Genomic DNA, 224950 nt, shown 5'->3' with positions numbered 1-224950 from the left:
TTGTTTTGGAACCAAGATTTTGCTTGTTTACTAGTGTGCTTGGGGTCATTGTCTTGTTGAAACACCCATTTCAAGGGCATGTCCTCTTCAGCATAAGGCAACATGACCAAATATTTTGACATATCCAAACTCATCCATGATACCTGGTATGCGATATATAGGCCCAACACCATAGTAGGAGAAATGCCGATATCATGATGCTTGCACCAGAATAATGGTAGTGCTATGTGACTAAAAAGATTAATCCAGGTTTTGAGTATATTTCTTATTGTTACATGGGAAACAAGGTATCGGTAGATTCTCACAAATCTAACAAGACCAAGCATTCATGATATGCACACTCTTAAGACTATGAAATTGGGCTATTAGTAAAAAAAAAGAAAAGGGGATGTTTGCAATAATAGTGTGGCATTCAGTCAGTGAGTTCGTCAATTTTGTGGAACAAACATGCTTTTCTCTCTGAAAGCCTGAGGAAAATGGGATATTCAAGACAATGTTCAGAAGAACAGCGTAGTTTGATTAAAAAGTTGATTGGAGAGGGGAAAACTTATACGCAGGTGCAAAAAAATTATAGGCTGTTCATCTACAATGATCTCCAATGCTTTAAAGTGGACAAAACAACATGCATGGAAGAAAACGGAAAACAACCATCAAAATGGATAGAAGAATAACCACAATGGCAAAGGCTCACCCATTGATCAGCTCCAGGATGACAGTCTGGAGTTACCTGTAAGTGCTGTGACACTTAGAAGACGCCTGTGTGAAGCAAATTTATTTGCAAGAATCCCCCGCAACGTCCCTCTGTTAAATAAAAGACGTGCAGAAGAGGTTACAATTTGCCAAAGAACACATCAACTGGCCTAAAGAGAAATGGAGGAATATTTTGTGGACTGATGAGAGTAAAATTGTTCTTTTTGGGTCCAAGGGCCGCAGACAGTTTGTGAGACGACCCCCAAACTGAATTCAAGCCACAGTTTACAGTGAAAAGAGTGAAGCATGGTGGTGCAAGCATCAAGATATGGGCATGTTTCTCCTACTATGGTGTTGGGCCTATATATCGCATACCAGGTATCATGGATCAGTTTGGATATGTCAAAATAATTGAAGAGGTCATGTTGCCTTATGCTGAAGAGGACACGCCCTTGAAATGGGTGTTTCAACAAGACAATGACCCCAAGCACACTAGTAAAGGAGCAAAATCTTGGTTCCAAGCCAACAAAATTAATGCCGCACAGATGTGAAGAAATCATGAAAAACTGGTTATATAACTAAATATTAGTTTAGTGATTCACAGGATTGCTAAAAAAGCAGTTTGAACATAATAGTTTTGAGTTTGTAGCATCAACAGCAGATGCTTCTATTATTGTGAACACCTTTTCTACTTTTTTTTTTTTTACTAATAGCCCAATTTCATAGCCTTAAGAGTGTGCATATCATGAATGCTTGGTCTTGTTGGATTTGTGAGAATCTACTGAATCTACTGGTACCTTGTTTCCCATGTAACAATAAGAAATATAATCAAAACCTGGATTAATCTTTTTAGTCACATAGCACTACTATTATTCTGAACACTACTGTATAACGGCTAAAATAGATCCTTCTCATTTTATATTGTATTAATTTACAAACAGCAGAAAAGGTACTAAAGGCCCTGTCACACCTTGATGATTTAGCCTGCGTATGCTGACCATATTAAAAATGTTGGCACACACTGGCATACGTCTAATAAATTAATGCAGGTGTAAAACCTGGACAATGAGCCAGCATATGCCGACGGCCCCGTTTCCACCCAGTGGGTTCGGGTCGGTACTGCACGACGTGCATGTCAAAAACAGTAATTTAACATTATTTTATTATTTTATTTTCACTTTTTATCTTGGTGGACCATGTTCATTGTGTACAGAATGCTGATGAGTTGACTGGCTGAGGTAAATGCTGCCGGTTGAAAGCACAGTGAACGCCCCAATTGATTTTTGAAGGGTGAACGTAAATTTAAGAACTTTGTATTTACTTATGGAGGTATATTTTCTCATTCTAATTGATTAAATATAATGTACTGGTCATATTCTGTAATCTGTGAAAGTTTCAAAGGTCTACTACAAATAAGAAAATTACGGCTCTCTGAATGTAGCATATTTGCTCCATTTTAGCATGTAACCAGTGGCCCTTTTGCTCTTATGCCAAAATTGGTTGATTGCCATGATGGTAATAAGAAGTCAGACAGCTGCCAGATGGCAGCAGTTGTTTGCTGTGTCCACCAGTCTTCCTGAACTGACCACTGCAGACTTCCCAGCATGCCCTTGGAGCAGCCATTGTCACTTGAAACGTGCTGTTTTGTAACCACTTTTTGGATTTTGCAGTAGATGCTGCTTCAAAAGCCTGATAAATATGCAAATTTGTGTTTATTATATCAATTTTGCTGCAAAAAAAAATACGTTTAGTACTAGTTTTGTAATATACTACATAAAAAAAATGGAGAAAAATTGAAAGTTTTGCAAAGCCATGCATCCAAAGGTGGATGACTCAGTGTCTGCCCATTACCTCAACATCAATTTTTCAGAGCATTTGTATTGATATTTTTAAATAAAGCCTTAGTAGTATTAAATAAATCATCTTTTCTATTACCAAAGACCTAGAACAACAGCAAAAAGTTAAAGCTGTGTATTTTTTATTAATCCTGCTGAGTCAGGCTTGAATGTAAATGTCTGTCCATTACGTCAACATGATGGTGAAAATTAGCCTCTGGTCAATTTGTGACCTTTTATATTTTCCAAATTATTTAAACCATCACAAATTATGAGCCAAATTTGGAAAATATTTATTACTTTCATAAAATAACACTGGAAAAAAAATAACAGAAAGCTCCACTTTTTAATATCAAGTTAGTAAACATGGCTCACAAGCCAATATTTTATAAGAATAATGTATATTTTGATCGAACCTTAACTGTGTACCTTGAATTTCTATTTTGAATCCCCTTTAACTGTTTTTTCTTGATTAATGCAATGCATAGCTATGACAAAAGTAAGAAAAATGTCAAATCTTTATCATTATTCCTGATGAGTCAGGCTTGAATGTGAATGTCTGTCCATTACGTCAACATGATGGTGAAAATTAGACTCTGGTCAATTTTTGACCTTTTATATTTTCCAAATTATTTATACCATCACAAATTATCAGCCAAATTTTGAAAATATTTATTACTTTCATCAAATAACACTGGAAAAAATGATAACAGAATGCTCCACTTTTTAATATCAAGTTAGTAAACATGGCTCACAAGCCAATATTTTATAAAAAATAATGTATATTTTGATCGAACTTTGACTTAACTGTGTACCTTGAATTTCTATTTTGAATCCCCTTCAACTGTTTATTCTTGATTAATGCAATGCATAGCTATGACAAAAGTAAGAAAAATGTTAAATATTATATAAAAATTGATTTTAATTTTTATATAATATTTGACATTTATAAAATGTATTTATAAAATTTAGAAAATGCATTCTACAGAGTAAAAGCTTTCGTTTGATGTATTACACTTGTCTGTACTATAAATTTGATTGTTGGTGCCAAGGGGCCATTTTTAGGGTCGTTCACCATGCTTTCACTCTGCCGTGGATGAATGAAGTGCTGTCTCTTTAAATGTTTCAAGCGCTGTTGATTTCTGATCAGGTTAGCTGATCAGACCTGATCAGGTCATCACAGACCTGAATAATGTGATGATTTGTACTTTTGACCACGATCAGGTGTGATCTGAATGAAGTGCTGATCTGCGACGGCGCTTTAAATGTTTAAATGGCGCAATAATCAGGTGTAACCACACCTGATCGATCAGGTCGTCTGATTACACTATGTTACACAATTTTTGTTCCTGGCTTCTAAGTGTTATATTTCAACTGCTTATGTCTAAAGTGTATGGAAAAATGACTACATTCAGCACTTGATTTTATTTATTTTTATTTTTTTACGTTCTAGAAAGTTCTAAAAGTTTCTTGAAATTTCTAGATAATTCTGGAAACTTCTAGAAAATTCTGGACAGTTCTAGCAGTTAAAGAATATTCTAGAAGACTACTCAGTAGTAGTGAAGGCGAATCGAGAATATTCTTGAAAACAGACAAATTTCAAAATATCATTGTCCTGATCACAGAAGCAAAGTTTCTGTGGAATAACAGCTATTTTCTATTTATTTAAGGCATAACAGGTTAGGAAAACACACTGTGTACCCAGGAACAAAACAAAAATAAAAATTTGTTACATAGTGTTATCAATTTCAATTTATTTTCATTTATATAGCGCCAAATCACAACAAAGTTGCCTCAAGGTGCTTCACACAAGTAAGGTCTAACCTTGATGATTTGAGGAAGAAACCTCAAGCAGACCAGACTCAAAGGGGTGACCCTCTCCTTGGTTCATGCTACCGACACAGTAGACAATACAGGAAATTTATATAAATTTGTGCACAAGATGGGAGGCCTACAGAAGAAAAAAGAAAACACCCACTCCACACACACTCCTATCTCTGGATGGAGCCACACCTTAAACAGAGAGAAAATACAGAATTAGGTGGTAGAAAGACAACAAATTCAGTATCATTTAAAAGCATTTAACAACAAGAAAAACAGAACAAATAATAAGGTGATCGCCGGGCACTAGCCCTAAGCTTCACAAAAAGACCCAGACTTTAGATAAAGTTGAGGCCGCGGCCCGCTCTCTTTGCTAATAAAATGAATTTAAAAAGGTAGAAAGCATAGTAACATACTATGCCAGTATGCTAGCCATATGAAAAGGAAAATAAGTGCTGCTTAAGTCTGGGCTTGCTAGACATCCAGCTTTTTACTGGATCCTCTAAGGATTTTATGTGGATGAGACTACCAACAGTTATAACTGCATGCATAACTGGGGATCATCAGCAATGGCGCTTTAAATCATCACAGCGTGACCGACATGAGTAACCCACTTGGAGCAGGAAAAATCACAGAGGGACTTGCTTTAAAATGCTACATTTACAGCCACAAATTATAGTATTTTCAGTTGTCATTTTGAAAAATCAGGAGCTTTATGTGGATTCATGTCCGTCTCTGATGGTAAATTGGACTGAAACGAACAGGTAAGATTTACTCCGTGTGAGAATGAAACAGTCTGTCCGCATGAGGACCACAGCTTTCAGCCAATCAGTGGAAAGCATTAATGAAAAGCATTAATGGATGTATTTAGGCTTATGGGTAAATTACAAGAAATGTTTGCCAACAATCACATAACTTACCTACAACTTATGTCCAGCATGTGCGGGACGTATGAGTCATGCTGACACTCGTTGAAAATTTTCAGCATGGCCACATTTTTTTGAGGAGCTCACGTTATTAGGTACGTTATTACGTACATCAGCGAGCTTTCGTGTGATTCGCGTGCTTCAACGTGCTCTTAACTTATAAAAAACTTGCACTTATTGGATTTGTGCCAGCATTTTTTAATTTAATTCTAACTTCCTCCTAACATCCAGTGGTGGGCACAGTTCCGCTAATTATCAAAGCTAATGTTTTCATTATCGGATTAGCTTTTCAGATAACTCTGAAAACCATCATTGGACCAATTATCTTCCGATAAACCTTGGTCCAATAATTTTGAGATCGCTAAGATTTTTTTGTAGGTGAAGTGACTAAAGCTTTAACAGTTAAAAACCTTTGTTAAGTCTGATATAAAAAAGGTTTTAGAGCTTACCTGTTAAGTGTTTTGTAGCAGATAAACTGCTCTATTCTCTGTAAACAGAGAACAAATGGTTTCAAGCAAAACCGCTCTAGCCTCTACAGTCAGAGGAGAACTGGTCACAAGATAATTGCTCTTGACACCATACTAATTTACCAGCAATATCACCCAAGTCATCCAGAGGCATACAGTTTTAACTTATGGTTAAACTTTAACCATACTAATTTCGGACAGGTTATTTAAATTAATGTCACTTCTGAAGTTTTATAAAGTGAAAATATCAGCATGTTTTAGTTTAAAAGTATTGCGCTAATTTTGAAGGTTTTAGTGTGGACATACCTCTGCAGTGTTAGTGCATTATGGGTAAAAGTTCACAACAGAAGAAATGCATTTGAGATGCTCTGATCAGGCTCCACACGGACAACAGCATTAACCCTTTGTATATTGTGTCTAAAACTCTTGAGAATATATTCTCTGGGTTTATAGACATTATTATTGTGTTTGTTTTATGTAAAAATGCCAGAAGAAGCTCATGTTGCTTCTCTATTATTTTCATTTGGAATCACTGTGAATTGCAATCACTTCCTCTTTGCTCTATAATGTCCTGGTTATTATCCTTTACAACACTGTTTGCCGTCTTTGTTCCAGAGTAATATATATATGATGCCTGAAATTCGGTTTGCATTTATTAAATTCCACGCAGATGAAGCAGACACGGATTATTAGGAATATTTGTTTTGGCAAGTTTTCATGGTCTCTACTGCACCCTGCTGGCAAGTATTGTTCATGGCAGTATTTGCCCTAAGTATTGAGATATCCCGTAATACTTTGCGCGCCTGTGAGTTGCTGCAGCCTCTTGCTGCAGCTAAAGAAATAAAAATGTACATTTTGGTTGTAAAATATTCATTCACAATTGTCGTCGTGGATTCTGTTGTTTAAACCACAGCAACTCTCTGGCGTGCAAAAAAAAGTGGTACACAAATGATTATGTGTAAGGGTCTGAGCATCTGGGTGCCAGTAGATGTCAGTGTTGTATGCATTTTGACCCCAGTTATATCAGATGGTTGTCTAATCACAACTTGACCTTTGCAAATGGCTTTTTATTAACATATGAATAAAATGGCATATTTTACAAAAGCACATTTATATGTAAATACCAACCCACATGCCACGTCACATTAACGTGTTGGTTTTTACATAGAATGAATGAGTCAACCAATCAGTGTTAGCGGAGGCTCATTTACTCATAATCTCTTTGGCATCTATCTGCGTTTGTTGCAAAACTTCAGAATTAGTGCATTATTTAAAATTAAAAGATATGTGTTATATTTTAACTTTGTATAAATCAGGCCTGGACTTCTGTTCCTTACAGAAGTTGGTTCCAATAATTACATTGTTCAGGCAACTGCACAGTGACAATAAAGATATCTGGAATGTGACAACCTGCCCGCGGCCCCTAGACCCAACAAGAACTAGAGCACCGTGCTCATAGAGCGCAAACCTCCACCAACAGTAGTTTCCAATTCCACAAAATATACCTTGGAAAACATTTTCAAGGTCAAAGTCCTGTTAGAAGTGGCTTTTCATAAGCTAAATTAGATGTGATCAAATGCCAGGAGTATATGTATTTAGTTCATGCGCTTGAATCAAAGCTTATTTGTGGTGTCAGGTTTTGTTTTTTTGTTGTTGCAGTTTTTAACTTTTTTGGTTTCTGAATTCTTTTTCAAATAATTTTCACAGAACATTGGTTATCTCTGCTATGCACAATTTGTCACTGTTGTTTGGCACTTGGTTTCTGACTGATAACTGGAAGATAGACAAACAGGCATAAAATTGGAACTTCCATCCAATTTTGGTGGTACAGGTAAATCCATAACAAATAAATGAGAGATTGAAGCACTTTTGATTGAGATATAATGCAAAATGTCCACCAAATGGTTTTTTTTTATATTAAATTCGAATGTCCACAAAATCCACAATTCAGATCAGATCTGGATCATACTTTATCAGGTGATAGTGAGTACCGGTCTACACCTCACTTTCAAATATGAGAGTGATTGGGGCATGTTTGATTAAGAAATAATGTAAAATATACATTAAATGGGGTTTTCAATGTTAAATTTAAATGGCCACAAAATCTGTAATCTGGATCAGATCTGGATCAAACTTACCATGTAAAGGATAGCATCCTACATAACGCTGTCAAATATGAAAGAAATTTGATCTTTTTCGATATAGTTATGAATTTTTGAAAATTTATTCAGTGCTAAAGATTGGGATTTTTCCCATTTTCCAACATTCTTCCTGACTTTGACCTATGACTTTGAAAATTGAATCAGTTCTTGCCTATCAGGATATGAATCTTCAGTTTAAAAAAAATCATAATTATATATGAAAAATTGTTGGCTCCAGGCTGTTCACAAACAAACAAATGAATAGTCAGTAGTACACTGACAAGTCTTGTTGAAAGGTCTTCTGCCTCTTTTACTTTCAGTTTTCATGACTGATTGATTTGCACTTCCCAGCCACTGTACCACAGCGCAAACACAATTCAAATTCAGTCACTCAGAGAAAAGAAGGATAATATCATACTACACAAATGCTGTCTTTTACGTGCATTGTGATGTGCACAGATGCGCATATATTTACATGCATTTTGTGCATTTGACGCCACTTTTTAAGGGCTCCATTATAGCATGAAAAACTCTTTTTGACACGTTTACGGCACTTTTAATGGCACCGCCTTTAATTACAGTGGGAAAAAAACGCAATTCACTGTTAAATAAATAAAATATAATGGAGTGGGACAGTGCAAAAGCAGGTGATTGGAGGTACAGGTGCAGCTAAGAAGAGCACACACAGTGACACTGGCTAAGTCTGTTCTGTTTCTGTTACAATCGTGAACCACGGAGAAAGTTCTTTCGTTTGAAGCATTTGAATGAGGGATACACAGAAGCCCCTCGACCTGTAAAGCAGCTAAGGCAGCTGCTCAGAGCACGCGCTTAGCTGTCCGCTCAGTCCGCGGCAGGGCTGTGAGGGACCGAAGGGAGATAACAGTGATGTCCACCCGCCTGCTGACACTGTGTTTTACCACACTACATGCAATTTATTTATTTATTTATTGTTTAAGTTATTGTCACAATTGGTTGAGCAGATCATGTCTATATTGCGTCCATCGGTCCAAGACCAATTCTGGATTTCTACATGACGTACAAACTAGGTCCGCTATTTGGATGTCTGCTATGACCCCATTTAGACATCAATATGTGATTAAATTTGAACCTTGAGACTAGGTAACTTTTTTGGCATCATGGGGACGTCTAGCACAGGTGCAGGAAATTGGCATTTATAATTTATTACAAATATCAATATTTGAAGAATACACTGAACTTTATTACGGCTGTTATGCAGATACATCTGCACTCACTCTCTGCTCATCTCCACCAACTGCGCTGAAGTGCAGTAGATCAGCCTCTGCTATGCAAAAGGAGTGAGCTCTCCCTGCTGGTCTCCTTTGGACACCACGGTCCTCCCCTGAAACCTTTTACTGCACTTTTTTTTGTTTGTTTGTTTTACAAACACTGGTGCAATAACCTGGTTTTCCTCTCACAAGTTCAGTCTTTCAGGAGGTTTTATTGTCCTTTTTGGTCTTGCGCCAGTCTCTGTTGCTGGAACAGTTTCCACAACCTGCAAAGGTTGTGTTAGTGTCTCTGCAACCTCAGAATTTTCAGATTTTCTGTCAACCTGAGATTCATTTTTCTCTTGCAGTCCAACATTTAAGTCAAAAACAAAATCAGAAACAGAAGCATCATCATCATCATTTACATCACTTCTTGAGTTTTCATTCCATTTGTTTTTCAACAGTTGGTTAACATGTCTCTTCATACATGTTCCATCCACAGATACCAAGTAATTAACTGGACCTAGTAAACGGGTAATCTCTCCCCTTGCTCTTGGATTCTTTCTGTGCCAATCGATCTTGGACTGTTGCACAGAGCTTTGGTTTTACCAGTGACAGCCTTGTACGAATATGTCGTTTCAAAAACAACTCAGCTGGTGTTTTCCCAGTTGTCACATGTGGCATGTTTCTGAACCCAAGCAAGAAATTTGCAATGCGCTTACGTAAAATTTTGCACGAGCCGTTCAGCCACTCTGTTTAAGACTGGATGGTATGATGGCGTTTAACAGCATTCAACTTGAGGAGTGTCTCAAATTCAGTTGAGGTGACTTGTGGCCCATTATCCATTACTATCTTTTTTGGTAATCCATAAACTGCAAACAAATTTATCAGAACTTCAACAGTCTTGCTCGTGGTGGTAGTCTGCATATGAACAATTTCTGGCCATCTGGCGTAAGCATCAATCAATACCAGAAACATTAGTCCCTTTGACTCAGCAAAATCCAGATGAATCCTCTCCCATGTCAGGGTGTGAGGTTGCTCTGTTTTGCTTGGTTTTGTTTTTATCTGTTTGGTTGCTCTTTTGTTTGTCTTTTCCCTTTGTATGATCTTTTTCTGTCTCTCTCTTGATGGGTGTGTCTCTGCTTTCTGGACCACGCCCTGTTCTGGGCTCCTCCCCACGCACCTGCTGTCTATCTGCTGCTAATCACCTGGATGTATACGAGGGCTGTCAATAAAGTAACAGTCCTTTTTATTTTTTTCAAAAACTATATGGATTTCATTCATATGTTTTTACTTCAGACATGCTTGAACCCTCGTGCGCATGCGTGAGTTTTTCCACGCCTGTCGGTGACGTCATTCGCCTGTGAGCACTCCTTGTGGGAGGAGTCGTCCAGCCCCTCGTCGGAATTCCTTTGTCTGAGAAGTTGCTGAGAGACTGGCGCGTTGTTTGATCAAAATTTTTTCTAAACCTGTGAGACACATCGAAGTGGACACGGTTCGAAATATTAAGCTGGTTTTCAGTGAAAATTTTAACGGCTGATGAGAGATTTTGAGGTGATACTGTCGCTTTAAGGACTTTTCACGGTGGGAGACGTCGCGCAGCGCTCTCAGGCGGCGTCATCAGCCTGTTCAAGCTGAAAACCTCCACATTTCAGGCTCTATTGATCCAGGACGTCGTGAGAGAACAGAGAAGTTTCAGAAGAAGTCGGTTTCAGCATTTTATCCGGATATTCCACTGTTAAAGGAGATTTTTTTTAATGAAAGACGTGTGGACGGATCCGCGCGTCGGGACGCAGCCGACGCGGTGCGGCGGCACAGGAAAAACACCTCCGTGTTGATAACCATTTGTAAAATCCAGGCGGCTTTTGATGGCTTTCAATTGAGTGAGTATATGAGAAATTGTTTAACAGGCAGGACATGTTCCAACTTGTCCTTAAGGCTTTCAACTGAGGTGTTTTTCCTGTGCCGCCGCACCGCGTCGGCTGCGTCCCGACGCGCGGACCCGTCCGCACGTCTTTCATTAAAAAAAATCTCCTTTAACAGTGGAATATCCGGATAAAATGCTGAAACCGACTTCTTCTGAAACTTCTCTGTTCTCTCACGACGTCCTGGATCAATAGAGCCTGAAATGTGGAGGTTTTCAGCTTGAACAGGCTGATGACGCCGCCTGAGAGCACTGCGTGACGTCTCCCACCGTGAAAAGTCCTTAAAGCGACAGTATCACCTCAAAATCTCTCATCAGCCGTTAAAATTTTCACTGAAAACCAGCGTAATTTTTCGAACCGTGTCCACTTCGATGTGTCTCACAGGTTTAGAAAAAATTTTGATCAAACAACGCGCCAGTCTCTCAGCAACTTCTCAGACAAAGGAATTCCGACGAGGGGCTGGACGACTCCTCCCACAAGGAGTGCTCACAGGCGAATGACGTCACGGACAGGCGTGGAAAAACTCACGCATGCGCACGAGGGTTCAAGCATGTCTGACGTAGAAACATATGAATGAAATCCATATAGTTTTTGAAAAAAATAAAAAGGACCGTTACTTTATTGACAGCCCTCGTATATACTGCTCATTTTGCTCTGTTTCCTCGCCAGATTGATGCGTCCTGTGCCTTCTCTCCAGCCTTTGATTCTGTGTTCCATGTTCTGCCAGCCTCATAGTGTCCTCAACCTCTAGCCTGTATATTCTGACCTCGTCTTAGCCTGATGTTCTTGGTACTGTTGCTGTGTTGTTTGGACTGCCTTCTTGTGTACCGACCCTTGCTGTATTCTTCACTAAAGTCTACCAACCAGAGTAACCTGTGTGAGCCTTGCATTTGTGTCCTAACCTTACATCCTGTCAGATCAATCTGGCCAACAATGGACGCAGCAGGCTCAGATCCCTTTCAGTTAGCAGTGCGTCACCACAGTCAGCAGCTTGCACAGCAGGAAGACAGACTTGTTGCACTCAGCTCCGGGTTTAGCGAACTCGCTAAACGCCAGGACGCCTTTATGTCTTCCATCACCGAGCAGATGGGTCAGTTTCTGACATGACTCAGCCCTCAGGCTTCATCGGATGCAGCCACTACTGGTTCCGATCCACTTCCACCAGCACCCACAGCCGCCTCATCAGCATCAATATCAGCGCCAGTGGTGTACAACCAGCTGTCGCAACCTGAACGCTTTTCTGGCGAGACCGGAGATGTCCGACCATTCATTACGCAGTGTAAACTCCACTTTGAACTAATGTCAGCAATGTTCCCAACTGATAGAGCCAAGATCGCTTATATAATTACTCACCTGACCAGACGTGCGGCAGTCTGGGCCACTGCTGAGTGGGGTCACCAGTCACCAGCCTGTGCTTCTCTCTCAGCTTTCACCACCGCCCTTGAACGGGTATTCCAGCACACGGCTCCTGGGAGCGAGGCAGCGCGCTCGCTTATGAGGCTAAAGCAGGGCAGCCGCCGGTTCACAGATTATGCCATTGACTTCCGCATTCTCGCAGCCAAGAGTGAATGGAACCCGGCGGCTCTGCTAGACGTCTTCTTCCAGGGTCTGTCCGCCGACATTCAAGATCAGCTCGTAGTGGTAGATTTACCAGAAGACTTAGATAGTCTGATAGCGCTGGCTATCCGCACGGACCGTCGTCTACAGGACCACACATGACGAGGAAGCCGCTACCCGGAACAACATGCCGACACGCCTCCAAACCGGCCTTCCTCCTCCTCCCACGCTCGGCTCGACCCTCCTCCACACAGTGCTGAGGAACCCATGCAGCTGGGACGCACACATCTTTCCCCAGCGGAGCGACAGCACCACCGTGTGGGTGGACTCTGCTTTTACTGTGGACAGTCTGGACATATGATTTCTAATTGTCAAGCCAGGGGTGCCACCGTGCGGTCAAAAGCAGAAGTGCGGGTGAGTCTTAATTCCATTTCAACCATTTCAACTCAGAACATTATTCCAGCCAAATTAATATCTGACCACTCCACTATTACTGTATCAGCTTTTGTTGACTGTGGCTCTGATGCTAATCTAATCTTATCCTCTCTTGCCAGGTCCCTTCACCTTAAGATGTATAAGATCTCTCGTCCACTGGTGGTACGTGCCATGGACAGTCATGTTTTGGGCCAAATTACACACCGCACTCAGTCGATTACAATGATACTATCTCACATACACTCAGTTTTTATGTACTGGATAAAATGACTCACCCAATCATTCTGGGGCACCCCTGGTTACAACGTCATGGGCCCAACTTTGATTGGGTAAAGTGTGAAATCGTTTCATGGAGTCCGGCATGTAATAATTCATGTCTGAATAACACCATCTGCGCTTCTCAGGGGTCCAATCCTGATCTCACCGGGGTTCCAGAATGTTATCATGATCTGGCAGCTGTTTTCAGTAAAGCCAAGGCGAAATCACTACCTCCACATCGCGACTATGATTGTGCTATCGAGCTCCTTCCCGGGGTGTCTCCGCCACGCAGAAAACTCTTTTCTCTTTCAGCTCCTGAGTGTAATGCTATGAACGAGTATATTCAGGAATTCTTGGCCGCGGGTTTGATTCGTCCATCTTCATCCCCCGCAGGGGCGGGTTTTTTCTTCGTTGAAAAGAAGGATAAGACACTCCGCCCCTGTATTGATTACTGGGGCTTAAATGACATAACTATTAAGAACCATTACCCGCTCCCGCTAATCTCCTCCGCGTTTGAGGTATTAGAAGGAGCCACGATCTTTACCAAACTCGATCTGCGAAACACGTATCACATAGTCAGGATAGAAGACAAGGTGACGAATGGAAGATGGCCTTTAACACCCCCTCGGGACATTATGAATATCTTGTTATGCCCTTCGGACTCACGAATGCACCTGCCATGTTCCAGAATCTGGTCAATGATGTGCTACGGAATTTTCTTAACAAATTTGTCTTTGTTTATCTAGACGACATTCTAATATTTTCCCATGATCTGGCCACGCACACACACCATGTCCGTCTGGTCCTACAGACTTTATTACAAAATGAACTTTTTGTGAAGGCTGAAAAATGTGAATTTTCCAAATCCACGATTTCTTTTCTCGGTTTTGTGATCTCCGCAGGTGAAATCAAAATGGATCCTGCTAAAGTGACGGCCGTTCAGGAGTGGGCAGTTCCCACATCCCGCAAGGAGGTTCAAAAATTTTTAGGTTTTGCCAACTACTATCGCAAATTCATCCGGGGCTTTAGTTCCATCGCAGCTCCCCTGCATGCTGCGACCTCGACCCTCCGCTCATTCAGCTGGACGCCAGAGTGTGGCGAGGCATTTAGAGTCCTAAAGAATCGCTTTACCATGGCCCCCGTGCTGCTCCTCCCTGACCCCGCTCGGCAGTTTGTAGTTGAAGTCGATGCCTCCAATGTGGGCGTGGGGGCGGTCTTGTCACAGCGAAATCCCTCTGACAACCGGCTGCATCCACGTGCCTTTTTGTCTAAGAAACTGTCCCCAACGGAACGAAATTACGGCATCGGCGACCGCGAACTGTTAGCGGTAAAAGTGGCTTTGGAGGAATGGCGGCACTGGTTAGAGCGGGCACAATACCCATTCATAGTCTACACAGACCATAAAAATCTTGAATACCTCCGCACCGCAAAACGCCTTAACTCCCGTCAGGCCCGTTGGTCAATCTTTTTCAGTCGTTTCAATTTCACCTTGTCCTACCGCCCGGGCTCTAAAAATGGTAAACCGGACGGTCTATCTCGTCAGGGGGAGCCTGTTGACGCGTCCTTAGAGTCGGAGTCGATTCTGCCCTCCTCCTATTTCGTGGCCGCCCTTACTTGGGACATCGAGTCACGTATAAGATCAGCTATAGGGAATGCGTCTATTCCCGCTGGGTGTCCACGGGGAAAGCTTTTCATTCCTCCGGCCCTCAGGGGCGAAACCATTCACTGGTGCCACAAAACCTGTATGTTTTGTCACCCGGGTATTAGGAAGACCTTGTTCATTGTGCAGCGGAGATTCTGGTGGCCGGGCCTAGTCAAAGACGTCTCGGAATACATGTCTGCCTGTCAATTTTGTGCTATGCACAAATCGTCCAATCAACCGCCCGCTGGCGCCATACTGCCATTGCCTATTCCGGTTCGTCCATGGTCCCACATCGCGATGGATTTTGTGACCGGGTTTCCGCCTTCCAAGGGGCATACGGTGGTCCTGACCGTCGTTGACCGCTTATCTAAGATGGTCCATTTTATACCTCTGAGCAAACTTCCGTCGGCTAAAGAAACTGCAGTGGTAATGTTGAATCACATCTTCAAGCTACACGGGTTGCCTCAGGATATTGTGTCTGACCGAGGCCCGCAGTTCGTGTCCCATTTTTGGAGGGAGTTTTGCCGTCTCCTTGGGGTCACCTCCAGCTTGACCTCGGGCTACCATCCACAGGCCAATGGGCAGGCGGAGCGGTTGAATCAGGAGTTGGAGAAAGGGCTTCGGTTACTAGCGTCGCGTCATCCCGCTTCCTGGGCCGATCAACTCCCTTGGGTAGAACTCGCACATAACTGTTTGCCCTCCACTTCCACCGGTTACTCTCCATTCCATGTGGTCTTTGGTCATCAGCCCACACTCTTCTCTTCTGTTGACCTTAACTCCCCAGTTACTTCAGTGCTTAGTCTGATCCTCCGTTGCCAACGAACCTGGGAGCGGGCTCTGAAAATTCTGTTGCATTCTGCGGCATCGTATAAGGCCTCTGCTGATCGTAAACAGTCTGCGGCTCCTTCTTACGCTGTGGGCCAGAAGGTATGGCTATCGACTTGTCACCTTTCCCTTAGGGGCATGCCCCAGAAATTGGCTCCCAGGTTTGTTGGTCGATTCCCGATCTCCAGGGTCATCAATCCTGTTTCGGTTCGTCTTCGTCTCCCCCGGTCCATGCGTGTCCATCCCACGTTTCACATCAGTTGTGTCAAGCCCGTCCAGTCAAGCATTTTGTGCCCTCCGGCCATTCCCCCGCCGCCCACCCGCTGCGTGGATGGTGGCCCTGTTTTCTCTGTGCGCTGGCTCCTGGACTCTCACCGTCGCGGGCACGGTTTGCAGTATTTGGTTGACTGGGCGGGGTATGGTCCTGAGGAGCGGTCGTGGGTCCCCTCCTGCTTTATTTTGGATCCTGGTCTTGTTTGCGCTTTTCATGCTGCCCACCCTGCCGCGCCTGGGCCGCCCGGGGTCAGCCGTGGTGGTGGGGGTACTGTCAGGGTGTGAGGTTGCTCTGTTTTGCTTGGTTTTGTTTTTATCTGTTTGGTTGCTCTTTTGTTTGTCTTTTCCTTTGTATGATCTTTTTCTGTGTCTCTCTTGATGGGTGTGTCTCTGCTTTCTGGACCACGCCCTGTTCTGGGCTCCTCCCCACACACCTGCTGTCTATCTGCTGCTAATCACCTGGATGTATATATACTGCTCATTTTGCTCTGTTTCCTCGCCAGATGGATGTGCCCTGTGCCTTCTCTCCAGCCTTTGATTATGTGTTCCATGTTCTGCCAGCCTCATAGTGTCCTCGACCTCCAGCCTGTATATTCTGACCTCGTCTTAGCTTGATGTTCTTGGTACTGTTGCTGTTTTTTGGACTGCCTTCTCGTGTACCAACCCTTGCTGTATTCTTCACTAAAGTCTACCAACCAGAGTAACCTGTGTGAGCCTTGCATTTGTGTCATAACCTTACATCCCGTCATCCCAGGGTCCCGAAGCCCATTTCCAAGTATGTACTGGTGCTTTTTCAGGAACACGACGCTGGAATTTGCATATGTCACACTGATTATCTTCAAGTTCAATATCCACATCAAGTGAAGACCCCTATAATAAACTTCTAGCCAGAGACTTCATCTTTACTATGCCCCAGTGGCTGTCATGTAACTCTGCCAGCAACCTGTCCTTCAGAGAATCTGGAAGGATTACTCGGAAACCCCAGAGTAAACACTCATTTTCCACTGTTAGATCAAATTTACATCTTCAATACGGCTGAAGGTTTTCATCCGACACGTTTTAGCTATCCTGACTTTAACCAGTATAGGATCTTTTGCAGTTTCCTTGGCAATCTGCTGCGCTGTGATTGGTAAGCTGTCAATGTATGAAACCTGAAACACAGTATTTGACCTAGCAAAATCATCATCTTTGATCGGCAATCTTGACAATGCATCTGCATTTCCGTGTTGTTCAGATGGTTTGTACTTTATCTCATAAGAGTAAGCAGGTAAAATCAAGGATCATCTTTGCATTCTAGTGGCTGCCAATGGTGTTACCTCTGTTTTTGGACCTAATATCTTCAACAACGGCTTATGATCCGTGATCAGCATAAAAGGTAATCATTGAACTTCATCACTTCAAAGAGTAAGCCTAATGGCTCTTTTTCAATCTGTGAATACTTTCCTCTGCTTTAGTTAGCATTCGAAAAGCAAAAGCAATGGGTTTTGTCAGGATTTCCCTAAGAGCCTGGTTTTAGCTCTGTCTTACCAGTGTCATGTGCTAGTTTCTCCACTAGATGGCACTTTCAGTTTTGTTTCACACCTGGATCAGATGAGTGACTGATTATTGATAGACCAGCTAAACCCTGACTTTCTGTTATGTATTGCCAGATACTTGTATGCCGTGTTTGTCTGTTGCCTTGCTTGCCTTATTTTACCTCGCCAGCTTCCAGAGCCACCTTCGATGATCCAGGCAATCTCCAAGAGGATCAAACCTGAATGCTGCCCTGTAACCTTGACTGTGTCTTCCAGCTGTGCGCTTAAGACGCCGGATCCTGGCTCTGACTACCTGTACAGCAACGTCACTTTGGAACTCCTTGGCTCTTGGTGCAGAGTGCGTCTTGACTACACGCCAGTTAAGTTCCAGTTAAGATCCCATTCTCACTCATTTCTGTTTGTGACTGTGCTATGATAAAGAACTGTTCCAAGAACTCTTCCTAAGAACCACATGAATTCTGATATCAAACAATTCATAACCGAGCTGTATCAAGTCCTGCTTAACTGGAACTGCGTCACAACATGCAGGACTTGACCTCTGACCTTTGGATACAACTTATGACCTATAAACAATTATTGAACAGTGAACTTTATTTCTTAAGAAGAGAACTTTATTTCCTGACCTCTGAAACAACCTGTGTTAGACCTTTTATGAACTGTAACTGTATGGAGTCTCCAGCGTTACGAGTGCATTCACTCACCCTGTGTGTCTTTATTCCCATATTTCTTGGTCTCCGGGGCAAGCGTTCCACCTGGTCCTGAACCCTGAAACCTTAGTTGATATTATCCTTCAAGACTGGCTTGGGATCCTGCAGCTCCCTCATTTTATCACCAGGAGGCATGCCATCTCTCCACACTGCAGGCACCCCAGTGCAGCACCTTTACTTTATTTATTATAAATAAATATATTTTCCTTTGTACTCTTCTCCATGTCCAGCTCCCTGCATTTGGGTCCATTGCCTGCAACGGTTAGGTCCCACCTGAACCTCTAATCATAAAGGGTTTCTCACTTCCATCCGTCATTTTGTGAGAAATCACAGCACCCACCCCTCCAGGTAAGGCGTCACATGCTAGGATAAGTGGCAGCAAGGGATTGTAGTGCACTAAGACTTGATTTGAAATCAGCTGTCTTTTAGCTTCCTCAAAAGCCCTGTCACACGAGTCTGACCAATCCCATTTAGCATCTTTATGTAGCGACACTGTCATCGGTGCTATCACTGTTTACAAATTTGATATGAATTTCCCATAGTAACTTAATAAGGAAAGGAATGGCCTGAACTCTGTCACCTTACGAGGAGTCTTTGCTTTGGAAGTAGCCTCACATTTTTCTTCAAAGGGTGTATCCCTTTGCAGCAGTGGCTCTACTCTGAGTCCCTTCCAGATAGTTGAGCCTGTCAGCCTGTCCAGGACTATAAGCCCAGATACGAAGGAATCTCATTTCTGCTGCTTATATCCATGACTTTATTCTTTCTGTCATTACCCAAAGTTCATGACCATCGGTGAGGATAGGAGCTTAAATCAGATGGTCAATTGACAGCCTTGCCTCCTGGCTCAGCTCCTTCTTCAACACGATAGTCTGGTACAGCATCCATTAAACATCAGACGCCGCCCCAATCCGTGTATCAAACTCATGCTCCAACTTATCTCCATTCATGAACAAAACATAGAGAAAATGAAACATGTCAAATCAAAAACATTTCCCGTCAAATTCAATAAAAACGCCACACAATTGAGACTTAAAATGTAATTTTTCTTTCAGGGATTCAAACCTGACTTTTTAATGTTTCCAGTTTGTGGTACCACAATTATAGTTCCTAACTGGTTAGAACCAAATTAAATACCAATTAATAACTTTCCATGCAAGGATGTGTGACATAGTAATATGTATGTTTCAGTTGTTGTAAAAATGTTTATTGATGTAAAGTTATATTTCACTCTGTAGTCTGCTAACACCACAGATAAACTAAGGAATACTGGGACCATTGTTTAGTTTAACTGGAGCTCAGTAACTATTTCCAACATTATTTTTCTTTATATAGCCTGTCAATCAAATATTAATGAACTTGATGTCTAATGGGCCTGACATCGTCATGGTGTGATACACCATGACGATTTAGCCAGCGTATGCTGGCAGGCCTGTTTTTACCGAGTGGTCAGGGTTGATAAGGCATGGTATGGTACAGGTCTGAACAGTTAAGTCTGGCTTGGCTTGCATTTCTGCCACCAGCAGTAGCCTTTTGTCTGGTAGGCAGAGCATGTAGATGTTGACATGCACGTCATCAAGCGCACGTATGCTGTCACGCAGCCTTGCTCCCTCCACACGGAGGCCAAACAGAGTAATTTAACATTTCTTCAATATTTTATTTTTGTCTTGGTGGATCATGTGATTTATTTTCATTGATGCCCGTGTTAAACACTGACATGAATGAATGAGGCATTGTGACTCTTTCAACTTTTAAAATAAGTTAACTGCCTTGTTATGGAACAAAGCGTTGGCTTTCTCTGGTTCAGGCTGAGAAATGCACTGGGAGCAGACAAAACACAGAGGGACTGCTTTAAAAGCTCTATGTTTCTTCAGCCATGACAAAGAACTAGAGTATTTTCAGATGTCGTTTTCCAAAATAAAGACGCTTTATGTGGATATGTTTTCATCAGACTGCGATGATAAATCCGACTGAAATGATATAACAGGTAAGATTAAGACTTTATGTTTACTCAGTGGTTTTAATATTTGAAACAGTCTCAACAGTCTGAAATGGCATGAGGACTGCAGCTTTCAGTTGTTGAGCCAATCAATGCACAGCAACAGGCTAACGCATCCCTTTGGTAACCAGTCTATAATTTTGGGACCCCAGATGAAGGGTGCTGAAAAAATGGCATGGTATGGGTCAGTTATTTTGGTACCCATTGTGGAAACGCACAATGCACCGTTATACGGTAGCTGACACATTCAGTAAGTTCTGTGGTTGTCCAGAACATGTCAAATACATCTACATACATAAATATGCACTGGAAATAAGTTACGCATAGGTTCAAAGCCAGCTACTCATATGTTTTGGGTATGCTAGACATTATCTTGATGTATTTCGACTTATGAGTAACTTACAAGAAATGTGTGTTAAGGCCCTGTCACACCTTGACAATTTAGAAAGCATATACCAATCATATTAAAAAATGCTCGCATAAGTACAGTAAGTGAAGGGTACATTTTTTATAAGTTAAGAGCATGTTGAAGCATGTTGAAACACACTGAAGCTCGCTGATGCATGTCCTAATAACCTGAGCTCCTCAAAAAAATTTTGGGCATGCTGAAAATTTTCAACGCGTGCCAGCATGTGACTCATATGTCCGGCACATAAGTTGTAGGTAAGTTATGTGATTGTTGGCACATGTTTCTTGTAATTTACTCATAAGTCTAAATATGTCCATTAATGCTGTCCACTGATTGGCTGAAAGCTGCAGTCCTCATGCGGACAGACTGTTTCATTCACACACGGAGTAAATCTGACCTGTTCATTTCAGTCCAATTCACCATCACAGATGGACATGAATCCACATAAAGCTCCTGATTTTTGAAAATGACGTCTGAAAATACTTTAATTTGTGGCTGGAAACACAGCATTTTAAAGAAGTCCCTTTGTGGTTTTTCTGCTCTAGTTGCATTTCTCAGAGGATACCCGTGTCGCGCTCTGAACACACAGAAGCACTGTGATGATTTAAACTTTTAAAGCGCCATCGCTGTCGGTGTGATCATCAGACATCCTGATCAATTAATCAATCAGGTTGATCACACCTGATTAATGTGCTGTGATCACCACACTGACAGATCACACAACACTTCATTCAGAACACACCTGATCATGGTCGACTGGCGCTTTAAAAGTTTCAATCATCACAGAATTTCATTATTAAGGTCTGTGACGACTTGATCAGACCTGATCAGGTCCGCTGATCAGGAAGCAGCTGGTGCTTTAAACATTTAAAGAGACAGCACTCCATTCATTCACGGCAGCGTTTACCACAGTCAGTCCACTCAACAGCATTCTGTACACAATGAAAATGGTCCACCAAGATAAAAAGTGAAAATAAAAAATAAAATAATGTTAAATTCCTTTGTTTCTAATGCGCACCACACCATGCAGTACCGACCCAAACCACTGGGTGGAAACGGGTTCTCAGCATACGCTGGCTAATCTGCAAGGTGTGACAGCTGCATTTATTTTTCAGACGTATGGCAGCGGGCGCGAGCGGTTTTAAAACTGTCAGCATACGCAGGCTAAATTGTCAAGTTGTGACAGGGACTTTAACAATCACATCACTTACCTACAACGACATGTGAGCCATACACTGGCAGGCGTAGAAAATATTGTGCATGCACAAAATATTTTTCGATGAACTCACCGTACTAAGATGTATATCAGCATTCTTCAATGTGCTCTTAACTTATACAAAACTTATCTATAACTTACATGTTGTACACCAGTGTATTTGGCATATTTTTAATACATCAACATACGCAGGCTAAATCATCAAGGTGTGATAGGGCCTTCAGAACAACATTTATAAGATACATGGCATAACATGGCAGTAAGTTCTGTGGTTGTACGGAACATGCCAGCACATTGTCTTAATGGTTAGAATTGTTGCCGCACAGCAAGAAGGTCATGGGATCGATTTCCACCTGTGGCCTTTCTATGTGGAGTTTGCATGTTCTTCCCATGTTTGTGTGGGTTTCTTCCAGGTGCTCCAGTTTCCTCCTACATTTAAAGACATGCAAGTTAGGTGAATTGGAATCTTTATAATTGTCCAGGTCTCCCTTGCAAAAGAGATCTCGATCTCAATGGTACTAACCTGATTAAATTAATTTACCTCTTCTGGTTGGAAATAGGGAGACCACACCAAATTTTACTTTAATCGCCTTCTGCTGGTAAAGTTATCTCTGATGTTCAAAGATATGCATGGTTTTCAGAGGAAGATGGGACATGAATTCAGCTCCAAGTTAATGTCAGCAGATGATGTTTTAATTTGTTATAAAAGAACCAAAATGGTAACTGCTTTTACGTATTTCAAATACAATTGTATGCAAAAGTTTGGGCACCCCTGATAATGATTTTCCTTTATAAATCATTGGTTGTCTGGATCAGAAATTTCAGTTAAATATATAATATAGCAGACAAACACACTGATATTTGAGAAGTGAAATGAAGTTTCTGGTATTTACAGAAAGTGTGCAATAATTATTTAAACAAAATTGGGCAGGTGCATAAATTTGGACACCCTTGTCATTTTATTGATTTGAATACATGTAGCACTAATTATTGGAATACAAAATTTGTTTGGTAAGGTCATTGACCCTTGACCTCTGTACACAGGTGAATCCAATCATGAGAAAGAGTATTTAAGGTGGCCATTTGCCAATATTTTCCTCTCTTTGCATCTCTTCTAATGAAGGGAGCCTCTAAACAACTCTCAAATGACCTGAAAATGAAGATTGTTCAACATCATGGTTTAGCGGAAGGATACAAAAAGCTATCTCAGAGATTTCAGCTGTCAGTTTCCACTGTGAGGAACATAGTGAGGAAATGGAAGACCACAGGCACAGTATGAGTTCAGGCCTGAAGTGGCAGGCCAAGAAAAATCTCAGATACGCTGAAGCGAAGGATGGTGAGAACAGTCATAGTCAACCCACAGACCTGCTCCAAAGATCTACAATGTGATCTTGCTGCAGATAGTGTCTCTGTGCATTGTTAAACTATGCAGCGCACTTTGCACTAGGAGATACTGTAATGCAGAGGAAATCTTTTCTGCATACACGCCACAAACAGAGTCGCTTGAGGTATGATAAAGTACATTTGGACAAGCCAGCTTCAGTTTGGAATAAGGTACTGTGGACTGATGAAACTAAAATTTAGTTATTTGGACATAACAAGGGGCGATATGCATGGCTGACAAAGAACACAGCAAAGGAGGATCTACTAAATATTGATGGATTTTTTCTGTTGGGGTGCCCAAATTTATGCACCTGCCTAATTTTGTTTAAAGAATCATTTCACACTTAAATCCTATGAACTTCATTTCACTTCTCAAATATCACTGTGTTTGTCTGCTATATGATATATTTAACTGAAATTTCTGATCCAGACAACCAGTGATCTACAACCCCAATTCCATTGAAGTTGGGACATTGTGTAAAATGTAAATAAAACAGAATACAATGATTTGCAAATCCTCTTCAACCTATATTCAATTGAATACACCACAAAGACAAGATATTTAATGTTCAAACTGATAAACTGTATTGTTTTTGTGCAAATATTTGCTCATTTTGAAATGGATGCCTGCAACACGTTTCAAACAAGCTGGGACAGTGGTATGTTTACCACTCTGTTACATCACCTTTCCTTTCCTAGGAAGAATTAATCTACAATTGGCAAGCAGGTTGGTGTGAGTAAATCAACTGTGGGAGCAATTGTAAGAAAATGGAAGACATACAAGACCATTGATAATCTCCCTCGATCTGGGGCTCCACACAAGATGTCATCCCGTGGGGTCAAAATGATCATGAGAACGTTTGACCTCTGTCATTACCAACAAAGATTATGTTACAAAGTACTGAGTTGAACTTTTGTTTTGACCAAGTACTTACAGACCCCTCCAAATCATGGAGGGGTCTGAAATTTTCATCTTAGGTGCATGTCCACTGTGACAGACATAATCTAAAAAAAAAAAAAAAAAAAAATCTGGAAATCTCAATGTATGTTTTTAAATAATTTATCTGTACGTTACTGCTGCAAATAAGTATTTGATCCACTCTTTACCTGTATTAATTGCACCTGTTTGAACTTGTTACCTGTATAAAAGACACCTGTTCACACACTCAATCAATCACACTTCAACCTGTCCACCATAGCCAAGCTGTCTAAGGACACCAGGGACAAAACTGTAGACCTACAAAAGGCTGGGATGGACTACAGGACAACAGGAAAGCAGCTTGGTAGAAGAAAACAACTGTTATGATTATTTATTAGAAAGTGGAAGAAACACAAGATGACTGTCAATCTCCCTCGATCTGGGATTCCATGCAAGATCTTACTTTGTGGGGTAGGGATGATTCTGAGAAAGCTCAGAACTACACAGGAGGACCTGGTCAATGACTTGAAGAGAGCTGGGACCACAGTCACAAAGATTACATGAGTAACACATGATGCTGTCATAGTTTAAAATCCTGCAGGGCAGCAAGGTCCCCCTGCTCAAGCCAGCACATGTCCAGGCCCGTTTTAAGTTCACCAGTGACCACCTGGATGATCCAGAGGAGGCATGGGAGAAGGTCATGTGGTCAGATGAGACCAGAATAGAGCTTTTTGGAATCAACTTCACTTACCATGTTTAAAGGATGAGAAAAACCCCAAGAAAACCATCCCAACCGTGAAGCATGGGGTGGAAACATCATACTCTGGGGGTGCTCTTCTGCAAAGGGGACAGGACGACTGCACCGTATTGAAGGGAGGATGGATGGGGTCATGTATTGAGAGATTTTGGCAAACAACCTCCTTCCCTCAGTAAGAGCATTGAAGATGGGTCATGGCTGGGTCTTTCAGCGTGACAATGACCCCAAACACACAGCCAGGGCAACTAAGGAGGCACTCCGTAAGAAGCATTTCAAGGTCCTGGAGTAGCCTGGCCAGTCTCCAGACATCAACTCTAGAAAATCTTTGGAGGGAGCTAAAACTCCAAACCTGAAAGATTTGGAGAAGATCTTTATGTGGGAGTGGACCAAAATCCCTGCTGCAGTGTGTGCAAACCTGGTGAAAAACTACAGGAAATGTTTGACCTCTGTAATTACAAACAAAGGCTACTGTACCAAATATTAACATTGATTTTCACAGGTGTTGAAGTACTTATTTGCAGCAGTAACATACAAATAAATTATTAAAAAATCATACATTGTGATTTCCGGATTTTTTGTTTGTTTGTTTGTTTGTTTGTTTTAGATTATGTCTCTCACAGTGGACATGCACCTAAGATGAAAACTTCAGACCCCTCCATGATTTCTAAGTGGGAGGACTTGCAAAACTGCAGGGTGTTCAAATACTTATTTTCCTCACTGTACGAGGTCTATTAGATAATAAACCGACCCTTTTATTTATTTTTTTAACTATATGGATTTGAATGACGTGCGATTACACCAATCATGCTTGAACCCTCTTGCGCATGCGTGAGTTTTTTCACGCGTGTCGGTGACGTCATTTCCCTGTGCTCGAGATGGCACGCGTTGCTTTATCAACATTTTTCTGGACCTGTGAGGACTATCCGAGTGGACACTATTTGAGAAATTAAGCTGGTTTTCGGTGAAAAGTTTAACGGCTGATGAGAAATTATGGGGTGTTTCTGTCGCTGTAAGGACTTCCCACAGAGCAGGACGTCGTGCAGCGCTTCCAGGCGCCATTGTCGGCCTGTTTCGACCTGAAAACATCCTAATTTAAGGCTTAATTCACCCAGGACGTCGTGAGAGAACAGAGAAGATTCAGAAGAGGCCGGCATGAGGACTTTATGCGGACATTCCACTGTTTAAGGACATTTTTTAATGAAAGATGTGCGCGCAAATTCGCCGAGTCGTTTCTGTGACGACTTGGCAAATCTGTGTGCGCCGTGACAGGAAAAACACGTCCGTGTTGAAAACCATTTGTAAAATTCAGGCGGCTTTTGATGGCTTTCAACAAGTGAGTAACTGAGAAATTATTTAACAGCTTGGGCATATTCCAACTTGCCCGTTAAGGTTTCCAACGGAGGTGTTTTTCCTGTCGCGACCCCCCGCGGTCGGGTCCGGCCCAACATGCGACTCTGCCCGCACGTTCTTTCATTACAAAATGTCCATTAACAATGGAATGTCCGAATAAACTCCTCATGCCGACTTCTTCTGAAAGTTCTCTGTTCTCTGACGACTTCCTGGATCAACAGAGCCTGAAATGTGGAAGTTTTCAACTTGAAACGGTGAGACGCTGCTGCCTCGAAGCGCAGATCGCCGTCAGGCGCCGTGGGCCGTCCTTATGGCGACACTACCAGACCAAAATCTCTCATCAGCCGTTAAAATTTTTACCGAAAACCAGCTGAATTTATTGAATGGTGTCCACTCAGTTGTGCCTTACAGTTTTGAAAAAATTTTGATCAAACAAAGCAGCAGTCTCTGAGCCATTCATAAATAATGAAAAATCGACGAGAGAGTGGGCCACTCCTCATGTCTGATGTAATCACACGTGATTCAAGTCCATATGGTTTTTGAAAAAAATAATAAGGTCGGATACTTTTCTAATAGACCTCGTATTTTCCACCATAATCTACAAACAAATTCTTTAAAAATCCTACAATCTGATTTTCTGGATTTTTTTTTTCTCATTTTGTCTCTCATAGTTGAAGTGTACCTATGATGAAAATTACATACCTCTCTCATCTTTCTAAGTAGGAGAACTTGCACAATCAGGGGCTGACTAAATACTTTTTTGCCTCACTGTATAACACAGTGGTAAACATACCACTGTCCCAGCTTTTTTGAAACGTGCTGCAGGCATCCATTTCAAAATGAGCAAATATTTGCACAAAAACAATAAAGTTTATCATTTTGAACATTAAATATCTTGTCTTTTTGGTGTATTCACTTGAATATAGGTTGAAGAGCATTTGCAAATCATTGTATTCTGTTTTTATTTACATTTCACGCAATGTCTCAACGTCATCGGAATTATGGTTGTATAAAGGAAAATCATGGAAATTATCAGGGGTGCCCAAGCCTTTGCATTCAACTGTAAATAGTCCTGAACATTAAAAAAAATATAATAAACCAGTTGTTTCTGGTTTTCATTTTGTTCTTTGAATGGGTTCAGTGCCATTGTCTTCACAATGGCTTTAAGCTATTTGTTGGACTGATGTAATGGAGCGAACACATTCATTCAGTACACCAGTCATGAATGTAACCAATTAAAACCATGACATTCTCAAAAAAGCTGTCAGCACAGTTATCTTTTTTTTTCCTGAAAAAGCCTGAAAAGAAGGCTAGAGCCATAGCTCCAGCTAATGACTTAGGTTTGAATTCCGTTTTATTTATTTTTCTCATCTTTGGTCCTGAGTGAACATTGGTGTCATCATTCTTGGTCTGTTGGAATCCAGAAGTATTCCACCACCTTTCTGCTTCTGCGTGAATGTGCAGAGTCAGGACGTTCACCTCCAATGGCAGGAAGCTCGCTGAAGTGACTCGGACCCTGGTCCTTTCCCGTGTGTGGCGCACACACCCTGAACATGGTCCTGAGGAAACAGGATCATTCACAAGTGAGCAGGTACCCTATTCCAGAAAACTGGTCTAAACAGTTTGCACATTAAGAAGTACATCCTGACCATTCAAACAACGTGATTCACATTTTGACCACCACCAAGGAGGTAATGTTTTCACATATGTTTATTTGGTTCATTTGTCACCAAGGTTACAGTGTGGAAATTAAGGTCCAAGCTCCCAAGAAGCCACCAAAGTAGAACTACTAAATTTTTAGAAACTCAAAACCAGATCAAATCATTTCAAATTCAAACAGACAATAAAAACTATCAATTTTGTGTGTATGCACACAAAATTGATAGATATCCATTTAAACAACAAACTAATAATAGAAATGCACTGTTTTCATCTAACTCCTTAAATAAAGGTCAAATTTAAAGGCCCCTTCACACACAACATGAAGTTGGGTGAATGAGGCCGAAACCGGGCGAAAAGTCAACAAAAGGCCGAACTGGCAAACTCCGAACAATTCCAACTGCTGTTGACAGACAGTCAGACAGCCATGTACGGATGCCATATGATGGTTTTGTGCACTCTCGTGTACATGCGCACGAACACAGTGCGAGCACGTGAGAGGTGTGATACCACATTGTGCTCACACAGCAGCGGAAGCAATTCAATGTTGTACAAATGTACATAAATTGAAGAAAATGTGTAACGACCAAATAATGAGAGAGCATGGAACATTATAAGAACAATGGCTGTACTGTTTAAATATAAGACATCATGTTCCTGGTAATGATGTGTGATAGATAGATAGATAGATAGATAGATAGATAGATAGATAGATAGATAGATAGATAGATAGATAGATAGATAGATAGATAGATAGATAGATAGATAGATAGATAGATAGATAGATAGATAGATAGATAGATAGATAGATAGATAGATAGATAGATAGATAGATAGATAGATAGATAGATAGATAGATAGATAGATAGATAGATAGATAGATAGATAGATAGATAGATAGATAGATAGATAGATAGATAGATAGATAGATAGATAGATAGATAGATAGATAGATAGATAGATAGATAGATAGATAGATAGATAGATAGATAGATAGATAGATAGATAGATAGATAGATAGATAGATAGATAGATAGATAGATAGATAGATAGATAGATAGATAGATAGATAGATAGATAGATAGATAGATAGATAGATAGATAGATAGATAGATAGATAGATAGATAGATAGATAGATAGATAGATAGATAGATAGATAGATAGATAGATAGATAGATAGATAGATAGATAGATAGATAGATAGATAGATAGATAGATAGATAGATAGATAGATAGATAGATAGATAGATAGATAGATAGATAGATAGATAGATAGATAGATAGATAGATAGATAGATAGATAGATAGATAGATAGATAGATAGATAGATAGATAGATAGATAGATAGATAGATAGATAGATAGATAGATAGATAGATAGATAGATAGATAGATAGATAGATAGATAGATAGATAGATAGATAGATAGATAGATAGATAGATAGATAGATAGATAGATAGATAGATAGATAGATAGATAGATAGATAGATAGATAGATAGATAGATAGATAGATAGATAGATAGATAGATAGATAGATAGATAGATAGATAGATAGATAGATAGATAGATAGATAGATAGATAGATAGATAGATAGATAGATAGATAGATAGATAGATAGATAGATAGATAGATAGATAGATAGATAGATAGATAGATAGATAGATAGATAGATAGATAGATAGATAGATAGATAGATAGATAGATAGATAGATAGATAGATAGATAGATAGATAGATAGATAGATAGATAGATAGATAGATAGATAGATAGATAGATAGATAGATAGATAGATAGATAGATAGATAGATAGATAGATAGATAGATAGATAGATAGATAGATAGATAGATAGATAGATAGATAGATAGATAGATAGATAGATAGATAGATAGATAGATAGATAGATAGATAGATAGATAGATAGATAGATAGATAGATAGATAGATAGATAGATAGATAGATAGATAGATAGATAGATAGATAGATAGATAGATAGATAGATAGATAGATAGATAGATAGATAGATAGATAGATAGATAGATAGATAGATAGATAGATAGATAGATAGATAGATAGATAGATAGATAGATAGATAGATAGATAGATAGATAGATAGATAGATAGATAGATAGATAGATAGATAGATAGATAGATAGATAGATAGATAGATAGATAGATAGATAGATAGATAGATAGATAGATAGATAGATAGATAGATAGATAGATAGATAGATAGATAGATAGTAGATAGATAGATAGATAGATAGATAGATAGATAGATAGATAGATAGATAGATAGATAGATAGATAGATAGATAGATAGATAGATAGATAGATAGATAGATAGATAGATAGATAGATAGATAGATAGATAGATAGATAGATAGATAGATAGATAGATAGATAGATAGATAGATAGATAGATAGATAGATAGATAGATAGATAGATAGATAGATAGATAGATAGATACGTTTAATGTCCCCATGGGGAAATTTGTCTTGGACTTCTCAAAAATCATGACCCATACAAAGATACAGAACAAGACATAAACAGTTCATAACAATAAATAAATAAATACATAAATAAAGAATAAAAATAAATTAAAAAAAACATACAAATACTGAAACCTCCTAATGTGCCTGATTGTTAGCGGTGTTTATTATGATATTTGTTAAGGGCTATGATTGATATAGGAACAAAAGAGTTCCTATATCTATTCAGTCTGCAATGGGGGACTCTGAAACGCCGGCCCGATGGTAGCAACTCGTATTGCGTGTGCAGAACATGGGAGGAGTCAGAAAGAATTCTGTCCGCTTGCTTCATCACGCATTTTTGCAATTGATGCTTGATGACCTGATGGTCTGTGTTGGAATTGAGGAAACAAATGTTATTTTGTTTTGTCTGTTAATTCCTCCTACAAAGAGCATCCTTCCGTTCCTTTTTGTTCATGAACCATGCCCATGAACGTAAACAAGGAATTAATAAACTGACACAAATGAATTGATACACACACATCAGCTCACATATTGGATGTGATTGGTCCCTCCTTTGCACATGTCCAAACCATCTCAATCTCACCTCTCTGACTTTGTCTCCAAACTGTCCCACCTGAGCTTTCCCTCTGATATGTTCATTCCTAATCCTGTCCGTCCTCATCACTCCCACAAAGAATCACAACATCCTCAGCTCAACATAGCTGGTAATGTGTTTTGTGAAATTGTTTTTTGTTGTTGCCATTATCAGCACAAGCAACAGTGACCTTGGTGGCAGCCAAGACCCCATGATTAGAAACAGTTTCTTGTTACCTGGATGAAGTTCTGCTGTCGTCCTCTTCTGGAGTGGGCTCTGGAGTTGAGATGTATACAGGATCTCCTTCCTGGACAAAATCCAATGAAAAGTACAAGCTTAAAAGGACATCACTTTAAAACCTTCTGTCTTCAGCAATATTTAATTTTAAGAAAGCTCACTCAAAAAGGACAAACAATGCATTTGCAGTTGTGTTTTCCCTGTAATGCAAACAGAAATGAAATTTATATTTTTCCAATGGCTCATCTTGCAATCATACTTGAAATGTTATTCTGATTAGAACTATATTCATTCATTCAATCCTTGATTCATTCAATTTCAGTTATTTATCAGGGACAGTGGCAGCAGATTAAGCAGCTCATCCAACACTTCCCTATCCTCTGCCATGTCATCACACTCTCACTGCTGAATCCAGAGGTATTCCTAAATCTTTTATCAAGCACTTTTTTCATGTATCATTGAAAATTACTTTCTACTTTCTTGATTAAAATGTTGATGATGTACTACTGGTCATGGATCGAGATTGTTATAAGAAGATGCTGGAGGTTCTTGCAGAAAAGTGGGATCTGTAGAAGTGTCCAGGTTGTGAATTTTGACCCCAGTGTTATAGGTTTCCTAAGGATTCAGTTGATGTCCTGCAGACTGCTGTTTGCTCTTTGTGACAGAGGTGTACTGTAATTTGAAATAAGATCATAAAGGTTGTCAGGTAATGCACTGGAGTTGCTAATGTCCATGGGGGGGTGTTCATATCTGAAGGTACTCAAAATATCATCTAGAGCTGTTGTACAGTGCATCCGCAAAGTATTCACAGTGCTTCACTTTTTCCATATTTTGTTATGTTACAGCCTTATTCCAAAATGGATGAAATTTATTTTTCCCCTCAAAGTTCTACACACAATACCCCATAATGACAATGTTTGAGATATTAGCAAATTTATTAAAAATAAAAAACTATGAAATCACATGCACGTAAGTACAGTATTCACAGCCTTTGCCATGAAACTCAGAATTGAGCCCAGATGCATCCTGTTTGCACTGATCATCCTTGAGATGTTTCTACACCTTAATCGGAGTCCACCTGGTGTATTCAATTGATTTGACATGATTTGGAAAGGCACACACCTGTCTGCATATATAGTGCATCTGGAAAGTATTTACAGCACTTCACTTTTCCCACAATTTGTTATGTTACAGTCTTATTCCACAGTGGAGTAAATTTAAGCAGATGTCAGAACACAAACCAAGTATAAAGTCAAAGGAATTGTCTGTAAACCTCTGAGACAGGATTGTCTCAAGGCACAAATCTGGACAAGGGTACAGAAAAGGTTCTGCTGCATTGAAGGTCCCAATGAGCACGGTGGCCTCCATCATCCATAAATGGAATAAGTTCAGATCCACCAGGACTCTTCCTAGAGCTGGCCACCCGTCTAAATTGAGCAATTTGGGGAGAAGGGCCTTAGTCAGGGAGGTGACCAAGAACCCAATGGTCAGTCTGTCAGAGCTCCAGTATTCTTCTGTGGAGAGAGGAGAACCTTCCAGAAGGACAGCCATCTTTGCAGCAATCCACCAATCAGGTCTGTATGGTAGAGTGGCCAGATGGAAGCCATTCCTTAATAAAAGGCACATGGCAGCCCAGCTGGAGTTTGCCAAAAGGCACCTGAAGGACTCTCAGACCATGAGAAACAAAATTCTCTGGTCTGATGAGACAATGGTTGAACTCTTTGCCGTGAATGCCAGGCGTCATGTTTGGAGTAAACCAGGCACCATCCCTACAGTGAAGCATGGTGGTGGAAACATCATGCTATGGGGATGTTTCTCAGTGGCAGGAACTGGGAGACTAGTCAGGTTTGAGGGAAAGATGAATGCAACAATGTACAGAGACATCCTGGATGAAAACTTGACCTCAGACTGAGGCAACAGTTCATTTTCGGCAGGACAATGACCCTAAGCACACAGCCAAGACATCAAAGGAGTGGCTTCAGGACTATATTTTGAATGTCCTTGAGTGGCCCAGCCAGAGCCCAGGCCTGAATCCGATTGAACATCTCTGAAAGATCTAAAAATGGCTGTGCACCAATGCTCCCTATCCAACCTGATGGAGCTTGAGAGGTGCTGAAAAGAGGATTGGGCAAAACTGCCCAAAGATAGATGCACCAAGCTTGTGGTATCATATTCAAGACGACTCGAGGCTGTAATTGCTGTCAAAGGGACATCAACAAAGTATTGAGCAAGAAGTGTGGACATTTATGTATACGTGATTTCTTAGTTTTTTTTATTTTTAATAAATTTTCAAAAATGTAAAAAAAAACTTTTCATGTTGTCATTATGGGGTGTTGTGAGTAGAATTTTGAGGGGGAAAATGAATTTCATCCACTTTGGAAAGAAGCTCTAACATAAAATGTGAAAAAGGGAAGTGCTGACAGTACTTTCTACATGCACTGTAATGCAACATTTGTGGTAATTCCAGGCCGAAGAAGAAGCTAAGAAGAAGCTGAGAAAGTGGGCTGTGATGGCACTGAGGACAGATGAGGCATTTGTGAGAGGAACTTGAATGAAGGTGAAATCTGTGGTCTACTGACCCCTGTCTGCTTATAGAGAAATTGAAGCACTGCATTCCACCAAATCAACAATGTGTCCCACCACAGTCATGGCAAGATGGCATGACCCTGATAAATGACTCTACTCTACTACCCAGTTGGGCCCAGAACTGAGAGCAGTTGTATAACACTGAGCTTCCTGTCAGGATGTTGGACATTTCCACTGCCAGGGTTACGGTCACTGATCCAACTGATCATCACCAATTTTCAATGAGATTGAAACAGCTGAGGGTAGGAACACGTGCAGCTATATATACACTCAACAAAAATATAAACGCAACACTTTTGGTTTTGCTCCCATTTTGTATGAGATGAACTCAAAGATCTAAAACTTTTTCCACATACACAATATCACCATTTCTCTCAAATATTGTTCACAAACCAGTCTAAATCTGTGATAGTGAGCACTTCTCCTTTGCTGAGATAATCCATCCCACCTCACAGGTGTGCCATACCAAGATGCTGATTAGACACCATGATTAGTGCACAGGTGTGCCTTAGACTGCCCACAATAAAAGGCCACTCTGAAAGGTGCAGTTTTATCACACAGCACAATGCCACAGATGTCGCAAGATTTGAGGGAGCGTGCAATTGGCATGCTGACAGCAGGAATGTCAACCAGAGCTGTTGCTCGTGTATTGAATGTTCATGTCTCTACCACAAGCCGTCTCCAAAGTCGTTTCAGAGAATTTGGCAGTACATCCAACCAGCCTCACAACCGCAGACCACGTGTAACCACACCAGCCCAGGACCTCCACATCCAGCATGTTCACCTCCAAGATCGTCTGAGACCAGCTACTCGGACAGCTGCTGAAACAATCGGTTTGCATAACCAAAGAATTTTTGCACAAACTGTCAGAAACCATCTCAGGGAAGCTCATCTGCATGCTCGTCGTCCTCATCGGGGTCTCGACCTGACTCCAGTTCGTCGTCGTAACCGACTTGAGTGGGCAAATGCTCACATTCGCTGGCATTTGGCACATTGGAGAGGTGTTCTCTTCACGGATTATGCGAAGGAGATATGTTGCACTGCATGAGGCAAATGGTGGTCACACCAGATACTGACTGGTATCCCCCCCCAATAAAACAAAACTGCACCTTTCAGAGTGGCCTTTTATTGTGGACAGTCTAAGGCACACCTGTGCACTAATCATGGTGTCTAATCAGCATCCTGATATGGCACACCTGTGAGGTGGGATGGATTATCTCAGCAAAGGAGAAGTGCTCACTATCACAGATTTAGACTGGTTTGTGAACAATATTTGAGGGAAATGGTGATATTGTGTATGTGGAAAAAGTTTTAGATCTTTGAGTTCATCTCATACAAAATGGGAGCAAAACCAAAAGTGTTGCATTTATTTTTTTGTTGAGTATATGTGGTCTCAATCTGAACTTCTCCAGGCAGCTCGAGGTGCTGTTCTTTTGGCATTACAAGCAATCTTTACTTCTGTGTGTGAAACATTCAAGAGCACATTCTAAGGCATGCTTGTGTACATTCATGGTTACTTGCATTCAGAAATGACCTCAACTGGCAATATATGGTAACAAAACACCTGCTTGTGTTCCTCACTGGAATCATGGAACAAGAGAGCAGAGAAAGTCAACTTTTGTGAAATGAAGATTGAAATGCTTGTGTGAGGATGTATCAGTAAGACTAAAAATAGAAAAAAAAAACTAGAAGCACTCGGAGAGCGCAAATGTCCACCAAGGCCATAGGGTCACTGACATCACATGGAATACCCTTTGCAAAGAGACTTATTCCACGTCGTTTCACGCATCTACTGTCATGTTTCAGATTCAGTGGTTAAGCCTCTGGGGTCCTAGGGCATTTTTTGGACAGTTCACTTGCCTGGCATAAATGTTTTATTATTGCTGTTAACAGCTCTCCCCTGCATCCCACAATCAAGATTTATGTCTCTTTTTTTCAGGACAACCTGTACTTTCAAAATATATATGCTATAGTTGTGTTTTATATTGTAATCCAGGTTTACAATCAGAAATAAGAAAGGAAAAAGTAAAGCAGAAAATAATTTTCAACACACATTTATTCAAAACACACAGCAAACTATAATAAACAACTGTTTTGACACTTTATAAAGGTCATTTGGGCTCTTGTGTGAAAGACTGTACAACAAAAAGGTTCAAACAATAAACAAAAATGCACATTTTGAACAATATGTACAAAATGGTCTATGTGTTGTGTTTGTCTTCATCTCAAAGCAATTTCTGTCTGCTATTACACAAAGGTCACATCACAAACTTCTACTATGAAGTTGGCTGTGTGTTTATTCTCTCCTGCTCTGAAAGCAACATTCACACTTCAAGGCTCATTCAGTTTGAGGAGCGGCCCCTCCCACATTGATAAGGTAAACAGTGCTTTATGCCGAAGCGAGAGAGCTTGCCACAGGCTTATCCAGTAGCATTCACATGAAAACTAGTTGAGCAATCCTGATACTCACACACTGTTTGAGCAAGTGAGATTGTATGAGAGGCTCGCCGTCTGCTCCGTCTGCTCACTTTCACTTTCGCTGTGCGTAATGGCGCAGGGCGCATTGGAGCAGGAGGGGGCTATTCAAACGAGCCAACTAGTAACACATCACTCCTAAAAACAATCTTTGATGTGTCACGTGAGGTGAATCTGCCCTACCATTGGATTTTGGAAAACCATGTGATGGTGAGCCAATTCCGATTGGGCACTCACATTGCTCACGTCATCACAGAGCTTCTATGAGGAGTACAAATATGGTGGACGGTGGCTCAAAAGTCCACGGAGTTAACTTTTCAGTAAAAAAAAGTACGTTTCTATCTCATATCATTAAAAAGTTATTTATAATTTAGTAAAGCTTGGTCTCAGCCGTCGTCGGCCCCAGAGGGTTAAACCCTTAGATCTTCAGCAAATGTATTTATAAAGAGAAACTGCATGAACTACACACATTTTTTTTATTTTCTAATAAGTTTATTCATTGAGGAGAAACAAATGCTAAATTATTGTTGTGTCGTAACTTAATTTTTGTTCAGCCTTTGTGACCCGTCTTCATGAAGTTAGATGCAAAAATGTTGAAATTGGCCCTATCCTGCAATGATAAAGAATCCTTTAAAAAATTACTGGATCCAGATTGTGTTCCGGATCATTACCAAAATTTAATGACTTCTGCCATAAGTTAGGCCAAGATATACCTCTGGTAAAAATTTCATTGAAATCCTGTGAGGATTTCTTGAGTAATCCTGCTAACAAACCAACCAACAAATGAACGGACGTGACCGAAAACATAACCTCTTTGGCGGAGGTAAAAAAGCCCAAAACAAATAGTGTCATTCACCACTAAGTGGCAACGACCATCCTAGTATTCTGAAAGCCCACCATTTGTAATCAAATCAAATCAATTTCATTTATATAGCGCCAAATCACAACAAACAGTTGCCCCAAGGCGCTTCATATTGCAAGGCAAAGCCATACAATAATTACAGAAAAACCCCAACTGTCAAAACGACCCCCTGTGAGCAAGCACTTGGCGACAGTGGGAAGGAAAAACTCCCTTTTAACAGGAAGAAACCTCCAGCAGAACCAGGCTCAGGGAGGGGCAGTCTTCTGCTGGGACTGGTTGGGGCTGAGGGAGAGAACCAGGAAAAAGACATGCTGTGGAGGGGAGCAGAGATCAATCACTAATGATTAAATGCAGAGTGGTGCATACAGAGCAAAAAGAGAAAGAAACACTCAGTGCATCATGGGAGTCTAAGTCTATAGCAGCATAACTAAGGGATGGTTCAGGGTCACCTGATCCAGCCCTAACTATAAGCTTTAGCAAAAAGGAAAGTTTTAAGCCTAATCTTAAAAGTAGAGAGGGTGTCTGTCTCCCTGATCCGAATTGGGAGCTGGTTCCAGAGGAGAGGAGCCTGAAAGCTGAAGGCTCTGCCTCCCATTCTACTCTTACAAACCCTAGGAACTACAAGTAAGCCTGCAGTCTGAGAGCGAAGCGCTCTATTGGGGTGATATGGTACTATGAGGTCCCTAAGATAAGATGGGACCTGATTATTCAAAACCTTATAAGTAAGAAGAAGAATTTTAAATTCTATTCTAGAATTGACAGGAAGCCAATGAAGAGAGGCCAATATGGGTGAGATATGCTCTCTCCTTCTAGTCCATGTCAGTACTCTAGCTGCAGCAGTTTGAATTAACTGAAGGCTTTTCAGGGAACTTTTAGGACAACCTGATAATAATGAATTACAATAGTCCAGCCTAGAGGAAATAAATGCATGAATTAGTTTTTCAGCATCACTCTGAGACAAGACCTTTCTAATTTTAGAGATATTGCGCAAATGCAAAAAAAGCAGTCCTACATATTTGTTTAATATGCGCATTGAATGACATATCCTGATCAAAAATGACTCCAAGATTTCTCACAGTATTACTAGAGGTCAGGGTAATGCCATCCAGAGTAAGGATCTGGTTAGACACCATGTTTCTAAGATTTGTGGGGCCAAGTACAATAACTTCAGTTTTATCTGAGTTTAAGAGCAGGAAATTAGAGGTCATCCATGTCTTTATGTCTGTAAGACAATCCTGCAGTTTAGCTAATTGGTGTGTGTCCTCTGGCTTCATGGATAGATAAAGCTGAGTATCATCTGCGTAACAATGAAAATTTAAGCAATGCTGTCTAATAATACTGCCTAAGGGAAGCATGTACAAAGTGAATAAAATTGGTCCTAGCACAGAACCTTGTGGAACTCCATAATTAACCTTAGTCTGTGAAGAAGATTCCCCATTTACATGAACAAATTGTAATCTATTAGATAAATATGATTCAAACCACCACAGCGCAGTGCCTTTAATACCTATGGCATGCTCTAATCTCTGTAATAAAATTTTATGGTCAACAGTATCAAAAGCAGCACTGAGGTCTAACAGAACAAGCACAGAGATGAGTAATGACTATTTACTCATGGTATCATGTTACTGTTTAAGGGAGACAAAAAAATATTTTATGGACACAATTTTAAGAAGCTTGAAAAATGTCACAACAAAATAGAAATAAATAAAAATAAATTAATGCATAAAACATTTCACTTAACAAAGTAGGCCATTATTTATCAATATAGCTGTCACAAAATCCTGTTTGCTTCTGTGACACTGTGCTGCAGTCTTGATTATGATAAAATCTCTTCTAAAGAAATTTCAGAAGTGAAAATAATCTTCCCTGTTCTGATACTTAGTTTGAACTACAGCAAGTTGTCTTCACCACATCTCGACACCTAAATGCATTGAGTTGCTGCCATGTGATTGACTGATTAGCTATTTGTGTTAACAAGCAATTGAACAGGTGTGTTAGGTTCTTTTATTGCGTTGAGTGATCTCCAAAAGAATAGGAAATGGACTTCAAACTTTGGATGTTGTATTGAAAAAGTTCTTACACTGATACAGAGAGTCATCTCAGCGAGGGATCTTGACCAGATCACATGCAAACACCTGGAACAAAGAACCCAGATTTTCTTTGTCCTCTAATTTTTTATTCCTGAGTCAAGGCTGGCCCCATGTGGATGGGCGGTCCTTAGCCTGTCATGAATCAATGGCTATGTGATTGGCTGCAAAAGTGAAGTAGGCGGGTGTCTGCTCGTGTTGCGTTCAAGGTTGTAATGTAAAAAAATCGTATAGTGCCTGTGTATGTCAATGCAATAATCAGTGTTCCATCATGCTAATTCTTTTCCAAATAGATGTGAATACTTTGGTTTTATCAGTTAAAGATCTATAAAAACATCAGATGGTTTCATCAATTAGATAGCTGTAAAAGATCAGATAGTTTTACCAAACAAGGACATTTTGTGCGTCACACATTTTGAAAAGCAGCTTGGTTAAGATCAGATAGTTACAAGGACATTTTGTGTTATGCATCATGGAACACTTTTACAGGTCTTTCCAATAAAGTGGCCAGTGAGTGTATATGAAAATGGAAGGGCACTCAGCAGAGCCCATACCTCCACAAAAGCCAGCAGACTCTTCAACTGTATCTGAATAAATATCTTAGAAATGTAATAAATGACAGTCAGCCCCTTCTCCCTCAGTCTAATCCTGTCAAGTGCTTCCAAACAATGATACATATGTTTATGAACACATAACTACAACCCCTGGCAAAAATTATGGAATCACTGGCCTCGGAGGATGTTCATTCAGTTGTTTAATTTTGTAGAAAAAAAGCAGATCACAGACATGACACAAAACTAAAGTCATTTCAAATGGCAACTTTCTGGCTTTAAGAAACACTATAAGAAATCAAGAAAAAAAGATTGTGGCAGTCAGTAACGGTTACTTTTTTAGACCAAGCAGAGGAAAAAAATATGGAATCACTCAATTCTGAGGAAAAAATTATGGAATCACCCTGTAAATTTTCATCCCCAAAACTAACACCTGCATCATATCAGATCTGCTCGTTAGTCTGCATCTAAAAAGGAGTGAACACACCTTGGAGAGCTGTTGCACCAAGTGGACTGACAAGAATCATGGCTCCAACACGAGAGATGTCAATTGAAACAAAGGAGAGGATTATCAACTCTTAAAGAGAGTAAATCATCACGCAATGTTGCAAAAGATGTTGGTTGTTCACAGTCAGCTGTGTCTAAACTCTGGACCAAATACAAACAACATGGGAAGGTTGTTAAAGGCAAACATACTGGTAGACCAAGGAAGACATCAAAGCGTCAAGACAGAAAACTTAAAGCAATATGTCTCAAAAATCGAAAAATGTACAACAAAACAAATGAGGAACGAATGGGAGGAAACTGGAGTCAACGTCTGTGACCGAACTGTAAGAAACCGCCTAAAGGAAATGGGATTTACGTACAGAAAAGCTAAACGAAAGGCATCATTAACACCTAAACAGAAAAAAACAAGGTTACAATGGGCTAAGGAAAAGCAATTGTGGACTGTGGATGACTGGATGAAAGTCATATTCAGTGATGAATCTCGAATCTGCATTGGGCAAGGTGATGATGCTGGAACTTTTGTTTGGTGCCGTTCCAATGAGATTTATAAAGATGACTGCCTGAAGAGAACATGTAAATTTCCACAGTCATTGATGATATGGGGCTGCATGTCAGGTAAAGGCACTGGGGGGATGGCTGTCATTACATCATCAATAAATGCACAAGTTTATGTTGATATTTTGGACAATTGAAAGGATGTTTGGGGATGATGAAACCATTTTTCAAGATGATAATGCATCTTGCCATAGAGCAAAAACTGCAAAAACATTCCTTGCAAAAAGACACATAGGGTCAATGTCATGGCATAGGGTCAGTGTCAACGAGTAGATCTGATTTGTTACAGGTGTTAATTTGGGGGATGAAAATTTACAGGGTGATTCCATCATTTTTTCCTCAGAATTGAGTGATTCCATATTTTTTCCTCTGCTTGGTCTAAAAAAGTAACCGTTACTGACTGCCACAATCTTTTTTTCTTGATTTCTTATAGTGTTTCTTAAAACCAGAAAGTTGCCATTTGAAATGACTTTAGTTTTGTGTCATGTCTGTGATCTGCTTTTTTTCTACAAAATTAAACAACTGAATGAACATCCTCTGAGGCCGGTGATTCCATAATTTTTGCCAGGGGTTGTAAATGTAAACTCCTCTTACCATAAAATTTCTCATGGTGCCATCTTGATTTTTCAGAATTTTCACCCGCTGATCACTTTCTGTCATGCAGAGGAAGTAACTCTTGACATTGGCTTGACACTACAAAGAAACAATTAATAAATACAAATGGAAGCAGCAGGTCATATGAAGGCACAATAATGAAGATGTTAGTGGGTCCGTCTCACCGCTTTGTTCCGTCTGAGAGCCTTCAGGTCCTCCTGAGATCTGAGCACGTTGGCTAGCTGCTGATGTTTTTCCCTCCAGGTGAGGCACTCCGCAGTTCGTTCCTGCCTCTCCTTCTCAGCCAGACGCCTCTCGGCGTCAGCTTCCTGTTGGGCCTGGTTGGCCTTTTTACTCTCTTCCTCTGCTGCCATCGCTCTGCGCCTGGAATTTGCCTCACTGAGAAGGATGACAGATGACATTTCAAATGGATTTGACTCCAGCTGCATGCAGATTGCAAGTTTTATCTGCACAGTGTCTTCAACATCAATTCAAAAGATTTGTATCACCACTCGTGAGGTGGTGCTGAGATAGAGTTATGTGGTATATAAATATGGCTTGACCATTTGCACCCAACGCAGTTGACATCATTAGATCACACGGTCAAATCTGGGAAAGTAACAAAGGTTTGCTTCATTTAGCACAACCCATAAGACATTATACTTATCAGGTTGTGTGGACAGAGACGTCTGGACACAAATGCGGGGCTCAAACTCACAACTCTGAATTTTAAGATCATTTACTGTTTGGTAATGTAGGGTCCGGTACACAGAAAGGCAGTCCAATATCAGTAAACCATTCAGAAACATCAGGCGATAAGGCGTGGTCGAAAAAACAGGCAGGTGGTCAAAAAACACAATGTGGCTAGCAGGACTTGGAACAAACAGGTACATAGCTGGAAGCAAAGGCATGGAGCACAATGATCTGGCGGACAACTAGTGTAACCAGTGAAGCTTAAGGCCACACTGCACTTAACGAAGGCCAGCGAAGCCCCAAACAAAACAAGAATCTTGACTTTTGTTGACTTTCGTTGGCATTGTTTAACCTTCGGATTTTTAAATTGTCAAAAAATTTGAACAAATGCTTTTTGCTGTAGTTCTTGATGTTTTTTTTTTTTATCAATGACAATCCAACCCTTCTGTACAACCCCAATTCCAATGAAGCTTGGACATTGTGTGAAATGTAAATAAAAACAGAATATAATGATTTGCAATTTCACGTTTTCAATTTTCAATTTATTTTCATTTATATCGTGCCAAATCACAAAGTTGCCTCAAGGCGCTTCACACAAGTAAGGTCTAACGTTACTAACCCCCAGAGCAGCAGTGGTTAGGAAAAACTCCCTCTGAGGAAGAAACCTCAAGCAGACCAGACTCAAAGGGGTCACCCTCTGCTTGGGCCATGCTACAGAAATAAATTACAGAACAATTCACAAAACGAATATACAGGAAATGCTGTTCGTGCACAGGACAGGAGGGTCTCCAGCACAAATACTACACCCATCTCTGGATGGAGCCGCACCTTAAACAGAGAGAAAAAACAGAATCAGGCATCAGAAAGACAAGAAATACAGTATAATTTGTCAGCATTAAACAACAAGAAAACCAGGAAATACTAAGTTGATCGCCGGCCACTAGCCCTTAGCTTCACTAAAAAACCCAGAATTTAGCTAAAGTTCAAGCTGTGGCACGCTCCGTTTCCTAATAAAAAGACGGACCCCTGTGGAACCCCAAATTTCACGTCACTAAGGTTAGAGGTAGTGTTACTGTACAAAACACAGTGAGAACGACTGGTCAAGTATGACATCAATTCCAGCCTATCAAGTAGAATATGATGATCCACTGTATCAAATGCAGCACTGAGATCTAACAGCAGCAGAACCGTTGTGGTGTCCGAATCCATTGCAAGCAGAAGATCATTCACCACTTTAGTGAGAGCCATCTCTGTGGAATGATATTTTCTAAAAGCAGACTGCAGTGGCTCAAAGAGATTATTCTCAGTAAAATAGTCCACAAGCTGCCGTGACACCACTTTTTCCAGAATTTTACAGCAAAATGATAGATTTGATATCTGCTGATAGTTTTTCAATACACTAGGGTCAAGATTAGGTTTCTTAAGTAATGGTTTAATCACTGCAGATTTGAAACATTTAGGAACAGATCGAGCAGTTAAAGAAAGATTAATAATTTCCAGCACAATCGGACCAAGAGTGGGCCACAGGTCCTTAAACAGTTTTGTTGGTACAGGATCAAATAAACAGGTTGTGCTATTTGTTGAGTTTCATCAGCATGCCTAGAGAGATACTCTCAAATTATGTAAATTGAGGTAATACCTCAGTAATGGTGCCCAATAGCAGGGTGTAGTACAACCCCTGGCAAAAATTATGGAATCACCGGCCTCTGAGGATGTTCAATCAGTTGTTTAATTTTGTAGAAAAAAAGCAGATCACAGACATGACACAAAACTAAAGTCATTTCAAATGGCAACTTTCTGGCTTTAAGAAACACTATAAGAAATCAAGAAAAAAAGATTGTGGCAGTCAGTAACGGTTACTTTTTTAGACCAAGCAGAGGAAAAAAAATATGGAATCACTCAATTCTGAGGAAAAAATTATGGAATCACCCTGTAAATTTTCATCCCCAAAACTAACACCTGCATCATATCAGATCTGCTCGTTAGTCTGCATCTAAAAAGGAGTGAACAGCTCGTTAGTCTGCATCTAAAAAGGAGTGAACACACCTTGGAGAGCTGTTGCACCAAGTGGACTGACATGAATCATGGCTCCAACACGAGAGATGTCAATTGAAACAAAGGAGAGGATTATCAAACTCTTAAAGGAGAGTAAATCATCACGCAATGTTGCAAAAGATGTTGGTTGTTCACAGTCAGCTGTGTCTAAACTCTGGACCAAATACAAACAACATGGTTGTTAAAGGCAAACATACTGGTAGACCAAGGAAGACAAAGCGTCAAGACAGAAAACTTAAAGCAATATGTCTCAAAATCGAAAAATGTACAACAAAACAAATGAGGAACGAATGGGAGGAAACTGGAGTCAACGTCTGTGACCGAACTGTAAGAAACCGCCTAAAGGAAATGGGATTTACATACAGAAAAGCTAAACGAAAGGCATCATTAACAACTAAACAGAAAAAAACAAGGTTACAATGGGCTAAGGAAAAGCAATTGTGGACTGTGGATGACTGGATGAAAGTCATATTCAGTGATGAATCTCGAATCTGCATTGGGCAAGGTGATGATGCTGGAACTTTTGTTTGGTGCCTTTCCAATGAGATTTATAAAGATGACTGCCTGAAGAGAACATGTAAATTTCCACAGTCATTGATGATATGGGGCTGCATGTCAGGTAAAGGCACTGGGGAGATGGCTGTCATTACATCATCAATAAATGCACAAGTTTATGTTGATATTTTGGACAATTGAAAGGATGTTTGGGGATGATGAAATCATTTTTCAAGATGATAATGCATCTTGCCATAGAGCAAAAACTGCAAAAACATTCTTTGCAAAAGACACATAGGGTCAATGTCATGGCATAGGGTCAATGTCAATGAGCAGATCTGATTTGATGCAGGTGTTAATTTGGGGGATGAAAATTTACAGGGTGATTCCATAATTTTTTCCTCAGAATTGCTTGGTCTGCCACAATCTTTTTTTTCTTGATTTCTTCTTGATTAGTTTTGTGTCATGTCTGTGATCTGCTTTTTTTCTACAAAATTAAACAAGTGAATGAACATCCTCTGAGGCCGGTGATTCCATAATTTTTGCCAGGGGTTGTAGCTGGGTTAAGGCATGTTTAACCTAATGTCTTCTATCTTCTTTTCAAAGTGATCCAGTAAATCTTGTGCTGTAAAAGGAAAGCGAACTACAGGTGGTTGTCCATGAATAAGTGTTGCCACCGTTTCGCAAATCCTGTTCAACCTATATTCAATTGAATACAACACAAAGACAAGATATTTAATGTTCAAACTGATAAACTTTTTTGTTTATGTGCAAATATTTGCTCATTTTGAAATGGATGCCTGCAACACATTTCAAAAAAGCTGGGACATGGGCAACAAAAGACTGGGAATGTTGATGAATGCTCAAAGTACACCTGTTTGGAACATTCACACGTGAACAGGTTAATTAGAAACAGGTGAGTGTCATGGAATGGAATAATAATTATTGTCATTACAAATGCAACAACAACGAGATTACTTTTACACTCCAATTACCTCAGACAATTTTTGGGGATAAAAGGAGCATTCCCAAAAGGCTCAGCTGTTCAGCTCAACATCATTGTGTAAAGGATCTTACCGCATGGGCTCAGGAACACTTCAGAAAACCATTGACAGTTAACACAGTTCATTGCTACATCAGTTAAAAAAGCCATACATCAACAACATCATGCATCAACAACATACATCATCAACAACACCGCCGCCTTCTCTGGGCCCGAGCTCATTTGAAATGGACAGACGCAAAGTGGAAAAGTGTGCTGTGGTCTAATGATTCCACATTTCAGATTGTTTTGGGAAATCATGGACATTGTGTCCTCTGGACAAAAAAGGATACAGACCATCCAGATTGTTACCAGCGCAAAGTTCAAAAGCCAGCATCTGTGATGATATGGGGGTGTGTTAATGCCCATTGCATGGGCAACTTACACATCTGTGATGGCATCATCAATGCTGAAAGGTACATCCAGGTTTTGGAGCGACACATGCTGCCATCCAAGCAATGTCTTTTTCAGGGACGTCCCTGATTATTTCAGCAAGAATATGCCAAGCCACATTCTGTGCATGTTACAACAGCGTGGCTTCGTAGTTAAAGAGTATGGGTACTAGACTGGCCTGCCTGCAGTCCAGACCTGTCGCCCATTGAAAATGTGTGGCGCATTATGGAGCGCAAAATACGACAATGGAGACCCCAGACTGTTGAACAACTGAAGTTGTACATCTAGCAAGAATGGGAGAAAATTCCACCTACAAAGCTTCAACAATTAGTGTCCTCAGTTCCCAATGCTTATTGAGTGTTGTTAGAAGGAAACGTGATGTAACACAGTGGTAAACATCCCACTTTTGGGGCCTTTTGGGGACGCTTCTTTTATACCCAATCATGACACTCACCTGTTTCCAGTTAACCTGTTCACCTGTGGAATGTTCCATACAGGTGTTCTTTGAGCATTCCTCAACTGTCCCAGTCTTTTGTTGCCACTGTCCCAGCTTTTTTGAAACATGTTGCAGGCATCCATTTCAAAATGAGCAAATATTTGCACAAGAACAATAAAGTTTATCAGTTTGAACATTTTACACAACGTCCCAACTTCACTGGAATTGGAGTTGTACATGTGGCAACAGGTAGATGATTCAGATGATTATATAACAGCTGTTCTGGAAGGCAGAATTCACATTGTGGATCAGTTACAGCTGCTTGAAATAACCACACATGGGGAGTCAATGCACACTGTTCACATGGACTGATCAATTTACTGCTATGATATATTCAATCATCTTTACACTTATATTTATTCCCCCTTTTGACAGTTTTTTTGTTATAAATCAATATATATGGCTTAGTAACATAATACAGCAAAATAGCAGCCACCACAGCAAACCATAATTTTTTTTAATTGGAGCAGCGCGTCATCAGTCTGAACCAGACAGTGAGAATTCTGATGATGAAGGAGATGATCTGTCTGTTTTTCTGGATGATGAACCAGAACAGGTGGATCCACCAACGTGCGCATAGATCTCCAGAGAGAGTCGGATTGTGCGCTTCTGTTTGCAGTTTCTCCAGGACTCAGGCACCGTGAGCACTGTTCCCAGCGTCGAGTCTTGGAATGCAGAGATACAGACACACACTGTTCCAGCATTGGCTCAAGGCGCGTTTCATTTAAAGCGTGGAGATCAACGTTAGCTTTGGTTTCATTTTCTTCCTCTTTCATCTCTTTTGCGCTCTTGATTCACAGGCTATTTGGTGATAAAGCTTTTTCGTCCATCCACCTTTTCTCAACGATTTGTGACTTTTTTACTTTCATTCAGGAATCGTAGTATGCCATGTGACCGGGCCATTAAATACACCCTAGTGATGAGCTACAGATTAGAAACTCCACAACAGGGTGTGGCCATTTATTGGGTGTCAAAATCCATCCCCTCATCCTTATCATGACACCTGTGTAACAGATCAAGTAGGGGAATGCCTGTTGGGGTGAAATACAGTGGGGACATTGTGCACCCCGTGGCCGCTACGGTCGCTATGAAGCCCTGACAAGAACTCCGAACATGCAACAGCTAATTTGGCTCTGGTGAAACAAGAAGGTGGAGGAAGTGATGGCTTGTAACCCAATGGCTTTGAAGGTAGATGAAGGCTGAAGCAGGTCCTCAGATCTTGACCGTCTGGAATTTCTCAGCCATCAGATCAGGTTAAGGATCTGACAATGACCATGTGTTTGTGTTTGTTGGCGTACAACAACAATCCCACATTAAACAAACTAACAGGCATCTCTAGATCGAACCTGGATGTGGAAGACCTGGGATGCTTCATCCATGCTGCCGGTGTACAAGTTTTAATTTCAGTTATGGACACCTAAATGAAAATCAACAAACCATGATGCACAGGTGGCACTTGCAGCGTATTTCAGGCCTAGCCATTTTATTCCATCTGGCTCTAGCCCCCTTCACCAAGTCACTACAGTCATTAGAATTGGCTTGGGACTCCGGTGAGGGTGGCTGCATCTACTCCTCTCTCCTCTCCCTCTGTGCTTTTCTATCTCTGTTACAACTTTCAAAAGTTCCAACTCCACCAGACTGTGAATTCTTCAAACTACAACTGCAATTCCAATGAAGTTGGGACGCTGTATAAAATGTAGATAAAAACAGAATACAATGATTTGCAAATCCTCTTCAACCTATATTAAATTTAATACACCACAAAGACAAGATATTTAATGTTCAAACTGATAAACGTTATTGTTTTTGTGCAAATATTTGCTCATTTTGAAATGGATGCCTGCAACACTTTTCAAAAAAGCTGGGACAGTAGTATATTTACCACTGTGTTACATCACATTTCCTTCTAACAACACTCAATAAGCATTTGGGAACTGAGGACTCTAATTGTAAGTGTTATGATTGGGTATAAAAGGAGCATCCCCAAAAGTCTCAGCTGTTCACAAGCATAGATGGGGTGAGGATCACCACTTTGTGAACAACTGCATAAAAAAAAATAGTGCAACAGTTTAAGAACAATGTTTCTCAATGTTCAATTGCAAGGAATTTAGGGATTCCATCATCTACAGTTCATAATATAATCAGAAGATTCAGAGAATCTGGAGAACTTTCTACATGTTAGCAGCAAGGCTGGAAACCAACATTGAATGCCCGTGACCTTCGATCCCTCAGGCGGCACTGCATTGGGGCATTGGGGTTGTATATTTGGATTAACCATGGAATTGATCTTCTGGTTTCTGAATCCTATTGACACCATTTTTTCAACAAGGAAATCAGAGGTGGGGAACCTGCGTGCCCAAATGGAACCCTCCCTGCGGGCTATGTTCTCGACACCTGGGAGAAGTGGCATGTTGCGTGCTTGGTACCACACTCTGTGGAGGACGTCGAAGATTTATTTATATTTGGTTTTATTGTGGGAGGGCTGGTACTTATTTGTTTAAGTGCTGCAATGACCTACCGGAGAAGTGGCAAAATGGCTGCTGCCAGAACTGCAACCCCTCACCTGTCCATCATGGTTAATGAGTTGGGCAAGGCGATACATTCTCAGACTGTGTTAACCCTTGAACTCAGACGTAAGTTGGATAACATCTCAGAGCAAATGTATGCCTTGCAAAGGTAGATGTTGGAGACCAGGGAATACTCATAAACTGGATTGGTCAGTCAGAGGAGCTGCAAATGTGTTTCTCTGCTCAAACCTAAACATGGCAGGCTTATCAGCCTGCAAAGGTCAAAATGCCCTGCTGTTTTCCTCCAGAAGAATTTCTACAGCCTTGGTAAACCACTCGGCTGCCGTCTTATCTTCTGCCCTCCCCTACAGTCTGATGTTGTCAAGTCAACTCCAGACATTATGAAACTAATAGAAACTCATCTGACTGATACAAACTCATCTCATCTGCACACGTGATGTATGCCCCCCTCTCTTCCTCAGGAGGCTCAGATCTTTCAATGTCTAGATAAATATGTTGCAAATGTTTATCATTCGGTGGTCCCCAGCATCATCTTCTAACCTGTTGTGTCAGCTGCTTCTAACCTTTGCCTTCAGCAGCTGACACAAACAGACTGAACAAGCTCATCAGGAGAGCTGGCTCTGCCCTGGGGGTTGAGCTGGAGTCTGTGGTGGAGGTGTCAGAGAGAAGATGATGCTGAGGAATCTGCTCAGCATTCCTGGACAACACCTCCCACCTCCTGCATGCTGCAATGACATCCTGTCAGAGCACCCTCAGTCGTACACTGAGACAACCAAGGTGCACCACAGAATGCCACAGGAGGTATCTCCTACCTGTGGCAGTCAGACTGTATAATTTTTTCCTCCTTCAGTTTTGTTTGTTTGCATGGGCAGACAGCAAAGACATACACTCACCTCTCTTTAACTTGAACATTTTCTTCAGTGGTTTGTCTTAGCTTGTGCCTGAGGTCATCCCTCTCTCCCTCCAGGATCCTGTTCTCCTGCAGGATGGCCTGCTTTTCCCCGGACACTCGATCCAGCTTCAGCTTGGTTTCAAAGTAGCTCTTCTCAGTTTGTGCCAATAAAAGCTGCAGATCAGTGTGCTGCAAAAAGTTATGCAAATTAGTGTCCCACATCATAAAGTGAATTCACGCCAAGGATAAGGGTACGAGTATATCCTGATGGAGCATTGTTAATTCATGGAAAATTGATTGGATGACAAACTCTGCCACAGAAAAGTTGTCTACAGGAGTCTATTTCAGGAAGCAGATTTCTGAGCCTAACCCTGAACTCTTGAGCTGATGAACCCTGAGGTGTGAAACTCCAAGATTTCACTTCCAGAACAGCTGATACAAGTTAATTCAATCAGCTCTGAGTATGTTCACTCAGAGTTACATGCATGGAGATACTCTAAAAAGCCATTATGAAAGGAGTCCTGATACTACGATTCATCAAGGCAACCAGTTCAGAAAAAGGTTGTTTCATCCCTATTTCACACAATGGCGTTCTATTCGCCCATGATCCAATAAAGTGCAAAAATGGGATCAAACGGCTTAATCTGGTTCGCCTCCTAACAGGCTGGCTTATAAAGTGCAGATCTGGCAACCTACTTGAGAACAAAAGAAAGGACAGAACCACAACAAACGCTGCTTTGGCTTAAAAGTTTTACCCTGACGAAGCTTTACTTAATAGGTAGATGTTCAAAGACGTTAAACGTTTAAAGACATTCAAACATGATTGAAGCTGTTCGAACACCCAAAAATTACCATGCACTACCGACAATTGTGAATCTGGATGAAATTTTTGATTAGTTTGACCCCCATTTCAAAACTTGTGCCAGTGATGCCCGTAACTATTACGTATACCAAGTTTCTTCAAGACTGACAAAGATGGATCAAAATGTTACTATGATGCTTCAAAATGTGCCCTGATTTGCTATTTGGGATTAAATGGGAAGGAACCTCATTGGACTTTGGAGTTCTAATATGAGTTTAATCTTTTTTCAGCTACAGGGGCAAACAAGAGAAAGTTTGTGTGGGAGAGAATTGCTGCCAAAATCAATGGGTAAGCTTGAATTCAAAAGTCGGTTCATGCAACACTGAACCATAAACTAAGTATGTGCCAGGATTTGGGTCTCACTCCGGTCGTTCATTTGGAAGCCGGAGTGTGACAAAGCATTCCCAGTCCAAAACAATGCTTTACTGCAGCCCCCGTGTTACTCTTTCCTAACCCCACTTGACAGTTCATGGTGGAAGTGGACGCTTCGGACATTGATATTGGGGTGGAGCTATCACAGATTCACCCCACTGATAAAAGACTGCACCCTTGTGCCTTCCTATCTAAGACATTGTCCACGGCAGAACGTAATTATGATACTGGTGACCGGGAACTGTTGTTGTTTAAGGTGGCCTTGGATGAGAGGCACCACTGGTTGGAGGTAGCATGACTGCTGTTCCATGTGTGGGCGGATCACAAAAATCTAGAATACCTGCTCTCCGCGAAACGGTTAAATGGTAGACAGGCCCGGTGGGTGATTTTCTTCAGTCACTTTCATTTCGTCTTGTCGTATTGCCCGGGGTCTAAAAATGGCAAGCCTTATCTCAACAAGGGGATCCCGCAAGTGGTCCCTCCAGCCCCATGACTATTCTGCCAGCCTCTTGTTTTGTGTCAGCCATCACGTGGGACATAGAGTCCAGGTTAAAAGCAGCTAGCGAAAATACATGATAGCCATTTCTCCTGCCATCTGGGGATAAAGAAAACTGTGTTCATTGTTCAACAAGGGTTTTGGCGGCCATGTATGCTGAATGACATCACCAGTTATGTAAATGCCTGCCAGGTTGGCGTGATGCACAAGTGTTCCATAAAATGTCCTTCGGGTATGCTTCTTCTGCTTCCTATCCCCTAGGGTCTGTGGTCACATATTTCTGTGGCTTTTGTAACAGGTCTTCCTCCCTCTAGAGGAAATACTGTGGTACTGACTGTTGTTGATAGGTTGTCCAAGATGGCTCATTTTATTGCCCTGCCTAAGCACCCATCATCCAAGGAGATGGCCGAGGTTAACTCATTTGTTTAAATTACATGGTTTTCTCTAAGACATTGTCTCAGATCACAAACTACAATTCATCTCTCAGTTCTGGAAGGAGTTCTGCCGGTTACTCTGGGCCACCACAAGCCTCACTTCTGGGTACCATCCACAGGCCAATGGACAATCCGAGCAGGTCAACCAGGAGCTGGAGAAGGAACTGCGGATTCTGGCATCTCAGCACCCAGCATCCTGGACTTTGCAGTTAAGTTGGATCGAGTTAGATCATAACAGGGATGACCCAGAAGCTCGCTCCCAGGTTTCTTGGTCCATTCTCAGTGTCCAAGATCCTTAACCCAGTTTCTGTATCCATCTCCCAAGGGTCTTGCGGATTCACCCCTCTTTCCATGTCAGCCATATCAACCCTGCGCAGTCCAGCCATAGACAGGATGGGACAAATCTTTGCTATATTTTACAGGTTGAAGAAAGCAATCTTCGTAATATCTCTAATGTCGAGGTCAAAGGACGACGTAGGATCAAAAATTACCCCAAGGTTCCTCACTTTGTCACTGTGATGTATGACACATGAGCCTAGGATAAGCGTTAGCTGATCAAATTGATGCTGGGCCTAAGATGGACCCCTGTGGAACCCCAAATTTCATGTCACTAAGGTTAGAGGTAGTGTTATTGTACTAAACACAGTGAGAACGACTGGTCAGATATGACGTCAACCATGCAAGGGCACTCCCAGTAATCCCAAAATGATTCTCCAGCATATCGAGTAGAATATGATGATCCACAGTATCACATGCAGCACTAAGATCTAACAGCACCAGAACTGTAATGGTGTCTGAATCCACTGCAAGCAGAAGATCATTCACCACTTTTGGGGGAGTTATCTCTGTGGAATGATATTTTCTCAAAGCAAACTGCAGTGGCTCAAAAAGATTATTATCAGTAAGGTGATCCAAGAGCTGCCGTGAAACCACTTTTTCCAGAATTTTAGAGCAAAATGATAGATTTGATATTGGCCAATAGTTTTTCAATACACTAGGGTCAAGATTAGATTTCTTAAGCAATGGTTTAATCACTGCAGATTTGAAACATTTATGAACAGATCCAGAAGTTAATGAGAGATTAATAATTTCCAGCACAGTCAGCCCAAGAATAGGCCATTGAGCGAGCTTCTGGGTCATCCCTGCAGGGGTAGGTTCCGTATGGAGAGCCATACCTTCTTACCTGTAGACAGGTGCGGGGGTCCTCTTATGATTGGCTGCAGTCTTGTAAGCCACAGAAAAATAGAGCAAAGTTTGTCTCGCCCACTCCCAGGTATGTCTACCCCATAGTATAAGTGTCAGTGCTGAAGGACCTGGAGAATTTAAGTCTGAGGTAGAGAATAATGGTGGTTGACAGCCATACACAACATGGAAGGGGGAGTATCCGGATGAAGACGGCAGACTGTTATGATCTAACTCAATCCAACTTAAACTATAAACAGTTTTGTTGGTATAGGATCAAATAAGCAGGCTGTGCTTTTTTTTTTTTAGACGTTACGAGTTTCGTCAGCACACTTAGTGAAATACAGTACAATCAAATTCTGTAAATCGAGGTAATACCTCAGTAATGCACCGACCTCAATAGCAGAGTGTATTGGCTGGGTTAAGGCATGCTGGGATGTGTTTAACCTAATATCATCTATTTTCTTCTTGAAGTAATCCAAGAAATCTTGTACTGTAAAAGGAAAGCGACTTAAAGGTGATTGTCCATGAATAAGTGTTGCCACCGTGTAGAACAAGAACTTTAAGGTATGCTTGTTTATGTTGCTGAAATCAGAGTAATAGCTCCGCTGGCGCTTTGTAGCCAGTAGTGCATGCTTATAGTCTAAGATCGTATCACACCACGCAAGGTGGAATACTTCTAATTTTGAACTACACCATTTCCGTTCTAGACCTCTAGCCTTATGCTTGAGGTCACACAAGTAATCATTGAACCGAGGTGACTGTATTTTTTTGGGGGGGGAGGGGGGGCAGTCATGTCAAGTGTAGTTTTGAGCGCTGAGTTTAAACTATTTACAAGACTGTCTACTGATTGGGCATTTTCAAAATGTGAACCTAATGCCGCGTTCACACCGGTCGCGATCAGACACCACAAATTCATGGGGGGCACGTGGCGACGGACACGCCACCATCGCCCGGTGTGTCGCTCTGCTTTTGCTGCGAAAATTCGCCCCAGTGCGTCATCAAATAGGATGAGCTTCCATTCTTCTTGCCGGCTCCGGTTGTCAGTAAAGTCAACATGACGGACCTTGATCACATGGAGCGAGTTGTTGTGGAAAGCTGACAAACGTCATGAGATGTTCCCAATTTGGGGAGTATCATTATTTGCTGCAGGAGCTGTGTCTGGATGACGGCCGCTTTCAGCGGTCCTTCCGCCTCTGCTGGACCCAGTTTGAGGACCTCCTGTACCGTTCACGCGCGCACATGTAAACAATAAAAAAAAAAAAAAAAGGAGCTCTGCTCCCCCTGCTGTGGGGCTGCTCCTCGCTCTTCCCCAAAAAACTCTGTCATAATTGTGTTTAGAAACCAGTCACCATTTGCTTTATTATACATATGTGTAGTTCATTAATAAAATAATCTCCACAGACGATTCGCTCGCGCATGCACGTGAAAAAAAAAAAAAAGAAACTCTGCTCCTCCTCCTGCGGAGCTGCTGCTCACTCTTCCCCAAAAAACTCTGTCATAATTGTGTTTAGAAACCAGTCACCATTTGTTTTATTACACATCTGTGTAGTTAATAAGTAAAATAATCTCCACGGATGATTCGCGCGCGCGCACATAGACTAAAAAAAAGAGAAAGAAATTCCGCTCCCGCTGCTGCAGGGCTGCTGCTTGCTCCAAAAACTCTGTCATAATTGTGAAATAAGGGACAAAAGAGACATAAGTCCTGCTCACAGGCTGGCTACCAGAGACAGGACATGTTCACATCTTCAGTCAAACTCCAGACATCTCCACGTCACTACATATTCAGTCCCTGATTGGTCATTGCGGTGCAACAAGACAAAAAAGTTCAGATTTTTCAACTTGGGGAGGAGGGCAACGCGACGTGACATGACACAATATTGAGCCACAAACACGCCAATTGCTCAAAATCGGTTCACTCACGTTGCTTCATTCATGTCCATCGCGTCGCGCTGTGTGACTTGGTGCCAAAACGTGTTGTTCCATAGGGATTACATGGCAACCTGTCGCTGCTGTCGCTCGCGTCGCGCCCCTTGTGAACGCGGCATAAGATATCAGGCAGTCTAGCTTCAAGTTCAGTCGTAGTTGAGGAGTTGATGCATCGCCACAGTGATAAATAAGGTTGTTGTTCCACTAAACACGGCAGCGAAAATGTAAATCTAATAAGTGAGTGATCAGAGACCACTGATGCAAGAGGTGTGATGTCAATATTTGTGACAGCAATACCACGTGTGAGAACCAAAACTAAATGTGTACACGGATGACCAGGCCTCATTTAAGGGGAGGACAGCTGTAGGTTTAAGCCAGGTTTCACATATATCTAAGTGATGATCCATAATTAGATCATTAATCAGCAATGATTTTGAGGACAATGATCTTTAGTTAATGAGACCCAGGCTTTTCTCGTCCTGCTTGCCTCTCAGTGTTTTTATGACCACCTGCTTTTTTTTGGACAACACCTCTGCCTGGTGAACTTGTTACTGTTGATTATTCTGGACTCCCTTTTTGTTTACCAAACCCTGCTTGTTTTACCAGTAAACCTTTTTGAACAATTCCACTCTGTGTCTGAGCCTAGTACTTGTGTCCAGCCATTTCATGTAACAAAGCTTGATAGTATGTGCAAGTGCATGTAGAGACCCTGTGCTGACTGCAACCTATGAAATTCCTTGATATGGCAATACATTCTCATACCCAACTCATCTCATATTGATATTTGGTCATAACAAGGGATGCACAATCCTGAATCATCCAAAAGGTGTCAGTGTTCACCAGCTGGCAGCACAGCACCATGTCTTCCTTTTCCCCAACAATGTTCAAAACATGGGTGGGTCAAGGGTTTTGAAATATTTTTTTGAATTTGATATTGCTAATTTGCAATTTGATTTGAGAGCATGTTAATGGTGTGTAATATAGGAAGTGTAAGATGATATAGGACATGTAAGACTAGAGAATGTTGTTTATGTAAAAGATAGAATGTGATGTAAAATGCTTATACTTGATTACTGGGGTCTCAAAATCCAGATTATGGCTATGCAAATTAATCCTTCAACATCGCTTCGGTATACAAGGAAAAAAATACACCATGGCTGACAGCAGCTTCAGCCTTGGTAAGAGATGAGGATCATCTGAATCATCTGAATATTATCTGAATCATCAGAATATTAGAGGAAACACTGATGCAGGTGTTGCTTGACAGAAGCTTCAACAAAAGCTGGGAGCATTTGAAGGTTGTTTGTTTGTTTAATAAATCATATTGTATTTGGTGATGGAGTCTTGTTTTTCAACAGGCAAAAATAATTTTTCTCTTCCAACATCACGATGATGATGTAGTGTTACCTCCCAGTCTGCCAATGAGTTGTTGGTCAGACCAAGACGGTGCCCTATCTGCTACAAAGTCGACAAACGTGTTTGGATTCAGTCCCTCTTTGTGGTGGAGGGACTGGACACTTGAGACTATGCCTGAGTTGCCTTTCTTTCTGGAATGGAAAACCCAGAGTTCCCCTCATCTCAGGGTTAACAAACTCAGAAGAAGAGATAATGTAGGCCAGAGGCCCATTAGTTGGTGCTTATCTCTAAATTCTGTAGCACGAAGCAGATGAAAGTCTATAACTCCCCCTGGACAGGTTGACATTCTGACACATGTTACTTTTACAGTCAAGAGCGATACCCATTTATAACTGGGTGGACTGAGACAATATAGATGAAGTGTCTTATGCTGGTACACTCAAAAATATACATAGCCCCAACTCAAATAAAACATACCCATGCAAGATAATGTAATTTAATTTATTTGGGATTACATATATTTATTAGATGGAATCCAATCCAATGAGGCAGTTTTTTTGAGTGTCTCATACAACAAATGACTCATTGGATGAACTCAGTTCAATTATGGGCAGGATTTCCATGTAATAAATACAGTATATGTAGTCCCAACTAAATTAAATTAAATTATCTTGCATGGATGCACTTTATTTGAGGTGGGGCTACATATATTTATTAGATGGCAATCCTGCTCATAACTGAATTGAATTCATCCAATGCATCATTTTTTGGAGCGGTGGAATGCATCCAATTTCATTGTACTGTTTGTCAGCTATAACAATTACAACTTTTTTTTAAAATTACCTCGACCAATGAGGCCAGACATCACTGCACACTCAAAAAACTAATGCACTGGATGAACTCAATTCAATTATGAGCAACATTTCCATCTAATAAATATATGTAGCCCCAACTCAAATAAAGTGCACCCATGCAAGATCATTTAATTTAATTTAGTTGGGACTATATATACTTATTAGATGGAAAACCTGCCCATACTTGAATTGAGTTCAACCAATGAGTCATTTGTTTGAGTGATCTAATAAATATGTGTAGCCCCAACTCAAATAAAGCACATCCATGCAAGATCATTTAATTTAATTTAGGTGGGGCTATATATACTTATCAGATGGAAAACCTGCCCATAATTGAATTGAGTTCATCCAATGAGTCATTTGTTTGAGTGATCTAATAAATATATGTAGCCCCAACTCAAATAAAGCACATCCATGCAAGATAATTTAATTTAGTTGGGACTATATATACTTATTAGATGGAAAACCTGTCCATAATTTAATTGAGTTCATCCAATGAGTCATTTGTTTGAATGATCTAATAATATGTAGCCCCAACTTAAATAAAACACATCCATGCAAGATAATATAATGTAATTTAGTTGGGACTACATATATTTATTAGATGGAAATCCTACTCATAATTGAATTGAGTTCATCCAATGAGGCATTTTTGAGTGTATTTTTGGATAGATGTTAAAAAGATTATTTTGTATTAATTAGAGTTAAATAATGTTTATTGTATGAAAAACCTATCTACTGCTAATGGAAGATAAACTGGCAAGTCAGTGTGTATTCATTTGGCCTATGATTGACACTAAGTGGTAAATTCTGAGATAATTATAAATAGAATGTCACGTCTCTGACAAAGAAACAATGGAGGGTGTCCGTTACATGCTGTGCTGTGGTTACACTAACCACTGTGTCTGATTACCCAACAGCATGGTTTATGTGTTGGTGTGTATGTCAGCTGAGTGTACAGTATCTGAGTGCCTCTTTTTTCAGCTGCTGTAGTTCTTCATTGAGCCGACTCCTGTCAGCTTCAGCCACCTCCTTATCCCTCTGACACCTGAGGGCCCGGGCCTCTGCTAAGGCTGTGCTTTTCTCGGCCTCTCCCCGGGTCACCGCTGCCTCATCCGCTGCCCGTGAACACAGCGATGCCCTCTGCTGGCTTTGAAACAGCTTCTGCTTCAGCTGGTGGGGTCACAGAGAGAACGGACGTGGTGAGGGAATGGTTGTTTTGTTGTAACATGAAGAGTAACAATGAGCTGCTTTGTCATCTGGGCCAACTACCTTTCCACTCTTCATCCCCTTCATAGCTGTTCTCAGTTCATCCTCACTAATCCGTTACACTGCCTGATTCGCTGTCTGCACATCATCCAACCTTCTGTCACTGTCATTTTCTTCATTCATCAGGTTCTTATCGTACCCGCTCCACCTTCTCAACACACTCTCCTCGGTTGTCAGCAGGTTACTGACTGCATCCTTTATCACCCTAACCTGCTGCACATCCTTCTGCCCTTTGATCACCATGCGTTCATCTTTGGGTACACTCTCTACCACTGCATTTAAGTCACTCCGGAAATCTTTTCTCCATCTTGCAACTGACTTGTGTGGCATATGCACTGATAACAGTCCAGGCTTGTGAGAATTGTGCATTTTTGCATATTTATGCATCTTTAAATTTTTGCCAAAGTGTTTTGCGTGAGGTATGAATTAGACTGTTTTGAAGACTCACATTAAATGTCGTAAAAAAAAAAAAAATCATCTTACGACAATCATATGCTTATACAGCACTACCATGAATGGGCGGGAATTGCCATAAAGTGGTCAAACTTTAAAAAAAAAAAAAAACTTACTTTGTAATTTTGCCAAACTGCAGCCAAACAAAATTAGCCCAAATCTGCAGAAAGACAATAAAAAGGGATGAAAGTGGTGATTTGGATGCCAGAGACATTGACAGAGAAGCAGGCATCAGGTACCCATGGGGTTGGATGTTTGTAAGATCCAGGTAAGTTGCTCTCTGCTTCTTTCTTCAGTAATTTATTGTTTAAAGGACATGTCACACGTTATTTAATGTGCCGTTTAGCAATACATCAAAGTATTCATGTTTGTAAGTCTATCTGTACACATGCGGTAATAATTAGTGGTTGCTGATGTATTTTATTGATAATTATTAGTGATGGAGAAACCAAAGCATTTTGAACAACTGAATCAATATGAAGCAATTGTGTTGAAATGGTTCAGTCTTTCAAAGCATTTGATACAATTAAATATGGCGACATCTGCTGGCTAATCTTTAACATAGCACTTGCATGGATCAACAAAGGGCAAGATGTCAAGAAACAGTGAGGCACTCCTATGTATGTTTAATAATAAAGGTTCTATGTGCATCTTGAAATTTTTGGCTATATTTTCACTTTAAGACATTAATAATATACTTGTGTTATAATGTGATTGTGCCATCATAAAATACCGCATGTAATAGAGCTTTAAATTGTGAAATGTTTGTGCAACTAGAGACTGTTATGACCATAGTTGTACAAAATGGATTTGGGGGCTTCAAAGGTTTTTATTTAAAAACAAGATCATTTCAGCAGTGTTAAGCTATAGTCTGTCCCGCTTCTTCATTACTACCTCACCAGTTTTAGAGAAGACTCTCTCACACGGCCACAGCAGTTGCTGCCATATAAAGACAGATTTTGTCCAGCTTGTAAAGAGTTGGATAAACAGCTGTCTCCATCTTTCCTATCTCTAGAAGAAACAAAAGCATGAATCAGGGTCTCAGCATCAGCCATAGACAGGATGGGGCGGATCCTCGCTATATTTCGCAGATGGAAAAAAGCAGTCCTAGTAGCATCCCTGATGTGGAGGTCAAACGACAACGTGGGATCAAAAATTACCCCAAGGTTCCTCATTTTGTCCGTATGATGTATGACAATACGAACCCAGGGCGAGCGCCAGCTGGTCAAACTGATGTTGATGTCTTGCTGGACCAAGAACCATCATTTCAGTCTTATCAAAGTTTAAAAGTAGGAAGTTACTAGACATCCTTCTCACTGATAGAAGACAGTCCTCCAGGGATTTTATGGGAGTGAGATTTCCTGCAGTTTTCAGCATGTACAACTGAGTATCATCAGTGTAACAATGAAAGGCAATCCCAAAACACCGCAGTATATGCCCAAGGGGTGCTACATACAGGGAGAAAAGCAAGGTCCCTGTGGAACCTAAAATCTCATGTCACCAAGGTCAGAGGTAGTTCCATTATACAAGACACATTGAGAACGATTAATGCCCTTGGCTTTGGATAGCATAACCACAAAGACTGCTTGGAAGAAAATGTCCTAGAGATCAGAATGCTCTGAGACACACTGCATGAGAATTACGTCTTGGACAGTCACTGCAGAAAGAACAAAGGTAAGTAAGTACCAGCAAACCAAGCAACTAGTCCAGAAAAGGATATGCAAGATGAAAACACCTTGTGGGAGAAAAAAATAAAAATCAAAAGAGCTGCAAGCTGCAGCTGATGCCCACAACATGAAAACCTTCCACGAAGGCCTTAGAGCTGAATATAGACCCACAAACACAGGTGCCAGCTCTGTGCAAACGGCAGATGAAACAAACCTCCTGAAAGACAACAACGACATCCTGTCGCATTGGGCAGAAAATTTCAACGTGCTCCTCCACAGGGAATCTATCATTTCTGATGAGGCCATTGCAGCTCTCCTGCAGCTAACAGTAAAGCATACGTTAAGTACAGAAAGCCCTGAAGCAGACAAACCACCAGCAGCACATGGTATTCAGGCTAATATCTACAAATATGGAGGAGATGTGTTGGAAGGTAGACTTTACATCCTATTCCATTTAATCAAGAAGGAAGGCCAGGTCCCCCAAGACTTTGGAGACACATAAAGTGTCCACATATATATATATATATATATATATATATATATACATAAAAGAGGAAGGGAGACGAGTCATGCTGCGACAACGACCGAAGAATCACCCGTATCACATTGACTAGACTCACCAACCATGTATTGACACCATCATCCCAGAGGACCAGTGTGGCTTCTGGTCAGGCAGGGGAACATGTGACATGGTGCTTGCTATTCATCAGTTACAAGAGAATGTTGGGAGCAGAATAAAGTGCTCCACCTGGTCTTCACAGATGTGACAAAAACATTTGACTCCATAAACAGGAATGGTCTGTGGGAGGTTTTCCACAAATTTGGCCACCCATCATCATTTCATGGTGGCATGCAGTCCAAAGTATAGGAAAATCCTGACATCTCTGATCCATTTCCGGTGAAAAATAGGCTGCATCCTGCCACCCCCCTCCCCCCCCTTTCAAACTTCTTTCCTGCTAAGTTGCTTGATGCTTACAAGGACTGTGAGACAGGGGTGTCTACATCCAATTTCACACAGAGGGTAAGCTCGTCAATGTAAGGAGGTTCCAGGCCAGGTCCACGATGTTCGATGTTCTTTGATCATGCAAGTGTCTGGCTGAGAGTAGTGATCATGCTAGTTTGATAGTTTGTTCCAAGACACATTTAGTGCCTTGGAAGTGTTCATGTGTCAACCCCTAACTTGCACGCACAAAACCGTGTAGGACAGTAAACTTCTCAAACTTGTTGTAAATGGTGCGTGGTTTTGTGCAAGTGCACAAATAAAATTTAGAAATGTTCAAAAGCTCCATTATGCATTAATTCCACAAACTTCACATGAACATTGCACAAACAATTAAAAAAACTTCATGTGAGTACGAGTGATTACGTCAGAGTGCAGTTCATCTGATTGATTTTAATGAGATGTTAAATCTATCATAAACAGACTTTTACAGCTACTCATAAGAAGTAATGAACATGCAACTGTTTTGCCAAATCATTACAATATAAACATTACAAATAATTATCTTTTAGTCGGTTCCAAATACATTCTCCACTTCATGAAGCGCATGTGAGAGAGAGACAGAGAGATAAAGAGAGAGAGAGAGAGAGAGAAACCGCAGCTGGAACAAGCAATTAGAGGTGTTTTCGACAGCCAAACTCTCAGAGGAAATGATTAAACCACTACGATACAATTATTTTACATAGGCAGTGTCCAGTGCACAAAGCACGGGACACTGCGCTTTGTGAGCTGCACACAGCTGTGCGCGGGACACTGCCATCCAGCTGGGAACACAGCGGATGGGAATGTCACAACAAAGTGCATGCAAGTAAGCGGATCAACATCGTGTAAGTGTCAAGGCACCTTTACCATTCACCGATGACTGTCCACTTGCTACACACACACAAGGATATACAGTTCATAACGGACAAATTTGCTGCTTACTGCAAGCAGTTCAAACTGACCATCTCAGCAAAACTGAGTCTATGTACCAAGCAGCACCATTGCAGCCCCCAGGTATTACATCACCTCCCACCGTCAAGACTGACAACATAGACATTAAGTATGTTGACCAGTTCTGTTACTTGGACAGCACAAACTGCATACATAGATGCAGAAGTAGCGCAGTGCAAGGTTTAGGCAGACTCATAAACAGACTTTGTAATGACAAGGGCATTAAGCTTAGCACCAAAGAGGTCACCTACAGAGCCATCGTCCTGAGCACCTTACTCTACTGCTGCTAATCCTGGACAACTTACCATTGCCACATCCTGCTGAGCAGTTTCACCAAAGATCCCTGAGGAAAATCATGAATATAAAGTGACAAGGCAATGTTTCCAACCAAGAGGTCATGGAGAGATGTGGACTGCCCAACATTGGGTGGGTGATAGTGTAGTTTGCATGAAGGACTCTCGAATGCCCAAGATGTGCTATATGGTCAGCTGAAAGAGGGCCAGTGTACACCTGGAAGACCGTGCCAATGGTTCAAAGACAACTTCAAAGTGAATCTAAAAGCCTGTGATGTTGACATTGCTGTCGGGGAAGTACTACATGCCCTTGATCACCCACACTGGAGACATCTTTGCTCTACTGGCATCAAACATAAGGGAACACTGACTATCAGAGGTGGGAGTAAGTCACCATCAAGTCACTCTCAAGTCATGAATCGTCAAGTCTCAAGTCATAGTGAGAGCCAAGTGTTTGACAGCTGACTTAAGACTTGCCTTGGGACTTGCAGATTGATGACTTGAGAATGGCTTGACAGTGACTTTGTCCCACTTCTACTGACTATCAAGAACAAATGAGAGTGGTCCAAGCAGGATGCACCTTCAGGAGAAGTCTTCTTGTTCAACATCTGCAGGAAACCTTGTGCCTCAAGAGTCAGCCTCTGTTCTCATATCAGGACTCATAACCGTTAGCCTGTTCTCTACTCATCTGTCAGCTAGACAGGAGACACATTATCATGTCTACCTTTCTCATTTCCATCATATCAGCCAACTCTCTCTCCATTTAATAGTCATACTGCCAACATTCAAAGTCATCACTCAATTTTTTTGAGCCCTGCCTTCTGCAGACAGATTTATCATACATTACTACACTGTTTGTATTCATTAATGATTTGTGTGAATGTAGTCCAAGACACATTTAGTGACTTGGAAATGTTCATGTATCAACCCCTGACTTTGCCATTACCTATGCAACGTGTTTAATTTATATCATACTGTAGAGATTTCTTTTGGTTTGAGTTTAAAATTGTCATATGGCAAGGAGGCGTGAGAGAGGATGGATACAGTTGCAGACTCTCAGACGGTAGTGTAGGAATAATCGAAAGGCTTTATCAGGTAAACGGGCAGAGGTATGGTACCACCCCAATTCCAATGAAGTTCAGACATTGTGTAAGATGTAAATAAAAACAGAATACAATGATCTGTAAATCCTCTTCAACCTATATTCAATTGAATACACCATAAAGACAAGATATTTAATGTTCAAACTGATAAACTTTGTTGTTTTTGTGCCAATATTTGCTCATTTTGAAATGAATGCCTGCAACACGTTTCAAAAAAGTTGGGACGGGGCAACAAAAGACTGGGAAAATTGATGAATGCTCAAAGAACACCTAATTGGAAACAGATATGTCATGATTGGGTATAAAAAGAGCATCCCCAAAAAGCTCAGCCATTCACAAGCAAAGATGGGGCGAGGATCACCACTTTGTGAACAACTGCATGAAAAAATAGTCCATCAGTTTAAGAACAATGTTTCTCAATGTTCAATTGCAAGGAATTTAGGGATTCCATCATCTACAGTCCATAATGTAATCAGAAGATTCAGAGAATCTGGAGAACTTTCTACACGTAAGCGGTAAGGCCAAAAATTAACATTGACTGCCTGTGACCTTCAGTCCCTCAGGTGGCACTGCATTAAAAACAGACATCATTGTGCAAAGGATCTTACCGCGTGAGCTCAGGAACACTTCAGAAAACCATTGTCAGTTAACACAGTTTGTCACTACATCTACAAGTGCAAGTTAAAACTCTACCATGCTTCCGGGATGACGTCACCCTGAGAGGATCGAAACTTAAGAGCTCCCAGTGAAACTTTCCTAATATTGTACTTTTAATGACATTAATACTGCCACATTATCAAAACTAAGCCACTGGCAACTCGATAAGATGTCCTCCAAAAAGGTGACCGCGGAAAATGTTGATAAGAAGACCTCCAAGGGTGCTTTGCAACTTTGGAGTCAAGCTAACACCAAAGCTAAAGCTAACCCAACAGCTAATGCTAGCAGTGCACGTGGTACAGAGACTCCCCCGGCTGTCCCTACAGCTGAGCAGAGCTGCCCGTTTGACTTGTCCCAGCTAACAGCTAATATCAAAGAGACGGTTGTTGAAGAGATGATGAATGTTATCACGGGCAAACTGGACACAATCCAAGCTACTCTCGATAACAGTACTGTTGTGTGGGCTGCTGAAGAGGAGGTACTGCTGGCCCACCACCACAAGATGGTGCCCTGCTTGAAGTGCGGGCTTCCAGCTGTCACTCATCCACTACACATCACCACCACCATAAAGGCCGGACTGCAACTCCACCTCCCTGCCGAGAAATCAGCTACCAATCAGGTAATTTCTCTGCTAAGCTTAACTGTGACTAATAGTCTGATCTCATTTGCAGCCGTTTTCCTGTGACGTGTTCCGTATCTGTTGAATTGGCGTTTGGTGTGGACTGCGACGGCTTCGCCTCACACCCCAAACCAGATAAGTGGTTTCATAGGAGATGTACGAGTGTGTGATTGGAGGTGGAGGTTCTCCCTCCTAACTAAACACTGACTGTGGGATTACTGAGTGTGCGAACTCACACTCATCAGTACTGTCTCTGTTCTCTGCCAGCAGTACCGGGTCTGACTGCTGAAGACAGTGGCCACCTGGGGCGCAGGGCTTGGCGGCTCCGGTGTTCTTCAGATCCGTTGGTGGTGGAAGCTGTGTGGGATCCGGCTCTTCTCTCGCCAGACGTCTTCTATCGTCGAGCCTGCCCACACGTCACCTTGTGTATAATTGACATTCCACCATATTGTTATTGTCTGTACTTCGTTGTGCGATTCACAACATTAAATTGTTACTTTTTGGCTTATCCATTGTCCGTTCATTAACGCCCCCTGTTGTGGGTCCGTGTCACGACACTTTCACAACAAGTACAAGGCGCTTGGATGAGGCAGAATCACGCATATCTGTCGTGGAAGACACTATCGCTGACATGGAGGTCAGGCTGCTGCGTGTAGAGAGCAGGCTCGAGGAGCTCACAAATCGGATGGATAATCAGGAATTGAGAAGCCGTACAGACAATCTCCGAATCTTCGGAGTGAGTGAGGGGACTGAGGGGAAAGATGCGCTCTCCTTTTTTGAAACCTGGCTCCCTGCACTTTTAAAAATGGAAACTAAAAAGGGAAGAATCCGATTGGACCGCTGCCACAGAAGTACCGGGTCACCGAGACCAGGCGCACCGAGAGCAGTCATAATGAAGCTGCATTACTCCACAGATAAGATGAAGGTGCTCAGTCTCAGCAAGGGGAAGGAGCTAATCTATGAGGGAGCAAGGATAACCATTCTCCAAGACTTCCCACAACAAATCAGACAACAGAGGCAAAGTTTCAACGCAGCGTGCCAGATGTTGATTGACAAGAAAGTCAGATTCAGGATGCTCTACCCTGCGACTCTGCGCTTCTCTCATAACGGTAAAGTGCTCTCATTTGACTGTCCAGAAGAAGCCTCAAGGGAAATAGCAGCGATGGATGTCATGTGAGTAATACAACAGTAGAGCCAGTGGCCAATTTTGTTATTATTGATATTATATTGACATTATTGAAAAAATAAGTGGCTAATCTTATTTTATGGTTATCATTATTTTTTATTATTTTAAACTGAAAGTTTTATGGGGGTGTGTGAGTGCTAATGTTGATGGGATCGTGTTTCTTCAGCGTGCGCTCACAGCAAGTTTTGTATCCTCCCAGTCCTGCGGAGCCTGAACTGTTGTTGAGGACTGTTCTACCTCTGTGTGTGTTACTGGGCTTGTTTACAAAGATTAACAGAAGAAACGTGAATATACAGCCCAAAGTGTTTTTGTTGTTCTTGTTCGTCTTGTGTTTTGATTTTTTGAGCAGATCTGAGCACTTCATGTTTATCCAAACTTTTTTTTTTTTTATCTACTTTGCCTATCTAGCACAATATACTAAACTATGGTGATTTGGAATGAGTGTTACAAAGTATATTTCATTGAACATTAAAGGGATAAATAATGCCATTAAACGAAAGAAACTGCTAACCTGGTTTAAGAAGGAGAATGCAAATATAGCTCTACTTCAAGAAACGCACCTTACAGACATAGAGCACCAACAACTTAAAAGGGAATGGGTGGGACAGGTGTACTATTCATCATTTTCATCAAATAAAAGAGGGGTGGCAATATTGATTAATAAAAACACCCCATTCACCATGACAAAATGCCTCAAAGATGATCAGGGGAGACATGTATTCATCATTGGAACATTATATGGATAAACTATCCTTATTGGCTGTATTTATGCACTAAATGTTTATCTCAGAGAATCCATCCATCCATCCATTTTCTTCCGCTTTATCCAGAGTCGGGTCGCGGGGGCAGCAGCTCAAGCAAAGCCGCCCAGACCTCCCGATCCACACACACCTCCCCCAGCTCTTCCGGGCGGACCCCAAGGTGTTCCCAAGCCAGCCGAGAGATGTAGTCCCTCCAGCGTGTCCTGGGTCTTCCCCGGGGCCTCCTCCCAATGGGACGTGCCCGGAACACCTCTCCAGCGAAGCATCCAGGGGGCATCCGGAAAAGATGCCCGAGCCACCTCACCTGATTCCTTTCGATGTGGAGGAGCAGAGAATTTTACTCAAAACTCATAGCAGAATTGTCCACTAACCTTACCACATTCAGTATCATTGCAGGAGATCGAAATTGTCCCTTGGACCCAGAGACGGACCAGAAGCCACCTTCTAAAAATTTATTTTCCAAAATGAGAGAAGCTACCAAAGGGCTGTTATCAGATCTGCAGTTGATTGATGTATGGAGAGTCCTTCACCCAGGTGACAAAGATTACATGTTTTATTCAAACCCTCATCAAAGCTTCTCCCAAACTGACTATTTTTTAATATCGAGATTGGTACTGGACAGAGTATGCTCATGTGATATTGGCACATGACTATTGTCTGATCATGCAGATGTCCAAATGGTTGTATTACCCCCACAAACTCTTCCGACAGCACATAATTGCCGATTGAACCCTTCACTTTAAATAATCCAAAATTTGTGTCTTTCATCAAATAACAAACTGACCTCTTTCTCTCAAGTAATGATAATGAGGATACTAATCCATCAACACTCTGAGAAACTTTAAAAGCCTTTTTACGTGGAACTATCATTTCTTATAGTTCTGCAAGAAAAAAAGAAGCTTTGAAACAACAACTAAACTTATAAAAAGAATTGACAGCTCTTGAAAATCAACTCAAGCTAAATTTTTCATTGTCTCTGCTTAAATCAAATCAAATCAAATCAATTTTATTTAAATAGCGCCAAAATCACAACAAACAGTTGCCCCAAGGCGCTTTATATTGTAAGGCAAAAGCCATACAATAATTACAGAAAAACCCCAACGGTCAAAACGACCCCCTGTGAGCAAGCACTTGGCGACATTGGGAAGGAAAAACTCCCTTTTAACAGGAAGAAACCTCCAGCAGAACCAGGCTCAGGGAGGGGCAGTCTTCTGCTGGGACTGGTTGGGGCTGAGGGGAGAGAATCAGGAAAAAGACATGCTGTGGAAGAGAGCAGAGATCAATCACTAATGATTAAATGCAGAGTGGTGCATACAGAGCAAAAAGAGAAAGAAACACTCAGTGCATCATGGGAACCCCCCAGCAGTCTAAGTCTATAGCAGCATAACTAAGGGATGGTTCAGGGTCACCTGATCCAGCCCTAACTATAAGCTTTAGCAAAAAGGAAAGTTTTAAGCCTAATCTTAAAAGTAGAGAGGGTGTCTGTCTCCCTGATTTGAATTGGGAGCTGGTTCCACATGAGAGGAGCCTGAAAGCTGAAGGCTCTGCCTCCCATTCTACTCTTACAAACCCTAGGAACTACAAGTAAGCCTGCAGTCTGAGAGTGAAGCGTTCTATTGGGGTGATATGGTACTATGAGGTCCCTAAGATAAGATGGGACCTGATTATTCAAAACCTTATAAGTAAGAAGAAGAATTTTAAATTCTATTCTAGAATTAACAGGAAGCCAATGAAGAGAGGCCAATATGGGTGAGATATGCTCTCTCCTTCTAGTCCCCATCAGTACTCTAGCTGCAGCATTTTGAATTAACTGAAGGCTTTTCAGGGAACTTTTAGGACAACCTGATAATAATGAATTACAATAGTCCAGCCTAGAGGAAATAAATGCATGAATAGCATCACTCTGAGACAAAACCTTTCTAATTTTAGAGATATTGCGCAAATGCAAAAAAGCAGTCCTACATATTTGCTTAATATGCGCATTGAAGGACATATTCTGATCAAAAATGACTCCAAGATTTCTCACAGTATTACTAGAGGTCAGGGTAATGCCATCCAGAGTAAGGATCTGGTTAGACACCATGTTTCTAAGATTTGTGGGGCCAAGTACAATAACTTCAGTTTTATCTGAATTTAAAAGCAGGAAATTAGAGGTCATCCATGTCTTTATGTCTGTAAGACATTCCTGCAGTTTAACTAATTGGTGTGTGTCCTCTGGCTTCATGGATAGATAAAGCTGGGTATCATCTGCGTAACAATGAAAATGTAAGCAATGCTTTCTAATAATACTGCCTAAGGGAAGCATGTATAAAGTGAATAAAATTGGTCCTAGCACAGAACCATGTGGAACTCCATAATTAACCTGTCTGTGAAGAAGACTCCCCATTTACATGAACAAATTATAATCTATTAGATAAATATGATTCAAACCACCGCAGCGCAGTGCCTTAATGCCTAATACCTATGGCATGCTCTAATCTCTGTAATAAAATTTTATGGCCAACAGTATGAAAAGCAGCACTGAGGTCTAACAGGACAAGCACAGAGATGAGTCCACTGTCTGAGGCCATAAGAAGATCATTTGTAACCTTCACTAATGCTGTTTCTGTACTATGATGAATTCTAAAACCTGACTGAAACTCTTCAAATAGACCATTCCTCTGCAGATGATCAGTTAGCTGTTTTACAACTACCCTTTCAAGGATTTTTGATAGAAAAGGAAGGCTGGAGATTGGCCTATAATTAGCTAAGATAGCTGGGTCAAGTGATGGCTTTTTAAGTAATGGTTTAATTACTGCCACCTTAAAAGCCTGTGGTACATAGCCAACTAATAAAGATAGATTGATCATATTTAAGATCAAAGCATTAATTAATGGTAGGGCTTCCTTGAGCAGCCTGGTAGGAATGGGGTCTAATAGACATGTTGATGGTTTGGAGGAAGTAACTAATGAAAATAACTCAGACAGAACAATCGGAGAGAAAGAGTCTAACCAAATACCAGCATTACTGAAAGCAGCCAAAGATAATGATATGTCTTTGGGATGGTTATGAGTAATTTTTGTCTAATAGTTAAAATTTTATTAGCAAAGAAAGTCATGTTGTTCTTATTTTCTTCAATTAGTGATGAGTAGTAAGATGTCCTAGCTTTACGGAGGGCTTTTTTTTATAGAGCAACAGACTCTTTTTCCAGGCTAAGTGAAGATCTTCTAAATTAGTGAGACGCCATTTCCTCTCCAACTTACGGGTTATCTGCTTTAAGCTGTGAGTTTGTGAGTTATACCATGGAGTCAGGCACTTCTGATTTAAGGCTCTCTTTTTCAGAGGAGCTACAGCATCCAAAGTTGTGCTCAATGAGGAGATGACGAGATAATCTATCTCACTCACAGAGTTTAGGTAGCTACTCTGCACTGTGTTGGTATATGGCATTGGAGAACATAACAAAGAAGGAATCATATCCTTAAACCTAGTTACAGCGCTTTCTGAAAGACTTCTAGTGTAATGAAACTTATTCCCCACTGCTGGGTAGTCCATTAAAGTAAATGTAAATGTTATTAAGAAATGATCAGACAGAAGGGGGTTTTCAGGGAATACTGTTAAGTCTTCAATTTCCATACCATAAGTCAGAACAAGATCTAAAGTATGGTTAAAGTGGTGGGTGGACTCATTTACATTTTGAGCGAAGCCAATTGAGTCTAATAATAGATTAAATGCAGTGTTGAGGCTGTCATTCTCAGCATCTATGTGGATGTTAAAATCGCCCACTATAATTATCTTATCTGAGCTAAGCACTAAGTCAGACAAAAGGTCTGAAAATTCACAGAGAAACTCACAGTAACGACCAGGTGAACGAGAGATAACAACAAATAAAACTGGTTTTTGGGACTTCCAATTTGGATGGACAAGACTAAGAGTCAAGCTTTCAAATGAATTAAAGCTCTGTCTGGGTTTTTGATTAATTAATAAGCTGGAGTGGAAGATTGCTGCTAATCCACCCCCTCGGCCTGTGCTACGAGCACTCTGACAGTTAGTGTGACTCGGTGGTGTTGACTCATTTAAACTAACATATTCATCCTGCTGTAACCAGGTTTCTGTAAGGCAGAAGCTACTTGTTCATCCTTAAATCAGTTATTGACTCAGAAGACGGAGGCTACTGTTTTCTATGCTAGGCATAGATTGTTCGAGATGGGTGATAAGCCTGGAAAAGTGCTAGCACGATTGGCGGCTGGCAGACAGGACACCTATGCGATATCCTCTTTAAAAGATGACAAGGGTAAAAATTATTACGAAAGTGATAAGTTGGTTAATTTAATGGAGGACTATTATAGAAAGCTGTATACTTCCGAATCATCTGTTCCTCCTCACACTATAAATGAATTTCTTTGTAAACTTAATCTACCAACCTTATCACAGGATGACCAGGAAATTACTGGGGGAACCAATAACAAAGGAAGAGGTTACTTTTGCAATTAAAAGCTTGCAGAGTGGAAAAACTGGAGGACCAGATGGTTATGGACCAATTGTTTCAGGAGCAATTAACTGAGCCGCTCTTAAAAATGTATGTGCTTATTGGCTCTCTCCCACCCACCTTGTACTCCGCAAATATCTCCCTAATTCACAAAAAAGGTAAACCAACTGATCAATGCAACTCTTATCGCCCCATTAGTCTGATTAATGTTGACAGTAAAATATTTTCTAAAGTAATGTCAAAAAGATTAGAAAACTATCTTCCAATACTTATTAAGCCTGATCAAACGGGTTTCATTAAAAACTGATTATCTCAGACTAATATGCGTAAACTTCTCAGCGTTATTGAACATTCTATTACAAACCAAAAACAGGGTCTGGTAGTATCACTCAATGCGTAGAAAGCATTCGACCGCGTCAAGTGGACTTGTTTGCTGTATTGGAAAAGTTTGGGTTGGGAGAAGGTTTTACTAATATGATTAAGTTGCTGTATCATTCTCCTAGAGCTAGTGTTATAGTAAACGGTATTAGGTCACAAGAATTTCTATTGGGGAGATCTACAAGACAGGGAGACCCGATTTCTCCACAAATTTTCGCTTTGGCAATTGAACCATTGGCTGAGGCCATTCGAAATGAGAGAAGTATATTAGGTTACCAAATAAAAGGGATTGAATATAAAATCGTACTATATGCAGACGATGATTTGCTTTTTGTCACTGAACCTGAGATATCCATACCAACTGTGATGTCTGTTTTACAACATTTTGGCTCTTTGTCGGGCTATAAAGTAAATATGGCTAAATCTATTACCATGCCTTTAGGAAATCAAACTATGATGCAGAACTTCCTGTTTGCCTGGTCCATTTCTGGGTTCAAATATTTAGGGATGCAGGTCTCACTTAATATCAAACGTATTTTCAAAAGTAATGTTGATGGTGTTCATAACAACATAAAAAAGATCTCATTAGATGGATGGATCTTCCAATATCCTGGATGGGTAGAATTCATTTAATTAAGATGAATGTCTTACCACGCCTTCTTTTCCCACTACAAATGCTCCCAATACTCCTTACCAGGAAACTTAATAAAGAAATAAAGCGAGATCTGTCACATTTTATTTGGAAAGGGAAGAAGGCCAGATTGAGTTTTAAAACTTTACAACTTCCTAGAGAAGAAGAGGGACTTGCTCTTCCCAACATTTTACATTATCAAGGGCGTAGGTTTCTCAGCTTTGGTAGGGACAATACCACCCCCCCCGGCCCCCCTGCCCACCACCACCACCCCCTAACCCACTCATACCATTAGACGCACAAGTACAGCATAATACATAACATATGATGACATAATGCTGAATAATTTAACACTTTATTTACAATATTAAGCGTGTAGGCAAACAAACAAATAGCTTAAATAACAAAATTGCACCCAAAATCACGAATCTATTCGATAGGCCTACACCTGAGAGAACAAGACAACAAAAAAATACTTGTGGAGCTAACAAAAAAAAAAAAAAAGTTTTTGCAACCAAGATGTATAATCTATTCTCTTCATCAATAATGCAGTTGTAGTTATCTGGCAACCTAATAAAAAAAAAAAAGGGATTTCCAATGATATATATGGTGTATTACGGTAAACGAAGCCTGTGATGTCATAACGCAGAGGAAAAACACAAAAGTTTCACACTAATGCGCCGCTGATTCTCATTACCGTAAGTTCTCATGTAAGCCCTCACTCTGAAAAATTTAACAGTGACAGCAAGCCAAGAACCCGTGCTTTCCAACAGCATGCTATATGTTGCATATATATAATTGCTAATCAGTCCCACACTTCAGATCCTCTTGCTTGCCTCTACTGGTGGTTGGCTCTCACTGCGGTATTGTATCACTTCCTGTTCCGGAGCACAGCGGTGTTTTTCTGTATCTGTTAGCTGTTTAATCTGCGCAGTTAGATTGATCTAGTTATCTAGATTACGATTTGTTTCCCAGTGTAATCTTTACGTGCCTTAATTAAAGCACTCCTTCTGCTGAATCACCTCTAAACTATTTACACATTATTCACTTTGCGTGTTTTTAGGAATCCGCTAGGTTAGCGTAGCTACTAGCTCTTAGCCGATTTAGCATGGCGGCTTCTCCTGTCTCTCCCGCACTTTTCTGCTCTGGGTGTGAAATGTTTAGTTATTCCTCGGCCTCCTTTAGCAGTAACGGTACTTGTAATAAGTGTAACTTATTCGTAGCTTTGGAGGCCAGGCTGGGCGAATTGAAGACTCGGCTCCGCACCGTGGAAAATTCTACAGCTAGCCAGGCCCCTGTAGTCGGTGCGGACCAAGGTAGCTTAGCCGCCGTTAGTTCCCCCCTGGCAGATCCCGAGCAGCCGGGAAAGCAGGCCGACTGGGTGACTGTGAGGAGGAAGCGTAGCCCTAAACAGAAGCCCCGTGTACACCGCCAACCCGTTCACATCTCTAACCGTTTTTCCCCACTCGACGACACACACGCCGAGGATCAAACTCTGGTTATTGGCAACTCTGTTTTGAGAAATGTGAAGTTAGTGACACCAGCAACCATAGTCAATTGTCTTCCGGGGGCCAGAGCAGGCGACATTGAAGGAAATTTGAAACTGCTGGCTAAGGCTAAGCGTAAATTTGGTAAAATTGTAATTCACGTCGGCAGTAATGACACTCGGTTACGCCAATCGGAGGTCACTAAAATTAACATTAAATCGGTGTGTAACTTTGCAAAAACAATGTCGGACTCTGTAGTTTTCTCTGGGCCCCTCCCCAATCGGACCGGGAGTGACATGTTTAGCCGCATGTTCTCCTTGAATTGCTGGCTGTCTGAGTGGTGTCCAAAAATGAGGTGGGCTTCATAGATAATTGGCAAAGCTTCTGGGGAAAACCTGGTCTTGTTAGGAGAGACGGCATCCATCCCACTTTGGATGGAGCAGCTCTCATTTCTAGAAATCTGGCCAATTTTCTTAAATCCTCCAAACTGTGACTATCCAGGGTTGGGACCAGGAAGCAGAGTTGTAGTCTTACACACCTCTCTGCAGCTTCTCTCCCCCTGCCATCCCCTCATTACCCCATCCCCGTAGAGACGGTGCCTGCTCCCAGACTACCAATAACCAGCAAAAATCTATTTAAGCATAAAAATTCAAAAAGAAAAAATAATATAGCACCTTCAACTGCACCACAGACTAAAACAGTTAAATGTGGTCTATTAAACATTAGGTCTCTCTCTTCTAAGTCCCTGTTGGTAAATGATATAATAATTGATCAACATATTGATTTATTCTGCCTAACAGAAACCTGGTTACAGCAGGATGAATATGTTAGTTGAAATGAGTCAACACCCCCGAGTCATACTAACTGCCAGAATGCTCGTAGCACGGGCCGGGGCGGAGGATTAGCAGCAATCTTCCATTCCAGCTTATTAATTAATCAAAAACCCAGACAGAGCTTTAATTCATTTGAAAGCTTGTCTCTTAGTCTTGTCCATCCAAATTGGAAGTCCCAAAAACCAGTTTTATTTGTTATTATCTATCGTCCACCTGGTCGTTACTGTGAGTTTCTCTGTGAATTTTCAGACCTTTTGTCTGACTTAGTGCTTAGCTCAGATAAGATAATTATAGTGGGCGATTTTAACATCCACACAGATGCTGAGAATGACAGCCTCAACACTGCATTTAATCTATTATTAGACTCTATTGGCTTTGCTCAAAAAGTAAATGAGTCCACCCACCACTTTAATCATATCTTAGATCTTGTTCTGACTTATGGTATGGAAATAGAAGACTTAACAGTATTCCCTGAAAACTCCCTTCTGTCTGATCATTTCTTAATAACATTTACATTTACTCTGATGGACTACCCAGCAGTGGGGAATAAGTTTCATTACACTAGAAGTCTTTCAGAAAGTGCTGTAACTAGGTTTAAGGATATGATTCCTTCTTTATGTTCTCTAATGCCATATACCAACACAGTGCAGAGTAGCTACCTAAACTCTGTAAGGGAGATAGAGTATCTCGTCAATAGTTTTACATCCTCATTGAAGACAACTTTGGATGCTGTAGCTCCTCTGAAAAAGAGAGCTTTAAATCAGAAGTGTCTGACTCCGTGGTATAACTCACAAACTCGTAGCTTAAAGCAGATAACCCATAAGTTGGAGAGGAAATGGCGTCTCACTAATTTAGAAGATCTTCACTTAGCCTGGAAAAAGAGTCTGTTGCTCTATAAAAAAGCCCTCCGTAAAGCTAGGACATCTTTCTACTCATCACTAATTGAAGAAAATAAGAACAACCCCAGGTTTCTTTTCAGCACTGTAGCCAGGCTGACAAAGAGTCAGAGCTCTATTGAGCTGAATATTCCATTAACTTTAACTAGTAATGACTTCATGACTTTCTTTGCTATCAAAATTTTAACTATTAGAGAAAAAATTACTCATAACCATCCCAAAGACATATCGTTATCTTTGGCTGCTTTCAGTGATGCCGGTATTTGGTTAGACTCTTTCTCTCCGATTGTTCTGTCTGAGTTATTTTCATTAGTTACTTCATCCAAACCATCAACATGTTTATTAGACCCCATTCCTACCAGGCTGCTCAAGGAAGCCCTACCATTATTTAATGCTTCGATCTTAAATATGATCAATCTATCTTTGTTAGTTGGCTATGTACCACAGGCTTTTAAGGTGGCAGTAATTAAACCATTACTTAAAAAGCCATCACTTGACCCAGCTATCTTAGCTAATTATAGGCCAATCTCCAACCTTCCTTTTCTCTCAAAAATTCTTGAAAGGGTAGTTGTAAAACAGCTAACTGATCATCTGCAGAGGAATGGTCTATTTGAAGAGTTTCAGTCAGGTTTTAGAATTCATCATAGTACAGAAACAGCATTAGTGAAGGTTACAAATGATCTTCTTATGGCCTCGGACAGTGGACTCATCTCTGTGCTTGTTCTGTTAGACCTCAGTGCTGCTTTTGATACTGTTGACCATAAAATTTTATTACAGAGATTAGAGCATGCCATAGGTATTAAAGGCACTGCGCTGCGGTGGTTTGAATCATATTTGTCTAATAGATTACAATTTGTTCATGTAAATGGGGAATCTTCTTCACAGACTAAAGTTAATTATGGAGTTCCACAAGGTTCTGTGCTAAGACCAATTTTATTCACTTTATACATGCTTCCCTTAGGCAGTATTATTAGACGGTATTGCTTACATTTTCATTGTTACGCAGATGATACCCAGCTTTATCTATCCATGAAGCCAGAGGACACACACCAATTAGCTAAACTGCAGGATTGTCTTACAGACATAAAGACATGGATGACCTCTAATTTCCTGCTTTTAAACTCAGATAAATCTGAAGTTATTGTACTTGGCCCCACAAATCTTAGAAACATGGTGTCTAACCAGATCCTTACTCTGGATGGCATTACCCTGACCTCTAGTAATACTGTGAGAAATCTTGGAGTCATTTTTGATCAGGATATGTCATTCAAAGCGCATATTAAACAAATATGTAGGACTGCTTTTTTGCATTTACGCAATATCTCTAAAATCAGAAAGGTCTTGTCTCAGAGTGATGCTGAAAAACTAATTCATGCATTTATTTCCTCTAGGCTGGACTATTGGAATTCATTATTATCAGGTTGTCCTAAAAGTTCCCTAAAAAGCCTTCAGTTAATTCAAAATGCTGCAGCTAGAGTACTGACGGGGACTAGAAGGAGAGAGCATATCTCACCCATATTGGCCTCTCTTCATTGGCTTCCTGTTAATTCTAGAATAGAATTTAAAATTCTTCTTCTTACTTATAAGGTTTTGAATAATCAGGTCCCATCTTATCTTAGGGACCTCGTAGTACCATATCACCCCAATAGAGCGCTTCGCTCTCAGACTGCAGGCTTACTTGTAGTTCCTAGGGTTTGTAAGAGTAGAATGGGAGGCAGAGCCTTCAGCTTTCAGGCTCCTCTCCTGTGGAACCAGCTCCCAATTCAGATCAGGGAGACAGACACCCTCTCTACTTTTAAGATTAGGCTTAAAACTTTCCTTTTTGCTAAAGCTTATAGTTAGGGCTGGATCAGGTGACCCTAAACCATCCCTTAGTTATGCTGCTATAGACGTAGACTGCTGGGGGGTTCCCATGATGCACTGTTTCTTTCTCTTTTTGCTCTGTATGCACCACTCTGCATTTAATCATTAGTGATCGATGTCTGCTCCCCTCCACAGCATCATCGTCTTTTTCCTGGTTCTCTCCCTCAGCCCCAACCAGTCCCAGCAGAAGACTGCCCCTCCCTGAGCCTGGTTCTGCTGGAGGGTTCTTCCTGTTAAAAGGGAGTTTTTCCTTCCCACTGTAGCCAAGTGCTTGCTCACAGGGGGTCGTTTTGACCGTTGGGGTTTTACATAATTATTGTATGGCCTTGCCTTACAATATAAAGCGCCTTGGGGCAACTGTTTGTTGTGATTTGGCGCTATATAAAAAATGTGATTGATTGATTGATATATTACGGTAAAGTGCGTTCGGTGACTTTTGAAACGAGGCAAAAGTATGAAAAAGAGCGCAAAACTGACAAAAAAAAAGTACAGAGACAGACAGCAAACATAAATGTAGTAATTTCTGAGGAAAAGGCAGGATGTTAGTGTCATTTGTGAAGGTGTGTGTGTGGGTGTGCAGTTTATTTTAAGTGTGGCGCACAGCATTGTTCGCAAGCCCTCCCCCCCGCCCTTCTTGTTTTTCTGCACCGGAGCAGTGTTGCCAGATATGAAATATGAAAGTATCGTACCAAAACCTCAAAATTATCGTATTTTGGGAGAAATGATCGTACACAAACAAAACACATACAACGTAGCTATTTTAGTGTTTTGTTTTGTGTTTTTTTTAATTTCCAAAGAATTTTATGTCACATTTTTAAACAGTAATTATAGTAATGGGGAAACTAGAACGCACTACTAGAAAGATTTTTTTTTCTGTGAAGGGACACAAACGTGTTAATTACCAGACTAGAAAGAGTCGAATTCAACCTCGAGGTCGCTGTCGTCATCCGATGCCATGGCCACTTGTGCAGATTTTGTTGAACACAGAAAAATGTTGACAACTCCATAAGGAACTTGAACTTTTTTTTATTTTTCTTGTATATCTCTTTGCTCTTGTGTTTTGTTCGTTTGTTGTTGCATTTGTTCAAATAAAGTTTAAAAAAAAAAAAAGATGTTGGTTGGGAATCTTCCTGTCCTGTCCTGCAGAGATTGGATGGGAACTCATTACTTTGTATGGGGAGGGGGCGGGCTTTCAAATGACTTTGTCCCGGTCGCCCAAAGCCAGCAGCAGCCCTGTGTGTGGTGTGTCTTTGATGCCGCCTGAGTGCAACGCCTGCAAAATGATTCTTGGGTGTCAGAGAGAGATGCGTGTTTGGGCAACAACTGAAATTATCGTACATTTTGGATTTTTTCCCATTATTGATCGTACAGAGGGCAAAACTATCGTACAAATACGATAATTATCGTACATCTGGCAACACTGCACCGGAGCCACCCATCCTCTGCGCTCCGGGACCTCCCACTTTACAAATGAAGCACTGCCTGCCACGAGATGCACTTTGTTTACGTCCATGTGAGAAGAACGTGAGCCAATGAAATTGCAACATGGGTAACCCTGTCACTCTGGCACGTCGAAAACACAAAACATGACGACTAAAATTATAGTATCGAGTTCGCAAAAAAATAGTGAATGATTTTGTTATATAAACAAAAATGCTAAATATTGGTAGGGACTATTTTGCCATCCCAAAATAATGGTTGTGACTTGTCCCTATGGTCCATATGCAAACCTACATTATACAACCCCTGGCAAAAATTATGGAATCACCGGCCTCGGAGGATGTTCATCCAGTTGTTTAATTTTGTAGAAAAGCAGATCACACACATGACACAAAACTAAAGTAATTTCAAATGGCAACTTTCTGGCTTTAAGAAACACTATAAGAAATCAAGAAAAAAGATTGTGGCAGTCAGTAACGGTTACTTTTTTAGACCAAGCACAGGAAAAAAATATGGAATCACTCAATTCTGAGGAAAAAATTATGGAATCACCCTGTAAATTTTCATTCCCAAAACTAACACCTGCATCATATCAGATCTGCTCATTAGTCTGCATCTAAAAAGGAGTGATCACACCTTGGAGAGCTGTTGCACCAAGTGGACTGACATGAATCATGGCTCCAACATGAGAGATGTCAGTTGAAACAAAGGAGAGGATTATCAAACTCTTAAAAGAGAGTAAATCATCACGCAATGTTGCAAAAGATGTTGGTTGTTCACAGTCAGCTGTGTCTAAACTCAGGACCAAATACAAAAAACATGGGAAGGTTGTTAAAGGCAAACATACTGGTAGACCAAGGAAGACATCAAAGCATCAAGACAGAAAACTTAAAGCAATATGTCTCAAAAATCCAAAAATGCACAACAAAACAAATGAGGAACGAATGGGAGGAAACTGGAGTCAACGTCTATGACTGAACGGTAAGAAACCGCCTAAAGGAAATGGGATTTACATACAGAAAAGCTAAACAAAAGCCATCATTAACACCTAAACAGAATAAACAAGGTTACAATGGGCTAAGGAAAAGCAATCGTGGACTGTGGATGACTGGATGAAAGTGATATTCAGTGATGAATCTCATATCTGCATTGGGCAAGGTGATGATGCTGGAACTTTTGTTTGGTGCCGTTCCAATGAGATTTATAAAGATGATTGCCTGAAGAGAACATCTAAATTTCCACAGTCATTGATGATATGGGGCTGCATGTCAGGTAAAGGCACTGGGGAGATGGCTGTCATTACATCATCAATAAATGCACAAGTTTACGTTGATATTTTGGACAATTGAAAGGATGTTTGGGGATGATGAAATAATTTTTCAAGATGATAATGCATCTTGCCATAGAGCAAAAACTGAAAACGTTCCTTGCAAAAAGACACATAGGATCAATGTCATGGCATAGGGTCAGTGTCAACGAGCAGATCTGATTTGATGCAGGTTTTAGTTTGGGGGATGGAAATTTACAGGGTGATTCCATAATTTATTCCTCAGAATTGAGTGATTCCATATTTTTTTCCCTCTGCTTGGTCTAAAAAGTAACCGTTACTGACTTTCACAATCTTTTTTTCTTGATTTCTTATAGTGTTTCTTAAAGCCAGAAAGTTGCCATTTGAAATGACTTTAGTTTTGTGTGATGTCTGTGATCTGCTTTTTTCCACAAAATTAAACAACTGAATGAACATCCTCCGAGGCCGGTGATTCCATAATTTTTGCCAGGGGTTGTAATTGGTCCTGTCACAGTAAAATACTACATGGGTGGTTTAATGCACACCTTAAGGGGGGGAGAGAGTCCTCCTGTGTCTTGGGTGTGTGCACCATTTATATTGCTGAATGAACTTATGCATAAAAAGAGTAAAAACACTAATGCATTAGTGCACAATACCATAAAAGTCTGGAGGAATTTAAACAATTATGCTGCAGATAGTCTTAATCTGAGTTATCTAACACCATTTATTAACAATAGAAATTTTACCCCTGGCACCAACAGCCCAGTTTTTCAAAAGTGGTATAACAGGGGAATAAAAGTTGTTGGGGATCTATTTGAAGATAATTTAATTATGTCATTCACACAGATCCAGAACAAATATGGAATAACATAGGGAATTTTTTTGCCTATTTGCACATTTGATGTTACTCATGGGGTAATGCAGCTGGGTCCCATTGAGAGAATTATTATGGATTTGAACACAAAGAAAAGTTTCATTAAGCAAATGTATTCAAGATTACAGAAATATAATCAACATAATATTGACAAACTGACAAAGGTTTGGGAAGAAGAACTCCAATGTCACTATGATGAACATGCTTGGAAAGATTGTATCCGGTCTGTCCACTCTTTATTCCTTACGAACAAATTTAAAGAAATTCAATTCAAAATTTTGCATAGACAACACAGAACACCAATTTTTTTTAGTAGGATTGACTCTAAAAGATCACCTCTATGTATTAAATGTCAGAAAAATGACGGGACCTATCTGCATTGCCTCTGGACCTGCCCAAAGATTTCCAAATTCTGGTCTTGTATTGCTAAGGAAATAAATTGTATTTTGAAAAGTAAGGTGTGTAAGGATCCGGGTCAGTTCTTCTTGGGGCTTCCACCTTTAAAGGGAAAAAACAAATCTAAATTGTTGAGTAAATTACTATTTTTGGCACAAAAATGTATACTTTTTAATTGGATAAATGATAAACCACCAACTGTCACACAGTGGTATAAAGAAATCTTTACAATTCTACCCATGGAACTAAAAGGTAATGATGACCTCTTTCTTGATGTATGGGGGCCCCTGCTTGAATACTTACCTGCAGATCTGAATGGCATTATACAAAGAGGCTCAGGCTCACTGCAGTGGCGTGCCTTAAGCTTAACTCAACCGACTGATTAGTGAAGTGATGTACAGTACTGTATGCTTGTGCAATTTGGTAAAACAGTATTTTGTGCTCAGACTGCTGTGTTAATTTTTTGTATGTAAATCTTAAAATCTGAATAAAATATTAAAAAAAAAAACTCTACCATGCAAAGCGAAAGCCATACATCAACAACATCCAGAAATGCCGCCACCTTCCCTGGGCCCGAGCTCATTTGAAATGGACAGACGGAAAGTGGAAAAGTGTGCTGTGGTCTGATGAGTCCACATTAAAAAATTGTTTTTGGAAATTATGGACATTGTGTCCTCCAGACAAAAAAGGAAAAAGACCATCCAGCTTGTTACCAGCGCAAAGTTCAAAAGCCATCATATGTGATGGTATGGGGGTGTGTTAGTGCCCATGGCATGGGCAACTTATGCATCTGTGATGGCACCATCAATGCTGAAAGGTACATCCAGGTTTTGGAGCAACACATGCTGCCATCCAAGCAACATCTTTTTCAGGGGCGTCCCTGCTTATTTCAGCAAGACAATGCCAAGACACATTCTGCACGTGTTACAACAGCGTGGCTTCGTAGTAAAAGAGTGCGGGTACTAGACTGGCCTGCCTGCAGTCCAGACCTGTCACCTACTGAAAATGTGTGCCGCATTATGAGGTGCAAAATACGACAACGGAGACCACGAACTGTTGAACAACTGAAGTCGTACATCAAGCAAGAATGGGAAAGAATTCCACCTACAAAGCTTCAACAATTAGTGTCCTCAGTTCCCAAACGCTTATTGAGTGTTGTTAGAAGGAAAGGTGATGTAACACAGTGGTAAACATACCACTGTCCCAGCTTTTTTGAAATGTGCTGCAGGCATCCATTTCAAAATGAGTTTATCAGTTTGAACATTAAATATCTTGTCTTTGTGGTGTATTCAACTGAATATAGGTTGAAGAGGATTTGCAAATCATTGTATTCTGTTTTTATTTACATTTTTCACAACATCCCAACTTCATTGGAATTGGGGTTGTACACAGATAAAACAGTCAGTGAGGCAGAGGCAACAGGCATGTGTTAAGCAGAGGCATGGTCAAAAAACAAGCACAGTTCAAAGCACGGAGAAACTGAGTACAATGGGCTGAGACTAAAGCAGAATCCAAAAACAGAGCAAGGTGAAACATGGTTAGGCAAAAACAGGCCTATGACAAAAAGGCTGGAATGAAGATGCAAGGAAAAATGAACTGGCAGTGACAGACTAAACACACAAGGCTTAAATACATGAAGGGTAATTATGGCATGGTGAGGCACAGGTGCAGGGAATGTTCAGGAAAGGGGCATGAATGAATGAGACAAAAATGAGGAAAGAATGATGCAGAAGATGAGACTTCAGTGACAGACAGGAGCAGAGGAAAGAAAAATCCGTGACAGAGACAAAACCAAACAGTGATCAAAATAACATACCAAAATGCAGATAAGCAAGGTCAAAAGAACCACCCACACAAAAGGAACAAAGAATAAACAAGAAAGACAAAGGTAAGAATTGAAAAGAGATCAACAAGAAAATTAAAGCTGGACCAGAAACTAGAAAGGAACTCAACACGTGGCTAAAGCATAACAAACAGATAATACAACCAGTGACTAAACTACAATAAACAGGAAATCAAAGACCGGGGCCAAATCGTAGATCAGTGTATGGGAAAGCGGACACAGACAGGGAACAAACCCTGACCTAGGCCCTGACCAGGGGAACCAGGGGCAGAACATGACAAAAGTGGCTCATTTTTGAAATTTTAAGACAGGGAAGCCTGATTTTTTTTTTCTTTTTTTTCAAAATGAGAGAAAGAAATTAAAATGTGTAAAAGCACAAGGGAGTGTAGACCATGACCAGACCTATCCTCTCTATGGCGGATGCAGAAATTTTGATTTACGCCTTTGTGGCTTCCAGAATTAACTGTTGGAGTTTTTTATTTTCTCAATTGCCACATAAGAGTATAAGATCTCTACAAATGGTACAAAACACTGCTGCCAGAGTTTTGACGAAAAGTAGGAGGTTCTGACTTGTTGTCACTGGCTCCCTATAACTCTAAGAGCAGATTTCAAGGATGTGTTGCTGATGTGGTATAAGGCTCTAAATGCTCATGTACCCAATCTCTTGCTGAACTTGTTATGCTTTGTGGGCCTCCTCATACCCTGCTGTTGCTGGGTGCGGACTTGCTCTATGTCCCAAGGGTTAAAAAGAAGTCAGCAGGTTTTCAGCTTCCTTTAATAAGTTTGCTTTTCCAAATTGTTTTTATGGTTTTAATTGCTTTTATTCTGTGACATGTGGATCTTTGTTTAATATTGTTTAATATTGGAGCTTGTTCAGCACTTTGATTTTTTTTTTTTTTCACTTAAACTGCTTTATAAATAAATGTATTATTATTATTATGAAAACAATACCACCTTATTGTTTGGTCCTTTGGAGGTTACATATATTGCCTACAAAAGGTATTCATAATTAGTAATATAAACTTGTATTTCAGTGTACAGAACGTGCAGGGTGTGCGTCAGCTCTCTGATGCCTTTCATTGTGTTTTTCAAGTTATATGTAACTTAATATGGACTTGTTTCTTTTGATTCCAAAGCCTAGGTCTTTGGTGCCACCAAAACCACTGTTGCTTATTATAATGGGCTGAATATCTATCGAGATTAAGAAGTGTCTGTGTGAGTATGAGTACGTGGCTCGCATATCTCTCTGTCATATTGGCCTCAGCTTTCAGATATGGCTTGCGCATGGCACGATGATGTGCATCCTTTATTATGAAAATTTCAGGAATTTTCTTCAAAACCTTTATTTTCAAACCTTTATTTTGTTTAACATTGTAACATTAGTACTTCCAAGATGGCGTCGCTTGCTGATGTTACTGGTAGCAAAGTTAAACAACATCAGATAATTCATGTTGCTTGCACTATTTCACAATAAAATGTTTAATGTTTACTTTTACTGTGAAACGCATGCTGTCAGTGTTCCTTGCAACTGAGTTTAACTTGACAATACTGAGGAGACGTTAGCTAAAATCCATTTTTGCTAAGTCTGAGTCTCTTCCAATAGCCTGTTTAATGGGAATCCTTTTATTTTCATATAATTGATAATAAACTGTTTTTTTAAAGCAATATGAAGTACTATATTCACATAATAATATAATATAACATAAATACACCTCTTTGTACATCCCACCTTCAAACACAGCCTCATATGACTATTCATGAGAAATCTACTTAAACTCCCAATTTTCTACAGAAATACGTACAAACTTCCTCAGGCACTGCACAAGTATTTCATTAAAATGTGACATTTTCTAGTTCATTATAGCCAAATTCTAACAAATAAGATGATCATATGAACATATATCACTATCTAAAGAAATTAAATGATCACGTACTTTGAGTTTTTTGTTTGTGATGCAAATGTTATTAATTGCAACCATATTAAAGTCCAGCAATACTGCTTAAAAACCTGCATAAACTCTGCGCGTACCTCTTTGACTTGAGCCTGCAGATCCTGGTTGAGGTTCCTGAGGTTCCTCATGGTCAGCTCACTCTCTGTGCGCATCATGATCCTCTCCATGTGGATCTCATTGGATAAGTACTTGTTTTCTTTCTTCAGGTCCTCGCATTCCTGAGGCAGTGTTACATTATCAGTGGCGTGATATGGAACAAAATCCATGAATTTTTGTTCCAAAGGACACATACTCATTAATTAAAAGACACAAAAGCTGTGCTTGATAAATTTTCTGTTAAAGTAAAACATTACAACAGTATTTATTGTTTTATTCTTCTTCCATTTTAGTTTTGGCAGTTCTTATATCTGTACTCACCTTCCTCTTTCTGACCAGCTCTCCTTGCAGATGATTAATCTGGAGGAAGGTGCCGTTAGAGCCGAGAGCACTGACCGGTCTGACTGCTCGGACGGGCCGCCGTGAGATCCTGGAGTGACCCTTGACATCTTCCATTGGACCATTGCTGAACCTGGTCCCTCTGTTAACGTTACTGCTGCTCATAGACAAAGATTTATACAGGCTGCTGTCCAACGACGATTTTCCAGCTGTCTGCAGGTCTGTGTGGGATGTGGCTCGCAGCGCCATTTAAAAAGCACAAAATGGCTCCAGTTGCGTCAAAACGTCATGTCGTTGGAGTTATGATAATGCCGTGAGGTCAAACTGTGTTCAGAACGTCTGTCTGCGATGTGAATGAAGATCTCGGGTTCACCAGGTGGATCCTATCACCATCTGACCATCATTCATTTTTCATTGGGTAACACGATACAACACACCTGTGTGGACCAGAGGAAAGGAGTTTGTGTGTTTTAGTGTGAGGACACTTTCAGTACAGGTTAGAGTCTGGGAAAGAGTCAAAAGTGCAAATGAGATGATGAAAACTGGATGAGCACCTGATAAAGTTTATTCCTCCACCAGAGCCTTTTGATCCTTTTTAATTTAAATTAAGCCCCAGAACAAATTCCAATCTTTAGTCTGCTGTAGTGGACTACAGCTGTCCAAAAATATATTCCTGTCCATCACATCTGGATCATGATCAACATCTACATCAAAGTAGACTTGGGCTGCCATGTTTAGTTGATGTAATCCAGTGTTTTCCAATTGTGGTCCTCGAGACCCAACGTATACCGCACATTGCCCTGGACAGGTCTCCACTCTCATTCACACCAACAATTTAAAGTTTCCAATTCACCTAACCCGCATGTCTTTGGAAATGGGAGAAAGCAAGAGCACACGGATGAAAGTCAGGCAAACACAGGTACTGTGAGTGCTGTCAGGAGCAGGAGCAGAAGATCTGACCATTTCCCAGTGAATGTGGGTGTTCTGGCCGGTACACTGGTCAGTGCTTGCTTGGACTGGGTGCTGGGTAGGGTTGAGGAAACCAGCGACAATTGTTTTGTAAGCCTGGGTTTACTGACCTTTTTCATTATTCATTCATTTTCTGCTGCTTATCCGAGTCTGGGTCATGGTGGCAGTAGACCAAGCAGCTCCCACACTTATCCTATCCTTGGCCAAGTCCCAAGCCATCTGGGAGATATAATCACTCTGTGTCCTGGGTCTTTTCTGAGTCTTCCTCCTATTTGGATGTCCCTGGAAGTCCTCCGTAAGGAGGCAACCAGGGGCCATCCTCACCAGATGTTCAAACCACCTCAGCTGGCTCCTTTCGATATGAAGAAACAGTGGTTCTACTCCATGTCCTTCCCGTGTATTCAAGCATCTCACCCTGTCCCAGAGTAAAAGTTCAGGAACTCAATGGAAGAATCTCATTTTCTGCCGCTTAGTATATCTGCAACCTTTTGGTCATTACCTAAAGCTCATGGCCACAGGTGAGGACAGGAGTGTAAATCAACTGGTTAATTGAGAGTCTTGCCTTCTGGCTCAGCTCTTTCTTCACCACCATGGTTCCGTACACTGTCCGTAAAATATCAGATACAGCTCCAATCCATCCATTGGGGCTGCATCTTGTTCATGATGTTCACAGACAGGATTTCAAGATGCAGTCAGGGACTGGAGGGTACCCAGTTTGATGACATCTACATTGCTTCTCTGCTTTTTTGTGGATGATGTGGTTCTGTTGGCTGCATCAGACAATGACCTCCAATGTGCACTGAGTAGAGTTGAGGCTGAGTGTGAAGCAACCGGGATGAGTAGCAGCACCTCCATATCTGAGACAGCAACCATCAGGAAGAGCCTTCATCCCATTCCTAGCCAAAGACTGAGGGAGCTTTCGGTCTTTCTCCAGGGAATGACCCCACACATGAACTCCTTGGTAGGATACTCTGAGGATGTGCTACTTCAATGCAATGTCTGTTGTAGAATATCATCCAGAGATTTGGATTTTCTGATAAACATGCTTTTATAAAAGTGATAGGATGTCTGAGGAGTGGAGACGAAGTGTGCTGGTTCCTATTTTTAAGAACAAGGGTGATGTGCAGAGCTGCAGTAATTGCAGAGGCATAAAGTTGATCAGCCACAGTATGAAGTTATGGGAAAGAGTAGTAGAAGCTAGGCTTAGAAAACAGTTGAAGATCTGTGTCCATCAATATGTTGTCATGCTAAGAAAGAGCACTACAGATGCAATGTTTGGTCTGAGAACATTGATGTAGAAGTATAGAGAAGGTCAGAAGGAGTTACATTGTGTGTTTGTGGATTTAGAGAAAGCTTTTGACAGGGTGCCAAGAGAAGAGTTGTAGTATTGTATGAGGAATCATACCTCAATGACCATTACCCAAACATAAACCATGACCCTTTTGACTCCTGTCTATTGAGCTGATAGAGGAGGATTACTCCCGCAACAGGTGTGCCACATTGAGCAGATTGTCTGATGAAGGGCTGGTGCCTGAAACGTCACATTTGTTTTTTGTTAAATGCAGCCTCTTTTTGTGTTGGAGCGCTGTGGCTGTGCAGATCATTTTGGTTTTTCTTTTTGGTATTTTTTTTGGTCCTGCACGCCTTTTTATGTGTTTTGGATGTGCGTGTCTTTGTTGTAGTATTCATAACCCAACATCAACCATGACCGTAACACAAACATAATCCATGACCATAACCCAACATCAACCATGACCATAACCCAACATCAACCATGACCATAACTCAAACATAAACCATGACCATAACTCAAACATAAACCATGACCATACCCCATCATAAACCATGACCATAACCCAAACATAAACCATGACCATAACCCATCATAAACCATGACCATAACGCATCATAAACCATGACCATAACCCAAACATAAACCATGACCATAACCCATCATAAACCATGACCATAACACATCATAAACCATGACCATACCCCAAACATAAACCATGACCATAACCCATCATAAACCATGACCATAACCCTAACATAAATCATGACAATACCCCATCATAAACCATGACCATAACCCAAACATAAACCATGACCATAACCCATCATAAACCATGACCATACCCCATCATAAACCATGACCATAACACATCATAAACCATGACCATACCCCATCATAAACCATGACCATAACCCATCATAAACCATGACCATACCCCTAGATCAACCATGACCATAACACATCATAAACCATGACCATACCCCATCATAAACCATGACCATAACACATCATAAACCATGACCATACCCCATCATAAACCATGACCATACCCCTAGATCAACCATGACCATAACACATCATAAACCATGACCATAACCCAAACATAAACCATGACCATACCCCTAGATCAACCATGACCATAACCCATCATAAACCATGACCATAACCCATCATAAACCATGACCATACCCCATCATAAACCATGACCATAACCCATCATAAACCATGACCATAACCCAAACATAAACCATGACCATAACCCATCATAAACCATAACCATAACACATCATAAACCATGACCATACCCCAAACATAAACCATGACCATAACCCATCATAAACCATAACCATAACCCAAACATAAATCATGACCATACCCCATCATAAACCATGACCATAACCCAAACATAAACCATGACAATAACCCATCATAAACCATGACCATACCCCATCATAAACCATGACCATAACACATCATAAACCATGACCATAACACATCATAAACCATGACCATAACCCAAACATAAACCATGACCATAACCCATCATAAACCATGACCATAACCCATCATAAACCATGACCATAACCCAAACATAAACCATGACCATAACCCATCATAAACCATGACCATAACACATCATAAACCATGACCATACCCCAAACATAAACCATGACCATAACCCATCATAAACCATGACCATAACCCAAACATAAATCATGACCATACCCCATCATAAACCATGACCATAACCCAAACATAAACCATGACAATAACCCATCATAAACCATGACCATACCCCATCATAAACCATGACCATAACACATCATAAACCATGACCATACCCCATCATAAACCATGACCATAACACATCATAAACCATGACCATACCCCATCATAAACCATGACGATACCCCTAGATCAACCATGACCATAACACATCATAAACCATGACCATAACACATCATAAACCATGACCATACCCCATCATAAACCATGACCATACCCCTAGATCAACCATGACCATAACACATCATAAACCATGACCATAACACATCATAAACCATCACCATAACCCAAACATAAACCATGACCATACCCCTAGATCAACCATGACCATAACCCATCATAAACCATGACCATACCCCATCATAAACCATGACCATAACACATCATAAACCATGACCATACCCCATCATAAACCATGACCATAACCCATCATAAACCATGACCATAACCCAAACATAAACCATGACCATACCCCTAGATCAACCATGACCATAACACATCATAAACCATGACCATACCCCATCATAAACCATGACCATAACACATCATAAACCATGACGATACCCCTAGATCAACCATGACCATAACACATCATAAACCATGACCATAACACATCATAAACCATGACCATACCCCATCATAAACCATGACCATACCCCTAGATCAACCATGACCATAACACATCATAAACCATGACCATAACACATCATAAACCATCACCATAACCCAAACATAAACCATGACCATACCCCTAGATCAACCATGACCATAACCCATCATAAACCATGACCATAACACATCATAAACCATGACCATACCCCATCATAAACCATGACCATACCCCTAGATCAACCATGACCATAACACATCATAAACCATGACCATAACACATCATAAACCATCACCATAACCCAAACATAAACCATGACCATACCCCTAGATCAACCATGACCATAACCCATCATAAACCATGACCATAACCCAAACATAAACCATGACCATAACCCAAACATAAACCATGACCATAACCCATCATAAACCATGACCATAACCCAAACATAAACCATGACCATAACCCAAACATAAACCATGACCATAACCCATCATAAACCATGACCATAACCCAAACATAAACCATGACCATAACCCATCATAAACCATGACCATAACCCAAACATAAACCATGACCATAACCCAAACATAAACCATGACCATAACCCATCATAAACCATGACCATAACCCAAACATAAACCATGACCATAACCCATCATAAACCATGACCATAACCCATCATAAACCATGACCATAACCCAAACATAAACCATGACCATACCCCATCATAAACCATGACCATAACCCATCATAAACCATGACCATAACCCAAACATAAACCATGACCATACCCCTAGATCAACCATGACCATAACCCAAACATAAACCATGACCATAACCCAAACATAAACCATGACCATAACCCAAACATAGGTGAATGTTACATGATGATACAAAAGTCAAGTAGATAGTTCAAACCTTGCTGTGAAAAACTGACACCAACCGAAAGTCACCATGTGACAGGTTGGGAGTGAGGTGTCGACATTGCCAGTGTATGTAAACATCTGACCACAAATGACTGCCTGTGACTGTCCGTTAAGGCATCATGCCACTGAGTGAACATATGCATAGAGAAATTTACAATTTGTACTTTTCATCAATACATTTGATCATGAATGTCTTTCCAAATTTTTTTTTTTAAATTAAGAGTGCAATAGTACAAGTGAGCCAATATTATGGAGCTGGGAGGAAAAAGTCAAAGGGACAGAAAAGAAAGGAACCATGTTGAGGAAGCTGTTTTTCCTGCTGACCTGACAGAAAAAAAGACCAAAAAAAAAAAAAAAAACTTGCAGAAGACAGATGAGGGCAAAGCAGCAAAAAATAAATGAGTAAAAAAATAACCACATAAAATGAGAAATTAAAATCTTTTGAAAACACAAAAAAAAAAAAAAAACATTATGAACCAGATCATTAATAACTGACTATGATCATTGTTTTGTCTGTATTTTCTTGAAAAAGGGACATGAAGGAATTTGAATGAACTGCATTGTGTGACCTTTTCATGCCCCCTTTGGATGTTATCTGAAAATGGGGGAACCAGCAGATTTGACCTCAGTGCACTGTTTCCTTTCCTCGTCTACATACTCTTGTTATCACGCTGTCTTTCCTTCATTTGCTTTTCTCCTTCAGTCACTACAGTTACATTTCATACAAACCATGGCCAGATTTTGGTTTGTTACAGAAGTCTTTTTTCCTCTGTCTGCAACCGTCTTTTTACTGGCGTTTGATTCCAGCCAAACTAAAGGTCAGTCATGTTTTTCTCTTGTTCAATGGAGATCCATATTTAGATCAAATACTCAGAAGGTCATCAATTCTAATTTCCTCCACCAGGTTGTAGTAGGTCACATGGTAGAAATATTGGTGATTAGAGGTTTTCATTAAGTTTCAATGATTTGACTGTAAACAGTTTATTTTTAATGTCAACTTCTAATAGACTGTTGGTCTTTGGCTCTTTAGTTTTCACAACTTTGTTTTGATTTATAATTACATTACAGTTATTTGTAATAAATTAATTTGACTTGAACTTTCACAAAATATGTTTTTTTAAGTTCTCTATGGCTTTGATCTTTAAAAGCCATTATTTTAGGATTAAGACAATACTTTTAAAATTATCTACACATATTGTTCATTTCTGTTGCTCAAATAAAAATACATTTTGATTAGAGCACATGAAATTATTACCTCTACTTGTGCTTAGGAAATCACTAGTTTCTGTCTGTCTGACCACATAATAAGTGGAAAAAGTAGAGGATGGAGTTTGACTGAATTTTGTGGATATGGTTCTTGGGTGAGGCGAGACTTAATTCAATTTTTAAGCAGACCAAAATGGATTCAAAATTCTTTTAGCTATTTGTTTTCCTTGTATCTTTTTCCTGGTTCTTCAAGAAGCTCCAGTTCCTGTGATTCATTTATTACTAATATTTATTATCATTATAGGACCTGAAAGAGACGTATGCTAGGGTGGGACAACTAATGAAAATCTTTCATCGACTAGTCGGGTACCATTAGTCATCGAATAATTGGCGACTCCAGCCCACTGGAGTAAGCGGGTATAGAAAATGGATGAATAAATGAATGCATCTAATTTATCATACTATAATTGGGGGTTTTATCTATGATGGCTATATATATTCTGTAAAAACATTTTGATTGTAACATATACAAAGTGACTCAGTTCTTAAATCAAACTACACTTTGAAAATTTCTTCAGAACTGTCTCACCCTGTACTGCCTACTTTTTTTTTTGTCACCCCACTGGTGTAACCACCAGTCTCCTCCGCACCTGCAAACACCTCAATTTCTGTTTCAGAAAAGTTGCTTCCTCTCAGTTGTGATGATAAGTAAAGGCTTAATTTATATGCTTAAATATTCCTGATTTTATATATTCATTATATATTAAATATTCATGATTTTAAATATTCACCTAGTATAGACTAGTAGAGTTCTACCTTAGAATTTGAATGTATTATAGAAGACATACCTTATTGAATTTTCATGAAGTGTTTTGCATTGACTATTTATGGTTAAATGTAGGCATGTGGAGGGTGAAATATGAGGCTGAGCCACATGAGCAGCATTGCAGAGTGTGATTCATGAAGCGAACATTGCTTGCCAGTGTGTGTATGCATGGTTTTATATAACTGATATTTTTTTTTTTTTTTTTTTTTTTGTGCACACCATTTTCAGCTTTTTTACATATGTATGCTCTCAGTATGAGTCCTATGCAGTGTTTTATAAATCTGACCCCTAGTCAGAATTATTGGGGCCCTTTAAATTTAAATTCACAACTTAAACTATGTTCAGAAATAAATGCAAATTAACCAATTTTACATGTTAAGATTATTTAGTAAAATGTCCAATCTTATTAGACAACAGCAAAAAAATAAAATAAAATAAAATAAATGTAGTGAACAGTGGCAGCGCTAAGGGGGGGCTTGGGGGGCTTAAGCTCCCCCAATAATGAGCCAAGCTCCCCTCAGCCCCCCCAATAATTCTGCCAGTAATGTGAATAGCGACTGACATATTTGTGGATCTCAGCTGCAGTTTTGTGCTTGGGCTACATTGTATACAAACTTCATAAAGAATCACCTTTTTGTATATTGTTTACAACTAAGTTTCTCAGGCTATATCTTTTACTTACTTTTATCAAATGGTTATGACCTCGGTGTTAAATTGGCAATAAATCTTTGATATAGATGCTTTGTGTAAGGTTGATTCCTTGCATTGTCTTAAGCACCATTTCAATGAATTCAGTTTGTATACTTATGTGCAAGTTTACTGAACTTGCAATCATTCTGAGTGATGTGTGTGTGCATTGATACCACATTTTAGAGGAGAATGGGTGACTAAAACATATACCTTGGTATTTATAAAGCAATTTACTATATGTTGTTTATTTCAACATTTTGTGGAGCCCCTCCTACTTTTATCCCAGCACCCCCTCAGCTCCCCCAACAAAAATTTCCTGGCGCCGCCACTGGTAGTGAAATTAAAAATGCAAAATAAAACATACAAGTGAAACAATTATTAGCACCCTTGAGGCCTGCTGTAAAAAAAAAAAAAAAAAAAAAAAAAAAAATATATATATATATATATATATATATATATATATATATATATATATATATATATATATATATATATATATATATATACACTCAACAAAAATATAAACGCAACACTTTTGGTTTTGCTCCCATTTTGTATGAGATGAACTCAAAGATCTAAAACTTTTTCCACATACACAATATCACCATTTCCCTCAAATATTGTTCACAAACCAGTCGAAATCTGTGATAGTGAGCACTTCTCCTTTGCTGAGATAATCCATCCCACCTCACAGGTGTGCCATATCAAGATGCTGATTAGACACCATGATTAGTGCACAGGTGTGCCTTAGACTGTCCACAGATTTACCATATTTACAGATTTACCATATACTACTATACTACTATTTATAGGCACTTTTATTAACAGGATGCTAACACAGTTATACATCCTGATGGAAAACGTGCACCTTCTATTTGTGGTCTGGTTTTGTGTATGAGGTTATTTTTTAAATGTGCCAATAAAGAGTACCGGTATATGTTATACTGCATTTGAAAAAAGAAACTAATAACATGCATTGTATTGAATTCCACAAATCAATGTGATGTTGTCATGTAATACTCTTTCATTTTTTTTTTTTTTTTTTTGAATTTCTGCGGAATTACAGCAGTGCCTGGAACTGAAAGTGTTTCTGGAGTCTTCCTAATTACTGAAGGGGGAAACTACACCTTCAACTTCACCACTGCAAAAGCCGCCTGCCTGTTTCGGAATGTCACCATAGCAACCAGGGTCCAGATGCTGGAAGCCCTACAGCATGGACTGGAGACGTGCAAGTAAGCTGAATTAATTTAATAAAAATAAATAAATAAAGGTTGAAGGAGTTTTGCTGTGGAAAATACAAACCCAAGTCAGATAATGTTGGAAAATGTGGGAAGTTTGGGGGGGGGGATGACACTGTAATGATTCTGATATTTACATTGCTTTTTTTTAATTGCAGGCATTATGAACCCAACATATTTCATGTATTGTGTGGTTAATTTCATTTCATGTGTTCATATACGTATGTCCATTTCAGGACTTCAGGCTTGTAACACATTCTTAAAAAAAAAGCTGAGATGGCCAATTTAGAGTTAGTAATGAGTAATGAGTAATAAAAAACAAAATAAATAATTGTGTTGTTTCAAATAGGTGATTTCAACGGGTGGCTGCAATTATGATTTGGACGCAGAAAAGGCTGAGCTTTTGAAGGCAAAGATGGACAGAGGATCTCCAGTTTGCCAACAATTGTGCAACAAAATGTTTATCAGCAATGTTCCTCATACAAAGATGGGAAAGGATTTGCAACTTTCTGTCTCTAAAGTGCATAATATCATTATACAATCCAAAGAAAATGTAGCAATGTCATTGCATAAAGGGCAAGGGTTCAAACTGAAGCCGATCACACAGATGGCACTGCATCAATAACTGTCATTTATCAATAACTGATATATATGAGTGTTGTTAGAAGGAAAGTTGATGTAACAAAGTGGTAAACATACCACTGTCCCAGCTTTTTTGAAACAGGTTGCAGGCATCTATTTCAAAATGAGCAAATATTTGCATAAAACAATAAAGTTTATCAGTGTGAACATTAAATATCTTGTCTTTGTGGTGTATTCAATTGAATATAGGTTGAAGAGGATTTGCAAATCATTGTATTCTGTTTTTATTTACATTTTACACAACGTCCCAACTTCACTGGAATTGGGGTTGTAAAACTGATAAAAACACTGCAGAGACAAGCTGTTTTTTCACTTAAAATGAAAAACAAAATTTATTTTGATAGAAAAAGCACAATTTTAGTTTGAGCTTTTTAACAAGATTGTCAATATGAGGCTTAAATGTGAGAGAGTCATCAAATAAGATGCCATTGTATTTGTACACATTAACCACCTCTATGACATTTCCCTTTAAAGTAGACACTGTGAACGGAGCTTGAGGGTGTTTCTTGATGTTTGAAAACAGCATCAGTTTTGTCTTGTCAGCATTAAGGAGCATTTTTAGCTGCAGAGGTTTGACCTGGACCACATTAAAAGCTTTCTGCAGAGAATCAACAGCTTTAACAAGGGTTTATCCAAAACAATAAATTATTGTATTATCAGCATAAAAATGCATATTAGCATCTGAAATGTTTTGGCCTAGTTAATTAATGTACATAAGGAACAAGAAAGGACCTAATATTGAGCCCTGTGCCACCCCCTTGTGGACATTTAAAAATTCTGAACACATCATCATATTTTTTTTAAACAATATCTTTATTGACTTTTGAATATAAAAAATTAACCACAAAAACAGTCAAACAAACAAAAAAATAACCCAAAAACGAACAGGAACTAAACATTGTACACACAGACTTGTTAGCAATTACAACCCCTGGCAATAATTATGGAATAACCGGCCTCGAAGGATGTTCATTCAGTTGTTTAATTTTGTAGAAAAAAAGCAGATCACAGACATAACACAAAACTAAAATCATTTCAAATGGCAACTTTCTGACTTTAAGAAACACTATAAGAAATCTGGAAAAATAATTGTGGCAGTCAGTAACGGTAACTTTTTTAGACCAAGCAGAGGGAAAAAAATATGGACTCACTCAATTCTGAGGAATAAATTATGGAATCACCCTGTAAATTTTCATCCCCAAAACTAACACCTGCATCAAATCAGATCTGCTCGTTAGTCTGCATCTAAAAAGGAGTGATCACACCTTGGAGAGCTGTTGCAGCAAGTGGACTGACATGAATCATGGCTCCAACATGAGAGATGTCAATTGAAACAAAGGAGAGGATTATCAAACTCTTAAAAGAGGGTAAATCATCACGCAATGTTGCAAAAGATGTTGGTTGTTCACAGTCAGCTGTGTCTAAACTCTGGACCAAATACAAACAACATGGGAAGGTTGTTAAAGGCAAACATACTGGTACACCAAGGAAGACATCAAAGCGTCAAGACAGAAAACTTAAAGTAATATGTCTCAAAAATCAAAAATGCACAACAAAACAAATGAGGAATGAATGGGAGGAAACTGGAGTCAACGTCTGTGACCGAACTGTAAGAAACCGCCTAACGGAAATGGGATTTACATACAGAAAAGCTAAACGAAAGCCATCATTAACACCTAAACAGAAAAAAACAAGGTTACAATGGGCTAAGGAAAAGCAATCGTGGACTGTGGATGACTGGATGAAAATCATATTCAGTGATGAATCTAGAATCTGCATTGGGCAAGGTGATGATGCTGGAACTTTTGTTTGGTGCCGTTCCAATGAGATTTATAAAGAGAACATGTAAATGTCCACAGTCATTGATGATATGGGGCTGCATGTCAGGTAAAGGCACTGGGGAGATGGCTGTCATTACATCATCAATAAATGCACAAGTTTACGTTGATATTTTGGACACTTTTCTTATCCCATCAATTGATAGGATGTTTGGGGATGATGAAATCATTTTTCAAGATGATAATGCATCTTGCCATAGAGCAAAAACTGTGAAAACATTCCTTGCAAAAAGACACATAGGGTCAATGTCATGGCCTGCAAATAGTCCGGATCTTAATCCAATTGAAAATCTTTGGTGGAAGTTGAAGAAAATGGTCCATGACAAGGCTCCAATCTGCAAAGCTGATCTGGCAACAGCAATCAGAGAAAGTTGGAACCAGATTGATGAAGAGTACTGTTTGTCACTCATTAAGTCCATGCCTCAGAGACTGTAAGCTGTTATAAAAGCCAGAGGTGGTGCAACAAAATACTAGTGATGTATTGGAGCATTCTTTTGTTTTTCATGATTCCATAATTTTTTCCTCAGAATTGAGTGATTCCATATTTTTTTTTTCCCTCTGCTTGGTCTAAAAAAAGTAACTGTTACTGACTGCCACAATTTTTTTTTCCTGATTTCTTATAGTGTTTCTTAAAGCCAGAAAGTTGCCATTTGAAATGATTTTAGTTTTGTGTCATGTCTCTGATCTGCTTTTTTTCTACAAAATGAAACAAATGAATGAACATCCTCCGAGGCCGGTGTGTTTCCATAATTTTTGCCAGGGGTTGTAATAAATAAATAATATAATTCACTTTCTTATAAATAGCAGCATGTCATTTTTTCAAAAATTCCACCAATGGTCTCCATATGTGCTCAAATTCCTCAGCTTTTCCTCTTAAAATATATGTTAGTCTCTCAAGTGCAACACAATGCCATCTCCATTGTCCATAATTTTAGAGGGGGAGCGTCCACGCTCTTCCAAAATAATGCAATCGTTCTTCTGGCCTGTAGGAGTCCAAAGTCTATAAGAACCAATTTCCTTTTATTAACAACAAAGTCCTTCGGATATATTCCTAGAACACACAGCAGTGCACAGTGAGGAACATCAATTTTAACCATTGAGGAGATACTTTGAACAACAGATTTCCAATCATTTTTAACTTTCCAACAGTCCCATACACAATGAAAAAGAGTCCCTTTATCATTAAGACATTTACTGCATGTATCAGGAATGTCAGGGGTCCACTGATGAAGTTTAACTGGAGTAACATAGGTTCTCATTAACCATTTGTACTATAATAATCTCATCCTTGTGTTAATTGTTTGCTTTTGTGCTTTAAGACATGCATTTTTCCAATCAGTTATTTCAATATTTTCTTGAATATTTGATTTCTATGTTTCCAGTCTGTCATTACTACTTTCTGAATCATGCAAAGCCAATGTCCTATAAAACAACGGAATTAGCTTTTTCCTTTGTAAATTTGATAAAACAATATCCTCCAGGCAAGACAAGGAGGGTTCATGCATTATATTTTCAAGTTGAAATGACATAAAATGTTTTAATTGTAAATACTTGAAAAAATGCTTCGAAGGAATTGAAAATTTGTGGGACATTTGAATAAATGTAAGCATTTCTCCATTTAAATAATCATCACCAATTGATTTTACACCCTTGTCTGCCCAGAATTTAAAGCCCCCATCAGCTCTCCCAGGTTTAAAGGTTTTATTGCCCCATATGGGAGAAAACATGATAGTGTAGGTAGGTCCCCAACATGTTTATGTGACCTGTACCAAATGTCAGTTGTGTTTTTCAAAAATACATTCTTGGTCTGTCTTTTTAAAATCTTAAGTTCAGCTGAGTATAAATATTTTTTAAGTGAAAGGTGTGGTACTGTTGATTGTTCTATTGATACCCAGGCAGGTAAAGTTTCTGTTGAAAAATAATACATAGCTGAATGTAGTTGTGCAGACCAATAGTACCATTTAAAGTTGGGAAGCTGTAGCCCTCCTGTTTCATAAGGCATGTAAAGCAATCTCAGTCTTAATCTGGCTTTTTTTATTGTTCCAAATAAAATTTAGTAGCAACTTATTGAGTTTAGTAAAAAAAAAAAAAGATCTGTTAATGGGAATGGTATAGATTGAAAATAATATAAAAATTTTGGCAGAATGCTCATTTTAATTATATTTATAAGTGCCATTAATGAAATTGGTAACATCATCCACCTGTCTATTGATTGCTGTACGTCAGACATTAAAGGGTCATAATTTACTTGAGTTACATCATTGACATCAGGAGTGATTCTGACACCCAAATAAGTAAATCCCCCTCTTGCATTTAAAAATGACGTGTCAACTACCAGGTTGAGTCTTTCTTCATTAGTCAAAAATAAAATTGAAGACTTTGTGTCATTGATAACATAACCAGACAAAGTACCAAATATGTTAATCTGTTTCATTAAATTTGGAAGACTTGTGGACAACTTAGTCAGGAAGACAATAACATCCGCATAAAGAGATATTCTGTGTTCCTGATCTCCTATCTGGATACCCGTCAGGCCCTCATCCATATGAATCGACATGGCCAAGGGTTCTATAGCTAAAATGAACAACAATGGTGAAAGAGGACAGCCCTGGCATGTAGATTTTTCCAGGGTGATGGGTTTAGAAGAAATATTGTTTGTAATAATGCTAGCAGTGGGATTGGTGTATAAAATTTTCAGCCATTTGAGGAAGTTTTCCCCAAATCCAAACCTGGGCAGAACATTAAATAAAAAAGGCCATTCAATTCTGTCAAAAGCCTGACAGGCATCCAGTGACAGTAGCACTGTGTCCCTGGAACCTGCCTTTTCATGAATTATATTTAGGACCTGTCTTATATTATGAAATCCTTGACGATTCTTCACAAAACCATTTTGATCATTATGTATTAAACTAGGTATATATTGATCTAATCGTAATGCAAGTGCCTTGCAAAGTATTTTTATATCACATCCCATCAAACTTATTGGCCTATATGAAGAACATTCGATGTTGGGTTTGTTTGGTTTTAGGATCAAAGTGATTATGGCAAGTCTCAAAGTAGGTGGAAGGGTCCCTTTATTGTAAGATTCCTGAAACATCTCCATTAATGGAGTTAATAACTGTTCTTTAAATGCTTTGTAGAACTCTATAGTTAGGCCATCAGGTCCAGGAGCACGATTAGTATTAATATTTTGAATAGCTGCAGAGATTTCTTCTAAAGTTAAATTACTATCAAGGTCTAATTTAGCGTCCTCCGACAGTGTAGGGAATGTTAGTGAATCAAGAAATGCGTCCCTCTCATTCGATGATTGGGAAATCTCTGATTTATATAAATGCTCATAAAAATCTCTAAAACTGTTATTAATTTCTTGAGGGTCAGTAGTCAGATTTCCATCAGATGTTCTTATACTATTAACTGATCGTTCTGTCTGTAATTTTCGAATTCTCCAAGCCAGCAATTTTCCTGCCTTTTCTCCTTGATCATAATAACTTTGCTTTAGCCACAACATCACTTGACAATTTGTTATATTTACTTATTTAAAAAAGAAGTTCTTTTTGTTTGAATAAATCATCTCTCTGATCTAGTTCATTCTCCAATAATTTTATCTGTTTCTCTAAATCACATATTTCTACTTTTTGTTGTTTGGATTTGGTACTTGTATAGCTTATAATTTCTCCCCGAATGTAAGCTTTGAATGCTTCCCATCTTGTACATGCTCCAGTTTCACCTGTATTTAATTCAAAGTATAAATCTATTTTATTTTTTATGAAAGAAACAAAATCTTTATTTTGTAACCAAATCGATTTAAAGCGCCAGTTACAGGGGCAATAAAAAAAGTTTATCTATATGAATATTCATAGATATTGGTGCATGATCACTAATTACAATGCTGTCATACCAGCAATCCTTCACTTTTGATAAAAGATTTTGAGAAGCAAGGAAATAATCAATACGTGATCGAGACTTCTGAAAACCTGAAAAGCATGAAAATTGTAATTTAGTGGGATTTAGGTATCTCCAAACATCAACTAAATTTAAATCACCACAATATTGTTTTAACAGATTTCGTGTTTTTGATTTACTTGGGTCCAAGCCTGTGCTGCGATCCTTTGTGGGATTTAAGGCGCAATTAATGTCTCCACCTATGATAAGAGAGCCGTGTAAAGTAGACAGAGTAAGAAAAAGATCTTCGAAAAATTTGGGATTGTCCTTATTTGGTCCATATACACACACAAGGTTCAATGTGAGAGAGAAAATAGTACCCTGAACTATTACATAGCACCCAGACGTGTCCTGAATTATGTTTGTTATCTCAAATGGTAGGTTTCTGTGAATGAGGATTAAAACACCCTGTGCATAATTGTTGAATGCTGACTGCATTACGTATCCATTCCACCTGTTTTTAATCTTTTTGATTTCTGAATAAAACAAGTGACTTTCCTGAAGAAAAACTATCTTTGAGTTTAATAATTTAATTCTATTCATCACTTGTTTCAATTTAATATATTTTTTAAGACCCCTGACATTCCAACTTGTTATATTTAAATCAACAGTTTTGTGATCTTTACTCTCCATAACAATGTAAAGTTCAAATTTAGTAAAATAACCTGGATTAACATGTCTGTGTGACTTGAACCAAAGAACATCAAAACCATAAAACAAACATTCACAAATGCAAAAACCCCAAATTCCCCCATCCCTTACTCAAAAGAAAATAAAATGGGGGCTAGCACCAATCCACCCAAGAGGAGTGGTCGAACTATTGGAGCAATGACAAGAAAAAAAATAAATAAATAAAGTAAAATAAAAAAAATAAAGAATAAAACGGATCTACTCATTCTGCAACCGCTTTCTGGTTATTTAGCGCTGGGCCATTGTCAGATGCTGGTTCGGTTCTCTGACCCGCGTCAGCACATAACAGTAGTTCCCGGCCAGTACTAAATGGACCCAGAAGCAGTTCCATTTACGGAAAGAGTTCAAGAACACTTGGAGAAGATATGGGAGCAATTACAGCATCTCGCAAACCAAATTAAACAAACAGATGCCCGCGTTACGGAGCTTGCAGTGAAGCCGTTCCGCTTCCTGGTGCTCCAGCTGCGGCACCATCGATACCGGTGCAGATAACTCCGTCACCCAGAGAGTCGGCTTCTGAACCAATTATTTGTCATCCGGAACCTTATGCGGGAGACGTTGAAGCCTGTGCTCCGTTTTTGATGCAATGTTCTCTGGTTTTTGCTCAGCGACTGGCTTCCTTCTCTTCTGATGGTAGCCGTGTCTCATATGTGACAAATTTGCTTCGAGGTGACGCCTTAGCTTGGGTCACTGCGTTGTGGAGCAATAACTCTCCATTGTTAGGATTCTTTAAGGATTTCTCCCGGGAGTTCCAATTGGTTTTTGACCATCCGGTGAAAACAAATACCGTTGCCCAACGGTTGCTGAATCTCAGGCAGGGGAGGCGGAGTGCGGCGGATTATTCCGTTGATTTCCGAATTTTTTCTGCTCAGTCCGGATGGAATGCCGCAGCTTTGAGAGGAGTGTTTGTGGATGGTTTGAACAATTTATTAAAAGACGAGCTAGCAGTCCGTGACGAACCAAAAGATTTAGATGAGCTAATATCTTTGGTTATTCGTCTAGATGATCGGATAAAGGAGCGTGGACGCGAGAGAGGGCGGACATCTGAGCGGGTCTTTCCGTCTCTGGGCTTTCCCCGACACAGATCAGGGCCACCTCTTCTTCGCCCCACTGAGACTCCTCCGACGGGACCTCTGGCTCCTCTTGCGGATGAGCCCATGCAGCTCAGACGAGCTGAAACAGCCATATTGCCCCGGTCACATAAGCGTCAAGAAAGATAACAATGACGTATCTCCAGGTGTTTTTGGACAGGCATAATATATATAAAAAAAAATTAAAAAAAAGGGGGCAGACCTCTGGTTATTTAGTTATTTGGTCTGTTTTTGTTTTCATGTAGGGGTTATAAAGTGTTTAGGGAATTAGAGGCTGTTCTGGTTGGAGAACGACTGGCAGTTCAGAGCTCAGCTGGACTCAGGTAATCGTATGTCTTCATTATTTGAACTTAGGTAATTTTTGTTTGTGGATTGGGTCATTTTGTTTTGTTGTTTTTTATTTCCCTGTTTCCCTAACCCCAACCTCATGTACTCTAAGACCGTTTGTCTTTTGGGTTGTGGGGTGGTGCAGGTTGGTTACGCTGAGCGTTTCTCAGAAAACCTCTGCGCCTGGCGGGGGGTTGTCAGGGGCGTTTTTTTGGGTTTGGTTGATACCCGGTTCCACTCCAGCCCCGGTGGGCCTTTGACCGTTCGTCATTGGCGTTACCGGGGTGTAGTGCAGCGGGAACGTACCTCAGTCGGAGTGGTGGGCCGATCTGTGCCGTTCACCATTTCGGTAGTTCCACCCCTCCCGATAGGCTGGTGGTATGGTCGGTTTAGGGGCACCGGACGTATTTCCGGTTTTCCGCTGCACTTAGGGGATAGGACTGGGTTAGTTTTTCCTGTTTCCTTCCCCGGCTTGGTAGTTTTGTGCCATTCGCCGAAATGGTACTGACGATAGGCTCTGGGAGTAATCTGGAATCTTTCGGGGTGCTGGGGAGGGTAACAGGGTTTCCGGTTGTTTTATTTGCCCCCAGGGTGGTTTAATGGAGTCCGTCGGGGGTTGGATTTTTGGGTTTTTTATGTTTCCTTCCAGGTTCCACCTCCAGGGTTGATGGGACGGTCCTCTGGGGGGGAATTGATTGTGAGGCCGACTAGCCAAGTGTGGCCTGGTCTGGGGTTCCTGGGTTGTGGGGAGGGTACCTCCTGGGGTTGATGGTACGGTCCTCTGGGGGGCGCTGTTGCTCCATGTATACCTGGGGACCTCTGTGGGATTCCGGCTTTGGTTATTACTCCTGGAACTGGCGGTAAAGGTCTTCTGGGGGGTGTTGAGCTCTGCACATTGTCTGGAGGGGTTGTTTGTTATTTTTCTTTGTGAAATTGTGTTTGTATTGTGTTGTCGGGGCTATGTTGGGTTATTGAATTTGGGAGTTTTTCTTTTCTTCCTGGGGTTGGATGGGACGGTCCCCTGGGGAGGGTTTGGGTGGGTTTTGTATTGTTCTTGTAAGTTAGGTTGTACTTGGGACTCTTTTGGGGTTTTTGTTGATGCCAGCCGGCCTTCCAGCTGCGGTGCCCTGTCCTGCTGTCTGCTGTGGACTTTGGGGGCGTTACACCGTCTGCTTCCTGTCGTGGACCCCGGAGGGAGGTGCTGTTCTCGGGCCTGGTCTGTTCGGTCACCGGGAGGCTTCCCGTTGATGGGGGGGTACTGTTGTGTGTTGGGGGGTTTGGCTGGACATTTGGGTGCTGTTTTCTTTTCTTTGCTCTCCAGGTGGTATGCAAACTGGTTTTTCTGTGGAGAAGGTGCTGGCGGAAGAGTCCTTCACCCTCATCAGAACTATTGGCTGCACCTGTGGAGGATGTTCACGTGCAGGCCTAACAACTTGCAGCACCTGTGGATGATGCTCACGTGCAGACTTAAAGACTTTCAGCTGAAGCAGATAATGAGATGGCGTTCTGCATTTAAGCCATGAGTGATTTGAGCAGAATTGCCGGGAACTCGACCTTGTGATGTTCGGTTGTGAGACGCTGAGGAGCGCGCCAGGGTTTGACACATCATGCCTGTGAAGGACGACGGGTGAGGGACACATGCTGTTAGCACACATCAGAGGTGATTATTGTCTGAATAATTGTTAATAGTAATTTGGCGTTTTGTTACGCAGTATATTTGAACATTGATGAGAATTGTGCAGTTTGCTTCTCACTGCCGTGGCGTACGGATTGATGATCCTCCACCTGTTGTGAGAAGCTGCTCATTTACATAAGGCTTAAATTCAGACCTGAATGTGTTGCTGATAGTGTGTGCCTCCGAAGGATATTTGTTGTAGCTCTGTTGACTTACCTCACCTTTTCCTGATTGTAACTTTGAGAGAAGTTCGTTGGAGTATAGAAACTTTTAGTTGATCACAAACAAGATATTCAAGAATTTTTGGTAAGACACATAAATTAGATATTGGCCTGTAATTGCTTAAAACTGCAGGATCTCCTCCTTTTAATAAGGGGGTAACAAAAGCCGACTTCCAAACTGACGGAAATTCCTTGTTTTTGGATTGAGAGATTAAAAAGGATTGTAAGAGGCTGTGAAACTAAATCAGCTGCCGATTTCAAAAAGTGCGGTTCTATCATGTCTGGTCCAGGAGGTTTTCTGTGATCTCATGCTTTGAGAGCTTTATGTGCTTGTTGCACAGTAAAAGGATACAAATGAAAAGGATCTCTTGAAAATGTTGGAGGACCTGTGCAGGGAGTCACAGGCTCTGCACCTGTAGAGTCAAACAAGGAACCAGATGATACAAAATGCAAGTTAAAGCAGTTTAAAATCTCTGTTCTTTGTAGACTGGTAATAAGTCTTTTAGAATAAATTTCAGAAGAGTCTGAGAACTTTACAGAAAGAGACTTAATAGAATGAGCTTTCTGGCTTTGGCCCAAGCCATATTGCGCTGATGGATGATATCTGACAACTCTGGAGAAAACCAGGGATTTTGCCATCTGTTTATCCGGATTACCTCATCCACACCTGCACGATGGCATCCAGAGAGCATGTAGACAACAGGTAGGCAGGTTTAATGTTCAAACTGATGAAATTTATTGTTTTTGTGCAAATATTTGCTCATTTTGAAATGGATGCCTGCAACACATTTCAAAAAAGCTGGGACAGTGGTATGTTTACCACTGTGTTACATCACCTTTCCTTCTAACAACACTCAATAAGCATTTGGGAACTGAGGACACTAATTGTTGAAGCTTTGTAGGTGGAATTCTTTCCCATTCTTGCTTGATGTACGACTTCAGTTGTTCAATAGTCCACGGTCTCCATTGTTGTATTTTGCACTTCATAATGAGCCACATATTTTCAATGGGCGACAGGTCTGGACTGCAGGCAGACCAGTCTAGTACCCGCACTCTTTAACTATGAAGCCACGCTGTTGTAACATGCAGAATGTGGTTTGGCATTGTCTTGCTGAAATAAGCAGGGATGTCCCTGAAAAAAGACATTACTTGGATGGCAGCATGTGTTGCTCCAAAACTTGGATGTACCTTTCAGCATTGATGGTGCCGGGGCAGTACGTGATCCGGAAGTCAAAGTGCCCGAAGAACAGAGACCAGCGGGCCTGATCCTTATCGCCAGTACATAGTGGAAGTGGACGCCTCTGACTCAGGGATAGGAGCCGTGCTGTCCCAGAGCGTGGAGGCTGATAAGGTTCTCCATCCTTGTGCCTATTTTTCCCGCAGGTTGACCCCAGCAGAACGGAACTATGACGTCGGCAATCGGGAGCTCCTCGCGGTGAAGGAGGCTCTTGAAGAGTGGAGACACCTGCTGGAGGGGGCGTCGTTGCCTTTCACGGTTTTCACGGACCATCGGAACCTGGGGTACATCCGGACCGCCAAGCGGCTGAACCCCAGGCAAGCCCGCTGGTCTCTGTTCTTCGGGCACTTTGACTTCCGGATCACGTACTGCCCCGGGACCAAGAACCAAAAATCAGATGCATTGTCCCGGGTGCACGAAGAAGAAGCCAAAGCGGGGCTGTCGAACCCCACCGAGACCATCATCCCCGAGTCCACTGTCGTGGCCTCCCTCACCTGGGACGTGGAGAAGACCATCCGGGAGGCCCTGGCAAGGAGCCCGGACCCGGGGACCGGCCCCAAGAACAGAATGTACGTCCCACCAGAGGCAAGAGCTGCCGTATTGGACTTCTGTCACGGGTCCAAGCTCTCTTGTCATCCCGGAGTGCGTAGGACCGTGGCAGTGGTCCAGCAGCGCTTCTGGTGGGCGTCCCTGGAAACCGACGTCCGGGACTACGTCCAGGCCTGTACCATCTGCGCCAGGGGCAAGGCAGACCATCGGAGGACCTCGGGACTCCTCCAACCCCTGCCGGTGCCTCACCGCCCCTGGTCTCACATCGGCCTGGACTTCATCACAGGCCTCCCGCCGTCCCAGGGCAACACCATTATTCTCACGATAGTGGACCGGTTCTCCAATGCGGCCCACTTCGTGGCCCTCCTGAAGCTCCCGACGGCCCAGGAGACGGCAGACCTCCTGGTCCACCATGTCATGCGGCTGCATGGGATACCATCGGACATTGTATCAGATCGTGGTCCCCAGTTCTCTTCGCAGGTGTGGAAGAGTTTCTGTAAGGAGCTGGGGGCCACCGTGAGTCTCTCGTCCGGGTACCACCCCCAGACAAACGGCCAGGCAGAGCGGGCTAACCAGGAGTTGGAACAGGCCCTTCGCTGCGTCACCTCCGCGCACCCGGCGGCCTGGAGTCACCATCTGGCCTGGATCGAGTATGCCCATAACAGCCAAGTCTCGTCTGCTACCGGCCTCTCCCCTTTTGAGGCATGTTTGGGGTACCAGCCCCCATTGTTCCCACTGGTGGAGGGAGAGGTCGGTGTGCCCTTGGTCCAGGCCCACCTCAGGAGGTGCCGCCGGGTGTGGCGGACCGCCCGCTCTGCCCTGTTAAAGGCCCGGACGAGGGCCAAAACCCATGCAGACCGCCGGCGTTCCCCGGCCCCCACATACCAGCCCGGGCAGGAGGTGTGGCTCTCGACTAAGGACATCCCTCTCCGTGTAGACTCCCCAAAACTGAAGGACAGATTCATCGGACCCTTTCGTATCCTCAAGATCATCAACCCGGCCGCAGTGAAGCTCCAACTCCCAGCTTCACTGCGGATTCACCCTGTGTTTCATGTGTCCTGTCTTAAACCACACCACACCTCGCCCCTCTGTGCTCCGGGACCTACGCCACCTCCTGCCCGGCTCATTGACGGGGAGCCTGTCTGGACAGTCCGCAGGCTCCTGGACATCCGTCGTAAGGGCCGGGGGTTCCAATATCTGGTGGACTGGGAGGGGTATGGACCTGAAGAACGCTCCTGGGTGAAGAGGAGCTTCATCCTGGACCCGGCCCTCCTGGCCGATTTTTACAAGAGACATCCGGACAAGCCTGGTCGGACGCCAGGAGGCGCCCGTTGAGGGGGGGGTCCTGTTATGTGGGCCGCTGAAGAGGAGGCCCACCACCACCAGAGGGCGCCCTGCTTGGAGTGCGGGCTCCAAGCACGAGAGGGCGCCAGACCCAGAAGAAGTGACAGCTGTCATTCATCCTCTGCACCAGCTGTCACTCGTTCATCATCATCATCATCACCATAAAGGCCGGACTGCAACTCCACCTCCTTGCCGAGAAATCGACTACCGAAGAGGTAATTTTCTCTGCTGACTCATACGTTGAGTAATAATGTGAACTTCTGTTGCAGCCGTTTTCCTGGTGCTTTCCTTATCTGTGGGATTGGCGTTTGGTGTGACAGCGACGGCTTTGCCTCACACCCCAAACCAGATAAGTGGATTAAACAGGAGCTGCACGAGTGTGTGATTGGAGGTGGAGGTGCTCCCTCCTAACTGTGTGCAGACTGTGGATTACTGAGTGTGCGGACTCACACTCATTCATCTTGTCTTTGCTTTCTGCCAGCAGTACCAGGGTCGACAGCCGAAGACAGAGGCCACCTGGGGACTCGGGACTTGGCGGCTCCGGTGTTCTTCAGACCGTTGGTGGTGGAAGCCGTGTGGGACGCGGCTTCTCTCTCGTCGGGGGTCTTCTATCTTCGAGCCTGCCCACACATCACCTGGTGTTAATTGACTTTGCAAATTTTGTGTATTTAGTTGTGTATTGTCACAACATTAAATTGTTAATTTTTGGCTTATTCATTGTCCGTTCATTTGCGCCCCCTGTTGTGGGTCCGTGCTACGACACCTTCCCAACATTTGATTTCACATTGTATTTTGAAGAAGCATTTTCATACACAAGGTTGTATTTTAAGCCCATTGTTGTACACTTTTTACATTTATGATTGTGTTGCGTCCTTTCATAATAATTTGATAATTAAGTATGCAGATGACACAACTATTATTGGTTTGATCTCTTCTCATGATGACTCTTTGTATAGATCTGAAGTGCAAAAGGTGGTTTCCTGGAGTGAGGAAAACAATTTGAAGTTAAATACTGCAAAAACTTGGTTGTTGACTTCAGTAAAAATAGATCTTATGTTCCCATCATATTAAATGGCACTGAAGTGAAAACAGTTGAAAACTGTAAATTTCTGGGATTGTTTTTATCTGATGACTTGAGCTGGAATTATAACACCAACAGAATTGTTAAAAAGTCTCGACAACGGCTTTTTTTTCTGCGTAAGATGAAAGAATTTACTCTGAACAAGAATATTCTCTTAAATTTTTATCACAGCTTCATTGAAAGTATAACTGCATGGTTTGGAAATGCCATTGCTAAAGAAAGGAAGGCTTTGAATAGAGTGGTTCGTTCAGCCAGTAGGACTATTGGTATGGAACTATCTGTCCTGGAGGACATTTACAAAAAAAGGCTTAAGTCCCAGTCTTTGGCTATTACTAAAGATCTCCTGCATTCCGCCAGGGACGTGTTTGAGCTTCTTCCCTTGGGTAGGTGCTATCGGTCTATTAAATGTGGGACATCACGTTATAGAAAAAGTTTTTTCACCACAAGCCGTGGCAATGATCAACACTCTTTGATTAGTTTTAAATGTATCTTAAATTATTTTGTGGCTTTGTCGTTTTTATGGCATTTTTTATGTTCTTTTATGTCTTTTTATTGTTTGTATATGTCTTGCTAGTGCACTTTTGAGCTCCTTGAACCATTTTTCCAATGTGGTTTTAATACTGCAAATGGCAAATAAACTTGAAACTTGAAACTTGAAACCTATCAAGCCCTAGCAACCTTTGTCTGTGGTATGGCTCAAAGGAGAGCTGCCAACTCTGCAATGCCCCAAATCCGAGCCTGCAGCACATCCTGTCAAGCTGTAAAACAGCATTGACCCAGGGTCGGTACAGGTGGCATCATGACAGAGTCCTGCATAAGCTGGCGGAGATCCTGGAGATTCGTAGGGTGGAAACAGCCAGGGAATGCCTACCATTAACATCAAGGCAGCCGATCATTTCATCAGAGAGAGGGGAAGGGCCTCTAGCAAAAAAATGCAGAGAACAGCACTGTCAGACAATTGTGACTGGAGTCTGAGAGTGGACCATGATTGGCCCATCCATCCATCCATCCATCCATCCATCCATCCATCCATCCATCCATCCATCCATCCATCCATCCATCCATTTTCTTCCGCTTTATCCGGAGTCGGGTCGCGGGGGCAGCAGCTCAAGCAAAGCCGCCCAGACCTCCCGATCCACACACACCTCCCCCAGCTCCTCCGGGGGAACCCCAAGGTGTTCCCAAGCCAGCTGAGAGATGTAGTCTCTCCAGCGTGTCCTGGGTCTTCCCCGGGGCCTCCTCCCAATGGGACGTGCCTAGAACACCTCTCCAGCGAGGCGTCCCGGGGGCATCCGTAAAAGATGCCCGAGCCACCTCAACTGACTCCTTTCGATGTGGAGGAGCAGCGGCTCGACTCTGAGCTCCTCCTGAGTGGCCATGATTGGCCTTTGAGAGGAAAAAAGACCATTACCTTTATCTCATAACCAAGTGCAGAGAGGCTGGGTGGTCAGCTGCCAGCTACCCGGTGGAAGTCAGCTGCAGGGGGTTAGTGGGAGCATCCACCCAGCACTTCCTGAAGCGCATGGGGATCAGAGGCCCCAAGCTCAGGTCACAATATTCGTACAGCATGTCATACGCAGATCAGACCATTCAGACCACGGTCAAGGGGCTGCATGAAATGATCGGCCACATCAAACCCTGGTTGAATGAGGCCTCGTCAAATGAGGACAAATAGCACACGAATGGCCATTCGACCCACACTCTTCCAGATTCGAGATGCCACCTTCGAACCTCCAACAGCAGTTGCTGGGCCGAAAATGCAGGCCGATTTGCATGAATGTAGTGCCCAGGACACCACTGTCGAGGTGCGTTTGAGGTTCAGTTGAGTTGCGGTCGAGGTGGCGAAAGCTCAAAGGGCGGTCAGTGTGTCCTGTCCTCCCCCCAAGCTACACAAATGGCATGTGAGTGTGTCGTGTCCCCCTCCGAGCACCATGAATGATGTGTCGTGTCCTGTCCCTCCTCCAATCCACGATCCAACATTGTTGAGGTGGCAAAAGCTTAAACGATGGCCGGAGTGCAGTGCGATCACTGTCCAGCATAGCACACACTTCTGTCATGTCCATGATGGATGTCATTGAACACATACATTGTCATTCCCTCCCGTGGGTTACACAATGTATATGAGACATTATGATCATCAAAGCTGTAATACAACATGCAGGTGTGTGCGTGCCCATGGTGAGTCGATGCATGTGACAGGCTCGGTGCACCGCCATCAAACACAGCTGATCGGAATGTAAAAGCTGTGGAGCACCCATCATGGCATATGCAGCATGTCCTGCTGGAGATGGAATTACCGGGCAGCAGTGTGCCCAAGCTGCATAACAGAGATTAAAAAAACTGAGCGGCTCCAGCAGTGTGTCACAGTGCTGGACCAGCCCAGTTTCACTTTTTTTTTTTTTTTTTCGTGTTCCCGTGACAAAATGAGTCAAATTTTCATGACGGGGTTTTTTTTTAACTCATTATTCCTAGCCCTACTCCAACCCCCGACCCTAACCTTAACCATAACCTAATCATACTCTTTCCCCCCACCCTAAACATAACCACCACCACCCCCCCCCCCACCCCCGCTTCACTTTTAATTTCGTGCAGCCATCATCGAATGAATTAGAATGAATTTGTGCTGCTGTGACAAAAATGAGGCGCTTGTCGTCACAATATGACAAACCAATAGATTAATGTATATTTCGTGCTGCTGAATCATGACTTGCCGTGAGATCAGGTTGTGCTGGACGGACACTAACCATGCAGCAGCCTGTGCTGTAAATACCATCCTGCTGACAGCTCCCACCATCAGCTTACAAAAGCGTCGTCCCATATGAATCCCATAAAACCCATTTGATGTGGCGTTTCATGGCCAGCGTGCCATCCAGCCAGACAGGACACGCGTGTACCAGTGTGGCTACTCATGGGTCCCACATCCTGGAGAGGGGGAAGAATCCATTAGACTATTCATGTGAGCGCTTCGCTGCTCCGAACACGGGAGTGTGCGGCTCATGCGTGCTGATGTGTACATGATGTGAGTGCATGGATGACTCACGTCCATGCGTGCGTGTGTTTGTGTGTATATATACGAGGTCTGTTAGAAAAGTATCCAACATTTTATTTTTTTCAAAAACCATATGGATTTGAATCACGTGTGATTGCATCAGCCAAGCTTGAACCTTCGTGCGCATGCAAGAGTTTTTTCACGCCTGTCGGTTGCATCATTCGCCTGTGAGCAGGTTTTGTGTGAGCAGTGGTCCACCCCTCTCGTCTGATTTTTTATTGTGAATAAATGTCTGAACGATTTGGAGCTTTGCTGCTTCAATTTTTCCAGAAACTGTGAGAGACCTCCAGGTGGACACCATTCGGAAAATTAATATGGCTTTGAGGGACGATTTTATGGGGATTACACAGATTAAGGAGTGTTACAGCCGGTTTAAAGACCGCCCACAGTGTCTGAGAGCACGCCAAGCTCCGAGCACCGATTGACAGGCTGAAACAACCAGATCATTTCCAACATGAAGGCTTTGTTGATCCAGGACGTCGTCTGACTTACACAAAAATGGCAGGAGACATGGACATCAGCACTTTTTCGGCACATTCCACTGTTACAGGAGTTTTTTTCATGGAAAGAAAAGCGAACGGATGCGCCACCGTGCTGTTCATGGCGCGGCACAAAACCACCTCCGTGTTGGTCTCACAGGACAGCTTTCAGACGGCTGTCGGTGGGTTTTCAGTTGTGTGACTAACCGAGAAATTGTGGATGAGCCTGGACATGCCAGAACATGTCCTGTGAGGCTTCATCACAGCATGCTTTGCGCCATGCAGCTCCACCGCGACGCGCGGAATTCCTCCGCACGTCGGTCTCAATGTGCCGAAAAAGTTCTGATGTCCACGTCTTCCGCAATTCCTGTGCTAGTCAGACGACGTCCCGGATAAAACACAGCGTCCAGTTTGGAAATGAATGGCACATTCCACTGTTACAGGAGTTTTTGTCATTGAAAGAGGAGCGGAGAAATTCCGCGGGTTGCGGCGGTGCCGCATGGCACAAAGCAACGCCGTGATGAAGCCTCACAGGACATGTTCTGGCATGTCCAGGCTCATCCACAATTTCTCGGTTAGTCACACGACTGAAAACCCACCGACAGCCGTCTGAAAGCCGTCCTGTGAGACCAACACAGAGGTGCTTTTGTCCCGCGCCATGAGCGGCACGGTGGCACATCCGTCCGCTTTTCTTTCCATGAAAAAAACTCCTGTAACAGTGGAATGTGCCGAAAAAGTGCTGATGTCCATGTCTCCTGCCATTTTTGTGTAAGTCAGACGACGTCCTGGATCAACAAAGCCTTCACGTTGGTAATGATTTGGTTGTTTCAGCCTGTCAATTGGTGCTCAGAGCGTGGCGCGCTCTCAGCAGCTGTGGGCGGTCTTTAAACCAGCTGGAGCACTCCTTAATCTGTGTAATCCTCATAAAATCGTCCCTGAAAGCCATCTGAATTTTCCGAATGGTGTCCACCTGGAGGTCTCTCACAGTTTCTGGAAAAAATTGATGCAGCAAAGCTCCAAATCGTTCAGACATTTATTCGCAATAAAAATCCGATGAGAGGGGTGGACCACTGCTCACACAAAACCTGCTCACAGGCGAATGACGCAACCGACAGGCGTGAAAAAACTCACGCATGCGCATGAAGGTTCAAGCTTGGCTGATGCAATCACATGTGATTCAAATCCATATGGTTTTTGCAAAAAATAAAAAGGTTGGATACTTTTCTAACAGACCTTGTATATATATATATATATATATATATATATATATATATATATATATATATATATATATATATATATATATATATATATATATATGTGTGTGTGTGTGTGTGTGTGTGTGTGTGTGTGTGTGTGTGTGTGTGTCGATGATGTTGCATGCTGATGTCAAGAAAAGTCAAGAATTATCTAGAGACAGCGAGGCACTGCAGTTTTTTTGTCTTTTTTTTGCATGGCTTATTTAGGAATTGATTGCTATCATCTTCAAGCTCTTTAGATATGACATTTATCTTGCCAAAATCTCAATTTCTTTCTCTGTCTCCAAATAATTACATTTTTATTTTTGGTGTCATCAAAAACAACACGTGTTCAATCAGTTTGTACTTTTGGTGGCTTTTTTAATGTTGATTTTATATATGTTGTCCAAAGCATTTATTGATACGTGAATTGCACATTTGGAACGACATACATATTCTGGCAGTACTTTTTTTCAGAGATTTTTTTTTTTAAATGGCTATTCGTACATAGCTGTATTATAATGTTTGTACATAGCGCAGCCTTGAGCTATGCTTAGGGTTAGGATTAGTAGTTGTGGTAACGTAGTTTAGGAATCTATATCTCAATAACAAAATACATGTACAAGTACGTAGCCTCATGATCTTGTGACCGATATAGACCAATGACAGAAATGCTACATACAATAGAAGTTCACTATATGAATATGGCTACGTACGTAAGGCTAAGAAAGAGTAAAATTTCATGGTAAACCAACCAGAGGCAGAGGTGGGCGGGAGTTCACGCACAAATACAAACACACGCACTCGCTCACACACAAAGGACAGAGACACACACGCTGCACATAGCGTTAGTGTTTTTCAACTGGAACTACAGACATTACTTACTTACTTAAATATCAAAAGTTCTAAAATATATTATGTCTGATTTTTCTACTATTATAAACATAGTAATGATAACATCTACAATAATGTATTAAATTTGATGGGTGTCTTGTTTCGTGTAGATTAGTATACAACGTTTACTGTTAATAAGTTATTCTTTTAAGTGTCCATTTAATTCATTAAACATATTTAATATTCAGTTTTATTGTACATAACTGAACAAACAGTTGAATTTAAAGTTCCATTAAAAGGGGAGGGGCAATGATCCTAATTCAGACATATTTGAACATTTTTTTAAAAAGTAGCGCAATAGTTACTTTCCCTAGTAAGTAATAACTTTTATAATGCTGTAACTCAGTTACAAACTCAGTTATGTTTTTTAAAGTAACATGCCCCAAACTACACATACATGACTGATAACACATGATTACTGCACACAACTCTAAAATTTGCCTTTCTGAATTCACATCAGCATCACTACATTCAAACTAAAGACAATTTAAAACAGGTCTGTTTCTCATGTTTGCTGCTTACATTGGAATTTTGCTAATTTTGTTAATTAATTGCCTTCATTTGCTTCTGTGTTTTATACAGATTTGGCTGGATAGCTGAACAAGTAGCTGTTGTCCCACGTATTATGGGTAATAAAAATTGTGGACAGAACAGAACTGGTTTGGTGACATGGCGAACCCAAGCTGGAAGACTGTTTGGTGTCTTCTGCTTCAATGCAGCAGGTAATTGGCATTAACCGCAAAAATTCCAGGGAAGTTAATTTCACGTTCAGTGTGAATGGGCTAAAACCTTGTGCAAACCTGCAATAATCAACATTTTTTAAATTATAAATGGGGGGGTCTATCCCAGCAGTCATAGGGCAAGAAGCAATGTACACCCTGGACAGGACGCCAGTCTATCACAGGACCACTTATAGACAAAGAAACACATTTACACATACACGCACACCTACGGTCAATTTAAAGTTTCCACTTCCCCTAACCTGCATGTCTTTGGAAGTAGAACGCAAAGTCCGTTGGAAGCAATCCCACAATGTTCTTCACAGTGCTAACCACTAGGCCACCATGCCAACGTGACACTGAACGAGGTATGCACTCATGTTACTAAGGCCTACAGAACATGGTCTCACCCCATCTACTAGGCCTGTCTTCAAGCTTATTTTAGAATAAATCACAGATTCCTGGTAACAGTAAACATATCCCTTGTTAGGAAACACTGCTCTGAACCACACCGTAATAGAAATAAAAGTATCAAATGAAACAATAAGACAAGTTACAGCAAGACGAAAGTTTATTCATAATTAGAGTGTTTTTTAAAAAATAAATATTTTAAGATAAGGCACAGTCAATGATGTTAGTGGCACAAAGTCCACCTCCATTGGTGACGAACTCAAATCCAAGGGAGGAGCACAGGTCAGCCCACCAGCAAAAACAACACATTATTATTACATTACACTGCAATGTAATAATAATAATAATCATTAGTAGTAGTAGTAGTAGTAGTATTTCTGAACGCCCACTTAACATCTGAAATCATTCATGAATATATTATTTTAATTTCTATTTTAATACTTTTTGTAAATGAAAAGGTACGAGATATATGTACAGCTAAGTCCAAAAGTTAAGCTAAGTCTTCTGCAGTCAGTCAGTGTGTACTATGAGCAGTTTTGGTGTTTAGTGTCTTGCTCATGGACACTCTGACACTCAGCTGTACCAGGGGATAGAACCCAGAGATTAATGATTAATGGCCTTTGTATCCTACTGACTTACAGTCATCCCATCGAACGGTAATTAGACAGTGAAGCCAACTTTCTCCATCTGACCAAAATTTTCTGCATGTGACTTGTCTGAGATATTATCCCAAGGTATATGTCTTTCAAAGTTTGTAAAACATCCTCAAGTTATCACACTCACTTGCATAATAATGGCTTTCTCCTGGCAACTCAACCATGCAGCCCATTTTTTCTTCAAGTGCCTTCTTATTGTGCATCTTGAAACAGCCACACCACTTTGTTTCAAACTGTCCTGTATTTCAGCTGAAGTTATTTGGGTTTTTTTCTTTGCATCCTGAACAATTTTCCTGGCAGTTGTTGCTGAATTTTTATTGATCTACCTGACTGAGGTTTGGTTCCAACAGAATCTCTCATTTTCCACTTCTTAATTAGAATTTGAACACTGCTGATTGGCAGTCTGTCTCAGTCCCTTTGATATCTTTTTATATCATCCATCCATCCATCCATCCATCCATCCATTTTCTTCCGCTTTATCCGGAGTCGGGTCACGGGGGCAGCAGCTCAAGCAAAGCCGCCCAGACCTCCTTTCTTTGAAAATTCTTTTGCCTTTTGTATTACTCAGAAACCAGAAATGTCAGTGCAGAACTGGATGAAAGATGCAAGGGTCTGTCAGGAGCCCACAAACTCACTGACCGTTCATACACACACTAGCTACAGGAAAACAGATCACAGGTGAGGATGGTTACCTTTTGTAGCCATTCAAAGCTGTTTGTGTCAACCAGGCTATGTAAACTTTTGATCAGGGTAATTTGGTTTGTTTCTGTTGTCATTATGATTTAAAGAGTAAATACAGTTGTTTAACAATAAATGGCTTCACACAACCACTAACCATGAGTGAAAAAAAACTTTTTGTGTTATCGTTCATATTCTCTGAAAAATGGCCAAAAAAAATTCTGCCAGTGTGTGTAAACTTTTGAGCACAACTGTACATCTTTGCTCAAGCTTCCAAATTTCCAAAATTCCAATTTTCTCCCCTTGACTGTGTTAGACAGGAATTATTTTTCCTTCATGTACATCTTTATGTGGTGTACAGGGGACAAAAATAATCCAACACTCCATTTCTCACAAAACTGGATTTACTTTATATTAAGAAATCCATTTTTTGTGTGTGTGTACATATAGGCCTTAGTTACATGTTTGGTCTTACATTTTGGAGAAATATTTGAATGACAAAGAGCTTGTTACCGTCTCTAGTTAGACGTGAACTGTTATGTTTCGGACGCGGTCGGAGCACCGACCCAGCGTTTGAAGGACCCAGCATAAAATAAGCAGAGCACGGTTCAAAGGATAACAGAATTTAATAAACATAACAGTGAGTGATAAACAACCAAAAATGTCCGCGGTCTGGTGAAGTGAAAACACGGCGCGCTCTCAACAGCGCAAACGGTCCAGAGCCACAGCAGTTCGGACCCAGGGACCCCGCCGACACCCCCCAGGTGGCCGCGACAAACCGAGTCTGTGAAGAAAGAAAACATGGAGGTGAGTCCAACTCCACACAGAGAGACACAACTCAAAGGTGCACGCAATCAGCAAACACTTCCTGGCTTAAATCTATACATCAGCTTCTCACCCTGCAGGCACGGAACAACTCAGTTCAAATCTCCACTGCAGCAGAAGCTGATTAGACAATTAGCATAACGTGACAGCTCAATAACACAAGGTGTGAGGGACACCAAATCCACTGTCATTACTTCATAAAAGTCACCAAAACCAAATTACCTCAGGAAGTGTGCTGAAGAGCGTGAGACCTCACCCAATCCTCCTTCACAGACTGTGGCGTCAAACCTGGAGCGGTCTCTGCGTCCGTGATGGTGAGATTGTTCTCCTGACGTCGATCTCACACGTCTGCTCACAAGGTCGAGTCTCTGGCAATCACACACTGTGCATTCGAGGTTTAAATGCAGCAATCTCTGATTAAGACAAAATACACCACAGCTGTGAGCCCTGATGACCTGCACGTGATAACAAGCCTCAGGTGTTCAGGGTGAGGTCCTGATGCTCAGCCACTCAGTCCTGAATGCATACCACCTGGTGGGAGAAACAGAAAACAAAAACCAAGCCAGCCAAACACCCCAGCACACAACATGAACCAGTGAATGAACTGTGGTACTGTGCTTTCCTGCGTGCAGTGAAAAATGTGTGAAATATTATTGCATTGCATAGCACACAGCATCTTTAGCTTTACCATCAAGCATACAGTCATGGCTGTGTTGTCGGCACACTGGCAATTGTCAGTAAAATCAGCATACTCAATGCTGACCAATCATTACTATAAGTAAAAGTTATCAGTTGTTTAACATCAGGTATCAGACAGTTGTGGACAATGTATACTTGCTTTAGCCAAATAATGTAACCACCTGGATGTTTTCTGGGATTTTGGTGCTTTTTTTTTATAATTTCCATCACTTCACTTGGTGTCCAAGGTTTACAAAAAGCTGTATCTCCTATCATGATTTTAGGTGCATTATAACTATTCCATGTTCCTGGCTGGCCCTCATTCACTTTAGTCTGATCTGGTTTTCACCCTACCAGCTGATGTCTGTGATTCTTTCTGCTTCCCTGCGCCTGTCAGTGAGGAAGGGCTGGGAGTGTCCTCTGACTGCTTCTCCTTGGGAGCGTCCTCTTGTCTACCATCCTCTTCCTCAGACTCTGAACTGCTCTCATCCTGCTCCTATTCTGATTTACAGCAGCATCCAGAAACAGGAATTCATCATCTCTTCTACACTTTAAAAAATTATCAGGGTGATTCAACTTAAAACAAAAGTTTGATTGCTGCCTTAAAAACATAAGTAAACTCAACTTCAAGATCCAGCTACCATTTTAAAACTCATTGTTTAGGGCCCCTTCACACATAGTATAAATGTGGTTGAATTGTGCATAAAGTGCATATGAAGCAGGAATCTTATGCAATATGTGTAAAATCGTAGCTGCCTCCAATGCTTCATACACCTGTTGCTACAACTATCTGCGGACACCAGCGGCTGAAAGACAGTGTGTGTGCTATGAGAGCCCATCAAACCTTCTTGCGGCAGGTGTCGACCACATTCCAGCTGACACGCACAAACATCTAACACCGCTCCTCTGGCACTTAGAAAATGTGTGGCCATTCGGACTACTGACATGACAACAGTCAGCAGACAATCATTTTCAAGCTGGATGTGAAATTTGTCTAAATGCTCCCACGAGTGTGGCTTTACAAACAGACACAGGTGTGTCTGTTTGCAAAGGTGTGTCTGTTTTTGTGTGTCTGTGTGCGCTGAACTGATAACTGAAAAAATCATGCAAATGGTGATAAAAGCATCAAATTTGGCAGAAATACTCCTTAGACACTCCTCTTTTGAAAAAAAAACAATTGGTCACTTGACTTTTCAATTGATGGTCAGGTAGGGGTCAATTGAAGAATTACACAGAGGTCAAAATTAAAAGATGCTCCAATCATATTGAAAAATATTCCACATTACTTGCCTGATCATAAAGATTCCAAAAAGTTATAGTTTGGACTATCTGTGACTGAATTCTATGGACTTACAGGATAAAAACAGCAAGAATGGTGACAAAGGTCAGTTTCATTTTGTGCAGGGGTCAAAAGTTAAAGTTGCTCCAATTTTGGTAAAAAAGTGATGCAAATTATTGGTTGAGCTAATAGGATTAATAAATGGAATAGTGTTGACAGTGCTGAATGCTTGGTCTCCAAAGTAAAGGTCAAACAAGGTCTACGTCTATTGGATTGTTAGAGATAAACCCACAGGATAGTTAGTTAGGACCCAAAATGCAGAAAACAGGCCAAAGCACAAAAATATAATGATTTATTGATATGTATTGTAAATAGTATAAACCGGGGAGCCAGGCACTGGAGGAAGGAGAGACCGTTGGAGTACATGGGAGGCAGGAACGTCACACCCAAACACAGTTCGTCCAGAACCAGCTCAGAACAGGACCAGGTGGCACAGTTAAGCTGACGGAGCCAGGAGGACTGAGGATGCAAGAAACACAGAGTTAGTTTGCAACGTAGAAACATGGAACAAAAATGCCGCAGAGACGAGGCCGAGGAAACCTGGAGGCAACTGTAGTTTCCCGCATCTGAGAGCGTGAAGAGAAGCAGTATTTGTACAGGAGGTTGATGAGTGTGAACAGGTGAATATAATCAGTTCCACAAGTGGCTCCAACAGACACAGGAAGAGAGGGGGAGTGAGGCAGATCTAGCAGCAAGGTGCAGCAAACAAAGGCAGCACAACAGGACCCCCCCCCCCCCCCCCTTCAATGGGAGCCTCCAGGTGACCTACCAGGCTGACCCGGATGAGCCAGATAGAAGTCAGAGATGAGGGAGGGGTCCAAAATAAGGCCCCACAAGACCCAGGAATGCTCCTCAGGTCCATACCCCTCCCAGTCCACCAGATACTGGAAGCCCCGGCCCCCGGGGACGAACATCGAGGATGCAGCTCACCGTCCAGGCAGGATGGCCATCCACAGTCCGGGCAGTAGGGGGAGAAGCAGGCGGGCACAAGGTGCTGGAACAGACTGGTTTAAGATGAGACATGTGGAAGACAGGATGGATCCTGAGGGTCCGAGGCAATTTGAGCCTAATAGCTGCAGGGTTGACAATCTTATCGATAACAAATGGACCCAGGAATCGAGGAACCAGCATTTTGGTGGCTGCCTTAAGAGGCACATCCTTGGTGGACAGCCAGATCTTTGGGCCAGGCCAGTAATGGGGAGCCGGGGCATGATGCCGGTCTGCATGGTGAATAGTCCTCTCCCTCGTCCAGAGAAGGGTGGAGTGGGGAGTCTGCCAGACTCGTTGACAATGCCGCAGATGGACCTGGACAGAAGGCACTGAGAGGTTCAATTCCTGAGCAGGGTACAGAGGCAGTTGATAACCCACAGAGCACTCAAAAGGCGTCAGGCCGGTGGCCGAGCTCAAGTGGGAATTATGTGCATATTCCACCCATGGCAGGTGAGTACTCCAGGAAGTTGGGTGGGAGGATGTGACACAGTGAAGGGCGGCTTCCAATTCCTGGTTAGCCCGCTCCACCTGCTTGTTGGTTTGGGGATGGAATCCAGACGAGAGACTGACCGAAGCCCGCAAGGCCACACAGAAGGCTTTCCAGAACTGAGATGTAAACTGGGGACCTCGATCTGACACAATGTCCAGGGGGATGCCATGCAGCCAGAACACATGGTGGACCAGGAAGTTTGCAGTCTCCAGCGCCGAGGGTAACTTGGGCAGGGCCAGGAAGTGTGCTGCCTTTGAAAACCGATCCAGGATGGTGAGGATGACTGTATTTCCGCTTGAGGGAGGCAATCCGATGACGAAATCCAGGCAGATGTGGGACCATGGTCGACCAGGTGTGGGAAGCGGACGAAGAAGACCAGATGGCTAATGGTGAGAAGATTTATTTCGGCTGCAGATGGTGCAGGTGTTGACAAACTCATGGGTGTGTCTGCTTAGAGAGATGGCCACCAGAAATGCTGCTGAACAGGTGTATGGTTCTATGAATGCCTGGATGACAGGAGAATTTGGAGGAATGAACAAATTGTAGGACATCAGATCTGGCTGAGGGAGGCACAAATAGGCAGCCGGGAGATCCCCCTCCAGGGTCAGGATGAGTTCTCTGGGCCTCCCGGATGACTTGCTCAATGTCCCAGGAGAGGGCGCCTACAACCATGTGGCTGGGAAGGATGCAGTCTGGTATAGGGGAGTAGTCCTCAGGAGCAAACTGGCGTGACAAGGCAACAGGTTTTACATTTTTGGAACCAGGTCTGTAGGTGAGGGTGAAGTTAAATCGGACAAAAAGTAAAGACCACCTGGCCTGTCTGGAATTGAGTCTCTTGGCATTTTGAATGTAAGCCAGTTTTTATGATCAGTCCAAACAACAAATGGAATAGACATACGTTCCAGCCAGTGTCTCCACTCCTCCAGTGCCTCCTTCATGGCCAAGAGTTACCGGTCACCAACATCGTAGTTGCAGTCAGCAGGAGAGAGCCGCTGGGAATAAAAAAGCACAAGGGTGCAATAGCTTGTCGCCCTCAGCCCTCTGGGAGAGCATGGGCCCGATCCTGATGTCGGAGGCGTCGACCTCCACAACAAACTGGTGGTCTGGATCGGGTTGAATGGGGACAGGAGCGGTGGTAAATCTACGTTTAAGGGACTGAAAGGCTCATTTGGCTTCAGTGGACCAATGAAAACTGACTTGGAAGAAGTGAGTTTATGGAGAGGGGCAGCTACTTGACTAAAGTTACGTATGAAACGATGGAAAAAATTAGCAAATCCTAGGAACTGTTGAAGTTGTCTGTGATTGGAGGGAGTTGGCCATTTCACTACGGGAGAGACTTTGGCTGGATCTGGTCTAATCTGATTGTGTTCAAATATGAACCCAAGGAAGGACACGGAGGTCTGATGGAAGGCACAATCAATGTCCGGATTGTGTAAGATTAACCAGGGGTGTCCTAAAACAATCAGTGGAGTGGATGTGTAAACAAAAAATTGAATAGACTCATGATGATTACCAGAAACTAGCAATGAGACAGGAACAGTCTGATGTGTTATAGCGGGGAGAGGAGTGCCATTAAGTGCCAAGACCTGGATAGGGGAGCGTAATTCAGTCACAGGAATGTGGGCCTGGTCGATCACGCTAGGATCCACGAAATTGGCGTCGGCACCAGAATCTAAATGGGCCTGGAGTTTAAATGACTGATTGGAAAAGAACAGTGTGACCAGGATTTGGGTACGTGAAGCGTTTCCCACTAAAAAATGAGTGCGGCTCACCAATAGTCTGGGGTCTATTGGCGAGCATTCTTTTTGGGGCGAACCCGGCATTCATTATCAATTTGAATGGTTAAAGAGATGAGGTCATTGAGGAATGAGGGAAGATTGCGGACCGCCAGCTCGTCTTTAAGCATCTCAGATAAGCCGTTGATACAAACGCTCTGTAGCGCAGCGTTCCAGCCCAATTTGGCCGCCAAGATGCGGAATTCAGTGGATTATGCCACCACACTACGGTTGTCTTGCTTGACGGCCAACAATTGCTGGGAGGTCGCTGGCTGGAAACTCCTGTTAGGAATAAACCCACGGGATAGTTAGTTAGGACCCAAAATGCAGAAAACAGGCCAAAGTACAAAAATATAATGATTTATTGATATGTATTGTAAATAGTATAAACCAGGAAGCCAGGCACTTGAGGAAGGAGAGACCGCTGGAGCACACGGGAGGCAGGAACGTCACACCCAAACACAGTTCGTCCGGAACCAGCTCAGAAGAGGACCAGGCGGCACAGTTAAGCTGACGGGACCAGGAGCACTGAGGACACAAGAAACACAAAGTTAGTTTACAACTTAGAAACATGGAACAAAAAATGCTGCAGAGACGAGGCAGAGGAAACCTGGAGGCAACTGTAGTTTCCAGCGTCTGAGAGCATGAAGAGAAGCAGTATTTGTACAGGAGGTTGATGAGTGTGAACAGGTGAATCTAATCAGTTCCACAGGAAGGGAGGGGGAGTGAGGCAGATCCAGCAGCAAGGTGCAGCAAACAAAGGCAGCACAACATGGATTCTATGACATGTGAGATATGTTACCCCGTAGCGTGATAAGTAAGGATGATACATGGTCCAAAGTATTCCTTTTTAAAACCGTGTTAACCCAACTAGTAATTTGCATCGCTTTTTACCAAAATTGGAGCAACTTTAGCTTTTGACCCCTCTACAAAATGAAACTGACCTTGGTCACCATTCTTGCTGTTTTTATCCCGTAACTCCATAGAATTCAGTCACAGATAGTCCAAACTATACCTTTTTGGAATCTTTATGATCAGGCAAATAATGTGGAATATTTTTCAATATGATTGGAGCATCTTTTAATTTTGACCTCTGTGTAATTCTTCAGTTGACCCCTACCTGACCACCGATTGAAAATTCAAGTGGCCATGTTTTTTCATAAGAGGATTGTCTGAGGAGTATTTCTGTCGAATTTGATGCTTTTATCACCATTTGCAGGATTCCCCTCTAATTATTCTCTTATCTGCTGCACTATGATGGGGTGTGTCCGCCGACAGGAGCAGCTGTGGAGATCTGTGGTTCTGGACGTCCCAGGTGGAGAACACGTACCATGTTTGGACGGACATGAACTAAAAACTGTCCACTGTGATGTGTGTGTGCCTGCTCGCTGTCCTCAAGTGGACACATAAAAACATATATCGCTGTTGCAATGGGCTGCAGCGAGCGCGAGACCCCCTCCGAGCCCACCCACCACCACCACCACAAAATTTTGCACAAACAGCCATTTTTAAAATGATTATATTATTATTAATATCTTACAAATGCCTCTTCAATTGAAATTGATATCAAAAGACTGCAGGCTACAAAATAGCTCAAAACATCCATGAGTTGCAATTGTGAATAAACACACCCTTACATGTTAAATGTCTGTCATTAGACGCTTTATTTAAATCTGTCTTTCAGAACCTGTCTGTCAACAATTAGCTCTTTTATTAAGGTGCATATTCGTCTCAACATTTAGCTAAATATTTAGCTTGATGTTTGTAAATATTAGGCTAAATGTGTAAATACTTAACATTAACTAATTTGCTAAAGTTTTAGGTTAGACAGAAATTTGATCATGTAGAATTTGCCTTTTTCTTCCTAATTTTTGCTCTTCATCAGTGGGTCAAAAGAAATTCTAAACTGAAATGTTACTAGCGTTCCCATGCCAATGAAATCAAATGTGATTCTTTTTCTCCCTCAAATAAACCAGTTAATTATGAAGATAAGCCTCATTTTAAATGTTATTATTGTTATTATTATTATTATTATTATTATTATTATTATTATTATTATTATTACTTTGTCAGTGTATATGACAAAAGAGTTGCCAGTTGCTGGAAAATTTTTGTAAAAACACACACACAAAAAAGGGTCAGATTCAGTCACTTCAGCTAGTAATGTGAACACAGCATAAGTTCTAAGCTGTCTTTACAAATAGGCAGGCTCTCCTTTCTGCAAACTTTTTTCCCCACAAGTGGGCAGTTGGTTCTCTCCGGTGACATTCAAACCCGTTCTTACACATTGTCTGTCAGCTTTCAAAGGCTGCCTGCCTCGTTTTTGCTGGATGATCCACAGACCACATTGCAGGAGAGCGCCTGTCGCCGGGTTCCTGTCGCACAAGGAGAGGATTAGGCTGCGCCCAGCTCGGGATGCAGCCAAATCCTCTCTGTGTGCGGCAGAACATTTCACACAATTCAGAAAAACATGCAGGAATTATACATCTGTATTTATAATATTATGAATGAGATGTGAGTTATTTGGAAGAAAGTCGAGGTGTAACTGACTTTAGCCCACGAACCACCCCCGCCTTTTCCCTTCCATTGAGGTGAACTGTCCAACACACGCCCCTCTACATTTCTCTCACCTTCTCACTGCTTCTGTGAACTCTGACAGCAAGCAGGGCACCTGCCGCTCCCTGCAGGGATGCCAGTTTGCCAGTTCCACACACAGTGACAAGAAAAACATTTTGTAGGGGAGATTATTATTTTTTTTTTTTTCAGTGCTGGTGCCTACGATGCCACCCCACCAAAAATGGCGCACCTTGACAGGCTGTCCCAGGTGAAACAGACCATCAGATGAGATTCAGCGGGCGATCGGAATGCCACGTCACCCACGTGAGCTCTGTTCTACATGACATGGCATCTGTCCTGTGGTGTGCTGTCCACAAGACACGCCGCTAGCAGATGTGGACATGATAAGAGCACCCTGCTTCTCATTCATGTCATTTCATGACTACATGTGGGTCATCTACAGAGGAACAGACGGATCATACTTGTTTTGCCCGCTTGTTAAGAGGAATTCAATAAAATGCAGTGTTTTTGTATGGTGCATGGTTTTATTTATTTATTTGTTTATATGTCAATATCCTTCTTGATATCAGGCATTTTCCTGCACCTTTTACAGGACGGCGATGGTAGCTCAATGGTAAAGATTCTGGCTGGCAATCAGAGTTTTTGGAAAGTGCGGGTTCGAATCCCTTGGGTGGCATGTTTTTTTTGTTTTTTTTATTTTCACAGCAGCTGTGCGATGTGGTTACACATGCTGCAGCTGCTTGCACTGTGTTCCCATGTGCAAGAAACTGTGGCAGCATGTATTTTTTTATTTTTAATTTATGTATTTTTTTCACAGCAGCTGCGCAATGTGTAACCACATCGCAGTGGTGTGCCCAATTTGTACTTAGTCGTACTATGTGTGAAGGGGCCCTAAGTTATGCTGACACATTTAAATTTATATTTCACTGGATACTATCAAAATTGAAAATCCCAGAATTGTAGAGGGAAGTGTAATGCACGGACCCACAACAGGTGGCGTAAATGAATGGTCAATAGATAAACCAATAAATACAATTTATTGCTGCAAATGTGCACAACAGCTCGAATACTGCTTTTAGACAGTCAATCACAAAATACAACTGGTGACGTGTGGGCAGGCCCAAGGGTAGGGGACGCCTATCCAGAGAAGAGCCAGGGCCCACAAGGTTCCACCGCCAACGGAAACCTGCAGTATGCTGAAACCGCCAAGTCCCGAGTCCCCAGGTGGCCTCTGCTTCCAGCTGTCAGATCCGGCACTGCTGGCAGGAACAAAAACAGGTTAATGGTGGGTGTGTGGACACCCAGTAAGCAGTCAGCAAAAAGTCACAATTCCTTCCTGAGGGAATAATCCACCACTCCCAGAAACAGGAACACTGACAACGTGCAGTACCAATAGTATACTTAATGTTTCAGGAAAGTGAGGAGTAGGAAACACCAACTCCTTCCAACCTCCACAAAACCCAGCTCCAAGCTGCGAGCATACAAAGGTTACAACTGCAAACTCAGTAGCAGATAATGTGCTAACGGCACATAAATGGCTGAGAGGTTACCTGTGAGGTAAGTTGATATCTCGGCAGAGATGTAGTGTCTCACTCCAGGCTTTTATTGTGCAGTTGATGGTGATTGCTGACAGCTGTCAGTCCTGGCTCCTGGATGGCAACTGCGCCCTTTGGTGCCTGAAACCCGACAACAGGCAGGGCGCCCTCTGGCATTGGCCAGCAGTACCTCCTCTTCTGGCAGCCCACACAACAGGACCCGCCCCTCAACGGGCGCCTCCTGGTGCCCGACCAGGCTTGTCGGGGTGTCGCTGGTAGAACTCGGCCAGGAGGGCCGGATCTAGGATGAAGCTCCTCTTCACCCAGGAGTGTTCTTCAGGTCCGTAACTCTCCCAGTCCACCAGATATTGGAGACCCCGACCCCTCCGGCGAACATCTAGGAGCCTGCGGACTGTCCACGCAGGCTCGCAGTCGATGATGCGGGCAGGAGGCGGTGGTGGTCCGGGGGTGCAAAGGTCCGAGGTGTGATACGGTTTGATCTTGGAGACATGAAAAACTGGATGGATCCGCAGTGAAGCTGGGAGTTTCAGCTTCACTGCAGCTGGACTGATGATTTTGGCGATCTTGAATGGTCCAATATATCTGTCCATCAGTTTTGGTGACTCCGTGTTGAGTGGGATGTTTTTTGTAGACAGCCAGACCTCCTGCCCGGGCTGATATTCTGGGGCCGGGGCGCGTCGGCGGTCTGCATGGCTCTTCGCCCTCGTCCGGGCTTTCAGCAGGGCAGAGCGGGCTGTTTGCCACACCCGACAGCACCTCCTGAGGTGGGCCTGGACCGAGGGAACCCCGAACTCTCCCTCCACAGCCGGAAACAATGGGGGCTGGTACCCCAAACACGCTTCGAACGGGGAGAGGCCGGTTGCAGACGAGACTTGCCTGTTATGAGCGTACTCAATCCAGGCCAGATGTTGACTCCAGGCTGTCGGGTGCGCGGATGTCACACATCGCAAGGCCTGTTCCAGCTCCTGATTGGCCCGCTCTGCCTGTCCGTTGGTCTGAGGGTGGTACCTGGACAAAAGGCTCACGGTGGCCCCCAGTTCCCTACAGAAACTCCTCCAGACTTGCGAGGAGAACTGGGGACCACGGTCGGAGACAATGTTCGCAGGGATACCATGCAGACGTACGACGTGGTGGACCAGGAGGTCTGCAGTCTCCTGGGCTGTCAGGAGCTTCAGGAGGGCCACGAAGTGGGCCGCCTTGGAGAACCGTTCCACTATCGTCAGGATGGTTGTCATTCCCTGGGACACAGGGAGACCCATGACGAAGTCCAGGCTGATGTGGGACCAGGGGTGACGAGGCACTGGCAGTGGCTGGAGGAGTCCCTTCTCTGGTTGGTGGACTGCCTTGCCCCTGGCACAGGTGGTACAGGCCCGGACATACTCCTGGACGTCGGCTTCCAAAGATGCCCACCAGAACTGCTGCTGGACAACTGCCATGGTCCTTCGCACCCCTGGATGGCAGGTGAGCTTAGAACCATGACAGAAGTCCAAAACTGCAGTCCTAGCGTCTGGTGGGACGCACAAACGGTTTGATGGTCCAACGCTGGGGTCCGGGTGATGCGTCAGGGCCTCCCTGACGATGTTCTCCATGTCCCACGTCAGTGTGGTGACAATAGTGGACTCCGGGATGATGTTTTCTGGTGGATCTGACAGCTCCGTTTTGACTTCTTCTTCATGCACCCGGGACAGTGCATCTGACCGCTGGTTCTTGGTCCCGGGGTGATAGGTGATCCTGAAGTCAAAACGTCCAAAAAATAGAGACCAACGGGCTTGCCTGGGGTTCAGACGCCTAGCGGTCCAAATATACTCCAGGTTCCGATGGTCAGTGAAAACCGTGAATGGAACCACAGCTCCCTCCAACAAGTGTCTCCACTCCTCCAGGGCCTCCTTCACCGCCAGGAGCTCCCGATTGTGCTCTGTCGGGGTCAACCTGTGGGAGAAATAAGCACAGGGGTGGAGAACCTTATCGGACTCCCCGCTCTGGGACAGCACGGCTCCTATCCCTGAGTCAGAGGCATCTACTTCCACAACAAACTGGTGGCTAGGAGAACTGGCGTTTCAACTCCCTAAACACGGCTTCACACCAATCTGACCAGGTGAAGGGAACTTTTGGGGAGGTCAGGGCTGTAAGGGGACCAACAACCTGACTATAGCCCTTAATAAACCTCCGATGGAAATTAGCGAAGCCGAGGAACTGTTGCAGCTTCCTACGGCTTGCCGGTTGGGGCCAATCTCTCACCGCCACTACCTTGGCCGGATCGGGTAGTACAGAGTTGGAGGAGATGATGAACCCCAGGAAGGACAAAGAAGTACGGTGGAACTCGCACTTCTCACCCTTCACAAACAGCCGGTTCTCCAACAAGCGCTGCAGGACCTGACGTACATGCTTTACATGAGTCTCAGGATCCAGGGAGAAGATGAGGATATCGTCTAGGTATACGTAGACGAACCAATGCAGGAAGTCCCGCAAGATGTCGTTTACCAATGCTTGGAACGTCGCGGGGATGTTAGTGAGGCCAAACGGCATGACCAGGTACTCAAAGTGACCTAACGGGGTGTTAAATGCCGTCTTCCATTTGGTTCCCTTCCGGATCCAAACCAGGTGATACGCATTCCTAAGATCCAACTTTGTAAAGATTTTGGCTCCATGCAGGGGCATGAACACTGAATCCAACAGAGGCAACGGGTATCGGTTGCGAACCGTAATCTCGTTCAGCCGTCTGTAATCAATGCATGGACAGAGTCCGCCGTCCTTCTTGCCCACGAAAAAGAAACCCGCACCTAACGGGGAGGAAGAGTTCCGGATCAACCCGGTAGCTAAAGATTCCCGGATGTAGGTCTCCATTGATTCGCGCTCGGGGTGTGAGAGGTTGTACAGCTTGCTGGACGGATACTCAGCGCCCGGGATCAAATCAATGGCACAATCATACAGTCGATGCGGGGGAAGCGTGAGTACAGATCTTTGCTGAAAACGTCAGCAAGATCGTGGTACTCCGCCAGCACCACCGTAAGATTGGGGGGGACTCGAACCTCCTCTTTAGCAGTGACACCGGGTGGAACCGAGGATCTTAAACACTCCCGGTGGCAGGTTTCGCTCCATTGAGCCACAACCCCAGATGGCCAATCGATCTGGGGATTGTTCTTACTAATCCATGGATAGCCCAGAATCCCTCTGGAGGTAGAAGGTGTTACAAAGAACACGAGCTCCTCCCTGTGGTTTCCAGACACAACCAAGCAGCGAGGGTGGTTAATATTTTCTGCAACTCACCCAATCTGCCTCCTGCTGGAGCCTGTGCACCTTGCGTCTCCATTGATCGTTCAACAGATGGTATGTGCCCCACGGAGTCCATGACGCTGGCTGAGATATCCTGTTGGGGGAAATGTAATGCACAGACCCACAACAGGGGGCATAAATGAACGGTCAATAGATAAACCAATAAATAGAATTTATTGCGGCAAATGTGCACAACAGCTCGAATACTGCTTTAGACAGTCAATCACAAAATACAACTGGTGACATGTGGGCAGGCCCGAGGGTAGGGGACGCCTATCCAGAGAAGAGCCGGGGCCCACAAGGTTCTACCGCCAACGGAGACCTGCAGTATGCCGGAACCGCCAAGTCCCGAGTCCCCAGGTGGCCTCTGCTTCCAGCTGTCAGATCCGGCACTGCTGGCAGGAACAAAAACAGGTTAATGGTGGGTGTGTGGACACCCAGTAAGCAGTCAGCAAAAAGTCACAATTCCTTCCTGAGGGAATAATCCACCACTCCCAGAAACAGGAACGCTGAGAACGTGCAGTACAAATAGTATACTTAATGTTTCAGGAAAGTGAGGAGTAGGAAACGCCAACTCCTTCCAACCTCCACAAAACCCAGCTCCAAGCTGCGAGCATACAAAGGTTATGACTGCAAACTCAGTAGCAGATAATGTGCAAACGGCACAGAAACGGCTGAGAGGTTACCTGTGAGGTAAGCTGATATCTCGGCAGAGATGTGGTGTCTCCTCCAGGTTTTATTGTGCAGTTGATGGTTGATGAGTCCTGGCTCCTGGATGGCAACTGCGCCCTTTGGTGCCTGAAACCCGACAACAGGCAGGGCGCCCTCTGGCGTTGGCCAGCAGTACCTCCTCTTCTGGCGGCCCACACAACAAGAATGTCCCAGCACATACAACAATTCACCAGCATTTTGAGTATTTGTAGGCTATCTCTTTAACCATCCGTATATCACAGCGCTCACCTTTGCCTCAATACAGTCGGGGTATTTTTGATTAATCCTTGTCATTTTGGCTGCCCTAGTCTACAGTGCTGACTCCAAAAACGGCAAGTCTCTCACATTTCTCTGAATAGTCTCTCTCAGCTTTAGATTCACTCATTCGTACATGATCTGCCACCTTTTTCCACACTTTTACGCATTCAGACATGTAACTCACGTAACAGGAAGGGAGTATTTATCTGACAGCAACACACTCTCCACTAACTCCAACTTGCACTCTCTAAATGAGACTTCATACGGCCAACCACCTCTTATCTCTTCACACATCATCCTTGAAAAAGGATACATTCAGTTCTGCCTGCTGATCCTGCAGGAGGTGATGGGTCCAAAAGTATTCTCATATCTCTCAATTGGATCTCTGCCTTCCCCTGCTTTCTTCAGCTGCTCTCAAACTACAGTTTCAGCAAGAAAATCCACTTCCTTGCTAAGTCTCACCTTTATCTGTTCATCTTTTCTATCTATCTTTTAACATTGCTGTTAACCTCTGTTGTGAAAGGGGTGGACTGTTTTTTACCCATTTTAATACTGAGCAAACTTGCACTCAATCCATGTTCCTTCAAACAACACTACCTCCATCCCTTGCCCTCATTTCAACAAGTGATAAGGTCTTAGGATTTGAATGACATGGTAACAGCCTTTGCACAAGCCAACACCCCTGTCGCACCTTGACGATTTAGCCAGTGTATACCAACAGTACATGCGTACATCTAATAAGTTATGAGTAAGTTTTGTATAGGTTAAGAGCACGTTGAAGCATGCTGATATACGTTGTAATACGCCGAGTACCTCGAACAATTTTTGGCATGCACAGTTCCACATATGCAGGCCATAACTTGTAGTAGGTGAGTTATGCGATTGTTGACACGTTTCTTGTTAGTTTCTCATACGTCAAAATACGTCCATTGATGCTGTCCATTGATTGGCTGAAAGCTGCAGTCCTCATGCAAACAGACTCTTTCAAATATTTAAACCATTCACACACAGAGTAAATATAAAGTACCTGTTCATTTCAGTCGGATTCATCCTCACAGCCTGACAAAAACTTGTTCACATAAAGCATTATGATTTTGGAAAGCAACATCTGAAAATACTTTAATTCCTTGTTGTGGCTGAAGAAATGTAACATTTTAAAGAAGTCCCTCTGTAGTTTTTTTCTGCTCCCGGTGCGTTTCTCATCCTGAACCAGAGAACGCAGACTTTTTGTGCCACAACAGGTCAATTAACTTATTTTAAAAGTTGAAAGCATCACAGTGCATTATTCATTCATGCCAGCATTTACCACAGGCACCAGTTGACTCTTCAGCATTCTGCAGGCAATGAAAATAAATCCCATGATCCACCAAGACAAAAATAAAATAATGTTAAATTCCCCTGTTTTGCCTTTGTGTAGAGAAGAGACATCGCGTGACAGTATACACGTGCTTGATGATGTGCTCTTCAATATTTAAGTGTTCCACCTGCCAAGCAAAAGGGTTCTGCCAGTAGTGGAAACACAAACCCAGCCAGACTTAACTGTTCTGACACGTATCATGCTGTGCAGTACCAACCATAACCACTCGGTGGAAACGGGACTGTTAACATATGCTGGCTAAATCATCAAGGTATGACAACTGCATAACTTATTAGACGTATGTCATCATATGCCAGTGTTTTTACTACAGTCAGCATACACTGGCTAAATCGTCAAGGTGCGACAGGGCCCCAAGGCTCGTAAGCATCACTGATAGTGCACAAAGGGTATTATGCTAATTTTGCACTGTTTGATCTTTGCACTTTTTAGTTATTATTTACATTTTTATTGTTCTGGTTTTGATTGTTGTATTGTATTACTTTGCAGAATTTCTATTTTAAATTGCACATATAATGTTTACACTGAAAAAAAGATAATGTGTGCTTTGGAAACACAGTGGGTTGCAAAATTATTCAGCCCCTTGGTATTTCACGCATTTTCATTTGGTTATGGCATTTCAAATACAAAAAGTAAATTAGGCTTCTCAATATAAAAAATTCTAAAATGATCTTCCTTAGACTCAAACTGAAAGCAAATCTCTGCAACTTAATATAAATTAATTAAAAATATAAAAGCCAAGATGATGGGTTGCATAAGTCATCAGGCCCTTTGGTATAATACCTGTAAATAATCAGTTTGCCAGTTTTCTTCAGACAAGTCAGGGGATGGATACATGAACATTTCCAAGTCACTGAATATGTCTTGAACTTTATTTAAATCAGTTATGAAGAAATACAAACAGTATGGCACTCTATGGTAAATCTGTGTGAAGTAGACAGTTCTCAAAAACTGAGTGACTGTGCAAGAAGAAGAGTGAGGAAAGACACCAAGACACCCAGAAAACTCAGAAGAAGTTATAGGCTTCTGTGGCTGTGATTGGAGAAATTGTGCATGGTGCATATTTTGCATTTTGTATCCCCAGTTATACAGCTTCATGATGAAGTGGTATAGAGGAGGATTTTATTAAAAAGAAGACCTGAAAGTTCAGCTACAAATTGCCAGAAGGTATATCTGAGATGCAAGGCTATATTTGATTTTTGGTGAAAGAAATCCAGGTGTGGATGAGGTAATCCGGATACGTTCTGACACTGTTGACCACGCCTCTTTTCCTCCCGACTGCGTTGGATTATGGCAGTATTTGCCATGACGGGCATGGTTCCTGCACATTCTTGCTATGTGTGACGGGGGCTTTAAGCATTCTAATTTTAAATTGCACATGGTCAATGTTTACATTTAGAAAAATGCTGATGTGCACTTTGGAATAAAAAAGTTTATATTTTACATTTTTGTCAGTGCTGTTTTAATTCTATTTGTATGATGAAAGCTGGTCAGAGGGCCTCCTTGGAATTTTTTGCTTGGGGCCCCATGAGACGCTTGCAGCACCACTGCATGCACACACACCCACCCCCCCCCCCCCCACACACACACAGATATGAACGTCAGGATGTGTGCGCTGTAACAGTGCACTGCGCACAGCCACACACGTACGCACACACAGACATTCATATCTGTTTGTTTGTGTTGTAACATCGCACTGCCCACACACACACACAAACAGATACACACAGATATGATTGTCTGTTCATGTAATTACACCTCAACCTTGGATGTATCTGTCATTCCTACTGCAAATCTCACCACTGTCACACTGTCCTTGTACATATCCTGCACCACCCTCACATACTTTTCTGCCACTCCAGACTTCCTAATACAATACCACAACTCTTTTGTGGGCACCCTGTCATAATTTTTCTCTAAATCCACAAGCACAAAGTGCAACTCATTCTGGTCTTCTCTATACTTCTCCACAAAACAAAAGCAGCAAAGGACCTAAAACAAAATCCTGAGGTACCCCATACTTTATCACAGAGGATAAAGAGGCAGCACAGTGGCTCAGTTTGCATGCTTTCCCAGTGTCTGTGTGGGACTCCTCTGGGCATTCTGGTTTCCATTATGGTCTACTCCATTCTCTGCCCTGACCAAGGGAGCATCTCTGCATCTGGAGTTGGTCCTGGGTGCCTGACTCTGGCTTCCCACTGCTTCTAGCGATTGGATTGTGTACAACTTAATTAGGATGGGTTAAATGCAGAGGACTAATTCCGTTATGTGTTATAACGTTATGTGTTATAACAGTAAAGGGCTTTCTTCTTCTTTTTCTTTGAAATAGTGTTATTATAGAATAAACAATGCTATCAGTTGGGCAAACAGCTGCATTTTATGGTGTCTTAATTTTGAAAAGTTACTCCTGACCTAAATGATGAAAATGCATATTGTTTCCCTTTACAGATTTAAACAAAACTTTGACGTCTTCCTCTACAGTAACGGCACTTCCAACTGTCACACCTTTGCTCACGTCAGAAAGCAGACATCCATCCTCAGCAAAGCCAACAGCAGCTGAAGTTTCCTCTCCCACTTCACTCTTCACTCAGCTGGACCAGACAACACATTCGGCTGCTTTGTCCTCCACCACCCATCCTCTGAAGCATTTCTCCTCCTATACTCCTCCTTTCTCCAACTTCATCACCTCATCTGTCACTGTCCACATTTCCCCTTCTGCCTCTGTTTCCTCTACCTCTCTTTTCAGTGAGTCAGTATTGTCTCCATCTGTCCAACCTGTGGAGCCTTCTTTAGGAGGTAGGTCATAGTTTTTCACATTTCTCACATTAGTGGAGACTGTTTTTGCTTATATTCCCAGGCTTTGGAAAAACGTAGAGATGGAGCTGGTAAAATGCAGTTTGTGAAGATAATAACTCAAATACGAGTGCGTATAATGAGGATAAACTGATTTGATGTTGGATAACTTTCATGCACCAGATTCAATTTAAAAAGAGCTTTGTTTTGCTTGTGTAATGCCGTGCATCTGGAAAGTATTCACAGCGCTTCAATTTTTCCACATTTTGTTATGTTACAGCCTGATTCCAAAATGGAGTAAATTCATTTCTATCAGGTGTGGCACTCTCTTAAATATGGGGACCACCACCCCAGTTTGCCACTCCTTAGGCACTGTCCCAGACCTCAACGCAATGTTGAAGAGATGCCTCATCCAAGACAATCCCCCCATACCCAGAGCCTTCAGCATTTCTGAACGGATCTCATCAACTCCCGGGGCCTTGCCACTGCAGAGTTGTTTGACCACCTCAGTGACTTGGAAACTGATGATAATCCTCCATCAGCTTCCAGCTCTGCCACTACTATAGAGGGCACTCCGGTCTGATGCAGGAGTTCCACAAAGTGTTCCTTCCAGTGGGAGATTACATCCTCAGTTGAGGTCAATAGAGTCCCATCCTTATTGTAGACAGCTTGGATGGTTCCCTGTTTTCCCCTCCTGAGGTGCCTCACGGTCCGCCAGAAGCACCTTGGTGCCGACTGAAAGTTAAACGTTATTGTTTTGTGCAAATATTTGCTCATTTTGAAATGGATGCCTGCAACACATATCAAAACAGTTGGGACGGGGCAACAAAAGACTGGGAAAGTTGATGAATGCTCAAAAAACACCTGTTTGGAAACAGGTGAGTGCCATGATTGGGTATAAAAGGAGCATCCCCTAAATGCTCAGCCATTCACAAGCAAAGATGGGGAGAGGATCACCACTTTTTGAACAACTGCGTGAAAAAAATAGTCCAACAGTTTAAGAACAATGGAATTTAGGGATTCCATCATCTACAGTCCATAATATAATCAGAAGATTCAGAGAATCTGGAGAACTTTCTACACGTAAGCGACAAGGCCGAAAACCAACATTGAATGCCCGTGACCTTCGATCCCTCAGGTGGCGCTGCATTAAAAACCAACATCATTGTGTAAAAGATCTTACCGCATGGGCTCGGGAACACTTCAGAAAACCATTGTCAGTTAACATACATAGTTCGTTGCTACATCTACAAGTGCGAGTTAAACTCCACCATACCATGAAAGCCATAGAACATCAATATCCAGAAACGCCACCGCAACTCTGAGCCCGAGCTCATTTGAAACGGACAGACGCAAAGTGGAAAAGTGTGCTGTGGTCTGATGAGTCCACATTTCAAATTGTTTTTGGAAATCATAGACGTCGTGTCCTCCGGACAAAAGATGAAAAGGCCACCCAGATTGTTACCAGCTCAAAGTTGAAAAGCCAGCATGTGTGATGGTATGGGTGTGTGTTAGTGCCCATGGCATGGCCAACTTACACATCTGTGATGGCATCCACACATGCTGCCATCCAAGCAACGTCTTTTTCAGGGACGTCCCTGCTTATTTCAGCAAGACAATGCCAAGCCACATTCTGCACGTGTTACAACAGCGTGGCTTTGTAATGAAAGTGTACAGGTTCTAGACTGGTCTGCCTACAGTCCAGACCTGTCGCCTGTTGAAAATGTGTGGTGCATTATGAAGCGCAAAATATGACAACGGAGACCCTGAACAACTGAAGTCATACATCAAGCATGAATGGGAAAAAATTCCACCTACAAAGCTTCAATAATTAGTGTCCTCAGTTCCCAAACACTTATAGAGTGTTGTTAGAAGGAAAGGTGATGTAACACAGTGGTAAACATACCACTGCCCCAGTTTTTTTGAAACGTGTTGCAGGCATCCATTTCAAAATGAGCAAATATTTGCACAAAAACAATAAAGTGTATCAGTTTGAACATTAAATATCTTGTATTTGTGGTGTATTCAATTAAATATAGGTTGAAGAGTATTTGCAAATCATTGTATTCTGTTTGTATTTACATTTTACACAACGTCCCAACTTCATTGGAATTGGGGTTATATTTATTACAGTGCATGAGAATATGCACTGTCTCTGGCTGTTGGTGCTCCAGACGTAGTGTATCCTGGTGTTTCCCCAGGAGGAAGAGAGCATTGTTCAAAAAAGTATGACCAATTCTCAGTCTAGTACCAGTGACTTCATCCTTTCTTTCCCACCGTTTTTTCTTCAACTATTTCCTGAATCTGCTGCTCTACTTGCTATTTAAAATAAGTTCCTACGCTTTCTCTCTTGCTCCCAGCATTTTTGCTATTGTAAGTTAATTCCTCTACTGACAACAACACACACTTGTCCTCTGCTATGGAAATAGAGATACTGATGTCTATGTTTTCTTTTGTCACAGCTTTTTTGGCCAACCTATCCACCCTTTCATTTGTTGGGATACCTATATGCGCTGGAACCCAGACCACGTTATCCCTGCTTATTTCAGCAAGACAATGCCAAGCCACATTCTGCATGTGTTACAACAGTGTGGTTTCGTAGTAAAAGAGTGCGGATACTAGACTGGCCTGCCTGCAGTCCAGACCTGTCGCCCATTGAAAATGTGTCATGCAATATGAAGCCCAAAATTTGACAACAGAGACTCCGGATTGTTGAACAACTGAAGCTGTACATCAAGCAAGAATGGGAAAGAATTCCACCTACAAAGCTTCAACAATTAGTGTCCTCAGTTCTCAAACGCTTATTGAGTGTTGTTAGAAGGAAAGGTGATATAACACAGTGGTCAACACACCACTGTCCCAGCTTTTTTGAAACGTGTTGCAGGCATCAGAGACCAGTCAGGCCCGAAAAGGCAGCACGTACCTTCCATCACCACCCTGTGTGTTCACCACCCCTTGGGGGAATCGCTGGTGTTGTGTGTTTGTTGCAAAAGAAAGCTATAACAATTATTTGTAACAAATCATATTGAGAGCCAAGAAATCCATTGTTTGCTTGTTTACATATTCTAAAATTCTGTGACTTGGTTGGCTCCATCAAAATACAAATTATGTATAAAGTTAAAAATAAACTGCTGCCACAACATGTCCAGGATCTGTTTAAACTGAGGAACTCCAGTTATAACTTGAGAGGAATTTTGTTTGTTGAGAAATTGAAGATCCGGACTACTGCAAAGAGTCACTATGTCTCTGTTAAAGGGGTTAACACCTGGAACAACTGTCCTGACAACATTAAAGTACTTGGTACTTTGGTGGGCTTTAGGAAGCATTACAAGAATTATAAAATTTCTTGTTATAGTTGAAGACTTGGGTTTATTGTTTTTGCTATTGCTTCTGGGATTGTGTGTTGTGTAACAGTGTTTGTGTGGTAGTAATTGCATGCCACTCATGAAAAATTGGAGATGCCTCAAATGCCTCGTACAGCTGTCGCCACCACTATTTGCGCACACAAGTGGCCAAAAAAAGTGAATGCCCTGTGAGGACCCTTTCGACCCATCTCGGCAGGTGACGGCCAAATTCCAGGTGCCACACACGAACATCTAACACCGCTCGCCCGGCACTTAGAAAAGTCGTGGCTATTCATGTTCCTGGCACAATAGTAGACAGCAGACGACCACATTTGAGCTGAAAAGTGTCTAAGTGCCACACAAGTGTGAGTAACCTAGCAACACACATGTGGTGTGCCAGAGTGTTAGATCCCCCCTCAACACATGTGGCGTGCATGTGTAACACACGTGTGTACGTGTGTCGTAGTGGCTGGTAGAATATGACATCACATAACTACACCATGAAGCGTGGATGTCAGAATGCTGTCCTCACTTGGGAATAAATTAAAACATATCGCTTCAGCTGACCGCTGTGTCAGGGCACTGCAATGCTGGTGAATATTGTGCCATGCTGAGAATCACCGTGAGGCACGCATCACTGTGGGATTTCCCCACATTGTAATAATTAAAACAAATACCACATTTGCAATGTGGTCAACCTCCGGAACACTGCATGCTGGACACACCATGCTGGCTGATGCATTCATGACACAAGAGCCAGCTTTTCATGAGACGAGAGCCCGGCTAATGTCTTCATGAGAGGAGAGCATCAGGTAATTCATGTAAAACATAAAAGGGAGAACAGTTATCCAAGTCATTTCATTACTTCCTGGTGTACGTCTAGGTGGAGGCTAACTCCACTCTTTATAACAGGAATTAAGTATTATAAATTCTGGTGTCTTACTAATTTTTTGCTCTGCAGCTGTGCGCTCGACTTTCCACGTGCTCGCATGCACGAACACGAGCATGCACAAAACCGTCACCGCAGTATCGTGCATGCCTGTCCAACCCTGCATGCCTCCCGACAACAGGTGGAATGTTCTGTGGTTCCCCATTTTGTTTTTGGTTCGCAGATTTTCTTCCGGTTTGTGAGTGTGAAGGGGCCCTTACTGGTATCGCTGCTCCCGCACAAGCTCCGGCTCCTTCCCCCACAGCGAGGTGACGTTCCACACCCCCAGAGCTAGCCCATGCTGCCCAGGTCTAGTCCACTGAGGCCCTTGACTTTCACTGCCACCCATGGGACAGTGCACACGACACCAGGGGTTCCCCCAGCGGGTGGTGAGCCCACAGGGTGGTGATGGAAGGTACATGCTGCCTTTTCAGGCCTGACTGGTCTCTGATGCCTGCAACACGTTTCAAAAAACCTGGGACAGTGGTATGTTTACCACTGTGTTACATCACCTTTCCTACTAACAACACTCAATAAGGGTTTGGGAACTGAGGACACTTAGCTTGGCATTGTCTTCCTGAAATAAACAGGGACATCCCGGCATTGATGGTGCCATCACAGATGTGTAAGTTGCCCATGCCATGGGCACCAACACACCCCCACACCATCACAGATGCTGGCTTTTGAACTTTTTGCTGGTAACAATCTGGATGATCTTTTTCCTCTTTTTTCCGGAGGACATGACATCCATGATTTCCAAAAACAATTTGAAATGTGGACTTATCAGATCACATCACACTTTTCCACTTTAGGTCTGTCCATTTCAAATGATCTTGGGCCCAAGGAATGTGGCCGCGTTTGTGGATGTTGTTGATGTGTGGCTTTCGCTTTGCATAGTAGAGTTTTAACTTGCACTTGTAGATGTAGCGATGAAGTGTGTTAACTGACAATGGTTTTCTGAAGTGTTCCTGAGCCCACGCGGTAAGATCCTTTCCACAATGATGTCGGTTTTTAATGCAGTGCACTGAGGGATCGAAGGTCATGGGGATTCAATGTTGGTTTTTGGTCTTGCTGCTTACATGTAGAATGTCCTCCAGATTCTCGGAATCTTCTGATTATATTATGGACTGTAGATGATGAAATCCCTAAATTCATGGGCTGAGAAACATTGTTCTTAAACTGTTGGACTATTTTTTTCATGCAGTTGTTCACAAAGTGGTGATCCTCATCCCATTTTGGCTTGTGAATGGATGAGCCTTTTGGGGATGCTCCTTTTATACCCAGTCATGACACTCACCTGTTTCCAATTAACCTGTTCAGCTGTGGAATGTTCCAAATAGGTGTTCTTTGAGCATTCATCAACTTATCCAGTCTTTCGGTGCCACTGTCCCAGCTTTTTTGAAAGGTGTTGCAGGCATCCATTTCAAAATGAGCAGATATTTGCACAAAAGAATAAAGTCTATCAGTTTGAACATTAAATATCTTGTCTTTGTGGTGTATTCAGTCGAATATAGGTTGAAGAGGATTTGCATATCATTATATTTTGTTTGTATTTTGAATTCACACAACGTCCTAGCTTCATTGGAATTGGGGCTGTAAAAAAAATATTTTCACATTGTTATTATGGGGTGTTGTGCCTCGAATGTTGAGGAAGAAAATGAATTTCATCCATTTTTAGAATAAGGCTGTAAAATGTGAAAACGTGAAGCACTGTGAGTACTTTGCACGGATACACTGTATATGCAGCGACATGTTATATAGGCAGGGACATGTTATATATGCAGTGGCACATTGTATAGGCAGCAACATACGTTGCAGTGAAATGTTAGATATGCAGCAACATGTTATATATGCAGTGACATGTATACACAGGGACATGTTATATAGGTGGCGACACGTATATGCAGGGACATGTTACATATACAGTGACATGTTGTATAGGCAGGGACCTGTTGTGTATGCAGTGACATGTTGTACAGGCAGGGACATATATATGCAGCAACATGTAATACATGCAGCAACATATCGAGGATCAATAAAGTTATCTGTCTAGCTAACATGTTACATGGATGAGATTTATTGTCATTGTCATTACAAGTGCAACAACAACGAGATTACGTCCACACTCAAATTGCCACAGACAAGATACAGCAATGAATCCACAGTTATTACTTGTTTACCATAATAATGGCACACATCAGAATTAAGACAAAACATATACATTTGACATTGTTTATGTGCACTAAACTTGAAACAGTCTGTTTTCCAAATTGAGGCGATGTGAGTGTGGAGGAGCCACAGCAATATGTAGTCGCACGCCACCAGCTTGGGGGGAATGGGGACCTACCGCAGCTAAAATTGTGCAGCCCCCGGAGGGGGAAAGGAGTGGCATGAGCGGGGACCAGGATGGGGTGTGTGATGGGGATGGGGGGGGGGGGGGGAGGTGGAGCATGCTTTCAGTCTCTGTCCACATGTGAGTCAGTTTCTGTCCATGTGTACTGAAGTTAGAGAAGATATGGAGGCAGCCGAATGTTCACCAAGGCCGTAGAAATTCTTCTGGAGGAAAACATTGGGGCGTTTTGTCCTTCAGAGGCTGATAAGCCTGCCATGTTTACAGTTGAGCAGTGAAAAACACTTTTACAGCTTCACATGAACAACCAGAACCAAATTATGAATATTCCCTGGTCTCCGACATCTTTCTTTGTAAGGTGTGTATTTGCTCCAAGATGTTATCCATTTTGCGTCTGAGTTGAAGGGTTAACGCAGTCTGAGAATGTATCCCTTGCCCAAAGCATTAAACATGACAGACAGGTGAGGGGTTGTGGTTCTGGTGGCAGCCGTCTTGCCAATTGTCTGGTAGGTCAGGGCAGCACATAAACCAAGTACCAGCCATCCTACAATGAAACCAAATATAAATAAATCCTCGACGTCCTCCACAGAGAATGGTGCAAAGCATGCGACATGCCACGTCTCCCAGGCATCAAGAACATAGCCCGCAGGGTAGGTTCCATCTGGGTATGCAGGGGCCCTGATCTCCTTGTTGAAAAAATGGTGTCAATACCGTTCAGAGACCAGCTGATCAATTCCATGGTAAATCCAATATTGTTTGAAGAATTCACAGTCTGGTGAAGTAGGGGACTTGAAGGTTGGAGCAGAGATAGAGGAGAGAGGAGGAGATGCGACCGCCCTTGCCGGAGTCCCAAGCTGACATATGCAGCGACACGTTATATATATGCTGCCAAATTATATATGCAGCAACGTGTTATATAAGCAGGGACATGTTATATAGGCAGTGGTACATTGTATATGCAGCGGCATGTTGTATGGGCAAGGACATGTTATATTGGCAAGGACACATTGTATAGGCAGTGGCATGTTATATATGCAGCGACATGGTATATAGGCAGAGATGTTATATATGAAGTGACATGTTATGTATACAGTGAGACATGTTATGTAGGCAGTGACATGTTATATGTTGTGAAAGTGACGTGACACGGACCCACAACAGGGGGCGTTAATGAACGGACAATGGATAAGCCAAAAAGTAACAATTTAATGTTGTGAATCGCACAACAACGTACAGACAATAACAATATGGTGGACTGTCAATCATACACCAGGTGACGTGTGGGCAGGCTCGACGATAGAAGACGCCTGGAGAGAGAAGAGCTGGATCCCCACACAGCTTCCACCACCAACGGAGCTGAAGAACACCGGAGCCGCCAAGCCCTGCGCCCCAGGTGGCCGCTGTCTTCAGCAGTCAGACCCGGTACTGCTGGCAGAGAACAGAGACAGTCCAGATGACTGTGAGTTCGCACACTCAGTAATCCCACAGTCTGTATTAAGTAAAGGAGGGAAAACCTCCACCTCCAATCACACACACTCGTGCAGCTCCTGGTCAACCACTTATCTGAGTTGGGGTGTGAGGCGAAGCCGTCGCTGTCACACCAAACGCCAATCCTCCAGATAAGGCAACACTCCAGGAAAACGGCTGCAATAGAAGTTCAAATTATTACACACACAGTGTTAGTCAGCAGAGAATTTACCTGAATGGTAGTTGATTTCTCGGCAAGGAGGTGGAGTTGCAGTCCGGTCTTTGTAGTGGTGGTGATGGGTGACAGCTTGTGTTGATTGATGGCAGCTGTCACCTCCAGCAAAGCCAACGCCCTCTCGTGCTTGAAGCCTGCACTTCAAGCAGGGCGCCATCTTGTGGTGGTGGGCCAGCAGTACCTCCTCTTCAGCGGCCCACACAACAGGACCCCCCCCTCAACGGGCACCTCCTGGCGCCCGACCAGGCTTATCCGGGTGCCGCCGGTAGAAGTCAGCCAGGAAGGCCGGGTCCAGGATGAAGCACCTCTTCACCCAGGAGTGTTCTTCGGGTCCATACCCCTCCCAGTCCACCAAATACTGGAACCCCCGGCCCTTCCGACGGACATCCAGGAGCCGGTGCACGGTCCAAGCCGGCTCCCCGTCGATGATCCGGGCAGGAGGCGGCGCCGGTCCGGGGGTACAGAGGGGTGACACGTGATGAGGTTTGATGTGGGACACATGGAAAACCGGGTGGATCCGCAGTGAAGCTGGCAGCTTCAGCTTCACTGCGGCTGGACTGAGGACCTTGAGGATAGGGAAAGGTCCGATGTATCTGTCCTTCAACTTTTGGGATTCCACTTGCAGGGGAATGTCCTTTGTAGAAAGCCAAACCTCCTGCCCAGGCTGGTACGCAGGGGCCGGGGCACGCCGGCGGTCTGCATGGTTCTTGGCTCTCGTCCGGGCTTTGAGCAGGGCAGAGCGGGCGGTACGACACACCCGACGGCACCTTCTCAGATGGGCCTGGACCGAGGGCACCCCGACCTCTCCCTCCACTAGCGGGAACAATGGGGGCTGGTACCCCAAACACACTTCAAATGGGGAGAGGCCGGTGGCAGACAAGACTTGGCTGTTATGAGCGTACTTGATCCAGGCCAGATGGTCACTCCAGGCCGTCGGGTGCGCGGAGGTCACGCAACGGAGGGCCTGCTCCAGTTCCTGGTTTGTCCGCTCTGCCTGCCCGTTCGTCTGGGGGTGGTACCCAGACGAGAGACTGACGGTGGCCCCCAGTTCCCTACAGAAACTCCTCCAGACCTGGGAGGAGAACTGAGGACCATAATCCGAGACAATGTCTGATGGAATCCCATTCAGATGCACGACGTGGTGGACCAGGAGGTCTGCAGTCTCCTGGGCCGTCGGGAGCTTCGGGAGGGCCACGAAGTGGGCCGCCTTGGAAAACCGGTCTACTATCGTTAGGATGGTGGTGTTTAACTGGGACGGTGGGAGGCCCGTGACAAAGTCCAGGCCGATATGAGACCAGGGGCGACGAGGCACTGGCAGAGGCTGGAGGAGGCCTTGGGCCTTATGATGGTCAGCTTTGCCCCTGGCGCAGGGGGTGCAGGCCTGGACATACTCCCGGATGTTGGCTTCCATAGACGCCCACCAGAAGCGCTGCTGGACCACTGCCACGGTTCTTCGCACCCCTGGGTGACAGGAGAGCTTGGAACCGTGCCAGAAGTCAAGGACCGCAGCCCTGGCCTCTGGTGGGACGTACAGTTTGTTCTTCGGACCGGTCCCCGGGTCCGAGCTCCGTGTCAGGGCCTCCCGGACGGTCTTCTCCACGTCCCAGGTAAGGGCGGCCACAACAGTGGACTCGGGGATGATGGTGTCAGGGGGGTCTGACAGCTCGGTCTTGACCTCCTCTTCGTGCACCCGGGACAGGGCATCAGATCGTTGGTTCTTTGTCCCGGGGCGGTAGGTGATCCGGAAGTCAAAACGCCCGAAGAACAGCGACCAGCGGACTTGCCTGGGGTTCAGACGCTTCGCGGTCCGGATGTACTCCAGGTTCCGATGGTCCATGAAAACTGTAAATGGTACCGATGCTCCCTCCAACAGGTGTTTCCACTCTTCAAGAGCCTCCTTCACCGCAAGAAGTTCCCGATTGCCGACGTCATAGTTCCGTTCAGCTGGGGTCAACCTGCGGGAAAAGTAGGCACATGGATGGAGAACCTTGTCGGACTCCCCGCTCTGGGATAGCACGGCTCCTATCCCTGAGTCAGAGGCATCCACTTCAACAACAAACTGGTGCTTGGGATCGGGCTGCACCAGAACCGGTGCAGTTGAGAACCGGCGTTTCAACTCCCTAAACGCGGCTTCGCACCGATCCGACCAGGTGAAGGGGACTTTTGTGGAGGCCAGGGCTGTCAGGGGGCTAACTACCTGACTGTAGCCCTTGATGAACCTCCGGTAGAAATTTGCAAAACCGAGGAACTGTTGTAGTTTCCTACGGTTCGTTGGTTGGGGCCAATCTCTCACCGCCGCAACCTTGGCCGGATCAGGGGCGACAGAGTTGGAGGAGATTATGAACCCCAAGAAGGACAAAGAAGTGCGGTGGAACTCACACTTCTCGCCCTTCACAAACAGCCAGTTCTCCAACAACCGCTGTAGGACCTGACGTACATGCTTAACATGGGTCTCAGGATCCAGAGAAAAAATTAGTATATCGTCTAGATATACGAAGACAAACTGATGCAGGAAGTCCCGCAAGACGTCATTAACCAATGCTTGGAACGTCGCGGGCGCATTGGTGAGGCCGAACGGCATGACCAGGTACTCAAAGTGACCTAACGGGGTGTTAAATGCCGTCTTCCACTCGTCTCCCTCCCGGATCCGAACCAGGTGATAAGCATTCCTAAGATCCACTTTCGTGAAAATTTGGGCTCCATGCAGGGGCGTGAACACTGAATCCAACAGAGGTAACGGGTATCGGTTTCGAACCGTGATCTCGTTCAGCCCTCTGTAATCAATGCATGGACGGAGTCCGCCGTCCTTCTTGCCCACAAAAAAGAAACCAGCACCCATCGGGGAGGTGGAGCTCCGGATCAACCTGGCAGCTAACGAGTCCCGGATGTAGGTCTCCATTGATTCACGTTCCGGACATGAGAGGTTGTACAGCCTGCTGGACGGGTACTCAGCGCCCGGTATCAAATCAATGGCACAATCGTATGGACGGTGCGGGGGCAGCGTGAGTGCCAGATCCTTGCTGAAGACGTCAGCAAGGTCGTGGTACTCGGCTGGCACCGCCGCCAGATTGGGGGGGACTAAAACCTCCTCCTTAGCTGTCACACCGGGTGGAACCGAGGATCCTAAACACTCCCGGTGGCAGGTTTCGCTCCACTAAACCACAACCCCAGACGGCCAATCAATCCGGGGATTGTGTTTTAACACCCATGGAAAACCCAAAATCACTCGGGAGGTAGAAGGTGTTACATAAAACACAATCTCCTCCCTATGATTCCCAGACACCACCAATGTCACTGGCTGAGTCTGGTGTGTGATTAGTGGAAGAAGGGTGCCATCTAGTGCCCGCACCGACAATGGTGACGGTAAGGCCACTAGAGGGAGCCCAACCTCCTTTGCCCATCTGCTATCCAGCAGATTTCCCTCCGACCCCGTGTCCACCAGTGCTGGGGCGTGAAGGGTTAAATCCTCACTCAGGATCATGACTGGGATTCGTGCAGATTTACGGGGTCTCCCCGCGTGGGTATTGTGACCCACCCTTAGCCCAGTCTCTAAGGACGAGTGCTGCTGTTTTGATCGTTTGGGGCATTCTCTCTGTGTGTGCTCAGTAGAGCTGCAGAGAAAACACTCTCCACGGATCAGCCTCCTTTGTCTCTGATCTGATCGTTTTTTGGCCCTGCTCGTTTCCATAGCAACGTCAGCAGGGGGAGCTGTTGTCACGTGGAGAGCCCTGGCAGTGGAGCGTGGGGAAGTCGGCTCCCTTTCAGACCCGGGAGGAAGAGGGACGGCTTGTGCCTGACCACGCCTTTCGTCTCGCTCCCGTCGGTGTTCTGTTAATCGGTTGTCTAACCGTATAACCAGGTCGATAAGCCCATCTAAATCCCGCGGCTCGTCCTTCGCCACCAGGTGCTCCTTGAGGACCAGAGACAGTCTGTTTACAAAGGCGGTGCGGAGCGCAACAGCATTCCAGCCGGCTCGCGCTGCCGCGATGCGGAAGTCGACTGCATACTTTGCTGCGCTCCGACGCCCCTGTCTTATCGACAGCAGCACACTTGAAGCGGTCTCGCCTCTATGAGGGTGGTCGAACACCTGTCGGAACTCCCTCACAAACTCAGTATAAACCGTTAGGAGCCGTGAATTCTGCTCCCAAAGCGCCGTAGCCCAGGCGCGTGCCTCTCCTCGAAGCAAGTTTATAACGTAAGCCACCCGGCTGGCGTCTGACGCGTACATGACGGGACGCTGTGAAAAGACGAGCGAGCACTGCATCAAGAAGTCCGCGCACGTCTCCACACAGCCTCTGTACAGCTCCGGAGGGCTTATGTATGCTTCAGGGGAAGGTGGGGGGGGTCGTTGAATGACCAGCGGAATGTCTGTTTCTGGCACACGGTCAGCAGGAGGAGGTGCTGCAGCAGCGCCCTGAGCATGCGCTTCCACCTGGGCGGTGAGAGCCTCTATCCTGCGATTGAGAACACTGCTCTGCTCGGTAACTAAGTCCAACCGAGCGGCAAAGGCGGTTAAGATGTGCTGCAGCTCACCCAACACGCCTCCTGCCTGTGTACCTCGCTCTCCCATTGGCTGTTCAAGCGATGGTTGACGCCCCTTGGGATCCATGACGCTGGCCGAGAAATCCTGTTGTGAAAGTGACGTGACACGGACCCACAACAGGGGGCGTTAATGAACGGACAATGGATAAGCCAAAAAGTAACAATTTAATGTTGTGAATCGCACAACAATGTACAGACAATAACAATATGGTGGACTGTCAATCATACACCAGGTGACGTGTGGGCAGGCTCGATGATAGAAGACGCCTGGAGAGAGAAGAGCTGGATCCCCACACAGCTTCCACCACCAACGGAGCTGAAGAACACCGGAGCCGCCAAGCCCTGCGCCCCAGGTGGCCGCTGTCTTCAGCAGTCAGACCCGGTACTGCTGGCAGAGAACAGAGACAGTCCAGATGAGTGTGAGTTCGCACACTCTGTGACATGTTATATATGTAATGACACGTTGTGTTGGCAGGGACATGTTATATATGTAATGACACATTGTGTTGGCAGGGACATGTTATATATGTAATGACACGTTGTGTTGGCAGGGACATGTTATATATGTAATGACACATTGTGTTGGCAGGGACATGTTATATATGTAATGACACATTGTGTTGGCAGGGACATGTTATATATGTAATGACACGTTGTGTTGCCAGGGACATGTTATATATGCTGCAACATGTTATATATGCAGCAATAAATTGTATATGCAGTGGCATGTCATATATGCAGTGACATGTTATATATGCAGTGACATGTTATGTACGAGGTCTGTGAGAAAAGTATCCGACCTTATTATTTTTTTAAAAAACCATATGGCTTTTTCTGTGGCGGGCGTGCAAGCCGACGCGGCGCGCCCGCCACAGGAAAAACACCTCCGTTGGAAATCTTAAGGACAAGTTGGAACATGCCCTGCTGTTAAACAATTTCTCAGATACTCACTCAACTGAAAGCCAACAAAAGCCGCCTGGATTTTACAAATGGTTATCAACATGGAGGTGTTTTTGCGAGCCGACGCGCCAATCTGTCCGCACGTCTTTCATTAAAAAAATCTCCTTTAACAGTGGAATGTCCGGATAAACTGCTGATTCCGACCTCTTCTGAAAGTTCTCTGTTCTCTCACGACGTCCTGGGTCAACAGAGGCTTAAATTTGGAGGTTTTCAGCTTGAAACAGGATGATGACGTCGCCTCGGAGCGCTGCGCGACGTCCCGCTCCATGGGAAGTCCTTACAGTGATAGAAACAATCCAAAATCTCTCATCAGCCGTTAAAATTTACACCGAAAACCAGCTGAATTTCTCGAATGGTGTCCACTCGGATGTGCCTCACAGTTTTTGAAAAAGTTTTGATCAAGCACAGCGCCAGTCTCTCAGCAACTTCTCAGACAATAAAAATCCGACGAGGGGGCTGGACACTCCTTCCACAAGGTGTGCTCACAGGCAAATGACGTCACCGACAGGCATGAAAAAATTCATGCATGCGCACAAGGGTTCAAGGGTTATATATGCAGCAATAAATTGTATATGCAGTGGCATGTCATATATGCAGTGACATGTTATATATGTAATGACACGTTGTGTTGGCAGGGACATGTTATACAGCTGTATGCAAAAGTTTGGGCACCCCTAATAATTGTCATGATTTTCCTTTATAAATCATTGGTTGTCTGGATCAGAAATTTCAGTTAAATATATCATATAGCAGATGAACACACTAATATTTGAGAAGTGAAATGAAGTTTCTAGTATTTGCAGCAAGTGTGCAATAATTATTTATCAAAATTAGGCAAGTGCATAGATTTTGGCACCCTTGTCATTTTATTAATTTGAATACATTTAGCACTAATTATTGGAACACAAAGTTGGTTTGGTAAGCTCACTGACCCTTGACCTCCTTACACAGGTGAATCCAATCATGAGAAAGGGTATTTAAGGTGGGCATTTGCAAATGTTTCCCCTCTTCTAATGAGTGACAATATGGGAGCCTCTAAACAACTCTCAAATGACCTGAAAACAAAGATTGTTCAACATCATGGTTTAGGGGAAGGATACATAAAGCTATCTCAGAGATTTCAGCTGTGAGTTTCCACTGTGAGGAACACAGTGAGGAAATGGAAGACCACAGGCACAGTACTAGTTAAGGCCCGAAGTGGCAGGCCAAGAAAAATCTCAGATAAGCTGAAGCAAAGGATGGTGAGAACAGTCATAGTCAACCCACAGACCTGCTTCAAAGACCTACAACATGATCTTGCTGCAGATAAGTGTCTCTGTGCATCATTCAGCTATAGAGCACACTTTGCACAAAGAGATGATGTATGATGCTGTAATGCAGAGGAAGCCTTTTCTGCATACACACCACAAACAGAGTCGCTTGAAGTATGCTAAAGCACATTTGGACAAGCCAGCTTCATTTTGGAATAAGGTGATGTGGACTGATGAAACTAAGATTGAGTTATTTGGACATAACAAGGAGTGGTTTGCATGGCAGAAAAAGAACACAGTATTCCAAGAACACTTGCTACCTACAGTAAAATTTAGAGGTGGTTCCATCATGCTGTGTGGCTGTGTGGCCAGTGCAGGTACTGGGAATCTTGTTCAAGTTGAGGGTCACATGGATTCCTGTCAAAATCAGCAGATTCTTGAGAACAATGTTCATGAATCAGTGACAAAGTTGAAGTGGTGCTGGGGCTGGATCTTTCAACAAGACAATGACCTTAAACACTGCTCTAAATCTACTAAGGCATTCATGCAGAGGAGCAAGTACAATGTTCTGGAATGGCCAGCTCAGTCCCCAGACCTGAATATTATTGAAAATCTGTGGTGTGATTTTAAGTGGCTGTTCATGCTCAGAAACCAACAAACCTGTCTGAACTGGAGATGTTTTGGAAAGACGAATGGTCCAAAATACCTTCAACCAGAATCCATACTCTCATTGGAAGCTATAGGAAGCATTTAGAGGCTGTTATTTCTGCAAAAGGACGATCTACTAAATATTGATGTATTTTTTCTGTTGGGGTGCCCAAATTTATGCACCTTGCTAATTTTGTTTAAAAAATTATTGCACACTTTCTGTAAATACTAGAAACTTCATTTCACTTCTCAAATATCAGTGTGTTCATCTGCTATATGATATATTTAACTGAAATTTCTGATCCAGACAACCAATGATTTATAAAGGAAAATCATGAAAATTATTAGGGGTGCCCAAACTATTACATACAACTGTATATGCAGCAACATGTTATATTCACAACAATATGTTGTATATGGAGTGACATGTTATATATGCAATGACACATTGTATTGGCAGCGACACCTTCTATATGTAGAGAAACATGTTTTATATATATATATATATATATATATATATATATGAAGCAACACGTTATTTTAAAAAAAAAATTTTTGTTTGTTTTTTTTTTTGTCATTTTTTTGAGATTTGTTTTTAGGTTGAGTTTAAAGATTACAAATTTAAAAAGAGATTAGCCTGAATTTTTTATTTATTTATTTTTGAAATGGAAAAAAGAGATGAAAGGCATCAGAGGTTTGATGTAAACCCTACACGTTCTACACACCACAATATAAATGTAGAAGAATTATACATATGTCTCTAATGGTGTTTTTCACTACGTATGACTTCCTCTTGTGATTTCTGTGTGAAGTCGTTCATGCCACTATTTTGCTGAAGGTTGAGGTTGCCTGTACTGATGCTGCATGATGTTCAGTGAAATACACCTTTCAGTGCTGCAGTCAGTTTTCCTCATCAGTAACTGGGTTGTTTTCCACAGCTGTACCAATAGCACTGATCGTCCTTGGTGTCACGGTGCTGGTGACAGTAGCAGGTGCTGTGTGCTTCTACAAACTGTGAGTCTTGTGTTTGTCTTTGTAAGCCAACTTCTTCATTATATTGATTCTTGTGGTACTTTTCAAACTGACATCTGTCTCTCTGTATAATTCACTGAATTGGGCAGATGATGCTGAATGATTAGACATTCCTGAGCAATTTGAGAACATTTTCATCATTTGTCTTCATTGATCTCTGAATTATTGCGTGCAAAACCAGCCAATGAGAATTTATAGCAGTACGCAATTCAACAAAACAACACATGAAATGGGAACATTGTTGTGTGGGCCGCTGAAGAGGAGGTACTGCTGGCCCACCACCACTAGAGGGCGCCCTGCCTGGAGTGCGGGCTCCAGGCACCGGAGGGCGCTGCCGCCTTACAGGAGCAGCCAGGATGACAGCTGTCACCCATCACTGGAGACAGCTGATTCCAATCAACAGGGAGGTATATCAGCAGGACGGCATCTCCACCTCATTTGCCGAGATATCGCCTTATCAAAGAGGTAACAATCTCCGCCCAAACATACGTGTGACTATAGTTGTAATTCTTGTTGATTATTTGTAGGACAGCTGACTACCGGACAACATTTGGATAAGTACTCACCTTCCTACACTTCTTGATTGTTGTTGACGAGAGGTGGAGGTGGACTCTCCACCCTCCGTGTTGCTGGGTGCAGCCGCATCCACACCTGACTGTTTCTGTTCCTTGCCAGCAGTACCGGATCCGACGAGCGGAGGCAGTGGCCACCTGGGAATTCGGGACTTGGCGGCTCCAGTATTCCCGGGGTTCGGTGGCAGAGGAAATCGGGTTGGTTCCGGTTCGACTTGGACAGACGTCTCCTATCGTCGAGCCTGCCCACACGACACCGTTGTAATTGAACTCAGTCTCAATATTGTAATCGGTTGTGTTTGTTGTGCCTGTTTCACAACAGTAAAAACAGTGTTATTTGACTCCTCCATTGTCCGTTCATTTGCGCCCCCTGTTGTGGGTCCGTGTTCCTACACTTTCACAACAGGATATCTCGGCCAGCGTCATGGATCCCGAGGGGCGTCAACCGGCTGTTGAACGGCCAATGGAAGACCAGGACGCGCAGGCGTCCTCGGGAGGGGTGATCGGTGAGTTGCAGCGGATCCTCACCGCTTTCACGACTCGGATGGATTTAATGACCGAGCAGAACGTCCTCCTGAACCGCAGGGTGGAGGCTCTCGCCGCACAAGTGGAAGCGCGCCCTCCGGGCGCCGCTGCGGCTCTCCCTCCCGTAGACCTTGTGCGTAACAGCGATGTTCCACTGGTCGTTCAACGACCCCACCCACCTTCCCCTGAAGCTTACATAAGCCCCCCAGAGCCGTACGGAGGCTGTGTGGAGACGTGCGCAGATTTTCTTATGCAGTGCTCGCTCGTCTTCGCACAGCGTCCCGTCATGTACGCGACTGATGCTAGTAAAGTAGCTTATGTAATAAACCTGCTTCGCGGTGAGTCACGCGCTTGGGCTACAGCGCTCTGGGAGCAGAATTCACGGCTCCTTCTGACATATGATGGGTTTGTAAGGGAGCTCAGAACCGTGTTCGATCACCCTAATAGAGGCGAAACCGCTTCAACCGTGCTACTGTCAATGAGACAGGGGCGTTGGAGCGCAGCTGCCTATGCAGTCGACTTCCGCATCGCGGCTGCGAGGTCCGGCTGGAATAGCACTGCGCTCCGCGCCGCCTTTGTAAACGGACTGTCTTTGGTTCTTAAGGAGCACCTGGTGGCTAAGGACGAACCGCGGGATTTAGATGGGCTCATCGATCTTGTCATACGGTTAGACAACCGGTTAGAAGAACGTCGGCGGGAACGAGACGAAGGGCGTGGCCGGGCACGCGCCGTCCCTCTCCCTTCCGGTTCCGACCGCGCTCCGCCTTCCCCACGCTCCACGGCCCCTGTGCTCCGTGGGGCCACAGCTCCCCCTGCTGACGAAGCTATGGACACGAGTAGGGCAACATTTAGGGCACCAGATGCACAGAGGAGACGGGCCCACGGAGCTTGTTTTGTTTGTGGTTCAATAGAGCACCATATGAGAGACTGCCCCGAGCGGTTAAACTCCAACGCCCGCCCCTAGAGACTGGGCTAGGGGTGGGCCGAGACATTCATGTGGGACACACCCACATTGCCACACGACTCCCAGTTACGATCCTTTATGAGGACTCAACCCTGAAGGCCCCAGCACTGGTGGACACGGGCTCTGAGGGGAATCTGTTGGACAGCAGATGGGCCAGGGAGATAGGGCTCCCCCTGGTGGTGCTTACCTCGCCTGTACAGGTTCGGGCACTAGATGGCTCCCTACTCCCTCCGATCACGCATAAGACACCACCTGTAACTCTGGTGGTGTCAGGAAATCACCGGGAGGTGATCGAGTTTTTTGTGACTCAGGCCACCTCCCGTGTGGTTTTAGGATTTCCCTGGATGTTGAAGCACAATCCCCGGATTGATTGGCCGTCCGGGGTAGTGGTTCAGTGGAGCGAGACCTGCCATCGGGTGTGTCTAGGTTCCTCGGTTCCTCCCGGCTCCCGAGCTAAGGAGGAGGTCAGAGTCCCGCCCAATCTAGGGACGGTGCCGGTGGAGTACCATGACCTTGTTGACGTGTTCAGCAAGGATCTGGTTCTCACTCTTCCCCCCCACCGTCCATATGATTGTGCCATTGATTTGGTTCCGGGCAGTGAGTTCCCGTCCAGTAGGCTGTACAACCTCTCACGGCCTGAGCGCGAATCAATGGAGACCTACATCCACGACTCGTTAGCTGCCGGGTTGATCCGGAATTCCACCTCCCCGATGGGCGCAGGTTTCTTTTTTGTGGGTAAAAAAGACGGCGGACTTCGTCCATGCATTGATTATAGGGGGCTGAACGAGATCACGGTTCGCAACCGATACCCGTTACCCCTGTTGGATTCAGTGTTCACACCCCTGCATGGAGCCCAAGTTTTCACCAAGCTCGATCTTAGAAATGCGTACCACCTGATTCGGATCCGGAAGGGAGACGAGTGGAAGACGGCATTTAACACCCCCTTAGGTCACTTTGAGTACCTGGTCATGCCGTTCGGTCTCACAAACGCTTCCGCAACATTCCAAGCGTTGGTTAATGATGTCTTGCGGGATTTCCTGCACCGGTTCGTCTTCGTATATCTAGACGATATACTCATCTTTTCTCCGGACCCTGAGACCCATGTCCAGCATGTACGTCAGGTCCTGCAGCGGTTGTTGGAGAACCGGCTGTTTGTGAAGGGCGAGAAGTGTGAGTTCCACCGCACGTCTTTGTCCTTCTTGGGGTTCATTATCTCCTCCAACTCCGTCGCTCCTGATCCGGCCAAGGTTGCGGCGGTGAGAGACTGGCCCCAACCCACAAGCCGTAGGAAGTTGCAACAGTTCCTAGGCTTTGCTAATTTCTACAGGAGGTTCATTAAGGGCTATAGCCAGGTAATTAGCCCCCTGACAGCCCTGACCTCACCAAAAGTCCCCTTCACCTGGTCGGGTCGTTGCGAAGCCGCGTTCAAGGAGTTGAAACGGCGCTTCTCGTCTGCACCTGTTTTGGTGCAGCCCGATCCTAGTCGCCAGTTAGTGGTTGAAGTGGACGCCTCGGACTCAGGGATAGGAGCCGTGCTGTCCCAGAGCGGGAAGACCGATAAGGTCCTTCACCCGTGTGCCTATTTTTCCCGCAGGTTGACCCCAGCCGAACGGAACTATGACGTCGGCAATCGAGAGCTCCTTGCGGTGAAAGAGGCTCTTGAGGAGTGGAGACATCTGCTGGAGGGAACGTCCGTGCCATTCACGGTTTTCACTGACCACCGGAACCTGGAGTATATCAGGACCGCCAAGCGGCTGAATCCCAGGCAAGCCCGCTGGTCACTGTTCTTCGGCCGTTTTGACTTCCGGATCACCTACCGTCCCGGGACCAAAAATCAAAGATCGGATGCTTTGTCCCGGGTACATGAAGATGAGGTCAAAACGGAGTCGTCGGATCCCCCAGATCCCATCATCCCGGAGTCCGCTATCGTGGCCGCCCTCACCTGGGACGTGGAGAAGACCGTCTGGGAGGCCCTGACACGAGACCCGGACCCCGGAACCGGACCGAAGAACAAACTCTACGTCCCACCAGAAGCTAGGGCTGCAGTCCTGGACTTCTGTCACGGTTCTAAGCTCTCCTGCCATCCTGGGGTGCGTAGGACCATGGCAGTCGTCCGGCAGCGCTTCTGGTGGGCGTCCCTAGAGGCCGACGTCCGGGGTTACATCCAGGCCTGTACCACCTGCGCCAGGGGCAAGGCCGATCACCGCAAAACCTCGGGTTTGCTACAGCCGCTGCCCGTCCCTCATCGCCCCTGGTCCCACATCGGCCTGGATTTTGTCACGGGCCTCCCGCCGTCCCAGGGAAACACCGTCATCCTCACGATAGTGGACCGATTCTCCAAGGCGGCCCACTTCGTGGCCCTCCCGAAGCTACCAACGGCCCAGGAGACAGCGGACCTCCTAGTCCACCACGTCGTCCGTCTGCATGGGATACCATCAGACATCGTCTCCGATCGCGGTCCCCAGTTCTCCTCGCACGTTTGGAGGAGCTTTTGCCGGGAACTGGGGGCCACGGTCAGTCTCTCGTCCGGGTATCACCCCCAGACCAACGGACAAGCAGAACGGGCCAACCAAGAAATGGAGCAGACCCTACGCTGTGTGACAGCCGCGCACCCGACGGCCTGGAGTACCCACCTGGCCTGGATCGAGTACGCCCACAACAGTCAAGTGTCATCAGCCACCAGCCTCTCCCCTTTTGAGGTGTGCTTGGGGTATCAGCCCCCGTTGTTTCCGGTGGTTGAGGGAGAGGTCGGTGTGCCCTCGGTCCAGGCCCACCTACGGAAGTGCCGTCGGGTGTGGCGTGCCACCCGTTCTGCTTTGTTAAGGGCCCGGACGAGGGCGAAGAACCATGCAGACCGGCGGCGGGCCCCGGCTCCCACGTATCGTCCTGGGCAGGAAGTGTGGTTGTCCACCAAGGACATTCCCCTACAAGTGGACTCCCCAAAACTACAAGAACGATACATTGGTCCGTACAAGATTCTCAAGGTCATCAATCCCGCCGCAGTGAGGCTCCAGCTTCCGGCCTCACTGCGGATTCATCCAGTATTCCACGTCTCCAGGATCAAACCTCATCACACCTCACCCCTCTGCACTCCGGGTCCGGCACCACCTCCTGCCCGGATCATCGACCGAGAGCCGGCTTGGACCATGCGCCGGCTCCTCGACGTCCGACGCATGGGCCGGGGTTTTCAGTATCTGGTGGACTGGGAAGGGTACGGCCCCGAAGAACGCTCCTGGGTGAAGAAGGGCTTCATCCTGGACCCGACCCTCCTGGCCGACTTCTACCGTCGCCACCCAGACAAACCCGGTCGTGCGCCAGGAGGCACCCGTTGAGGGGGGGGTCCTGTTGTGTGGGCCGCTGAAGAGGAGGTACTGCTGGCCCACCACCACTAGAGGGCGCCCTGCCTGGAGTGCGGGCTCCAGGCACCGGAGGGCGCTGCCGCCTTACAGGAGCAGCCAGGATGACAGCTGTCACCCATCACTGGAGACAGCTGATTCCAATCAACAGGGAGGTATATCAGCAGGACGGCATCTCCACCTCATTTGCTGAGATATCGCCTTATCAAAGAGGTAACAATCTCCGCCGAAACATACGTGTGACTATAGTTGTAATTCTTGTTGATTATTTGTAGGACAGCTGACTACCGGACAACATTTGGATAAGTACTCACCTTCCTACACTTCTTGATTGTTGTTGACGAGAGGTGGAGGTGGACTCTCCACCCTCCGTGTTGCTGGGTGCAGCCGCATCCACACCTGACTGTTTCTGTTCCTTGCCAGCAGTACCGGATCCGACGAGCGGAGGCAGTGGCCACCTGGGAATTTGGGACTTGGCGGCTCCAGTATTCCCGGGGTTCGGTGGCAGAGGAAATCGGGTTGGTTCCGGTTCGACTTGGACAGACGTCTCCTATCGTCGAGCCTGCCCACACGACACCGTTGTAATTGAACTCAGTCTCAATATTGTAATCGGTTGTGTTTGTTGTGCCTGTTTCACAACAGTAAAAACAGTGTTATTTGACTCCTCCATTGTCTGTTCATTTGCGCCCCCTGTTGTGGGTCCGTGTTCCTACACTTTCACAACAAACATAAAGCTTTTTCCAACAATTCTTTTATCTTTTTTGCAGTTTCAATTTGTTCTGTGTGTAATTCTACATATTTTACTTATCTTTTTTGAAAAGGAACATATTCTCCTCCTGGTGTGGTGGACAGCAGGATGACATAGAGACAGAAATGTGGAAACAAGGTGACGCTGAGACAGACCTTCACAGCCATCATGGAGCTGAAGAAGAAACAAACAGAATGCTCTCCAATAATGTTCTGCTTTTTGAGAATCCAGATGTCAAAACAGTGTCTTTGGAGTAGAGTGTATGATTTCTGTCTCACAACTCAGGGGGGGGTTTGTGTTGATGTTTATTTTTTATTGCAGTTTGCCACTTTTCTGGTTATTTTTAAATTGTAAACCACATGCAAGTGCCACAGATATGCCACTCTGAGCACAGCTGCCAGAAGGAAGAACATCCAGCCGTAGATCTTGTGCCAAAACTCAATGAAGACCAGTATTGAGTTTGCTGTGGAAGCAACTGGGAGAAGCAGAAAAATAACCCTAGTGCACATTTAGTTGACCCATTCAGTGCTGAACGTGTTGTATGGGAAGTGTTTTATAGCTATACTTGGAGAAACTGAAAAAAAAAAAGAATTATTTTGATTTTTTCTTTTTGCTTGGCATTGTGACAGTGGATTTCGTATGGTTTTACATCGGATGTTTTTCCCGACTGAGCATCAGATGCACATGGAGATTGTCAGAAGAAAAAAGACGTCTATTTATAATAAATTTGATATAAATTGTTTTTCTCCTATAAAACTACCAATATGAGAGAGAAAGCATCTCTATTTCTTTGATTTATACAGATGTGCTGTTTGTGTATGTTCTTGTGTTGCTTTTGAATGTGCTGAAGTTTCAACCTGGTCTCACGGCAAGTCGTGATTCAGCAGCAAGAAATATACATTAATCTATCGGTTTGTGATATTGTGACAAAAAGCACCTCATTTTCGTCACGGCAGCACAAATTCATTCTAATACATTCCGTGATGGCTGCACGAAATTAAAAGTGAAGCGGGGAGGGGGGAGTCAGGGTGGTTATGGTTAGGGTTGGGGGAAGGAGTAGGGTTAGTAATAGTGAGTTTAAAAAAAAAAACAGCACAAAAATTTGACTCATTTCGTGATGGGAGCATGAAAAAAAACCAAACGTGAGACTGGGATGGAAGTTTCCATCAAATAATACAAATTTTTCTTTTTGAGAACACAGTCATGTTTTGCTAAAGCATTAGTAAGGTTTTCACAAGCCCAGCACTGTTCTTCAGTGGAAATGTTTGATTTCAGAAATTTTAATATTATTATTGGTGTTATGTGTCGACGCGGGTTGAGGAGCGGACCTGCGTCTGACTGAACCCAGCGCTAAAATAACCAGAAAGCGGTTCCAATAACAAAACAATTTATTTTCCCCCTTTTGTGCAATACTCGGTGTACAAACATAAAACGCGTCTGTCTGGGGGAGTGAAGGACGGCGCGCTCTCCAGCGCCCAAAGGGATCGAAGCCCGGCGCCTCTGGACCCACGTTCACCGCCAAACACCCCCCAGGTGGACACAACAAACCGACTCTGTGAAGGATAGAAAAGGTGAGGTAAGTCAGCAGCTACAACTAATATCCTTCAAAGGCACACACTATCAGCAACACATTCAGGTCTGAATTTAAGCTTTATGTAAATGAGCAGCTTCTCACAACAGGTGGAGGAATCATCTGTCCGCACGCCACGGCCGTGAGAAGCAAGCTGCACAACTCTCATCAATATTCACATATACTGCGTAACAAAATACCAAATTACTGTTAATTATTCAGACAATCAAATCACCTCTGATGTGTGTTGACAGCATGTGTCCCTCACCCGTCCTCCTTCACAGGCACGATGTGTCAAACCCAGGCGCGGTCCTCAGCGTCTCACAAACGAACATCACAAGGTCGAGTTCCCGGCCATTCTGCTTGAATCACACATAGCTTAAATGCAGAACGCCATCTCATTATCTGCTTCAGCTGAAAGTCTTTAAGGTTGCACGTGAGCACCATCCACAGGTGCTGCACATCACGTTGATGAGGGTGAAGGACTCTTCTGCCAGCACCTTCTCCACAGACAATAAATCAGTTTGCATACCACCTGGAGAGCAAAGAAAAGGAAAGAACACCCAAATGTCCAGCCAAACCCCCCAACACACAACAATTGGAGATTACCATCTGATGTACTGTATATACACCCCTTTAAAAGTACTGGAACAACAAGGCCAGATCTGTGTTTTGTTACTTTGAAGGCTTTGGATTTAATATTAATAAATTAATATGACGATATAGTTTAAAATATCAGCTTTAATTTCCTTATATTTACACTGAGAAGCATTAACAACATAGTGTCTTTTGTACTGGAACGTGCAGTTTTGGGGCAAGCAAAAAAATCCTGGAACATTGATATTGATGGTTAAGAGATTCTAACCAGATATCTTGCTAACATATACAGTTTTATACGAGGTCTGTTAGAAAAGTAACAGACCTTTTTATTTTTTGCAAAAACTATATGGATTTGAATCATGTGCGCTTGCATCAGCCAAGCTTGAACCTTCGTGCGCATGCGTGAGTTTTTTCACGCCTGTCAGTAGCGTCATGCCAGGTGGAAACCATCCGGAAGATTCAGATGGCTTTCGGTGAAGATTCTATGGGCGTCACAAGGCTTAAGGAGCATTACAACCGGATTAAAGACGGCCCACAGCGGCGGAGGGCGCGCCGCGCTCTGAGCGGCCATCGACAGGCTGAAATGACCAGATCATTTCCAAAGTGAAGGCTGTGTTGATCCGGGACATCGTGTGACCCAGAGAAATTGCGGAAGAGGTGGGCATAGCCATTTTTAGGCACATTCCACTGTTAAAGAAAATTTTGTAATGAAAGACGTGCGGCGGAATTCGCGCGTCGGGATGAAGCCGCAGTGGCAGAGAACAAAAGCAAGTCCGTGTTGGAAGTCTCACGGGACATGTCTTCCACCATTCAGAAGATTCAGACGGCTTTCGGTGGCTTTTTAGTTGAGTGAGTATCCGAGAAATTGTGGAGAGCTGGGCATGTCAACATGTCCCGTAGAATCTTCACCGAAAGCCATCTGAATTTTCCGAATGGTTTCCACCTGGCTGTCTCTAACAGTTTCTGAAAAAATTTGATGCAGCGCTGCTCCAATCGTTCAGACATTTTCCTGACAATGAAAATCCAACGAGGGGGGAGGACCAGTGCTCACTCAAAGCCTGCTCACAGGCGAATGACGCAACCAACAGGTGTGAAAAAACTCACGCATGTACACGAAGGTTCAAGCTTGGCTGATGCAAGCACACATGATTCAAATCCATATAGTTTTTGCAAAAAATAAAAAGGTCCGTTACTTTTCTAACAGACCTTGTATATATATATATATATATATATATATATATATATATATATACACAGTGGGGAAAATAAGTATTTGACCCGCTGTCAGTTTTGTAGGTTTTCCCACCTACAAAGAATGGAGAGGTCTGTAATTTTTATCGTAGGTACACTTCAACTGTGAGAGACAGTATCTAAAAAAAAAATAAAAATTCAGAAAATCACATTGTATGATTTTTAAATAATTAATTTGTATTTTATTGCAAATTGTTGTTTTTTTTATGAAAACTCAACCTATCATTCTTTTTGAGTTCTACACATGTGGTGATACCTTATTTACACCAGGATGTTAATAAAATCAATGCTGGCTATTCTCAGAATAAAGTACTTATATCCACAGTTTGAAATTGCTTAAGTCAAATGGTGTCCACTTTATGGTCTTCTCAAAACATTAAAATTACTGTTCTGGATGCTCAGAATGCATCTGAGCTCATCTAGAAACCGTTGGCTTCTGGGGCCTAAAGTGGCCCCCAGACCCCCGGCCTATGGGCTTCGGCCCTGCGGGCCTCACACTTTGTCCCCCCCAATTTCTAGTTCTAAATTGCACCCTTGTAAAGGTTTAACACAGGTTGTTTCAGAGGTCAGGAAATAAAGTTCTCTTCTTAAGAAATAAAGTTCACTGTTCAGGAATTATTCATAGTTCATAGGTAATATCCAAAGGTCAGAGGCCAAGTGCTGCTGACGGGCCAGTCGGCACCAGTCGGCACAAATGCAGGATTCAGGTCTCAGCTTTTTCGCCACATTCACACCGCACGCGATGCCACAAATTTGCTTCCTTCGCCTGGCGATGGACGCGGCATCATAGCCCGGTGTGTCGCTCTGCTTGAGCGGAAACGTTCGCTGCGAAAATTCACCTGCGTCATCAAATAGAAGGAGTTTCCATTCTGCTCACTGTAGAGTCAACATGGCGGACCTTGATCACACGGAGCGAGTTGCTGTGCTGTATTTGTTGTGGAAAGCTGACAAACGTCGCCAGCGGCGCCGTCGCTGGGTTCACAATATCCTCATGAGACGTTCCCAATTCGGGGAGTTTCATCATTTGCTGCAGGAGCTGCGTTTGGATGACAGCTGCTTTCAGTGGAACTTCTGCCTTTCCAGGACCCAGTTTGAGGACCTCCTGTCCCGTTCACGCGTGCACATGACAAACTCTGTCATCAATGTGTTAGAAACCAGTCACCATTTGTTTTATTGTACATCTCTGTAGTTAATAAAATTATCTTCACAGATGATTTGTTCGCGCACGCACGTGAAAAAAAACTAGCTGCTGCTGCTGCGGTGCTGCTCGCTCTATCCTCAAACTCTGTCATAAGTCCTGCTCACAGGCTGGCTGCCAGACAGAAACACCCAACACCAAACAACACAAAAGAAATCCAGCCACTAAACCCCAGTGCAAAAACTAACAGCATACCCAAAACAGTAAACAATAAACCCCCACGGACCCAATCATGACAGTGGTGCATGGTAATGCAGTTCCAATTAAGCAGGACTTGATACAACTGGGTTCTCAATTGTTTGATTTCAGAGTTCATGTAGTTCTTAGGAAGAGCTCTTGGAACAGTTCTTTATCATAGCACAGTCACAAACAGGAGTGAGTGAGAACGGGATCTCACTAAGATGAGGAGGAACTTAACTGGTGTGCTCTGTGCCGAGAGCCGAGGAGTTCCAACGTGACGTTGCAATGCAGGTCCACTTGGGAGCCCTACCGGAATCATCTGGAACATCAGGAAAAGACAGTTTTCCTCTAATACAGGAATTAGAGGGGAGGCCAGGTTACCTGAGCTTAAGCTGCAGGATGTAAAACAGAGTCAAAACCAGGATCAGAGGGAAATCCTGACAATTATATTCAATGGAAAAGGATACAAACCCAGATGAGATTCATCATTTTTTATGGCATTGTTTTGTACGGAAGCTCTGAGCTGCCACGCCGTAATATATATTTGGCTCAGTATCATGTAATTACGTGAAAAGTTTCATGTTATAACATGATATTTATTACGTTATAACATGATATCTATCACGTTATTTCGTGATGCACAACTATCATGTTATTTCATGATATGGTATTTTCACGTTTTATCGTGAAATTATCATGTTATTTCATGATAAGAAATTATCACATTATTCCGAGATATGAATCTATCACGTTATTTCATAATATGAAATTATCACGTTATTTCGAATTATGACATTTTCATGTTATTTTGTGATAAACATTTATCACGTTATTTCATGGTATTTTTACGTTATAACGTGAAAACAATATGGTTTTACTTTGATACACAGCCATATACCTGTTCTGCTATTCTGCCACTAGAAGGCGCTAGAATACCAGTAAAGGGCGCTACTTATCTAAGGCTGTTTGCTTTTTCTTTTTTTTTTACTCTGATTATAGTGAAAACAAATAGCAAAAGTATTGGCTCATGCTTTTTATTGATCCTTAAATCCCCCTACATCACAGACGAGCCATGTTACTTGACTGAACCTGGGAAGTGTTGAAGCGCTGAATTACCTGAATAGCCTACATATCATGAAATAACATGATAACTGCTTAACACGAAATAACATGATAGTTGCATATCTCAGAATAATGTGATAATTTCTTATCTCAGAATAACGTGATAGTTGCATATCTCGGAATAACGTGATAGTTGCAGATCATGAAATAACATGATCGTTTCTTATCTCGGAATAACGTGATAATTTCATATCACGAAATAACGTGATCATTTCTCGTTATAACATGAAAATAGCGCATCATGAAATAACATGATAATTTCATATCACGAAATAACGTGATAGGTATCATGTTATAACGTGATAAATATCACGTTATAACATGAAATTTTTCACGTAATTACATGATACTGAAACAAATATATATTAGGGCTTGGCAGCTCAGAGTTTCCGTAGTTTTGCCACAGCTCATAGATGAAAGAGTTAATTCTCTTGATCAACTTATATCAACAGATGAATGATTTACTGCACTTAATAACATGCCAAACAACAATGGTTTCCCTACTGAGTTTTATGAACATTTTGAGACTATTCTTTCAGCAGCAACATCCAAAATAAAACAGAAATTCTGTATCTCAGATCATATGAATTCTGTGATAATCATTCTTCTTAACCCCATTGTCACTTAGCTACTGCCCCTGTCATTTATCACTACTGATATAAAAATCATCAGTAAGGCTCCTGCTTCCAGAACAGAAAAAACTATCCAATTGACCTTCGTGGCTGGGACGACGGTGGGGGATCGAACCCACGCGGCTCGCACCAAAAGACCGTTCCTCTACCAGGTCAGCCAACTCCCCTTTAGCCAAGCTAGCAGGAACGTCTTTTCAATTGGGACCCGGGACTTTCATCCCGCTACACAATTATGATCCACCTATATCAAACAGGTTTTACCAAATGTGAACAGGGTCATCAAACAACACACAGTTTGTTTATTGTCATTATTCATCAATACAACAAACAAAACCAAATTTTTTCCCAATGAATGCAGAAATTGATGTTTTCCTCAGAGTAGCACCTTGGTGCTGACCGAAAGTCCTTCTCCGGAACTCCTCCCACACCCACCACTTTACCTCCCTCCCAACAGAGGCTTTTGCCCTTTGGGCCTGTCGGTACCTTCCAACTGCCTCCAGAGTCCTCCAAGATAACACATCTGGAAAGATGCCTTTTTCAGTCGGATGACTTCCCTGACCACCGGTGCCCATCACGATGTGCGACGGTAACTGCCCCTTCCGAGACCTAAGACCTTCAGGCCACAGCTCCCTGCTGCAGCTTCAGCAATGGAAGCTTTGAACATTGCCCCTTCTGGTTCAATGCCCCAACCTCCACAGAGATGCAAGAAAAGCTCCGCCGGAGGTGTGAGTTGAAGATTTGTTGGACAGTGGGCTCCTCCAAATGTTGCCAGTTCACCCACACTATCTGTTTGGGCTTATCAGATCTGTTCCTCCCCCACCCTCTGATCCAACTCACCACCAGATGGTGATCAGTTGACAGCTCTGGCCCTCTATTCATCCAAGTGTCCAGAACATGCAGCCTCCGATCAGATGATACGATCACAAAATCGATCATCAACCTTCGGCCTCGGGTGCTCAGGTACCATGTACACTTATGAGCATCCTTACGTTTAATTATGGTATTTGTTATGGACTGTCCATGACTAGCACATAAAGCCAATAAAAAAAAAAACATTCGAGTTTAGATCAGGGAGGCTGTTCCTCCAAATCACGCCTCTCTAGGCATCTCTGTCATTGCCAGCGTATGCGATGCCTGGCGAGTGTGGGGATACTCATCAGTCCACGGCTGAGAGCCGCTATGTTGGAGTTTACCCTGGTAGATGAAAGGGCCACCTCCCTATGCCTTTGGGTTGCTGGGTAAATACCTCTGTTAGATGGTCTGCGCAGGCCTTAAGTAGAGATCTTTACATTCGCTGCCTAGCTTATGTTATGGATAGTTTTTTATTTGTTGTTTTTTTTTGTTTGTTTGTTTGTTTGTTTGCTTTTATTGTTTTAAGTGGCACAAGAATACCAGCCTCTTCACAGTGGAGTTATTTGCTATTCTAAGGGCAGTCCAGTGGACAGCACAGATTTATCATTGTAGGAGAGTTGGTGTTCAGGGATGTGTCAGCCATCAATAGTATTGGGACCGGTGCATCCAGGAGTCTGCAAGACCTCATTTATGACATTCTTTAGGTGATTAGGGATGTGGCAAGGAAAGGGGTGATGATAACATTGATGTGGGTTCCAGTGCATATAGGTATCCCAACAAATGAGAGGGTGGATAGGTTGGCCAAAAAAAGTTGTCACAAAAGAAAACATAGACATCAGTATCACTATTTCCATAGCAAAGGACAAGTGTGTGTGTTGTTGTCAGTAGAGGAATTAACTTACAATAGCAAAAATGCTGGGCGCAAGAGAAAAAGCATAGGCACTTATTTTAAATAGCAAGTAGAGCAGCAGATTCATTCTCATGCACTGTAATAAATGCAACCCCAATTCCAGTGAAGTTGGGACGCTGTGTAAAATGTAAATAAAAACAGAATACAATGATTTGCAAATCCTCTTCAACCTATATTCAATTGAATACAACACAAAGACAAGAAATTTAATGTTCAAACTGATAAACTTTATTGTTTTTGTGCAAGTATTTGCTCATTTTTAAATGGATGCCTGCAACACGTTTCAAAAAAAGCTGGGACAGTGGTATGTTTACCACTGTGTTACATCACCTTTCCTTCTAACAACACTCAATAAGTGTTTGGGAACTGAGGACACTAATTGTTGAAGCTTTGTAGGTGGAATTCTTTCCCATTCTTGCTTGATGTACGACTTCAGTTGCTCAACAGTCTGGGGTCTCCGTTGTCATATTTTGCATTTCATAATACATCACACATTTTCAATGGGTGACAGGTCTGGACTGCAGGCAGGCCAGTTTAGTACCCACACGCTTTTACTACAAAGCCACGCTGTCTTGCTGAAATAAGCAGGGACGTCCCTGAAAAAGACGTTGCTTGGATGACAGCATGTGTTGCTCCAAAACTTGGATGTACCTTTCAGCATTGATGGTGCCATCACAGATGTGTAAGTTGCCCATGCCATGGACACTAACACCCCCCCATACCATACAGATGCTGGTTTTTGAACTTTGCGCTGGTAACAATCTGGATGGTGTTTTTCTTCTTTTGCTCGGACGACACAATGTCCATGATTTTCAAAAACAATTTGAAATATGGACTCATCAGACCACAGCACACTTTTCCACTGTGCGTCTGTCCATTTCAAATGAGCCTCGGGCCCAGAGAAGACAGCGGCATTTCTGGATGGTGTTGATGTGTGGCTTTCGCTTTGCATGGTAGAGTTTTAACTTGCACTTGTAGATGTAGCGATAAATTGTGATAACTGACAATGGTTTTCTGAAGTGTTCCTGAGCCCACGTAGTAAGATCCTTTACACAATGATGTCGGTTTTTAATGCAGTGCCGCCTGAGGAATCAAAGGCCATGGGCATTCAATGTTGGTTTTCAGCCTTGCCACTTACATGTAGAAAGTTCTCCAGATTCTGTGAATCTCCTGATTATATTATGGACTGTAGATGATGGAATCCCTAAATAATCCTTGGGACTCTGACGAGGGCGGTCGCATCTCCTCCACTCTACCTTATCTCTTTTCTCTGCTTTAACCTTCAAGTCCCTACTTCACCAGACTGTGAATTCCTCAAATTATATTGGATACTGGATCTATTGGACTACTACTGGATTAACCATGGAATTCATCAGCTGGTCTCTGAACGCTATTGACACCATTTTTTCTACAAGAAGGTCAGGACCGGGGGATCCTACATGCCCAGATGGAACGCATCCTGCGGGCTATGTTCTCGACTCCTGGAGTTCCTGACATGCGGCATGCTTGGTGCCTTTCTCCGTCGAGGACGTCGAGGATTTATTCATTTTTGGTCTTATGGTAGCAGTACTTTTTGGCTTATGTGCTGCCCTGATCTACCGGAAAATTGGCAAGACGGCGGCATCAAGAACCACGGCCCCTCGCTTGTCCATCATGATTAACGAGGTTGGCAAGGCAGTGCATTCTCAGACTGCAATGACTCTTGAACTCAGACGCAAATTGGATGACATCTTGGAGCAGATGCGTGTCTTACAGTTGAAGTTGAAGATTTCAGAGGCTGGTGAATATTCTTAACTCATAATTGGAAATATTCTTAAATGATAATTGGGATTTGGTTGTTCAAGTGGAACTGTTAAAAATGTTTTTCACTGCTCAAACCATAACACTACAGGCTTATCAAGCCTGAAGGTCAAATTGCCCAACTGTTTTCCCCCCAGAGGAATTTCTTTGGCCTGGGGATCATTTTGGTTGTTTCTTCTAAACTGCTTTTCACAGGACTGAAGCATGCTCCATCCCCCCCAACCAAACGCTCCCCACTGCAATGTCTGCTCACGTCACTCCTTTCCCCTTCTGCGGGGCCGGTGCAGTTTTAGCTGCAGCCCCCGTTCTTCCCCGCAACTTGACGGCGGCGCATCTCAGGGTTGCTGCGTGGACTTCACCCACTTGCCTCAATTTGGATAACGGACTTGTTCAAACTTAGTGCACATAAACAATGTCAAATGTGTATGTGCTGTCTTTACTTCAGACTTCAGACTTCAGACAACTTTATTGATCCCAAAAGTCTGAAGTCTGAAGTCTTTAATTATGATGTGTGCCATTATTACAGTAAACAAGTAATAATTGTGGACTAATTGCTGTCTGAGGTAACTGGAGTGTAAACATAATTTCTCCACTGTGAGATCAATAAAGTATATCTCATCTCTCATCTCATCTCTCAAATTCCTTGCAATGGAACATTGAGAAACATTGTTCTTAAACTGTTGGACTATTTTTTCACGCAGTTGTTCACAAAGCGGTGATCCTCGCCCCATCTTTGCTTGTGAAGGGCTGAGACTTTTTGGGATGCTCCTTTTATACCCAGTCATGACACGAACAATTAGTGTTCTCAGTTCCCAAATGCTTAATGAGTGTTGTTTGAAGGAAAGGTGATGTAACACAGTGGTGAACATACCACTGTCCCAGCTTTTTTAAAATGTGTTGCAGGCATCCATTTCATAATGAGCAAATATTTGCACAAAAACAATTAAGTTTATCAGTTTGAACATCAGATATCTTGTCTTTGTGGTGTAATCAATTGAACATGTGTTGAAGAGGATTTGCAAATCATTGTACTATTCTGTTTTTATTTACATTTCACACAACGTCCCAACTTCATTGGAACTGGTGTTGTATTCCATAGAAAGGCAAGAGGTTTTCTCAGAAGAGTTTAGAAGCATAGGTGTGAAAGACGTGCCTGTAGGAAGTATTTTAGACACAGGGTCAAGTGGGAGGGGGAAGAGTTGAGTTTTTAAATACTTGAAAGACACTGGACTCAAGAGGATTTTGTTCCGCTTTACCGGACTGACTCAGAAGGTGGCAGCAATGCAGCACTTATAAGGATGCCCGCTGCTATTAAACGCCGAAGAAGAATAAGAATAAGAATAAGAATAAGAATAAGAATATCAACTTCCGGTCACATGGCCGCATATTTTTTTTCATACACTAGTCTTTGTGAGACAGATTAGATTGCAGGCTGACTGATAAACTGAACAAAAAATTCTAACATGAGTCGACTGGGTTCTGTTCAGCAGAAGATTCAGTGTGTTTTTGTTACGGAGGTTAAGGAAGAACAATCGAGAAAGCGCGAGTGGCAGGTGAGTAAAACAGCAGCACCAGTGATGTGAAAGCTAATGCTAAATGATGAATCAGCTCTAACAGCCAAAGTCGTAGTAATAATAATAATAATAATAATGATAATATATAATGAAGGCAAAGCCTTTGACCGAGTAGCGTGTTTCTGTATGGAAAAATATTGAAGTAGTTTGATTGAGATACTGTAAAAATTGAAGATTCAATTGGGCAATATTATTTTCAGAATTTCTTCAGGGCTTGATGATTTCATTAAAAAAGTGATGTTTGCACAGTAAAAGACATTTATTCTCCTGAATTGTGTGGCACTGACAACATGTATTAAATTGCACTTACAAATAACAATAATGACAATATCATAAAACAACATTTTAATTCAATGAAAGTAGATATACTTATGCTATGTACAATGTAGAAATATTAATTACAGGACCTCTAATTGTAAACAAGCAATAAATTAGTAACAGTTTACAGTATTTCTACATGTAAAATGTTAATTATAGTACCTGCTATTATGGATAGGAAGTGGCTATTCGCACGGCCGCAGTGTCCATAACTCTCATTTGGCTATTCGCTCGGCAAGACTCTGGTGGTATAACTTGGAACTACTTGTATAAACAAATGTAGCGGGATGAAGGTCCCGGGTCCTGATTGAAAAGACGTTTCCGCTAGCTTGGCTGAAGGGGAATTCCCCTTTGGCTGACCTGGTAGAGGAATGGTCTTTAGTGCGAGCCGTCCGGGTTTGATCCCATCGCCGTCCTGGCCACAAAGGTCCTGCCGTCACACAAACATACTGCATTAATTATACCGTTCGAATAGGGTCGGCCTTTTGCCACCAGAGTCTTGCCTTGCGAATACTGAAATGAGAGTTATGCAGGGCTTGACAATAAGGCAATTTATGCACTGGCCCATAGGGCCAGTAGAATCTGAAAGTTACTGGCCCGGATGAAAATATCACTGGCCCATACTTTCACGCCTGTGCTGAACCGGGGGTAACTGATAAGAATTTTTTAAATCAACACTCAGACATTAGAATTGGGTTTCCTTAATGTAAAAAACACTTGAAAACAAACACAAAATTCTTATACTACATGATAAAAACCTTAAAGTGAGTAAACTTTGAAAAAAATGTCGGTAGGTAACTGATAGGAATTTTTTCAATACTCAGACATTAATACAAAAATAAATTTATTTCTTGATCATTTACAAAATTAATATGTTAAATTTCATAAACCAAGTTCCCTTGCTAATGTCACCGTGGGGTTTCCACAAGGGCATACTGATTAGACTTTTAAACTGGCGTATGAAATCATACCACATTGTCTACCAGGACATGGTATATTTATACTTACTTGTTAGCATATTCTGGCATGGCCCTACAAGTTCCACAGAAGACAACCTCACTCTCCTCATCACGCTCCAGCTATGGACATCTTTTCTTCCAGGAAGTTTGCCAAGTTTTCCTCACCCTTTTCTTCTCATATTCATCATCAGCAGCCTTCCTCTTCTGTGCTTGTTTTGAGGGTGATAGCTGTTCTTTCCTTTGCTTTCCTGGTTTCTGCCCAGGGTCAGGAGGTTTCAAGAAATTCATAATATTCACTGCGCTCGATCTTGCTTAAGCGAAAATGACGCGTCGATGTTGAAGTGAAATTTGCGCCACATCAGAAGATGCGCCTGCAGACGAAGTTTGTCTGCACTTCGGCAATGTTCCCAACATTGCGAAGTGGTGCAACATGTCCTGTCTCTGGTAGCAGCCTGTGAGCAGGACGTATGTCTCTTTTGTCCTTTATTTCACAACTATGACAAGAGTTTTTGGAGGAGCAGCAGCCCCACAGCAGCGGGAGCGGAGTTTCTTTTTCTTTTTTTTTCCTTTTTTTTTTTAATTGTTTACATGTGCACGCGTGAACAGGACAGTTGGTCCTCAAGTTGGGTCCTGCAGAGGCAGAAGGACCGCTGAAAGCAGCCATCATCCAGACGCAGCTCCTGCAGCAAATAATGATACTGCCTGAATTGGGAACGTCTCATGACGTTTGTCAGCTTTCCACAACAACTCGCTCCGTGTGATCAAGGTCCGTCATGTTAACTTGACTGACAACCGGAGCCGGCGAGCTGAATGGAAGCTCCTCCTATTTGATGACGCACCGGGGTGAATTTTCGCAGCAAAAGCAGAGCGACACACCGGGTGAAGGAGGCGCGTCCATTGCCACGCGACCCCCGCAAATTTGTAGCATCTGATCGCGCCCGGTGTGAACGCAGCATTAGACTAATAAATCTGCCCAAAGCGATTTTAATTCTTACTGGCCCATACGGACCAGTGAAATATGAACTTCACTGGCCCGTGGTGGCCCGGAACATGTAAAAAAGGCCGCCGGGCCATCGGACCAGTGCTATTGTCGAGCCCAGTTATGGACACGGCCGAATAAAAAAAATAAATTATCAAAATCGAAAAGTATTCAAGGAGATATGACATCTTGAATGCAGTATGTTTGTTTATACAAGTAGTTCCAAGTTTTGCCACCAAATCAACATACAGATCCACCTTGGATCTGCTGTGGTGACTCCAAGTGAAAACAAGGGAGCAGCTGAATGGTCTTACTTTAGCTGGCATCACTTATTGTGTCATTGTTAGTTGTGTAAAGGTCCCCTTCTTTTGACTCCCCCACCCCCAGGGGATTTTGGATTCCACTACCTGTGGCATGTCTTTGATGTCTCATATGGGCTGTATGATGGCTGAGACTATTTTTCAGATCAATGACCGCTTGCTTAGAAAGCTCAAACAGATAATCATTAGGAAGTGAGAAAATGTCCAAGTGAAGTCTGATCACCGTCTTCTAATTTGTGCTCTGATGTATGTCTACAGCTCAGTACTTCTGTGTCTCTTCAGCAATTTCAGGTTGTTGCCACTGAAAATGTGAACCCTGTTGCTCTGGAGTCGAACATCGATTGTGCACTTGCCACAGAAAAAGTGGATGGCACCTGCTGTTACGTTACCACTCATAAAGGTATGAATGCTCGGTACACGTGGTTGTGGAAAAGGCGTTAATGTAATATTCTGTATAATTGGCTTGGCATTATTTGTTTTAATTAAACCGTCGGATTGCCATTATCCGCACCACGCATGCACACGGTTGGTTCAGAAGGGTTTTTCTTGTTATCTGAATGCTGTTTGTTTCTCTGCAGGGCAGCCGTACCTCTGGGCTCGACTTGATCGGAAGCCCAACAAACAGGCGGAAAAGAGGTTTAAAAAATACCAGCATTCTCAGAAGAGCTCGAAAGGTAACATAAGTTAAAGGGCATATCACACTCAAAGCAACACTAAAAAATGATGTTAAAAAGGTTTAGAGCCTCGCACATTTTTTGGATATGACAATGCATCACACCTGATCTACATGAATGTCTTAGCTACTTATTTCATGTAGGATCATATTGTTCACTTCAGTTGTTGAGTCATAACACTGTGTGGAAGAGACATACCCTCCAGTGTCAGTCGTGGCATTCTGCTTCACCAGGACAACACACCAGTCCACACTACCCAGGTTGCCATGGACGCTGTGCGCGAGTGTGACCATGAACACCTTCCTCACCCACCCTATTCCCTAGACCAGGGGTCGGCAACCTTTGAGACATTGAGTGCCAATTTCAAATTTTCTAGTCAATGAGTGTGCCACTATCAACAATAATGGTAAAAATGACACAAACTACAGGAATACGTTCATCAAATTCAAAGCAAACAGCAACGTATTTAACTAAGCAGTGTGGGCTGAGAATGAAATGAATCATAGGCTATGTGTCAATTAATATATCTTGCCTACCAGTCAGTGTGATCCCTGTCCTTGCTTTTCTTGGCTGAGCTTTTTTATCTGGGGTTTGTAGTTTGTCACTTTTAATTGTAAACATGCCTCAGAATGGTCCGTCATCAAACGGCTGCGGATGGGGCTGAGCACACTTTTCATGTGCGAAAATACCTGCTCACACAGGTATGTTGAGCCGAACACTGACAAGAGGGCCAGTGCAATGTTCTTGAGACAGCTGAACTTCTCTGGTGCAGACGTCCAGCATGCGAGGATGCAGGCTCCGTGCTGTTGCACAGGGGTGGATTCCAACTGCTTCCAGAGCTCTGCAAACTTCGTCACCCACAGTGATGAGCTCTTCAGCTCTATCAGCTGCATCTCCACGTCCTGTACATCCATCCAGTCGATCAGAGCTGCGTCCAGGTCATGTCCATCAAAGAAGGAGAACATCGGACCGTACCGTTTAAAATCCACAAAGCGGGTCGTGAACTCCGCCTCCAGCTCACACATGTATTCGGCTATTTCAGCGGTGCTGATGTTGCATTGTGAGGACAACTCCCTCAAGTGTCGGAAGTAGCGGAAGGTGGAGGATGCAATGTCACCTGAGAATACTGCAAGCTTGGCGACAAAAGCAGCCCATGTTTCAAACATGTCCAAAACAGTTTGTCCTGCACCTTGCAGCCTGAGATTGAGCTCGTTGAGGTGCCCGGTGATGTCCACAAGAAACAAAAGTTTCACAATCCACTTCTCGTCCTCCAGTTGCGGATAATGTTGCCCCTTCTCAGCCAGAAACACCTTGATGGCATTGATGCAGCTGACAAAGTGCTCCAGAACTTTTCCGCAGCTCAGCCATCTCACTGCCGAGTGGAGAGGGAGATCTGTGTATGCACTGTCCATTTCCTTGAGCAGGGATCAAAACTGTCGGTGTGTCGGTGCAGATCGTTTGACGAGGAAGTTAATCACCTTTGCCACCCTAGCCATGACATCATTGAGATCTGAATTGGACATTTTTGCACACAGGTTCTCCTGGTGAATTATGCAGTGGAGCTTCATGACCGGGTGGCCGACTTTGTCTTCAATTAGTTTGATGGCTCCCTTCTGCTTCCCGACCATGGAGGGAGCGCCATCTGTAGTTACAGCAAACACCTTCCTCATATCAAATCCTCAAAATGTTGCGTAATCACCGTGGCTACGTCCTCGCCTCTAGTTGTGTCCGGCATGGGCTGCAAACAGCAGAGTTCCTCTCTCACGGTTGTATCGCAGTATTTTGCCATGACAGCCAATCGCGGGATGTCATTCACGTCCACACTCTCATCAAGGGCTAGACTAAAAACATTAGCATCTTTCAGGCCCTCCGTTTGTTGGGATCTAACATCACTTGCCATTTCATCGATGCGTCGCTGAACAGTACAAGCTGACGTGGGCATGTCCTTTATCCGGTTTTTGATGGTGTCTTTGTTGGGCAAGTTGTCAAAAAGAGTCTCTGCGCAGCTGAGAAAAGCCTCCTTTATGTACTCCCCATCAGTAAAAGGCTTCCCATGTTTAGCGATGCAATTAGCCAGATTATAACTGGCTTCTGTGACATGGCCTTGGGTGTTCACAAACACTTTAAGAGAGCTGGATTGTTTCCCATACCTGGCCGCAGCACGTTTGATAGTTTCGGCTCTATCGGCAAGGTCTTTATATGTCTTCTGATGTTTCGTCTCGAAATGCCGCTTAATGCTGGCAGTTCGGCACACAACGTTGTCACAGCACAAGGTACATACAGCGCGATCTTTGACGAAAACAAAACCATATTCTTCCGTCCAGGAGGGCTGGAATGCCCTAGCTTTAGTTTTTTTAGCAGGAGGCTCTGTCATCTCTGCACTTGTAACGCTATCAGGTAACTTTGGACCAGCATCAGAAAAAAAAAAAAAATCTCTGAGTGACAGCACGATCTTCCAACCGCATTTGCTCCACAGTGCTCTGCACCCAGCTCCTGCCCACTTTCCCAGAGACGCGTGTTTTTTTTTTTTTTTTTGCTGATGCTGGTCCAGTGTTGTGCGTGCCAGTGATTATGCTGCCGCGTGCCAGCAGTGACACGCGTACCATAGGTTGCCGACCCCTGCTCTAGACCTAGCCCCTAGTGACTTCTACCTCTTTCCCAGGCTGAAAAAATACCTTCAGGGCCAGAGATTTGAGGATGACGATGAGCTGCTGCAGCGGAGGGCTGGTTAGTGGACCAAGATGTTAAGTTCTACCGATCGGGTATCAGTGACTGGCAAACTAGATGGAACAAGTGTATGGAGCTGGAAGGGGACTATGTTGAAAAATAAAACATTCTGAATCCAAATATCTTGCTCTTCCTGTTTGTGGTTCAAAACTTTTTGATGTCCCCTCATATCATTTATTGGTCTGGTGCCTTAATTTAATTTACCTTATGATTCATTTGTTGTATCTGTTTCTCAGTGAGAGAGCGTGAGGAGAATTTAAATATTACATATTGTACAACACTAACTACTTATTGGCTGAAAGTACGCAAGTCTCAAAAAGAGTTTGAAGGTGTGGTTTTTGAGCACATTTATGCAAGTGTTCACACATCCACGTCCTTTGTGCCGCTGAAGGTGTTTCACAATAAAAGCATATTAATGTCACACCAGCAGCAGCTGCACACAGAACACAGCAAAGAGCTTTGTGTGTGCGTGCACGTGCGTGCAGATGAAGATACTGTGTGCATTTACATATGGAAAAACATTTAACCGTAATTTTGCCCTCTTGTTTTATTTCCATGTAAAGATTTTTTTTAAATAATAGATTTATTTCTGCTTTTAAACTGTCATATTTTCCGTGAGTAACCAGTTGATCCAAAAAGCAACATAAATAAGCAAGAGAAAAGTTTACAGTGCATCACAGGACAAATGACAAGTCTTTATTCTATTTTTTGTAATTTTTTTGTAATCTGTTTGTTTTATAAATGAGAAAGGTCATAAATGAAATATTTCTCTTCATGAGTCACAGATTTTGCTCTTGTATATCAGAATAGTGAGTCTAAAGTGTAACTTCCCACAAATCATAGCCCTTTAATGTTAAATTCACTTTTTCTTCCTTTTTTTTTTTTTTTTGCTTTGTTTTCCATGGTTGAGAATTTTAGGTTGTGGTCGAGATTTGCTCTAGTAATTGTGTTTGTGTTCCTCCACTTAATGTTTGTGTACTTTTCACCAGGTTTCACATGGAGCGTAGAAGAAGACTTCAAGATTGTGCCAGAGTCGTGGATTCCAGCCCACAGGGTCAAATGTCTTAACGGACACCCAATGCCCGATGAACAAGGACACATTCCAGGTCAGAGGGAGTGTTTTGTGTGTGTGTGTGTGTGTGTGTGTGTGTGTGTGCGGGGGGGGGTGCACATCCTTGGTGCTATTTAAAAAAAAAAAAAAAAAAAAAAATCTAGCCTGGTGCTGATATTGTGTAAAATGCGTCCCATTTATTTACCAGCCAAGTAAGTGACTTCAAAACAAAACAGATCAAAGTGTGATTAGTTTAACAAATTTGATGCATTATCGGTGCTGTAAGTAATTTAATTAATTTTTTTGACAATCATTGCATTTATTTGGGTGCTGATTCAGTACACAGTGATGGGAGTTTTCCAGGACTTCTGGAAATCGGGATTTTTACTTTACTGTAGCAAACTTTTCTAGGTTATTTTTGTTTTTCTGGCCTGCGTTGAGTCAGATTTAGTTTGTGCTGTGATGTCATGATGTTCGTATTTCTAAAATCATTTGGAAACATCTCAGATGAGATGCCACAGTGCATATTAAGTCAGGTTTTCACGTTCTTTTGTAATGGAGAAATGTAGATCCTGAAAGATGAATGTAACATGCTTGTCCACACAGCAGCAAATGAGAGGCGCCGTTACAGATTTTACTGTGAACTCTTCGTCATGTTGAAACTATAAAACAACTGGATGGAAATGTTCTGCTGCAGGGAGATGATTTAAAGTACATCAGGAATAAAATCAAATAGGTCAGGGTTTGACCTGGCCTTCTTGTTTTTTTTAATCATCGTTTATATGAAAAAGCTAACACTCCCAATATGTCTTTGATCTTATTATATCATGACTTGATGGAATTTATTGTCAGTTAATGTGATACAAGTTATTTCACACAAATCAAAATTGGACTTTGGGAGGAATTTACTTCAAATTGTCTCCATGTAAGCTATTTATTGAGCTAGCCTGCTAAATCTGCATTTTATGGTTTCTTCTGTTACATGGGCATGGAATGTTTATATGGAGAAAAAAAATATGATAAATATTTAACATGGGCATAGAAATCAGATATTGATGTGAAAAACGTTTGTCATTTTGCACAACACATAAAGTGTCTGTGTCCCAGAAATGCTGACATCAGCACTGGATGGAAAAAAAAAAACATTTATATAAGTGAATAAGAATCAAATTTAAAACCAAATCAGTTTTCCTGAGAACTAAAAGTTTTGTTGTTAACTTAATGAACAATACCTGCAGCTTTACTTGTATCAAATTTTATGTTTGTTCATGTTAAGACGCTATCAGTTGTTATAAAAGCACAACTTGCTGAAGTCAAATGTTTAGATAAATATAAAGAGAGAACAGTAACAGTCCAATGCAAATATGTGGTTTTATCAAATAGTAATAACACCGTATTCTAATCCATGTGACAGACTGGATTACATTTCTGCCATCTTGCCAATATTTAAAAATACTCTTTTTGTGACTAAAATGAGCAAGAAAATGGGACTGAGAAAAATCTTTCATTTACCTTATTAATTGCACCAAATTGCATGCAATATTTCAAAATTACTCTACTGGGTGCTGCAGCCTTGACTTCATGCAGGCCTGCTATTTTTCTGGCCTGAGCCAGATTTCCGGCTTTTGTGTCCGGATATATGCAGCAGAGGCGACAGGTTACCATGTAATCCCTATGGAAGGACGTGTTCTGGATATGTAGTGACGTGGAGGCATCTGTCTGGAGTTTATACTTGACGTGGACATGTCCTGTCTCTGGCAATCAACCTGTGAGCAGGACTTAAGTCCATTTTGTCTATAATTTAACACAATTATGACAGAGTTTGAGGGGGAGAAAGCGAGGAAGTGCAGCAGCAGCCTGGTTTTTTTTTTTTTTTTTTTTTCCCCGCATGCGCGTACGAACAAATCATCTGTGAAGATAATGTTATTAATGACATAGATGTATAATAAAACAAATGGTGACTGGTTTATAACACAATTATGACAGAGTTTGAGGGGAGAAAACGAGGAAGTGCAGCAGCAGCGTTTCTTTTTTTGTTCACATGCGTGCGCGCGTGAACGAATTGTCCGTGAAGATAATTTTATTTGCACAGATGTATAAACTCGGAGTGGATGCGAACCCAACACTTTTCATTTTCTGCCTTCCTTTTCTTTCCACACTGAGGTTCACTTGGACTGGTCTGTTGAATAAACTATAAAATAATTGCCCCGAAAATATGATCCCAGCAGCAGCAGTGTTCAGTGATGGTGGTATGTAGTCAAAACCTGCAGATGTTAGGGGAACCTATGCCCAATTTTTGTTTGTGGTTATTTTATTTTTGCTTTAGAAAACTGGATTGTAAAATACAAACCACTTGACCTCAAAGATGGTAATGGTTGTTTAAAGTCTTTAACGTTGGGTTTTCCTGAGAGCTTCCCAGACAGGTTTGAAAAGGCCTAAAATCACAGCCCCCAGCCCGGGGCTTTGCCCCTGGACTCCATTGGGGACCTAGGCGGCCCCCAAACCCCTCGACAATTTAGTTTCAGGCTTAGCCCATATTGCCTCAATACCAGCCCTGGTCATGGGGGAAAAAAAAAATCAAGTTTTTGTTTTCTTTTTTCCCAAGAGCCATTCACATCACTGAGTACACATTGTGAGCTGTAATGAATACCATTCAGTGTTAGGATATATTGTCATTTTGTTTGCTCTTTATAACCAGACCATGGCAAATGGTGGTGGTGGGGGGGTGGTGGGGGGTGTTTAAGACAATTTTGTGACATCAGTATACTCCCAAACTGTAGGGGGAGCTCTGTAGAGAATAATATGACCACAAAACAGTGAAAAACTGACCAGAGTTGCATATTTTCTATTTTAAGTGATTAGATTAGTTTACAGGTGGAGGACAAGGATGAGCACTGAGTGTGGCCCAAACAAATTAATATGAGTCATTGAAAAACTTTATTGAAGAATAAATTGAGCACAGGGCAAATTAAAGCCGTGGGATTACAATAGGAACACGCAGGTTTTTTTTTTTTGTTTGTTTGTTTCTTTGCCCAGGATGTGTCCTGCTGACTGTGATTGGTTCCTTTGTGTTCAGGCTGGGTTCCAGTGGACAAGGATAACAAACAGTACTGCTGGCACTCCTCTGTAGTGGACTGCAAAGCCAGGAAGGTTCTTGTTCTCAGGCCCACTTCTGATGATGAAGACACTTTAGAAATTACCACAGTCCCTCTGGCCGACCTCCTGGAACAAACACTGGAGCTCATTGGAACCAATGTCAACGGGAACCCTTATGGTAATATCATTGCACTTAAAACAAGTATTTTTCAGAGTATAAATCGCACCTGTCAAAAAATGCCTCTTGAAGAGGGAAAAATGAGTAAGTTACACCTTTTTTCCTGTATTATCAGCTTTGTATTTTGGGATTTTTATGCAGTGTTGTAGTATACTTTTGATTATTGCCAGTTATTCATTATTGGAGTTTGTTTAGTGTGTTGATTCCTGGGAAAGCCTGATATAAATAGCTCTTAATTTTTTATAATTTTCACTATTCAGTATATAAGTCACACTGGAGTATAATTCACAGGCCCTCCCAAACTAGTAATAAAAATAAATAAATAAATTGAGATTTATTTAAAAAAGCACAGTTCCTCAAACATGAACTCTGTACACATCAGGTTTTGACATTCAGTGCAATATCGTGGGACAGCAGTTTTACTTGTCTTGCATTGGTGGTAAAATGACTGAATGAGCACCAACCGTGCAGCATCCACATATTTATTTTTTAAGTAGTCGAAATCATGATGGCATAACATTGAACTCTGCATCCAGCAACAAGGAAAACAGTTACACTGATGCTGAAAACCTGTGCAGACCTACATTTTTACACACAGAAAATCAGCCAAAATTAGGAATTGATCAAGAATCAGACCACCAATGTGCAGAATCAATAAATGCCATTGATCACAATTAAAATCTTATCTATTCCCATCTCTAGTTGTTCTTAGTTGTGTCATAGTCCAGCTATGTAAATGGCTGCTTCCACTCATTCCTGTGTTTTAGTTTTTTGCTTCCTTCTTTCTTTTTGTTGAGAGTTCGTCTTTTGTGTTTCTCTTTAACGTTGTGTAATCATATTAGCAGTTTGAGTCGACTTGGTAAATCCATACTTGAATATCTCCAGCATAGTGGTAGCTACTAGCTAGCGGGTGTTGTGTACAGTACTCTCACAGAAATGTTTGCTAACAGTAACATTACTGTACACTTTGCTGTTTTGTAGCATTTTCAGCTAAAAACTGTGAGGGATTGTGTTGATTGTAGAACTGTTACGTAATGCTGAAGGTTTGCATGATGGTTACAGGGGAAACGCTCAGATGGGCTATACGGTGCTATTCTTTTTACCTCACAGCAAGAAGGTCTGGGGTTCAGTTCCAGCATTGCCCAGTTCCTTTCTGTGAGAATTTATTCCCCCCGCCCAACCCATCTGTTGTTTTTATTAAGCAATTTGTAATGACTGCTTGGAAAGCAGAGAACAGAAAAAAGTTATTTCCAAAGTGTGGATTTCAGTTTTTGTGTGTGGGTTATTTATTACCTCCACCAAGGAGGTTATGTTTTCGGTCACGTCCGTTTGTTTGTTGGTTTGTTAGCAGGATTACTCAAAAAATCCTCAATGGATTTCAATTAAATGTTTTTACCACGGGTGTATCTTGGCCTAACTTAGAAGTCATTAAGTTTTGGTAATGATCTGGAACATGATCCGGATCCAGTAATTTTTTTTAAGGATTCTTTATCATTGCAGGATAGGGCCAATTTCAACATTTTTGCATCTAACGTCATGAAAACAGGTCACAAAGGCTGAAGAAAAATTAAGTTATGACACAACAATAATTTAGCATTTGTTTCTCCTCACTGAATAAACTTATTAGGAAATTTAAAAAAAAAACTTGTGTAGTTCATGCAGTTTCTCTTTATAAATACATTTGCTGACGATCTAAGGGTTTAACCCTCTGGGGCCGACGCCGTTGTATACGATGGCTGAGACCAAGCTTTACTAAATTATAAATAACTTTTTAATGATATGAGATAGAAACTTACTTAGAACTCCGCCGACGTTCGAGCCACCGTCCACCGTCTTTATACTCTTCATAGAAGCTGTGTGATGACGTGATCAATGAGTGTCCAATCAGAATTGGTTCACCGTCACATGGTTTTCCAAAATCCAATCGTAGGGCAGATTCACCTCATTTGACACACCAACAATTGTTTTTAGGAGTGATGTGTTACTACTTTATTATAGTTTGCTATGTGTTTTGAATAAATGTGTGTGAAAATTTATTTTCCGCTTTACTTTTTCCTCTTATTTCTGATTGTAAACCTTTATTACACTTATAAAACACAACTATAGCATATATATTTTGAAAGTATAGGTTGTCCCGAAAAAAAGAGACATAAAACTTGATTGTGGGATGCAGAGAGAGCTGTTAACAGCAATAATAAAACATTTATGCCAGGCAAGTGAACTGTCCAAAAAATGCCCTCAGACCCCAGAGGGTTAACCACTGAATCTGAAACATGATGGTAGAAGCGTGAAATGACATGGAATAAGTCTCTTTGCCAAAGGGTATTCCATGTGACGTCAGTGACCCTATGGCCTTGGCGGAGGTTTGCGCTGTCCGAGTGCTTCTAGTTTATTTGAATTTATCTATGTCTTTATTAGGACACAAACTCAAACTCACATTTCTGCCTGATGATGTCATTGTTTTATTGTCTGAACAGGACTGGGGAGTAAGAAGCAGCCGGTCCACTGCCTGGTCTCGCATGGGACCCTGCAGATCAGAAACCCTCCTCCGGTCGACTTCCAGCAGTTGCTTTCCTGGTTCCAGGAGCGTCCAGAGGGGAGAGTTGAGGGTATTGTCTGGCACTGTGAAGATGGAACTCTGATGAAGGTATCGCATCCTTTTTTCATCACAACAGCTTTAATAATTTAAGACACCTCAGCAGTTACACTACAGTTAGAACACAGGCATGAGAATTTTCCAGGATTTCTGGAATTTTTAGAATGATCAGGGCTTTTCCTGAGATCGATGCAAATCAGAGGAGAACATTTTTGGTTACAAGGTAGTCAAGAAATGGATCACAGCTGATCTGCACGGACCCCCCGGTCATGAACGCAGCCTGTTAAAAACAGCCTCATACTCCACTCCAGTGATGTGGGGCTGCAAAGTGCAGCTTTTCTGCATTGATTTCCTCAAAAGCCTCATTGATAAAGCTGCTGTGCACCCTTTTGACGAATAGATGAAAATAGATTGAATCCAGTAAGAATCAGCCCGATAAAGGCTTTTTTAATTTTGATTAGTCAGTTAAGCCTGATTCAGTAAAAAAAAAAGTGTGCGTCCTGTCGCTTTGTCTGTGAGGTGGAGAGAGCAGTCTGTGTTTACTGCAGGGATCAGCACACAGCGGTGTATTAAAACAAAAAAAGCACAAACACTGCTTTGCTTTAAATACGCAATAAGTATCTTAGATCATCACCAGTACACATTTGTCTTGCTGTTTGACAGTCTGGACTCACAGATCCAACAACAGCGATTTAAAAACAGTCAGCACACATGCTTTGTTATCTTATTTGTTCTGCAGCTCACACAGACGGTGCAGGAGCGTATACACAGCAGTGAAGGGTGGGAAAGGCCCCCCAAACCCCTTAACAGTGTCCATGTTTGAAAACATTTTAAAGACATGTTTTTCACATATTAACCAGATTCAACTACTTTGTGTATAAAAAATTATATATTATTTAATAATAATAATAAGTATTATCATTGTCACTGACTTACTATTTGTAATATTTAAGAATAAAGTAATGCAGTTTGAATCATATTGACTTGAAACCAAGATTGTTTTTTACTGATTATGCCTGAGCCCACTAAACTGAGCGTGTGCAGCCGAGCTGCCTGAAACTCCACAGCTCTGAAAAATACGTATTCCCGCATTTTTCAAGTGTCTGCTAGACTGCCAAAATAAGGCTTAAAGTGGGTCTAATTTTGCCAAAAATCGAGCAGCTTCTGGGTTGTTTGTCCCCAGACTTCCCTCCTCCCCCATCAGGGCTCCGCCCTGCAAATGGGAACAGTATTCATTAAGGTGTAAACCTCCAGCAGGACATCAAAATATTTTAATTGGCTGTCAAATGACTTTCAGGCTTTGGTCTGTTCTTACAGATTCACCGCCACCATGTGGGCCTGAAGTGGCCTGATGGAGAAACCAGTCTGGCCTCCAGGCCTGTGGTCATTCACATGGATGGAATAGTGGAGCATAACAATGACTTGTTCACCTGCTTCTCCAGACTAAATGGACGCTGCTTCAGCCAACTTCAGGACATCTGGTTTGAACAATAAACCCAGCAGTATTTTCTGCCATTTTTGCTGCTTCCACTTCACTGGGATTTGTGACTGTATTTCCACCAGTAAATTCAGAGGAGTGTGGCTGTAGAAACTGTCAGTCCCCACAGGAAACCTGAATTTTTGATTGTTGCTGTGCAACATTAACATGTCTTAATTTGTAACTTTTTTTGAGTTCACAGAAAAATGTATTTAGAATATTTCAGTAGCTTTAATACTATGATTTGGCACTTTTTTTATTTTCATGCTATGCAGCACAAAACAGTCAGTGATTTATTTCAGATGCTATTACTGTATTACAGGGGTAAAAGAAACCATAGAAAACGTTTGATTTTTGGGGCGGGGGGTTGTGCTATGCAGTGATGTTGGTGACATAAACACGTAAATACAATGAGTAGCATGGAGGACCGAAACATGATTGGTTATGTTCATGTATTGTTGAATAAGTGGCGTAATGACTGTGACAGCCCTAAAGTCATCTGAAGTTTCATAAACGAGGCCCCTGTGGTTTTAGAATTTAAAATGTGACAGAGTGTGGTATTTTACCTAAGTTTAAATCCAGTTTACTTTCAAGTTGTAAATGGTTGATTTGGGAGAATAAGTACTACTGGCTGTGTTGTAGGTCAGTTTGTCAATACTGAGTTTTGCCTCTTATTTAACAGGCAGAACCTTACATCCCTGAGGTTCTTATGAAAAGTGTTACACTCTGTGAAGACGAGACCAGGACCCTTATGGATTTGTTGGAGGCTGATGCAGTTATTGGGGAGTAAAAACTTTACAACACTAATGTATCTGGGGATACACACACACATATTCGTATGTGTGTTTAAAAAAAAATAACATGTCACACTGCCTTCATGTGTATTGCAGTTGCAGTGTCACATCACTCGGCGTGGCGTAAGGATCACTTGTCTCTGGGTGCAGTGTAATGTCCATGCAGATTGATAAATGAATGGTAGCAGGTTGCTTTGCTTTGGTCTGTTGTCCCAGCCATGCTTGACCGCATTGATGTCTGAGCGCCCTCTGTTGGACAACCTTTGTAATAACACTCCAGTAGCCAAAGTGTTTTTTCTGCATGGTTTATTCAGTAAAATAAGTTTTCATATCAGCAACAAAAGTATCACTAATACTGATATGACTGAGTCTCTGATCAGCCAACTGAGGTATCGCCCAGGTTCTAGTGAAGCCTGTTTCCATTTGTGCTGTAAATATCTGTACAGCTTCAGTGTAAATGCATTTAAAACTGAACATTTTGTAAATGTTACAGCGCCCTCATTCCTGTCAAGAAAAAAATGTATATTTAAATGAGTACTGTATCATATGGATTTAGTGTCCAGCATGGGACACCGTGCTCACTGCAGTGTGTTGTGATAGAAGTGATTGTACACGCTTGTGAATATAGTTAATGCAAAAGTTCATCTGTCTCATAGTGTGATTCTGGTTTCACAATTGATCTTCTCCCAGTTCCAGCCACAGCTCATTAACCCAGACAGTTGTGTCCAGCCAATCGGCAGCTGGTACACACATTAACCAAGTGCGTAGGAACCAAAGTTAGGAAATTTGCAGGGCTGCAGTTTGTCATAGACCATGTTTGTATTAGTATTTAACTATATACATACACCAAGCTTTATTCAGGTCATCTTCATTTTTAAAATTTGTCACACAAAAGTGGAAGTTCATACATTTGTTGGTGGTGAGTAACATTAAATTTTCCAGACTCTCAACGTAAGGATTAAAGTCTTTCTCAAAGCAGGAAATATTTACATTTCACAATTTATATTTTTCACTTGACTTATTCCAGCTGGTACAAAAACCACAGGTTTGTAAACGTTTAAAAAATTACAAAAGATAAAATAAGTAAAAAATATGCTACAAAAGTTTAAACAAGCTAAAAACTGAATGATGTTGAAAGATGGGAGCTGAAAGTCAAACTCTACAGGTTGAGGATTGTCTAAGAATCCCCTTCAGGTGTAGTTTTTGTTGTTTCATTCAAAGGTGTTTTCTCTGTGTCAGGTGTCTGCAGAAGGTTTCTGAGGGTCCTGCCATCTAAAAACAGGAAAAGAGAAAATTTAAAATGATCACTTGTGAAAGTTGCTTGAATTAGAGGTTTTCCCAAAACACTGTGATGTGTTTTTACATCGAGACAGAAAATCAGCCAGCAGACGAGTTTAGTTTTACAGTGATATTGAGAAAAGTGAACCTCATGTTTCATTTTCACCTGAGCGAGCAGACGTTCACTGTTTCGACTTAGTGTTTCAGTTCTGTAGTCTCACCGTCCGGCTCAGTGAGAGCCGGACAGTGAGACCAATGAACCAATCAGTGGTGAGCGGAGGCTGATTTTCTCATAATGCCTTTTGGCATCTATGTGTGTTAATGTTCAAACCTTCAAATTACTGCATTATTTTAAAATTAAAAGCTAATGTTATATTTTCACTTTGTACAAATGACAGACTTGACATTAATGTAGTTAAACTATCTGAATTAATTTGGTTTATAAATCAAAACCATAAGTCAAACCTGCTTTCCCTTTCAGTCATTCTGCCTCACGTGTGGACCACTGTATGCTGTGAATGTAAATGACTCTTCCTTATAGCAGTGGGCAGGGCACACAAAGATAGAAGCACTGACTCATTGGTTGTGTTGGGTTTGTGATTGTCTTTGATTCTAATCAGAAGCGTTGGCAGTGTTTAAACTCAAAACTGGCTTGTCAGTAGCTGAGAGTGTACCAGATAATTACATTACATTAGCAGTTAGTTGTAGCTTCTCCAAATTTTTTTTAGTGGTTTATCGATTTAGCTTTATGAAAGTTAACTTTTCATTTAGCGGATTAGCGAAGATCGAAGCTAACTTTTTGGTTAGCTGTGCCCACCACTGGGTAGCTGTTGTTTTTTGCCTTTTCTCATACAAATGTACACTGATAAAGGGCACGAGTCGTCTTAAAACAGTAACCTGCATTGGAAGCAAGCACACTAACCATTTAAATTTTGACACTGGGGCACTTGGCTTTCAAACTGTAAACTGTAGCTTCTTTTTTTGTTAGTTGCGGTCAAAATTAGAGGTGATGCAATCAGAAAGAATTTGCAAGTTTGGTTCCAAGTTACTTTTTCAGCAAACAACTAGGGCTGTCACGATTATTACAATATTCGTCAATCGCGATTATTTTTCATATTCGCGATTATTTTTCATATTCAATTACCATGAATTATTTATTTTATCCACAATTAGCATAAAACGACTCAGAATCTAACGTCATTGTGGCTGCAGCCTCGCTCTCGTCTTAAAGCGATCCGTCCTGCCGTTTGGACGGCCGATTAAAACAGCGGCCGTCTTCTCAAAAGCCGTCTAAAATGCGGAGCTGTCGGTGTGTGTGTCTCTGTGTGTGTATGTGTGTGCGCGCGCATGGAGTCAACAGGCTGCAGCGCAGTCTGCAGGCTGTTGACTGGGAGGGGGTGCGTGAGGGAGATTCCTGAATGCAGGCGCGACACGTTACAGTCTGAGAACCATCAGTGCACAGCGAGTGCGGAGCAGAGAGACGATTTTAACCCGAGTGAACATGTTAACAAAACCAAAACGTGAAGCTTTTACTTCTCTCTGAACTTTCTCTAAAGGTGTGATTCTGCCGTTACCGTCCTGTTCACACCAAGTGTGCGTCGTATGCTGAATTTATGAGATCATGAGATGAAATAAACGGTCAAATATCTTTAAAAACATATTTAAAAATTAGAATATATGAATGAACTGAGCCACAAAAAAAAAAAAAACCCTGACATGGTGATGTGGTGATTGTTCAGAAGCACAGATCACAAAAAGCAGCTGAGAACTCTGAACTTTAACAGCTGTTATTTTCCAAAGGTATTTATTTGTTCAGTCTTGAGCTTAATGTAGTGGTTAAGCACAAAACGTGACTGATGAGGAGAAACAATTTCAGAAATGCAACAGAAACAACCGCAAATCAGAAAAAGTTGGGACTGTATGAAATGAAGATAAAAATAAAAATGGTGCACGTTCCCAGTTTCTCCACTCACAGAAGCCAAAGTTCTTCCAGAGTTGTGTAATTATACTACAATAGTAGAATATAAAGAAGGGGAAAAAAAGAAAAAAAATAGACAATATATTCGTCAATCGCAATTATTTGTTTGACAATTAATCGTCTCCAGAAATTCCTAATCGTGAGAGCCCTAAACATAACTTGTGTTTGGTGTCTGCAGTTTGTGGTTGAACTGAAACACTGAGTTATTATAACTTCATACATTGAAACAATAAAAAAAAACAAAAAAACATTTTCCACACCTGGTTGGCTGGGTGCCCTTTGTGAGTCTTGCTCCAGTGTTTGCAGCAGTAGAAAAGCTTTTTAGCCTCTCCACCTGCAATGGCACAGACACACATTCACCCAGAATGCCATTATGTCCCACATACTGTGTTCAGAGTGGCCGGACATACCTGTATACACAGACCAAACATCCTCAGAAAGCAGGAAGTCAATAAAAACCTGGATTGTCATTGATTAAGCACAATCCCAAGCACCCCCCAACCCACCCTCACAAATAAAAAGTTAAATTTCCCATCGATGGGATATACAGTGGTGTTCAGAATAATAGTACTGCTGTGTGACTAAAAAGATTAATCCAGGTTTTGAGTATATTTCTTATTGTTACATGGGAAACAAGGTACCAGTAGATTCAGTAGATTATCACAAATCCAACAAGACCAAGCATTCATGATATGCACACTCTTAAGGCTATGAAATTGGGCTATTAGGAAAAAAAAAAACAGAAAACGGGGTGTTCACAATAATAGTAGCATCTGCTGTTGACGCTACAAACTCAAAACTATTATGTTCAAACTGCTTTTTTAGCAATCCTGTGAATCACTAAACTAGTATTTAGTTGTATAACCACAGTTTTTCATGATTTCTTCACATCTGCGAGGCATTAATTTTTTTGGTTTGGAACCAAGATTTTGCTCGTTTACCAGTGTGCTTGGGTTCATTGTCTTGTTGAAACACCCATCTCAAGGGCATAACCTCTTCAAGTATTTTGACATATCCAAACTGATCCATGATACCTGGTATGCGATATATAGGCCCAACACCATAGTAGGAGAAACATGCCCATATCATGATGCTTGCACCACCATGCTTTACTGTCTTCACTGTGAACTGTGGCTTGAATTCAGAGTTTGGGGGTCGTCTCACAAACTGTCTGCGGCCTTGGACCCAAAAAGAACAATTTTACTCTCATCAGTCCACAAAATATTCCTCCATTTCTCTTTAGGCAAGTTGATGTGTTCTTTGGCAAATGGTAACCTCTTCTGCCCATATCTTTTATTTAACAGAGGGACTTTGCGGGAGATTCTTGCAAATAAATTTGCTTCACACAGGCGTCTTCTAACTGTCACAGCACTTACAGGTAACTCCAGACTGTCTTTCATCATCCTGGAGCTGATCAATGGGTGATTCTTTGCCATTCTGGTTATTCTTCTATCCATTTTGATGGTTGTTTTCTGTTTTCTCATCTCATAATCTCATAACTCCATAAACTCTTCCCATCTCTGATCCCAAAGGCTGAGCATGTGAAGATAACGAATTTACAATGCAAGATGGAAAACAAAATATTGCTGTAGCACTGAACAAGCTTAGATCTTTCTTTGTTTGTCATTGTACAATTAAGATTAATCGAGATTAATCTTTTTAATCACATAGCACTACTATTATTCTGAACACTACTGTATGTCGTAATACGTCAAAGTTTTTTCCATTTTCTTCCACGCGTCTTTTTTTTTTTTTTTTTTTTGTCTATTTTAAAGCATTGGATATCATTGTAGATGAAGAGCCTATAATGCACCTGCGTATACGTTTTCCCCTCTCCAATCAACTTTTAATCAAACTACGCTGTTCTGAACAATGTCTTGAACGTCCCATTTTCCTCAGGCTTTCAAAAAGAAAAGCATGTTCAACAGGTGCTGGCTTTATCCTTACATAGGGGACACCTGATTCACACCTGTTTGTTCCACAAAATTGACAAACTCACTGACTGAATGCCACACTACTATTATTGTCATCACCCCATTTTCTGCTTTTTTTTTTTTTTTTACTAATAGCCCAATTTCATAGCCTTAAGAGTGTGCATATCATGAATGCTTGGTCTTGTTGGATTTGTGGGAATCTACTGAATCGACTGGTACCTTGTTTCCCATGTAACAATAAGAAATATACTCAAAACCTGGATTAATCGTTTTAGTCACATAGCACTACTATTATTCTGAACACTCATTCTGTTGCTCTGGGGGTTGGTAAGGTTAGACCTTACCTGTGTGAAGCGCCTTGAGGCAACTCTTGTGATTTGGCGCTAGATAAAGGAAATAAAAATAAAGGAAAACACTACTGTATGTCTATTCTGTCAATGGGTGGATTTTCTGTTGGAGATATGTGCAGATTTTACGAAGTGCCACTTCTATTTCACTCTTCTGCCACAGTCATTAAAAGAAATGTGCTGTAATAATGAATGAGTGACCACAGAAATGCTTCATACAAAACAAATAATGACAGATGTGCCAGAGCTTCAGTTCCTGTGATGCTGTAACAAAACCCTGATCCACTTCCAATACAGGCAAAACCATAGTCTTTATAAAATTATAAAACAGCAGCCAACTTTACATTGGACAGCTTTAAATACAGTTTGATTTGTCTACCTGATCTTCAAGTTGCTGGATGCGTCTCTGTGCTCTCTCCTCCCTGTCGTTCACCTCCTTCAGCTGCTCTTTGAGCTCAGAGACACTGGAGGTCTTCATAGCGAGCTCCTTTTCCAACTCCTTCATTTTGTTTTCATACATTCTGGAGATAAAGGCAAACATTTAACCTCTGGAACTGGATTTAGAGCCTACAGGTTAAAAAGTGAATACAAGAAGCCTTCTGGAGTTGGGAATCCAAGGACAGCATAACCACTACTGAACATTGAAGACGTCACTGGAGTAACATGTTGGGTAATTTGAACTACTGGCTGATAAAAACTGATTGTGAATTAACCTTCAGTACATCCACTTTATGACCAGTTCAGCATTCTTGTAGACCTTGTAGGTGGTTATTCCTATGCAGGCCCTGGGGCCCATTGGGCCGGTATTTATTCCCAGGATATCACAGCATGAAGCAATGGATGGGATGTGTAGAAGCATTTTTAGGTCCTTATTTGAACTGTGTATTCTCTGATGAACTATCAAGTGTCCTGATCTGAACTATATGTCCTCTGGTTGAACTAACAGGTGTTCAACCCAAAAAAGGGCTCTATTAGTCACTGCCTGTCAGGTACTTTCCAAGTTGGCAGCAGAGTTGGCTGATATCCCAGCAGTAATGAGCCCGCAGGCCAGGTGCGGTGGGCCTCAGGCCAGCTGCACCTGTGGCAGATGGTGTTTTTTTTTTTTTTAAATCAGTTGTAAATGGGAGCATTTGTCACATTGAAATAATGACCTAACACCTGCTTAGGGTTCACTAGAGGACGCTTCCAATAGAAAACCATGTCTTGGGAATAAAATAAATAAAAAAGTCGAAGGAGGAGCAATGCCCGCGGGTCTCCAATATATAGATGAGCGCGGTTGACGCATATTCAGTCTCTCTAGAGGGCTCAGTTTGTATAAGCTCTGTTTCGGATGCTTAAATAAACTTAAAAACTCTGTGCATTTTGTCTTGCTTAAGGCTGAATTATTCTAAAGTGTTGTGTCCTTTTCTTGCAAACCACCTGCAATCAGTTTTGTGTTATCTAAAGAAGACATCCTGAGACGACCAAAAAGAAGGACCGCGACAGAACTTGGCGAGCCAGCTTCAGGAGGGTCCAGGGGCATTCCGGCAGCCTGGGACGGTCTAGCTCATCCCTCCAGACTGTAAATAACAGTGATCATGACTAAAAGGTAAGCAGAAACCTTTTATAACTTCTGCACGATCTGGAGGAGTGAGTCTGGATTTCCACCCAAGTTGACAGGTGATATTTTTAATTGCCTCTTACCCAAAAGAACCTGGACTAAGAAAATTGACAAGAGACCAAAAAAGATAAGACTGAAAATTCTCAGGCCTTGTAAGACAGAATGCCCAGAGAGTGAGTGTGTGTTCCTGGGAAAGAGAGTGTCTGTGTGAGTGAAAGGTCAGGAATGTTCATGAACTCTCGTGCGGAAAAGAGTGCATGGAGAACTAACCTGGATGCTTGGGGAATAATTGGTGTTAAAATTCGTTACTAACATGCCGGCTGATAGCATGCGCTGTAGGGGTTAATTTAGGGAAGTATACTGACAAATAGGTACAAGGTAATACAAGTTTATTGAAAGAAAAAGAGACTGAAGTAGGATAAGTGAGGAAAAAGATATTAAAAGAGAATAGTGCAGAGAAGCACAAGATAAGCGCCTGAGGGGGCGCAATAGAAATACCGTACGTGATGAGGAGAATAAATAAAGTGCAGAGGAGCACAGCTGACAGTAAGTAAAATGAGCTCAATAAAGGATGTCATTTTTAAGAAAAGAGAAAAACTATAACAAATGAAGAGTTAGTGCAGAATACATGAGAATTAATGAAGCAGAAAATAGTGCAGTAAGGCACCAAATACATGCTTGTGGGGCGTGGGAAAAATATAGAAGTGAAGATTAGTGCATACTGAAGAATAAGTAATTAAGTGCACAGTAATGAGTTTTTTATAAGAAAAGAATTGGAAAAAAGAAAAGAAAAAAAAAGTACTTTCAGTGCAAAGGCACATTAAGCTTAGGAGCTTAGTAAGTGAGAAGAAAAGTAGACATAATGGGCCTCATGTATCAATGTTGCGCACTTGTGGCGTAAATTTACAGCGTAAACTTGAAATACACCAAAGTTGCCGTGACATGTATCAAGCAGTGCGCACCTGCCCATTTCTGGTGTACGCCTGACGTGATCTTGATAAATGCGGCGGGTGGAAACGACCGTAATTATAATAAACACGCCCATAAATATTCAGACTCCGCTTCAGACACACCCTCGTTTTACGACATGGAAGCCAGGAAGACGGCAATGAGCGGCCGTCATATCAATTGTTTTGTAGTATATTGTGAATAAAGTGTTACAGTGGTCCCTCGTTTATCGCGGGAGTTACGTTCTAAAAAACAGCCCATAATACGCGAAACTGCGACGTAGTCAGCGTTATTTTTTACAATTATTATAGATGTTTCAAAGCTGCAAAACCCCTGTAAACCCACATTATACACTTTCACAATCAGGCATGAACATTTTCTCACTTTTCTCTCGTGTGTAAACACTATCAAAGTTCAAACCTTAGTAGGAAAATAAAACCAAACTGTTTTCAGGCCCAAACATTTGTTTGAGAAATAAAAATAGAACTTTTTCCTATAAATAATTATGATGGCATTTAGAACTAATGAATTTAATTATAACGATCAACGAACGAGGTTGGACACATAAGAAATTATTAATAGTGACTCACCAGTATTCCACAGATCGGGCCTCTGCGTCCTGACGCCGCGCCTTTTCCACTCGCTGCAGCAGGTGCTGTTTCCGTGTGAGAAACAGAGTTATGAGTAGGCCTAGTTATTGGCGCTCTTTTAATTAAATTAATAGCATGCAAAATTGGACTAAATACTCCGCGGGACTGCGAAGCCGCATTATAGCGAGGGACCACTGTATTCTCTTTTCACATGTCAATAATTCTTGATGTGGATATTTGCTCGCTCAATTAATAAGACACGCCTAATTTGTCAGATTTCTTTATTTTTAAAATGTACCTCTTTATTTATTGTATTGTGACAAACGAATGGAGACGACAAAACCTGATTGCAGCACGGGCAAATTAAGGGAATGACATCAGTACAGTTGTAATTATCAATTTCATAGTCTAAAACGATGACACCACATAAAATTAAGCTCAGCGCTGCTCTGGCTCCAGGCTCGACGTCTGGAGAAAAAGGCGAGCAGCGCTTTCCTTCCTGTCAGCGCTGTAGCCACGGATCGTGCTCCATAACAATCCCGCAACAGCGGGATTTGTATTGATTATTATGTAGTATAATCAGGAAAGTGTTATTTATGTAACATATGCATTGATTTGTATAATGGCACTGTTTATCATGTTGATCATCTTCATTTCTATGTGGATTCCAGCGCTGGTTCATTTTGGTGTATAGTTACACCACCTCTCGACCTGGTGTATATTTTTAGCGCAGCGTACGCCAACGACCACACTGATAAATGCCAAGTAGCGCAGCCGTTTTGGCGTACACCCCATATACGCTCAAATATCGCCGTACGCAACGTTGATACATGAGGCCCAATGTACGCTTGGAGAGCGTAGGAGACATATATAAGTGAGAAGAAAGTGCAGGAAAGCACAGTATACGCACGCGAGGTGCGGTAAGGCGTAGAAGTAAATGAAATATTGTACGCTCAGAGGAGCTTGTTAAAAATAATATATTAGTTGCTGGCAGCGCCGGAGAGCTGTCTAACGTGAAGAAGAGATACATACTCAAACAGAACACATTGGTGTTAAGTGATTAAAAAAGTTGTTTAAAGCCACGGAGTGAAGAGTGGCAGAAGTCTAGATAGAGATATATAGAAATTTGTTTTTAATAATTTTTGTGTATAAAGCTTTTGAAGATTGTTGTGTGGGAGAGCAGAGAGTAAGCGGGGAGTTGCAGGCAAGCTGTGAGAGCTTGCAGGCTGGCTGACATACAAGATTAATGTGAAGAGTACGAGGAGGAGGAGACGTTTAGACCCAACAGAAGGACTTGGGAGGTGCATGACAGGCAAAAAGGAAAGAGAAACAGAGACAGTGGAGAAAAAAGACAGGACAAGAGACTGCTATGTAAATACAGAGAAGGTAGATATTATTTCAAAGAAAGAAAACTAATAAACAAACATAGCAGAAAAAGACAAGAGAAGCGGAAAGTGAGAAATTAGAAGGAAAAAAGAAAGTCAGGAGCAAAGACATTAGGAAGTGTTAGGGTTGTAAAGGACTAAAGAAATAAAATTGGTTACAAATTAAGAATTAAGGATCAGATTATAGTGAAAAAGCTGACAGACGGATCAATGCTTGGGACAGTCATTGATGGGAGACTTAAGTGATGATGAAATAATACTCCCAGAACATTACTTGACTGACGGAGACATCGAAACCCAGGGAATCAGGACACATTTTTGGCTGGAAAGGACCTATTATGACAGTGTAGGAGCAGAACATTGGCAGGACGAACAAGAGATCAATCAGAAATTATGGCAAATTACTAAAATAGTCAATTTGAAGCAAAAGAAAGAACAATTCCCTCTAATTAATTGGGAGCTGCTGATAAGACGTCTGTGGTATCAGGGTTTAACCCCGTGGCTGGAGCTGCTTTGTGCTGATCCTAATAAAGAAATTAGCATATCATTAAATCATTTAATAACACTACCAACCGATCCAGATGAAGAACTGTTTCCTAGGTTGACTCTGACTGTGGTCCCAAGGAAGGTTCGGTGGGGAACAGGTAAATTTGTATATTTAGTTAAAGAAAAAGAAGACGGACAAAACAGTTGGAAATTTAATCCTTTAAAGGGTTTAAAGTACAAAACAGGTGTTACAGCCGGCAAGCTATTGGTCTGGATCAGGACAGCCCCTGAGGGACTACCAGAACACCATAGAAACACCTCACATAGCGTTTGTCAGGGTTACATGGGTAACTCTCAAGGTCAAGGTCGGGAAAGTACCCCGCTAGACTTAGTACTAAGAAAGTATCCAGGAAGACACATTCAAGCCAACCAATGTATGAGAAAGTGGCACAAAAGGTCACATGGGGGCAGGCAATGGTCTTTGGAGGGATCATCTGATCCGGTGATGTGTGAAGCAGTTGCTGTAGAAATACAGAAAAAAGAAATTAAAGATCAGCAGAAGAACATGAATAACAACAAAAAACGCACTGAGGAAAAAGAAGTTTTGGCCTTGTTCAAGCAGGAAGCACAAAGGCTACAGCAGAAAAGAGAAAAAATGGCAGAGGAAAAATCCAAAGAGACCAAAGCCAGTGCACCCAGCTGGGAAGCAGAGCCACCCCCATATAAACGTCATGATATGGGAAAGACAGCTGGACAGTTTGTATTAGGCACTCATGAAGAGGACGAAGGCATGGATGTGGAGGGCAAATTCACACTGACACTAAAAGCTCGAGAGTCACAAGGAGACAGGTCCTCAATCTGTCAAATGGATCATACAAGGTCTCCAAGTCCGGAAGTAAGTGGTTTCCCATCACGACCAGTGGGGGGGGGCACATATAACAGTGACACTGAGGTAGACAAAGACAGAGAGAGAGACCTGAAGTCTCCACCTGCGCCTCGAGGTCCACTGAAAACCGTCCCCTCCCACCATAAGTCAGCCGACTGGACCTTCTCAGGCTATAGAGGCTCCAAAGAGTGGCACAAGAGCTTCTGTGACACACTGGATCTGGCCAGAAAAGGTAATGAAGAACTAGCTGAGCAACTTTGGCTAGCGGAGGAAAGAATACAAAGACATAGGGACGCCAAGGAAAGAAGAATATTACAACAATCGACGCCCAATCGAGGGAATCACATTATAGAGCCACCCACCCGGAAGATTTCTGATGAGGTCGTCACTGAGAGTGCAAAAGAGGCCCGACTCAGGCAAAGATAACAATGTGTAGCCAAAGACATAACGGCTTTAAAACAGGACATAACTAACTTGATGGACCGCCTGGGGCCAGTCAGTCGCACTCGATCTGGAAGACAGTATGGAGCCCCCACAGAAGAAGAGGAGGACGAAGACCTCATATGCCCACTGGTGGTCAGAAATGGTCATCATGTGTACACCCCATGGAGCTGGACAGACATGGTGGGGCTGGCCAACAGGCTGCCAGACATCACCCAAGGAGCTGGGAGATGGATAACTGCCCTAGAAGAAGGCACTGCAGGGGTAACCTTGTCTTTAGGTGACATAAAAGCCTTGTTGATGCATGTAATGGGAAAACATGACACTGAAGAACTAGCAGAAAGGGTTGGACTAACACAGATGATGGGCACTAATCAACATGATAAAGTCCCCTTTAATCACTATAGAAACTCCATGTGGGAGGGACTGAGAAGACTGAGAAGAAAGTACCCTGAGGTACCCTCTAAATTGGATGATGAGGAGTGGAAACCTGAAGAGTGCCCAAAGAAGTTCCTGCACAGATTCCAGAAGAGATGGGTGGAGGAAACAGGAAATGCATGGAACCATTCCCCAGCAACTGAAATCCTGTTCAAAATAACTGTAAAAAAGGCTCTACCGGAAGCGGTTCAGAAAGCCCTAGATGGAGTTGTGGGACTATCAAAAATGAATTGGGCCTTATACTCTGAGCATATTTGTCACCATCTTGAAATCTACAAGAAAGAAAAACAAAAAGAAGATGATGCAGCCAAATCCCTGACGAAAAAATTGGTGCAGATGCAGTTGGGAGAGCTAACCAAAGTCAAGAAAGAAAAAACAAAGACCCAGGCACCAATGATGACCCCTGTTCCTTCTGAGCCAGCAAGCACAGGCCTCACAGCAAACACTGCTGCCACCATACAGGCACCTGTGGTAACAGCCACACAGAGCCCCCAAGGAGCAGCAGGAAACACTCCTGCAGGAGGAGTCTCAGCACCAGTGGAGCATCACTATCACTACCATAGCACTGGCACACCCGGAAATGGACCCACCTACAGTCATGGGTGGAGAGGAGAGCCACGGAACTTTCAGGGTCCCAGAGGAGGGTGGCGAAGAGGATCTCGCCAACCTTCATTTGGAAGCAGATTCCAAAACTTGGCTCCCAGGAACAGTCAAGCGGGACCGCCTACGGGACCAACACCCCCAACGGGATCAACCTTCTAATGAGTGTTGGAGCTGTGGACAACCTGGACATCGAATGAGAAATTGTCCAGCCTGACCTTGGGTTGGACCCTCTGCCTATTGGCAATAGGGGGGCCTAGAGAAGCCAGAGGGGGAAACGGTGGCATTGGCTATTTCTATGATACCTAAGGAAGAGCCAACCGTCACCATTAATATACAAAACAGAGATTTCCCTTTTATGGTGGATACAGGGGCAACATACTCTTGCATAGGGAAAATGGGCGCTCATCTCCCCCTCTCTGGGTCTGAAATTAAGACCATCGGCTTCTCTGGGAAAACTCAAATAATACCTTTTACACGCCCACTTCCTGTAACGATTGCAGGAAAAACAATTGAAACACCCCTGTTATACTCACAAAATACACCTGTGAATTTGCTGGGAAGAGACATTTTATGCAAACTACAAACCCAGATAGTGTGTACCCATCAAGGACTGCAAATACACTTTCCTGACGAAGCACTCACCAATATTATGGTGCTTATGGACATGGAAGACAAGGTCCGAACTGTGCAACCCATGGTATACTGGCTGAAGTTACAACCAGAAAATTCAAATCTTCAACTGGAATGGGAAAAATGGAAGCCCTGGGCAGAACAACACTATGCAGCAGTATATACACCTAGTTTACCTTTACATGTCACCCTGATGTTCGATTCCAAACAAGAACAAACTGACTATGCATGCTGCTGGGATGCATTGATGAATCAGCGGCTGTTTCACATAACCACCACAGAAATTTATTTAGGCCCCCAAGGGGCCGCAGCTTCTGTCAAGCTAACTTCAGCTGAACAACAATGGTATCAAGTGCCAAATGCCACGCCTCATGTGACCCTTTTAGTCTCAGAAAAGTATGAATCCCATGACCTAGGTCCAATGGTAAAGACAGCCTCAGAAGTTGAAGAATGGCAAAATATGGAAAATCCACAAGTACATCTGTCGAAAGACCAGCAGTTTATATGAATTAACTTAAAAGTAAATGATGAAGCTATAGCCCAAAAAGTGGAGCTCAATCCTAGACCAGAGGGACAGATGGTGTTATCGGCCCAACAAGAGAAATTGTTAGAGCAAATACCACCGGTGGTGTGGTCCAAAAGCAAAACAGATGTAGGACTAGTAAGAACAGCCTTACCAGTAAAAATAAAAGTAAAACCGGGAGCAAAACTGCCTCACCAAAGGCAGTATCCATTAAAACCTCAGGCTATTGAAGGCATAAAACCGGTAATTAAGGGACTAATGGCAGCTGGAGTTTTAATAAAAACTACAAGCCCATGCAATACTCCTATCTATCCTATCCCTAAAAACAATACCAAAGAGTATCGGCTGGTACATGATCTGCGTCCTATCAATGCAATAATAGAAATGGATGCACCTGTAGTACCTGATCCGCATACTATACTATCAAGCATCCCTGCTGGAGCAAAATGGTACACAGTAATCGATCTGTGTTCAGCCTATTTCAGTGTGCCTGTGCACCCAGATTCACAACATTTGCTTGTGTTCACATTTCTGGGACAACAGCTAACATATACACGGCTACCTCAGGGACTGAACCTGTCCCCAGCCATCTTTAACAAAGTCCTGGCTGAAGATTTACAACACCTTGACATACCCAGTACATTGGTGCAATATATGGATGACCTCCTTATTGCATCAGAGACTCAAGAACAGTGTGAAAAAGATTCATTAATTGTATTGCATGCATTGGCAGATAGAGGTCATAAAGTAAGTAAGGACAAATTGCAGTTCTGCAAACAACAAGTAGAATACTTGGGAAGACAGTTGTGTGGGACCACGCGATGTATAGCCCCAAGCCAAGTGGAGGCTATAATCAAGGCTCCCAAACCCCAAACAGTGGGACAAATACTTTCATTCCTTGGGATGGCAGGATACAGTCGGCCGTGGATTTGTGATTATGCTATAAAAACTGCACCTTTGTGTGCCATGATCAGAGCTGCGGGGCAAACAAACAATGCAGCTCTCCTCATCTGGACAGATGAGGCAACGGGAGCTTTTGAGGCCTTAAAAACAGAGATGCAAACTGCTCCAGCGTTAGGCAACCCAGATTATGGGAAACCTTTCCATTTGTATGTTACTGAAAAAGCTGGTTATGCTTGTGCTGTACTAATGCAGGAAACAAACGAAGGAAAACAACCATTGGCCTATTATAGTACAAAGCTTGACAACATTGAAACGGGATTGCCACCATGCTATCAGGGTCTAGCAGCAGCTACCTTTGCATTTCAAAAAGCATCAACCATAATCATGGGACATGCAGTAACGTTGTACACGTCGCATCAATTACATGCCCTGCTAACCAGTCAACGTTTTGTCCTAACACAAGCTAGACGCACTGGATATGAAGTTGTGTTGTCCACTCCAGAAATAACAATACAATGTTGTCACACGGTGAACCCCGCCACCAAATTGACCACACCGTTAGATGGCACTCCACATAACTGTGTGGCAGAGACAGAGAAATTCTTGAAAGCCAGAGAACATTTGTATAATCACGCCATAGATGCAGATCTAACCCTGTTCTTGGATGGCTCATGCTTTCAGGATGCCGCGGGATTGCATGCGGGTATGGGGATTGTTAAACTAAACACTGATGGCGAGACCTTTGAATTACTGGAGTCCCAAGGAATTGATCAGCCTTGTTCAGCCCAACTGGCAGAAATCAAAGCCTTAACTATGGCTTGCCAGATAGCTAAAGATCAACGTGTTAACATCTACACAGATTCAGCCTACGCTTATGGCGTATGTCATGTACATGCAAACATTTGGAAACAGAGGGGATTCCTGAGAGCAGATGGCACCCCTGTCACTCATGGAGAAGCGATTTCCCAACTGTTACAAGCTCTCCAATTACCGTCTGAGGTAGCCATCATTAAATGTGCAGGTCATCAAAAGAATAATAACATCATAGCTCAAGGTAACAACCTAGCAGATGACGCAGCTCGCAAAGGAGCACAAGGGGAAAACATGTTTCCCCTGTTAACCATCCAAGATTGTGCCCCACTGGTTTCACTGATAGTGGCACAAAGTAGGGCCAGTGGAGAAGAAAAACGAATGTGGGGTAAACGAGGTGCTATTGAGACACGTAGTCAGGGGCCAGTGGACAAACTGTGGCGCAGTAGTCATGGACATTTTGTGTTACCCACCAATTTATTACGACATGCAATCATTTGGGCCCACGGACCCGATCATTGTTCGCGAGTCCAAATTATGAACAAACTAAAAGCTGTCTGGTGGTCACCATATATGGTGGCTACGGTGGACCGTTTGTTGAATGAGTGTGAGGTATGTGCGCAGTACAATGTCCGGAAATCATTCACAGCCCCTTTAGCCCACATTCTGGTCCCTGATGGGCCATTTAGACATCTTATGATGGATTTCATAGACATGGGAGCTGAAAATCGAGTTAAACGAATGAGATATGTTTTGGTAGTGATATGCAGATTCAGCAGATGGATTGAGGCAGTAGCCTCTCCAAATCAAGACCATAAAACGGTAGCCAAGTTCTTGTGCCGAGACATTTTTTTTTCCAAGATTTGGCATTCCAGATACTATCTCATCTGACAACGGTAGGGCTTTTGTAGCCAAGGTTACACAAGAAACATTCAAACAATTGGGTATCAAACAGAAATTTGGGTGTGTTTATCACCCCCAATCAAATGGGGCGGTGGAATGGGCTAATGGCATTTTAAAGAGCAAACTAGCAAAGATCATAGCAGACAGCAATGACAAACTAACTTGGCTGGATGCGTTGCCGCTTGCTCTATTGTCAATGCGCTCACAAACTAACCGACTAACCCATCTGACACCATTTGAAGCTCTCACAGGTCGGCCGATGCCTATTCCATACCTGAGAGGACCCTACGAAGGACCGTCGCTGGAGCAGCTACAAGACGAATGGCATAATTATCTGAGACAATTAACCCAAATACACAAAACTATCTTTTTGCAGGTCAAAGGTGCTACAGAAGACAGAGAAACGGAGATTCCACTTGAAAATCAGACCATCCAGCCTGGTGATCTGGTTTACGTCAGGGTGTTCAAAAAGAAGTGGGACAGGCCCCGCCGAGAAGGTCCTTTTAAAGTGATTCTTGCCTCACGTACAGCAGTCAAAGTAGACGGTAAGGACACTTGGTTCCACTTAAACCACTGCTGTAGGGTTGGTGGCCCTGCGGCCTCGGCAAGCTCGTCTTGGCAGAGCCGCCGGGCCAAGGGGGGAAGCGAGAGAAGCCAGGGACCCTACAGCAGCACCGAGGGACGGCCACGCCTCCCTGCAGCCAGAAACAGCACAGAGGGAAGGCCACGCCTCCCTGCAGCCAGGCGAACACCAGCCAAGGTGCTCACAGAGACTGATTGAACAAAGACGAAGCACGGCTTCAGAGAGTAGTGGATCCCTGCCAGACAGAGCAGCGACAGACTCAGATGCAGACTCAGAAACAACTGGAGATGCGACAGACAGGCCACAGGAGACATCAGACTCAGACAGTAACTCAGCAGACTTACCGACAGAAGAACCGCAGGAAGAACAACCCAGACAAAGCGCAGATACACCACACACCCGTAGTGATAGCTCACCTAGCGACAGCTCACTCAGTAGCACATCTAGTAGCACACCTCCACCAACACCAGAACAATGATTAGGGAATTATCAAGGGGTTGACCATACTACTGGTGGTTAGTATGGGAGAAAACAGACGTCCAAAACATACAACGGACTGTGCCGTGGCTATGGCCACAATAGCAACTAAACAAGGCATTCTAAACACAGGAAAAACATATAATTTGGCATACATTAAATCAAAAGCCTATAAGAACATAGGACTACAGGGAAAGCTGGGGGATTACATATTAGGCGAAGCCATTAGCATCAAATGTGAAGAGGAGGGAACAATCAACATAGAGGTAATTTGTGATTAAAAAAAAGGATGCAGGGAACCCAAGCAAGACGTAACTGTTACAGTACATGAAGCCACAAAATGGGTAAAAATCAAACCAAGGAAAATGAGGACAATTAGAATCCTAGAAACAAGCAATCACTTAGGGAGATGGGATCCCAGTACAGACCTAGCCCACACACAAGGGTTGAAGACCAATTTATTTTACCAATGGTTAAAATTTTCCGCTAGACAGATCAGTGAAAAGCCTTGCATAGCCTGTCACCGGAAAAATGTGATACCTCAGGCTAAACCCCTACCTGATATCAACAACTGTTATAAGAGTCCCCAACATAACTCAGACCAAGCAGAGTGCTATCCACAATGTGTTATGAAAATGGCAGTAGGTGATGAAAAGTATGCTGCCGACAGTAAATTTTGTCCAGTGCCTCTAAGTACAGAAGGAACCCTCCCACCTATGATTACAATAGAGAAAGGGATGATACACCCATTTTGTATAGCTAAAGGCTTAGTAGCACAATACATAAGCAATTGGCAGGTAGGGATGACCCAGTCAAAATACCACATACAGTGTATGCAAAAGCAGCAAGAATATAAACCGGCCAAAGCATCATGGAACATTACCGTATGTCACACCCTGCCAGCAGGCATACAGTTTGAACAAATTGTACCGGCCACAGGGGGGTCTGTAATTGGACTGAATCTCACCCATGCTTCATGGGTATCTATTCCGAATTTAGCTAAGGGAACGGTACCCTTAGCTGACATCTTTTGGATATGCGGAAAAAAAAAAGAAACTCCTGTAATCTCTGTCCCCTAATTGGAAAGGCCTTTGTGCTCCCGTGATGCTCACAGGAGCAATAACAGTAACAGAAATGCCAAATTCAATACAAACCATGCCACAGAAACTTCGTAAGAAAAGAGGAATAATGACATTTAAAACAGACTACAACATCACAGTAAAAAACTGGATACCAGAAGGGATACCCCGACAATTAGAAGCCATAGACAGTAGCAGAGTTAAAGCAGATGAAGACGGGGACAAATGGGGATGGGCATTGGCTCTGTTCGGGGTTACTCCAAAAGTTCGTTCTAGGTTCCAGGAGGTGCAGTGGATGAATTATTGTGGTATAATCAACAAAGATATTTGAATTGGACATTGGCAGCTGTAGGAGCCTTATCCAAACAACTGCACGCCACCTCGCTAATGACAATGCAAAATAGATTAGCTATTGAGATGATGATGGCTGATGAACAAGGAGTTTGCATTATGATCAAAGCCACCGAATGTTGCAAAGCTATTCCCATGCGTACAGGGGAAGATGGAAATTTGACAGAACTCTTAATCACACTTGGAGAGATACAACAAGAACTATTAAGTAACTCCATAGGAGGGAGAAATGAAACTGACGATTCTGGATATATCGTAGGAAATGGAGTAAATATTGGCCCACTGTTTACACTATTTGGGGCTTTAAGGAGAGGGTGGATATCATGGAAAGACTGGTTATATCAGGTAGGTATAGTCTTGGCACTAATAGGGGTGGCGGTCTTGCTGGTATTCCCTTGATAGCCGCCATCCATCCAGCAGCTGAGCCAGTTGGCAACAGAAGGATCCCCATCGTTCCAGCACCTGGCGACGAGGGCTTCACAGAGTTTGCCTGCAACAAGAGACGGCCCGAGGACTCCGCCATCATTTGAAGGACCCTTTGGACTCTGGAACCCACCCCTTCCGCAGATGCCATGGAGACAGTCACATGTGCCGGTGGCAACGATACCTTCAAGGGGAGGCAGCCAATGTCGGCCATATGCGGCAATCGCCCGAGTGCATCCTAGACCCAACTCACTGCTAGGACCTGTCCCCAGTTTCCCCACCCCCAAGGCAGGAAAGAAATTTCGAACAGCCCAATGCTTCTGAAGGAGGATCAGCAGGGGTGGACCTCAGCCAAACTCACTCACCAGGACAGAGGGGAGCTTTGTACAGGCTGTTAAATGCCCGGAGTGTCCCAACTACTTGCCCATGCGACATCAACAATACTCCCCCCACACATGAGATGCCTCCCCCCTTGTGCTTCCTGTCCCCTGGACTGCACAACCTTAATCTGGTCATGGTCACCCCACTGGACATGGCAATCTTGACTCGAGAGCTTCGTCTTCCACAAGAGTCTGCTCCAAAAACCCTGGAGCAGCTCCTGCCCCTCACAAATCACATTCCCCATGGGCTATTTGATGAAATCATGCCACAACTGAGTCAGACAGCTGCATACCTGTTAAGGATACACCGTGACAATGCCAACATCTCTTGTGCTCAGGAGGGCCTCCATACTCAACTGTGTTGTCTTCAGTCTAGTATGGACATGCTAGCCAGCATGACGGAGCATATGGAGAGGGAACACCTAGGGCTGGCCACCACCACCCTGAATGTGGGCAAGAATTCTCTGGGGGCCCTGTACAACTTGGCCAAGCAGCACAAGGAGCTGGAAAGATCCATCAGAGAACTGCGCGACTGTCTGAAAGCCAGAATTCCTGATCCTCCCCCCACTACCCCTGAAAGGCCAACCTCCCCATATTCCCCAACCTCTCCCAAAACTTCAGACGCTGAGTAAATGCTGGGGAGCGTGGACTGACCTAATGGCTCTGAAAACGGACAACGACCTTGGCTCTTGAGTTTGGATTATGGATTGGTTTCAGAAATCCGAGTGTAAATAAAAACGAAGAAGGGTATATGTTAGTAACGAAGGTCTGATAAATGTCTGTCCTTACCATCATCTGCGTAACACAGATAAAGCTAAATGCATACACATAGATATCACATTGCAAATTTATAAAAAGGGGACCCTTACACGGAATGGCTGGGAAGTTAGTACTAGAGGCGTCATAGGGACCCCTTTTTCTTAAATTATTGCACGCTTCAAGAGACATGCATTGCCTAAATTTGGCATCTGGTCAAAAAGGGCATTGAAAAACAAGCTGAAAAAGAAGAAAAACAAAGTGGAAAATGTTGAGAAATGGCCTATAATGAAAACCATTATATGATTGGATCAGGCAAATGACTTAAGGACAGACATGAAGGGAAACCATTTATTGTGTTTATCATTACACTAGACATAGCTGCGCTAACCTTAGAATAGTTTCTTGATTGGTTGACTGAATAGTGGTAACGTAGGGGTTGTTTGATGCGCTTAAATAATAAATGTGTGAAGCTTTAACAAAATAATGTGTAGAACTAAGTATAATGGGTTGGTGCCTCTGGTTGAGTGAGACAGTAGATGCCAGAAGATGATTGGTTGCACACAATGCCAATGTAATGCCTTTACTTTGCCATGATTAAGAGTTTGCTGTAAATTGTCTCATGTGTGGCCGATTTGAGTGCCTTGATTTACACCAAAACTCAATGTTTAACTGTCACCTTGCGTTGATATAATCCAGCTAATTGACCACCGTGTGCCCTAGTATGTATGTTCACCTGCACTTAAATATATTTACCGTGTGAAGTATCACTTATATTCTTATCCGCACCAGAGTTATCAGTAATTTGAGTGATGTGATTTTTTATTGCAATGCACAAATGAGGATGTCTTGTCAGTAAACAGCCCAAGAGTATAGTTGATGTAATGGGACTCTTTCGAGTCCCAGAGGAGGGACTGTAGAAGAATTTTTAGGTCCTTATTTGAACTGTGTATTCTCTGATGAACTATCAAGTGTCCTGATCTGAAATATATGTCCTCTGGTTGAACTAACAGGTGTTCAACCCAAAAAAGGGCTCTATTAGTCACTCGGCCTGTCAGGTACTTTCCAAGTTGGCAGCAGAGTTGGCTGATATCCCAGCAGTAATGAGCCCGCAGGCCAGGTGCAGTGGGCCTCAGGCCAGCTGCACCTGTGGCAGATGGTGTTTTTTAAAAAAATCAGTTGTAAATCCTTCAAGTTTTAATGGGAGCGTTTGTCACATTGAAATAATGACCTAACACCTGCTTAGGGTTCACTAGAGGACGCTTCCAATAGAAAACCATATCTTGGGAATAAAATAAATAAAGTCGAAGGAGGAGGGATGCCCGCGGGTCTCCAATATATAGATGAGCGCGGTTGATGCATATTCAGTCTCTCTAGAGGGCTCAGTTTGTATAAGCTGTTTCGGATGCTTAAATAAACTTAAAAACTCTGTGCATTTTGTCTTGCTTAAGGCTGAATTATTCTAAAGTGTTGTGTCCTTTTCTTGCAAACCACCTGCAATCAGTTTTGTGTTATCTAAAGAAGACATCCTGAGACGACCAAAAAGAAGGACCGCGACAGATGCCAGTGCCTCACAGGTTAGTACCCCAGTCAAGGCCAGTACCCACTTACAGCTGGGTGGACTGGGACGATGGAGGTTAAGTGTCCTGTCCAAAAACACATGAGGCCTGAAACATACACTTAGAATCAAACCCCAGTCGTACTGAAAGTCATATCTCACAGAGACCTCTTCTGTGCAAGGATGTTATTGTAGTAAAATATTTTTTTCTGTGAAGTAAATGGTACAGTCAACAAAAGGTGTACATGGCTTTTCCTAGCCCGACAACCGGTCCCTGAATTGGGCCAGATATTGGCCTCTCTCTCCTAGCCTGTGACTGGTTTGCGGCCAAGACGCTGACGTTAGCCAATGCGTCAGCCTCATGTTGATGTGGCGCAAGTGCTGTTCTCCTATTTGTTGTTAAGGAGAGGGAATTCCAGCGCTGCTCTCCTATTGGTCATTTAGGAGTGGGAAATCTCACTCCAAAATGGAGGCCAGTATCCGGCCCAATTCATAGCTGGGCCGGTTGTTGGGCTCGGCTTTGACCCCTTTCTAGTCCCCCTGCTGGCCTGCCCTCACATTACACTCCACATTCAGTCACAAAATGATGTAACATTTGCGTAACCCTACCTTTAGTGATAATGTTCACCATCCACTTTATTGGATTTTGTGTATGCTGGTGTGGAGCAAAACCCGGCCATCTCACTTTCTTTTTTTTCCGCTGTCCCGTCGGTCACGAAATGAATATCATTTTCATGAGGTGACACAGTTTAAAAAAAAAAATTATTTTACTATTATTTACTTGTTTACACAGCCAAGTATATTGTGACTGGCTACACTTGACCTTCAGCTGCACGTGGCACTGCCCTGCACATGACCTGTGACGTCATGTGCAAAGCGTCTATGTGAAGTAATGTAATATTTATGACCTAACAGTGCAGGACAAGAAAGCTTGATATAAATGACAGAGATGGGAGGGGCTACTCAAACAGTTCAGACACACAACCGTCACTCGTCAAAAAAGAAAAGAAAGAATGACTAAATGGCTTCTGCATTTGAAAATCCACCATTTGAGAAGGCATCAAGACACTAATGACAGTTCTGAGAGTTACAAGCTTTTGTGCACAGTACAACTTTTGTCTTTCCATCTCCAGTCACAGCTTCATGGCAGAGTGGAATAGAACAGGGTTTTCTAAAAAAGGTGATGTGAAATTTCAGCTAGTTTCCCAAAAAGTACACAAGAGACGAGCCTACATTCAATCAGCTTTCTTGTATGAAAATGCTTCCCTGTACCACGCCCACCAACAGGACATCCAAAGTCTTTTGGTGTGGCGAAGACATTGGACAACAAAGAACAGCACTGACAGCAATGATGGCATGGAGATCACCACTCACGTTTGTGTGAAAACCAGTTCACTAACCTTGTAACCACAGACGCCTTCCATGTTTTACTGTCTGTTGCCTGTGTGATGTTTCTAGACAGAGCTGCATGAAGCTTTTGCTTGGTTTCTTCCAGCTCAGCCTCCAGCTTCTCAATGGTCACTTCCAGGCTCTTACTGGTCACTCTAAGTCTCTCTGAGACTTCCACTTCCTGTAGTAACACCAGGACATGAAAACATACAGCGTTTAAATCAGGTGATTAATCTGCTTAACTGTACAGAAATGGGTTGCACACCATATTCTGTCCGTCACTCAGTGTGTGCAAGCCTCATGAGGTTTACATCATATATCTGAAGTCACTGGACACAGACACCCACCCACACTTAATGTGCATTACCTCAGTCCACTCGGGGACTCACAGAATCTCATCTGCTTTACACTACCTAATGTGGAGATATGAACGGGCACTAACAGACCTCAGGGCTGACAGAGAACTAATGACTTCTTCGCAACAGTGCTGTGTTACAGGGAGGGAAGAGATAATGGCCCCGTGCTTCCTCAAACACGACAGCTAAACAAATGAATTCCTCATTTATTTCATTAACCCCCTACCACCCACCTCATTTTGGCTTGTCAGTATCTCACAAATAAAAAGTGAAATTTCCCATCGATGGGATATACAGTAGTGTTCAGAATAATAGTAGTGCTATGTGACTAAAAAGATTAATCCAGGTTTTGAGTATATTTCTTATTGTTACATGGGAAACAAGGTACCAGTAGATTCAGTAGATTCTCACAAATCCAACAAGACCAAGCATTCATGATATGCACACTCTTAAGGCTATGAAATTGGGCTATTAGTAAAAAAAAAAAGTAGAAAAGGGGGTGTTCACAATAATAGTAACATCTGCTGTTGACGCTACAAACTCAAAACTATTATGTTCAAACTGCTTTTTTAGCAATCCTGTGAATCACTAAACTAGTATTTAGTTGTATAACCACAGTTTTTCATGATTTCTTCACATCTGCGAGGCATTAATTTTGTTGGTTTGGAACCAAGATTTTGCTGGTTTACTAGTGTGCTTGGGGTCATTGTCTTGTTGAAACACCCATTTCAAGGGCATGTCCTCTTCAGCATAAGGCAACATGACCTCTTCAAGTATTCTGACATATCCAAACTGATCCATGATACCTGGTATGCGATATATACGCCCAACACCATAGTAGGAGAAACATGCCCATATCATGATGCTTGCACCATCATGCTTCACTGTGAACTGTGGCTTGAATTCAGAGTTTGGGGGTCATCTCACAAACTGTCTGCGGCCCTTGGATCCAAAAAGAACAGTTTTACTCTCTTCAGTCCACAAAATATTCCTTAATTTCTCTTTAGGCCAGTTGATGTGTTCTTTGGCAAATTGTAACCTCTTCTGCACGTCTTTTATTTAACAGAGGGACTTTGCGGGGGATTCTTGCAAATAAATTAGCTTCACACAGGTGTCTTCTAACTGTCACAGCACTTACCGGACTTCAGACTTCAGACAACTTTATTGATCCCAAAAAAAGGGCAATTACGTTTACAATCCAACTACCTCAGACAAGATACAGCAATTAATCCACAATTATTACTTGTTTACCGTAATAGTGGCACACATCAAAATTAAAGACAACACATATACATTTGACATTGTTTATGTGTACTAAACTTGAAGCAGTCCGTCATTCGAACTGAGGTAAATTGGGTGAAGGCCGCTGCAACTGGAGTTGCGCCGCCGCTAGCTTGGGGCGAACGGGGACCTGCCGCAGCTTAAAAACTGCACAGCTCCCAGAGGGGGGAGAGGTGGTGTGAGCGGTGGCCAGGATGGGGTAAAGTGATGGGGGAGCAGGAAGGGAGGTAAAGGGAAAAAAATATGGAGCATGCTTCAGTCTTGTCCATGTGGTGTGTCCTTGCCTCAAGTGGAGGAGTTTAAGTATCTCGGGGTCTTGTTCACGAGTGAGGGACGGATGGAGAGTGAGATCGATAGACGGATCGGTGCAGCATCTGCAGTGATGCGGTCACTGTATCGGACCGTCGTGGTGAAGAGAGAGCTGAGTAGGGGGGCAAAGCTCTCGATTTACCGATCGATCTACGTTCCGATCCTCACCTATGGTCATGAGATTTGGCTCATGACCAAAAGAACGAGATCGCGAGTACAAGCGGCCGAGATGAGTTTCCGCCGCAGGGTGGCTGGGCGCTCCCTTAGAGATAGGGTGAGGAGCTCGGTCACTCGGGAGGAGCTCGGAGTTGAGCTGCTGCTCCTCCATGTCGAAAGGAATCAGTTGAGGTGGCTCGGGCATCTTTTCCGGATGCCCCCTGGACGCCTCGCTAGAGAGATGTTCCGGGCACGTCCCACTGGGAGGAGGCCCCGGGGAAGACCCAGGACACGCTGGAGGGACTACATCTCTCGGCTGGCTTGGGAACGCCTTGGGGTTCCCCCGGAGGAGCTGGAGGAGGTGTGTGTGGATCGGGAGGTCTGGGCGGCTTTGCTTGAGCTGCTGCCCCCGCGACCCGACTTCGGATAAAGCGGAAGAAAATGGATGGATGGATGGATGGATGCTTCAGTCTTGTCCATGTGTAAGTCTGTCAGTTTATTGTCTTTGTGGGTTGAGATAAGAAGGAGCCGAATAATCTCACCAGAGCCTGAAGACATTCCTCTGGAGGTAAACATTGGGCAATTTGTACTTGAGGCTAGATAAGCCTGGAGTGTTGTGGTTGAGCAGTGAAAAACACTTTTAACAGTTCCACTTGAACAACCAAATCCCAATTATGAATTAAGAATATTCACCGGCCTCCGAAACCTTCAGCTTCAACTGCAAGGCACGCATCAGCTCCAAGGTGTCATCCAATTTGCGTCTGAGTTCAAGAGTTAATGCAGTCTGAGAATGCACTGCCTTGTTTCTGTGTAGGCTCTCAGTTGTCCAGGTGGTTTCCATAGTAGAGAAGCTTGACTTCGACTGGACTGGGTTGTTTGACGCGAGGACGTTTCACTTCAAATCGCAGAAGCTTCCTCAGCTAAAATTCTTGCTCTGGTAGTCTGACTTCTGTCTTGACTCTTGTAGAGAAGAATAAACTGAAGCCAACAAAAGCTGGAGTTTTAAACCTAACCAGACCCCTCCTACAGAGAGGCAGACTGCTATAGGCTAGTGACTAAACAATAGCTCTAATTATCACCTATTGTACTCTAGTTAGCACCCTCCTAATGACAGGGCAGCTGTCCCTCCTAATGATGGGACGGACCCTCTCATGATGGCTCCCTTGACGACTCTGCTGATGACGTGAATGACTCATTACCATGAACAAAAGACTGTAACTGCTTTGACCTGAGTACCCCATTGTAAACAGGGGATAAAGCGTGTCTCAGACCCCCTCCCCGGTTAAGGCTGGGTTTCAACCGTTTCACAAAGAACGCCTCCTTGACCCCTCTCTCAAACCATTTCTTCTCTCTGGCTAATATTTTAACTTCCTTGTCCTCAAACGTGTGGTTAGTGTCTTTAAGGTGGAGATGAACTGCAGACTGAGGTCCACTGGCACCCTCTCTGCGGTGCTGGTATAGCCTTTTGTGTAAAGGTTGCTTAGTCTCACCTAAGTAGTGTTCGTTACAGTTTTCCTGGCATCTGATAGAATACACTACATTGCTGTTTGTAACTAGGGATCCTGTCCATAGGGTGAACTAATTTCTGTCTCAAGGTGTTAACCGGTTTAAAGTAAACTGGGATTTTGTGCTGTCTGAAGATCCTCTGTAGTTTTTCCCCTACTCCTGCTAAATAAGGGGGAGACACTCCTCTTCTTCTTGTCTCTGTCTCCTGTCTATCTGGTCTCTTTGTTCTCTGGGACTTCTGCACTTTGTCCAGGGATCATCGTGGGTACCCACATACTGTGAGGGCTTTCCGGACAAGTTGTTGTTCTTTAGCCCTTCCCTCTGCCTTGCCAAGCTCGTTAATCATGACAGACAAGCGAGGGGCCATGGCTCTTGATGCCGCCGTATTGCCAATTTTCCGGTAGATCTTGGCAGCACATAAGCCAAAAAGTACCAGCCCTGCTACCATGAGACCAAAAATGAATAAATCCTCGACGTCCTCAACGAAGAAAGGCACCAAGCATGCCACACACCAGGAACTCCAGGAGTCGAGAACACAGCCCGCAGGATGTGTTCCATTTGGGCAGGTAGGATCCCCCAGTCCTGACCTTCTTGTAGAAAAAATGGTGTCAATAGTGTTCAGAGATTTTTGCTCCATTTTGTCTTATTCTTGTATTTATTTTTATTTTTGATGTCTGTTTGTTTTTATTATCTTTCTTTACCTGTGTGAATCAATGACTGTTTCGAGGGGATAAAAATTAAAATGTTTGTGCATTCGACATAATGTTCTATATGCAATTGAAACTTCAATAAAAATATTGTTAAAAAAAAGACAGTCTGAAGGTACCTGTAAGTGCTGTGGCAGTTAGAAGACGCCTGTGTGAAGCTAATAAGAATCCCCCGCAAAGTCCCTCTGTTAAATAAAAGATATGTGCAGAAGAGGTTACAATTTGCCAAAGAACACATCAACTGGCCTAAAGAGAAATGGAGGAATATTTTGTGGACTGATGAGAGTAAAACTGTCTGCGGTCCAAGGGCTGCAGACAGTTTGTGAGACGACCCACAAACTCTGAATTCAAGCCACAGTTCACAGTGAAGACAGTGAAGCATGGTGGTGCAAGCATCATGATATGGGCATGTTTCTCCTACTATGGTGTTGGGCCTATATACGGCATACCAGGTATCATGGATCAGTTTGGATATGTCAGAATACTTGAAGAGGTCATGCTGTCTTATGCTGAAGAAGACATGCCCTTGAAATGGGTGTTTCAACAAGACAATGACCCCAAGCACACTAGTAAATGAGCAAAATCTTGGTTCCAAGTCAACAAAATTAATGCCTCGCAGATGTGAAGAAATCATGAAAAACTGTGGTTATACAACTAAATACTAGTTTAGTGATTCACAGGATTGCTAAAAAGCAGTTTGAACATAATAGTTTTGAGTTTGTAGCGTCAACAGCAGATGCTACTATTATTGTGAACACCCCCTTTTCTACTTTTTTTTTTACTAATAGCCCATTGCATTAAGAGTGTGCATATCATGAATGCTTGGTCTTGTTGGATTTGTGAGAATCTACTGAATCTACTGGTACCTTGTTTCCCATGTAACAATAAGAAATATACTCAAAACCTGGATTAATCTTTTTAGTCACATAGCACTACTATTATTCTGAACACTACTGTATATATATATATATATATATATATATATATATATACGAGGTCTGTTAGAAAAGTATCCGACCTTTTTATTTTTTGCAAAAACCATATGGATTTGAATCACGTGTGATTGCATCAGCCAAGCTTGAACCTGGAGCCGCATGGCGCCATGATGAAGCCTCACAGGACATGTTCTGGCATGTCCAGCTCATGTACAATTTCTCGGATAGTCACACGACTGAAAAACCACCGAAAGCCATCGGAAAGCCGTCCTGTGAGACCAACACAGAGGTGCTTTTGTCCCGCGCCATGAGCGGCACGGTGGCGCATCCCTCCGCTTCTCTTTCCATGAAAAAAACTCCTGTAACACTGGAATGTGCCGAAAAAGTCTTGATGTCCACGTCTTCTGCCATTTTTGTGGAAGTCAGACGACGTCCGGGATCAACAAAGCCTTCACAATGGAAATGATCTGGTTGTTTCAGCGGGGTGTCAGCCACTTGATCGGCGCTCGGAGTGCGCCGCGCTCTCAGACATTGTGGACGGTCTTTAAATCGGCTGGAGCATTCCTTAATCTGTGTAATGCCCATAAAATCGTCCCTGAAAGTCATCTGAATTTTCCGAATGGTGTCCACCTGGAGGTCTCTCACAGTTTCTGGAAAAATTTGATGCAGCAAAGCTCCAAATCTTTCAGACATTTATTCGCAATAAAAATCCAACAAGAGGGGTGGACCACTGCTCACACAAAGCCTGCTCACAGGCGAATGACACAACCGACAGGCGTGAAAAAACTCATGCATGCGCACGAAGGTTCAAGCTTGGCTGATGCAATCACACGTGATTCAAATCCATATGGTTTTTGCAAAAAAACGATATGTATATATACGAGGTCTGTCCGTAAAGTATCGTACCTTTTTATTTTTTTCAAAAACTATATGGATTTCATTCATATGTTTTTACGTCAGACATGCTTGAACCCTCGTGCGCATGCGTGAGTTTTTCCACGCCTGTCGGTGACGTCATTCGCCTGTGAGCACGCCTTGTGGAAGGAGTGGTCCCGCCCCCTCGTCGGATTTTCATTGTCTGGAAATGGCGGAATGAAAAGGACTTTTTTTCCATCACAATTTTTTCAGAAGCTGTTAGAGACTGGCACCTGGAAACCATTCAAAAAATTTATCTGGCTTTCAGTGAAAATTTTACGGGCTTCACAGAGAATAAGGACTTTAACTACAGGTTTAAGGACCCCTTTAAAGGACGGTCGGTGCGCCGCGCTGCGAGCTGCGACGATGCGGCACAAACCACTGGATCATTTCTAAGCTGATGGCTCTGTGGATACGAGACCGTCGTGTGCTCTTTCTCTGGTTATCACAAGACCTGGACATCAGCCATTTTCCGGCAGATTTCACTTTTAACAAGAGATTTTGTCATGGAAAGCCGCGCGGAGGCTTCGCGCGTCACGACCGATTCGCTGATGAAGCGAGACAAAGGAACACCTCCGTTTCGGCGTGTTAGAGGACAAGTTGGGACATGTCTATCTCGGCTTTCAGTGCTTACCAGTCGAGTGAGTATAAAAGAACTTGTGGAGAGCTGGACCGTGACGAGATCCTGAGGCCCATTGTTGTGCCATACGAAGAACACAGGTGCATTTTATTGATGGCATTTTGAATGCACAGAGATACCGTGATGAGATCCTGAGGCCCATTGTTGTGGCATACATCCAAGAACATCACCTCATGTTGCAGCAGGATAATGCACAGCCCCATGTTGCAAGGATCTGTACACAATTCTTGGAAGCTGAAAATGTCCCAGTTCTTGCATGTTTGGGATGCTCTGGACCGGCGTATACCAGTTCCTGCCAATATCCAGCAACTTCGCACAGCCATTGAAGAGGAGTGGACCAACATTCCACAGGCCACAATTGACAACCTGATCAACTCTATGCGAAGGAGATGTGTTGCACTGCATGAGGCAAATGGTGGTCACACCAGATACTGACTGGTATCCCCCCCCCCAATAAAACAAAACTGCACCTTTCAGAGTGGCCTTTTATTGTGGACAGTCTAAGGCACACCTGTGCACTAATCATGGTGTCTAATCAGCATCTTGATATGGCACACCTGTGAGGTGGGATGGATTATCTCAGCAAAGGAAAAGTGCTCACTATCACAGATTTAGACTGGTTTGTGAACAATATTTGAGGGAAATGGTGATATTGTGTATGTGGAAAAAGTTTTAGATCTTTGAGTTCATCTCATACAAAATGGGAGCAAAACCAAAAGTGTTGCGTTTATATTTTTGTTGAGTGTATATATATATATATATATATATATATATATATATATATAAGATGTCTGACATTAGGTTTGGGTTTGTGAAGTTCCATGTGGATTGAAGGTAGCAGACACCGAATATTTGGAAAATACTGTTTTAGCAAGTGTTCAGGGGTCAGCTTTCTGGAACTGCATTATTGTTAAACCCTATGAATTAAAGCTGAAAGTCAAGCACATCTTAATTGTGCCATTTCAACTCTACTGTGGTTGTATAAAGAGGCAGAATGACCAAAATTGTGTCATTGTCCAAATACATGTACTTGACTGTAACTTTGAATTTATGATGATACAATAAAGTAGGGAAATTATTTTATGTACGTTTGGATAAGTTTAATTCCAAAATCAAGACTGTATGTAGTCCAAATAGCTGATTTGGGACAGCTGTCCTTAAAGGGATTCTCCCCCAAGGAAGCAATTTCAAGCAGCACATGCCTAGAAAAATGACAATGCCTTTACCCGTTTGATTTCTGTTCTCAGGCGTTCATGTTCCGTTGCAATCTTCTCCAGTCCTTTGATTTTACTTTCCAGTTTGGAACTCATCTCAGCTTCACGTTGACTCTTCAGTTTCTCAAAGTCAGCCTTCAAAAGAAAACAAACAAAGTCAATACGCATGTGTTAAAAAGGTGATCTGAAAGATTTGACATAGACAATGACCTTTAGCTTCTCGTTTTCTCGTTTCAAGGAAGTAATGTTGCCCTGATTAGCAGAACTGCTGGATTTCTTTAGAATCTCATTTTCCTTCTGCACCCGCTCAAGCACCTTTGTCATCCTAATGATGGTTCTCTCAAGTTCAGGAACCGTATTACCACTGTAACCAGCCTGATGAGAAACACACAAATAATTCTCATTATCTATGGCTGGAAAGAAACTTAGAGGTAAAACATATGAATTGCACTCAATGGAAAATCCATTTCAAAACTTTTTAAATATATATACGTATACACACACACATTTAACATTACATTTTTCCCCTTCTATGTCATTTAAATAAAGAATGCAGGTGACATTAGAAGTTGGCATACTTCTTTTATATGGGCCAGCTTTTTCTCCAACTCTGCTTTTTCCACTTCCAGTGCACTGCACATTTCCTTCAGGAATGTAACTTCACCCTGTAAAAGAATAAAAGCAAATAATAAACTCACTCTGTGATGCTTCCTTAGTGTCAATGAGTTGGTTAAAATAATTAGTTGCCATTTTGGGGGATTTCTGAATGCCACTCATGTTACCTGTCTGTGTCCTTCTATAAGGAACTTTCTCAGCATTGTCTCAATCCACCCAACTGTAAAATGAGTAAAATTGTAAAATCGTTCCCAAGGGAGTATCATGCGATGGACTAGCATCGCATCCATGGGGAATCATGGACTCTCACCTGCATCACGCCATGGAAACTGGAGCATTTTTTTTTTTCATTTTAAATCAACACAGGATCAAAACTGAACATGCAGGGAGAAACAAATATATAAATGCTTGTTTAGATTATTAATTCAGTGATGCTTACTTACACCCTTGTCATATCTTGACGATTTAGCCAATGTACGTAGGCATACGTCTAATAAGTTATGGGGAAGTTTGGTGTAAGTGAAGAGCACGTTGAAGCACGCTGATATACAGTAGTGTTCAGAATAATAGTAGTGCTATGTGACTAAAAAGATTAATCCAAGTTTTGAGTATATTTCTTATTGTTACATGGGAAACAAGGTACCAGTAGATTCTCACAAATCCAACAAGACCAAGCATTCATGATATGCACACTCTTAAGGCTATGAAATTGGGCTATTAGTAAAAAAAAAGTAGAAAAGGGGGTGTTCACAATAATAGTAGCATCTGCTGTTGACACTACAAACTCAAAACTACTATGTTCAAACTGCTTTTTTTTAGCAATCCTGTGAATCACTAAACTAGTATTTAGTTGTATAACCACAGTTTTTCATGATTTCTTCACATATGCGAGGCATTAATTTTGTTGGTTTGGAACCAAGATTTTGCTGGTTTACTAGTGTGCTTGGGGTCATTGTCGTGTTGAAACACCCATTTCAAGGGCATGACCTCTTCAAGTATTTTGACATATCCAAACTGATCCATGATACCTGGTATGCGATATATAGGCCCAACACCATAGTAGGAGAAACATGCCCATATCATGATGTTTGCACTACCATGCTTCACTGTCTTCACTGTGAACTGTGGCTTGAATTCAGAGTTTGGGGGTCGTATCACAAACTATCTGTGGCCCTTGGACCCAAAAAGAACAATTTTCTCTAATCGGTCCACAAAATATTCCTCCATTTCTCTTTAGGCCAGTTGATGTGTTCTTTGGCAAATTGTAACCTCTTCTACACATGTCATTTATTAATAGAGGGACTTAGCGGGGGATTCTTGCAAATAAATTAGCTTCACACAGGCGTCCTCTAACTGTCACAGCACTTACAGGTAACTCCAGACTGTCTTTGATCATCCTGGAGCTGATCAATGGGTGAGCCTTTGCCATTCTGGTTATTCTTCTATCCATTTTGATGGTTGTTTTCTGTTTTCTCATCTCATAATCTCATAACTCCATAAACTCTTCCCATCTCTGACCCAAAAGGCTGAGCATGTGAAGATAACGAATTTACAATGCAAGATGGAAAACAAAATATTGCTGTAGCACTGAACAAGCTTAGATCTTTCTTTATTTGTCACTGTACAATTAAGATTAATCTAGATTAATCTTTTTAATCACATAGCACTACTATTATTCTGAACACTACTGTATGTCGTAATACGTCAAAAAGGTTTGGGCATGCACAATATGTTCGACGTATGCCAGCGTATGGCTCATACGCCCTGCATGTGCGGGCCATAAGTTATAGGTAAGTTATGCCACTGTTCAGCTGTCACCATGATCGCTTGCTCCACATTCTCATACTCTCAGAATGGGAATGCAGATCCACATCACACTATATGTCTGAAACATGACTGACCCAGAGTGTGTGAATGTTTACAAATTAGTCTGGGCTTTTGTGTGTGCATGCGTGCATGACTATGCACCCGCCCCCCCCCCCCACCTCACCAGCTCTCTCCCTCTCTTGTTCAGCTCTAAAACAGTTATGTGGCTGTCACCTAACAGCATGTCCCCGCACACATTTCACATCCAATGCTTTGTTTTCTTTTTTGGGACAAGCAGCAGTGATGGATTTTATTGGAGCTGTTTGAAAACTGACCGGAGCAGACAGTGAAGTGACAGTGCACGACGAGGATGTGTACATTTGCGCAGCTTTCACCCTGTAAAGCTCCCTGTATGAGCTTGTTGAGTGAAAAGTCACAAAAAGCCAGAATCCGATATGACAGTTCAGACCAAAGTGGATATGCAAAAATGATATTTGAATCACATCTCAAACTACTGAGGCTTTAAACAGACTGTGGAATCAGATTCAAAGCAGATATGCATATAAATCGGATTTTTACTGGCATCCTGGACAAAGCCAATATGACATTGGTGAGAGAACTGATCTATTTCAGTCACCAACCTGAACCAACCTGTACAACCCCTGGCAAAAATTATGGAATCACCGGCCTCGGAGGATGTTCATTCAGTTGTTTAATTTTGTAGAAAAAAAGCAGATCACAGACATGACACAAAACTAAAGTCATTTCAAATGGCAACTTTCTGGCTTTAAGAAACACTATAAGAAATCAAGAAAAAAAGATTGTGGCAGTCAGTAACAGTTACTTTTTTAGACCAAGCAGAGGAAAAAAATATGGACTCACTCAATTCTGAGGAATAAATTATGGAATCACCCTGTAAATTTTCATCCCCAAAACTAACACCTGCATCAAATCACATCTGCTTGTTAGTCTGCATCTAAAAAGGAGTGAACACACCTTGGAGAGCTGTTGCACCAAGTGGACTGACATGAATCATGGCTCCAACACGAGAGATGTCAGTTGAAACAAAGGAGAGGATTATCAAACTCTTAAAAGAGGGTAAATCATCACGCAATGTTGCAAAAGATGTTGGTTGTTCACAGTCAGCTGTGTCTAAACTCTGGACCAAATACAAACAACATGGGAAGGTTGTTAAAGGCAAACATACTGGTAGACCAAGGAAGACATCAAAGCGTCAAGACAGAAAACTTAAAGCAATATGTCTCAAAAATCGAAAATGCACAACAAAACAAATGAGGAACGAATGGGAGGAAACTGGAGTCAACGTCTGTGACCGAACTGTAAGAAACCGCCTAAAGGAAATGGGATTTACATACAGAAAAGCTAAACAAAAGCCATCATTAACACCTAAACAGAAAAAAACAAGGTTACAATGGGCTAAAGAAAAGCAATCGTGGACTGTGGATGACTGGATGAAAGTCATATTCAGTGATGAATCTCGAATCTGCATTGGGCAAGGTGATGATGCTGGAACCTTTGTTTGGTGCCGTTCCAATGAGATTTATAAAGATGACTGCCTGAAGACAACATGTAAATTTCCACATACCTTGAAGATATGGGGCTGCATGTCATGTAAAGGCACTGGGGAGATGGCTGTCATTACATCATCAATAAATGCACAAGTTTACGTTGATATTTTGGACACTTCTCTGATGTTTAAGGATGATGAAATCATTTTTCAAGAAGATAATGCATCTTGCCATAGAGCAAAAACTGTGAAAACATTCCTTGCAAAAAGACACATAGGGTCAATGTCATGGCATAGGGTTAATGTCAACGAGCAGATGTGATTTGATGCAGGTGTTAGTTTTGGGGATGGAAATTTACAGGCTGATTCCATAATTTATTCCTCAGAATTGAGTGAGTCCATATTTTTTTCCTCTGCTTGGTCTAAAAAAGTAACCGTTACTGACTGCCACAATCTTTTTTTCTTGATTTCTTATAGTGTTTCTTAAAGCCAGAAAGTTGCCATTTGAAATGACTTTAGTTTTGTGTCATGTCTGTGATCTGCTTTTTTTCTACAAAATTAAACAACAGAATGAACATCCTCCGAGGCCGGTGATTCCATAATTTTTGCCAGGGGTTGTATAGTATACGAACACAAATGGCAGAACAAGGGGATGGAACCAGTGAGCAGCAGAGAAATCAGAGTCTGTATGGCACATTCTGATTTGATTTGTTAATGAATCTTATTCAATCTTTGTGTTTCATTCAGCTCTCTGTGCCAGTCTGTACCCTGTAACAGGAGCTGTTCACAACAGGATTTTTTAACACGATACATAGTCAGAGGGGAGTCAGTCAGTCAAAAGCATGACTACAAACAATGTTTTCATATAACGATGGTTGTAAAACGTGAACTTAAGATTAGCAAGATTACTGAGTCATGTTTACCTGAAGTCTTGGCAGATTTATTTTGTTTTGCTCCAGCTGAAATTGCAGCTCCAGGTTCTCTGCTGCAAGCTTATGATTTTCTTTTTGGAGGTCTGGATCTTTTTGCGACGGAGTGCCAGCATCTCGTCCTGAACTCTAAAGGAAGAAACAGACACAAAATCAGAGAGAGGCCACTAATTCAAACGCAGGATGTTTTTGAAGAGCTAAAGATGAAAACACTACACCATTTCATACAGAAGCTCTAAGGGAGTCTATGGTAAAAGCTTTAAAAAAAAATGTGTTTATCATAACAATGAAACATTCCATTTGCATTTAAAGATGAGATAATCTCATCTCATTTTCAACTGCTTCAGCTGTGACTGGGTTGCGGGAAGATGAGATAATGTGTATGAAAAACACAAAGTTCATCATGACAACATCAAGATACAGCTGGGGAAGCACCAAACACTAACAAGCCACTCACTATTCTGTTTATTGACTGGGTGACTATGGAAACTCAGAGTACCTTCACATTCCTAATTGGACTGCTATCTCCTTTTTGCATGCCACTGTCACTTAGAAACTTCTTGGACTGTTTGCTGATGATGTTTTCATAATCCACATCTGGTGCTGCTGGATACAACTGTTCAGAATGAATTTCTGCTGCTCCCTCATTTGATGCTTCATCCGCCTCATCTCTTAGTTCATGTTGTTCCTCCAGTTCTTCTTGGGATCCTGATGTAACATGCACACGATCTGTGGCTTCACCACCTGCTGCACCAGCACCCTCTTCATTAATTTCACAGTGGATCATTTTGGCTGGCTCAGATGATGACATCAGTGACTGTGGTCTCTCAGAAAGATCTGGTAGGTTTTGTGGTCCATCTACAGGATCTGCTGCTGCTGCTTGCATAATATCTTCTGATAAATGATCAGGAATGGTTTCATCTGCTGTCACGTGGGCGCTCGATTGCTCAGAAGAAACACTTTCTGCTCCAGCAGATCTGAGTGCCACTTTTCTATCTCTGCACCTTTCAGTTGTGGCCGTCTGTTGGTCAAAAGGGTCTTCAACAGCTTCAGCAGGACAGGGTATGACATTCTTATTGCATGATAAGATGACAGTATAAGAACTGATGGAACAAATCCTTTTCTGAAGGGCTTTTCACATCGCGCGGACGGTGCACTCGCATTTCCGCACTTGGAAGTGCATAATGCGCATAGGAGGCGGAGTTTTCTACTCCACTGTGTTTCTGTTCTGAAGGCTGAACAAGTTTGAAAGTCACCATGTTGGTGAGAACTTGTGTGTTCCCGAAAAAAAAAAAATTATAAGAAGCAAAGCACTCAGTCTGCTCGTTATAACCACACGATTAGTGCACATAGCAGAAGAACGAGT

At 42.6% G+C, this 224950-nt stretch overlaps 4 protein-coding genes across 4 annotated transcripts; 2 read left to right on the top strand and 2 right to left on the bottom strand.

The window, feature by feature from the left end:
• Positions 1 to 27442: 27442 nt before the first annotated feature.
• LOC117515050 lies at positions 27443 to 50335 on the bottom strand. The gene is made up of 5 exons (XM_034175584.1): positions 50076 to 50335; positions 41666 to 41879; positions 41481 to 41579; positions 31260 to 31330; positions 27443 to 27852 (listed from the first exon to the last, which is right to left on the bottom strand). Exons 1-5 carry the CDS (start codon positions 50297 to 50299, stop codon positions 27693 to 27695), a joined length of 768 nt encoding a protein of 255 aa, XP_034031475.1. The 5' UTR covers positions 50300 to 50335; the 3' UTR covers positions 27443 to 27692.
• Positions 50336 to 58290: 7955 nt separating this feature from the next.
• Positions 58291 to 86619, bottom strand: LOC117515049. Its single transcript, XM_034175583.1, has 3 exons — positions 86264 to 86619; positions 85924 to 86064; positions 58291 to 58732 (listed from the first exon to the last, which is right to left on the bottom strand). The coding sequence occupies exons 1-3, from the start codon at positions 86528 to 86530 to the stop codon at positions 58505 to 58507; spliced, it is 636 nt and encodes a 211-aa protein (XP_034031474.1). The 5' UTR covers positions 86531 to 86619; the 3' UTR covers positions 58291 to 58504.
• A 5936-nt stretch (positions 86620 to 92555) lies between these two features.
• lyve1b (lymphatic vessel endothelial hyaluronic receptor 1b) lies at positions 92556 to 160697 on the top strand. Its single transcript, XM_034175900.1, has 6 exons — positions 92556 to 92686; positions 95660 to 95822; positions 116708 to 116847; positions 136885 to 137232; positions 153892 to 153967; positions 160224 to 160697. Exons 1-6 carry the CDS (start codon positions 92599 to 92601, stop codon positions 160405 to 160407), a joined length of 999 nt encoding a protein of 332 aa, XP_034031791.1. The 5' UTR covers positions 92556 to 92598; the 3' UTR covers positions 160408 to 160697.
• Positions 160698 to 171642: 10945 nt separating this feature from the next.
• On the top strand, positions 171643 to 186396 carry c8h12orf29 (chromosome 8 C12orf29 homolog). Its single transcript, XM_034175899.1, has 7 exons — positions 171643 to 171818; positions 174698 to 174815; positions 174994 to 175089; positions 178806 to 178922; positions 181944 to 182141; positions 184619 to 184788; positions 186055 to 186396. Exons 1-7 carry the CDS (start codon positions 171729 to 171731, stop codon positions 186229 to 186231), a joined length of 966 nt encoding a protein of 321 aa, XP_034031790.1. The 5' UTR covers positions 171643 to 171728; the 3' UTR covers positions 186232 to 186396.
• Positions 186397 to 224950: the final 38554 nt, after the last annotated feature.

The sequence above is a fragment of the Thalassophryne amazonica genome, chromosome 8, assembly GCF_902500255.1.
Source record: "Thalassophryne amazonica chromosome 8, fThaAma1.1, whole genome shotgun sequence".
NCBI classification, from domain to species: Eukaryota; Metazoa; Chordata; class Actinopteri; order Batrachoidiformes; family Batrachoididae; genus Thalassophryne; species Thalassophryne amazonica.
This window is presented reverse-complemented; position numbering and strand designations above follow the sequence as displayed.

Coding starts and splice junctions, on each gene's coding strand:
- LOC117515050 (XM_034175584.1), bottom strand. CDS start 50,299: ATGATGTGGGACACTAATTTGCATAACTTTTTGCAGCACACTGATCTG. Junction 41,580..41,665: donor CTCTCAGACGGAACAAAGCG/GTGAGACGGACC, acceptor GTTTCTTTGTAG/TGTCAAGCCAATGTCAAGAG. Junction 27,853..31,259: donor GACAGCAGAACTTCATCCAG/GTAACAAGAAAC, acceptor CTGTTTCCTCAG/GACCATGTTCAGGGTGTGTG.
- LOC117515049 (XM_034175583.1), bottom strand. CDS start 86,530: ATGGCGCTGCGAGCCACATCCCACACAGACCTGCAGACAGCTGGAAAA. Junction 86,065..86,263: donor AGCTGGTCAGAAAGAGGAAG/GTGAGTACAGAT, acceptor ACACTGCCTCAG/GAATGCGAGGACCTGAAGAA. Junction 58,733..85,923: donor TGCAGGCTCAAGTCAAAGAG/GTACGCGCAGAG, acceptor TGACCCCACCAG/CTGAAGCAGAAGCTGTTTCA.
- lyve1b (XM_034175900.1), top strand. CDS start 92,599: ATGGCCAGATTTTGGTTTGTTACAGAAGTCTTTTTTCCTCTGTCTGCA. Junction 92,687..95,659: donor TGATTCCAGCCAAACTAAAG/GTCAGTCATGTT, acceptor GAATTACAGCAG/TGCCTGGAACTGAAAGTGTT. Junction 116,848..136,884: donor CTTCTGCTTCAATGCAGCAG/GTAATTGGCATT, acceptor TTCCCTTTACAG/ATTTAAACAAAACTTTGACG.
- c8h12orf29 (XM_034175899.1), top strand. CDS start 171,729: ATGAGTCGACTGGGTTCTGTTCAGCAGAAGATTCAGTGTGTTTTTGTT. Junction 171,819..174,697: donor CGAGAAAGCGCGAGTGGCAG/GTGAGTAAAACA, acceptor GTGTCTCTTCAG/CAATTTCAGGTTGTTGCCAC. Junction 175,090..178,805: donor TTCTCAGAAGAGCTCGAAAG/GTAACATAAGTT, acceptor ACTTTTCACCAG/GTTTCACATGGAGCGTAGAA.